Source organism: Daphnia pulex, chromosome 2 (assembly GCF_021134715.1).
Source record: "Daphnia pulex isolate KAP4 chromosome 2, ASM2113471v1".
NCBI classification, from domain to species: Eukaryota; Metazoa; Arthropoda; class Branchiopoda; order Diplostraca; family Daphniidae; genus Daphnia; species Daphnia pulex.
The window spans coordinates 2009689-2266671 of record NC_060018.1 but is presented as its reverse complement, the minus strand read 5'-3'; the positions used below and the strand labels follow the sequence as shown (position 1 = coordinate 2266671).

Genomic DNA, 256983 nt, shown 5'->3' with positions numbered 1-256983 from the left:
CAGGGGTGGGCCACCTGAAGTCTATAATGCAACACGCTTATCGGTTACGTACTCGATGTTGCCGAGGACGATCGAGAAGAGGAATAACTACTCCCCCACTCGAAACTTAGAGGGGTTTAAAAAGAAAAAAAAAATAACAATAGAGAACGCGAGCGCGGACTGATTTGTACGACACCACCCTCCGCCGGTCCAGTATATATCGCGGTTAATCAGAGGGAAATGCCAAGGATTCGACATGCCTCGCGCCTCGGCCACAGGTTATACCATCACAAATCAAATGGTTTGTTCCTTTTTTCTTCGTCGGAGAAAGAAATCTAAAGCAAAAAAGAAAAAAAAGGAGGTGCTGGGTCCATTGGTTTCGTGCCGTCACTTGATTTCTTGACCCCCCATCAGAAAGAAAATAAGAGAGAAACTTTACCCCCCCCAAAAAATGGATGAAGAACACGAGGCCTATGTGTAGATGGATAGTGTTTGTACGTGTGCATCTATCGTCGAAAGAAGTGTTGCGCATCCATCGACACGGTTTGACCTCTGACGGGGCCCCTTTTTGGCCTCTTGTTCTACACTCATTATATGGCCGAGGCTGGAAAAAACAAAATCCCATTCCAAAAAGTGGATTGAAGAAGAAAAAGGTGAACTAAAATCCCCCCCAATCTAAACCTAACCTAACCTTATAGTGTGTTTGGTCGTGTCGATTTTTCTGGCCCGTTTGATTGCTTTGGCCGGCGTTGTATATTTTCTCGTTTCTTAACTATTTACACCGGTCGTAACCCATCAAGGAAAATAAAAACGGAGCCTGCCCCAGTGCGCGTTATGATGTATATGCACACACAAATGCGGAGCAAGGGAGGATCCCCCTCGCCATCAACACGGCACGGTCGAGAACTGAGCCCAAAAGAAAAAGAAAAAATTAGAAGAAAAAAAGGGGGAAGAAGAAAATGAAAAATCATAATAAAAACAGAAAAAAAGGGGGGAATTTTCGGGGCTGCTGTTGTTATGTTAAAAAGAAAAAAGGGCCGAAAACCAAAAAAAAAAAAAAAGAAAATCATATATAACCAAACAGTGCTGTCAGATGCCTCACACCCTAGTTGATTGAATCTCGGCACCTTCTGAAAAAAAAAAACTTAAAACACATTCAAAACATTTTCAGAGAAACGTGTAAAGAATTGGGGAGAAAGGTAACACAAGGCCGACACCTTCCGATCACAATGAATACGTCAGCTTGTATATATATTCACTAGAGTTTATTTTTTTAACCTTTTCAGCTACTTAAAATGCATAGGCCTATATCGATAAATATACGCCACAGATTTTCCCTGAATTGTTTTTTGGGTTTTTTTGTTTTGTTTTGTTCACCTTTTTCCCCTCCTCAAAAGCTGCGAGAAAATGATGCTGGAGGCGACCCCCAATACATTAGAAATTGCCGAATGAACTACCTATAGAGAATTCAAATGCATCAGGGGGGAAATCAGCACCAGTATGTCTCCGGGAAAGAGAACCAGAAAAACGAGAGGTTCAAATATTTGCTGGCCTGCCCTCGCAGATGCTGTACACACAATAGAGATGAAGCAGCGCCCTGTATGTACGCGTCGCACGCCCAAGTGTGAATACCTCTGCGGGGGGTCTTTCATGTCCATATCCTTCAGCTTCATTTTTTCTTTCTTTCTTATTCTCGAAGAGAGATGAGAGAGTCTACCCAAAAAAAGAAACCCAACATCACGCACGACTATATACATGAATTTTATTATTATTTCGAAGAATTATATTTATGTTATTATTTTATCAAATGGGCGGACGCAGTGGGCCATTATCATTTCCTCGAGCATTCCAACAATCCATGCCATCTCTCTCTCTCTGTGTGCAACTCCCATTTGCGCACCTGCCGCGACGACCGTGCAACAGTTCGTTAGCGGCTGAGCGGCGCTCTCGTTCGGGGCAACGCTAGTATACGGCGCAGCACACATCACTTTTGAAAACTGATGTCGGGGGTGTTATTTCTTTGAACAGTTATATGTTTAAGAATGATTATTCATCCTCCTCCTCGGCAGCGAAGATACACGAATCAAGAAGATTCCATTTTCGTGGTTGGTCGGTTGGCTGATGGCGCGTCTTTCTTCGTTTTCTGGGACTTTTTTTGTTGTTTTCCTTTTACAATTACGCCGTACCTATACATCAGTCCTATAAACACGGGATGATGGCCGGTGGGTCCTTCTTTTTTTTTCTGGAATAACATCAAGAATGCCGACCAGTAAAAGTAAAGAGAAATAAAAAATAAATATATAAGAGTCTGGTGCCGGGATGGTGGTGGCAAACTGCACGGCAATTCAAACGCCGCGCGCACCACGATTCGATATAAATACAAGACACAATTCAAACTGTTCACGCGATCGGATTTTTTGGGTTGTTGTTGTTTCCTCTCCTATTCTTGAAGCCTCTCTCTATAATAAATGTATGGAGAGAAAGAAGAAAAAAGGGATAAAGAATAACTGCGGCTCGTTTACGATTCGTTACGCGGTCAGTCGGACGATGCTATGAAAATATTTAAAAATACATTAGAGCTATGACTAAAGGAATATGTTTTCTCCCTTTCGGAATTATTCTGTAGCTATATATCCCTCCGCTTATTCCTCAATCTAATCAACTTTTGGGGGTTGGTTCAATTGAACTCCGTAAATTATTATAGGCACACAGCCCATAGCCCAATAAGTTCTACAAGGAATTTGAAAGAACTACCAAAGAATTGAGAAATAAAGTGAATTACATTTGTACAAAGGCCTTACAGGATATTCCTATTGCCACTGCCATCAAACAAAAAATGTTGGGCACCCATAAAAATAATAGACAAATGTTCCTTTATATCCATTCAACAAGAACTGGGTAGCAGTCCTATACTTGTGCTGATGGAAATGGGGTCTGTCTGCTGGGAGCCCATCTCAGGTTAATGACAGGCAGCACACAAGAGGCAACTAGTAGTTGTGTGAATGTACGAATGTGTCAGACACGTTGTCAGCGGCTGGCCGCAATATCATTCATTCGAGATTGACACCTGCAGAGAGAGAGGGTTGCCACCATGATGGGGCATCACACGGGCGGGAATGTGATATCTGTGTTACGTATAGAGAGAGAGACGTGTCATTACGTGTACACATAGCGGAATAGGCACGAATATGAGAACAACAGCAACAACAACAACGGCGGTGGCATTAGAAGAGCTGTGAATTTCCCAGCCGCTGCGACTCCATTCACCCGTGAATTTCTCTAGCGCCCCTATGAACAACCGCACACGAATCCTCCCCCCGCTGGAAGACGAAAATAAAAATCGCGATTATTGAAAAAAAAAAAAAAAAAAAAACAACCGTGTAGTCTTCTTCTTCTTCCATCTCAGTCGTCACTCTCTAACATTATGTAACGACACAATTCCATTTCCATTGCGGCGGCGGTGGTTGCGGCCGAGCGGCGGTGTTGGTACGTTTAATAGAATAATGAATAGCCGGGATGATACGAGATGATGATGATAAGCTGGGCGGCATATTGTGTAGAGGGAGAAAAGGTAGGATGAGCGAGGGACAACCGAGAGCAACACGATAACATTCGACTGCCGAAGCTGAGAGATTGTGATGATGATGAGGCCTCCCTCAGAACGAGAAAACGCATTCCGAATTGTAAATCAAGAGCTGGCCGCGTCTACGTATATCCTACAGGTGGAAAAAAAAGGAGAGGGTGTGCAGGTTAAGCAACAAGTGAGCGAGAGGTATAGAAAAGAGCTTGAGCGAACGAGAGAGTCGGAGAGATAGAGAAAGGTGAAGAGGTCCAGAAAAGAAAAAAAAAGTTGATTTCTTGCACGCCATATAACCATTTGAGAGCGGAGTCAAAAGAGACCGAAATCCGCCCGCCGCGACCACGTGACCACTCCTCCCATCACATAAGCGCGCCGGCTTCTTATTGTATGCGCACAATACTAACAGCCAAATGTCATAAAAAGAAGAAAAAAAAAGAGAAAATTCTGATTTGGGAATCGACCGAAACAACAACAACAACCCCCCCCCCCCCCAAAAAAAAAAATGATAATAATAAGAGAATGTGTTGGTTTTTGTTTTCTTATATATTCTTCTCGATATACTAGTCGTCCTATGGTCGGCCGATTCGCCGGTTCCATCTTGTTTCTTCGACTCTTATTATATAATACAGCCAACAGTCTCCATCTTTCTCCTTTATTTCTTTTTATTCGGCCAGAAATAACAACTGGAGAAAAAAGAAATAAGAAAGAAAAAAACTACCACCTTGCAATTTGGTTGATTACACGCTTCCTCCGGCCTCCCACCTTTGATGTATGTATATATTCTCGCCTCCTCAAACACAGACGCACACGGAGATACGCACAGACCGACAGACAGACACACACACACACACACAGGCGTGAACACACGGAAAAACGCTGCGGTAGGCAACGTCCACACACACACACAGCACGCTCGCCGCCGCCGACCCTTTTTGTTGCATTCGACCATAAATTAATAATTCGTTTTTCTTGTTGTTGTTGTATGTACACACACACACACTTTCAGATCAAATATATGTATACACGCTGGTTGGTTGGTTGGTCCGCTCTTTTTCTCTCTCGCCCCTCCATCAGCAGTTTCTTATATTTTTCTTTAAATTCTCTCCTTTTAATAAATAATTTCGGTTGTTTTCTTTTTGGTTGTTTCCCTTTTTTTGATCCATCTCGAGAAAGAGAGAGAGAGAGAAGAGCCTTCGGTTGTTGGTTGTTGTTGTTGCTGCACACACACACACACACACCGCTGATGGGGGGAATGTGTACCGCTGGGTCGATCACTTTAGATGATGGATGACCAATCGCGGGACTTTGGCGCCTGTAATTTCAATACATTATATGCTAATGGGTGGGCAACTCGGCGGCGCACCACACATGTAGAAACAACAAGGAGCAGCTCCGGCTCTGCTCTCTCTCTCTCTCTCTCTCTTTGCTGTTGTATAGTATAGCGTCGCTCTGTGTGAGTCCATTGATTAAGCCCCGCCATCGACTTGCCTCTGTATAATTTGAAGCTCATTCGTCGTCGGCGGAGACTTCATTATGCCGCGGCCGAGACAATGAAGGACTGCCTTCAATTAAAATGAGATTCACCTTGTCAGACGCGGGGGGAAATCTTCTTATATATAAAGAAAAAAAAAGCATCCGGGGGAATCAATTCGAATCCCAACATCAGACCAATAGGCTGGGCGAGGCGGTGCTGTAGGTCTTTCGACATTAAGCCTACACCACCGACTGCTGCCAGCGAGAGACTTGAACGCGGGAGAGAAGGTCTGAACATATCTAACGGGCCGCCGTGTTAGCATTATTACCATCGTTTAGACTTTTTGGAGAAAAAGAAAAGGGAAAGAGCATCAGCAGCAGCAGCAGCCGTGTAAAAGTTTCTGTGTGTGTGTGGGTTTCCGATTCGACTATATGGTAATGTAATTGATTCCCCGCACACCTTCCCGCAGCAACTGGCTAATCGATTCAAATGATGGCGCAGGAGAAGTCGAAAAGAATGAAAACTTTACCTTTTCGATATGAGATATCGGCATTTCGAGATAAGAGAAAGAGAAAAAAAAAGAGAGTCTATAGCTAATTTGGATCCGCTGTATTATGGATATTTGGATAGTTATCTTTTTTGAAATTCACCGGGTAACGCCTCTTTTACCGGTTGGCCAGTCCGCCTGCTGATGCCTCTAACGTTATATTGCCGCCGCATTTCTAACTATGTATAAGCCATCAGATATGTATCTGATGATGTATATACATGTTATAGTCGCAGAGCCGAAAACAGATTAAAAACTCTTTTGATAATGAGATTGAAGCCATCTGGTTGATGGGTCGGTTTGATTATTTTTCACGTTCAGGGGAGAAAAGAAAAAAAAAAGAAAAAGAGTCAGATGCCGAATGGACAAACTATATACAGAAGAACGATAAGTTAGTCGGGGATTTTTTTATTTTTTTTCCCTTTGCATTTCTAGAAAGTGGTGTGATCGTTTCTCCAAATGCGGCGCTCCTTTCTCGCCGCTCCTCCGTCTAATCTCATTCTTTTTCTTTTTTCTTTTATTATTATTATTGTTAATAATCACTAAGCTTGGCTTCTTTCCCCCCACCGATTTCCAACCTTCTTTGCACCTCTGCTGCATCCTATATAGACTGCAGCCTAATAACACCGCACCTACTTTTTTTTTCTGTTCTATTCCATTCCATCTTCCACTCTCCGGCGACTGTAAATGTGTCTAAGTGCCAAGCAAAGCAACAACACAACCTCACAAAGCTTTTGAAAACATATTCACCTTAATTGGTTGGGAGCGTGTAATTAGAAACTCTGTGTGTTGAACCCCATGGGGTTGAGCACAGAGAAAAACACGGATGTATAATACGTGTGTGCTGGTGGTGGTGCTGGTGGTGGTGGCCAGCAGCACGTCCAGGTGAGAAAAAAAAAGCTACCGGACAAAAGGATTGGAGGAGAAAGAAGAAAAAAAGGGCAATGATGGCAGCGTTATGGTGGCAGCGCACGCCCTGACGATCTATACGAAAGGCACCCCCGTGATGTGTCTTATATCCATCCGCGTGTTTCTCTTCTCTTTCTCTTTTCATGCGTACGGGCAAATGATAGAGGCTCTTCAATATATAATGAAAGGCAAGAGTAATTACACGCCTGTGCATAGCAGCAGCAGCAGCATAACAAAAGCCAAAGGATCGATCTATACTATACGGTAGAACGCGTGTGGGGGTCCACACAACACCAGAGTCCATCCAGTGCGAAAGCCAGGCAGCAACCCGCGTTTCTGTGTTGGGGTATCAAGAAGATAAACGCGTGGAGGTTAAACACTGAGAATTGACTTGGATCTTTTTTCTTTTCTTTCCCCCCAAACTCACCTGTGGCATCAGGTGGGGTCCGTGTCGAGTGTTGCACGCTATTTTATAGACCCAAAACGGAATAAATAAAGGAGAAGTAGAGCTCACTATCATATCTCTCGACTCCACCCGTGGCTCCGTAATTTCATACGCGCGTTATATTCTCCCTTTTCTTTTTCTTGTCCCTCGTATGTCATGCTGTGTTTTATTATTGTTAGAAGAGGCTTGGCTGGATTTCTACGCACTCGCCCAAATGTTGCTGACTACTATGTCTTCCATCTGACTGCCTCTGCCAAAAAAACAAAAAAAGAAAGAGAAAGACTAACGTTCAAGAAGAATTTGTAGCTGCCGGATTGGTGGAAATTAACTATGCTGTAGGTGGCCTATTGTTGTTGCTCCGCAGTTGGTCCTTGTCTTCAGCTCGTCAAGTTTTTCCCCCCTTTCATTGACGAAAATGAGTGTAGGAGGAAAGCATTAGAAAACTGAATGAATTAAACCCCAAAAAAGGGAAAAACAAAAGGAGGTAAGACTTATTAAGCCTATATAGACTCTGAAAGTGCTGATGCCATTTTTCTGGGAAACATCGGCGCATCACCCGGCGTGAAATGATTATGACGGGCCTGTGCTGGATCCGCAAAACAATCAAAAGTCTCATCCACGCACCGAGAAAGAGGAGGGCACAGACATCCTTTTATCATCGAGTGATGAGATTTTATGTGTTAAGTCAGCCAAAGTGCATTGAAAACCCTACGACCACGGCGACAACATCCAGGGGGGTCTCTCTCTCTATCTCTTAAATACATTATTTCTGCAAGGACTTCTTTTGAATCAATGAAGCTCGTTTTTTTGGGTTTTTTACAGACAAAATACTAGCTCCGGAAGCGCTGGCGCCTCTTTCTCTTTTTTGTTTGTAATTAAGAGAGAATCGGTCTGAGATTTCGTTTTGTTTTCAGTCTCTGAGAAAACATTGAAGGGCGCCGGGAATGAATCGTCAAACGTCAACTCAAGAGCCCGGGCAAGTGAAGCGGAGCATCTCGGGCTCTTTAACAACCGATCGGCCACGACAGGACCTCCAGTGAAAGAGCCGGGAAAAAAAACTAAATTACAAAGAATCTCTGTTTCTATCCTTTAAGTGTGACTATTAAATCGTTTCTTATCCTGGAGAATAAGGGAAACACAAAAGAGAGAGGACGGGCCTATAGACATCAGAGAAGAATAGGTGTGGCTTTGATAGTCTCTTGTGTCTAGTCCTTATCATTTTCTAATGAACCTAAGTCTACTACATAACAATAGTCAACGAAAAATAAAAACGGGCTTTTCATTACATTTCCCGAAGAAAAGAATGAGTCGAGGATATTCGAGGTAGATAATAGGATAGGGTCGAGATATTGTCCTCTTTTCTTTGACAAAATACACATTATAATATCGAGGGACCAACCAAATTAACACGCAGTTTGTAGACCCAGCCAGAAAAAGAGCACCGGGAACGTCTACGTCGTGAATAAAGACGAGATGGAAACAATCCCGCTTTTCCAAACGACTACTTATACAAGGGCACATAAAAAAAAACAAATATTTTTTCTGTTTCTTTTCTTTTCTTTTTCAAGTCTGATGTTTAACTTCATTCTGGCAGCCCTTTTATTCTTAATGCATTTTATAAGTGGATTAAAAAACCTTGTGCATAAAAAAGAGGAGGTGCCGGTATGGCGGCAGGTTCCTTTTGGTAAAAAAAAAAAAAAAATCTCTTTGCACTTTACTTGAAGTGTTAAAAGTATTTTTGAATTTGATTTTTACCCACAGACAGTTGTGAGGAACAAAATAAAACAAGCCTGATCTGCAGAGACACTGAGTCAACAAAAACGGCAGGAGAAAAGTGTTCTAGTCATCGGCATAGCTCGGGAATAATCATAGACTCATAGTCCGTACTTGTCACGATTTATAACCAACGCCACCAAAAATTGTCACCAAGGAAGACTAGAGATAGATTTGTCCTACCTTTATGCCTGGGAATTACAGCCGGGCATCCACAAGTGCTCCATCCCCTGAAAAGTTGAATCCACCAGGCGTAGTTGGAAAAAGGGCCTCAGACTCGTGAATACACCCACACTCACATGGGCGTACACGAGGACAGAGGGGATTTCAAGAAAGGGGAAGAAAATATCCGTAACTCGATCGACATCGGTAGTTTCTCCAATCCGGGTGCTGTTAACCTAAATTTAAAAAAAAAAAAAAGTGGGTTACGAAAAATATTTACAGACAAAAGTAAGGGAAGTTGAAAATAAAAGTGGGCAATACATACACAGCATTGGTGCAAGTCATGCATCAATAAAATATCCAGTAGGGCACAGGAATGAAATTAACGAAAAGCATTACCCAAGTGATGTTGCTGAGATTGTTGCTGATGACAGGTCAATACCAGCACGAGCAAAACTGGTGCATGATGGCTGGCTCTGGTCTCAAATCTGCACAATGGAATAGATTACATGTACGAGCACACAAACTGCCATGCATGCAACAACATTTTAATGATAAATGCTAGCTGGAAACTAACATTGCACAAACTTAGAACAGGTTTCTTAAACTCTCATAAACATTGTATTTGTATTATTTGTTCGATTTACCTGCTAAACAAACAGCATGGAGTGTGCATTAAGCTACACAAGTACGAAGGGCCGAAACCAGAGTTCACACGAGGACCACATTTTTGTCATTTTATTTGTTTTGCTGTTTTTCGTGCAGCCAGCCAGCCACGTTTCCAAAAAAGTTATCGTTCCGTTTTCGTCATAAACTTATTCAGCTTTGTCTCTTTTTCCACAGCGTTTTCGAAACTTGAAGAAAAAGAGAAACTAATGCAGACGACACTAATATTCTAATTAGCCACCAATAAGTTATCGATCATTAAATATCGATCCCCTACCCCTATAAATTCAAACCGCTCCGATAAAAGCGGTTTTGATCGCAAACGCTCGACATATTACCATTATTTTATCATATGCTAGTTTATCTCATCAAGTTTTATTAAGCCCCCCTATGACAGACAAGGGAAAAGTAAAAAAGCGTACGAAACTCGCAAATAATTCCGTTTAGAACAAAACCCCGCCAATATAACACCCCCTTCCTCCAGGACCCTTACGGAAGAGAGAATCATTTTTCTTTTTCTTTTTGTCCTAGACGATTCCGTCCATTTGTGATTTTTTGTTCTTTCTTTCTTTTTTTTCCATCTCAACGTTATTGGCATGAGCAGCCGAGGTGTTTTCTCCGTTACGACATGCCAGCAGAAGTTTCTTCCTTATATAGCTCTCATTTAAGAGGTGCCGGCATCACACGTTTGTGTACAAGTCAGAAATACCTCAGCCGTCATACTATAAATATATATACATGTATATGCATATGGTAATTGCCTTGGCGCTTGTGTCTGTGTGGGCATCCGCGTATCGGTACATTTGATCCTATACTGGGCTGCGCGCTTCAAAGGAGAATTGAATCGATTCGATTTGCGTTGGGTTGTGTGGAGCCTGAAAATGGCGTTCGTTCGTCACCGTCGCCAAAAATAAAAATAATAAAAAAAAATAGCAGCTGCCGAGCTCTTGAATAAAAACCTGAACGAACGGGATCTATACGTAGAAAAATAAAATAAAAAACAAAACACGGATGATAAAAACACAACTCTAAATCTTGTTATTTGAAAGAAAAAGGACAGAAGAGCATTTGGATCCGTGTCATGGCGGCTGTTCTGCTACGACAAATTCTTACGTCAAAACTCAAAAAAATAAAAGGAAAAGAGAAGAAATAAATTTTATTGAGAAGACGCTATAATGCGATGAGGGTGGTATGAATGATGCCCATTTTCCGCCTTCATTCTTTTCTATCTCTTTTGTATATTTTTCGGTTGTTGTTGTTGTTGTTTAGTTGCCCCTCAACTGAAATTTCAAAAAAAAAAAAAGTTCCTCGGCTTGACTTATACAGAGAGGAGGGTTGGACTCCGGCGCGCTCACTTAATTATACATTCATGATCGTTGTAATCAATATTAGCCGCACTTTAACGTCTGTTTCAATCTTCCAGCGTTCACGCGGCCCCGTAGGACTTGAAGGAAAAGAAGAAGAAGAAAACTACAAAAATAACACCTGGTCATTTTGGGTTTCTTTTTCTTTTTTTTTCGTTCAACATATATCCGTTATGTCGTACACACAGCAACTGTTCATAGTTATTTCATATGTTTCTCCCTCCCTGATGATGCCACACGTAGTGAAACAAAAAAGCTGCTGCTGCAGCAGCAGCTGAAGAAGGAAATGAGTTTCGTTCTGATGGCAATCAAAACTCTGAAAAATAAAGTACAGCGTGTACATCTCTGGAATAGGCTACAAGAAGAAGAAGAAATATTCTTTATTAGAAACCTGACACGGCAGATGAGCTATACTATTGAGTTTCCTTTGCCGCCGCCGCAAAAAAAAAATCCATTACACAAACGTTTAATTCGGCTGCGATGCAAACTTGATTCATTTCTTCGAAACCCAAAAAAGAAAAAAACAGGGAAATTAAAGAGTCTAAATCAAAACACGGATAAGAAAAAATAAAAATATGGGCGCAAAGTTATTTGGAAGCCGCAAGGCGCGCGCGCCGGAGCAACCAGATTGAACAACGCCGGGCCAATTTGCACCTGGAATGCAACGGCAAGAGATGCAGCAAGGCTTTCTTTGATATTTATGACTGAAGAGGGGGTCAGATCCCCCCCCAAACAACAACAAAAAAAACCAAGTAGAATCGTCGTTTTATTTTTTTCTCCTATTCTATTTCTGATATAATAACTCGACTTGGGGAGAGACAAGAAGTTTTCCATAATTCATTCGGCTTCCAACCGTCCAATGGGGCGGCTTATCTCTACTCCGTTGTAGATCGTTGGGTGTTTGGGGTTGAGCCGCTTGACAACCCTTTCAAGCCACTGCTTTATGTTGTTGCATCCTTTTTTTCCTTCTTGTTCTCTCTCTCTCTTGTGTTCCCTCATTCATTTTGATGATTGAAAATGGTTGCACGTCTCTGCCTTTGTGTGTGTGCGCTTGCGTGCGCGCCGGCTCCAACGTACACAAACGCAGCGGGAAGCGCTTTTTCAACCTTTTCCAACCACAGCCGACGAATCAAGTTCGCATTAATGAATCTCTCTACATCATTAACAAGTGTATAGTAGCACCAAGCACTACTAGTTATATTTTACGTTGTGCGGGTTTCTCTTCTCCGGGGGCCCAAAACGAAACGGCAAAAGACAATATGAAGCCTGTGGATATCTTCTATAGCGAATCACACTCGATCGCATAGACTAATATTTAAAAACCAACTGCGAACCGCAAAAAGCTGTAAGCAAACCTGAAAAGAGTACAACAAACCAACATTGAATCTGATGCTGCAGTCAAATTACTTTTATATACGTACATTTCTTGTATGTATATCCTTATACACATCAAATCTGGCTCCAGACGCTTATTACGCAACTAAGTTACATTGTCCTAGCTTGCGGTTATGCCGACGTGCTGTTGTTTGTTAGCGAAACAGCTTTTTACGCGTAAAGAAGATGAAAAAAACAAGTTAAGGGGGGAATTACCCAACGCCAGGCGGCGAATCGGTAATTCTCATCTTATTATTAGCAATCATCTGTGTAGAGCTGGCAGTGTGTGTCGCCCCTAGCGCGATGTATTATTATTACGTCATTCGTCTTGGGCTGTGAAATTCTGAAGCCACCCGTGATACTATTTTACAATAATAATAACGATATCACAAGTCAACAAAATGATTATCCAACATTTCTCTCCAAAGAAATAAATGGACCTGGATGATGAATATGCCACCAGCCAACAACAACAACAACAACAAGAAAAATCTCATCAAAATCCCATCACCGACGAGTTGGTTGTTGTTCAAATCGAGAAGAATATTATAAAGACGTGATATAGTGGTGACTGGGCGATAAATTGGTGTCGGTTCGGCAGCGAAAAAGTTTATCTTTTTTCTATTTTTCGGTGCACCGTCGAACAGTTCAACAGAAGAAGAAAAAGATAAATATAAAAGGAGAAAGAAAAGAAATATAGATCTTTATTGTTACATGCAAACTCGTTGGTTCAAACGAGTTAATACCCACACACACACAGTGTTGCCTATCACAGCCAGCATGTAGAGATGCGTTGCATATCGTCTCTACCTGTGGTGGTTTCATTCACGACGCCTCATTGATCATCCGGTGCACGTGTAGGAAGCTGAATATAGGCACTGCAGAGACTTGAATATCACGAGCGTTGTTGTGGCGAGATCTTAAAAAAAGAAAAGAATAAATGTGATTGCATTCTTGGACGAATGGCGGCGGTATAAATCGAGTCGCAACCGGGAGAGATATACTATACAGCTATATAGCGGGTACGTGCGTAATATGCAAATTGAGTAGTTTTCACCTTATTCTTCTTTTATTCCTTTTTATAAATATTTTGTTGTTGTCTTTCTCGATTCCCGGATATAAAGTGCGGCATCACCTGGGCCTCGATCAACCAACTCGTCCAACTGCTGTCCGATATAATAACGAAATCCCCCCCTGCGTTTCACGATTGGTCCTACGAGAAAGTCGATAAATAGTCGTGTAAAAAAAAAAAAACATATGAACCGTGGCTGTTGCTGGATTTAGTGATACAACAGAAAATATAGGAGTTTATTACAAGTTCTAAAATATAGTCTCGTAAGTATATTGAACGAAAAATCCGATTCCCATGAAGCACGCCGTGTATATATGGAAGAGAGTCGCCAACAGTCCGCCTCCAATTAATAATAAGACGGGAATGATGTGTTTTCGTTGGCCCGTTTTATTTGATTTTTTTTTAGTGAGACTAGACACAAAAGTGTAAAGCCCAGCCAAAAAGCACGGAGAGGTGTGTGTATATCAACAATCATCAACTAATTCAATAAGGCTGGGCAAAGTGCTGATACTTTTCTTTTGGTTTACGCCGATCCGTGCTGTTGATTGCGTCTTTTGATGGCCCTCCTCACATCATTGTCGACCAGGAGGGAATAAGGGAAAAGAGGCGGTAATTTGAATGTGGCCGCAGGGAGAGATAATACGCTCGACGACTCCCGGTCTCTCCCGATGCGCCCAGCACACAATTCTCTCGCAGTAGACACGACATATATACAGTCTCAGAGATGTGCGTTTGGTGTCTAAACTTGCCGGCACAATCATCCCGCCAGCAGCAGCGTGCACCACCGCCGCCGACAAACAAATGAAGGCAGAGAGAAGAAAAACAGATAACAGCAGCAAAGGGGGAAAAACAAAAAAATATATATGGTGATTACAGAAACCAATTGGCGGAGCTTTAAACAATAAAGACGAAACCGCAAATGCTCATTCTCGACCGAAAACAGGTGTTTCTTCTTCTAACACAATAATAACAAGGAGGGCATATATCTGTACGTGTATACACGCATTTAGATTCGGCCGCTATAGTCTATATTTCTCTCGTGTCGTCTAACTTATTCTTTTGATTGTTTCTCCTTTTATTATTATTATTATTTTTTTTTTTGGATTCTTCTTTTTCGTCCCACCGGCAGACAACAACAGCAACAGTAATAACAACAACTATCCAGCAATATGACAATATATATACGACAACCGAGGGAAAAATGAAACGTAATCCCCGCGCACTGTGGCGGCTTGGCGCAGCGGCTTATTGTGTCATTATTCTGATATTTATAATGCTGTAGGTGTTTCACCTTTTTCCAAGTGACGGTTTTGTAGTTCTCCCTTTATTGTGTGTGTCCAGGAAGTGGAATGACAAAACAAACGGCCGTCAAGTCTATCTCTATGGTTGTTGTTATTTTAGACGTCGCGCTGTGTGTGTATAATCAGGTTATATTAGACAACCCCCTTGACTGGTGTTAAAGGATAATGTGAAACGACTAATATGTGTTGCACTTGATTATTCCCGAGTTGACACTTTGGCGGCCGAGCAAACTGGACGGAATCATACCAAGTCAATGCTGGTGAGACCGGGGAAGTTGTTTTTTTGTTTCCCCAGGTTTTAGATTTCCTTTATTCACACTGAGTAAGGCAGTCTCAGGTGAATGGGAATTATTCCGAGGAATATAGAGTGTGAATGGTAAATGAGAGAAAGAAAAAAAGAGCTGCGGGGGAAGTCAATTGAGCTTCCGCCCGGCGAAGAAAAGAGAGAACTATACAATAATAATCAAAGAGACAACCGGAGGAAACCTCCCACCAGCTACCTACCCCCGTTTCCTCTTCCCATCGGACGTGATGTCTCTCGTGCAGCAAGAAAACAACTGATGCAACTGGCTGTACTATTTTTTCAATGGCTAAATTTTAAATAAAAAAAGAAAAAATTGTAAAGAGTGACAAGAAGAGGAGGGTTCTGCTCTGGCGGTTTCAGGATCGTGGCTCTTTCACCTGTACAACTTGATTATAAATATATACACAATCGATGCGGATCTATTGTGAATCGCGGGGGAAACACGTTGAAGCTCTTTTCCGGTCGTCTCTTTTATATTCTTTTTTTTTTTGTATTTTTCAGAGGGGAGAGGGTGTTGTTGGGCGCGTCGCTATAATACCTATTGTTTCACATTTGTCATTTCTCCATTATTCACCTTTTTTCTTTTGGCTTTTCTTTCTGATTAGTTCATGATACTGTGAGCTGCAAACTCTGAATATCACACGAAATTTCGAGCCTCTTCCGAGAATTTCTTTTGATGATTGATTATTGTTTCAGGCAACGTTACGACTTGATTGGTATATATAGACATGAAGTTTAAATATTATTCCTTGTTTTTTTTTTTTAATCTACTGTTAAACAAGATCTTGTTATTGGTGTGAAAATAAGAAGATGATTGCCCGGTTGTTGTTGTTGTAGCGCTAGCCGGCGCTGGCAGCTTTGTCAGTTTGCTGCTGCCGCGATCGGATTAGGAGCAATTTTCCGGCTCGTCGGTATTACCACTTTGATTTCCCGTCGTGGCATTCCGCTTTGACAGCAGCCCAATTTGATGTTGTATACCTTTCGTTCGAAAAAATCGGAATTCGGACGTAATATTATAACAAGAAGAAATCGCAAGAGAAATGTAACTGGATATAGTTTGAAGTTCTTTCAACATCGTTGTGACGTGTATAGGAAAACGGTTTTTTAATTTTTTTTTATAAAATTCTTTTTAACATTTCTAACAAGACATTTTCTCTCTCTCTCTGTTATTGGATATACCCACAGGACACAGCGTGACTCCCGCCGAGGTAGTGATGTCTGTAGCGCGCCACCGCGAGTGAATATATATCCGAGTTTGATCACAGCCTTTTCTATTGGCTGTAACGTCTCCACCGAGAATCTACCGGATGCTCAAGCTGATTGAATGGGGGGAAAAAACAAGCGCCACAGGTGAAAAGCCGAAGAAGAAGAAGAAGAAGAATAAAACTACTACTACTACTACTACCACCACTACTAACTATATTCGGAAATATATTTATTCCCTTGTTTTAACCCAACCAAAAAAACAAAAAACAACTGCATATGTAGATTGGGAGGATGATGATGATGCGTGTTTCCATATGCCGCCACCGCCACTCTTTTATTTTCGATATCCAACGCCGTACAACGAGTCTCTCTCATCTCACGAGATGGGAGAGAAAAACAAAAAGAAAATTCTCTGCTCAAACGGCAAATATTATTCATGCGCATCTTTGGCTTGTATATCCTCTTCTTCTCTAGACAAGTCGAGGTGTTGGAAAAGATGGCGGGATGCCTCACACCTACCTCAGACTATAAGCTGGAAGATGATCAATGACTTTGTTTGCATGACGTCGATCCCGCGTTTGAAATGTTTTTCTTCTCCTTCTTCTTCTTCAGGTTCTTTTTGTATTTTTCTGATATGGGTTTTTGTGGTTTTGGGTTGCCCACTGAAGATATGGCCCACATAAGAGGGGGGGCCGCCACCCGCGCCCCTCTCTGTACATTTATGAAAAGCTCCTACGTCACGTGTGTCTTCCCCACTGCTTCCAACGATTTGTTATCAACGCTTAATTAAAATGCTAACAAACACTCGAGATCCATCATGTGTTTGAAGAGGATTTCTCTTCTTCTTCTTCTTGTTTTCCTGCTGGCGGATGGAGATGCGCGCGGCCAGCCAATAACTATATAGCGCGCGCGCTTCTTTCCTTCAAAATTATTCCGGGTGTGAGAATTCACACTTGAGAACGAGGGGCCACCACCACCACAACCACCACCTCCTCCTCCCCCCTATCCGTACTATAGTACACCCCGAAAATGTGCCGCTGCTCACAACAAGAACATGATGACCAATTTTCCTCCCTCCAAGACATTCCACCTTTATTTATTCCTCCCTCCCAAGCGCCAAAACACATTCACCTCCCCACCTAAAAACTCGGAAAGACTTTTTAAAATGTTATAACTATTCTATTCTATATGTTTATGGATCTATGGGAATTTCACGCAGAGTGTTTCAAGACGTACAAAGAATGGAGACCCCCTCCCACATCCACCCCCCACACATTCACCCCTCCTATTCTCAACTGCTGGTCGATCCTATTGGCAAAAGAGAAAACCAACCGTGGACGACGGGAAAGAAAAATCTTCGGCGCTGGAATTATCAGTTAAGGGGGAAAGAAAAAAAGGGGGGAGAAATAGATTTTCAAATTCAAATATTTTTCTTTCCCGCAGTTCTTCATCTTCCCCCCTCCCCCCACCCATTCCCTCCAACCCCCCCTGCATAATCTAAACAGAATTCTTCTCGGAGAGCAAAAAATAAAAAATAAAAAATCTGAAGGGAATTCGATTATTTCATGATAATGAGGAAGAAGAAGAAGCTTTTGTAGTTACAATATTATCATCATCATTCTATTCATCTCTAATATATAATAAGCAGCAAAGTCATTGGCCCATATTGCAGCATGGCCCCCCCGTTCGTCCAATTGCCGTGATCTCCCGTGAAATTGCCATTCTTTATTTCAAAACATTTTGCTAGATACCACACCGTACATGTGTGTGTGTACGTTCGTTTCGCCTATATGTATATCCCAGGGAGACTCTATTGCGCGCAATTCTCTATTTTGGAATTGTTGTTTTTTTAACGCAATTTTCGTGATTCGTCCGCCATATATACTTGAACCATCTGGCGCTGGCCCACCGCAACGTCTTTTTTCTTTCTCAAACACAATTAGGAGAGAGAGGGACACACAAAGAGAAGAGTGATACGATTACGTCTGCCGTCCATCCATCCGTCCGTCCATTGGGACGAGGGGGCGGAAACTCAAAAAAAGTTTTTTTAAGGTGAGAGTTTTTTGTTGTTTTTGTTAAGTTTTCCGCGCCATTTGACATATAGCACAACTAAACCGAACAAAACCAAGGTTTTTCGCTTATGCGTAGGTTATTTTCTTTTCCCGGTTTTCTTGTGTTTTTTAACTTTTCTAGCGAAATAAATTGCTTGTTTTGCTGGAGGTGGTTGTATAGCGGAGTTGTCAGATATTTATTCTTCAAATTTACAGAAGCGGGACAATTGATTCACGAGTATCACGACCTCTGCATCAAACCCTAACAGTCTTCATCCGACAGCTGAATAAATTTAGGGATGGGACAAGTACATATAGTATTTGCAGGAATAATAGCCATATTATCGAATTTTTTTTTGTCAATTTACCCGTCAGGTTCCTGTTTTCCCTTTCCATATAGGCTACGTCACTTACACCTTTACCCACTTACAGTCGCTGCTGTTTTCCACACAATTCCCTCTAAAAAACAAACAGATTGTCTGTTTGGAAACAACTTGGGTGTGTCCATGGCGATTTCATCGCTCTCGTCAAGAGGTTCACAATCAGCAATCGAGGTCGGATTTAAAAAAAAAAAATTTCTTTTTTTTTTAATTCTTAAGAGTTTCTTAACTAGCTGCTTATTAAAGCAATACTTTTCCTTGCCGGACACTCGCAAATCTATTAATTACAGGAAAACCAATTTTTAAAGGAATTGATGGTTGGTTTAGATCAAATAATAGTTATCAACCTAGTTTTTTCAAATCTTTTTCGTCATCATCGATAGCAACGCCATCGACGGCATTTCCCACACGTGTTGGTTTTGGCGGCTGTTTAAAAGGGCCATGAAAAGGCACTCGAAACGAGGATAGGACAGGACATCCTTCACTCCATCTGCTGTCGGCCACCATCGGTACAAGTAGCGATGTGACTTAATGAACTGCGACGAATTGTTCTAGGTGTCGCGTTAATCGAAATACCCTTAAGCATGGATAAGTTTTTAGTTTTCCCCCTGGTTTTTAACCGAAATGTTTGGGTTTTTTTCTTTTTGTCAGCAAATAGAGAAAAATTTGCTTTTTTCCTTGTTTTTTTTCTTTTTTTCCGATTTTTCTTCCCTATCTTATGTTTTGTCATTTCGCGCCAACAAATTTCTTTTGGCGCTTTACCTTTTACTTTTTGGGTAATTTTTTTTAACTTTTTTGAGTTTCCGCCCCCTCGCATTGGGAATAAGGGAGTGAGAGAATAGAAAATGGTTGTTGGCCAATGGGACGAGCGGCGGTCATTACGTCTGATGAGCTTTTCCCAGACCGACAGCACACAACACACGGCGCGAGAAGACCAAAGAGAAAGAAAACAGCCGGTCATTAGATGCCGTTTAGGACTTTTGCTGGGTTCTATCCAACCAAACAGTTCCACACACACACACACAACAGCACACACGTAACATACAGACAATTGGAGGCCGTGACGAATTGGACAAACAGAAAATAGACGTAGGAGAGTCTATATAGGAGCGAGATAATAGTCACGCTGCGGGGCGATCGTTATTTTTTCGTCCGGGCGGCTGTTGTTATTATCACGAAGCTGATTTGAAATTTCACGACCATTACGAGAAATGACAAGCCACCCGCGACGATTCCAGTTCAAATTCAAAAGAATAAGAGAAAGAAAGAAAAAACGAAATATTTGAAGAAAATATTCAGCAGGTATAATATGTGCATAGAACACGCTCATTATAGATCGTCCTATCACAAATATTAATGAAAAGAAAGCCAAATGGTAAAGAACAAAAAATGCAATCGGAATAAGAGAGCGTCACGATTGATCTTTTATAGACGTCTGGGGGAAATAATAAAACTAGGCAACAATATCAGTAGAGAAATCATATTCATTCTGCGCGCTTTCTCGGGTCGGGAATAGCTCACCATCGAGCGCGTTATTATGCGCAGTTGTTATTCGGATTCTTCCACAGGCCATCAACTTAAAAAAAAAACCGCATAACGATGGCCATTTTTTGCTATTGGGCCGTGCGCATTGTTGTTTCTTGGACGATTGATGCGGAAATTCCATCCCAAAAAGAAAAAAAATCGATCTGCGACTGACTGACTATTTATTTGTCTGACTGGGGCTGTGGAAGAAATGAAATTTTTTGGCGATGAGCGATGCGTTTTCATGGCCTTTTGTGCATCCGGACGGATGGCATGTCGACTGATTATTCCCCCAGTCTCTCTTATATTCGGCAGCCGAGAAGAAAAAAAAACAAAACAACTGGCTATACACACAGCACACAGCAGCAGCTCACACACACACATCACGACGAATTTCGTGCGTGTGCAAGTGCGCTCAATAATAAAAAAAAAAACCTCCCGAGACTTTCACGGATTGGCTCGTTTGTCCTGTATTTATAGATCTATCCATCCATGCCTGTAGTGTATGTATGTATATACAGTGGGGGAGGGATGAATATAATAACTATAGACAATCGGAAAGAGGATAGAGAAACCATTTTCCAGCAGCCTGGCATGAGATGTGCGCAGGCTAAAGAAAAGCTAGAGATGAGAATGGGCGCTGGTTATTGGTGAGGATGCGAGAGGACGTCCCGGTGTGTGGCTCGTTGTTGCCTTGACGTTGCCAAACACAAACCTGCCAATCACCATCATCTATTCCCTTCTTCTTTTCTTTTCTTTTTCTTTTCTTTTTTCGGTGATTTCACTCCGTGTGTGTCGTCCCTTTTTGTAGAAAAATTCATATAAGGAGATGTTGCAGCGGTGGCGGCGGCCCGAAAGTGATGGGATTCCGTCTCTCTCTTCTCCCACATATAATGCACAGAGTTGAGACCAACTTTTTCTCTTTCCGAAATGTGTCTCGTTCGTGTGTACGATCACAAGACGGATGATCTTTCGGTCGTGACCTGCCACTTTGGCTATTTCAAGCCACGCCAACACAACAAATACACATACAGCGCCCAGCACGCACCTTCTCTCTCTCTCTCTCGGCTGGGAATGACAGTTGGAAAAATGGTGAAAGATGGATCTCTTCTGTCCCCCGTGTAATGTGTGGAGGAGAGACATATTTTGTCACCCAAGAGTCATTTCCATACTCTACGGTACGTTAGACGCCACAATAGTTGTTGTACAAGAGAGAGAGATTGAGTCTTTACATTTCATTCTGTGGTACGTCGGGTGATGGTTCGACATTTCTGCCGACATTTTGGCTATATAACAAAGTGGGTTCGTCCTCTACAGTGACTCATCGGCGCCAACGTCACCAAAGAGTCACAACTTTGCTCCACCTTTATACACAGCGCTGCTGTGTTTATCCAATTGAATAATCGGAATAATCTCTCTCGTCTGCCGGCGTGTGTGTGTTTATTATCATAACATGTTGCCCAAAAAGACAAGCTGTGCAATTTTAAAAGAAATGATTTACCGCGGCCTCTCCGTGGCTTGGAAACTTATTAAATTGAAACTGATTATCTTACACGCGCATTCAAAGCGTCGAACATTTTTCGCATGTGACTTTTATGAAAAAGGTTTCTTTGATGGCTTTATACTACTATTCTAAATGTATACATGGATAGAGTGCTATCCTTCTTTTTTTTTTGGTGCGTCTGTCAGAAAGATCTCTTGCGCTCAAAAGGAGAACGCGCAACAGAGACGTCACTTGCTGAGACCTGCTGCCGGATGAAATATGGCGCGTCGACGTTAACTCGATTCAAATGTATTCATTCAATCAGGAGACGAGCCGGGCCGAGTCGAAGGCGTGGGAGGCCGACAAGAAATATTTTTTTAAAAAGAAAAGATATGAAAGAATAAAGAGTTTCTTATTATTATATTCTCGACCCGCACGGAAATAACATTTAACGGAAGACCGACCCAGCAAGACAATTATTTACAAGGCTCAGCCAGGGCTCAGCTCTGAGATCCATCGAATAATATTATCTATATAAGAAAAGATTCCGATGAGAAACCTTCTTCTTCTGTGATTGAATGATGGAGGAGCCTCCTCCTCCGCGGCAAATGAATAATATACATAAACATAATGTTATATCCAATCACCGTCCTACACGGCATCCGAAAAAAAAGTAACCCTTTTCCTGTCGAGTTATAATATCTGATTGTTTCTCGTTGGGCCACGGATGACGTCGCCGCTAAAATCAAATCAACGGGTATGTGCACAGTGCAGTATATACATGTCCTTAAATATTATGTAACTGCGCACTTACTTGGATTGATACCGGGCGGGACTATTAACGGCGATGTTGCCGATAGCTTTTCTTTTTATAATTCACGTCATTTTATGCCCAATAACAGAAAACTCTTGGAGATTGTGGAACAAACTTCACGTCCAAGATCTTCCCAGAGAGAAGAGGAGGAACGCATCGATCCATCTCGTAACACTTTCGAGTGAAGGGTTTTTACTGTATAGAAAAAACAAAACCAGCGACTTATTTTCGACGGGATTCCGTTAATGGCGTTATAACGACTCGACCGAGAGGGGGATTGAAGAAAAAGAAAAACAAGAAACGAATTTTTCGGTTGTTTTGTTTTGACTAGTTTGTTAAATATTGTTGCGCCTGCGAGGGATGCGGTTCGGCTGCTCTGCTGATGGGCTTAAAAATCAAAAAAAGAGAAATAATAGAAAATGCAAAGTCTTTCCTATTGTTGTGCGCGTATCTTTTTTTTTTTAATTCCAAGAAATTTTTTTTTTCCTTCAAAAGAATTAACCAGATAAGAAGAAAAAAAAAGAAAAAGGTGTTTGAAAACCTTTCAATAGTTTTCCACCTTTTTTTTTTTTTAAGGGAAAAAAAACGCGCGCGGGAATTGTCTTAAAATAGAAGAGAGATAGAATTTTTTCTCTTCTTCTTTTAGGAGCCATCCGCTCATTTCCATCAGCGGCCAGAAGAAGAAGAAGAGCTAGGTTAAAAAAAAGGGGAGAGAAAAAACAAAAATAAAATAAAAGTTTTGGGGGGGTTGGGAGTGTATTCTCTCAACCAGAGTGAATACACGTATAGACTCTTGTTCTTACTGTGAGAGATAAATCTGCCCAGTAGGCTTATTCATTCTCTCCTTTTTCTCTTTCTCGGTTTCTCGCCCCCACTGTCTTTGAAGAAGTGCCAAAGAACAAGAGGGGGTATGTTATTTTACAGGTTAAGAGAGGCAAGAACGACACCTGATGGCCGTCCCATTGGCCCCCCCATGCCACACATGCATATATCTGTACGTGTATACTATATATGTATGTATATATGTACAGATAGACACACACACACACACGTATGTATGCTGCAGTATATGTAGCTATGTGTATAGAATCATCCCAGAGATTCCCAAAGTTTCACACCTGGGCCAGACCCCCTGCGTCGAGTCACAAGGTCTTATACCCTGGGCCAAGAGTTCAACCCCCCTCGTCCCTCCCCGAAAGAGAGAAAAAAAAAAGGAAAACTTCTAGGATCCTCCCTGTAGGCCACGGGAAAATGTATTAAAAAAAGGAAAGAAAAAGAAAAACTTACAAATAACACACACACACAGAAATAGAAGAAGAAGAAGAAGAATAGAATGAGAAAATCTATACGAGATGACTCGGAGCATATTTGTGAAGTATATAGGCACGAATATTGAATGTTGATCCCCACGTCACGAAGAAATCGATTGTTAGATTCTTCCTCCCTCTACTATAGCTGTGGGTGTCCCTCTCTTATAATTCTTGTAATAGCTGATGAGATGACAATTAGAAAATTGGACCAATTTTATTTTTTTAATAGATAGACTCTCTTCCCCCCTATTAACTTGTAGAACACAGTTAATCCAATTAATGAGAAGTGTTTGAATTGTTTGCGATGTGCTACATCACCGTGATGGCGTCATCTTCTATTAGAAAGTTGTTGGTGTTGGTGTTGCTGTTGTTGTTATTGGCCATTTTCTTCGAATGATCGAACGGATTCGGATTCTCGTCTCTTAAACAGCCGGGGCACAATCTATCGGCATCCGGCTTTATAATAACAATCATAATAACAAGTTTCTGATTCCACGGAACTCGTCAGTCGGCTGGTTAACGAATCCCTGGCGTGTAGGTACAACAACACAACAACAACAGCAGCCGAGGATCTATACAGCTTTGAATGATTGTTAGTTAGATAATACATTGTGAGCCCATCGTCTATACAGTGAAAGGGGTTATATACGTACCTCGTTGACTATCAATTGGCTTGTAGAATTTTCGGGTTGGGCCGTCCGAATAAAAAGAGAGAGAGAAAGGCTACATATCGCCCCACACACACACACCCCCGGCCGTGCGCTCGTTACACGCCGATTTCTATCGACAATGTTCCGTAATTCTATAATCGTAATTACCCGATCATTGACGAACTGGTTGATGATGATGGTGGTCCTGAGATTTTCCCTTTTTCTCTTTGTGGAAAAATTACAAATCTGGCACACAGGCAAACGTGTCAGTTTTATTATACAGCGTCAGTTATGTATAAGGAGAGAGAGAGAAAGAGAACCAACCGTGTGTAGTTCTATACACCCGCAATCAGCGGGGGCGCGGATTTCAAACGATCCGAGCCTCTCAAACTTTTTTTACTTTTTTTTTCTTGTGTTGTATTTCATTTTTTTTCTCTCTCCACCAAATGGAATGACTGAAGGCAGAGGCGATAGAATAAGCACTGCATACATTATGATTATGTAGAGAGAAACACAGTGGAGGGAGTAGTATATATATCTACTACAGGGGGGTTATAATATATTGTGGCGAAGGGGGTAAAAAACGCAAAGGGGGGTTCAATCATATACATACATTTATACAAGCTACAACAAGATCTCCCGCTGACCCTTTTTGGCTAACAAAAAAAATTGAAGAAGAACATAACTATAACACCAATGGTAGCCCATGTTCTTCGGTCATGATGAGAGACACAAGAACTAAAAGGGGGAAAGCGAAAATAGAAGGTGGATTCTCCAGGCTGGATCTGACAGACTGGACGGAGCCGCTGACCTGAGCTGACCCTAGAGCCATATATCTCGACATGTGTATAGACCGCGTCCACCATCTACATCTATACGTATTTAAAAAAGGAAAAAGTTCGAGAAACAATCGATTCTTTTTTTTTTTTTTGGTTTCTTCTTTCGTGGAACCAAAAAATGCAGAGGGGCCATGAAGGGATTTTTTTGTTCCCCCCCAATATCTATTGGGGGAAGCGCGGACCCTTGTTCTATCTCTCTGCGCTGGGTCCGTTTGGCTGGGCCAGCGTATTTTGGGAAGGGGAGCGCGAGCGCGCAACCCCCCGTCGAGTGCGGTTGTTGTGTACCAGGTCATTAGCGGCAAAGGGTCAGAGGGATTCTGCCAGGCCGAGGTGTGAAACGTGATTGGAGACCTGTCAGTCGGGTCGTAAGGAGGGCTGGGCCAAGTTGAAGGTCCCAAAAAATCAAAAAAACCAAAACCCCTCCAAGAAGAAAGATCGACATGTATACATATCCAGTACACGCAGCAGTTGTTATACTGTAGCTACATCCAACTGGAGTAGAGCAACATGAGCACGAAATTCGTATGGACCTGGCCCCCTCTTGTGTTTCTGGATGTATAGCCCACCACCTCTTTGGATGAGGAAAAGGCCTATGTCCACTAGGAATCAATACGGAGAGTATAAAGAACCAACCTGTCTATATATCTAATTGGAACTTTGGAGGGGGGTTCGAAAGAAAGAAAGAACGCCATCAAAGCGAAGAAACAGAGCGAAGAGTATTCTGGAAAAGAATCGATCCTTTTCTTCTTTTTCTTTTCTCTTCGGTGCATTTGGAAAAATGAAAAAAAGGGGGGCGAAAGAACATATAGAATAGAGCCCCAAAAGCCCCAAACGCTTATTCTATTCTTCTTCATTCGGCAACGAGGTAGGTATACTATACATATGCCTGCGTATAATAATATAACGCCGCGGTAAATAAAAAGAAAAATAAAAGAAAAGATCTGGATGTTAAAACAGATCTTTTCGCCCTGATGGATTTCTATTGGGGATTTGATATGTATATATACACAAGAGGCAAGCGTCACCGCACCCATTTCAAAGGACTGAAATAGTACTATATGTTTCTTTTTCATTTCTTTTTGGCCTGATGTGCGGTTCCATATACCCACTATAGATAGTCACTTTCGGGGTTATTCAAATTTGTATTTTAACGATTGCCAATGACAAGGAAAGTCTCTTTGGTTTTTTTACTTTTTTTTCCCGGTTATATAACACTTACGGTGCAAACACTTGTTGTTTTTTTGTTGTTGTTGTTGTTTGATGTTTTTTTTCATGACTTGGGTATGGGAATCGGCTTGATTTTTTCCCGCGTCCGATTCAATGCCCGCCGTCAATTCAAATTGAATATTATGCCGCCCGCCACTTATAGCTGACAGCAGACGCGCGGGTCCGCCGCCGTTGTTGCTGGTCGGCGATTCACGCGCGTCTGAATCGAGGCCGCCGAATCGTTGAACCCGTCGAGCTTCTCTTTTTCTTTCTCTCTCTATCAATATAATATTTGAATAAAAACCAAAAAAAAAAATAGAAATCAAATAAAAGATGAAACGTTTCGCTTGACGTTGCCAGCCCTTGGCGCTCTACACACGCAGATCGACCGAGTTGGCTTTGTCGTTGCCTTTTCTTTTTTTGTTTTCTGTATTTGGCTTTTATGGACAATAATGCGCTGCTTTCAAAGTTTGATCTAGTTTGGAGATTCGCGCTTCTATTTTTGAAAAAAAAAAATGCTATGGCGTGTCTGTTTTGTTTTTGTTTTTCTCGAGCGCGCCGTGTTTTTATTTGGACGTTCCCGATGTGGAGTTGTAGATTCTGCATCCAAATGGGCTGATTACCAAGTTAGACACATTTTACAATCACACACACGCACACACACACACAAAATGGTCAAAAAGAAAAAAGAGAATATCTGATAGGAATATAAGGTGGTCCAGCCCACCTCCTATGCACCCAGCGCCTTTCAGGAGGTGCTGCAAGAGCGGGAGGCTCTTGACGCTCCATTGGCTCCTGGCGGCCGACCAATCGGCTGGAGGAGGACTCGGCTTTCCAAGAGGCGGAGCCTGCCGACTCCACTGGCCCACCGAGTGCAGAGACAACGCGGAGGATTCACACTCACCACCTCCCACCGCGCCCGTCTTTCCCTCCTATTTTTTCGAACCGAAAAACCTGGGCTATATTCCAGCCTGCTGGCCCCTGGAACTAAACATTCTATCAGCGACCGTGCTGCAGGCACAACGTCTCATCCTGCCCTTTCCCCCACCAGCTCAGTTGATTTTCAATTCCGTCAAAGTGCATTTTCTTTCACTTTCGCCTCCCCTGTTGGTTTGATTATTTCTCATCCGCACACTCCACGATCCAGTGACACTTTAGTGAGCGCCAGTGCCGTTTTGTTCGACATTTTCCCCTTCGATGCGCTAATCATTCCGCACCTGACCCAAACAATTTTGTTTCTCCGATCGAGTTCCGTCTTAAAAAAAGTTTCCATCCGGAAGAGATTTGACACGGGAGTCGGAAGAAGAAGAGAATCATTCAAAAAAATGCCGCGCCCATGTCGCGAGAGCTACGGCGACCAGAAGCCGCCGTATTCGTACATCGCCCTGACGGCCATGGCCATTCTGTCGTCGTCGGAGCGGATGCTGCCGCTGGCCGACATTTACCGCTACATCATGGAGCGGTTCCCTTACTACCGGAAGAACACGCAGCGCTGGCAGAATTCACTCCGCCACAACTTGTCGTTCAACGACTGCTTCCTCAAAGTGCCGCGACGGCCCGACCGCCCGGGCAAAGGCGCCTACTGGACCCTCCACCCCAACGCCATCAACATGTTCGAGAACGGGTCGCTCCTGCGTCGCCGCAAGCGCTTCAAGTTGCACAAAGCCGACAAGGATCTCCTGGAAACCGAGTTGGCCGCCTTGTCCAGCATGAACCGCATGATGCAGCAGCAGAACCAGCAGCAAGCGGCCGCTGCGGCTAATAACGGCACACCTGGGCCGGCATCAACACCAACGGCAGCCGGACCGGCACCCAGAGAACCACCTTCTCCTCTGCCAGCCGTTGCCCAGCAGCAGCCGCAACACAATGCGCCCAACAGCCTACCATCAGCGACCAGCACTCAGGTGGCCATGTCCAACATGTCGGCCTGCGGTCCCATGACGGCCTATTCGGCCATTCCTTACGGCATGGGATTCGCCGCTTACAATCAGGCGGCCATGGCGGCGGCTGTTGCAGCCGCCGCAGCGGCCAACCACCCGACGCCGGCCATGATGGCCGCTGTGGCCGCCCAGCAGCGCGTCCACGGCTTCCATCCGCATGGACCCGCCCCGTCGATGGCCTCTCCTTCTTCCTACCCGGCCTATAATCACGGCGGCTTCGGCTCCGTCATCAGTGCCCACCAGCAGCCGTCGCCTTTGGGTAAATTCACCAGTCACTCGACGAGCCTATCGTCTCCCGTCGGCGCCGACAGCCTCTCCGGCGGCAACGCCAAGCCCAAAAGATCCTTCACCATCGCCAGTCTCATCGCCGACGACTCGGACGAGTCCGACGACGACCAGCCGGCCGCCAAACACAAGAAGATGCTGGGCAACAAAAGTGAAATGCTCCTCCTCGACGACCGAGACTCGGCGGCCGATTCGTCGTCCTCTTCATCCGCCTCACCATCCGACGACGAGTCGGAAGTGGACATTGAAGCCGAGGATGCCGACGAGGAAGTGGCCCGACCGGCCACTGTGACCCCTCCGCCTCCATCCGCTTCTTCCGCCTTGGCCAAACCGATTGAAAATAAAAGTTCGACGCCGCAACATCAGCAGCAGCCGGCGGAGCAGCAGCAGCAGCATCCGCACCTTTTGATGCCGATTCCGTCTTACATGGCCTACGCCGGAATGGCGCCGTCGGGCGCCTTCCCTTACGCCAGCATGCAGCAGCATCACCAACAGTTTCACGGGATGTACGCCGCTGCAGCTGCCGCCGCCGCCGCCTCGGCGGCTTTTTTAGGGCTGGCCCGGCACAGTAATCATCGAGGCGACGGGCCAGCTAAAGAGGACTGCCGGCCGTCGTCCCTGTCGCCGGCCGTCTCCCCGCAGAGCCCTCACCAGCACCACCTCCACCGGCCCAATCCCTTTCTGACGGCGGCCGACTGCAGCCGGGACAAATTGCAGCCGAGCCCGCTGTCTCCACCCGCGACGTCCGTCCATCAGCGGCCGCAACCCAATTCGCCGTCCGTCAACAACCAGCACCCAGGAGCGGCGGGTGCGCCGCAGCAGCACCTCCTCCACCACCACTACCATCACGCCGGTGTTTTTTTAAGCCCAAGCCCCGACGCCGACTCGCCAAAGAGTAAGGACGGCGTCTTCCGATTCAGTCCCAATCTCAGATCCATTTGACTCACAACAACGCAGCACAAATAAAAATCCAATCCATCGCGAGATGACTGTACTATGTAGATAGAAAACGCAAACGATAAAAGAGAGAGAGAGAATTTTAAGTATATCTGTAAATTTCAATTGAAGATGGCGGAGAGAAGGGAAAATGAATTCAGTTCAAATTCCAAATTTATTATTATTATTATTATATTTTCCTCGATATACAACACACAAGACATTTCTGCTGCTGCTGAACTGCTGTTTGATTCCTATCATTTTCTTGTGTTTTAAATTTTCATTTCTCTTGTCCGATTATTAGATCTGTTCATTTTGTAATCATCACATTTCAAGGGGTTACCTCAACCAAATCTGCCTGTTGTGTCAATCGTCATTCTCGTGTGCGTGTACATGTTAGGCCTATACTATGTTTTTGTAAAAAAAATATTCACTTGTGTGTGTGTGTGCGAGAGAAGGAGAAATGCAATGCAAACAAAAAATAACAACGACTTTTTGATTCATTTCGAGCGGGCGAATTAGATATTAAAGCAATAAGACCCACTCACCCAAATCAGATATAGGCTTCATGACGTCATTGCTGCCTCGTTGCCAAGCGATTCATTATTCGGCTGCTTAACCAACAACAAAAAGGCCAACAGGAGAAAAGAAGGAGAAGCGATTGGTGTTGTTGACGTTTCAGGGCTCCTTTTGAGCTCCTAACTTGTTTCTTGGCTGAGCGGCCATCGTCTGATGCCTGGGCTGCTGCATGTGCGTCCTCCAACAGCCGAGCGGTTGTTGCCTTTTTGAATGATGTGATTCATTATACAATCCCGTCTGAGTGCTGCTGCTGCTGGACTGGACGATGCCCGGCGCTACAAGAGAGAAAAAGGATCCTCGTCTCGTTTCCGCTCTTGACGTGATGCTGCCGATTCATTTGTTTTGCCTCTATTTGCGTATATGCCACTCGACTCTTGCGTGAGTGCAGCGGCGCAAACACACAGCGGCACGCAATCAATGATAACAGAGTGCCGGCTCCATCTCTCCCGGTGTAGTAACTACATTGCAGTTGCAACTTTTGTTTTCCCCACCCCCGATTTTGGCGCAGGGAGACGTATCTCGTTTTGTTCTTTTCGGTGCCGAGCTTCACGGGCTCTTAAATCCAATTAACTGATGGGCGAATGCGACGAGCAAACAAGAAGCGGGCGATGGATACTGCGGGCCAGCCGCCAATGTATAGTAAATTGGTCGATTCGTTTGGTGCGGTTGTAATGCAAGAGGCAACACGGCGCAGTGACACACAACTAGGTAAAGAAAACGAAGGCAGAAATCGAATCAGGGTTACGCGCGTTGATGGGAACGAAGAAATCGTTGTAGGCCATCCATTTGAATAAATAACCAGCGGCTTTTTGACTTATTTATTTATATTTATTTGGGTATATCATTGGGAGAGTTTCTCTCTTTCTTTCTACCATCCAGGCGGCTTATTTTTTTGATTTTTCTGGTGTCGTGTCATCAGTCTTCATCACGGCGGATGGACACAAACAAATATACCGGCGAGAATAACCCGTTGGCGAGGATTTTTTGGGTTTTGATTCATTTCATTCGGTCGGCACGAGAGAGAGAGAGAGAGAGGAATATATCTAGGAGAAGAAGAAGGTATACACACACAGACACAGGTAGAACGCAGATAGACGGATGACCGGTTACATCAAAGAATGACTTGGGTTTGCATCGCTGATTTGAGAGAAGAAGAAGAAGAAGAGGCTCAAACATACTTAGTCGGTTGTTGGCTTATGCCGGACGGGCGATAGCGCGGCGCTAGCCACCGAAAACGGGCAGCGATTCATCAAAAGGACATCACACAACACTTTTTTTCGATTCCTCCTCGTCGTCGCCTTGTTGTCCTTATACGTATGTACATTTCCAATGTTTATATATATTTCTCCGGCTCGTTTGTTTTTTTCCCTTTGATTTTATTCCGGCAAATATGTCGGTGGCATTTGAACGAACAAAGCAAAGAGAATCAAAAAATGTTGAAGAGGGGAAACCTGTTTGTGAAACAAGTGGCTCATCACCACCTCGTTGTTGCCCATTGAATGCGCAAGAAGGGAGAGAAAATATAATATCTCTAAACCGTCAAAGTTTTTGACAGTTCTTATCGATCATGAAAACGACAGGGCCTTCTGGCCATCCAGCGCGCGAGCCTAATATATAGACGCACTGAGCAGAGAGACTATAGCTTACACCAACCGATTGGATAATGCGTAATAATCATCTCTTTTCTCCCAGATCCATCACCGCCTCGACTATGCCATGCCGATGGTTTCCGAGGCGATTTCGGACGATTTCTCATTTACTAAAAAACCCGCACTGGATGTACGTGTGATCCGGAATTTTTTTAATCCAATCAGATTCCCTTGCATATACGAATAATTAATGAACCCTCTGTCCCATCCAATTTCGTTTCTCTCTTGAATTCAATTTCATTTTTCAGAGCTTTTGACTTTCCAATATGATGTAAGATTTTTTGGTTTTTTGATATTTCTGTTTTCTTCCCCGTTGGATAAAAACGCGCGTGCCCATCGTGCGTTTGTGTCTGCTCTAGAGCTCTCTCTCTCTCTGCTATAGCTCTCTATAGTTGGCCGTCCTTTTTTTAAAAAATTTTATTTCCTTTATTTTTTTTCGACCGTGTTTACGATTTTTACGACTTGTCCGCCGCCTCAACGTCTGCTGTTGCCGGAGAATCTCTTCTTTTTTTTAAATGGGGGGTAGAAGAAGAGAGGAGGAGGGCAAAGAAGAAGATATAGAAAGGGGTGCCGGTGATTCCAATGAAGGGTCGACAAGAAGAAGAAGAAGAATAAAGAGACCCCATACACGTCTACGTATATGTATACACGTGTGAGTGTGGAAAATATATAAGCCGCCGAAGGAGCTTCAAATGAGTGTTGTTCAGCCGCCAGGCTGTCTACCAGCAAAAGTTTCTTTTAATTCTTCTTCTTCTTCTTTCCCTTTTAGAATTTTTTCGGGGGACCTTTTTTCTTTCTCCCCCCATAATAAATAGTTTTGTTTTATCTTTTTGGATTTGTTCCCTTTCGTTTTTCCAATCGCGCCCTGTCGTCGTGTCAACTTTTATGGATCTCTCTAGTTCGACTGTGTGTGTGTGTGTACGGATAACTGTACACAGGGATGCCATTTCCAGCACACACCGCACAACAGTTTGGGTTTTCGTTGTTGTTTCAATATTGGAATTTACACGCAGCGGCCGTCGACGATTTTCTCTGACGCTTGATTATTATTATTTAAGGTTCGCTCTTATAGATCTCCCCCCCTTCTGTGTGTGTTTGTTGTTGGTGTGTTATTTGGGTGTGTGTGTTATCGTTATGCGGTTTTTCCAGCCAACCACCAGAGAGGCCCTCGGAGCGACTTTATGTCCTCGATAATGTTGGGAATTGTTTTTGTTTTTTCTTGGTCGTCGCCTTATTGTGTGCCAAGTCGAGTTTCACGCCGTTTCCAGAGCGACGACCAGCAACGAATCGTTCCAGGCGCAGTACAGAAAATGAGAAGAAAAGCCATTAAATGCTCTGATGGGAATTGCTACTAGATAAATGCGCAGCAGTACTATCGAGAGGGAAAACAGAAATGTAGTATGTACCGATATACGTATAGTATTAGACATGGCCAGACCACGGCAAACAGGAGCTTTATTGTATACACTGTACAGCTCACAGAGCCGAGGCTTCTGGCGCGAGCCAGCAGCCCTATATACGTGTGTCTACATTCACAGCACCTTTTTTTTTAGTCTATACATATAATAGGCTAGCCAGCATGTAATAATGGTCAAGTGGGTCTTATATTCTATTGATACTAGAAGCATAGTTGAACAAACTGGGGCTGTTGGCACGTCGTTCCAGCCCAGATAAAAAGAAACGCTTTTTTTCCCTTTCAATAGGTATACATCAGCCAAGTCGCTATAGATCTGATGGCGACTGGAAATCATTGGCTCAAAAGGATCCAGTTGGACACGGGGTGGTTCATCTTACGCAGCTTTTTTTCCCCCCAGCTATTGTTGAATGGGTATATCTACCTTTTATCTTGGGATATCGATTGGTGACAGAGTCGTGGCGAAAAGAGCCGCAAAAAGGCGCATCAGCCATATTTCTATTCTCAATAGAGAAAAGCGATAAACTAAACAACAGTTGCGGGTCTATGCGCGCGATAGATGTGCGCTTACACAGTAGACGCACTGTACAGTCACAAAAAAGATAGTCCGTGACCAATGCGAGTTTTGGGAAAACAGCGTCCGTCTGTATACAACATCGACACCTACTGTAACATAGTGTCTGGTCTGTCTATAGAGACGGCCTGCCTTTTTGCGGTGCTGTAACAACAACTATTACACATTCCAAATAGAAAATAAGGAGGCTCATCTTTCGACACGAACCATTATCCGTAATCGGGCCAAGTAAATGCGCAGAGAGGACAAACATATATTGTTGAAATAAACCAAGAATTTGCTATAATATAATATCCAATAGATCTCTTTCCTTTTTTAGATTTTGTCTTCAAACGGCTAGAAATAAAAAAAACCGGCAGCGGCTGTTTTGTGAAAAATTTTCGGGGGGGTTTTTCCTAGCTCTTTTGTAAGGCCCGCGCAATTTGACGGTCACGCCTCACACTCTCTTTCAACGCCGCCTATATATAGTAGTATCACAGTGTGTGTGTGTGTGTGTGTATAAAAAGGCCCAATCGATTTTGTATTTTTCGTGGGGGACGTTCGATGGCGGCGTGACGCTCGGTAGAGGTGTCATATAATATAAATAAATGTGTTGTGTATAAGCCTATACACTCTGGCATGCATCCCATATACATAACATTACTGTAAAAAGATATCGCCGCGACGTGTGTGTGTGTTGAGCTTCCATGTAGGTGTGTGCAGGAAAAAGAAAAAAGCTTTATTTTCTTGTGTGTGTGTGTGTGTCGATTTACGATAATGCCCATTGTCATTTCTTCTTTGGTTGTTTCTTGTGGAATGTCTTTCCAGTCTCACCAGCAGCTCGCCCTGGACCCAACCGAAGACGCGCACTCAGGGAGCAGAAAGCGATCAGGGAGTTAAGGGGAAAAATCAAAGAAAAAGAAACAAGAAAATGATGAAGAAGAAGAAGAAACAGGTGTGCATCGGTCGGCTTCTTTTGCACTGGATTTTCCACCTTCCATTTCTTTTAGTTTTTATTTCTTCTTCTTCCTCAAGGGCTCAGATGCTGCTGGCGGCTATCGACCACCACCCCAATTTCTCGGACCACCTTTTTCTTTTTCTTCTTCTTCTTTCTCTTTTGATCCTTTTTCTTTCGAATTATTATTGGCGGAAAATGTGAACGCGCTTTTAACAACACGCGCCCTATTCACCAGCATCGAACCCTATTGCGTCTTTTGAGGGTGACACATTTTTTCTCATTCTCTCCTATACTTATTAACACTATGGCAGAATTTTCTTTGGCTGCCGTTAAGCCGTTTCTACCTGGACTGGTACATAAGATGGTGTGCCGACATTCCCCGAGCGCTCCTCCCCAAAACTCTCTCACCTGGACCTGCCTGGACCATCATTCAGCTTCCCTCCGCCCGTTGCAAATGGTGTGGTTATTAATTCCTCAACACCACCCCGACCAACTAGCGACACTTTGGAAGGGAAAGTTTAAAAACAGAAATGATAACGATCGATTTTCCATCGTCTGGTTTTGTGATGTCGTTTTCTTTTCGTTTTTAGACGCATAAATCCTCCATAGAATCCACATCAACAAAAGGCCGTCGAGCTATAAGAGAGAGATATGTTTATATGGGCCGGTTTTTATTTGCTCGGTTACAGACTTCATTACACACATCAGGGCTCGTTGGCTTCGGCGTGTTAATGTTCCATCTTCCCAAAAAATTTCGGATCGCTTTTTACTTTTTACCGAGTCAAGAAAAAAGACATAAAATAACAAGTTGGGGAAACAGAAAAAATGTTGCGTATGTGTGTGTGTCTATCTTTATATTATATAACGGCGTTTTATGCCTTGTTTCTTTTTGGGGTGCTGCCATTTTTTCTCTGTTTCATCCACCCTCAAGGAGGCCGACACCTTTGACTCCCATCATGTTGAGTTGATGAAATGGCAATAAAAATAATACAAAAAAAAAATAAATAAATACAAAAAATACACCCAAAGTTTATATTATTATTTCTCCCCTGTTATTTTTCACTTCCAGCGTGTATAGCATCTTTTCTTTTTCCGAAGAAATTTTTATTTTTTGATGGCCGTTGTGATATGCGGTGCAAGTCGCGAACTTTGGCCAAAAATGGGGAGGAAAGATGAAGACGCGGGAGACCGTGCCGGCGGGACCAGATGTTTTCATTCTCTCTCCTCGGTTTTTCTTTTTGGCGTTTATATGATGCAATATGCAACGGACTGCGACTGTCTGAGCCACACACAAAAAAAGGAAAATATCAAGACCCGCAAGTCATCCTCAAAAAAAAAACGAAAAAAAAAAAAGAACGACGACGACCAGGTCATAACCAAATATTATGTGACCTTTATTCTTATAATATCCTTTTTTTTAATGCTTCTTCTATGCTGTGTATAGTGTGTTGTTAGCCAAGCGAGTCCTGAGGGGTGTTATCGTGGCGGGTTTCGATCTAAAACTAATTATCTGCGATTTTCGTCCGAATATTTACTTTTGTATGTGGCAGGAGTGTAACTTGATAAGACGAACTAAAAATACTAAAATAATCCCGAGATCCGTTCAGCGGATGTCGAACGCGAGTGAGAAAACCGCTTTTAATCGTGTTTGATCGGTTTTTATTGAGGGGTCGATTTTTAATCTATCGATATCTTAACCAAGATTAATAAAAAGAGAAGATGTGTCGTCTGCTCTAGTGCTCTCGCTTTGTCTAACACGTTTCGGAAAAGTGGCGGGCTGATTAGTCATTAGTCATTAGTGAATAATAGTGATAACTATAGTGGACAAATTTATCAGTTATCACTTTTTTTTAAACGTGGCTGCACGAAAAGAAGCACAAAAAATAGAATGACAAAAATGTGGTCGTTATGTGAACTTTGAGGTAACTCTTCATGGAATCGCTTAACCCACACTCCATGCAATGTTAAGCAGGTAAATAAAACTAAGAATGCAAATATAATGAATATGGGAGCTTAAATAGAACTATTTCCTAATTTGTGAAATTTTAGTTACTGGTTAGCATTCATCATGTCAATTCATGGCATTTATTTTTGCTCTGTGTAACCTTTTTCTTTCTTTGTACAGATTTGAGGCCAGAGCCAGCCATCGTAACCACAAGATATGCAAATTTTGCTGGTGCTGGTATTGACCTGTCACAGCAAAAATGAAAAATCCAAGTATAATCGCTTGGGTATTGATTTTCATTACTTTCATTCCTGTGAAATGATAGATTTTTTAATGATGCATGACTTGCACCAATGCAGTGTATTGTAAACCTTAAATAATCCTGTTTATTATAACAATTAGGGTTGCATTACTTAAATATTTTTCGTAACACATTTTTTTTTGTTTTTTTTTAGATAAACAGCATCCCATCTGATTACCGTGGATCTCTTCTTCTCCTTTCTTGAAATCCCCTCTGTCCTCGTGTACGCCCATGTGAATATGGGGGTATTCACGAGTCTGAGGTTCTTTTTCCTATCCTGCCTGGTGTCTTCCAACTATTCTGCGGATGGAGCACTTGTGGAATGCCTGGCTGTATTTCCCAGGCATAAAGGTAGGACAAATCTATCTCTAGTCTTCCTTGGTGACTATATGGCGGTGTCGATTGTAAATCGTTACATAGCAACGAGTACGATTATTCCTGAGCTATGCCGTTGACTAGAACTCTTTTCTCCTGTCGTTTTTGTTGACTCAGTCAGGTTTTTTGTTTTATTAAAGAAAAACTAATTTGTAGAACGACTGCAGATCAGGCTTGTTTTGTTTTGTACCCCACAACTTTGTCTGTGGGTAAACAACACATTCGAAACACATTTTAACTTTAAACACTTCAAGCGAAGTTCAACCCAACTAGAAAATTTTACGACCAAGAGGGACCTGCCGCCACACCGGGCACCTCCTCGTTGCTTGTTGGCGTTATAGTCTATATAGCTTTAACGGGTTCGTGATCGCGGTATCAAACCCATTCAGATTATAGATGGATGGAGGAGGAGAGGTGATGGGGGAAAAATATCACAGTCTTGATTGCGCTGTTCTTCCTTTCTTCGTTTTTTTATTATTTATTTATTTCTTCTTTTATTCTTTATCTGGAAATCCGCCGAGTCGGCGTGTTCGTCGATATAAATAAAATAAAATTTTTTCTTTTTCTTTTTTTTTTTCAAATGAAATGAGAAAAACGAACAAGAAAACTCTCGAGGAAATTTACACACGCAAAAAGAGCGAGAAGGTGTTGATGATGCGGACACTCACGGCCGATGAATATGCAACTTATCATTACACGAAAGCGCTTGCATGTGTGTGTGCACAGAGATTTTTTTTCCCTCCCGTTTTTAATTTGTGGAGTGTTTTTCTTGGATCGACGGGAGGTCTTTCCTTTCGCCGCCTTTTAGATATCCGCATTCTTTTTTTTTCTCTTTCAAATATTGAAACAAACTTGACCGCCATTTCTTTAATTTTGTTGCTTTTATCTTTCGTGTGTGCGTTGGTCTGGGGTCCCCGTTTATTGCACTCGAATCTTTCCTAATCTAGCGTGCACATAGAGACAGCAGCCGGATGCGTCTCCTTGTAGGCGCTTAAATAGCCAAAGGCGTGAATTTGCCGTTTTGTTTGTTTTATTATTATTTGGCGTGTTGTTTTTTTTGGGGGGGTTTGAAGGTGAAAAACGGACATTTTTCTTGTGTTTTTTCCCCCCTATTGGCCTTTCGGAATTTTTATGGCCCAACTTATCGTCTCCCGCATTTTGTCCGCCAAACATCCGGTGAAAAATGAAGAACGAATTTTCTTTTCTCTTTTTTTTTTTTTTTTTGTAAATTCAAAAATGATAGGGCGATATTATTATGAGGCACAGGTGTGTTAGTTACTACGGGCGCGCGCTCATGTTCGTTTTCGCTACCGGTTCTGTCATAAACCATAAAAAAAGAAAAGTTTCAATGGGAATGCGCGGATAGAAATGAGGAGGATTAAAGTAGGTAATAACCAGCCAGCCAAAATACTTTTTGGGAGGGAGTTTGACCCGTTCCAGTAGCAGCAATCGACCCCGGGAACACACGGCACACACACACACTCCCATGCGAAGAACTCGCATCTCTCATCGAGGGGTGAAATAGCGCTGAAATTGAGGCCCTCTATTTCTCACTTATTATGAAAGAATTCGGTTGGTTTCGGCGGTGTGTGTCAAGAGGCACAGGTGGGCAGCACAGCAATCGACACATCGCAGCGTTAAATTCGTATGGGTCGATGCCCATATATGTGCAATTTGTGACCCCTCCTATCTGCTTTGCTTTTTTTATTTTTCAAAATATAAATTCAAACAATTTGTGTTTGGCGCGCGGTGACCGGTCCCCTGTAATCAACACCTTGAACAGCTGATGGGCTTACAAATTCCTGGCACACCGGGGTCGTCGCTTTTTTAGCCTTTAACCAAAGCGCCCCACTATACTGCTTAGATCTAGCGCTATGCTGTGGGCCTTGCTTGGCTCTTTTGCTGATTTATTGTCTCCGATAGAAGATGTACCTGCGATGTTTGGGTTGATGGGGGGGGGGGATCTCCCCTCTTTCTTTTGGCTGGACATGAGCTAAAGACACATACCTTCGCACTTCTTGTGATGTTTCACCTCTTAGAGATAGCGCGAAGCCAGGCCAGGAGATTGAAGGGAGAAGATTTCTTATTCCTTTTTGATTTCTGGCTGTTCTTCTTTTCACCTTTAACACTCGATCGTATTGGCTTTTTTAAACAGCTCATCCTGCACACAACACGTAGGCCTCTATGCTATCTTATACCTGGACAGGGAGGAATGGGCATACCATGCTGTGTTTGACCAACGATACATAGAAGCCGGCCTCCCAATTCACAGCTCGCTCTTTTAATGAACACTCCGTCTTCTTCTTCTTGTTCCTTTTGTTGGCGCTCTTCTGGTAGATGGTTCTCTCTCTCTCTCGTCGACCGAGGGGGTGTACAGAAGTCCTATTAGATCCTCTCACTCCCGAGAATCGAAAAGAAACAACAAGAGAACAAAAAAATGAAAAATAAAAAAAAGGAAATAATGGAACTTGGAAGTTGCTACAGTACATTTCTCTCCCCCTATAGCTCGCGCATTTTCATTTTTCTTCTGATAACTCCCCGGCCTGTTTGTGTGTGTGTGTGTTTGAGCCAATGCCGCGATTTAATTAGGTGGATACCTTCATGGTGGAATGCCCGAGAGGGAAGAAGTGCACACGCACCTAGCCAAAGAATAAGAAGAATAAACTCTCGAAAAAGATTTTTGGTTTTTTTCTTTTCAAAATAACCCGCGGAATAGTCTGCGTGTGGTTTTTCATTTGACACATTTTGCCAACAATTTCCCCCCTTTTTTTCTGTTTTCATTCGTCCGACACTTTTCGCCAATTGTGTTGCTGCCGGGATTTCATTCAATCACGAAAATACGTGCCATATTTTCTCTCTTCTTTTTGTGAACCATTTTCCACCGTTCATTTTTGGGGTCAGCTGTTTTAGGTTGGAAATGTTCGTCAGAGGTGTTGAGAGAGAGAGAGAGACGACCGTCATTGCGACACGTTTGACACTTTTCACGGTGTCGTGATTTTCCATGCGACTCGAGTGGAATTTAAGAGTTTGATGGGGGGTAGATGAGTCCCCGAACCGTTTTCTCTTTTCTAGCTTATAGCTTCTTTTTCGTCTTAGCTTCTTCTTTGGGTTACTTTTTGATGGTTCACCTGTTTCTTTTGTATAATATGCATGGCATAGACCAATTGATGTTGGTGTTTTTGGAGAGCCCCATTGTTTGAAGGTGTGAATGCACAGCTGCCGGTATAGTTGTGTTTCTAAAAGACGTGTGTTAGTCGAAGAAGAAGGTTGGAACTGGAGGGAGGAGGAGGAAAGAAAGAAAAGAAGAGAAAATATAGCCAGAGAGAGAGAAATAAGAGGGCTCAGGCATTTGTTCTTCATTGAGCAGTTTTTCGGCAGCTCCAGCTCTGTCATTAGCATAGCCCGACACGCCACAGCCAGAGCAGAGCAGAGAAGGAAGGAATAAGGGGGAACAAAAAAAAAAGAGCAAAATGCTATGAACGTATACACATCATTTTCTTTTCTTTTTACCTCGCGGAGGTGCTGAGCTGCTGTCTCTGACTTCACCATCAACCGTCCCATCGTGGTGGGTCTCATCTCATTCTTGATATATCTTTAATTCTAATCTTTTTCTCTCTCTTTCTCTCGTCTCTCTCTCTTTTCTCTAGAGTTTGATGGGTTTACTTTTCTTTTTTTGTGTGTGAGTTGTTGTTGTTCTACTCTTAACATATTTCCAGCCCTACTCCTCTTATTCTTCTTCTCGGACTCGGGTATTTTTATTTAGTTTTTTTGTGTGCGGGGAGGTATTATGTTGCGGTCATTAGGTGCGTCTATGCACGCCATACACTCGAGCAAAGGCAAACATATAAATAAATAAAATGCCCCGTCAAAAAGTTGGTTGTATACAACCATCATATACCTTCATTATGAGTTGTTGTTTTTAACATTATTTAAAGGCCCATTTTCTTTTTGGCAAAAAAAAAAAGATATTACGACGGGAGGAAGGAATTGCTCCGGAGTCGGGATCGATGATTGACGTGTGTTTGTACATCATATCCTGCCTGCAGCGCACAGCTAGCAATAGAATCTATTTCTCTAAATTCAAATGAATTTAAGTGTAGATTCTTATTCTAATGTCGCTGGAAGTCGAATTTAAAACTCAACCGAATTTTTAATGACAAGAAAAGAATAGAAATCCAATTTTTTCCTGCATCGAAAGTTGAAAATGGCCGGAATATAATCAAATCGTGATTTTGATTGGGTGACACTGCACGCAGGTCGTGGGAGAAAGCCACCGAAAACAACAAGTAGCTGTACACGAATATCCCAAATCATCACGTGATTAAAACAAATGAAAAACTGAACCGAAAATGCTCGTTTTTATTACATCATTTTCGTGAAGAACAAGAAAACATAAGACTCCCGCATTTGGGGGATATGCACTTGCCTCATATATCTAGGTAGACCATAGCGCTAGAAGCGTAATTATTATTTTCTCTTGTTTTGAAAATAGTATGGTGTATCTATCTATATGCAGTGACCTACAGGCCTGGCCGAGAACATCTCGAACTGTTCCTGTGCAGCTCCTGCACGTCGTCTAATATTTGTGTGTGTGTTTGAGCTATATAGAGAGATACGACTGAAGAAAACGAAAAAAAGAAAAGCAAATGTGTGTGCAGGTGTTCGTGATTAAAAGAATGGCCCCCGAAGAGAAGGGGCAAGAACTATAGCGCGACCCTCCTCACTTATAAATATAAATATGTTTTTACGACCCACCGGGATAGATAGGTAGCTGCTGTGAACGTTCGCCCGGGCCGGTTAGACTCCTGATGAACAGCGCCAGAGGGAGGCTTCATTCTCTCTTCTTTTTCTTCTTCCGCGTGTGTTTTCTTGATTTTCTTTTTTTTTTCACCTGGTATTCTTCTTCTTTTTCTTCTTGACTTCTTCTATACACCTTGCTCCTTCTGCTGGACAAGTCTTTATTTATCAGGCCATTAAGGGCATGCACACACGGACAGAGAGAGCCAGGACCAGCAGGAGCAAACAGGTGAAGAGGAAAAAGCTGCAGAGGTCAAACTGTGTCTCAACTTGTTAATGTTATTACATAGATAGATATCGCGTCATTCAGGTGCAACAGCAGGGCTCCTGGATGCGAGTCCAGCCAGCCAAAGAGCGTCGATATAAAAGAGATGCGGACGGAATGAAACGTAAATTTCTCTCTGCCTATATGTTATATCGACTGCTGCGCTAACATCAGCGGCTACCGGCTTCTTACACTTATCTCTGGGGAAAAGCATTCCAGCGGAATGTTAATACAGTCAGCGCTTCACAGCGTAATCCAGCGCTGCCGCTGCTGCTGCTGCTGATGCCGGTGTAATAACGCGCGGTGTACGCTTACGCATTGCATTTCTTTATATATTGCGTCCTTGTCTTGATTTTTGTTCTCGACTTTTTATACTCCCTGGCCATACGCTGCGCTGCCCAACAGGTAACCGAATCAGCTCCACTCGACGATTTATCGTCTGGAATTCTTTTGCGCCAGACAATTAATTTCCTCCTCGTGTTATTATAAGGATGGAGCAGTAAAGTTCAAACGCCTCGGTTCGTGTTTAAAACAAAACAGCCTGATAGCTTCCACACACACTCTCTCTCTCTCTCTCTCCACAAGCTTCTTTGAGGTAATGCTTGTAATTATTGCAGCACCTCGAAGCGGAATTCGAAGAGGTAGGTGGGTCTCTCTCTCTCTCTCTCGACTACATAATGCTTAGACTATATACACGTCTATAGGTAATAAGAATAAAAGGTAGAAGGAGGGCCCCTTATTTGGGAGAGTGGATCACCCCCGGATGTGCTGCCCCGGCTACCGTGCTTACGCCGAGTGAACGAAAAGACAATATCAACGAGAATATACATAATAAGGTCTATGCATAATGAAAAAAAAAAACAGCGGAGGAAATGAAGTGAAATCATAATAACGGGGGCGAGAGAGAGATAGAGAAAAAGAGCAAAAGGGAAGAAGGAAGTTAAATACAAGAAGAAGAAGAAACTTCTTTTCAATTGCACTTTGTGCCGAGTTTCACCTGAAGGCGAAACCACCCTAAAGGTGAATTTGTTTTTCTCTTATCATTGTTGTGCTGGATGCGTTATTATTACCCACCTCGGGACATTGTGCGTCTATTTTTCCAAGGTGTGTTCAAACAGTGAACCAATGGAAACAACAGCTCGGCTGTCTATATCCGCCATCTGTTTTTACCTACCACCGTGTAAGAACCGCCGACCAGAGAAAATTCAAATGACTTTTCAATCGGAAATGTCAACGTCACTAAACTTATTCACCTGTTTTTTTTCCCTTCCCACCATCTAATTACCTGCGGATGAAGGTGTCAAAAAGTGGTAATATAGATCTCATTTCGCCATATTCAGCCAATCTTTATCTTGTTTTGTTTTCCACCTGAAAATGAAGTTGGAAAAAGTGTCGACGATACATTCCGAAAAAAATGGGGGCTGAATCATCACCTTGGAGAAGAATTGAAAGTTGAGGAGGTCGTGGTGGGCGTGGTGGAAATGAAGGTAGAGACGTGTCGGACGTCGAGTTCTGTCATTATTCTCGCCGTAATGGGGGTCCCTCTCGAGCCGATTGTTTGGTTGTCCTCGTTGTTTTTCTGCTCTGCTCTGCTTCTTTTGAGACTGTCGGCATTTATTTCGTCTCGCGGAGAAGGCTGGCACAGATACAGGCTGTTAAGGTCCAAAGGTTTCGACTCTTGTGGCCTTTTGATTCGGAGACATCGAAACAGAAATGCCGCGCTCGCTTCATGTGCAATTGTCGGTAACTTTTATTTCACTGTCTCTTCTCTGATTTGCCTTTGGTCGTCGAGGATCCCCTCACACAGCAAAGGGAAAAAATTAAGGTCGACATTTCCTTTTTTTTTTGTTTTTCTCCCCTCTCTCTCGATTGCCCTTCTTCCCCCCTTCAATCTTCCAGCTGAAACCGCCAGAAAATGGAGCTGTTTATTTGTCGAAAAATTGCCGGGGAAAATAAAAAAAATTGATGGGGGGAAAGAAAAAAAGGACATTATATTGAAGAAGCGCAAATTGCTGACCTTATCGACGCAGCCGGGGTATAGTATACGGTTGTGTTTGTACAACAGCGACTACTCCGGGTGATAATAACATGGGCTATTGACATCAACAAGCCAGCCTCTTTTTGGCACAAACGGACCAGAAAAAGATATTTTCTTTTCGACTTTATTTCTTTTTTTGCCAAAGGGCGAAAATTGAAAGGCGAAATGGGCATGTGATGGGCCATTTTTTCTTTAAAAAAAACGAAAGAAAGATGGATATAGAAAAAGCGCACTGTCCAATCAAACGTCGTAAAAACAACCGCCGGCCGTTTCACTAGTGTACATAGCAGTAGACCGACCATATGGTCATTTCGGTCAATGCGGCATCACCCAAAACAGTTTCGAGTTCCACTTTTTTGTTTTTTATTATTATCATTTTCTCTTGTTTGTTTTTTTCTTTCCATGAGCATTACATTTTGAAAGGGGAGAAATGTAGCGGGAACACCGCCATTATCGCTTTGAAATTGAAAAAAAAAATGTATTGAAAATTTACCGTGTGGTGACTGGTGAGTCGCGAAGATTAGCGGATGGATTAGACCGCGATACTTTTGAAAAATGTCACGACCATAGAAAAGAAGAAAAGCGTTTTCCTTCTTATTCTTTTTCCACTTGGCGTGCACAAAATACCCTGCGTGCAGCGTCTACACCCATAGGCGCAAGCCGACTTTTTGGGTCTATACTAATAGCCTTTTGCTAACTTTCTTTCAACTTTACCGCGACCTTTCTCCTCCTCCTCTTCCCCCTGTAATACACCCGCCCACTAATGGTGATGATGATGATGACGATGATGATGATGACGAAAAATCGACACTAGACATATCGGCACGTCGAGCATTGTAATATGGCAGAGCGATTACAGGGGCCGCGCTCAGGGTCCCGACACTCGTCGTCACAACCTTTTCTGCTGGTCCCTTTTTTATTTTTTTTTGTGTAAAATCAACTTGGACTGTTGATTATATGTGCCGGTGACTTGGCAATTTATAAAAGGGCCAAACAGCAGCAATCCAAACAAAAAGTTTGGTAGGCGAAAAAAATAAATAGCCCAAGAAAAAAAAAAGGAAAAAGAAACATTGTCTGCGGTGTGTGTGTTCAAGTAATCACCGAGATGGAGGGGGGCAACAGAATATAATACAATGAGAGATGATCGAGCTGAAAGCTCAGAAGGAAATGCCGAGTGGTCGAAAAATATATATTTTTTTCTTTTTACGTAATAAAAAGTCTATAGTATACCGGCGAGTGTAGCTGACTGAAGGGAAATGAAATTACCAACCCCCGAAAGAGACAAAACATGAAGAAGGAGAATAAGAAAAACGGTTGAAGCCGCGACCGCCTTGTAATAGATATATTGTAGAGAGACCCAGAAGCGGTGTTTTTTGTTTCCTTCTTATTCTCCCTCTTATATACAATTCCGTATGTTGTTGTTGTTGTTGTTGTTGGCGTAAGAAGGAGAGCCGATTGCTTGTCGTTTCTCCCTTTCATTTGAGTCGGCATCATTTCTACTTCTACCCTGGTTGGGCCACCAAAAAAACACCCAACTGCTCCGGGACAAGTAGACGGGGGCCCCCCTTCAATCAAATATTTGAGTTATGACGTGTATCAAGGGAGAGAAACCTTCCTTGTGTTATTGTTATGCACATATCTTCTGGTTCCCTCCTACTCTCTACACCCACTTCACCCTCGCGTCGGTTTTTCAGTTTTCCACTTGTTTCTCTTTTCCTTTTTTCTTTTTGGTTTTGGGTAATAACCCGCCCTCATATAAGTGTAACTGCTGTCTATTCTATACGAATATCTAGTACCTTTTTTCTCGAAATAGTTTCGCTTCGTCTTTGGAGTATTAACAGTCGATGGACTCTGTCGAAGATCATTTTCTGGCTCTATCGAAATGCGGCGGTTGGTTTCATCATTTCGCTTTTCGACAAAACCCTTCAAGAGAAAGTTGGTTTTATTTTTGAGAAAATTGGGCGACAATTTCACAGGTCATTAAATCACTGCCGAGCGCGCTAAATTCGATAATTCCGCTTACCTCATTTTCGGTTATTTAGTCATTTTGAGACAATGTGTGTTGCAGCATGGGGCTTCTGTGCGTTTTGCCGCTTTTTATTTTAAACCGACAGCCGAGGGAGGGAGAGAAGGAACGCAGGTGAGTCAAAGTGACGACGACGACGAATTGCTGTTGCCGGATGTTGTCGGCTCTCTGCACGTAGGCGTAGTAGTATACACGTAATGTTGTACACGTAGCCACCGTTGCGAGCCGCCGTCTAATTTATTTACCGCAACGAATAATACCTGCACCCTCTTATATAATTTCCACCCCCTCCTCGGAGAGTGTCATATAAGAGAGCACAGTAAGACCAGAAACAAAACAAAAGCGGAAATAGATGTACATGTAGGAAACAAGTGTTTAATAACACCTCGACACTAATACGTCGTCGTCACTTCTTTTTATTCAAGACCGAAGAGAATTTCAATTTCCTAGTCAGAGAAACAGCCTCAAGCTAAACGCAATGTGAGTGTAGGCCTTTTCTCTGTCTAATATTCTTTAACGGGGAAATCTCGGGGAGAAGATAAAACACACTTGGTATAATGAAGTAAAATCGAGTGCTCTGTGTGTGTGTGTATCTATCGCAGATTGGATGATTTATTCATCTTTTCCATTTGTTCCGAATTGGGTTCGGCCAGAGTTTTGTATTTTTGATTACTCGAGTTGATGGCGGCTGCTCGCGCCGTCAAATGGACAAAAGGCGAGATGAAGAGAGAGAGAGAGATCTAGCCCGCAGCTGTATTAGTCTCAATTTTAGTAGACTTGTGTGTGTGTATCGCTCGGGACGACCGCCACAAAAATTGAGGAGTGAATCAAATCATTTCAGGGTCCCGGCGAACGCCGTCTGCGTGATATCTCTCTGTGTGTGTGAGTGGGACCGAACGGGAGAGAAAAAAGGAAACGAGCCGACGTGTTTGCTGATATACATACATATTGAAAAGGAGCTCCCGAATTTGTTTTCTCCCAAATAAGACTGTGAAAAACCATTTTCTCACTTGTTGTTTTTTCTATCCCCTTTATCTTCTTGGGGGCTCTTCCTCCCATCTCCTCCCGTCCAATGGAAATATATAGAACGAATGGCGTTGCGTGAGCGCTCGCGGTCTTCGACAGACAACACGAAGAAATCAGATGATAACACGAAACGAACACACGTCCCAGCGCTGCGGCTTATTTTTTTGACTCTTTTCTATCATCCTCTATACAGTTTTATCTGGTTTTCTTTTGTTTGGTTTCTCTCCCAACCGAAAGGGGAGCGATAGACAATTGAGTATTATAACATATGCAGCAACAGTACCGCTATACATACCCCCTTCTGTATATGCTATTGGATATTATTAAGAGAGTGTGTGTGAGCCGCTGGCTGATATATATCCAATTATTGGCGAACAGTAGCTCCTCGAAACTCATCTGCTGGTTGTTGTATTTGCCTTTTTGACTGTAATGACAATGTAACATGCGATCTTGTCTTACCATCTGAAAAGAAAAAAAAAGATTCCGAGCACACTGCTGCTGCTTACGATAAATAAATATGCGAGGCAACAACAATAATCAGAGACGATATAGAAAAAAGAGTCGTCGTGTGTGTGTTGTGTACACAAAGGGTCTGCGTGTTTAGTCGAAATTAAAAAAAAAAGCCTCACAGGGATAATATCATCACCGGAGTAAAACCAAAACAAAATAAAAAAAGGAATCACAGGGAAAAGATATAATTTCTAATAATTCTTTTCGAGGGAAAATAAAACCGAGAACATTCATCGGGAAAAACCAAAAATAAGAAAAAAGGCGTTTTGTTTTGTTTCTCATTTCTCGACTGCTGTTGAGTATATTTATTTTTCTTTGGTTTTCTTTTTTTCAACTCTTATATTATTATATGTGTTTTGGTTGTGTGTTGTGTGTGCATAGTTGAGTGTTGCGCCTTTTTTTTTTTCCCCCGATGGTATATGTGGAAGATGCGGTCAGAGTCCAATTCAAACAGATAAACATAAAAGACAATAGATACTACCCTGGTGCCTGTACACACATAAATTAGATACAAGTCTCTCCTCCAGACTCTCCACACACACACACAGTGAGATGAGGATGGTCTGAGCGCACAATATTGACCCCGGAGACTTTACCGCACCGTCGTCGCCGCCGCCTTTGCCCAGCAACGAAAATAACAAAACGAAAGAAAAGCGCATCACGCACAATACGAGAGTATATCTTCTCTCGGCCGCCTCTCTCTCTCTCTCTCTCTCTACTTTAGTCTATACCCAAATTTGAAAGAGAACCCTGGAAAATGCGGCTATGGCCAATCTCATTAAACCACACGAACATAAAAAGAAAAAAAAAAGAAGGAATACAATCTCGTGGAGAGAGAGGCTGAAACAAAACACACACAGAGTGTTGGACAAAATCTACAGACTTTTGTGGTCGGTGGAAAAAAAAGTAAAAGAACCGCGTACCAAAAATGAATATGGAAAAAACGAAACGAAACGGGTGGGGGGGTTAAAAAATAAAAAATAAATTTGATAACCCTCCAGTGAGTGACCGATGGTCTGCCGACAGACAAAAAAAAAATAAAACGATCGCGCTCGCGCCGATAGAAAGAAGAGAAAAAAAGTGCCAAAAAATAAAAGACATGGGGAATTTTTGAGGGGCTCCGGCCATCATAAAATTGTTGAGACTATACGGAACTATAAGACACCAAGTAAACGCAGCCCTGTGGTAAATACAGCCCCCTCTCTATCGATTGCAGTAATAATCAACGATCGTCTCTCCATAAACTGGACGCCTCTATGTGTGTATACAAGATACTGGCCTATGTATTTGTTCCATTTTTTCTTTCTTCTAATGGCGAGGGTTTTGTTTAGTGGATAGTTTCCCCATTTATTTATTTATTTTATTTTTTTAACGAATAACACCATAACACGTGTAAAGAGAGAGCGAGAGCGGCCTTGTATGTGTATAGCCAAAACATCGTAATAAATCAGCAAATGGCTTTTGGGGCTTTGGGGGAACACTAAAAGTTATGCTGGGCGGCATGACCAAATTCAGAGAAGAAAATTCATTCGACGACAGGCGAAAATTGTGTTTCTCTCTATCTCGTTGCGGCCAATTGAATGTATCTAGGCAACTATATAGCAGCTGCGTATTATATCTTGTTGTAGGTCTATTGAATATTATTCGAAAAGAAAAATCCCACAAGAGAAACGGCTCGCGAGGCCGAAGTGTACACATCCAGCTGATGTCACGGGAAATCCGGGCATCCACCATCCATACGTGGATTTGCATGAGATGTGTGAACACACATGTGTACCTGGGGGATCCGTACATGGCCGGACGCATTTCTCCAGACGTAGTAAATGTACAAGCAAGCAAAAAGGAATGCAGTCGTCGTTATATCTCCCTCCTGTGTTTTTGTGAGAGAGTGAGTGTGTGGTTAGTCACACGCAACGTCCATTCGTCATATCAGAGAAAAATGGAATAGAAGAAGAAAGTAAAAATAAGGAGGTGTCCGGAAAGACACATATAGGCATAGGCATATATTCAGTAGGCCCTGAGACTTTATGTTGTTTTTTTTTCTTTTCCAGTCACTCCCACTCAGCTGTTGCACACTCATAGACATCCGTACGATTGCTGCAGAAGGTGAGAGACAACAGAGACAAGACCGGAAAGCGGTTGTCATTTTATCCGCAGTTGTCGGAAGACGACCCGGCCAACTGAAACTATTTTGTCTGCTGTTGCTTGGGTTGATCATCTCACATGGGGATTTTTTGATAACACACGGGAAAAGGGAGGGTCCATTCTGTAGGAAAATAAAATAAAATACCAATCACCTACCGTACTATGTAACCTCTCGGCTGACAAAGAAGAAATGAATTTGACACCCGAAATGTTTCATCTTTTCTTTTTGAAAAAAAGAAAAAAATTCAAAACAAACCAAACAAGTTGAGAGAGGTTCATTTATTTTAGCCGTATAGTGACAGGCCGTGTGATCAACGGTAATGACTCTTCAAATGCTTTTGTTTGCTGGAGGAATGAGCTCTCGACTTGCTTTATAACGTCCAACAGGTAGCTCCTACAGTGCAATCGCTCCTTTTTGTTCTTTCCTCCAGAGTTGTAAAACAGGGGGGAAAATATATACATACACACACAGCCAGCAGACACTAACCTAACTAAAAAAAAAAAGAGAAAAAAGAAGACAAAAGGGAAACAACAATCATTAGCTCCGACTATACATCCCGCTGTTCTAACACGTCATTAAACAGCCAGTTAAATATCTTTTTTTTTTTCTTCTTTTTTATTTTTTTTTTTGCCTTTTCACGTCCCAGCAACACCTCATCGTCGTTCGGAGAAATTGAACTATTTACCTTGTGCCAACAGCCTCCCTTTTATGTGTATTATATCCACACAGCAGCAGCTTTTAGATCTATACATACAAGGCTGCTGCACGGTCCGTCTCAAGAAGAATAGCAATCATCTAAAGGATGGATAGAAAATCATTAAACAGGTGCCCCGAAGGACTCCATCACACTCACTTATTCGTATTCTCTGATGCTCCGATTCTTGGACCTTTTCTCATTCTCTACTGTGTTCTCCTTGTTATGAGATTCTTCACAGTCATTTGTTTCCACCATCAGCAGTTCTATTGCCGTTATTGAGAGGGGGGATCCTTGATAATAATAACTGATGGCCGCATCATTTCATAAATGGCCATTGCAGTCATGGGTCAACTCACACTGAAACCTGCTGCGCCCTTTTTTTTTGTCTAAATATACCTACAATAGAATACTACAATTCAAGTCAATATAAAGTGTGTAATCGCTGTCCAATCTCTCGCATAGGCACATTTCAAATCGGTGAAAGTTAAAAAATGATCAAACGAGAGAGAAGATACAATAACTGTCCTCCCCCGTTTCTTTTCCTTTTCTTTTCCTTTTTTATTTGGCTGGATGGGATAATATTGACTCCTTCTTCATCCCGGAGTCGGCTCGTCAACCAATAAGTGAATATCACGTGCCGGACGTCAATTCACTTTTTGATGGCGCCGGATAACAGTAGAGAGGCCAGCAGCAATCTGGAAAAGAAAAGGGAACCGCTTCCACTTATATAAACAAGATCCCACAAAAGCATCAAACGCACATTCCTGGATTGTTGATCAATACATTCCATCGATATTCCCCCTCCCCCACTCCCCCGACGAGCATCATCAGAGATTGACACGTGTCTTGACGGACCAGATCTTGTCCTACTCGGTTATTCTCTCTTTTGATTGCGGTATAGAATAAGGCCGCCGCCTGTTAAGTGCTCTCGTCTTATTGGCGATAGTTATCGCAGCGGCGATGGATTATTCCGGATGCGCCCGATAACAAATCAAAATAAGTTCGGAAATATGGGCGGGAGTTTGTCCGTCAGAACCATGCAAACGGCACGATTGCCGGCGGGGATGATGTTATTTGAACGAAATCAAAAATCTCATTCGAGGAATTGTCGAATAATAATAAATAGCAGCTCACGAACGACGGCGTGTAATAGCAGACAATAGGTCAGCTTTTCTCGTCTATTTACACGTCCACACGACGGGATATTTTCATGAAAAGAAATAATGACGGAGGTTTTTTTCTTTCTTTTCTTGTCCACCGATTGAAGGAAAACAAAAGACAACCAACTCGATTGTCCCGGCAATTGTTTGGGCTGGTTATTTTTTTGATGGAAATCCACTCAGCAGCACTTTGGTGTATGTACATATATTGACATCGTTCGTGATGAGAGCCCGATGAGCTAGACAATAGCAAAGTCCTTATTATTATTATTATTATTATTACACTATAGACATTCTCTCCGTTCTGGTACTAGCACTAGCAGCTCAGTAGGGGGGCCAACAGCAGCCGAAAAAGTCCGCATAAGTCGTTTGTTGTTGGCGCGTTGGCATTGTGTTGCCTGGTTGCCCAACGCGGACGGACCCCATAAGATCGAGCCCATCTTTGAAATTCCTTCAAGTGTGATGGCCGCCCCGCGATTTATACAACAATAACAAGTAGCCCGGCACGCTCCCGAGTCCAGCACCTGAAAAAGAAGAAGAAGAATTGCCTCGCGGTCAGCACGAGAACCATTTTTCCCTTTTTTTCTTTTTCAAATCGTTTTGATAAATAATAAGAAATGAAAAAAAAGAAGAAGAAGAAGTTGAAAGGCAAAAAGAAAATCTCTTATATACATTTATTCGGATAAGGTTTTTATTTGGATTCTTATCGGCCGATCAGTTGCATACCACCGCGCATTTCGTTTTGTGCTGTAACCCCCCCGGGATAAACAAAAAGTAGGTTATACAGCAGGGACGAGCCGGGAAGAGAGGAGAATAGAGAGAAAAAAAAATAACGTTTTGTGCAGCAGTTGTGTAATAAAGTGCGTCGGCCCGGGTGTTGATAACATCGCTGTCGGCCACCGCTAAAAAGCGGCCGATGAACGTGCGCGAGCGCAAACGACCCAACGCGCCGGGCGCGTGATGTAAAACGCGCAACTTCAGCAGCAGCAGCAGCAGCAGCCACATCTTTTTGAGGCTTCTGATCGTCGTCGGTCCCTGCTGCTGCTGATGATGGCGGGGGCAACCTGCCAAGATACATATATATATGTGTGTGTGTTATCCGGTTGATTCTTATAGTCTCTCTCTCTCTCTCTCTCTACAATAAGACGGACGGGCAAAAGCGGCCGGCCCCTTATACGCGCCGGCATCCGCACTGCCCGCTGAGACGTGCCGATCCGGCGTGCAGCTGCGACCGTTAATGAGACACGTCCACAGGGTTATAACTTCTCAACTAAAACTTTTTTTCTTTTTCTTTTCTTCTTCTTTGAAATGTTGCGCGTCGTTTTAGATAATAATAATCCATCTTATCAAAATACTCGGACTCGGATGATTTAAGCGGGGACACGACAATACAATGTCGAGTACATATGTACATTTATACTTACTGGCATTTGAAACATTGTCCCGTTTTATCGGAGAAACTCATATATCTGTGATTTATAGTTTAGGTATAGTGTAGGTCATTCCTTTTGAATTTAGTCGGGAAACAAATAATCAAACGAGCCGTGAAGGTTTATTTTGTCACGTCAAAGGCTATCTGTGTATACGTGGCTAGATCGTCAGATTGTAATCTCACTTTTGAAAAAAAAAAAAACAAGTTTTATAGCATTCGAGCCAAATTGCCGAATAACATCTGCACATATGGCGTTATATCTGGACGATCTTTAGCTCTTTCTCTTTTCTCAACTCTTCTCGGTTATTCTCCGGCACGTCTTGTGTTGGTATGCCGAATCGTTAAATCAACTGATGAATCAAAATGGTCCGAGATGATGAAAACGCCGCGACTGTTAAAAAATAAAAAAAAAAATCTTTCAAATCATAGGCGCGAAAAATTCAAATCAAAATTAAATCCATAGAAACACTGAATAAACTATCTCTTGATCCGAGATGCGCCACCTAGAAATGACTCGATGGATATAACCTCAAAAAATCTTTTTTCCTTTATTTTTTCTTCCAAACAAAAAAACAAGATTAGATTTTTCGTTTTGTGCCGTAAACTTTTGTTCGGGACAGTATCAGAGTCCCTCCTTCTATATTACCCCCCGTCCTTTGCGCTGTCGAGTCTTTTTTTCTCGGAGAGAAGAGGAAAAGCTTCTTATATGCCTTATCCTCGCTCTAGAATAAATCAAAGGTGGGCCAGCGATGCCGAAAGGAATCGTGTGGAGTTTGATCATCAGCATAAAAAGAAAGAGATGCGCCCGATGCGCGTAATGAAGTGTGATATGTTTTCGAGAAAAATAGAAGAACCAAGGAAAAGAATATCGGGGATGAAGAGGGAAAAATAAGGAGATGGAGACTATCTCTTATCGTCGCTTTCTATATAGCAGGATATATACGTATACTACATCCAGCAACATCCAAACACGTAGAGCGTCTATGGATATGTATATACGTCCCATACTCAGGGGGTTCTCCACTATATATATACGTGGTTATAATATATGTATGGTCCGTCGGAAATCATCGGCACACTGACGGGAATGGGCCGCCAGAATCGACGGGTGGTGAGCCTTTGCTTCGCACCTGTTAATGAGCTCAGTCAATAGTTGCCGACACGTGTTCTTTCTCCCCCTTTTCTCTCTCTCTCTCTAGCTGCTCTTTTTGCCTTTCATCTCGTTCTTATAAATATCTTCTCACTATCGCTTTTGATATTCTTCACACACCGTGTTACAAGGCCCTCCCCGCCCACCCGTTTTCTAGGAATTTCGATATCATTTTGGGGTTTAGATTTCCAATCGAAGAAAAACTGATTGTCTTTTTTTCTTTTTTTTTCTGCCATCAAATTCCAATCGAATGGACATTTCGATGATTTGATTATTGTGTATGCGGTGTATTGGCTCAGCGGGATGAGTTTGCGACTGCCGCCGAGAGGAAAGAGAAAAGCGCGCGCGTAATTCAATTTTTGAAACGAGTTGCTTGTCACAACGCATATACAGTATACATAGAGGTTTGGCACTTAGGGAAAATGACGGATGCCGCCTCATGGCATCAAGTAGCTCAGCTATTCTCTTCTATATAGATACGATTATACAGCCAATTTGCATACGCACAATTGTGTTGTATTACAGTGGCCTTCGGCCATTTCGGGAATTGTATGTGCGTACGAAATTCTTCCCTTTTATTTTTAACTTTCCCGGCCGGACAGCCAGACTGATGGATAATGTGCTCACCGTGAAATCACACACCGCCAAACGGTGTATACATCTATATAAAGCTGTATGTAACTCATTCATATCTGTACAGCCGCTGTTGACTTTGTCTACGACATCCCGAACGCGCACCGGGACCGAAGCATTTTCATTCAAATTGCTTGTCTGCTGTGGTGGCTGCTGAAGCCGCCGTTCAATTTTTTCGGGTATTTTTCACATCTCTCTTTTCTCCTGTGATGGTCTCGTTCTCTATCTCTCCAACCGTTCCATCTTTTTATTTTTTTTCGTTTGAATCAAATGAAGTAAACCGGTTTGTTTTCTTTTCTTTCATTCCGCTTCCATAAAAGTCTTGACTGCGCGTCTGGTCGAAGGAGGGGGGCAATCATCCATCCGAAAGCCAAAAGGAGATCAAATGGGACGAAGGAGCGAGCGGGCCACTTTTCAACGTCCCGCTAACGGTCTAGACATGATTGGCGTCCGCGCGCTGCTGCCCGCGATCTTCGCTCTTCTTCTTATTACCGCGTGAAAAACGGTCGGCCGGCGGTTTCACGCCGCTTAAAAAAAAAGGTCAAGTCCATGCATGCTAACTCGCTGCAAATGACTACGATGATGGAGTCGGAGTGTCGGACGTATTTGGTCCGGGCTGCTGGCTCCTAACTGGGGTCGGCAAAAAACCAAATCGGCGATTGATGTCTTTTTGAAAAATTTAAATCACCCGCCATATAACTTCGGGGCGCGGTCTTTTTATTTTTCATAAAGAAGCGAGTAATACGGAATAATACAGAAGGAATCAAAGAGAAAGTATCCAGCAGAAAAAGGTGATCAGGTGATGTGGGAGGAAATCACGGCCGGCCACAAGGGAAGACCTGAGCCAAAAAGCCTGGCAGAATTACTAGGGAGAAGGGTGGTTGGTGGTGGTGGTGGTTGTTTGGGGGGGGGGGGGATGTGTGATGGATGATTGTAAAAGCTAAAGGAGGTCATCCAGCCCTGTGTCATCCGCGTATAGGATCGGGCCGCCATGACAGATGTAATCCCCTGCTGTTTGCAGGGCGAAGCCAAAATAATCGAAACCTTTTCTTGTTCGTTTTCTTCCTGATTCTCTTTTTTGGAACGATTTTCTTTTCTCTCTGCTCGTCGACTCCGCCTCCTTATTCCTTCTATTCATCACGTTTGTACATTTGATTTTTCTCTTGGCCTCTCCTTCTTTCTTTTTTTCCTCCTTCTTCTTCTTCTTTTGATACAAACAACCGAGAAGGGATCAAATTGGAAGAAGAAGAAAAAAGCATATTGACACTGCCGCCGCCGCCGCGTATCATCTTGTTATTCAGCCCCTCTTGGTTGTGTGTGTGTGTGTGTACTACTACACTACCTACTATATACACTTTCCCAGGTGGAAGCCGCCCATAGTCCGAAAAGAAAAAAGATACAAGCTCAACCGATATAGCATGTAACAATAGTGGGCAGGGCAGCGCTCTCCTTGGGGGCTTTTTCCTTTCAAAGTGTTGCCGATAATAACAGGACCCGATTCACCTGTGCCGTGTATATCAAGAGATACGTACTGTAACTATGGGTATACGTATATTATAGTATATATATGCTACACACCTTCGTCTTCTATCAAACGGGCCAATATCAAGTGATCCAGTCTATAATGTTAACCCAATGAGTTGGCGATTTCACCCAACGAGTCCGGTTCACGGCCCCTTTATTTTTCTTTCTTTTTTGTGTACACGCTTGTAAATATATACAGGTAACAGGATGAACTACACCTGATTGATTGGGGATCTACTCCTCCCATTATTTGAAATAATTTCCAAGGGAAAATATCAAAAAACGGTGTTTTTTAGTTTTTTTTATTATTATTATTTTCCAACGGGCATTGGATTTATTAATGAACGAAAAAGTATCATGGGCGTCGACCGAAATTCTCTTGTGTGTAAAGAAAAATTCATCATCAGAGCGTCATTGCTCTGAGCATTTGACAATCAAAAACACACACGGAGAAACGTCCGCCGTGCGACTTTTGAATGCAACGAAATCGGATAGGAAAACCACCGCCATCCCCGTTTGCGTGGACAGATCAATCACGTAACAGGTGGACACATATCCAGCGTACTATATATAAGAAATCCATTTTACATATGACAGCAGAGAGACCTAGCGCCCTTCAAAAATGGGAAAAAACGAGGCCTCCCTTCAAACCCTCCAAAAAACAACAACAGAGAAATGAAATGTAGACAGAGACACAAATAAAATTAGATGATATAGGGAAAGCGGAAACAGTTCATCAGCTTCTCGATATGGTCGAGGCCTACTGGACTACTACTACTCGTATAACGATGTGGATCATGGTAAAGTGCGGGTGCTGCTGGGTCCCCACATGCAAAGAAACAATCAGGAAGTGTACACAAGGGGGGCAACCCGAGGCCTATAGGCCCAAAATTTCACTTGATTTTATTATTCTTTTAAAATATTTTTTCCATTGTATTATACATTTTGTGTGCGTATACGTGTGAATTGAATCAAATATTGATCCATCATACTTTCGGAAATCCTCTGCCACAGGACTCGATGCTCTCCGACACATTTAGAACGGCCTAAAATGTTTTCGACTTTTCCCATTTGCACTCAGACTCTTCTCGATCCTGTCGCATAGGCCCATGTAGAAAAAGACATTTACATTTATCATGCAATAAAAATCCGGCAAGCCGTCGGCGGATCATATCCAGCGTAAAGTGATGGTCCTAAAAAAAAGTGTTTGCCGTTGTTGTAAAAATATCCAGGAAATCCCTGAGAGTGATGGCCGAGCACAAACAAACTGGCCGGTGTTTGGTTTGAATCTTGATGATGTGTATCTTCTTAGCTTTACTATCCCATTTTTCCGGAAAACCCTTTTAAACCCGGAGAGAGAGATACAACTCTACACTACAGCTAAATAATAGTTGCTTTTAAATGCATTTAGATTGTATAGAGCGCTACTATATAACCCCAGATGGACGGATTTAACAGTTGATTGTGTTCGCCTTCTCTCTCGATGAATTCTGTCGGCCCTGGAGATGGAAAAGTGTTTAGAAAAGAGCGGCCGCCGTTCCGAAATCACAGGGCAGACACAAACAGTCACATACACACCTCCTTTGACGTTGCTGCTGGCCTATCCCAGCTCAGTCAAAGGTACATATACATACCGATACGACGGCAGTATATACAGAGTGTGCAACAACAAGGCATTGTAATAGAAAGTCCCTGCACTACCTTCCCCGCGTCCATCTCGGTGTGCGCTGTACATATATTTAAACATCACTTCCCTCCACCCCATATCCCCCCTCCTTCTCCGACTGTATATACACTTGGTTCATGTAATAACATGGGAAAGGGGAGGATCAGGAGGAAGATGTAGATGATACACATAACACACACGCGTGTGTGTGTATTAAATAGAGTCTATCAACTACACGGCACAATAGTCTAAATACACGTAGGCCAAGAGCGTTTTGATGGGCAAACAATCTTGTAATACGCCATTCAAAACGGTAGAAATGTCTCGAAAAGGAAACTAAATACGTGTGTATTACTTGATGCAGTTTGACAGTGCTAACGCAACCCCTGTATTATACATTCTTCAGGGTCAAATCGTGAGTGTTGTAGTCTGGCGGGGTTGCGTGAAAATCGGAATGAAATGGATCAAAACGAGGCGCGTGAGGCCGGATCAATCCGCCGCACCGAGTGCCGCTATTTACGGAGTCACTTTTACACTTTGACGGGGTGAACGCGGCAAAAAAGCGGAGACGGAAAAAGGTAAAAAAACAAAAATAGGGGAGAGAAAAAGAAAAGGAAAAGGTGAAGTGTCGGGATCGATTCAAATTACAGGGCGAGAGTCGCGCTGAGTGCACCCCTCACATCATGGCGTAGTAGTAGTACACGCGGACATTTTTCTGTTCAATTTTTCCTTTTTCTCCAGTTGTTGTTTGATTCTTTTGCGACCAAGCCGCAAGACAAGTAACATATCATTCGGCGTGAAGGTGCTGGACGATGATGTCAGACATGGTTATCTTGTCTACACAGAGGAAACTGCGAAGCAGAGTCTATGCACAGTTATATTCCTTATTTTTGTTTTAAATGTACACATTCAGGGAATAGACAGAAAGAAAGAAAGAAAAAAGAAATAAGCCAACAACGTGTTTTGCCCCGCATAAATCAAAGGGCAGACAAGAGAATAACTGTTGACAGCTCGTGAAAGCCCATCCTTGTTATTACGTCGTACGTCGTTATTCCCTCCTCTTTTTTTCTGAGCGTCAAACAACAAACACGACCGGCAAGAATATAGATAAGGTCCCTTTTTCTTCTTCTTCTTGCCTTTTTGGAGACGACTGTCTGAGAGGTCCGTCACGTTATTACACGTTGACTTCGATTACGTGTGCACATCTTATTCTTTGCACGGCCATTTGAGAAGAAGAAAAGACTGAGAGACAAGTTGGTTTTGTATTTTGGTCTGCCTGTCTACACAATCGTGGCCGTCCCGAACTTAAGAAACGAACCGCAACATTCATTTTCTTTGCCTCGGAGTTTATTTTGTGATAAACAGTAGAAACTATCGAATGGACGTTGATAAATGATGCAGCTATTTAAGAGCCATTAGTGTGTACTTTGCTGAGCGGACTCAATCCCACCCACCCTAAGGCGGTGAATAACTGCCAGCATAGAGCCTGGTACAATAAAAGAGCGAGTGCGCTACATCCGTTGTACGCATTCGACTAAGTCGCTTGGATTGCGCGCGGATATAATGGATCCATTGGCAAGCGTATCCAATGAGAGTGAATAGCTCATCAGGATCCTGTCGCCAACTCGTCATTTTTGGCTTTCTCCGGTGTACTATATATGGGAGGCTGGCTATCAATTCAGCGATCCTGTTATCGACGCTTGTCGGTAGATACAATAAAGAGAGTCGGGTTCTCTTTCTCTCTCACGCCCCGGTGTATGTATACGTGCATTACAGAGGTCCTCATCGGTTGACCGAGTCATCGATTCAAAGGGATCGACAAAAGGGACAAAGTGAAGAATAAAAAAAGAGCATAACTAATCAGCATGAAAACAGCAAATGGACTCGTCGGATTTTCGTTTTTTTCTTCTTCCTGATGTTTCCAATATACGTACCGTCCATCAGTGTGATGTGTTTTTCTCCATGCACTCACGGAGAGGGTCTAGCTAGCCATCAGTTCCACACTACTAGTCAAGCAGATCCCCCGCTATCGCTGTTGGCTCCTCTTTCAATCGCTTCGATTGAGAGGGTCACGCGACCTTTTTCTCCGCTCACGTCAATCGAGAAACAATCGAACAACAACAACAGCCTCCCCTTCACTCTCTTACAACAAAAAAAGGCCGCTTTATGTACATCCGAATTTAGTATGCAGCTGTATCTACATACGAACATACAAACATATAAGCTGGCGCTGGCTGGCCCTCCATATGTTTTGAAGATATGATGGTCCGCAATGGCCCGTCATGTCAGCGCTGGCGGATATTATAGCGGCCTCTATAGTTCTCCCCCCGATAGCATTTGAGATCCGTGACTAATTGGTCGCTCGTTCAATATGCACAGCACCTAAAGACACACACGCACTATGTGCAAATGTACACAGTATACTCTGTACTTGTTCACACAAGCCCTCGATATCGGACAAAGCAAACCATTAGGGAACGGAGAACCCAACGGCCTCAAAAGGACGACAACCCGAAAAAAATCTTTTTGAGATGTTCGGCCAATCTACAACAAAAGAGAGTAAGAGGCCTACAATGTTCTTGTATATTTCACTGCGTGTGTTTTGATTATTCGAGACCGTTTTCACAGGAATGATTCACCAGATGTGACGAACAATGGCGGCGACAGGAATAAACAACCGAAGCGTTCCGTTCCCCCCACCAAAAATGAAGATGATGATGATGATTGAAAAATACTTAGTACAATAAATTCGGGCATCACGCGTGCCTGTCGACCGTGTATAGCAACTTGCTGGTCATTCCCTGTTGATCAGCCTCTCGTCCTTTTTTCTTTTGTTGCGGCCACAATAGCACAGCGTCTCTCATCTTCTCCAAACGAAACATTTTTAATGAGAAATAACAAGAACATTTTTAAAATGAAATAACCAAGGATAGTAATGCGGAAGGACAGGAATTTATAGTAGTACTTCATTAAACTGGAAACATTCTTTTTTTTCACTCTTTGCTTCCAAGGGAGTCCTGGAGAGTAATTATCTGCGGGTTTTGTGCAAATTTTTACTTTTATCGCGACTGTAGTGAGGCTTAGAGTAAATTGTTGAGACGAACTGTTAAAATATTCCCCCGATCAGTTCTGTGGGTGTGAGTGTGAACTGAGAAAACCGCATTTTAGTGTTTAGGGGTCGATTTTTAATTGTTTATATCGATTTCTCAACGATGACTTTTAATAGAAAAACAAAGTCAGTAAAAGGTCGTCTGCTTGTTTCGGTTTGTTAACAAGTTTCGAAAACGAGGTGAAGTGATTTCTGATTAGTGATTAGTGAATAATATTGATAACTATGGAGGACAAAACGATAACTTTTTTGGAAACGTGGCTATTCGAAAAATAGCACAAGAATTATTAACATTACAAAAATGTGGTCGTCGTGTGAGCTCTGGTCGGGGCTCTTTATACTGTTGCGGGGAGTAGCTTAATCTTAATACACACTCAATGCTGTTTAGCAGGTAAATAATACTAAGAATACAAATAGAAAGATTATGGGTGCTTAAATAGAAGAGTTAAACCTGTTCCAAATTTGTAAAATGTTAGTTTCTGGTTAGCATTTCATGTAAGCCTCCTGCCGATGCATGGCAATTTGTTTGCACTATGTAACCTTTTTTCTTTTATGCAGATTTGAGACCAGAGCCAGTCATCAAAGCAACAAAATATCCAAAATTTGCTTGTGCTGTTATTGGCTTATTGCAACAATCTGTCATCAGCAACAGTAAGAATCATCGCTTGGGTAATAATTTGTGTTACTTTATAACTTTAATTCCTACGACAGTCTGCTAGATCTTTTAATGATGCATAACTTGCATAAGTGCAGTGTTACATGAAAACCTTCAATTCTCCCATTTTTTAAATTTGGTTTTACCCACTGTCTTATTTTCAACTTCCCCTACTTGTTTCTATAAATATTTTTGTAACCCATTTTTTTTGTTATTTAGATAATGGAGAAACTGCCGATTTCGTCCAAGTTACGTCTTCTTCCCCTCTCTTGAAATCCCCTCTGTCCTCGTGTACGCCCATGTGAATGTGGGGGTATTCACGAGTCTGAGGCTCTTTTTCCTATCCCTTAACTAGTATCTTCCAACTATTCTGCGGATGGAGCACTTTTGGATGTCTGGCTGTAATTCCCAGGCATAAAGGTAGGACAAATGTTTCTTAATTCTTCCTTTTTGACAATTTGGTAGTGTTGGTTATAAATCGTGACATAACACGGAGTACGATTATTCCTGAGCTGACTTTTGCCCGACTTTTGCCGTTTTTCCTTTTGCCGTTTTTGTTTACTCAGTCTCTCTGCAGATCAGGCTTGTTTTATTTTTTACCTATCAACTTTGTCTGTGGGTAAACAATCAAAGTCAACAAATGTTCGATCAACTCGGTACAAGAATTTGTCTGCCCTTCGTTTAATGTTTGAGCGTGACTCGAGAGTGGCGGCACTCGACGACAAGTTAGATCGCTCTCTTCAGGCGATGATTTTGATTGCGTCATAATCTCAATTATGAAGGTGAGGATGAAAAGTAAGCCCCAACAAAGCAATAGCCATACAAACTATGAGGGAAGTGTTGTTATAAGGACCGCCACCGGAGAGCCGGAGAGCGGACCCCCCGCCGGAGACACTTAGCCTCAGTTTACAAGGGCTGCAGGAATGTCGATGGTGGTTTTCAGGTTGTTGAAGAGGAACGAAGAAGAAGAAGGAAAAAAAAAAAAAAATGTAAGACAATAACAGGCTCATGTTAGAGATATATTATGGTCACAATGTAAGCGTTTATTTTTTCAGCAGTAGGGGGGCACCTCTGCCTGTTACCTTACGTGTGCAACAGCTACGCTCTAGCAATACAAATACAGCGCACACTATGGCCGTTAAAGGAAGGAAAAAAAGCAAGTTACTATATCTTTCGGGGTCGTTCGTTTTTAAATATTCGTTCACGTTGACCGGGCTGCGGAAGAGTGCGATTAAACCATCATCACACAACCGATAACCCGCCCGTACGAAAGTTTTAGCTAGTCGGTTTTGCTACTAGCGAATCACAAGCTAAGTTCCAGCAAGAAATATTCAAGTTACATATTCCAGCTAATTTTTACCTAGAGTTAAGCTAAGATATCGTAGTTAAGCTTTGCGGGTTTTTAACTAGCCACTTGCAAGTTATTTTTCAGCAAGAAATATTTATATTAAAAATTCTTGCTCATTCTCAACAATACTTAAGCGGAGATTTTGCAGTTGGTTTTGGGTTACCTAAATGTAGGTGGTAATTAGCTGAGATTATTTTCCTAGTACTAGCTTCTTATCAATAGCTATATTTTTATTGCTTAAAAGTTAAGAAGTAAAGACTTTGTTAATTATCGATAAAAATTCAATATCTCGCTTTAATCGATGGATAAATATATGGCGTTTGACAGCTCGCTGCTCGCGTCAAGTTTATTTATCTCTCGTCTGCTATATTTTTTTATCTGTGTAATTGTAAGAGTTGAAGTTCTCCTTATACATTTGATACTAAATGGCGTCTAACGATGAGGGCCGTCATAAAAAAACACTGAAAAGTAGGGCTGCCACTGCGATTGATGTAGATTTGACACTGAAGAATTTAAGAAAGTTATAGAAAGTGATGACATCAATGCAGTGGAAGTGGAAGAAATAAGTCCAGAACATTTGGGCATCAGTGTTGTACATCCTCATGAGGTATTCAATCAAATCCTACAGCTTCATTTTACATAGTAAACTAATAATTTTATATTTTAGTCGCTTTCAGCCAAGGACTCACTCTGCAACATGAGTTAATGGAAGTTGTAGTCAAGCTACACCTTCGGAAGTTGTTGTACATGCAGACCAGCATGAGTCAACAAATAACACTGAGGTTAGTTAACGATAAGTCATAATCATGCTTAAAAGAATCATTTTCTAAAGTTCTTCTCTTACGTCAAAATCTAGAATCATTTCCAGCTCCCACAGCTAATGAGTGTGAGTGGTGGTGGGATAACGCTGCTGATGCTGATTCAGATGCTGAATCTCTTACATGTTAATGATGGTGTAAGTTTTAATAACATTTATTTACCAACACAGCATTATCTCATTTCTTGTTTGTTTATTATTATATTAGATGCCTCAGTTGCACCATAGTTTATCTCCCATTTCTCAGTACATCATTCTACTTTTAAAGACTGGACTATAAAATTCGAAATAAATTTTTTTGAATAAATCGTATAGATATATTAAATGGCTTATTATTATTGTTATTATTCATTATTATTTTATTTTCAATATCATTGAAACGTTATTTATCCTAATTGGCAACAAAATGCAAAATCGCCGAATTGGCAACGTTTATCTTATTCCCTGATTTTTTCCCGCTCATTCCATGTCAGTCATTCCATGACGCCCTCATCGCCTTTACACAGTCAGTTGCGTTTTGCTGATGAAGTATCATTCTTATAAAGTTAAATGTGTGAAAACGTGAAATGGTAGACAAAACCTCTTACAATGGTAACAATTTGGATTTTATTGTGCAAATTCTCGTAACATAACGATGGTACCTTTGACATTTCGATAGGTTTATCATTCTTTACATCAAAGTTACTACTTGGCACTTGGGCCTAGCCGGCACTTGCTACCAAAATCAGTCAATGAGGGCTTGGTAGCACATTGTCACTAATTGGAAACTCAAATCTTGGATAGATTCAAAGAAAGCCGTAACAGAAATGTAAGTTTTAATTTGTTGAAGCATATAGTTCATAGTTTATTGTTTTCATGTCCTCTGTATCTTCACATACAGGTTGCTGCGATGGAATTTGCAATAATGTTTGGTGGAATTTGTGCGACTATGAAGCACCAGATTGAAATGAGAAGGCCAAGGGTTTGCATCAGTGCTTTACTGAAGTCTGGTATTGTTATTCAGGTACGCTATACTACATTAGCTAATCTCTTTGACATTTTGTTAACATATTCTCTTTATTTTATAGAAAGTATAGATAAGAAGAAAAAAGAGCGAGAAACAAAAGGAGAGGAAAATAAGTTTGGATGCAACAACATATCCACCAAACCAACACCCGAGCAACAAGTGAAACAGAAAAAGCAGCTGATTTTTGGAAAAAAACAGTAGGCTCATGCAATTTTAACATTCTTTTTTCAACTTCATTTGTTCTACATGTAAATTTGGGACGATGCTGTCATTATATTGGAAAATTATTCTGACAGTCATGTAGAAATTATAATCAATTATGTCAGTCTTTAGAACATTACCATTATGTGAACATATTGCTGTTAATGAAACATAACTGTTTTGTATATGTAAAATACAAAGATTGATTGAACCCAGAAATTTACTAGTAATTGTCAGCTTAAAATTTATATTATAGGCTATTAATGGTAACTTTATTTAAGGTGTTTATGATAAGCATGAAAACAGTGAAATCAAAGCTTTTTGCTAACTATAAAACAGCTATGTAATGTAAGCTTTCCATTAGCAATGTAAAACCAATAAGAAAAATTTAGCAAAATTTGAACTGGCTACTAGCTGAATATAAACGCCCTACTTAGGTGGAATTGGTTAGGTTGGAAATGGACAAAAGAACCTACATTTCAGCTAGTTTTGTTTAGCTAGTAGGTCCAACTTAGCTAGCTAGCTTCTAGCTATTGACTACCCACCATTTTCGTACGGGCGGGCCCTATTGGATGGTGGTGGTTTTCTTTTCTTTTTTTTTTTTTCTGTACGTTTGATGTATGTTCACCATATTCATGTTTATTAGGTTTGAAAGTTTTTTTGTTTTTTTGTTCTTATAGTGTCAGGATAGTCTTTTTCATCGGTTGCCGTATCCTGGTGGTATAGGCTTCTGGCAGCTTTTCTACACGCTCCGCCTCCATTTCCTGCCTTTGGCCCGTTCGTATTCCGCCGGGAACGCAAACCGGCAGAAAGTAGAAAAGAAACAGAATAACATTGCGCCTTTCGGCTATAAGTTGATCTTCTTTTTTTGATTTATATCAAAAGAATAAGACGGCCAGTAAGTGGGAGCCAAGTGCCGCAGAGCGTGGGATATAAATACGAGTAGCAAACCGCTTCACGATTGGAGTAAAAAGAACGAACGAATGAACGAACGAAACGGCTGCAGTTTTTTTGTTTTAAGACAACTCAGAGGGAAACGAAAAACGAAAAAAAGGAATTGTCAGTTGAGTAATTGCTGTGATGGTATTTTCTTTTCTTTCATTTCATTTCCCTCTTGTTTGGTATTATACATCATTCCACGTACCGTTTCCTTTTCCAGCCACTTCCAGCGAACAATATATAACGCGCCGGACGATTCACTGTATGAGCACCTTATTGGGCATGGCCTGTACACTCCATCAAGGTCTCTCTCTCTTTCTCGCTTGATTTTCTCCGACTCGTAACAAACAGCCAGCAATCCGTTTGAATAATTCGTCTTGCAGCCGGCCAATAGAACGGGCTCTGTATAGGAACTATAGACGCACTCTCTTTGGTATTCGGGTGATACAGAATGGACTGCTAGATTGGTATTTGATGCATTAATATGTGTTCCATAGCTGGGGGAGTGAAACTGCCTCTCTCGCCTATTGCCATATTTGTCACTGATGATGTCTATAGCCCAGTTTGAGCTATATTTACATGTTTCTTATTTCGGGGGGTTGTGTTACCTTATCTTTTTTTTTCATTTCTTTTGTGTGGAGAGAGTCGAGAGAGCGATGTGGTTTGCTATTTAAACTAAACCCTTCTCGCTCGTTTATTCCAACGATGCAGCTATATAGTGTATATTCATCTGTATATGGTTAAAATGAGGGAAACAAATCTTCCACCTCTGCCGCCTGGCCAAATAGTCCCAACAATTGTATACATCTATTTTTATGATGCACTGTATATATGTATACCGTCGCTTGTATTTGACTTTTTCCCTTCTCTTCTGCTATAGTATATATATATAGCTTCAAAAGAAACAGTTTTTCCAGTACAATTTATTGGAAAATTTTCTTTGAAAAGAAGAAGCGTGTGGCATACACACAAGAGAGAATAAAAGGCAGCACGACCGACGAGAGAGAATAGTTGGGTGATCCCCAACAGAGTCGGAAAATAGAAAGATGAATTCTTCCATACACACTGTATATATTTTTCTTATTTGTGTGTGTATGGAAGTGAGAGAGAGAGATACATTTTTCCCTTTTCCTGACTCTTCTTTTTTTTAAATGAATATTCTATTGATGGTGTCTTTTCTTCTTCTTCCACGGGCATCTTATTTCTATTCTTCGACTTTTAACTTTTTGGGGTCCTCAAAGAAAGAGACACACAATAGGTCCCAGAAAGCAGACGCAGAGTGTGGCCAATATAAGCCAACGGGTTCCTTTTTTCCCGAGTGTCCAGGACGTATAGATCTTCCCGCTGGGAGCGCAGAATCTGTATCTCTCTCTATACGGTGCACCTTCTTCTTTCGGACAATGAAAATGTGTCCCAGTGTGCAATCATAGTGTGCTCGACAAACTACTTGATGGTCAAAAAATGTCAAGGAATCAATGGAAGGAGAGGTGCCCATAGAATTCGAAAAAACCCATTCAACAAATATCTGAATAAAAGCCAACCTGACATGTTTGATCAGATAGTTAAAATATCGTTTATTTTGTGGCTACATATGGAAAGAAGAGGACACAAAATAGGGTTTTTCTTCCTACTGCGCTTGTCATCGATTGAACGCCCTTTTTCTCCAGCTAAATTTTTGTATTACGATTTATTATAAAGAAAAGAAATGAAGATGCGATCGGAGTATTATCATATTCTCTTTCTAGCTATTCCACAGTAACAAAATCGAGTCGGAATGAATAACAAACAGAAGTAACTTGACAAGGAGGTTTTCCCCGTTTCTTTTTATATTTCATTTTTTGTTTTGTTTATGAGAGGATGTGGAAAAAAAAGGTGGAAACCAGGTGGAAACCGGAGAATAAATGTATACACACACACAAACTCACACACCAGCAGCAGCTCAGAGACCGCCCTCTGATAAGAATTTCTCGATTATAAAAAAAAAAAAAAACTTTTCTTCCTTTTCCTTGTCTCGGTTCCCTTTCACGAAAAAAATAAAGAAAAACGAATGTATTTCTATTTCATGCGGTTCCAATTTTTTCTTCTTATTTTTATGATATAGGAAGGCCCCAAAATTACCATCCACCGGCTTTTTCCCCTCTCCCCACACACACACACTCCCAAGTCCTAACACCTATCGTCCCCGAGAGGGGTAATTTCCCCCCGTGAAAGTGCCCCGGAGGAGCCGGGCGATGCCAAGCAGTCTGCCAGCGACAGCCAATTCGTTTTCTGTTGCTATATACTATACCCAGGACCGAGGGACTTCTTTCCTTGTGATTCTTCCGAGTTGAGTTTGTCTTTCCCCGTTTCTCACCCCTCTCCTGTGCAACACACACACAGTCTCCCAACTCGTTATTAGAACCGTTTTTTCTTCTTTTCTCTGTTTTATAGAGAAGGTTTCGCTCCAGAACTTGATATATACTATTATGCTATTAACATACTTTGAACTGGTTCTATTTTCTCTTGTACAGAGTTATAAGGGAAGAATATAAGACAAGAGAGGGGGTAAAAAGGTCACCGCTATGCAATTTGCAGTTGAACCTTTTCTTTCTTTCTTTTTTTTTTCGGTCCAAAAAGGGAAAGATATGGAATAACTATAGCAGGTCAACTTTGTTCTTCTTCTTGTACTTTCGACGTAATTAACAAAGAGAGAGAGAGAGTGTATAAGACCATCTCTTTTCTTTCTTTCTCATTGCCTTTTTTTTTGTGTTTTTTCTTTTTTTTTCGGCTCATTTCGATCTTGTCACAAGACCTGTTATTCCATTCCAACGCAAACTTTATGACCTATACCTATAGCTCCGCCCGTTTACAAAATAAAAAAAAAAGTTCCCAATTTTTTTTATTTTGTCTGATCGTTGGGATGAGAGATTTTAACGCTAAAAAACATGTACTTGTTTGAAAAGGAGAAAAAGAATTATAGTCAGAGACGGATCGAGCTGAAGGCGTGAAAGGGCAGCAGCCGGATTTGAATGCGGATGCGAGCGCGCGGTTGGTCGATTTCCAACCGCGGCGAATGTATGCGCAAACCAAATATTGAATTTTCCCTTATTTGCGCTGGCAGCAATTTTTGGATTTCTTTTTGAAAAGGAGAGAAAAGGCCCATTGTGTGCAGTGCAGTTTTTACGAGTCAATCAATTTCCCTTTTCTTTCTGTCACTGCGGGAGAATATGTGTATAAGAGAAGAATGTGTTTGGACAGACAACCAAACCGCAGTGCGCAGAATGTGCACAATATAGTCAGCTAAATCCATGAAAGAAAAAGAAAAAAGATTCTTTTGAAAACGGCCTCGAACCTGTCCTCTTGTGTCCACATTGTAAGAATATGGAAAATTGACTGGTTGGCATGGTACGGTGCAGGTAACCTGTTTCGAGTGTTCGAGCGGGTGTTGGTTCGCTGGAGGATGAAAACGGAGGATTTTTCTGACAATGGGAAAAACAAGGAACACCCAGCAAAGCCCAAAGAATCGTCCCAACAAAAGAAACAAAACTTTTCTTTTTCTATTCTCTATCTCTTTCCGTGTGTGTGTGTGTGTGTGTGTGTGTGTATACGTCGATTTTCCCAGACGGCGTGGGGCCACTTGGGACAACCTGGAGGGGGTATTTATCCAGCCATCCAGCGTGTTAGAGTGTGGTCGGGTTCTGCTCCAGCAGAACAAGAAGAAGAGAAAAAAGGTTGACTCATAGTTTCTAGTTCTATTTTATCTTCAAAGCGCATCGACCGAAATAGGGAAAAAAAAGTCAAGAGATAGTAGACGGGGGTTCGGAAAAAATGGGATGGGACTATAAAACAAAAACAGGACAGAGCAGAACACATATAGGCCCCGAAGAAAAACACCCTCCTTGGCTCCTTCAATCCAGAGAGGAGCACAGCAGAGATTCTAGGAAGAAGAATAGCATATCTTAGGGGGTCTTTGTTATCCGTTGGTCCATACGCTAACTCCTCCCAGAAACGAAAGAAAAAGAACAAAAAATGGAAGAAAAGAACAAAAAAGGTTTTTTCTTGTATGCGGAGGATCCTGTTCTTCTACTCCCACATCTTCCGAGCGGGGAGCCCTGGCCGATTGAACCCCTCCTTCTTTTCCTCTCTCTCGTTATATATGTACATATCCTTGTTGCCTTTTTTTCTTTTCCACCTAATACGCATCGACCATCCGCATCTTGTGGAGTTCCAGCCTCCTTGTTTTCTCTTATTCCAACTCGGCTCTGCCCAGCAGCGCCCCTGCCATCTTCTCCTCCCCCATCTTGTTCTCGATTTATTTCCCAACACCTTGATTCTCTTTGCCATCGCCGACTTGATCTTTTTTTCTTCTTCTTCTTCTTCTTCGCCTCTCCTTCTGCTCTGCCTCCCATCTCTCCATGTTCTCACCCGAAGTGAGATCCGCGGGTCACTCTCGGCGGGACGCCATCCTCTTCAACGCCTCTGATGCCAACCAAAACCTTTGAAATCGAATCGGCATCCAGCCAGCGCTGCATGAAGAAACAAACGTATACTATATATACTATATTCGACAATGCGCATATAAAAAACAGAACAGAACAGAAAGGCAAAGGTTCTCAGATCCATAAAAGTCTATAAAACCAAAGAAAGAAAAGAAAAATATACTATAGTATATAACCTTTTCTTTTTGTGTGTTGTGGGGATCACCACACAGACCGTTTTTCCATTTCTTATTATTATTAGATTCTCCTTTTCTTCTTTCATTTGATTCGCTCCATCAACCATCAATGGCTATGGTGATAGTACAGTATGTATACAGTCGATACACATTGTATTTGTATACACTACCATGGATTTTTGAGGAGTTTGTTGAGCGCATTTTTTACACCCGGTGAGATATGCAAAACGAAAACAATGAAACAATTTCGTCAAAATAAAGAAAAGAATATTTTTTTTTATTTCATGCCGATGTATAGATTCTTTCTTTCTTTTCTTTAAGAGTACAAACGAAGAATAATAACATTTCGGCAAGTCCCAAATGGCTGTAAGCTATCTAGCGGTCTGTGTGTGTTGCAAGCTAGGAGAAACTTCCAAAGGGAATCATTAAAAGAAGTTTGAAAAGTTGCAAAACCCAATTCCCCTCGCCTCGACGGACAGATTAATGGATTGCTAGGCAGTCAGCAATATCGGCGGAGGAATGATGGTAATACAAGACCGACACATGTTGAACATAAAAGCCTATATAGCTATCGGGTTGTTGAAAGAACTTCACCGCGCGCCAGTGGTCTAAATAGTTTTTCTCTCTTAAATTTCTTTTTTTCTTCTTCTTCTTCTTCTTCTTTTCGGCCAGCATCCATCCTCCCATTCTTGTTTGACTAGTTTGTGAGATGTTTCATACCTGGCTGTTGGTATAAGCCGAAATAACAGCCCAACTCGTTTACATTTCATGTTGACTCTTGTCTATGGAATCATGTTATTACACATTATGGGCTCTCTCCTATTTATTTTTTTTTTCTTTTTCCAAGAGCCAATCTATTTTGGGTTGTACACCTTTCGCCTCTCTCTATACTACCTCCTCCGGGACTATATAGACACTATAAGAACGCATATATCTTTTTACGGCCTATACTTGTTTGTACCATCAAACTGACGGCGGTTCTACACTACAACATCAAGCCACCACCAACGAGATCTCCGTCGAGTCTTTTATTTTCTCTTCCAAATGCGGTCATCTAGAAAGACGATCTGGCCGTCATGGGAAGGTCGTTTCTCTCCCGATAATTGAGCTCTGCACACACAAGAAAAGACGTTTGGAAATCACAATATATTATTGTACATCCTTATCGATCTAGGTGAGAGTGAGACTGTAAAAGGTGGATAGGAACGCACGAAACAAAAGAGATGGGGGAAAGTACTTTAATAGACGTGGCCGCGTTTATACGCCAGAAAGAGAGAGAGAGAGAGCTAATAATAGGATCAACGAGCGAATTAACAGGCCGTATAGCGGCCCATCATCATTGTCAATAAATATACGAGATCATTTGAGTTTCTATCTCACACCCCAAGAGGGGGGAGCACACACACAAACGCATTGGCATATCCTTTAGAAAAGAACCAGCCCTTTATTGTCGAGGTATTTGAACACCTGCACAGGAACTGTAAAGTCCCACAGGACCTTTATTTTATTTTTTTTATTTTTCAAAGGCAAAAGGAATAAGATATGAGTCCAAATGTGGAAAAATTCTTTCGGAATGCAGCATCAGGTATTCGAAAAAGGTATTCCCATATGGATGATGGGTATCTACTTAGTCGATTGCGAAGATTATACTGACAGGGGCTTCCAAAAAAAAAAAAAGTAAAAATTGTTCATCCTCTTTTATGCTTGTAAAATCAATAGTAGCGCGACCACAGCAATGCACACTTGAGCTCCGATGAAAGAAAATCGGCCGCGTCCGATTTTTTCTCTCAAGTCCATCACATGAAGATGTTTCCCAGCATCATGTGCACAGAGAGAACAAACCCCCCCACAGCGTTAGATTAGAGCCCATGTGAATTTCTGTCTTTCATATCGCACGAGAAATGGCGTCGTTTTTTATAGAGATAGGCTATGCAAATCGTACAGCCAGAATGGCATGTCACCCAGTCACAACAGATGGTCCGCACCGTATCGCCCATCCATCCGGAATGTTCCTTCATTGGAATGAGCATTTCCCACAGCAGGAGGCCCGCCTGAACAAATGATACTTTTCGCTGTCGCCCATATTCTCTTGAGCCGTTTGGAAGTTTTCGGGGCCGCACTCAGAGTTCCACGTTGTCGTGTATTATTATCAGACTCGCGTATGGCTCTAGCAGTAAATGTGCAAATCTGCCGTTGCTGCTGGTTCCTGTCGTTTCCCTAACATCTCGCTTCGAGTCTAAAATAAAAACGGATGATTTACACTTTCTCATGCTGCCCCCCCCCCCTCTTTCTCTCTCCATTCGGAATTGTTTGCCGAGTCGATTGTTGAATAAAGGCCAATAAAAAAACCCGACCGTTTTTTTTTCTGACTTTTTGTTGTAATAGTCAAAGACGGAGCCTGGATGGCGCCTCCCGAGATTCTCTTTTGAATGTCGTGCGTTCACGGCTCATGGATCGCTTGAAGGCCGATAATGCACGCCTAATTCCGCGAAATCGAGTCAGAGAAAAGCCCAAAGGGGGTCCTGGAAGAAGAAAAAGAAACGATCAAAATGATCAAACTCTTTTTTATTTTTATTTCTTTGGGTAACATCCGAGAGAGGGTTGGATGATGGGATGTATATATATAATATACGCGTGTTTGTCGAAGCATGACAACGACTGTGGCGGAACAAACAATCGCCGGGCCGCAGTGTTGGACGGGCAGGCAGACAATAGGTTGCGCCGGGACTTGCCGGGAGAAATCCTGGAATTGGTGTTGAACCGTGGGGCCCGGCGATGCTAATGCGCGATCTATTATAGCAGAGAAGATTGAATAACAAAAGGCCCGAAAAAGCCCAAAAGGGGGATGATGGAACAATGATGACTTGACCAAAGCCGTGGATCCTTCATCATCATCATCATCAACAGCAACAACAAGGTAGAAAGGAATCAAACAACAACAAAAACAACCTCCCGATGCCGATTTGTTACGTTTGAGACGAGGACCACCAGCGGTGGTGTCACTTAACTGTATAGAAATAACCATTATGACAGCCCCCGACAGACAATGGCCCACACAGTCGTCCCAGACGTTTTTCGCCGAAATTGAGCGACGCCAACCCCCTCCACTTCATTCATTTCATTATTGCATTTGATGTTTTTTATTGTTGCACGGCAGAAGCAACTGAATTACAAATAGCCGTGAACTCGACTCCTAAGGTACACGGGCGATTGTTTGTGTTCGTGTATTTAAATTTAGCCTTCTGACGAATGATTTCCAAATGGTTTCCCCCCATCGACTCCGTTACAAGTCGAAATAATGAAATAAATCAATAGATACTGTACGTACACGACCGATTTGGGTGGTAGATAGTAGTAGTCGATTCTTTCCATCAGCATAGTAGGGATGTGTGTACATGTTTTCCTTTTTTTTTTGTTCGAGGTGGGCAGCATTTGCACACGTGTGCAAGTATTTGTTATAAGATAGAAGAATCAGATACATGACATGCGGAGCGGGAGGAGTTTGAGCCGACCAATAGGCTAGCTCGAAAGGCGGAGTCTGGCCAACAGTTTTGTGTGGTATTTGTTGTGTTTCTTTCCACCGTGCTGCCCAAACATTTGACTACCGGCAACAATCTACTATGAGAATTGTGAAAAGTACGGTTCTGATATAGCCTAGGTGATTGCTATATGTGACTAGACTTTATATAGACAGCACTTTCACGTAGATACAACTGAACGAATCCTCGTCGCCATGTATGGCGAGAGCGCATCTAAAAACAAAAACAAAAAAAATCCAAATTGATATCGAGTCGTGTAAACACGCCAAACCGCGTTCAGGCCATTTTCGGTTCCATTCACACGGCGATGTTTTTCTGCGGCCGGCGAATCAAACAGCACAGGACACACCGCACATGAGCTTCAAGGCGTACTCTTGACGAATGAAAATGAATATTGAGTGTGTAAACAGAAGACAGTGATGTCTGACAGGCGAAAAGAGCTCTTCTGCACATAGCCGCGATGTAGGAAAACACATCCCGGGCGTTTCATTTCTGTGATCCCGGCCCAAAACCGCCGAGTTGTGGTTAGCGCACGGAAAAAGAACGTTGCTGCTCTTGTTCCCACAATTCGTGAGTAGATATATGCGCTGAAGAAATGTAGAAAAACACAGTCAGCCTGAATGAACCCTGCTGGTGCTGGTGTTTAAAGCGAAACTACCCGTTCATTTTCTGGGTATATAGCCTCCAACTACTAATTACCAGGCCAATAAGCGTGAAGGAACAAGAAAAGAAACAAATCAAACAAGTGTAGTAGTAGTAGACATGAGTGTGTCTATATAGTACGTTTGCTTGCACACATAGTTGAACACCATGTAAGAAATCAACAAACGTCGCGGTTGAATATTTGGTCGGAAGAGCCAGTAGGGCCCGCGGGCCGTGCCTAATGTGGCTTTTTTTGTTTTCGCCCGTCGTCCGTAATGGAGGCCGAAATCTAAGACGCACGATGGTAATCAAAGGCGGGCGATTCACGGATTAGCCCGCAAAGGATATATATATACGTATACATACGTACATGTAAAGAAACACACTCGGAATGATAACGTATAAATCGGTGCGCGCTCTGTGGAGCGCGGTGTGTTGCTGGGCTGGGCATGGAAAAAAGGGTTTAGTTGGCGGCCACAGGTGTTGCAAAGCGGCGGCAGCAATATAATTCATGCAGTCATTTCATGTAGTCTAGTGGGTATAAAAAAATAATAACAAGAGAGAAAGAGAAACACGAAAGAATAATACCTACAATAAAATTTAAAAAAAAAAGGAAAAAAAGAAATGATGCAGTGCTGTGGCTGGACAGAAGAACAATTCGAATGAAAAAAAGCCTCTCTCGATCCGCTGCTGGATGGACTGTTGTTGTTGTACTACATAACGCGTTGATGCTTTCGGAATACTACCAGGTATTTTCATTCAATATAGGCTGTGTATAATACCGCTTGGCGCGGCCAGCACCATCATATAACGCCACTTAGAAGAAAATGATTGCTGTTGGTCGGTTATACCGTGTGTGGCCTCAAGGGCTGCGCTGCCTTCGACATTGTCTTCATTCCGGACCATTTATACAAATGCTCCGACGAGATTTGTTTCTTTTTTTTTCTCATTTCTTTATGAAATTGGAGGTCCGCCGAACGGACCTCGTTGTGTACCGGCCATATATTTTCGGCGTTCGTCTTCTTGGCTCATCATAACTTCACCGCGTTTTTTTTTCTTGTTTCCCCCTTTTTTTCGCTTTGATTTTTCTTTTTTTTTTCTTTTTACACCTTTTCTACCTACATTTTTTTTTTTAGTTTAAACCTTCCTTGAAATCTAATTTAGTGGTTTTTCAAGGGTGTTTATACATGTACCTGCTGGTTCTGTGTAAAGAATATGAATCCATGCGGAGTAACAAACATTTATCCAGCAAAGGGAAAAGTGGTTGATAAAATTCATAACAGCTTTAGCTATTGCGGGCGTATGCTGGCTCACTGAATCAAGTGGGAAAACCTATTTCCAGAGGTCCGTGATTCATCCGCATGATGGGTCTTTGCAGCTCAAAACAAGACCGCATCACTGAACGACGGAAAAATTCCATTAGATCAACTTTTCCATCCACTTAAAGAGTCATTTTCTTGGATTCAAATGTATGTACACATCCATTTTCTCTCGTCGCTCGGGTCTTTGTTTCATTATTTTTTTTTCCATTCCGACTTTATATTTTATCATCAACCCTATTCTCGATGTAATGAACGAAAATAAAGGTGTCTCTGAGTGCGGGAACAACAACACCGCGGTAAGAGAATGGAAAACACGGTCACCGCCCCCTTAACACCTTTAATTGAGCGGGTTGGTAACAATCGCCTGCTCCGCATATCTTAGAAGCTAATACACAGCGGAGCGGCGGCATCTCTTTTTCGGTGGCCGTCAGCCATCCAACAGCAGTTACACTCCAACACGAAGGACTATATATATGTAGAATGCAATGATGATGATCCCTCTTGCTTTCATTTCCTCCCCTTCTTCTATATAGTCCAGGATTGGGGCATTCAGAGAAACTCTTTTGCCTTCTTTATCTCGCTTAATTACATACGAAGATTGATAAAAAGAGAAAAACAACGCAACTACTATGTCTCTCATGTCTGTAAGACATCGTTTTCGTTTAGCCACCGGTCCACACCTGTTATGCTCCCTCGTGTTTTCCGATTGCCCGGCACAGAGTCTATAGAAGCACGAATGAGTATTAGAGAGAAAATGTACTCGTACAAAAGAGTGCCATTCATCGGTTTCAAAAGTGTTGTTTTCCTTAATTTAATTAAGTGTTGGGTTGATGACTGTGAGAGACCTGCTTCAGGCGGGGATTTTTTCAATCGCCGTGTGGGAAATAACGCAGCAAACAATCAAACTATTGGATATTATATTCATGCCATTACATTTCTCGTCAATTTTCCAAAGAAGGGATATACCGTAGAAACTGCATGGAAAAAAAAGTAACTTGGGCGCTGGTATAGATCGGGAGAAGATGGCGGATTATAACACGTCGATTCGATTCGATGACTCCCGAGCCCTCGGGTAATATTCGAATAGATGCGGTTTTCACACGTGGACGCACAAAACATGTATTTTTCTCGTGACTGAAGTGCACGTTTGTGTATGCGGCTGCTTCAACATGACGCCCGTTTCAATTGTTTTTTTTTTCTCTCTTTCTCTTCTTCTTGTTGTTACTATTATTATTTCCCTCCCCTCCATTTCAGGCATCCGCAATGATGTCACTTCCGGAGCTATCCGGCGAGTATATAATCTATATTGTATCGATCATTTCGTGTTGATTAAACAGTGAAATGACATCCTGTGCAGATATAGAGAGAAACACAATAGCCGATGGAATCATTCAAGGCTCTTGAAAACTGCTATTATTGTACCACCAGGATGCGCGCATTCAGCTCGCGTATCCATGGTTCCGTTTATGTAAATACGACTGTTATGTCATTCTTTTATATATCGTACTCATTTTCGATGTGGATGGAATCTTTCTCGCCTGCCTGTGGCCCTAATATTATGCACGGCGCATGCCGAGAAGAAATATGTTTTATTTGTGTCTGAAATCGAATTTCCTACAATGAACGTTTTTGTTGTTCGAACTCTCTTTCTTTTTCTCTAGAAAATTTGTTTATTTCAAATTTATAGTGACGGTTATTGAATATTCCGTCAGCCGAGAGCTGCTAGCTAGTGGCGGAAAACACCTGGGCAGCAGCAGCAGCAAGTCTCTCCGTCCGCCTCTTGAAAAATGGAAGGGAAAAATGTAGCGCACATACCGGGCGGGGCGCGGGTTACCAACTGATTTATAAGTGATAAGCCTCGTCTACCATACTTTTAAACATGTATAGCATCAATACTACTATATCACTTGTGTGCATAGGAATTGGATAGAAAAAAATGTTGGAATTGGGAAAAAGAAAAGAAGAAAAACACTCCGTTCTCTTATTCCGATCAAAATGCCGGTTGTGGTTGTTCCAAAAGAGAAGCAGGCTACATCCCAGCACGTCTCTCGGAGTTGTTCACGTGATGGAGCAGCGGTCCTGATTCCCGCTCGCTTATACAAGCTGTGTAAGTACTGCTGCCAGCACCGACTGCTCGAGAGCATGAGTATGAAGAGCTCAAAAGTTGTGATTGGCACGGACTTAATGGAGACCTCACAGGCAGACAGGGAGCATATAGGGTCGTGTGATTGACAACACCTCTTCACATTCTTCGAGTTCCTCTTTATCTATCCCATTCTCTCTCTTTTGTGGTCGTATCAGCCCATCAGGTGCGGCATCCCCGCGTCTCTCTATCTCTCAGGAACATAACAGAACTAACCTCCGCTGCGGTACACCGACGTATAGCACTTTTCTTTTTCTCGACGACATATCTGCCATGCTCAGTGTGTAGACGGACAGAGAACACACTATGTACTCCATTATAGCTGACTACTACTACGACTACTATTATTATTGTTATGCAAGATTGAATTCCTTCTGTTTGATTCTTACTATTACCAGAAACGAATTTTCCTTCGACTTGTCCGTTACGTAACGTCTGAATTGGGAATTCTCACCTTTCGCGAAACATGATGGTAACATAGTATGGCATTGCCGAGTCGTTGGAGACACTGCTTTTCAAAATTGCGAGTCCTCTGTAGCGCAATCGTTAGCAGTTATTGAACAATGTACGCGTGCATCAGCGTTTTCTTTGTTGTGGATTCCAACTTGGGGAAGGTGTCGTTCACGCTGAGCATATCCTAAACAAATGATCCAGAGTTCTCATACTGTTGTAAAAAATTAACATGCAAAACCTTATTGGCTTCTCACGAAACGTTCAAACGCATTTTTCTTCTTATCTCTCCGTTTTCTTTTTCTTTTCCAGCCCACAAATCACACATCCGAGAAGGGTGTTGACCAAACAGGACGACATTTTCAATTATTTATGTTTGCAGAACATTGCCTTCAATTACACAGGTATGGCCAACTGCCGGAATAAACCAAACAAGGCGGAGTTTTTTCATCGTAACTCGGCCCCGTGTCAAACCTTTATTTGGTTGCCTATTTGGTCTTGGTTTTCGTGAATGCTACGAAAATATGTCCATGAGAATTTTTTTTAAATTTTGTTTTGAAAGAATTATTTTGCTTATTATAAACTATAATCAAGAGCAGGATCTCGACACCTAGTGAGGCTCACTTGAACTCGATTTTTGGGCGGTAGAACAGAAATACATTTTCCGGAAGACCAGCGCTATAGAACACTACATAGACAAAAATTTTGTTGAATACATCAAAGTGTGACGAGAAATCAGGCACCAGCTCCGACAACAAAAAAAACTTAAAAAGTTTCTTAGATTATGTGTACTTAATCTTTAGAAAAATAAGCGACCCACCACCAAGCAATAAATTGGGCGTGAAGAATGATGAAAGTCCTAGGAAAGAAAATGAGACAAACACAGCCTGCGAGAGAGGGATGAAAATAAAAATTTCTTGTGGTGTTAATGCTGACGAAATTTATTCTCGCATGCATTCCCATTTCCAGGAATAATGACCAACTTGTTAGCACAATAGAATCGCTGTCGGACCACCACAGATGCGCTACAGCGATCCTCCCGTCATGCACGGCACAAGAGAGTATTAGAAGACCAACGCCACGCCAATTTGTGGATTTCGTCGAACTCATAAAAAGTTTGTATTCCAATTCGATAGTCACATCTATCTGGAAATATAGATTTTAGTGAAAGGAAAATCATTTGAAATTCGGGATGAGTCGCTTCTTTCCAGACTGTACAAATTCCTTGTTTGTGTACACACACAAATTCGTTTGCCATTGTCTGGTCGATTTTTTCCGCTTTGTAGAAAAGCCTGTTCGGTGCATAAATTACTATACAATGAATTGCGTCCTGATAATTAGGGATACCTTAATGATACGCACGTATCTTTGTAATTTTTGCAATCTCATTCATTCTTGCACTGTGTCTGCGACTCTGCGTGAATTATTTTATTTTATGGTATTTTGACCCACCGAACCGACTTTACCATCTATTGGCTATGATGAGAACCCGTTTCACAGATGTCTGCTGTTTGTGATTTTTGAGCACTAGGTGGCGGAGTCTATTCCCGGCCAATGGCTAATTTTCGCCATTTTCCATTTGTTTCCGAGACAGTTGGGGATAACGCATTAAGAATATACTGCGAGTCTGTGACACTTTCCAGCTTTCCATTTTAAAAGGTAACTCACGTTATGATTTTGTAAAATTTTGTATTTCTGTAAATTCTGTTGATGAATGTAAAATTTGTGCATGTTTATTTACAGATAATCTAGCCTGTATTTTCAACTCTGCGAAATCATCTTAACATGTGGACTGAAACTGAACATTTTTTGCCTCAATGTCGTTGCTTGCTGCAGCTTGCTGCTTGTACCGGTTGATGTCTCAACTCATGCAGAAACACTTCACAGCTAAAGTTAGTATGTAATGTTGACCAATTTCTATTTAGATTTAGTTTATTGAAGACCAGAGTAGATCCAATGTACCAGTGTTCCAGAAGCGACTGTATTACATCTACATGATGGACATGTGGTTTTACGTTTTGATATCTGTGGGGTTGAACTAGACTTACTATTATTATAATGGGAAGTCTTGCCCAGTGTTGATTCTTTCCTTGGGTGGCACTGCTGTTATCCTCGAATGTGTTGGTTGTTCTGCCCAATATTTTCTAGCATCCTGCATACCATGCTGAAACCAGATATATTCATTAAAAAGTAATTATGTTGATCAATTTCTCTTTAAGAAAGCTATAGATCAATTAATTGAACACCAGAGAGTAGATCTTTGCTTCAGTATTGCAATTCTATCTGATCATGAGACCTGAAGCTTATGCTGTACATTTTCCCAAACGTCGTCTCTTGGGGCATGTACAGGTTCATCTGTACGTTTCGTCATATGCTGAAATACTTCAGGACAGTAAAAGTAATTATGGTGATCAACTTTTTAATCTAAGGTTACACATTTAGTTATTTGATGGTTTGTTTCTGATAGTAATAGAATTTTTATTTTTCTATTTCCAGCCTATTGAAGTCTACGCTTCTTCATTGCAGTCAAATGTGCACATGGATTTGTTGCAGCCAGCTGGCGAAAGGTGTTCCTGTTGCAGGCTTGCACCCTGTACCGTGTGTAGCTTTCGTCACATGCAGAAACACTTCCGAACAATTTAAAGTAATTAAGTTCATCAACTTTTTTTACAGTAAGGCTACACATTTAATTAGTTGATGACTAGCTCTTTGATTTACATCTGTTGACTTTTCAGTTAAGACTGTTTTAAAAGCTTGCCAACTGTTGATTCCTTTCTAATGTCTGTAAAAGTAATTCTTAGAGATTGCTTAGTTTAATTATGCTTCTGTTATTTTCTTATGTTACACGTCACTTTGTTTTCTGATAGTAATTGAGTTCCCCCCCCCCCAAGTAGGATTAACAGCCTCTTGAGGTCTAAGCCTCTTTGTTGCAGTCCAATGTGTACATGAATTTTGTGCAGTCAGCTAGTGAACTGTGTGGTGAGCTGTTGCATTCAGACTGTGGTGCTGGTATTGTTCGTTCATTTAATTGTGGACCGTTCAGTCGTTCGTTTTTCATAAGAAATCTGTCGCTTGTCGTAGGTGTGTAAAATTGTGTCCACCAGGTGGCAAAGTAGGTTAGCATTTCGTTCTTGATGTCGAAGAAAAGTGACATCTTAATTTGTGCTTCTAAATAAGTGCTTTTGTGGAAAGTACTTGTAAAGAGTAGTCAACTTTTGTTGATGAAACATAACAGAAATTCTTTATAAAAAGGTGAAATTAAATCTTGATCTTTTTATCATCTTCTTGATTTCTTTTTCTCTAGTTTAGTGTACATTTCAAGTAAATCATTATTGGAATCTTTTTTTACAATTCCAATTTTATTGTTCTTTTGCTTTTTAGATTTCCATGGTCAGTTTTATGTTTGTGACGGTCTGTTAAAATAAGAATTTAAATCTAGAACAACGCCTCCTTTGAGCGGCCCGGACAATCCTGAATCCTTTAGGGTTGCCATTCCATCGAGGCTTAAACGAGGGTACGTAATTACACGTTAGTCAAATTGCTAAAGCTACAAATTCAATTGTTTGTATTATCCAGATGACGCGGAGGTGTTGCCCATTGAGGGGTTTTGGTGACAAGGAGTCACTGAACGAAACGCTAAACCAAATAAAAAAAGTATTAAAAAAGGTAATGCTAGATACGACATGAAGCTTTTGCTTTCGCAGATAATTATGTGTATTTGTGTGCAACCAACGATCCTTTATATATCCGAGCCGAGTCCTTTCCATCTATTCGGTGTGAAGAGAAAAACCCGAATTTCAACACATTTTACTGCTTAGCAACGAAAACAAAGCGAGTGTCAAAACATCGTTTTACTTGCGCATACTTTATTGCGGTAGGAACGCGTTGATCATGTAACAGGGTAAATTTTTTCCCTTTTGTTCATGCAGCACCAAACGACACGCGATAGGTTCCGGCGGTCATCAACTATTCAAGATGGTAGACCTGTCAATGTAAAAGACAGGGGGACAGGGTCAAACAAAACACAGGTGATATGCTTCGTGCTGTTGAGGCTGAATATGATTGGTCCACGGTATAATAACGGATGCAACGTCATCGCAATAGCAAATCTCTGCAGGCGATTTGAAATGCGATTTTTTTTTTGTTTTTTGTTTTTTTTTGCTGGCACAACGTTGACTTCCCCAAAGACTTGAGATTTTCTCTCCGGGTTTTGTTCTACTTTCACTTTCGTGACTAGCTTTAGCCATGAAAGGCATTGTACGCCCTATAAAACACCTGTCTTGTTTACCTTTGTTTTCATTCGCCAGTCGCAGTATCCTTGCATCAATTGTTTTATTAATCTTTGTCTCCCAATCGCCAATACTAAACACGAACCATGGCGCATTTCCTGACTACAACGATCCTGTTGGTCGTCGCGATGCTGACCGTTGACGCCGCTAGACTCACCAAACGTCAAATCGATTTCGTTGGCGGTTTCTCACCTGCCAAGGTGGACAATGTGGAAGTTGTGATGATGGCAGACTTCGCAACTACCGCCGTATCAGCCAATATGAACTCCGGACCGGTAAAACTGCTCAAAATCGTGAAAGCGGAAATACAGGCAGTTTCGGGCACTAAGTACAAACTAAACCTCGAGATAAGATTGCAGTAGAATATTTTCAAAAAAGCCAATTGTTCAAACGGTTCGAAATTGAAGATTTATTCATTCACTGAATAAATGAGTCAAATGGCTCAAATGTCAATTGGTATAAAGTGACTAAAGTTTAAGCCATTATCATTTATAATTTGATATTTATTTGATATTGGATTTTGTAGACCCATCCCCAGCGACGTCAACCTGCAGAAAGAAAAAGGCCGTTTCTATGGCCTTCAGACTCGAAGATCGCGGAGATAATTACGTAAACTGGCATGGGGTGGCGTAGAGGTTGGGTGAGAATGACACGTTTTTCAACATTATCAAGCAGGTAGAATAGCCGAAAGGGTAAGCTATTTGTTTGGTATTCATTTTGATATTGGTTTTTGTAGACCCATCCCCAGCAACGTCTACCTAAAGAAGGAAATAAAGGCCAGTTTGCATTTCAATCGAAGGTCATGGAGATCATTACGAAAAGGTGTCATACAGTGGAGAAGAGGTTGGGTGAGAATGGGACGTTTTGCATCATTATCAAGAAGGTAAAATAGCCGCAAGGCTTGAGAGGAGGGGTGAGAAAAAGTCGTATAAAAGGCGAGAGAAAAGTCGACAGGGATCAGTCGAGTGAGTGTCTCCGACACGGCAACAGCTGCATTCTTCGTCGTAATATCAGTTCGCAATTATGGGTAAATATTCATTTTTAATTTTGATTCGTAAGTCTATTGTATCTTGTTTTGAGTTGTTGATACGACTAGTATCTTCGAAAAATAATATCCAATTGTTTATTTTATTGCATAGTTAGTTATGGAGTTGTGTTGCTGTTGGGTGTTGTATCGTTGATGTCGACCACGAGAGAAAATCTTTTAGAAGGAAAGAAAAAAGGCAACGGAAGTCAATCGAGTGAGCATCTCCGACCATGCAGCAGCTGCATTCTTCGTCGTATTATCACTTTATCAGGTCACAATCACGGGTGAATATTCTGTATTTCTATGTGGAATTTTGTATCAATTTCTATTTTTTCTGTTTGATAATCTGTCCGTTATTGTTGAATATTACATGTAGTCTGGCTGATGCTGTCGTGCTGCTATTGGTTGTTGTATCGTCGATGGCTGGGTGGACGGCTGGTGTTCCGATGTCTCCTGGATAAGGCGGATACCAAACCGCAACGCCACCGCCTTACTACACAACAACATACGCAACGACCAGTTACTACACCGAGGTTGCACAGTTGGGTTTACAGTTAAGCCACCAAGGATCCAGATTATTACACCACAACTTGTGCTGCTCCCCGAGCTACACTACGAAAGCGCTAGAGTACTACACCGAGGCTCCCAAGTACTACACCACCAAGGCACCTGAGATTACGCAACTACTTATGCTGCCCCAACCAACGACACCGAGGCTTCAGCTTATTACACAACCAAAGCTGTCGAATTCTACACTGGAACGCCCAAGTACGACAGAAATCAGTCTAGCTAGCTTCTCCGACACCCAACACGGCAGCCCTGAAGTTTCGAATAAACTTCGCTTCAAACAGTGGAACGGCAAAGAATGAAGGTGAGATCTTTATTATTGGAATTTTGTGGAACATGTATTAATGACTTGTTTTCCTTCCTTGTCTGTTTTTCGAGCAAGACGAATTCTACTGCAATCGCGTCGAATTGAATAGTAAAGACAACACATTCGTACGTGTACACCGCGTCGTTAACTTGACATTGTTGGTCGGAAAGCCGAACTTGACGATGGCCGTACCATCACCTACGACAAGTGCGTTATTGCCACAGGTAAACATTTTATTCTAAACGAAATTCGTCTTTAAAAGTTTCAATGATTACACCTTAATAAAATGTTGAATAAGTTTGATAGTCTTCCTGCTCGATAGTTACTAAGTCTATTTACACTGCTAGCAATTTATTTCTGTGAATTAGTTCTACGAATAGAATTAGTTCTAGAAATTCCTCTAAAAATAGCCTTTATTTTCTTGTTAGGTAGTAAACGAAAATCTTTTCCAATCCCTGAGCGGTGCCCTTAAAGATGTCCACGAGCACGTCACGCTGTCCCGCAACATCGATGGCGCTAACACATGCCGAGTCCTCTAAATGTTTAACCAATGGACAACCGAGAAGGTGAAAGCGGAAAGTGTTAATGTTTTGCCCAAAGCTTATGTTGAGGCTGCAACTTTGGAAGACGACGAGGTCGCATTGACCTTAAACGATGGTTAAAAGGTAAACTGTTATTTCAGTACATGTTTTAGCGATTTCAATTAAAACCTAGAATTCATTTCAGCAGATTCTAACTATGTCGTCGCTGTTGTCGGTTTCAACGCAAACACGGATTTGGCTGTCGCTTCTGGTTTGGAAATAGATTCCAATTTTGGTGGTTATCGAGTCAATACCGAGCTCGAAGCACGATCGGCCGTCTGGCTGGTAAGAATCCTTGAACATTTTATTTCATATTAATTTTATTGCTTAAAACTTATTGTAAATTTAGTGCTTAAAACTTGACCAACAATGACTGCTCTGATGTTGTTGTTAGATAGTAAGTTCTTGTTAAATTAGATTTTAATTACTGGGTTTGCACTTTATTTTTTATTAGGCCGGAGATGCTGCCTTCTTTTGTGATATCAAATTGGGTCGTCGTCGTAGGGAATATCATCACTTTGCTGTTGTATCAGGGTGATTGGCTGGAGAGAACAATACTGGCAAGGAAACATGGATGAACAACTGCAGTGTACTCTTCCCAAGTGCATTCTTCTTCGTATTATCAGTACGCAATCGGGTAAATATTCTGTTTTATGGAGTTTGTGTCAATTATTTGTTTTTTATCTGTTTATGTACCATAATGAATATTAATGTTCAAATTATTTACCGCATAGTTGATGATGATGTCGTGCTGTTGCCGTTTGTCGTATCGTTGAAGGCTGGGTCGATCACTGGTGTACCAATGTCTCCTGGGTATGGTGGATACCAAAGCACCACACCGCTGCCTTACTACACAACGACAACATTCGCACCAACCGGTTACTACACTGAGGCTCACAATTACTACATCACCAAGGCTCCAGAATATTACACCGCAGATAACGCTTCCCCGAGCTACATCATCAAAGATCCTGAGTACTACACCGAGGCTCCCAAGTGCTACACCACCAAGTCACCGGAGTACTACACGTATGTTGCCCCAGCTTACTACACCGAGAGGTTTCCAAGAATTATTTAGTTCCTAGCTACTACACCGAGGCTCCAACTTATTACACCACCAAAGCGGTTGAATACTACACCGAGACACCCAATTACTACACCACCAAGGCTCCAGAGTATTACACCACAACTTGTGCTACCCCGAGCCACTACACCGAAGCCCCGAAGTATTACTCTGCCCCAAGCTACACAACTGCAACTGAGGCGGCCAAGTATTACGCAGCCCCGACTAACTACACAGCGGATGTTCCTTCGTACTACGTTGAACCGGAATACTACACCGAGGCTCCAGTTTACTACACCACAACCTACGCTACACCTACTACACACTACACCGAGGCCCCTATGTACTACACTACCAAGGCACCCGAGTATTATAAAACTACTTACGCTGCTCCGACCAAATACACCGAAGCTCCGAAGTATTACTCTATCCCGAGTTACTACACCACTAAGGCACCTGAATATTACACCACACCCTACGCTTCTCCAACTTACTACAGGGACGTTTCTGAATACTAAAGTCGAATTTTCAATTTTAATAATTATGTTCATATTTGTCGGTCATATCACAATAATTACTAGTCACTGGGAATTGTTGATCTTTAAAGAGAAATAAAATTTTGTTAACCTGGGTAATCATTTTGTACGACTTGTCTTGCAACCTAAAAGCCTTTGACATTGCGACGTTTTCTGATTTTTATTGGATCTTTCCTATTTCGTATGTTGGTGGTGACTATTGCTCTATCCGCTCTGCATTCCGACATGTTCTAGTGTTTGGACGAACTTTGTTTACAGGGCAAGATTCGAAAGAAACGTACTGTGGTGTTAACTAAAAGTTTTCGATGTTAACAGTTCTGTTTTTAACTTAAGTTGGGTTAAAAAAAGGTGTTGTAGATAATGTTTGGTTTGTCACAGCAATTTATTTGAAGAATCTGAAGGTGATCAGTCACAAAAATATACAAGTCTTTTTTATTTACAAGTTACGAGACATGGCAAACAAAAAACTTTAAAAGGAATTGCTTTTTTGTCCCACCTCCACCCACAATTCCACCACATTTTACAATCACATACATAAATACATACTCTTAAGTTAGCCCGTTGGCTGCCACGCCATACAACCCGTAGGTTGTACTCTACTACTCTACGCGCCACGTCTGAAGGATCCGTGACCAAAGTGGGACTTGCCATTGCTGACAAGTCCGGGCTGACACGGTGACAGGAGAATCCATCACCGCATCGACAAGGGGGAACTTGGTGCATTGCCAAACAGGCGCCTTTCGGCGCGGCCCATGCTAAGGAGCGGGGAGAACAAAGGCGTGGCAGACAACGGGTTAACTAACACAAACACAAACATATTACCAACATCAAATGATGATCCGCGCTGACACTTTGGAGATACCGGCGACGTTATGGTGTCCATCTTCTCGAAATTTCCTCTGCATTACCTGAATAAAGAGAAATTCAATTCTTAATTACTGACAGGCAAATAAAAGTTACATAATACAGAAAGAAACAATAATCAGGTTTTTTAGCTCAAAGATTTAAATATGCAATTTTTTAAAGTTTAAATCAAGCTTGCAATGTTGAGAACTGTTAACAGAACAAAGCTCACTTGCTAGTCTTTTAAAAAAAAAATCCGGAAGTATACCGGAAGTAACCACAGCGCCTCAACCATTGAGCTGTCGTCAAAATAAACCACATATTCGTGATCCCCATGAAATTTGGGGTCGATTAGGTGGGATTTAAACGAAATCCAAAATTTGGCCAAAATCGAGAATTTTCCTGAACTATAGTTCAGGAAAATTTTCGAAACCGGAAGTACGAATACGTAAAAAACAAAACATGAACTTTACCACAAATTTTACGAGGATCACGAATATGTGGTTCTTTCGTACGTCAGATGAATATTTACTAAACTACAGACTGAAATGAGTAAACCGGAAGTAGAAATAAAAAATCAAATATCGAAAACCTAACAAGTGAGCTTTGTTGGGGGAATAGTTATCGTTAGTTATCACTAAATTCTTCAACAAAATAACTGCCAATAAATGTTTAAAAAGATGTGCAAAGTAATGAAACTGACTGTTTTGACAGCTGCACATTTTCAAAAAGCCATCTAGCGTTAGAAATAACAAACGTCCAAGTAAAACTTTGTTTGCGCGCAAAAAGGGCCTGATTTTGGAATTATTACACAGACACAGAGTTTAACGCAACTAGACTATTGGTAGATAACCTAAGAAAATAAGTCAATTGTCCGGTACCTGGCCATAATCCCGAGGTAAGTAACTGCAGGTGTGTAACAGCAAAGGGTAGCGACCACGGAAGTTTTCCAACTCGTCGGTGAAGTAAGACAAGTTGTAGCAGCAAAAGCAGTGAAGCTAGATGAGTGTACGTCGGGAAGATGAGGATGGAGCAAAACTTGCTGGAAGTCTCTCTTCCGTCATGGACAAAGGTACGCATTGGCTAGGATCTATTACGTGCTCTGTAAAAAAAAATGTATTGCATTAATGAAAATATAACAGTTAATAAAGCATTTCAATCTTTACCTTAAGTAACAAGCTCACTGAAAGTTTCATGATAAAAAACCGTAAAAATGGAAATCACAGCAACCAACAGCCTTACTCCTCAGGTTTAGATAAATTTCCTGATGCTAAAGAAAGTGTCATTATGAAGTATTGCAGTAGCGTGGTGATAGGTTATATTGATGCTTACCTTTATCATATGGGTGAATGGTGATGAATTTAGTAAGGCATTTGACGTGGTGTGGTTGGTAGCAGTAATGGGGAAATACCTCGTCTCCGCACATTTGTATTCCACGATATTTGAGCTTCACATATGAGTTTTAGGTTTTTGACAACATGATGGGTCTATTGGAGGGAAAGTGACTGAGCGCTAAGTCAACTTTTTGGAATGACTGACAGTATGCATCTAAAATTTGAAGACAAAAGTTGGTACAGTATAAAAATAAGGAAATCAGGTCAAGATAAACCTACACAAGTTACGAAGTTCAATTTGATATAAGAAATCACAGGAATATAATCACAGGAAGTATTAATCAGCTACAATTTGTTTCGCACTTTTCGCCTCGTTTTACGTTGTAAAAACAACAAGGGCAACACTAGCGACATCTGGTAATGAGTTTTGAAATTTGAATCCTAATTTGGTTAATATTATTAAAAATACGTAAATACCCGACAATAGAACCCCACTGACAATAGAACCCCAATATTTTATTTAAAATACTCGACAATAGAACTCCAGTGCTCGACATAGAACTCCACTACGCGACAATAGAACTCCGATAATTTCAGCTGTGACTGCGCAACCAACTTAGGATTCTAAACTCATTACTAGATGTCGCTAGGGTCGCCTTTGTTGTTTTTACAATGTTAAATGTGGCGAAAAGGGCGAAACAAATTGTAGCTGATTAATACTTTCTGTGATTATATTCCTGTGATTTCTTATACCAAATTGAACTTCGTAACTTGTGTAGGTTTATCTTGACATAGTTTCCTTATTTTTATACTGTACCAACTTATTTCTTCAAATTTAGATGCATACTGTCAGTCATTCCAAAAAGTTGACTTAGCGCTCAGTCACTTTCCATCCAATAGACCAATCATGCTGTCAAAAGCCTAAAACTAATGTTTGAAGCTCACACATAGTAGAATACAAATCTGCTGAGTTAAGGTATTTCCCCATTACTACTACCAGACCATTACAATTCAGATTTTTGTGTAACATAGGTATCTTTGCACATGAATCATAGGATCTTTTCTGAATCTTGCAATTTTGGTGGCACACCCTGCAATAGCATGTTTGTTGTTATGGATGTTAAATTTACTTCTGTTTAGAAGGCAACCCAGCTAAGAGATAGGTACAGTTTTATTTCTCTTAGGTAAATTTGTAAATAATGTAGAGAATTTCCTTGTCCCATTCCCACTTACAGTTCAGAGACATGAAGCGTGTGAAGTGAATAACCTGCCATATGTATGTACATGTACCAGATCTGCTTGATGAAAGTCAAATGCTTCATTAAGTTTATCACCCATATGATAAGGTAAGCATCAAAACCACCTATCACGCTACTGCAATACTTCATGACACTTTCTTTAGCATCAGGAAATTTTTCTCAACATGTGGAGTAATGCTGTTGGTTGCTGTGAATTCCATTTTTACGGTTTTTTCATCATGAGCATTTCCGTGTGCTTCTTAGAAAAGGTAAAGATTGATATGCTTTATTCATTGTTATATTTTCATTTATGCAAAACATTTGTTTTTACAGAGCACGCAGTTTCTGTATGGAATCGACGAATCGTGTGGTCCTGGCACGAAGATTCTTGTGCCAATGCTGACCTTTGTCCATGACGGAAGAAGGACTTCCAACAACAATCTTCTCCATCCTCATCTTCCCGACGTACACTCATCTAGCTTCACTGCTTTTGCTGCTACAACTTGTCTTACTTCACCGACGAGTTGGAAAACTTCCGTGGTCGCTACCCTTTGCTGTTACACACCTGCAGTTACTTACCTCGGGATTATGGCCAGGTACCGGACAATTGACTTATTTTCTTAGGTTATCTACCAATAGTCTAGTTGCGTTAAACTCTGTGTCTGTGTAATAATTCCAAAATCAGGCCCTTTTTGCGCGCAAACAAAGTTTTACTTGGACGTTTGTTATTTCTAACGCTAGATGGCTTTTTGAAAATGTGCAGCTGTCAAAACAGTCAGTTTCATTACTTTGCACATCTTTTTAAACATTTATTGGCAGTTATTTTGTTGAAGAATTTAGTGATAACTAACGATAACTATTCCCCCAACAAAGCTCACTTGTTAGGTTTTCGATATTTGATTTTTTATTTCTACTTCCGGTTTACTCATTTCAGTCTGTAGTTTAGTAAATATTCATCTGACGTACGAAAGAACCACATATTCGTGATCCTCGTAAAATTTGTGGTAAAGTTCATGTTTTGTTTTTTACGTATTCGTACTTCCGGTTTCGAAAATTTTCCTGAACTATATATAGTTCAGGAAAATTCTCGATTTTGGCCAAATTTTGGATTTCGTTTAAATCCCACCTAATCGACCCCAAATTTCATGGGGATCACGAATATGTGGTTTATTTTGACGACAGCTCAATGGTTGAGGCGCTGTGGTTACTTCCGGTATACTTCCGGATTTTTTTTTTAAAAGACTAGCAAGTGAGCTTTGTTCTGTTAACAGTTCTCAACATTGCAAGCTTGATTTAAACTTTAAAAAATTGCATATTTAAATCTTTGAGCTAAAAAACCTGATTATTGTTTCTTTCTGTATTATGTAACTTTTATTTGCCTGTCAGTAATTAAGAATTGAATTTCTCTTTATTCAGGTAATGCAGAGGAAATTTCGAGAAGATGGACACCATAACGTCGCCGGTATCTCCAAAGTGTCAGCGCGGATCATCATTTGATGTTGGTAATATGTTTGTGTTTGTGTTAGTTAACCCGTTGTCTGCCACGCCTTTGTTCTCCCCGCTCCTTAGCATGGGCCGCGCCGAAAGGCGCCTGTTTGGCAATGCACCAAGTTCCCCCTTGTCGATGCGGTGATGGATTCTCCTGTCACCGTGTCAGCCCGGACTTGTCAGCAATGGCAAGTCCCACTTTGGTCACGGATCCTTCAGACGTGGCGCGTAGAGTAGTAGAGTACAACCTACGGGTTGTATGGCGTGGCAGCCAACGGGCTAACTTAAGAGTATGTATTTATGTATGTGATTGTAAAATGTGGTGGAATTGTGGGTGGAGGTGGGACAAAAAAGCAATTCCTTTTAAAGTTTTTTGTTTGCCATGTCTCGTAACTTGTAAATAAAAAAGACTTGTATATTTTTGTGACTGATCACCTTCAGATTCTTCAAATAAATTGCTGTGACAAACCAAACATTATCTACAACACCTTTTTTTAACCCAACTTAAGTTAAAAACAGAACTGTTAACATCGAAAACTTTTAGTTAACACCACAGTACGTTTCTTTCGAATCTTGCCCTGTAAACAAAGTTCGTCCAAACACTAGAACATGTCGGAATGCAGAGCGGATAGAGCAATAGTCACCACCAACATACGAAATAGGAAAGATCCAATAAAAATCAGAAAACGTCGCAATGTCAAAGGCTTTTAGGTTGCAAGACAAGTCGTACAAAATGATTACCCAGGTTAACAAAATTTTATTTCTCTTTAAAGATCAACAATTCCCAGTGACTAGTAATTATTGTGATATGACCGACAAATATGAACATAATTATTAAAATTGAAAATTCGACTTTAGTATTCAGAAACGTCCCTGTAGTAAGTTGGAGAAGCGTAGGGTGTGGTGTAATATTCAGGTGCCTTAGTGGTGTAGTAACTCGGGATAGAGTAATACTTCGGAGCTTCGGTGTAGTTGGTCGGAGCAGCGTAAGTAGTTTTATAATACTCGGGTGCCTTGGTAGTGTAGTACATAGGGGCCTCGGTGTAGTGTGTAGTAGGTGTAGCGTAGGTTGTGGTGTAGTAAACTGGAGCCTCGGTGTAGTATTCCGGTTCAACGTAGTACGAAGGAACATCCGCTGTGTAGTTAGTCGGGGCTGCGTAATACTTGGCCGCCTCAGTTGCAGTTGTGTAGCTTGGGGCAGAGTAATACTTCGGGGCTTCGGTGTAGTGGCTCGGGGTAGCACAAGTTGTGGTGTAATACTCTGGAGCCTTGGTGGTGTAGTAATTGGGTGTCTCGGTGTAGTATTCAACCGCTTTGGTGGTGTAATAAGTTGGAGCCTCGGTGTAGTAGCTAGGAACTAAATAATTCTTGGAAACCTCTCGGTGTAGTAAGCTGGGGCAACATACGTGTAGTACTCCGGTGACTTGGTGGTGTAGCACTTGGGAGCCTCGGTGTAGTACTCAGGATCTTTGATGATGTAGCTCGGGGAAGCGTTATCTGCGGTGTAATATTCTGGAGCCTTGGTGATGTAGTAATTGTGAGCCTCAGTGTAGTAACCGGTTGGTGCGAATGTTGTCGTTGTGTAGTAAGGCAGCGGTGTGGTGCTTTGGTATCCACCATACCCAGGAGACATTGGTACACCAGTGATCGACCCAGCCTTCAACGATACGACAAACGGCAACAGCACGACATCATCATCAACTATGCGGTAAATAATTTGAACATTAATATTCATTATGGTACATAAACAGATAAAAAACAAATAATTGACACAAACTCCATAAAACAGAATATTTACCCGATTGCGTACTGATAATACGAAGAAGAATGCACTTGGGAAGAGTACACTGCAGTTGTTCATCCATGTTTCCTTGCCAGTATTGTTCTCTCCAGCCAATCACCCTGATACAACAGCAAAGTGATGATATTCCCTACGACGACGACCCAATTTGATATCACAAAAGAAGGCAGCATCTCCGGCCTAATAAAAAATAAAGTGCAAACCCAGTAATTAAAATCTAATTTAACAAGAACTTACTATCTAACAACAACATCAGAGCAGTCATTGTTGGTCAAGTTTTAAGCACTAAATTTACAATAAGTTTTAAGCAATAAAATTAATATGAAATAAAATGTTCAAGGATTCTTACCAGCCAGACGGCCGATCGTGCTTCGAGCTCGGTATTGACTCGATAACCACCAAAATTGGAATCTATTTCCAAACCAGAAGCGACAGCCAAATCCGTGTTTGCGTTGAAACCGACAACAGCGACGACATAGTTAGAATCTGCTGAAATGAATTCTAGGTTTTAATTGAAATCGCTAAAACATGTACTGAAATAACAGTTTACCTTTTAACCATCGTTTAAGGTCAATGCGACCTCGTCGTCTTCCAAAGTTGCAGCCTCAACATAAGCTTTGGGCAAAACATTAACACTTTCCGCTTTCACCTTCTCGGTTGTCCATTGGTTAAACATTTAGAGGACTCGGCATGTGTTAGCGCCATCGATGTTGCGGGACAGCGTGACGTGCTCGTGGACATCTTTAAGGGCACCGCTCAGGGATTGGAAAAGATTTTCGTTTACTACCTAACAAGAAAATAAAGGCTATTTTTAGAGGAATTTCTAGAACTAATTCTATTCGTAGAACTAATTCACAGAAATAAATTGCTAGCAGTGTAAATAGACTTAGTAACTATCGAGCAGGAAGACTATCAAACTTATTCAACATTTTATTAAGGTGTAATCATTGAAACTTTTAAAGACGAATTTCGTTTAGAATAAAATGTTTACCTGTGGCAATAACGCACTTGTCGTAGGTGATGGTACGGCCATCGTCAAGTTCGGCTTTCCGACCAACAATGTCAAGTTAACGACGCGGTGTACACGTACGAATGTGTTGTCTTTACTATTCAATTCGACGCGATTGCAGTAGAATTCGTCTTGCTCGAAAAACAGACAAGGAAGGAAAACAAGTCATTAATACATGTTCCACAAAATTCCAATAATAAAGATCTCACCTTCATTCTTTGCCGTTCCACTGTTTGAAGCGAAGTTTATTCGAAACTTCAGGGCTGCCGTGTTGGGTGTCGGAGAAGCTAGCTAGACTGATTTCTGTCGTACTTGGGCGTTCCAGTGTAGAATTCGACAGCTTTGGTTGTGTAATAAGCTGAAGCCTCGGTGTCGTTGGTTGGGGCAGCATAAGTAGTTGCGTAATCTCAGGTGCCTTGGTGGTGTAGTACTTGGGAGCCTCGGTGTAGTACTCTAGCGCTTTCGTAGTGTAGCTCGGGGAGCAGCACAAGTTGTGGTGTAATAATCTGGATCCTTGGTGGCTTAACTGTAAACCCAACTGTGCAACCTCGGTGTAGTAACTGGTCGTTGCGTATGTTGTTGTGTAGTAAGGCGGTGGCGTTGCGGTTTGGTATCCGCCTTATCCAGGAGACATCGGAACACCAGCCGTCCACCCAGCCATCGACGATACAACAACCAATAGCAGCACGACAGCATCAGCCAGACTACATGTAATATTCAACAATAACGGACAGATTATCAAACAGAAAAAATAGAAATTGATACAAAATTCCACATAGAAATACAGAATATTCACCCGTGATTGTGACCTGATAAAGTGATAATACGACGAAGAATGCAGCTGCTGCATGGTCGGAGATGCTCACTCGATTGACTTCCGTTGCCTTTTTTCTTTCCTTCTAAAAGATTTTCTCTCGTGGTCGACATCAACGATACAACACCCAACAGCAACACAACTCCATAACTAACTATGCAATAAAATAAACAATTGGATATTATTTTTCGAAGATACTAGTCGTATCAACAACTCAAAACAAGATACAATAGACTTACGAATCAAAATTAAAAATGAATATTTACCCATAATTGCGAACTGATATTACGACGAAGAATGCAGCTGTTGCCGTGTCGGAGACACTCACTCGACTGATCCCTGTCGACTTTTCTCTCGCCTTTTATACGACTTTTTCTCACCCCTCCTCTCAAGCCTTGCGGCTATTTTACCTTCTTGATAATGATGCAAAACGTCCCATTCTCACCCAACCTCTTCTCCACTGTATGACACCTTTTCGTAATGATCTCCATGACCTTCGATTGAAATGCAAACTGGCCTTTATTTCCTTCTTTAGGTAGACGTTGCTGGGGATGGGTCTACAAAAACCAATATCAAAATGAATACCAAACAAATAGCTTACCCTTTCGGCTATTCTACCTGCTTGATAATGTTGAAAAACGTGTCATTCTCACCCAACCTCTACGCCACCCCATGCCAGTTTACGTAATTATCTCCGCGATCTTCGAGTCTGAAGGCCATAGAAACGGCCTTTTTCTTTCTGCAGGTTGACGTCGCTGGGGATGGGTCTACAAAATCCAATATCAAATAAATATCAAATTATAAATGATAATGGCTTAAACTTTAGTCACTTTATACCAATTGACATTTGAGCCATTTGACTCATTTATTCAGTGAATGAATAAATCTTCAATTTCGAACCGTTTGAACAATTGGCTTTTTTGAAAATATTCTACTGCAATCTTATCTCGAGGTTTAGTTTGTACTTAGTGCCCGAAACTGCCTGTATTTCCGCTTTCACGATTTTGAGCAGTTTTACCGGTCCGGAGTTCATATTGGCTGATACGGCGGTAGTTGCGAAGTCTGCCATCATCACAACTTCCACATTGTCCACCTTGGCAGGTGAGAAACCGCCAACGAAATCGATTTGACGTTTGGTGAGTCTAGCGGCGTCAACGGTCAGCATCGCGACGACCAACAGGATCGTTGTAGTCAGGAAATGCGCCATGGTTCGTGTTTAGTATTGGCGATTGGGAGACAAAGATTAATAAAACAATTGATGCAAGGATACTGCGACTGGCGAATGAAAACAAAGGTAAACAAGACAGGTGTTTTATAGGGCGTACAATGCCTTTCATGGCTAAAGCTAGTCACGAAAGTGAAAGTAGAACAAAACCCGGAGAGAAAATCTCAAGTCTTTGGGGAAGTCAACGTTGTGCCAGCAAAAAAAAACAAAAAACAAAAAAAAAATCGCATTTCAAATCGCCTGCAGAGATTTGCTATTGCGATGACGTTGCATCCGTTATTATACCGTGGACCAATCATATTCAGCCTCAACAGCACGAAGCATATCACCTGTGTTTTGTTAGCAAATTTTTCGGGGAAACCCCATTTTTTAGGGTTGAATTAATAAAGAATATTACTCATAAGGGCATATGAATCATCAAATGGGATTGTGAATTGAAGGTCATGGCATCAACTGGCTTAGGGAAATACCCGAAAATACCCGCGGAATATGGTATTCGAAACACGGGCTTTTATTTCATTTACACAAACTCTCCTGCTATTAATAAATGCGCATGACAGATTGCACGGGTCTAGGTTTTTCCACTTTTTAGCAAGAAACGAAGAAAGGTAAATCAGGCTAAGAGTTGGCAACAAGCCAAGGCTATTACATGCGTGACGCAACGCATCATACTAGCTTCCGTTTTAGCTTTAAAGTACCTGTTATTCGTGAATATTGGGTTACGCTGAAGTGTCAAAAAAAGTAATATCCGCTTAGTACCTAATGTGCCGTACACAGGATTTACGTAACACGTATTTTTGTTGTCGGCCTTGCAACGCTAAATCTACGTAGGAGGGGAATTTGAGTTTTATAGTCTAACTGACTTCAATGACAAAATTCAGTTGAAGACAGCAATCCGTGCCGACGTGCTATTCAAGAGGCAATTGTACTGTGAAAGTTCGCGGGTCACGACAGCATCCCTTTTAATTGGATCCCAGACAGAGAGGGCTCATTAAGCGCTACGTCTGTTTCAGGATCACCCCAGTCCTTCTTTAAAAAATGAATCAAATATGTTTGCTTTAAACCTTGACCAATGAATGAACCTGTTAGAAGAATTCTGATGGTACTCTCGTTACTGACAACCAAATTTTCTGAAAACGAAAAAGTCTATGTTGATAACTTTAATGCTGTGTAAAAAAAAGCAATACAAATTAATATCTTTCGTTCTTGAACGATTAATTGAAAATAAACATTTATAATGCATTTTACTAGACCAAAACATGAAACGTTCACCTTCCTACACTTTTAAAAGGGTCCTATATTTTTTCGAACGATTCGAACAAGGGACTCCTGAGCGGCAATCTAGAGCTACAACCACTAAGCTATTACTCCGCCCCATGAAAAAAAAAAAAAAAAACTGAGCCGATTCCTTTTTAGAGGCATGATGCTAACTTTTGGAGAAAGTTCAAACTGGATGTGCAACCATAGCATGATCATTACGGCGCCTAGTATCGATACGAAATTTCCCGGGTTCGATTCCTACTCTCTCTACATGTCTTGCCCCCCCCCCCACAATAACGCACTGTTAATTTATAAAGAAAAACGCTTGAGATAAACAGTTCAAGTTAAGCCACATTGATTATCACCGTAATCATGTCCGCCATTGTACTTGAATTGTTGAACTCGGTTCCATTTTCCTAACTGAACTACCAATGATTGTGCGCACCTTCTCCTACATTGAATACTTTACAACATCCTGACAGACAGACTTAAGATAGAAAAACACAAAGAGAAAATAAAAACTTAGTTAACTGTACCGTTGGTCGTTGATTCAAACCGATTCCCGGAGCCAAATGGAACGGGATTAAAAGTCATTCCACGGCTGGTCTTGATTTCGTCCTGAAGGGGGAAACGATGCGTAATTAACAATTCAAATGTTGTCACTTGACTCATGTGAACTTGAAAGTGAGTTGTTGAACTCGGTTCAGGAGTGTGACACAGTGACACACTGATGGGTGCAGACATTGTGGATAACTGCTGGCCCATCATTGTCTGTTGATCGTCATTCAGTTGTAAATCTGAGATGACATTCAGACCTACCGAAGAGAAAGCTTTATTTCCCCAGTAAGGTTATGATAATAATAAAATGGTTATGATTAGTAAATAGTGTGACCTCTTGAATAAAACTGCTGAAGTCAGCTGAAGTATGTCTCGGCATTCCTTTCAGAATTGGTCATGCGCAGTGTCCTGTTTTGAAATATCTTCATAGTGCATAGATGGTAATGTGAAGCATTCTCTATTTATTGGCCTTTGCTAATCTGTTATTAATTAACGAATGAAAAAGTTAAGAGAAACAAAAAATGGAGCAATAATTTTGATAATCACATTTTCAGGAAGCGTGGGTGTATAGAAATGAACTGATTCTGTCATAGAATTTGGTGAATCGAGGTAATAGTTGATCGTAATCGAGGTAATAGTTGATCGTATTGTAATAGATGAATCGAGGCCTAGTTGCTGTTTCCATGCTGTTACGAGCCATCATTTTCCTCATTAAGTTAACATATCCAACGCATCTCAAAATTTGTTGATGCAACGTACACCAACAGAATTTAATAAAACTAATGACTGCGTTTGCTCTACTTGTCGAAAAAAGAAATATTACATAAAACAGTCACAAGATGAAGAGAATCTCAAGTTTCTGTTAAAAAACTGCCACTCAGAGTAGTAGACGACAAGCAATCAACTTATCAAGTCAAGCATGATTGACATGATTGATTGAGGGCCAATGACTTGAATGCCCTCTATCGAGAATCATGAACTATAAGCCATTCTCGCCATCTGTTGAAAACACCGACACTAACCTTTTCACACCCGCACACCGTAGGAAAAAGAAAAAAAAACCTTTGGATATAAATAAATTTGGATAATAAAAAAAAAGGAAAAGAGGAATCAAACATGCAACACAACACACATACATACATGCAATTGTATAATTTTTCCCGATTTTAATAATGAGGCTAGAGATTTGAAAACAAAAAAACAGTGTCTTAAAGTTATATAGTATATCACCGCCTAAAGAGTTTAAGAACTGAACAAGTAGTTCACACTTGGGTATTGATTATCCGGCTGTGTTATTTTTATGTGTCCACAACTAGTTCGTAGTTCCTCCCCAGCGAACTATAGCAATCATCATCAAAGGGTGTATGGTAACAAGTTCAGTGCTTCTGTTGACATGTCCTGTTGATTGGTTATTGCATTTTGTTTTATGAGCTCGGCTATTGCTGTGTTATTTTTTTGGATATACTATTCGAACCGTAATACCGTACCCCCATCCATCTAGAAATTAACTCAACAAATTATTAAAGCATTTTTTGGGGTTTAGTTATAGATAGAACGCAGTTTCTCAGGGCCCATTATAGGGCATATAATCAAGTTATTGGATTGCAATCATCTTTATTCTTAACTGAGGACCGCAGAAATATTTTTCATTAGGCCTGCGCTTGAGTGTTAAAATTGCGCTGAACATTTAGAGCTGTGCATTTCTCCTTCTAATAAAAAAAAATCTAATTTTGAAACTATGTCGGCTTCCGTCCCGCAGCAACCTCGCAGCATATATTATTTTTTTATCTTGCGCAGTTCGTGACTTGTCATCGGCTACTGAATTAATGTCACCGCAGATTATTGATGAACATTGCATTTATACGTCGCGTCTTTATCGTGATTTTACTGCCTTACAACGTCTAGCCAACTATTTAAAAAACCTTCCGCTGTTATTAAACTGCGTCTAAGCCAGAAGTGACTTTTAATGAAGTTGTGTGTGGTATGCGAAACCACACATGTACTGACAATGCTTCGGTTAAAACTGCGGATGTTGCAAAATCACGTTTGATTGAGATTCAGCTATTCCCGGCGGATATTCTCGTCTTCGCTCCGATAAGACGTCTTACACGACCACTCTATGTTTCTCACCATATATATAACGCTCTGCACTTCCAGCATCTGAGAGGTTGCGTCTATATATAGTCATCCCAAAGGGATTTATACACAATACGTGTCATTGCAGCATGGCGCAGATATCACTTGGTCCTCACGTTCTCTTGCCTCATAAGTCATATAAGAAAAGAAGTTCTCGCAACACATATATGAAGTGTATACGCGTACACAAAAGATCGACATGAAGCGTTGGTGTACAGTTATAGACAGCAACATACTGCCGAGGGTATTACATCCCAGAGTACATAACTGTATGATATTAATTTAATCCAATCTAGTCAGATTCTATGATCTAATTGAACGCAGTTAGTCGCATTGCATGATCGTGAGCGTATAATTTTTATCGCTGTACTCTTAGAGCGGTTTCAACGAAATAAAAAAAGAGTTCATTTAGTAGACTCGTCGTAACGTATTATTGATTGTCTGCTCGGCCGATCTCAGCTGGGAGCCAACAATCGAATGATGGATGAACAATGCAGTCATAATAATAAAACATACGTCGCAATTATATTTTTCTTGGCCACTCGACTTTTGTCCGCACTGCTCTTCGTTTGAACGTTCTCCAGCTCCACGGTTGTCAGGTAATAACTGCGTTGTTTGGAGTGTGAAATGTCATAGAGATTATCACGTTTTGCTTCGTTTGATGAGTGCTAGCTGGGTTCGCTGTAGCTGACCCTTTTCCTATTGATCTGTTTGTACTGCGATGGAAACTTACACGGTCCTGCATTTTCTTCTTATAATGAATTCATAACGAAGAATCCTCGTCTAGACAAAAGCAAAATGTTCCCCTGTGAAATATCCAGATGATGAAGTTAATAAGTTTTTCCTTATTATAGGATGACCTAATGCGACTGGAGTCTCATTGGTACCATATTTGTACCCATTTTACCACAAATTAAAAACATTTATATATAGGCGAAAATGGGACATTTCAATTGGATAAATGTGTTTTCCTTCCGGACTTCCGGCATTGCGAATCAAAGTTGTAAATACGGATGTCTTAATTTCTTTTTTTTCGGCTTCTTCTTTTTTCCCCCACCGCACTCTGTCTGTTGCAACTTGTAATCGTACACGTTTAAGGTTATTTATAGGTGGCCCAAGGTAATTTTAGAATGTCTTGTACTTGTTTACACTGGACGTGAAAGTTCCGTGTTGATGTTTACTGACAATAAGCTGGCAACCTCTGGTCCTCACCCCATCCACAGTGTGTCGCTTATTATTTGTTGTAAAACTAAACAATAATGTATTTAGTGAAATTCACTTGGGCTTGAGTAAAAAGTGACCCAGCAGCAACAGACCCAAAAGCAGTTGTTTCATCTCTCATCTCATCACACTTTATCGGTGTTTTATCAAAACATATCGACTGCATTTTTCATCATAGGCAGCATCACAGCAAGACAAAAACATCAATCCTTCTGGCAGCTGTCGCTCGCTGTTTAAACATGCATGGCTAAAAGGAAATACAGACTATTTTTGTTGTGCGCTCGCTATATACTGCGCCTCTCTGCACTGTACCTATGCGTCATAATACGAGTTCAAATATGCGTGTGACTTGGTGGAAGCTGATTTTTTAAAAGGGTGCTACTTCTAACCTTTCGATTACATTCACGTGTATATTTTTCTCGACATCAAAAGAATTTCTTGAGAAATCAATAGGGCTCCATGTGAAGGCGACAAAGAGAATCAACGGGAAAAAAAAACAAAACAATATATGCGCCACCCCCACCTGTCACCGAGCCCAAAATGGTACGTATACACATGTAAGCCGTGGAGAAATCAGCGAAAATAAAATCAAACAAAATAAACAAAATAAACCGTATAGTAAAAAGTATCCGGATTTTTTTTTTTTAATATTTTACAGATTTATTGGGAAATTCTTCACAGCGCACAAAGAAAATTCCTTTCCGCTGTGGTTTCGTTATATGCTTTCCATAATGAATCTCGTATAGATGAATATACAAGAACGAAGCCATTCGTGCTATTTGCAAAATTAATCATATCTTCGTGCTCCTATACATCAGTAACTCATCTATAGTTCAGAAAGGGCAATGTATACAATCTACCCCCCAAGAGCAAATTAGTTTCTTTGTACAAAATTTTATCTAGGCCCATCTATATATTCCCAGCTTTTTTTTGGGGGGGGGGGGGGAAGTAAAATAGCGTTGTCTCTCTCTACCGGGAACATAAAATGAGAAATTGAACGAGAGACTAAAATATGAGAAGCGAGCGCAGCTTCTTTTTATAACCTTTCTTGGAATATAGGCCTACAGCCCAGCAGACCAAAACGAAATCAAATCAAAAGGAGGAAACGATGAATTCGTTGAATCAACTGAGTGGGCAAAGTTGAATCCGTTCGGTTCAACTTGTAAAGTTAACGAGCAGGTTCCACTCCCTCCTGCACAATTGGACATTCTACCAGAAATTTCTTAATAAATCATAAAAAGGATATATGCATTGTCCTCTTCCGCGGAAATACCAATTGGACGGTGTATCTCCGCATCAGCTACTTACTGGAAGCTGTATTATTATTTTCCGTTAGTTTATAAGTCGGCTGCTGTCTTTCTGGGAGCGTATAACTAACACTCAGATAAATGTGCCTTCACTCGTTAAACAACATCTATTATAAAATGTTTAAGCATACAATAAATGATTTGCGAAGGAAAGCGGAGGACGATGTATGGAGGCTCATCTCTCCTCCGTGTTTGCAGCAGCACGCAAAAAACTCAGCAGTGCGCAAGTTTGGAGCGCATGCAATATGAAGGGCAGCCGGCTCCGTTTCTCAACACTCAGTTGGCTTCTACCAACTTTCCGGTGCGCTTCCGATTCATTAATCGTGAGCGTGTCTCGATCGAAAGATCACCGAGGCTAAACTTCTGCTTTATCATAGTATAAATCACCATTTTCATTTTCATTTGAAAAAACTTGGTTATACTTTAAGAATTTAATCAATCAATTATATATCTCTGTGCTTGTTGGCTTTGAGGGAAAGACATTTGCCGCTTCAATTCCGACCGTTGCGCATTCAAAACGATCTGTGACAAGGAAATCAAAGCGCGATGTCGGCCAGGTGTTTCTTCGGAGTCTTCTTGTTCGTCTTCCTGACGATAGGAATCATTTGGGCCGAATCGGACCCCCTTCCATCCGATTGGGAAGAAGACATCCCCCAGCCGAGATGCGGATTGTGTCGTTGTGAAGAAAGTAATTTCATCCAGTGCAACGAAAAGGACACACTGGAAGACATTTCTCACATTCGAGTTCCAGTTGACTATAACAGAAACAGCTTCCTATTCATGTAAGTAGTAGCTATCGATCGCAAGGATAATTTTGGAAAAAAGTAGCAACGTAAATAAAAACCCAATTATATAGGTAAGACAATTTAATTTGAGTTCTCCAGTTCTCCTCCTTATCAAAACAAATAAGCCGAATAAAAAAAAGGTATTGGGTTTTGAAAGAAAATTGCGCAATTTTGTTCCAAAACAGCGCAATTATGCCTTTCTTCTCCATTTTCTCCAGCACTTATCTTGTGAGCTAAGAAGCCAAAATGTAGTACCGACTTTCCCGCCAAAGGTTCGCAATGGGGCGTTTGTGTACAACGCAGTTTTCATAATAACAAACGCTGTAAAAAAAGCGTTGCTACCTTTGACTGTGGCCAAATGTGAAGCAATCAATTCCTAGCTTTCAATAAAATAGTGTATCCTGGTGACACGACGACGAATCCAAAGAGACAAACGGAAAAATACAATAGGCTTGTTTGACAGTGATTTACACGGAATGTAACCCAAACAAGTAACCGAAGAAAGCGGGCGTTGCCCTGTCAACGCCTGAAAGGAAAGTGCAGTAATAGTTATTGTCTAATATTTTTTGAGCTCGGTCGAAGCGCTCAAGCACGGCTTTATAATACGTGTGACGCAGTTGAAACGGTGTGGTGCGGATATATAAAATCAAAGAGGAACGCACTTCATTCCATCGGTAATTCCACCCGAATCAAAGAGAAAGAATGAAGGTATTCTCTCTCGCACTATAGCTCTCACAAAATATAGCAAAAATAATTAATCACGACGAAACAAGCGTGTTTTTTATAGCAGGGTGTTATACTATCCAAACGGACATTCCACGTCATAATAAACGTTGGAGTCTTCCGTGCGACCGTAGCGCTTTCCACAATATTTACAGAGCAGCTTAATCAGAATACTTATAATTCAAAATGAAAACAGCCATAACTAGAAACGTAAGGTCATAAATCTGAATATGGACACCTGATCGTGCCGGTTATTTCTGATGAATTTCTTGTTCATTAGTTCTCCTTCTCGGAGCGTACCACGTCTATGCTAATTGGTATAGGTCGTGCTCCATCACGAACCAGCGTACTAATTAATGTCCTAATCAACCAATGAATCCTGATCGATGGATCGATGCTGCCCTCTGTCTTACAGCATCAGAGTGATGTATGAACAGCAGAATGATTGTTTTATTGTTTTATTTTTTTCTTTTAAAAGAAAGCATTAGCTACTGCTGTGTGTAACTAACCTTAACTGACCATGGCGCTACTACGGATATCCTATTCCCGTATATACTATGCAATGTCCAATTATTATTTCCAAAAATAAATGTCGGTCTCGTATTGCTTTCCCGTTGAGTAGGCATCTAGATTGAAGACGTCAGTCGTCATCACGTATTGGAACCGGATTTAACTTTGTCTATGTATAAAAGGCCGTAGGGGATGACTTTTTGTGTCATCTTCGTTCATGTACGTGCTTTCTGATTTTATCGATTGATAAACATGGAGGTGTATATAGTTCACGATGACGTCCGTGCAAGCCTTAACTTTTACTTAACAATTGGAGCTGTCAAACAATGGGGTCGATAAAAATCGCGTACGCAAATATCAAGCTCACAAGTCTCGGGTGGCTACGGTTGTTTTGTTTTTTTATTATTCAATTTACGCCACCGTATATTTTAAAAGGACTAATCCTTTGCATTCATCAAACAAATGTTTTGTTGCGCTGGCCTAAGGCACTGAGCTTCTTAGCTCGGATGAAGGTGAAGCTACAGAAATGCCAGCACATGACGTACGTATATGATGTAAAAACGCTTGTTGCTTTGATTTTACGAGAAAAGTCTTGGCATGAAAACAAGCTTCTCTCTATTCGTATAGCAGGGATTTTTCATGCCAAATAACACTTCTTCGATTTGCAATATTGGTATACGTGATGCGGAAATATGCATAATTACCCACAAAAGATTCGGGTGGAAAAAAACTTTTTCCGAAGAATGAACATAGTCACACAAAGAAGTTTTCAGGCTCTTGAGGACTCTTACTGGTAGCATTCATGGGGAACCTTTTGATTAGATTTGAGTTCGTTTTGTACAGCAGGCCTATACTAGACTTCATGGTATCCTATAGTCAACCAGCCATTTATGTTTTTTTTTTCTCTCCAATTGGAGCAGTGACAGTGTCAAAGGACCCATTTGGAAATATTCGTACCCAATCACTTGGATATTTGATTTCGGGGCCCATCGATCGGAGTGCTGTGACGCATTCGGTACAAGTCGACGCCGGGAGGGGGTGACGCGAGCACTAATATAGCCTCAAATTCACTCTTTCGACTGCGTCTTATCGAATGGAAATATAGCGCTTCGATATAGCTCCTCTAATCATATTAACTTCTTGTCCTGACGCATATAGCCCACTCAGATAATTGAAGTATAGGCCGGAGCACGAAATAATGCGACTGCGGCATTTCTACCATGCAGCTTACGTAGCCCCTATACATAATTCAGGATTCGCAACTCACTTTCTTGGAATGGCTAATGTCGAGTCTTTTAAATTGCGATTATTGTTCCAAAACAATTGTCCAGTCTCTATATAATCGGAATAGAGTTCAGCGCGCGGATTAGATTTCAAAATCCTTCCAAGGATCGAATAACCCCTTTAAATTTTTAGCGCTCAAGGGCATTACACTTTTGTTTTTGTTAAGGCGAATAATTCGATATGGGCTACAAATAGTTCTTTCATTCGAGATTAATCTGCGAGTGTTCTAGTATGGCATCTTGCGACTTGACATTTCAAGAATGTTAAATCACATAAGTCACATCGTAGCTGCAAGTCTTGACCATCTATCTCTAATTTAAATTCGGGAATTCACGGGAATTCCGGGAAATGGTTGGCTGTGTATTATTAAAGTGTGTGAACCAAGGAATGCAATTAGCCAATTATTAACATATTCCGATTCAGTCACCGGGAGATGCATGCATGGAGAGTTGGAAAAATTGCTTTGCATGTGCTCTCGTTCATACCTGAACACGTATAATCAAGACTTGCCCATATCGCCAGTCATATATAGTACAACCTGTTAACACAAGATGTCAACCCTGAAATTATCTGAGCGGAATAAGGTAATTTTTGCCTGAATAATTAGTCATTGGGGTCAAATGAATAAAGCTTCTACAAATTGTGTGTCTTGGGAGGAAACTGATTTTCGCAAACAATAATTAGTTTTCCTTAATAGCCAAGTTTGTGCATTGTGTAATGATTTGGAAACTCACATCCTTTACATTAATAGGCTAGTTGCCAGCAGTTGCCCAGTGGCATTAGAAACAGGAGAGCTTACATCAGCACTCTCGTTTTAAGTTGTCATTTAAGTGCGGCACTTATTCTTTTATTACATTTGAGAAAGAAGACTAGGTATAGCGACTGCTGGCGTGTTTGGAGACTATATCGTGTTCCGATCACAGAACAAATGTCAACGCCTTGTCAAGTGCCGTATACTTGCTGTGTTATCCAAAACGGGGACAGTTGTGTCTTTCTTTGCTCAAGTAACTGCTGTAAGTCGAATCATTTGGCACGTATAAAAGTGAATTCGGAATCAACAAGGCACATTTTCCTTTGACAGATGAATCTCAGCTTCCGGTCAAGGGAAAAGTAGAGTGCTGGTCGTTCCCCAAGTAACTCTCGTGCGTGCGCCCTGATGCTCGAAGCGTATGGGAGGTTCAACGTCGCCACCCTATACAAATCGGTGCTGTAGATATGCACTGCTGAAATACATATATATACTGTCGAGGGAAACACATATAAACCCACGACGATCAATCATTCGCTAGCGCTAGGAGAGCGGATGCGGTCGTCGCGGGAACAGTGATCCCAACTTCCCATAAATATAACTATGGAAACGAAATTTTCAAACCTGATTACAGTGTTGACGACGATTTTCGTCGCCGATTTGATTAGGGAAACGTCTAGTTCGATTTGCAAACTGTGTTGGTGCAGTAGCGCGTCGATTACTTGCGAAGAAGCCAATAGTTCGTTGTCACGTTTTTACAGCGAAGAATCGGATGAGATACAACTGTTAAATGTCACTTACATGTAAGTTAATTTAGAGTGAATTTTTTTGTCATGCATCATCCGCATCACTTGGGTTTTATTCTGATTTCGAAAATTACATGATGCATGCCTCACGTGTGTTCATTTCCATGATATTGTTTCACAATATCATTTTCTTGATTTATGTGTGAAGCTTTATTATTATTATCACCACCAAAAGTGCTTTGCTGTAGAACCAATCAATAAGTCTAAGTGGTTCGCGGGCTCTGTTTTCACTCACACATACTACATATTGCGCGTTTTCTTCCTGTATTTCAGATACATTCAAAATCAGACAAATCTGACGTCTCTCGAGAAATCTTCTTTGAAACCCTTCAGTCAACTCATAGAATTGTGAGCCAAAAAAAAATGTTATTATGCTGTACTCGTTATTTTTAACCTTATCATTTTTCTTTATTAAATGAAGAACGATCATCGATTGCGGTCTTCGTTTCATAAGTTCAGATGCTTTTGAAGGCAACCCATTACTGAAGAAATTGTAAGTTATTTTTTTGTTTTAATACTAAGATGTGATAGGGATACTTATTGGGCAGACAAATGAGAATAATCTGATTATCTTTTTATTCAAAAGAAATTTTCAAAACAATCAGCTCACCGTGGTACCGTGGACATTGTTCGTTTCCTTGAACAACCCTGAAATGTAAGTCGCTCTAATTATTTAGAACAAAAGGAGAATTTCTCAAAAGTCAAAGATTTGGTTTTCTATAAATGTTTCCAATAGAAATTTGATCAAAAACCCATTGAGTTGCGTCTGCGAAAATAAGTGGATCTTGGAAACCGCCCGGAATTCCGCGGAATCTAAAACAACCCCGTACGTGGCGGGATGGCCCCGAATCAAATCATTTTCTCTTCAAAGTTTTATTTGTATCGATTCCGGGGGCAGCAGTCATTCACTACTAGAATACACTTTCGACGAATGCGGTAAGTGCTTCTGGTTTTACTTTTGTGCTTATTCATTTTGGCCTAATGCCTCCCAACTCCCATCCACCTGATGTTAGTAGACGTATAACTAATCTTACTATACCTAATTCCCTTCTATACAAAACATTGGCTGTATGTTAGATGTACCGGAAATCTTTATGAACAAAAGCGATATTCAACTCAACGAAAAAGAATCACTCGCCATCGTATGTGCAGCTGCAGGGAAACCTTCTCCCAAGGTACTGCAGGGTTTTTGTGTGTACACGCTATAGATCCTATTTACTATATAAATAGAGTCCGACCTTTATATATACTATACATTAAAAGCGCCACGTGCTTGAGATTTCTTTCTTTTTTATTCTTTTAGTCAAATGCTTATTCATTCTGATTTTATAGGTTGCATGGAACACTAGCCGACTTGTTTCCAAGGTTAATCTCGTCGGCTCTGGATTGCAACAGGCGTTGACTATAGAAAACGTTCGAGGTGACGATATGGGTAGTATTACCTGCTCGGCGGAAAATGCAGTCGGAAAAGTATCGCGTAACTTCTCTCTAACCGTGAATTGTAAGCGGCCGTCAGTTATATATTCACACAGCTCGGCATTCTTTTAAATGTGATTGTTTATCTTTTCAAGCGGCACCCATTATTGTCAAGTTTGAGATCCGCCAAGGTTTCTACTGGTGTATCGATTACGAAATTAAAGGATATCCAACACCCAATCGAACGTGGTTCTTCAATGGAGCGAAGCTCCTTTACTCCAACGATATTACAGACGTGTTTCACATTCCGAGCGAAAGGCTAAAAGGTGACCAGCAAACGGATACATCAAACGATTGTCCTTGTTTGCTCCACGCAATCATTGGCTATATACTAACGTAACTGTATCTCGCTCAGGTTCTCTGGAATTTACAAGCACTAGTCTCAATCGACAAGGGCACTACACTTTATCCGTTTCCAATGTTTACGGAACAGCCAATCAAACTCTGAAAGTCAACTTTCATCAACAGTTTGCCGACTTTCACCCGGGAATTCCCGGATTAGTCCATCCAATGCAGCTACCCCCTAACTTGCCTCTACCATCGTCAATCGATCGTTCACATTCAAACGTCAAGCCTAAAGAACCGCCGCCTTCATCAGCGGGAGAAATTGAAGAAACTCATTTCCTTTCGGTTGACACATTAATTAATCGAATATGTTCATTCACACATGAATCTTAAGTTTTAAAAAATGGATCGTTTTTAGGTTCAGATTGCCATGGCGACCATCGCTTTGGTGGTAGGCCTGACCGTGACTGGATTCCTAATCGTCTGGGCTAAAGTTCGTCCGTGCAAGAAAATGACGTCCGACAATCAAAGCAGTCGCTACAGTAAAATGTTCTGCCTGCTTCACTTTTTCCACGGGTAAATAATAAGATTCCTTCAATTTCATCTTGCAAAAAATCTTTCCCATCATAATTCGGAATAATTGCGTTCAACGGTTTAGGCCTCGTAACGCGACAGAAGAAAACAGTCCAATGTCTGCCACGGTTTTCAGAAGAGACACGATCCCCATTCACGCGACCATGGCCGAAAATCCTCACTACGAAGCCCATCACTTCCCGTCCAATAGCGATTCAAAAGAGGATCGGGACCAAGTCTCCATGCCACTGCTCGTCTTGGACAGGAAACCGGAATACAAAGTCATTTCGTCGTCCTGTTTGCATTCGCTCAAAGACTTGGGAGAAGGTGTTTTCGGCAAAGTTCACTTGTCGACTTACTCCTCGTCGTCGCAAGACCAGGAAGCCGGAAAGTTTCTCGTCGCTGTAAGTTGTTGCTGTTATTATTATTCCATTTTCTTAAGAAAAATGACAAGCCCAACATGAGTAACATTGTAAGATCGAGTAAAAGGTTTGATAAGGGAAATAGGCCGGTCTATTTCTGTCTTAATCGGAAAATCTTGTGCGCATTCAACTTTTTTTTAAACACAAAAGTTTGTCGATGCAACAGGTGAAAATTCTCAAGTTTTGCGGAGAAGAATCGGCCAAAGATTTCGACCGTGAAGCGTCGCTATTGACCCAGCTGACTCACAAAAACATTGTCCAATTTCACGGAGCCTGCGTCGACGAAAAACCCTGGAAAATGGTCTTCGAGTACATGGAAAACGGAGATTTGAACCAGTTTTTGAGGTAATATTCCGGTTCTATATTTTAAACCCACGTACGCCCTGTCCTTCGGCTATCCAAACGCATTTTATAAGATGTTCGATAGTCTAATGTCGTGGATCAATATTTATTCGTATGCTGTACGTCTTTGACTGCAAACAGAGTCCGGGGACCCGACGCCCACCTCTTGGAAGCCCGTCACGACCCAACTTGTATAAATATTTCTGGTCGCCATACCGAAGACGACGGCCCCATGGATCCACCGCAGAAGCTTAGCTTGCTTATTTTGCTCCAAATGGCCAGAGATATTTCACAAGGGATGGAATATCTCGCGTCGATGGTAATAACATTTTAATATATAAACGCATCGTATTGGCAAACGTTTAAATAAGTGATGAGAGGCTCGATCCAATTTGATTCACAGCACTACGTCCACAGAGATTTGGCGACGCGCAATTGCTTAGTGGGTAAGAATTTAGTGGTCAAAATAGGCGACTTTGGTATGTCCAGGGATATTTACAGCTCCGACTACTATCGGGTAAGTGCGGGATCGCACCCTGAAGAAAGAATGAGAAAAATTACAGCTTGTCAAAGTGAAAAATTGATATTTCCAAGGTTGGTGGACACACTTTACTTCCAGTCCGGTGGATGCCTCCAGAGAGTGTTATGTACCGCAAATTCACGTCCGAGTCGGACGTCTGGTCATTTGGAGTGGTGCTCTGGGAAATCTTCTCCTTTGGCAAACAGCCCTGGTACGGCTATTCCAATCAAGAGGTATAATGCGCTCAACCTGTTTGACTCGTGTCGTCATAGTAGCTTAGCCTTTTTTTAACGTGTTAACATCCGTTACATGGCAAGTATTTATTTTTTCAATTTTTCATCAACAGGTCATACAGCTAGTCACAGGAGGCCAAGTACTTCCAGTAAGTGATATTTTTATTTTACATCGTTCAGTTCAGAATGTCATCAATTTTTTGCAGTGTCCTCTTGCCACTCCTCCCGATGCGTATCAATTGATGTTGAATTGCTGGCAAACACAACCCAATCAGCGGAGCACGATGAAAGCGGTCAATGAACGTTTAGTCGAGTTGTGTTCACCTTGTGTCAAAAATTCTACCCTCTATTTGAACGTCATAGAGTAGGAGTCGGACGAGTCCATCAAACATTTTTAATTAATAGCCAAGGACCACAATTTAAAGTTCATACTCCTCTCAAGTCTCAGTCAATCCCCGAATCTAACCCTACTTCATATAAACGGTATTATTTTTAAAAATTGTATTTTATTGTCCTCTATTTATTTGTGAATATGAATACAAGTAAAATGGCATTATTCTCACCTAAAGTTTTCTTTTTCTTCTTACATCCATTGATTTTAGAAGTGTTTTATTTGTGAACGCTAGATGGCAGCTCGAGTAAATTTGTATTGAAAATTTTTGTTTTCGAATTCTGAACCCGCTGAACCATTGGGTATTACGTATAAATATATGCGTCTTAATATGCGCGATAAAAATGTTTTGACTTAGCTTAAGGCTGTGTCGGCAACAACATGTTTTCACGTGTAAAAAACACGTGGACGGTGGACCTCGTTTTATTTAAGTAAATAAATAGAAAACGGTCAGTGCGATGTAAAATGTCTCACGACGGCATTAACGCAGTCGAAAAGCACGCTGTAATCTTAGAAGAGATGTTTTCATTTTGGATAAACCAATGATGGGTTATCAATAATTTGCTCAAGGTAACCTCATTTTTTTGCGTACGTGCTGCGTGTCACAACAGGAACATGTTTCTCTAAATCATATTTGCATATTTGTATACAGTAACCGAGTGATTTTGTCTCCCATGGTCTCCCGCGGTTGTTGTGTAATCGCTTTAGCTTGCACTTTTGCATGCGTCGTGTTTGTAGCTGTGTTAGCTATACAGTTGCTGATGCAAATGTACACGCAATGACGTTCGACCGCCCTTCATGGTTGTATAAAGGCAGCATGGTGGCTGGTTGTTGAAGGGCAAAAGAACAATTTAGGGTATTTGCGATTCTTCGAAGAAAGGTACACAACTTGAACGGATTCTTCTTTGTTCTTTTTAACAAGTTTCTTTTTTTATACCTGACAAGTTGAGCGAATAATAAAGGTTCTAGCAAGTTCTAGCGTTCAATGACTGTATTTGGCAACAAATATGACTGTGGTTCTTGTGGCAAATGTTTTTTAAAAAGAAACTATTCAAGGCAATGCTGACCCTTCCTTGAAGAACAAATGGCATAAGCAATATTATAGTCGATTATAACCAAAGACAAGGGCATTCAAATAAATTATAAGCCTGGAGGTTATTACGTACTGAAAACTTCCGATTCCCGTTTAATAAGTGGAACGACCAAGGATGGGGTCGACAACAAGACGGTACTCTGACGAATTTCACCCAGCAACAGAGTTTGAAACCCCTCAAGTCTCAATACTAAACTCGTTTTAGTGGTCATATGAAGGTTAAAATGTTATCGAAATTTCATCACGGGGATGTATTATATTTTATAAGTGGGTCAACTAAGAGACCGTTACTGCTTTTTCGAAATAATACATATGAAATAACTACAATTACAGCAGGTTTATTAGTGTGCATTAACGCTGATTGTATTCTTCCTCTAATGACTTCATGCTCGAGACAATAACCAAGAGTCACACGACAAGAACAAACGAACATTGTACAACACCGGCGATTAAGAAAATATATGAGAAAAGTACTTGAGCTGAATCACAAATAATGAAATATTTTAACCCTCCACACATAGAGAAAATTAACACCAGAAAAATTCTTTATCATAAACATTAAGCAAAAGAAACTAGGAATTTTTTTTTGTTTTATTGGACAGTCCGTCGTTGGACGAAGACTTCTACATGCGTCTCAGCTGACGTAATAACGGAGAAGCCTGTCAAAACAAAGAAACAACGAAAAATGATTACACAGTGATGATGAAATTGTGATGAAAAATTGACACATACCTGAGTAAATTCACCTGAAGATCATTTGGATTTGGCAGAAACATTTTCAGCTCGCTTATTTTTCTCAGTATTTTGCAACTTGGTTTCTATCTTACGAGTGTGTCCATTAGGATCGAATCGGTTGGTGTGTTGCTCGGCCTCCTGCAACGCAACAGACATATCAAAGCTTAGTATATACAACAATACCGTAACAAAGAATAACAAAGGAAAAAAAGAACACAAAGAACGATTGCTTATACCTTCTTTGTGCGCAGACGGCCGCTGTGATTCGAGTAAAGTTTGTTGTCCTCGGAGAAATTGTAATGCTCGAACTCGTCGAAATGAGTCTCTGACATGATAATTATTACAAAGTCTGAAATAGACTGATATTAAAGATTGGGTAATTGTGACGGCGAACGTAGACTAACAAGCAACGACTCAAGCAGGCTGGCTTTTTATACTACGACACAAGTGCGTAGTTGGGGTCTTCCCTTCCTCCCAGCCTTGCTCCAATATACAAAGAAATCCCGAGAAACAGATTTTTGAGACAAGTGGAATTACCGACGTTTTCACAATTTTATTGTGAGGTATTTTGTTCATATAAATTCGTCTTGTGTTTTTTTATTGATCAGCAGAAAATATCTTAATATTTTCCATATTGTCCATTGTACTTACTGATTAAGTCAATTTATGACTTTTGATTTTTAGATCCAGCTGCAGAAAATAGAGTCGCCATGTTTTTCTATTGTTGACGTTTTCGGATAACGTTTTCGGTTAAATTTTTCGACTAGATAGTCGGCTTCACATATCCGTCTTTATAAAAAAATTTACGATTTTCCTGCTTCAAGATTATTTTTACATCCATCCATAACAGTTATATTTTAACTTCAACTTGATCGGTTTTTGTTGATACTTAATAAGTCCGCCAGGTGGTGCGGCGGACCCTCGTCACCTGTTTCAATTTGAATAATTTGAATCAAATTGTGTGCAACTGTTAAAGAAATAGGAACGTTACTGAGCTGTTCTGTTTTAGTCTGCAAGAATATTTTATTGCACGTGGTTTAAGATCTTCTGAACTTCCTAGGTTTGTAATGGTAGTTTTAATCTTGAATTTAACAATAAATTAAAGTGAAATTAATTTTTAGAAGAGAATCCAAAGAAAAAAAATGGAACACAGCGTAGAGAATTGTCCGATCAAAAAAGAAATGGATAAATTGGAGAAAGATTATAGTGAATTGCAAGCAAATTTGCAGTTGTCGGCTGTATATGGCAAAAGCTTGCTGGAAGAAAATAACACTCTTAAACATCAGATAAAAAGCATACAGTCACTTCAAGAAGTATAATTAAATCAAATTTGGAATATCACAAGTATTTATTTAACTCGTTTATTATTAAAAAGGCATCTGTTCAAGAAAATCATAATCTAAGAATGCAACTTGAAGTGTCCCAAAAGTTGACGAGTTCTCAAAACGCAGACATGGAATCTTTAAAGGAATCACTTCAGATAAGTGAAGAACTTAACAAGCAACTTAAAGCATTGGATGAAGAACAGCACAGAAAGGAGTCAACTCTTGTTTCTCAGGTAAATGATCATACCTATAAACTTAAAATAATGTATTTTAAAGATTTTAAATTGAAATAATAGATGGCTAACATTAAAGATCAAGAAGAGGCTCATAAAGAACAGTATGAACATCGAATCAAAGAACTTCAAGCAGAGAACCAACAACTAAAATCTGCTGAGCGAGTCCCTCTGGTAGTAAGCTGCAATCATGAAGAGGAAATTTCTCAATTGCAAGTATGCATTTATTCAGTTAAACTAGTTGACTTTTATTACGCACTCACATTTCATGACTAAATCCTTTTTTGGAATAGATGGATCTTGAGTTAACTAATCAAAGCAAGAATAAAGTGGAAGAAGAGTTGATTTCTAAACAGAGTGAGATGCAGCAATTCCAATATGTGGAAAGTCAATTGAACAAGAAAGTTTCAGAATTTGAATATGAATTATTAACCAAAGAAAAAGCACTAGCATCATCTGAAAAACTTTTAGAGGTAATTTTACCTCAAATAAGCACTGTGTGAACTACAACTCAATATTTATAATCATTTTGAATTACCTATTCTGCAACTTAGGAGAAACGCATTGAAATTTTAGAACTCCAAGCATTGCTTGAAGCCGAACGAGTATCACAAACCAACCCAGAAAAGCGCGGCAATTCGATTTTTAGCGAAGTGGAGGATCGTCGACAGCAAGTCGAACGTCAATTGGCCAAATTAACAACGCTTTTAGACAAGGAAAGGAGGAAAAATCAGGATTTGCAAGCGGAAATCGTCAAAGTAAAGGTAAAATGGTTACTTTGTTTTGCACTGTTACAGGACTGTTAATGTTGATCAACTGGTCATCCAATTTCAGAACCAAATGGCCTTTCTAGCGTGTGCTGGGAACAATGCTGAGCCTAGTAAAAGCGTTGAACAGCTGGAAAATCTACTGCGATCTACTACTTCCCAAAACAAGGTCTGAATATTTATATGTAATTTTTAAAAATATTAAAACACATTTGCTTCCTTTCCATGAGATAGGATTTGTTGAAGAAAATTGAAGATTTAGAGAGGAAAGTCCAGTCTTCTTGTCAACCTGTTCCTCAATTAGAAGATTCTAAGAAGTGGATGCAAGCCATGCTCTCCCAGAAACAGTAATCACAATTATCCAATATTTGACTTCTGTACAGTATACATTAATAACGTATTGTTCGTGCTGCTTGTTACCGAGATTTCCTCCTTGCCCTCCACCTTGTAGCTAGAACTGGCACTATTACCTAACAATCTTTACTCTTGTTTTTTAGAGAAGAAATTGATAAGCTGCGAGCCGAAATCCGTGATCATATCCGTTCATACTTATGCCAAACTGACCAAATGATGCAACTTACCAAACGATTGACGGAAGCGGAAAAGAATTTGCAGCGAGCACGAGGTGAAGTGTTCAGACTTAAACTGAAAATCGAAGAAATGCAGAGCAACGAAATTGCTCCGAGCACCGCTTCGCCTAGTTACACTGTCCCCCCGATTCTTGTGAAGGAGAATCTTAAATTTCTCATGGAGAAAAAAGAAATTGTCAGCCAACCAGAGAAGCCGCTCAGAGAGCGAGTGGTCCTCGAAAACCAACTTGAGCAGAACACATTGAATTCGTCGTCTGGTGTTGATGAAACGACTGTTGACAAAGAAAAAGATGGCTCTGAAACGGTAAGTTATCGCTGCAAAGAGCAAAGTAGCTTATCGTTTGAGTGAGCTAATTAATTATACGGCCGTCTTATCTAACATTGCATAAGCATAACTTAATTGTGTTGATCATATCTTGCAGTTGGATATTCCCATCAAATTTTCTTATGACGAACCAGCTGAGACACTAAATAATGTGGAGGCACCACAGTGTGCTCTTAAGCGCCAAGTGCGTATGAATAATGAAGTCCACGTCATGTATGAAGATGGCGACACAACTCTGGAAAATCTCGCCGAAGATAAGTTCACCGCTGGCGTCAAGACGTCTGAGAAACCGGTCGGCAAGCCAGTTGAGGTAGTGGACGTATCGACAGCTGCACCAGCCATGGAATGCAATCAGCAATAAATCATCTAGGTATATGCCAATCAATATCTTATTTCCCAGAAGCCGCCATTTGTATTAAAAACCTTTGGGTATTGTAACGAACGATTAAAGCAAAAAAAAAAAAAATACCGTGCCAAACTCTTACGTGATCTCATTTCCTCCGTTGTTGATTCAGAACCAGTTGGGTTGGGGATGTTTCCAGGAGACGGTTGGTTGACTGGGGTTGACAATGAAGGGCCAGAAGATGAGAGTGATTGAGTCGCGAACAAACATCAGCCGGGCGATGTGTCTACATCATCACAGCAGCCGTCGTCATCATCAACAGTCGAAGGGAGGACAATCGTTGCCTTGAAGATGACAGTCGCCATAGAATATTTACTTACGGTAAGAAAAAAGTAGGGATGAAGCTTGGGGGGAATGGTAACAGGTCAAACTGGAGTTGTGTGCGGCTCTGTGAAGTTGAATTGGTTCGAGTTTTGACCGTTTGTAGACGATGGTATGTACACTAAGATTGAAGGTTTCTTGAAGAGCGTAATGCCCGTTCAGTGAACGTGTAATAGAAAATGAAGTTATACGAGAAAAATCAAAACCAACAATCATGTGGCAAATCATTGGAGCAGGCGCGCGCCTAGCAGCTAGCTCGAGAAGATCGCTCGGGAGGTGAGCGTGCGTGTTTGTATGTGCATGGTGGAAGGAGGGTGGTGAAAGAGGGAGGTGGGGAGAGATGAAAGAGGAGGGACCAAGAGCTAGAGTGCCAACCGTCAGTGAAGTTCTCAGTCTCAACATTCCCTTACTAGACAGCGGAGGTCCTCTGTAGACGCTGAACCATCATCATCACACCCAACTTCAGCGGGTCCATCGCACGCTCAGAAGGTCATCCGCCCAATAGTCATCCAGCATCTCGACGTTCAAGGTCGCGCTCCATCCAGATCTTTTTGATAGATAGATAGAAGAAGAAAAAAAATAACGAAAGAAAGAAAAAGAGAGAGTAAAGAGCACCCCTCGTTTTTTTTTTATTGTTATCGTTTAATTCCTACATCTATTTAAAAAAGAAAACAAAATTCTGTACCTCGTCTCTTACCTTCTCTCTCTCTCTACTACTCTCAACTGCAGGTGATCAATCTTGGAAAGAAAAGGGCGGAGGGCCAGCCAGGAATGGGACTCATTTGCATCCGGCTGAAAGGGCTGCTTCGTTCACTAGCAACCTAGCGCTCGCTTGCTTCTTATCCCGCACAGTTGTTGCATCGTGCCGTTGTGTGTGCAGCACCTCTTCAGCAACTCTTCGCTTTTTTGGGGGCCCACTCTCATATATAGATAGCAGTTCCTCCAGTCTGCTACTTCCATTTTTCGTTCTCCTTGCCAAAAGGGGAAAAACAAAAACTATAAAAAAAAGAAACTTGAAAGCAACTGCAACAAAAAGCCTTGACTTTTCGTGGTCTCCACTGAGTTGCGACTGCACCTCAACGCCAATCGAGACGTCATTTGTGCGATCCGCAATCCCAATTTGATTCACGATGGAAGGCTCCGAATCTCCCGCACCTGGACCTGGCGATCGTTTGCTGTAAGTCCAACCTTCTTTTTCGTTTCTTTCTTGTTTTTTTGCGGGGATTTTTTGCAGCGTTCTTTTTGTTGTTGTATGTTGTTCACGATCAGTTTATAGTTTGTTACTAAATCATGCAACGCGCAAAGGGAGAGGATATAGAGAGAGTGATGAACGCATGAGCGACGTTCAATCCTCCTCCGTTTTCCGCGTTCATGACTTTTCCGATTCCGGACGACTCGTTCGGCGAGTCTCGGCCGTGATTGACGTGTTGATGTGGCCGACTAAATGCGTTCCTGGTGTTTTGTTGTGCCAACGGGAAGAAGAATGATGTCCGTCACTTTGCATCACTGTTGGCCATCTCTCTTTTCCCTTCGGCTTGCGGTGCAATATAGCGTTTTGACGGTGTCCGATTTACACAATTGGTGGAGGAACAGTTTGAATCCCCGGAAGAAGGAAAAAATATGTTATGCAGCTGTTTTTATGGGATTTTCTGTATTGCTCGCGCCGTCGTGGCTACACCAATAGAGATAGAGAGGGATCTCTCTTTTCTTTTTGCTTATTCATTTTCTGGAAATATTATAAGCTGCCCCATCATCTCTCCAGGCAGAAGGAGGATTGAGCGAACGGGGGGGATCCTGAACGTTTCTAGATAATTGAGAAAGTTTTGCATCTTTCTTTCTCTCTCTTAAAAAAAAAAGTGGAAATAATATTGTCAACGAAATCCGGCTTCTTCATCTTCTCAAGTCCATACTACTATGCATCAGTATACACTATGGACGGATGAGACGAAGAAGAAGAAGAAGGAAGCGCTCGCCATCATCTTCTTGCAGCCGCGATTGGATCAGCATCCATCATTCGATTTTGTCGTATGCATCCCTGACTCTGTATGGTGTGGTGCTATCGCTCTCTTTCTCTCTGCTATAACCATTTGACACGCTCTGGCGAACATCAAATCTCAATCAGAAGCTTTCTCTCCCAGTCTCTCTCTCGGCTCTTTTCTCTGTAGGTGTTTTCCTATTTCGCCCATCTATTCCAGGGTTTTAGATTTATTATTTTTCTTTTTGTCCTTGATCGGAAATCCCTTGTAATCAAGCCCCGGAACAAGAGAGTAGAGAGAGACGGAAGGAATTCTGCCGAGACAGCAGCTGAACTCAGTGGCCCGATCGCGGTCGGTCGGTCCCGTTGGCACAGTTCGACCTCCATGACCATCGTGTCGTGTCCCCGCCTTTAACAATATGCTGTAGACTGATGGTATCCATGTTACGGGGCATGGCAACGTCTAATACTAAGAAATGGAAAGGAGAGCCTGCGGGAAAGAGTCTATCTCTCTCCCCATCTTTATGATTATGATTATTATTATGATTATCTCCCTTATTTTTTGGGTGTTTCTTGTCGTCGTTGTCATCGCTTCTTTATGTTCCTCTGGTGCTGTAGCATCTTTGGTGCCTGTCACTGTATCACACGGCTTCTTTTTTATTTGGAGCGCGATTTTTGCATCGTTTTGGGCACCATGCCCGTCTCTTTCCAGTCCCGTCCCGAGCAGTTGATCAACAATACGGTTGACGCGATTAGGTTTGCCTGACGGCCTTCTTATTTGCCCGCCCGGCTCTTCGCCGTTGTTTCTGCCGCCGAGGCAAAGTCGAAAGTCAGTCCCCGGGCCCAGATTGTGTGAGATGATGATGAGATGGAACTGGAGGGAAAAAGGAAGGCGACATTAAGAAAGAGATTTGTAATTCATTCCACCTCTCTCTTTCTCTCTCTTTTTCCCTCGTCTTTTTTCGGGGTGATTCAATATTGTCCTGGCTCCTCCTCTTCCCTCCGAAAGAAAAAAGACTTGCATGTGTCTTCATTTGGCAGCAGCAGCAGGACCAATTACACAAATGCGGAACAATTGAAGTGCACTCCTTCCTCAATCTAATTTGAATCAGTGACATTTCGTGTAATCATACACGGATCACCAAAGTCGGACTCTACTGCTTGCTATACAAATAGGGACCAGTATCAAGCGAGGTACAATTTGAGCATGACCAGACTACCACCCCCATCTCTCTTTTTTTGTTCGTTTATTTGTTTTTTGTTCCGGCTGGATATTCCGGCTGCATTCCAGCAGCGATATGGAGGATGCGCTTATCTGTCTTGTGTAGTAATATCGCTTCATTCCGCTGGAACTCGCCCGCCACTGCTTGATATCGAAATCATAGCACGTAGTGGTTTACACTACTACGTCCACTGATTTCTTATGTTTTCCTGATGACCAAAGTCGCCTTGATGCCCTTTATCTTTCGTTTTTTGGGGTTTTTTTTTAGCTCGTCCTTTATTGCTTTTTCCCCTGTGTTACTTGCGTCGTATTTTCCTTGTTGGTTTCCCTGCGCGCCACAGTCCCTGTTCATTTCTCGGTTGAAGCTGTTGATGGTATACGGCGTATAACATCACTTCCTCCAACCACCGCTCAGCCGGGATTGAACGTGTCAAAAGCTATTCACCATCTGCACACATCGTGCAGATGCGCCGCCGAAACTGGATGTATAATATTTATGCCTTTGCCTCTGATGATAGTCTCTCCTGTCGAGCTGTTCCGCAGTACAGTGCGGCGGGACTTTGGTGTCAAAGCAGCCAACATCCGCCCTCCAAAAGTTTAATCGACCATGTGTCCTGATAAAGAGTTGTCTCCGCTTTTTATATCAAAGAAGGAAGCTGCACACTGTACACAAGGAACAAAAAGGCCCATATATTCACTCGGCTCTCTGCTGATGGCGTCGCCCGCAAGTATTTAAGCCTTTACAGTTTCAGAAATGGACTGCGACTCGCCGTAAAACATTAGAACCAGCAGCAGTCGATATTTTATTATTAGCCTTAGAGTTAGAGCGAGGAGATTTTTCGCACGGAAGCTTTTCTCCCCTTTTCGTACAACCCTTTCCAATCTTGATGCCCAGCAGCTCGTGCAAAACTGCTCAGCGCCATCCTTTTTTTTTTTCTTTTCTTTCTTTTTTTCTTATTTTAAAAGAAGGAATAATTTGAACATGAACACAAGGAACCGGAGAGGGTTAGAGGGAGAGACTAAAAGCAGCAGCAGCAGCAGAGAGAGAGAGTGTGTGTGTGTGTGTGTCTGACGTTTTGTGATGTCGTTGTCTATTGTCAACCGTTGCGCGAACGCTTGTGTGAAACAAAAGCCCGAAAAGAGACGAGACATATATTTATAGTCAGAATTCATTGGGCCCTTTCAACGGTTACACTACAACCGCGCCTTGTCTACACCGTCGTTGTCGTCGTCAACACATCGCAGTAGCAGCTGTCTTACGCCGTCAGTTAGTGAAATGAAATGTCTCTGGGCTGGCGGATGCAAATGTCACGCTCGATTTTCACACATTGGGGGTCTGGGGGAGTCTAAACGTTTGGTGGGAGGACATAGTAGTTAGTGACGAGCCAGAATCTCAGCAGCCGCCCTTGTCGCGCGCCGTGATAAATTGCCGCCAAGAGAGAGAGGACAAGTCCGGTTCTGAGCTGTGTTTATGATAGATAGTGCCCAGGATGCAAATAAGACCGGACAGATTTTTGGCCGCTATAGCTGGGTGGCCACGATCATTTATCGAGAAGGGTGGGGGTTTTGGCCTACATGGGAAAATGTTTGGTGATTAATGTCCCCTACCCGTCCAGGGCTATTTTTAAGTCGATTCCAGTATCGTCGTTACTCAACCGAGACAGAGTCCTCAAATTGGAGATTTTTGTGGAAAAATATAACCCCTCCCGTTTGCTTCCTGACTTCCTCCTTCCTGGTTTATGAACCTCTATTGATTTGATGCCTCTGACAATTTAAAATAAAAAAAGAAAGAAGCTCAAGTTTGATTGTCGAAGCTGGGAATCAGATGGAAAAGACAAGAAAATTCAACAGAGCTTTTTTGAAGGAGGATTTTTTTTTCACGACGTTTGCTCACCTATTGAAGTGCTCAGAGATAGTGTATCGCTTTTGTTGACACTGGGGATCGAGAGAAAAGGGAAATCGTGTTTGTTTCGTATCTACTGTATTACTTTCGGCGCTCTCCACCTCCCGACTTCTTCTCTCTCTTTTTTTTTATCCCCCCCCCGTTCCTACTTTCACTTCCTGTAGTCTATCTACATGCCGTTTCAATTGTATCGACCGTCTGAAATCAAAAGTCGACATTGAATCGCTCAAATATTGGAAACCGAAGGGAAATGTATGAAACGGGATATCTTATTGCGATTAAGTTTCTATTGTTCGTAGCCAGAAATAGAAAAGAAGAGAAAGGGAAAGCGATAAAGTTACCAATATTTTGAAAGGCTTGTAAAAAAAAAAATCAATTTTTTAGCTCCGTGAAATGCGATCCCGCACGGCACGGCGATCGCGGTCGACCAGAAAAGAAAGACGGCAGAGAGTGAGCGATTCATTGAATTTTGTCAAGAACCCTTGAACAAACTCATCATCAGCTGCATGGTCGGAAATCCTAGCAACTAGATACTTATTTTTTTCTTCTTTCTCCAGTGCTCTGCACAAAATGAGATGTCCTCGAAAAAGTGAACTTTCATTCCGAGCGCAGTGATGAAACGGCACTTTTGGGCGATAATGGCGAGAGAGATGAATGAGGATATGAATGACTAGGCTTTTCCCCCTCTTTATTATTCGCTCTCCGGCAGCTCCTTTTGTGTTCCATCTCCGCATGTTGGACCGTGCCTTGGGACGGACCTGTTCGACAGGAAAGTTGCCGGAGAACCGCCCTCCCATTTAGTCCATTTTACAGGTGCGGCAGGAAATGAGGAAAAGCAATCACGTCCCGATTGACATGGATAATTCAGACAAACCTTCCTGTTGCTCGGTCGCCAGCGTCTTTCCAACCCCGAAATCTGTGCTGCGCTAATGCAAAATTAACTTTGATCGATCGCCATCGCGGCGCCAGCCAGCCAGCCAGCTAGCGCCAGCCAGCCGCTATTAACTCTCGCCGGTGTCCCACCTTGAGTTCATCTGATCCGACGGTCAAATGAAAATTATCGATCGCCTCTTGGCTGACGGATTTCCCGAGTGATTGCAATTAAATGCGTCCCGTTTGAAGATTTTTTTTCCCCCCCATTCTCTCCCGCGTTTATTTGATGACTTTGGGGGCGAAGTGCCACGGCATTGTGGGTAAAAGCCACTCGAAATACATTGGAGATTCGGTGGTGTCGACTTGAAATCCGATCTAGGACCATCGAGCTTGTGCATGTATGCTAAAATCCGTTGGGACCACCACTCCTGGCGTAGCTCATGTGAAGCTGGAGGATTTGTAGCCCTCCTTAGCCGCCCACGATACTCGTCTTACAACCCCCAAACAGCACTAGAGATTAAGCTAGTAGTAACGCAGCCTCTACTGCTCCTGCCGTACTACTTTGTCCTGGACTTTGATTGGGAATTAATTTTCTTTCTTTTTTTTTGTTGTCGTCGTCGTCTCTCTTTTTCGCCCACTCAACTCGGCTGCCATTACTATCCAATTTCAAACGAAATATCGATCTGTTTATCATCTTCTCTTCTGCTGCTGCTGCTGCTCGGCCTGATGACGAAGACGACGGGAATTAATTCCTAATATCCCACTCCGGTTTCTTTTCACTGAGATTTCTAAAGAGACCATTGGATCTTAGCTCCGGACTATGACGTATATGGCCGTTGTGTAATATCCCACGCTTGACGGAATCGTTTCGATCTTGATTGGCTTTGCTGGCGATGTCCGCCGATGTATTAGTGGCGTATATATATACGGCGGCGACGGCATCATACGCTGGAAATGAAATAGGTGGTGTATATATACACTGTCTTATATGGAGTCTATTGGATTGTCTTTTTTCCCCCCATCTTTCAGAGTGTGTATAGGCTCTTCTTATAGTTTGGCCAGCAACGTGCGGCCTGGTTTATTTTCCTTTTTTTCTTCTCTCCCTTATTTCTTTATTCCCGTGAAATTCTTCTTCCTCTTCTTCAATATACGAGCGGAGCCTGATCCTGCATGGTCTCCATGGATCAAGATCGACAAGAATGGAATCATGGGCCGCAAACACTCGATTAGCTGGGCATGTAGAAGAAGTGAAGAATAGACATATGGGAATATAGCGTCCGGGCCTTCGCGTTTTCTCATATCATATTCTTCTCTCCCCTCTTGTCGATATAACTACGTAAACCCTAGACGGGAGCAATCTTATACAGTTGTTGTGTTTGTATATTCTAATCTTTGGAATTTTTTTTTCTTTTTCTTTTCTTTTTTCGGAAGTGAAATTTACAATGTCCATAAAATATCCCGTGGGTTTTTATTTTATTATTGAATTCGATTTTGGGAAAGAAAAAAAAATTTTTAAGTAGTAGGAATAGTAAGAAAGATTATCCTTAAAGTACACGTATAGTATTTAAACTCTTTGAGTTCTATACTTACACTCTTCTTTTGCTTGGCTGGCTGCTTTAGCCTAAACGTGTGTATTGAGGCTCTCTCTTTGGTCAGATCAGATCGATGTCCATTCAAGCATATCGAGTACTCGCGCTGTATATTATACAAGAGTAGTGCTCGCTATAGCTTCTCCTTCTTTCTTTTAGTTGAGTTTTTTTTTCTTCTCTCGCTGTGGCACGTTTGTTTGCTGCGTGATGCATCTTTTATGCAGACTCTTTCGTCTTCTTCAGCCTGATTTAGCGAGAGAGAGAGAGAGAGAGAGAGAGAACTCGATCGTCTCAGCTCCTTTTTTTTTGAACACATGTGTTACAAGGATATGAACGACGGAATAGACTGCGGACCTTCCGGACCTTGAGGCCAGCGGCATGGCCCGCTCCACTCCATCAGCCCCATGGGTTGACGCACCAGTTCACTCTCTCTACTCAAGTTGGGGGGACTATAGGGCCGAGACATTCGACCGAGGTCCTCAACGTTTGAAAGACATCTCGACAGTTTGAACAAACGAAAAAGAAAAGAAGAAGAAGATGCTGATGGTTGAATCGTTATCCTTCTTGGCAGCCGTTTCTTGCCCATTTCATCCCAAACGTGCACCGTATCGCATATGGTTCTATTAACGATCGAATTTTGTGCCCCGGCTGCTGTCCTTGTAGCTCCGGTTTCAAAGGAAACGGGAGAGAGTGGAAGAAAGCCGTCCACTTTTGCCACGTCAATCTGATATATCCCTATTCATTCGAATATATATATATATATTATAGATATATTATATGGCTACCAGCCCACGCCCTCTTAAACTCGTTGGCAAGTTGTTGGAAGGAAGGAAAGAAAGAAAGAAGAAGATCTCTTCTTTTCATACCACTTCTGCGATCCAACTCATCATCGCCTCGACGATGCTCACCCCATTTCTGTGAGGATCCTTTTTTTCTTTCTTTTTTAGTCATTCTATTTCGATTCCCGTGCGAAATAGACTGGCCAGCCTTTCAAATCATTCGCTATTGGAGATTAGTTCGATATTTACTGGTCCTAAAGAAAAGTCAGTTTTTATAATAGTAGTAATTCAGTAGTAGCTCGTTTTGCGGACTTTCAACAAATATTGAAATGGGTCAGGTCCCAATTTTCCAAAGGGGATCGTTGGGTGCCTTCGAGGATCAATATAACCCTCACAAACGGAAAAGAGAAAGAGAGAGAGAGGAAGATGGAAGAGGTTATTCGAGCGGTTTGGTCAAGCAGCGACGTCACGGAGTTGGGGTTTTTGATTGTTCCCTGTTGAACTGGACAGACGAAGAAGAAGATGGAGAGGGTTGAAGGCAGCGGCCAAGAGGATCTCGAGCAAATAGAGGCATAACAACAGACAGCTTTATGCAGTGCATCGCTGTTATAGTATATATATAGATAGTCTATATTGGGCCCTGGATAATCATGCTTTATTTCGCCGACACTTATTCTCTGACTCTCTCATAATTCCAACTCTTGGAAACTGTTTCCTTTTTTTTTTATTCTCCCTCCAAGCTCCTTGCGATTTTTTTTTCTTGTGGATTTTTGTTATAAAATATATTTTTCTCCGTATTTGGCTCCGATTTGGCTCTATCGCGAGCAGGAGCTGTAAGCGGCCGAGAGCCTCTTACCGCGTCCCTCTGCTGTCGAGTGTTGATAAAGGCATCAGGGTTGAAAGAGCCGAGTCCGAGTCCGAGGAGAGGCCCGTCGAGCGAGCGAGCCGACGAGTTTCCAGCGGAATCCCCTTGAATGCTCCGCTCGGCTCCCGTTTCTGCCTGTCTCCACTGGAAACTTCTTGGCGTAGAAGAGCTTAAGCAATGCGCACCGATAAAAGCTATATCTCCCCATATAGTCGGTCTTTTCACCCAACTGTGGGAAGGCTATAGTGGCGACTATAGAGTTGAGACTGTCTCCTTGGTGATTCTTCTTCTTATTTTTTTTTATTTTTACTTTGCTTCTCTTTCCGTTTTCATTCCTTCCCGGCCCGGTCATCATCAGCCGTCAATAGCGAGGGCTGTGTGTGTGGCCATATGATATTAGAAAGAGAGTTGAGAAGAGCTTGTGTGTACGCGTTAAAGCCTCTCTTTTATGATGAGGATGATCAACTGATCATATTCCCATTTGGCTAAAGCGTGTATCCAACCCACGATGGGCCGGGAGGAAGGATATCCGAGACACAATGAGACGGAAAGAGAGAGCATTTCATCGCAGCGTGGATTGCCATTTCTGCGCGATCTTCTACTCGCGTTTAGAAAGGCTTGATTTCATAGACGAGTTGTTATGGTGCTGAGCTGGGCGAGCGTCTCAGAGTCGCGCTAGTACATCGTACGTACCGCTAGGTGTACACAGTGTATTATTAGTGTTGCAGATTGATTGTCGTCGTCTTCCTCGTCGTCGTCGACGACTTAGTATAGTTCGCTTATTAGCCATCCGCGTTGGCTCTTTGGCTGCTCCTTTGCGTTGGGCGAGAGCTGACTTTCTCGTGTCCCTTGGAGATTGTTAGACCCCCTCCCGCCCGACGTCGAGTGAGCGAGCGAGCGGAGATTACGCGGAAAAAAGACTCGGGAGAAAAACTTTTTCAACAACGGCGAAACATAAGGGCAAGACATGTTTGGCTTTGTCCAAGAGGATGAAGTACACACCCAACAGCCAAGTACTAACAAACAAAACAAAATAAGACACACAAAAAGAAAGAAAAAAAAGTGTGCACACGAGGGTTTACAAATGGGACGCGGGCAGGCCCCAAAAAGATTCTCTGCCGCTCCTTCTCCTATGATTTCGGTATGCGATGCTTATTCAGCCGAGATGTTTCCTTTAGTTATTTTTTTTTTCAAGTATTTTCTCCCGCCTTTCATATTGGCATTTTTTTCTTTCTTCGCGAGTAGCAGCAGCAGCACCGGCCCGTCCATTTGGCCCTTTTGTATAGCGAAAAAAACCCGGCGTCTTCGTTATTATTACTGTGCACACGTGAAGGATTACGATACGCTCCGTTCGCCTTCTATTACGATGGATACTCGTGTATGAAATTGGATGCCCTCGAGTCTTTGGTTCGGTTCGGTTCTCCTACTTTTCCTTCTTCTTCTTCTTCTTCACGTTTCCTTTTCAGATTTTTCGTTCCATACAGCCCCAGCGTTATTTTATATTCGTGTCCCCCCCCCTCTCTATTTTTCCGGCCCAGCACATAACTGTGTTATTATAAGTCCTATAGAATCTATCCGTTTCACCTTGTTGGCTAATATGTTATTTGATCGTGCGACACAAATCGTGTAGATATCAAGAGTCGAGACTGAAATAATAGCATCGCCGTTATTTCTCTACCGGCGTCGTCTTCGAGGCGACGTGAAGAATTTTTTTTTTTCTCTTTTTGTTTTGAATTTCTCTCTGTCTCTCTCTCGTTTGCTTTAGTTCATTTTCACAGCAGTTGAGGTTTATTTAAAAAAAAAAATCCCGTTTGTAAAGCTGCACTCTTTGATATAGTTGTAGCTGGCATCTTTCTTTCCTTGTGTGTATATTTTTTTAAGGAGAAGACAGTCTAGTCCTAGTTGATGTATCAGTAAATATCCAGTAGGACAAAAGAGGAGAAGAAAGGAAATGTCAAAAGGGAGGAAGCAATATCTGTGGTAGCCGAGGAAGAGGAAGTGCGCTCAGTCTTATGTAAATGTCGGAATGGCGGGAAATAAGCCAGTTTTTATTGAACGCTGTGTGAGAGAGAGAGAGTTGCTCTATAGGGATGAAGGATGGAAAGATGAAGAGATAGAATAAATAGTGCCAGAGACATCACAGAGGGGGAAAGAAGGGGAAAAAAAAAAGAAGTAAAAGAGGCGCAACTATTGAAATAAACCACAACAGGATTCCGGTGCGCCCGTGTCTTTTTCTTCATTCCGAGAATGAAACCACCGACATCTACGGCGATCGACACGCAGCCGATTCCGATCAGTGCGTGCTGCTTCAAGAGTAACAAAGAAAGAAAACGCACCGGTGGCTTACATAACATGTCTCGATAGGATCGGGAAAAATCCAGGAAAGGATTCAACTACATTTCCTCCTTGTCTGGATGCACTTTCCGTAGGCCCCTCCCGTGTTCCTCTGTAATCTTCTTCGTCTGAACGCTTTCAACGTTGAAGCTCTACTTTTGTTTCGTTCCAATTTTGTTGAAAGTTTAAAAGTTTGAAAAAATGTTTTGAAAAAACGAGGCGATGACATAACGGATAGCCGTCGATTGCGAATCTCCTACACTGCTGTCCGTCGTTGGATGACGTCTCGATTTCCCCGCGACCCCGATTTCATTGAAAGCGAAGACTTTGAGTTGTTCTTTTGTTTCCCATGTCTATATTTAGTTGCGCTCTTTCTTCTTATTGGCTTTGTTACAAGCTCGGGAGTGTCACCCTTCATTTGTCGACGACGCGCGTCTACAAGAGGCCTAGCCTAATCTTAACGAGCCCTTATATTTGTGTTGCCTCCCTGCTGGTTCCTTGTATATTTTGTTGCTTTCGTCAGACGTCATCGACGACAATGTCGTCGTCGTCGTCGTCACACTTTCACGCGGAGAGGGGTAAAAACAACAACCAAAAACCGAGTTACATGCCGAGTCACCGATGATGTCGTCCGCTCACTCTCTCTCTTTCTTGTCGGGGAGGAAAAATCTGAAGACAATCAGCGCGTGCGTGTGTGTGTGTGTCGTTGAGTCTGGAAAACGTCGATCGCCAATAATCGGAGCAGCAAAAAAAAAGGAAAAAGATGGATCGCCCCCCAAAAGTTTTTCCTCTTTGCTGACCGGGGAATATTGAAGACACACAAGATCGATGGCTCACACACACACACACACACACACACACTAGACAACGTACACCCCGGGAATCAAAGGCAACCGGATCCTCACCGTGAATAAAGGGAATTGCGCATCCATCCGCCTCGCCTCCTCCCTTTTTATTTATTCGCCCCGTACGTACTGCATAGTTTTGCAGGACGGTAAGATGGTGTAATATATTTACGCATCGGCTCGCACCCAGTGCTGTACTCCTGTTGACACGGAGCATATAGAGACAGCGGGAACGGGGAAAGTAGAGGAAAACTGAACGATCCTCTCTTCCTATATTCGTCTTATTGGCCTTCGCCAGATCGTTAGTATCTCGTCACACTGCGTTGGCTTCTTCCTTTTTTCTTTTTTGATGGGCGGGCTGCGGCTTACTATTCTTGAATATTCTCTTGACCCGCCCCGCAATATGCTCGTTGCCCTTGTGTTTGTACGACGGAACAAATCTCTTCAAATTTTTCAGTGGAAAGAGGAACGCACGTAGAGAGGGTGGTCGCCATGGCAACGTCAAAACAGGTAGACGTGCCATTTATCAAAGTAATATGTTTATTATTGCGGTCATGGTAACATCCTAGGAAATGAAAACAAGAAAAAATGAAGAAAAATCTGTAAAAAAATTAAATGCGTTGTTCAGCGCTCAAGTCGACTGTCAGGCGGAGCAATTTGCGTTGATATTAGTCATTCGGGTGAACATCGGTAGAAAATGAGATGTAGATTTTTCTTTTCAAAAAGAATTAATAGGAAAAAAAATGAGCGCCAGGAAGGATGTTCTTGAAATGGCAGGAATAAGAAAAAAAAGGAAAGAAAAAGCCAAAAAGGGGTTTGTGAAACTACACGGAAGTTAATCGGGTGAAAGTAAATATGGAGCGGGCGGGAGTCACCACAAATTGGATGGATAATCAGAGGAGGAACGTTCTTTGGCGGAGGTGCACACACAGGTCTGGTCTCTCTATCTCTCCCCCACGTGCATAATGAAGAGGGTCGCCTTCTTTCTTATTCGCTATTTTTTTTTCTTTCTTGAACTGCGTACGCACATTACACGTCAAGACATTGTGGAGGGAAACAAACAACCGCGGAACGGTTGCATCCGAAATGTTGAGCAGAGAGAGAGAGAGTTGAGAAAGTCAGAAAGCTCGTTATACAAGAACCTGTCAAGGCCACCAGGTTCCTTCCTTTTTCCTTATTTCCTTTTCCTATATCCTAACATCGGTTGCTTCGTTCGCTGCACGCGGACGAAGCGACTTCTTTTGTTCCTTTTCTTCGCCATTGTTCACCAATAACTAGGCGAGTTCTTTTCTTCCCTTTCCAACGTGTATAGATTCCCCTCTTCTCTTTTATATTCTCTGTTCAGGTTCTCTCTCTCTCTGTTTGCCATTCTCCTTTTTCCTGATTCTTCTTTTCTGTCTCTCTCCCAATTTTTATTTTTTATTTTGTCGAGATGGCCATTTTTTTTTTTTTTGTTTGAAGATATAGACGTCGTTGGGATAGCCTCAAACAAGGAGGAGGGGAAGAAAAGACCCCTGTTGGATAGAGAGAGAGATATAGCCAGCGTCGAGAAAAAAGAGAATAAAAGAACCAACTCAGCTGATTGTCACTGAACTGCTGCTCCTGCTTGCTCCTGTTGTACACGTCAGGTCCTTTTTTCTGGCTGTCCTTTTTGTCCCTCCTGTCAGAAAAAAAAAAACGCGATCCTGGCACTTATTATGACTATCGTTGTCGTAGGAACAGTTTGCGCTCCTGTGGACGATTGTGGAAATAAAAAAGGGGAATTCATGATGTCATCAGGTGCCTCAATGACATCAACCGCACCTCAATGGCCTGTTGGAATTGTCTATTGAGTGTGTCGGAATCTTGTTATGATGGAGAGAGAGCCTCTTTGGATTCACTCTCGCCTCTCGAGAGGACAAATGTACAGCCACGCAGGGGAAAATGCAGGGCGGTTATTATGACTCCCTCCTCATCTCTGTCATTCAGTTTTTCTTTATTTTTTCTAATCGCCATGGAGTTGCAGTTTCCCTCTTAGCTACGACCAAAGATCCTCTTCTTATTTTTCTTCCGCTGGATGTATCCCGAGGAGGAGGGGAAGGGTGCTGGGCGACGGAGCGGAACGAAAGGAGGGGGAACGCGCCATTGTGATGCGCTCGGAGAAGGGGCTGCACCGAGGGCCTTGATTGGACTCCGGCGGGCGACGTGTTTCATCCGGATGTAATATCGGTTCGCGAAGCTTGCCAGTCGCCCCGAGAGAAAGATTGAGAGGGACCAGGCGCGTTCACAACACAAACGCACACACACACACGCACGGTGGGGGAGAGGGGACAGGCAGGAAATATCCCTTAATGAGATGATCAATTCCGTTCCGTTAATGTTCTCCGTGATTACTCTCTCTCTCTCTCTCCCTCCCTACTCCTCCCGACTCATGAATAGCGCCGTCGAGTGTTTTGAGTGTATGCAAGACGAGCAACGGTCGTTGTCGTCGAGAGTTTGAACGCCACAAAACACATCAACCATCTCCCGTAAACCAAAAAAGAAATCTGAATAAATATCCATCCGATTTGGGCGCGTCCATCAGCTTTGATGTCATCTGATAGGAGTTGATCGAGCTATGATATATCGCCTCGCTGGGTGTAATAGTCCCGAAAAGCCATCGTCCGTCGGCTGAAAGAAGCTCTAGTGCCCGTTGTGTCATTATGACATTAACGCTATGAAAATTCAAAACAGCCGACTCTGTGCACTCTTGTTTTGAAGAGGAAGTCTTCCATTTTTGTGGATTTTATTTATTTATTCTTTTGGAGTCTGTGAGATTTTGTTGACAAAAGAAGCGAAGTTGACGCCCTTTTGCTTTTTCCTTCTTCCATCCGGGAGTGTGTGGGGCGGGCGGAATTTCTGAAGAGACAGTTTGAGTTGCAAAGAAAAAGCTAGGCGGCGGCGGCATAGGCGAGTTGTTGTTGCGGAAATCAACCAACCAAGGACGGCTCTGACTCTTATTTATTTCTGCCTTTTCTTGAGCGTCTTTATCATCTTCCTCTGTCGTCTGTTTATCTCCAGCTCCAGTCTCTAATATATACCATACACATTATATACATACAGCATATAGATAGCAGAGAGAGAAAGAGAGTAGTATGCATGTTGGATGGATGGATGAATGCGTTTTCAACGGAGATGAACGACGTCGACGACTCTACATATATGAAGTCGACTCGCTTCATGTTTCGTTTGGATCTTCGCCTCCTTTCTGTGTGTGTGTGTGTGTGTGTGTGTGCGCGCCAGAGTCTTTATGCCTTTTCTCTTTTTCTCTCATCTTCCGACGCAGACCGTCAGCGAGGGACGACAGAAAAGAAGATTGACAAGAGCCTAGAGACCGAAATTGAGACTTTGGGGGAAACTGATTGATCTGATGTTGGGTATTAATGCCTCCCCCCCCCCCCTTTGCTGTATATTGCGTCAACACATCAGGTTCCTGGAGAAAGAAAACAAAAATCAAAACAACTTTTATTTTTCTATATCCGGCGGCCTCATTTCGTTTGTCCCCGTGTGTTTGTTTTTGAGAGATTTGATCGTACGATGAGACTCCCGGCGATCCCGGTGTCCAATATGTAAGAGCTAGGGATATATGGTGTTGCTCAGCAGCATGCAATGTTATTAAGGAAATGAATCGTCTAGGTTACAAACTATGTGTGTGGATGTATGTTGTAGGGAGCTCTTGTTTATTTCTCGAAATTGTCTCTGGTCCGTTTCATCTTTCCGCCTTTTGATTTTGTCTGAATGCCCACCAGCACTTGTTTCAGAGTAAATATGGACATCGTACTCGACTGGACCCTCCCTGAAACCAGTCAACTCTCAGCCGTATTTTTCTTGGTTCGTTGTATGCATAATACCACCGCCGCTTTGACAAAATCCTCTTTTCGTTGACAGTGAGCCCAACGGTTCAAAGTTAACAACGTGGACGTTCAAGAGATTCTTGAGAAAAAAAAAAGTTATGGCAAGCCGAGATCGATTTGAAACTTGCTACTTTTACTGAGCGCATTTGACCTTTTCTAGCGTCGTTCCCGCAGGATTAGAGTCACTTTATCAGCGAACCTTCAGTCGCAGAGTAACTGCGTACAGGAAGGGCTGTTGATATATTGCAACTGGCTGAAATCTAAACAAATCTAGCTGTACTGCTGTAGTGAAAGGAATTTCAATTGACCACTCATTTCCTTGCAGCTTTTCTTCACCCTTGTTTCTGCGTAATCACTTCAGATCGCCATCACCTGAGCGATGTCTGAGCTGTGATCTATTTATTTTGTACTATTTTATCCGAAAGAATTGATGTGTTACAGGCAACAGATTTTTAAATGTTTTTAAAAAGATTGTATTAATCTGACTGAGAAAAAAGTTTAGCAAAACTTTACTTGAGCCGTTGAGCGATTTTGTGTGTGAAATTTCAATTAGCGATTTGAGGTTTTGGGTCGTGAATAATCGGAGTCGTTCTCGGGGTAATAAGGTTGATTTTCTCGAAAATGGAGTTGAAATCAAACTGCATAGTTCCGAACCAGTTAGTTCCCACAATCGATTTATAATCGTCCCTTCTAATGAAAAGGGGGAGGATTCCTTCTCGCCCGTTGTACTTGACTGTAACCATGCAAATGCCAATAGACGGAATCACCTTTTGATTTGCATCGAACATCTCTCTCGGAGCAGGACGTAATGGAGGCTTCCCCAGCGTCTTCCACGTCGCTTGGCTGATGACGGACACGGTCGCTCCCGTGTCCAACATCATCTGAATGGTTTTCCCTTCGACATTGAGGTTGACGTGAAAGCTACCGGTGTTGCGACTTTGGATCGTTTTCAAGGCTAGCTGGCGCTGTTCAATCGAGTCTGGTTGGCATTGTGAGACATCGGAAGAATTAAAGATCCGGTTCCAGTCCAAATGTAGAGAGGGAAACCAAACTCTGCCTAGAAGATTGGTCGTGTACGAATGCTCCATCACGTGAAGGGGCAGCTGTAAACTTTTGCCGGCGTAGTTCACATTGGCCATGAACTTGCCCACAAATGGAATATGGGACCCCGTAACACCCCGCCAAGGCTCGGTTATCGGCTCCAATTTCGGCTGGCCCAGCTGCTCCCAAATGAGCTTGCCAATGATCGAAATATGACTGCCGGAATCAATTGTCATGGTTACCGGTTGATCATTGATCTTGATTTCCAGGTTGAATATTCTTTTCGTAGGCCGAGTAATCATTTCCGGTACTTCAATGGCGGCGGACTCGGCGCCCAATTCTGGATTGCAGGGGTTCGTTTGATTACTTTCGATGTCTCTCTTCGTGGTTTCTTTTGGTATCACGTCGTTTTCCACACAAGGCTTTGCCTTAGTTACCACCGATCGAATCGGGGGTTCGCAGATAGCGGCCGGAACAGGTTCAGTCTGGCAAGTTTGGCGTTCGCAGGTCTCAGTTTCTGGAAGTCCACAGACGGTGCTGCTCTTCCTGGGTTTCGGCGCATCCTCAGACTGGTTGAGCTTTTGAATTGGTGGGTTCTGGCGGGAGTTTTGAGTTTGAATGCCAGAATTGAATGACTCGCAATTTGTAGTCATCGGTTGGTTTTGGGGATTGACGGGCAAACGGGTCCCCCCGGAAGAGTTGTCGGGTTGTCGGGAATGACAACTCCCTCCGTTGGGATTTGCCAGTTGACGGAATTCTGGCAAATCTTTTTGGGATTCGGGGATTATTTGCCCCGGGGCCGTAAAGGGTAAATCCATTTGATGAACTAATTCGATGATTATCAAAAAGAGACAATCGGATGAGTGATTGAATTACTCGTGGATAATCAATGCAGAAGCTTATATGACCTAGAGCCGGGAGGAACCCGTTGGCAAGTGTCGTTTAGCATCTGTTTATCGACATAGATGGAAACGCCAAATGGTGACTGGGCGCAAATTGATATTTTCGTCGAGTCAAACATTTTTCGCGTCATGTTCAAATTAATTAGTTGAAATGTTGGAGATCGCTTGAACGGCAAATGAAGGAGATTGGATGGGGGATACGGCGATCAGAGGACGACAAGTAGTTCTTTGACAGGCAAGGCCACCTAGTTGTATAGCGGGCCATTAAGAGTCGCGGGCATTATGCATTAACACAAATGGGGCTCGAGAGACGAGTACGAACATTTCGACATTGACACACACGTCATGATGACGACTTGAAGACTTGTTAATTCACCAACTCGAAGATGGGGTGGTTTTGTTGACATCGTGACAATACGCTGCTGGAGTTGCGAGTTTCTTAATAATCCGTACCGGAACTGCATCCACGCTTCAGGTCCTCCTTCCCTCTGGGTACGGTCGCTCCTTTTTTTTAATTTTGTTGGCCGTCATATACTTATGTATATATCCGCTGGCTTGTAGCGCTGGATTTGCGCATCAAACTAGCAGCACAGCAGCAGCAGTGGCCACTCTTCTCTCTCTCTATATATATATATGTGCTATTTGATTTGAGATTCCTAGACTTACTTTAGGGCTTATAGAGTCCGTGACATCCTGCTTCCCTCTTGTTGGTCTGACCAGAGGATCTCTGTCTATTGCTCTGAGCAGCATCAGGAAACACACAGACGGAATATAAATCCCTGGGTATTGTTTGAGATCCTCTTGTCTCTCACCCCTTGAACTTTTTTGGCAATATGATCAGGCTGGGTCTATAAAAAAAAATACAAAATATAAGGAAGGAAAATCCATCTGGCGATTCGCCATTATTATTGATCGACATGATTCCTTCTTTTCTCCCTTCTTATTGTAAAATAATGAAATCGTCGTCAAGATGAAAGATGTGCTGCGCTGGCTACTTCTTCCTTCTTCAGTCGCTGATCGTTGCCTGGCCTGGAATGGAAAGATGATCGATGTGTCCTTGCCGCACATTTTGTCCCGTGAACAATGTCTTTAACACATAAAACGGGAATCCCAAATGGATTGGAATCGCGCGCACGGGATGGCCCGGATGTGTTAGCGGTTGCCCCGTCGCCGATTGATGTGCCACAGCAAAAGAATTCCAATTCTCCGCACGACGTCAAACTTCGACTCAATACCCCCTCCAAAACGCCCACACCATCCCATTCTGAAGGCCCATTGATTTTTTGTCTCACGCTTGTACTTTTGGTTTTTTTTTTCTCCTCAGCTCTTTTGTTGCTCGTTAAAAAATGTCTTCGTGGAGAAAGAATCGGAATCTAAGAATGAAAACGCCTTCAATAGAAGCACAAGAGGCGATACACATCTGCTGTGTTCTAGTCTAAAGAATGGGAAGGAATCCCGATCCATTCACGGGCCCGTATAGACTTTATATGTGTGTCGCTCTCGCTGTGCTCCATATGTGCATATAACCAGGGAATCCAGGAGATGCTACAGGGATGCCCGGAAGTATCGAAAGCTCATAGCTCCTACTTTTCTTCTTCTTCTTTTCATTACCGTTCTCCTTCCCCCTCTCGTTGGATCTGTGCTGCTCAACGCAGTTCTGCCAAGCACATGAGCAAATAGTATTTAAAGAAAAGTCGAGCAGGATAGGAAGAGACGTTCACTTCATGGTGATCCTGATGGCTCTGTGTATGACGGAGGAGCCGATCTGGTTGCTCTTTTCATGGCCCACTAATCAAAAAAGCTGCTGGGCGTTCAATGGCTCGGGGAAGGAATGAGTGGCCGTCTCGGAAACGGAAAGAGAGATGGAAGGACCGTTGCAGAGGATAAGATATATATGAAGGCCCTCTAGTCAGCTGGATGAAACAGTCAACATTGACAATGCCGTGGGATGAAAAGTCCTTTTTTTCTTCTTCTTCTTTTTTAGATATATTTGCTGGATCTCCTACTCTGCGTGTATCGAGGGTCTCTCCAGTTTTTTCTATTCCCGTCTTTTGAATTCTCTCGAGTCTCTTGTTTCTTATTCGCTCGGAAATTTGCTGTGAATGGAGCGTGCGGTGAAGCCGGCCGCCGCTAGAGTGCACAATCTTCTTTCGATGATTTCAAAAAAGGGCCCCCGCTCAACGAACGAACAAATGCAACGAGGGGCGGTTTAATTCTACTTGACGCAATCTGTCTATCCACATTTCTATGTTAAGTGCGAAAAATATGTGGCAGCTGCAGCAGCAGCTTGTGACGTCACTAACCGCTTTACACCCAAATGCGCTGCGCTCGGCTTACAACCCACTGGCGTCGACTGGAAAAACAAATAACACAGTTTTCGATTTCTCTCTCTCTCTCTTGTATTTATTTGATCGGGGAAATGTGTATGCCACGCATTAATATTAGCGTTGCAGGCAGCGGTGGACGTACGAAGGAGAAAGTATTTTAAAAAAACCGAAGAATCGGTGTAAACGATGTGGTGTGGTCGCGTCGTTTGATGCGATCGTCACGCCCCCCACTCTGACTCTCTTCCACATCTCTCTCGGTCGGTGGCCCTGCTGCTCTGCTCTCTCCTTTGACTTTGGTTGTTGTCAACCTTGGGACCCGCTGACCGCCATCAGTCTCCAATTGGCCGACGGTTAGACCGGTTTTGTCCGAGCCTTTTCTGATTATTCAAAAGCGTCAAGTGCCGTGTTAACTCTGATTTGGTTACGATTGTTGTGCCAGTGCCGCAGCCGGAATCAGCCGCCTCTATCGCTCAGGTGTTTATTATTGAGTCTCACTTTTATATTTTCAAATCAATTTGCCCGTCAATGTTATTGCATCGTTTATTTGTTACCCGTTGGCCGACGTTGTGGTTGCTATACAACAACAACAACGTCCCGTGCCCGGTGTGTGTGTATGTGTCCCGCGATCCAACAGTTGGGTGTCGAGTGACTTTAACAAATCAGGAAAACCACAGGGACGAGACGGAGACTATTGTCTCTGATATCAGATCCTTTAGAACTTTTGTAATTTTTGTATTTTTTTTTCGGGTCCCGATATTGTCCACGTTCGTTCGGCTGGCACTTTTGAGGTTGTCGTTGTTGTGTGTTGGAACGTTTCATGACACTGCAAGCGGGAGCTCTATAGTGTACAGTCAGACAGGAAAGAATCAATAAATTCTATGGCAACGCCAGTCTCTCTCTCTCTCTCTATACATATGGATGTAGAAGCGACGCACTTTTAGTCGAGGAATCGAAAGCGATCGAGCGTTCCGCCCCAGTTAATATCAAAGTGCGTTTTGTTTCCCATTTATCGAATGACGGCCACCCGTGAATGCGCAGAGTCCCAGTTGCGAAATCATATGCAACATGGTCGATAAGAGATGAACCACTCTCTTTAGTATGTGCCAACACTATTAAACTAGTTATAAATCTATGCAAAGGGTATTTCCCTTTGTACGTGTGAAGGGTCGTACAGCTGTTGCGCAGGTTATGTGCAGCGTTGGGCAACGCTGCAGCTGGAATGTTGCCTCAACGACGCGGATACTTGAAGCGGTTGAAAAAAAATAAATAAAATAACAGTGGGAAAAACACATTTAGAGAAAGAGAATGGCGGCAGTGTCCATTTGCATACTTGTTTGGAGTCGAAACCTTTAGCCAGTTCCTTCTCTCTCTCTCATTGCCCATAAGGTTCTCTCTGCGGATAATTTTGTATAGAGGCCTCGTTGATTGATGATTATGTTTCACGCTTTTATTGCTTGTTTTTGTTCAAAGAAAAACAAATTTTTGTTTGGCTTTAGCGGGTCCATCGACCTCTTTCCTCACCCCCAGCGGCGTTTTGGCGACTGGGTCCCAACTAAAAATACCGGGCTCAGCAATCTGCATGGGGAAGATGCAAACGTCATATTCCTCCCAATACAGAAATAGGAAGGGACTTTGCGTGAAATGGAAAGCGTCTCCAGTCAACGCAACCTCTCACTTGATGACTTTGAGAACTCTCCAAATCCTTTTTGCAAACTCATGGCGATCGTTCTACATTCGGGACTGGGAAAAAAAGATGAACAGTTGCATTCACGAAAAAAAGGTGTTTAATGGATGCACGAAAAAATGTGGTCCGTTTGAAGCGCCCGGTTCCATTGAGAAAGGAGATGAGGCGAGAGAGTGAGGAGAGGCAACAGCAGTTCGGGACGGGTTTGATATCTCCCCGACAAACAGTGACGGCGGATGGTTCGAGTGTCTCAATCTCACTGGCTTTGCGCTTATACAAAGTGTCGACCATTGCCTCTGACTCCCGCGTTCGGGGCTCTTTGGCCGTTATCGACCCGATGATGAAACGAGTGCGAAAACGGTTGCCGCTGCTGCACTGATTGTTGATGAACGCGCACGTCATCGATGCCATTTCGATGCGGATCGATGGCCGCAAGAGGAAATTTTGAAGGGGGGGGGGTTGGACCAGATGACGACATTCCTAAATGACTTGCAGCCTGCTGTCCCCCTTCTCTTGTACTATTACGGCTAATGACTATTGTTGGTAATTGATGACTCGGTACTGCGAATCCAGCAGCAGCTGCTGTCACGTCCAAATTTGACCGAGTGCGTTTGTTATTCCTTTTCCCCTTTTGTTTCTCCGTCTGGTCTGTTGTCTGTCGACACTCTGGCGAGTGGTGCGGGTTCACGAGGAATTCAAATAATGCGGAGAACTCATCTGTATATACTCTTGTTTGTTTTTCTCTTATTCTATTTCACTCTCTCTCTCTCTCTCTCTTTCTGCGCCGGTGATTTTGGTGTCCATGGTTACTCCGTCTTTCTCCGGGGTGTCTTTGGCATTGGTTCTCTTCCCGTCTGCTCTCCTCTCTCTCTGACTATTTTCCCCCCATTTCTGTCCGCAACGCGAAACGTGGCCAATCAACGCACAACAGGCAGTCTTCAGAGTCTCACCAACACGGAGAGTCGTCGGGCAAAGGCCGCGCAGCCTGGCACGCCGTCTTCAATCCGGATCGGCCGCAGAATCAAGTACAGCACGTCCGGTAGGTTTTTTTTTCTCTTCTTCTTTTCTTCGCTTGTCTTTTTATTTTCATTTTCTACTTTCCTCTCACTCTTTTTCGTAAAGTGATGTTTCCGTATATATATACATATGTTCCTCATGTTCTGTTGATAGCCGTCGAATTGATGGACGAGTCTCTGCCGTGTTCCGGCCCAATAAGCGACGGAACGCCAAGTGCTAGAAGGTTCATGAGTCGACGAACGTGCCAATGATTCAATCACGATCAACTTTCGGAATTCTTTTTTTCCCCCTTTTTGCGATGTTGTGGATCGATATTGTTTCATTTTTCAAGTTAGAAGAAAGAAAGGCTTAAAAAAAACACGCAACAATAGGTGCCCGTTTGTGATAATCGAAAGAAATGATCGTTATTGTTATTTTTGTGAATTGTGGCGTGGAGGGCGAGCTTGTGCGATTATTTCAAACGAGAGCGTGTGTGATCCATCGGGTAGCTCGTGCTAGAGATGAAATGAATTCTCAAGTATCTAGGAAGGAAGAAAAACAAAAAGATGATTGGTCATTCAGAGGGAGGAAAGAAAAAAAGAAAGAAAACGAGAGCGCATCATCAGTTGTGCAGTTGAGAGTTAATTGACAGTTGAACATGGTCGGATGTCCGTCACGGATCGCACTGATGTTACATGTATCATTTACGGCTAGCCCGAGCGTCTACACTACATTGTAGATATAATACTGAACAGCCCACGGCACAGCGCCTATACCACACACGACGAAATTGAAACTCGACGAAAAAAGAAAAATAGAAAAAAAAAGGCCGGCTCTTTTTTTAATTTTGTCTATTTTTGAAAATATCTTTATGACATCACTGGATGAACCCATGTTCATTTTCATTTGACGAACGGCGAGTGAAAGATATAGAGGAGGAGAGTCTAGATATATAGGCCACATCTATAACGAACTGTTGCTCAATTGGTGTCAATGATGTCGGTGCCCGCAAGAGGGAAGTGGATGCTGGGATGATCATTCCTTTCTCTCTCTCTTCTCTATGCGCTTATTTCTTTATTTCTTTCTTTTTTTTTTCTTCTCTTCTCGTGCGTTGTCCTTGATGATTCGTTTCTCTCCCGGAGTTCTTTCACTCTTCTTTCCATTCTTGTTCGCCTTGTGACGACGGCGGCAGGATATCACATATACATCGCTCTTTCTCTCTCTCTCTCTCTCTCTCTATGTTCGTCGCAAAGGCAGCAGCAGCAGCAGCATCCACAAACTATTTTTATAGCCTTTATAGAGAGACGGGAGCTTTCCGTCGTTCCGCTTACAGTTGACGAATTGTGGGGCCATTAAAAATGCTCGTTGCTGCTGCTTCTCTTGTCCCTTCCCATTTCTTTTCTCTTCCTTTGGCTATCCGGCCTCCTCATTAATGGTAAACGCCAACCAACGGGAGAGAGAAACGACTATTACGTAAATAGATGTTTGGAAGGGGAAAAAAATACCCCCCAAAAAGGGAAAGAAAACTTAGGAAATTATTTTGTCATTTAATTCCTGGCCCGGCAGTGTGAATCCTTGATTGAATCAAATCATCATTCGTTTCATTTTTCTTCGTTTTAACTGCCTGATGATTTCCAAGTCGTTAAAAAAAACCTTTTATTTAATGCGAGTACAATTAGACGCAGTGTATTCGGCAGTTATGAATGATGTGGCCACACGGACGCACCCAGCCACCGTCATTATTAACGTTTCATTATTACATGTATTACGTTGCCCGGTATTTTATTACCATCTCCGCTTTGGCTGATCATATCATGCGAGTGAAATACGTTTCGGAAATGGAATCAAAAGGATGATAAATTGTGTAGCACAAACAGTGTAGGGAGATGCAATACAAGACAACAAAGAGGAAGGAGAGAAGTCTTGTAGGGAAAGAAAAAAAATACTTGTAGGAGTTCAGACAGCCCTAATGAATATCACATGAATCATCAGCCGGCCCGGGGTCTCTATAGTTTTTGTATAGGTCCCTAAATAATCTCGTTACTTCAATGAGCTTTTTCCCCCCTCCATGTCTGTTTGCGCTTGTTGATTTTTGAAACGTAAAAAGACATTAGAAAATTATTTAAAAAATAAATAAAAGGAAAACGAGGCTCGCTGTATTAAGACAACTCGATGGTGGGTAGGAATTGGAGACGGATTCAAACTGAACCAAGAAACAAAAGTCCCAGGATTATTTGAGAGAGCGAGCGAGAAAGCGAACGCTAGAATATATATAACAACAAAGGAGTTGCCGGGATAATCACGCAGAGAGTGGGGGATCAAAGCGGGAAATGAATGTCTGGATAGAGAAGGGAGCAGCAGAACCGGAGAAGAGGGAGAAAACAAAAAAAAGTATAGCGATGGGCGGGCAAACGAACAGGCGACAACGGCGGTTGTTAAGAGGCTTCCTCTCTCTCTCTCTCTCTCTTCTTTTCTTTTACTATGCTATCTTGCGAGTCTTGTTTCGTGTATATAGTGTCTATACAACTGCTCCCGGTCGGCTTTCAATGCTGGCCGCTACTCGTTTTGTTATAAGTCGGCAACAGTCTCAACCAGTGGCGTTCAGTCGCTCGTGCTTCTTTAACAAAGTTCGGTCACAAATCGCGCTCGATCTCGTGTGCTTCACACACACAGCCAATCAGCTTTCTTATCCACCCTCCCTATACACATACACCCCGACTGCATAGTTGTAGAAGCACTGTAGAGACAGGTGAAATCCTCAGCCGTTCACAACTTGTTCGGCTGTCGTCTAGTGCCCAAGTGTTTCCTTCGTCCTCGTTCGACGGTTTGAAATAGTTGAAAGGCGGACAAGAAGTTGAGTCAACCGTCATCCATTTAAGTGACAAGATTTTGAAGAAAACATAATAATAATCATGACGAAAGTCACCAGCGAGAGAAACGAAGCCCGACCGGCTTCTTGGTCGGCCGGGGCGGCGACGGCGGATGAAAACGGAACGGACGGCGGAGCGACGGCTAAAGTGTCGGTGGAAGACGAGTCTCGATCGGGACCGGCCGCCGTGGCCGAACGCTACATGTCGGTTGTCCGCGACTCGTGCGGAGTCGCTCGCCAATGTGCCGCTCGCACTTGGCAGCGATGCAACAGCACCATCGCCCAAGCCGTGGCGTAAGCTTTTTAGTTTACATTTTTGGTTTGGGGTTTTTTTGTTTTTCCCCTGAATTCTTTTCTATTTTTTTGATTCTGTGTGTTGGCTCTCTCGGTTGATTATGATCTTGACCGTCCTCCCCGGCGGGTAAAGAAAGCGGACCACGAGCCTCTGAGCGATGACAATTACACATCCCACTCTCCGACTTTCATTTCTGGCTGCGGAGGTCCATTTCATCTTCTTCTTCTGCGCGTCTGATTTTCTTTTTCAATTTTGAAAATGAAATCCAGCCCCCTTTTTCTTCGCCTCCAAGCAATCTGACTAAGAAATGAGATACCGTTGATGTCTATTTAGTTAAACAGACGCACGCCAGGAACGGATTAAATGTCGTTCTCGCCAATCCGAATCGCAATCGGAATTGATGGGGAGCTGCTCACCGTTCGCTTAAGATTTTCCCCTGACATCTCCATTTCCATACGCAGTGGCGAAATTGATCAGTCGAAGAAAATCGATGATAAAAGAGTATTGATTCAATATAGAAAGGAGAAGAAGGAGAAGACTGCCTGTCTTGGCTCCTTATTATTCCGTCTCGAGACTAATCAGATTTTCGGTTTATCCTCCTTTACCCATCTTTCCCTTAAAGCTAGGCCTCTCTCTCTCCCTATATATTGACATTTTCCAGGCCTTTTTTGTTCTCTTCTCCCTCAACCTAAAATATCAATAATGTAGTGGTCCATCCATCGTGTATACTGTATAAGCACTAGACAGGCATCCGTACGGGTATTGTAGGTCAAGACTCTTCGTTTATTGCGCCATGCCAGCCAGGATCGCCGGAGCGTGGAATGCGCTTTGAATGTCTTATATCATAGCCCACCCCTTTAGATTTACAATATCATCGGCTGCTCTCTCTCTCTCTCTCTCTCCATCCCTTATGGTCCCGAATCGTTGAATAATGGATTTTGACAAGCGAGAGAGAGAGACAGGTTCGTGATGGGTCTTTGTTGGTGGGGGGAATTTTACCTTTTTTTATTATTATTATTTCTTTCTTTATTCAATCTTATCTTTTATATCCTGGCGCGCGTTTTCTTTTTAAAAAAAAATTTGCTTTGAATAGAAAGAACTTTACCTTGCGGGGCGCGCTTCCAACCCATGTCGAAAGTATACACAAACAAGAACCACAACAACTGAATAATGGGGTAGCCAATCACGGGCATTGTCGGAAATACCGTGTAGGTTTTTCTTTTTCATTCGCGTGACAGTGTCTTTGTGGTTACTGAAAGGCAAGGCGTGTTGTCGGAAATAAATATCCGGTTTCCCGGTGAGAAAAGGTCGCCAAAATAGGTCCGATGTGTCTTTTATCGGATGGCGAAAAATCAATGCCCAAATAACAGTGTCTGTCATGTGTGAAAGAATTTCCTACGACGCAACAAAACGGTGAAATTGATTTCTCTTTTTTTTTTACTATTGTTTGGAATTTTTGCAGGTCAGCCTCGTTGAAAGGTCGACGAGGTGAACAACGATCGCGATCCTCATCACCGGAGACGGGCGTCGGCTCCGGCACCAAAGGATCCAGCGCGACCAAAGGTCGTCCATTCGCCAAACCGATTTCGCGAGCACTCAACATGAGCGTGACGCAAAAAGTTGTCGGCTGCCTCAGGAGCAACGTCCTGACAATCCTCAACATCGCCGGCGTCTTCTCAGGCGTCGTCCTCGCCCTGGCACTCAGGTCGTCGCGCGAAGAGAAATGGACACAACGAGAAATTGTTTATGTTGGTTTTGTAGGTGAGTCACGACTTGGAGCCTGTAATCACGGGGTGGAAATTCGTGTAGTATTGAGTGTTTGCCCATTCTCGGACATTTTCCAATCGAGTCTCATGTCTCTAGATGGCGCAAGGGTGAGCAAAATGAGAGCGAATGATCGGCTTACTCAGCCAGCATCAATTGGCTCTGGCACCCCGCTCTCATCAACGCCAAAGAACCTGATGAAACCCAAAGCCTCTTATGTTTGTCTAGTGTCCTACACACACACATAAATTGCTTGTGTAGACAGACTGTGTGTGTGCGAAGCATTTCTTTTTTTTTTGGTCAGGATAGAAAAAAGAGTTACCGGGTCACGCTTGACGTTTAAATAAGAGCCGACCGCGTTCGCTAAAGCTGACAATCTCAGAATTGGCGAAGCCAATTCGAAACTCTTTCAAGCCTCCTCGTTCATAGGATGCATGTGTCGCTTCAGCGGATATTCTCAGACTATTAGATTAAATGGCGACATTTCCATTTCAAAATTTGGTTACGATTTTTAATTGATACAATTTTTGTTTGTTTGATTAGGTGATTTGTTTTTACGAATGCTTAAGTGTCTCATTCTGCCACTGATCGTCTCATCAATGATTTCGGCCGTCGGCTCTCTGGACCTTTCCGTGTCGGGACGGATCGGTACGCGAGCCATCGTCTACTATATGACCACCACCGTCAGCGCTGTCATTCTGGGTATCATCCTCGTCCTGACTATCCATCCGGGCGAAGGATCCGATAAGGGAATCGTTCGCGGCGGTTCCGTCCGTCACGTCACCACGGCCGACATGCTCATGGATCTCATCAGGTAGATAAAACTAGCGTCGTTGGCATCGCTCACGGTATAACAATTCAAACTTGATTTCTTCCACATTTGGAGCGAGTGATGGATTTGCATTCAATAGTATTCCGTCATTCCTATTGTCCCCTTGGAAAATTTTTTGAAATATCCCCAGACACAAACAAGTCTTTAAAAAAAAAATTTTATTTACATTTTCTGAAGGAAACAATTGATTGAATTCGTTGATTTCTCATTGGTGTGTTTCTTTTTTGTTTCTTCTTTCCCTAGAAACCTGTTCCCACCGAATTTGGTCCAGGCTTGCACCGCTCAGGTTAGTAAAAACAAATAATTTTTGATTCAATTTAAATTCGTGACGGACCTGGAGGCTGCCAGCAATGAAATAGTACAAATAACGTTTATTATTATCACGTAAGAACAAAAAAAAAAAGAAAAAGGGAAAAGCCACAAAAATGTGATTTGTTTCTTTGTGGCCGTCAAGAATAAGAGAACGTGCGTAGAATGAGAAAGTTGAGCATGAGAAGTGCAAGCGGGAGTGTAAGCTTCGTCATCGACCAAGGAAGAACATCTGCAGACAGCCGACTGGCGCCGTTGCACAAATCTGTGCCACAAAGGCAGAAAATGGTCCGGTCTGCGCCGTCGTCCCGTCCGCACCCAATCCTGTTGGGAACCTCGTAAGCGTTCTCAGCAGGAGCGCATCCTCGAACTTCGCCTGTCATTCCGAGTGGGTTAGAAGAAAGACAATTAATGGGACCGGCGAGGTGGAACGGAATTTCATGCCCCATCAAATTGACTGGCACACGTACGTCAAAAGATGACGAATAAGGGAAAATGGATTTTTGATTAAGTTACTTGACTCGGTCCCGTCGTCGTAGTGGGTGATCGTTTTGCCGCACAGGTGGGGCGGAGATGCGGGACATTCGACTTCGAATTGGTGCCACATTGGCGCCTTGGCGAATACGTGGCAAGGAAAGGCGTTCTCGGCATCTTCGACTCCGCACTGGTAACAGTGAATTCCCAGACAACTACCTGTTTTTTTTTAATGCAAAATCTTCAGAACAATTTGACGTACACAATTAAACTGAGGTCGTAGTACATGGAAACCAAGCAGACAGCATTAGGAAAGTCGTCCAAAAATTTCGCCGGATTCTCATCCTGTAGAAACGGCACGACGACGACGACGTACTAACTTTAGACGGCAGAAATAGATTTGCTTGGACCTTTTTTGTTTTTCTCCAATTTGTCTTGTTTTCAATTCTTTTTTTGAACTCCGTGAGCTTTAAAAAGTTCTCCCCGATGGGGTGGGTGTGCTGCAATCTCCTAAGACTTAACGGACGAATTTTACATTGCTCAACGTTTCCAAGTCTAACTGAAAAAGGCTAGTGAAAAATTCTGGCGTTGAAACGACGACGACCCGCCACACACGCACAGTTGGGGTCTTCTCTGTTACTCTGAGCGGATGCGTTGCGATAACGAAGTAGAGCAAAGAGGAAGCGGGAAAAAGGAGATTGACGGGGCACGGCTGCTGCTGCTGCTGCAGTTATATACAATCTTGTCAGTGATATATGGCGCACAATAGCAATAATAGACGAAGAAACCAGTTGATAAAAGCGATCCGACCGGCGAGACCGACTTTCTTTTCAATTCAGAGATGACAGCAGCAGCTCAAAAACTCAAACGAATAACAACTGAAGGCTCACTAAATTGTGCCTTATTGTTGATGAGATCTATTCGCAACGGACGGTGGAACGGCCGCGGCCGAAACTCGTCGCGGTTGGCACCAACTGAGTTGTCTAACTATACACGCACACACACACACACGGATACTCTGGGCTTTCCTCCTTGGAACGGTCTGGCGGCATTTTTCTTCAGTGCCAAGTCGCTCGTCGGCCACCAACATTTTTTTTTTTCTTTCTTTCTTCTGGTGTGTGTGGGTTGTTGCTTTTTTCCTTCTTTTTATCTCCCCTAGCTCGTTTTTCCAATACAAAGTGGTCCCAACCAACAACCGCTTGATTCTCCAGTCTAGCCGCAAGGGTTCTCGTTTCACTTTCGACTTGTTCCACAACACACGAAACCCTGTGTGTGGATAGGAAAATCAACCGAGAGATTTCTGCCATGACGGAGATAAAACCGAGAAATGCGCGAGAAATATCAAAAGATTTATTTTTTTTCTTCTTCTTCAAAAATGGGTTGCCTTAACGAACTGCGTTTTGACCTTCGTGGCGCGACGACTCCAGAGTCTGCGTATAGCTCTTGACCTTATAAGGTATCTAAAATACCCCAACAATCGCCGACACAAGAACAGCACATCCCTCCTCCTTCTTTCACGAAGAAATGATGAAAAACAATTTTCTTTCACTTGAGCGAGTCGCAAAGGCGGGGATTAAACACGAAGGGGCCCCCAGAAGGACGAAGCGGCTCCTCGAGTCCTTAGCAATGCCAATCTGTGAACGCACTCTATGGGCGCTTGATTTATGTCAATGTCAAAACAACATTGACGACCGTCTAAATATTTATAGGCAAAAGGGAAAAGAAGAACGATACGACTTTGGTAGGGGATCTAATAGACTTGTAGTGTTTCTAATCTTATTTATTCATGGGCTGTGAAATATCGTTATCGCGTTTGTCGACTTTTCCAGTAATAATATTACACATCCCAGTAGGGTATTATATTAGGGCTATACTTTTATCTGTGTTGTTAATTTTCTTTTTCTTTTATTTCTTTCTCTCGTTGAAACATGTTTGCAGTATAAGACGGTGTTGACACCGCCTGCTGACTATTTGGAGTCTCTAGCCAATATGACCAACTCCAACGGAACCGACGCCGGTAACATGACCGCCGGAAAGCCAAGTATGAAAGAGGAAATGAGAAAAAAAAATATGAATTCGTTGCGTCGTCCAGCCCTGTGATTTATGTTTGCGTTTTGCTTCCCATCTTCCTTTTGCATAAAAATAATAATAAACAGAGAACCTCTACGACTGGAAGATGTCATCCGACTACGAGGACGCCACCAATATCCTCGGACTCGTCGTCTTTTCCACCGTGTTGGGCATCACGCTCGGCCGGATGGGAGCCAAGGGCAAGCCGCTCCTCAACTTCTTCGTCTCCATGAGCGAAGCCGTCATGATGATCACCGGCTGGGTCGTTTGGTAATAGGATCTACCCGCCACTTTTTCTTTTTAACACCGACCAATAAAACATTTGAATTCACTAACGTAACTTACTTTTTTACGATATTAGGTTGTCACCAGTAGGTGTCATGTTTTTGGTGGCCTCCAAGATGTTGGAAATGGAGAGCTGGGAAGTCATGTTGGGACAACTTGGCATGTACTTTTTCACGGTGATGATTGGCCTCTTCATCCACGGTTTCGTCGTTCTCCAGCTAATCTACTTCATTGTGACGCGGAAATTGCCGTTCCGCTACGTCGGAAACCTCTCTGAAGCTCTGGCCACTGCTTTCGCCACTTCATCGAGGTCAGTTAATAATTCTTGGAATAAATCAGTTGAGAGTGAAAGAGAGAGAGGAAGAGAAAAGACTTTCTATTGGAATGGCGAAGATGACGGGGCAATGTGTTTCGTATCTCTTGACAGCTCGGCAACTCTACCCGTGGCGCTGAAATGCTTGGAGGAGAAAAACCAAGTGGATCCACGTGTGACTCGCTTCGTCATGCCAATTGGCGCCACCATTAACATGGACGGAACGGCCTTGTACGAAGCCGTCGCCGCCATCTTCATCTCGCAAGTGCGTGGTATTCATCTGACCATGGGCAACGTCGTGGCTGTCAGCATCACCGCCACAGCTGCTAGCATCGGCGCCGCTGGTATTCCTCAGGCCGGAATCGTCACCATGGTGATGGTTCTCGATACTCTTGGCCTGCCAGCCGAAGACGTCTCCCTCATCATGGCTGTCGATTGGTTTTTGTAAGTCTGACTGGCAGCTTCCGACGAACGAAAAGGGAAGCTGCTTCCCTTGTTCGTATTTGTCTTATCTCTATTTCATCCGCTTTCTTATCGGCTAACCACAACAGGGATCGCTTCCGGACGTTTACCAATGTGCTAGGAGATTCTTTGGGAGCCGGTATTGTGCACCATTTGAGCCGTCATGAGCTGGAAGAGATGCCGATCGAACCTGCCAGTGGTCGAAGAGAGTCTGATATTGAACTGGACGGCCCGCTTGCTGGTGCCGATCTAGAGAAGGGCGAGTCGAGCAACGGTGGCCCAAGTTCCAGGAATCCCAATGTTACCTCCGCCGCCGTGGAAGTCGAATGGCAGTCGACGTCCATGTGAGTCTCGGCCCTGCCCTCGGAGACTTTGATCTAAACACCGCGCGCGCTGGCGACACGGCCGTTCTAGAGATGATGACGAGCTATATCAATCGTCATTGGCGATTTTGTAGCTAAATTTTGTGGCACCCGACGAGAAAAAACGACACTTGTTTTCGCATTTTTCATGTTTGGACATTCACATTTTTTTTTTATTATTATTTCATTTTTAAATTTTATTCTTTTTTTTGTTTGTTTTTTTCAACGACGTTATTCTAGAAATTGATTTATAATGAAACACACTGGTGAATTTCATTCTCTGTATCCTTTTCCTAAATGATGCTTTTGGGTTTGGAACTTTTTGATACGTAGAGTTTAAGATCAACGTTGTACTGGTATCTATTGAAACAAAACTAAACTAAAAAAAAAAAGAAAAAAAGAGACAAAAACATTTTGTGCAACGGTACGCATTTGAAAAAAAAGTCCCTTCTTTTTTAAATGTACATCCAAAACATATAATGACCCTTTTGCCCATGTGTTGCCTGCGTTTCTAAACGACTCTGTGAAGAGCGAAATTCCTTCTTCCTGCATTATTATAACCTTAAATTTTTTCGTTCCGTTATATTTTATTCAATCATTACATTGAATAACACATCGTAGACAGGTGTTTAATATTAATTACAAATTTTAAGAGATTAAAGTAGCTACAATTTTCTAAGAAATGTTGATCAAAGAAGAGAGTAAAACGAAAATATCTCCAACGGCTAAGAGATGAGAAAACTTTTTTTTTTATTTTGAATTATTACAGTTATTATGTATCCGGGAATTTATTCAGACTGTCTATGTCTACTGTTTTTATACATACCGTGTATACACACATCCTAACGCGGGAATAAGTTAGTTTGGTAAGAAACAACACTATTTTGTTTTTTGTTTGTTTTGATTTTTTTTCAGCAATTAACAATCGAAATAATTTCGTAAAAATTCTCTTACCATTGTTTTATGCATGTGCACATAATAACAAAATGAATGTACAAGGATAAAAGCTAAAAAAATCTCGGTGTCCGCTTCGTGTCAAAAAAAAAAAGATGAAAAATCTTTCTTTCCTTAATTTTTGCTGTTTGTTTAAAGAGAAAGAAAACTGGTGGCTTTTTTTGTGTTTTCAATGGATTCCCCAGCTCTTTGATATACATACGCATATATATATACCCGCTACACGAAGTGACTGTACACATGTGTAGAGGGGGGGTCATGAAGAGGAGTTCTCTCCGAATTCTTTTTTATAAATGCCATTTTTATCCGCCGTAGGTAATCCATGACCACAAAACATTTGCTCTTGAGTTTCATTTTTAAAGCCCCGCCACAATATAAAGATCCCGAAACAAATGACATGATTTTATGCACACCGAGAAGAAAGAAACAAGCATATCATCGCTAGATTCCATCAAACCCCACCTTCATCCCTTTCTCCCTTAGACAAAAATTAATAACAACAAAAAACGCTAATAGAATGACAAATTTGTTTTGCTCCTCTCGATTTTATTTTTGTTTTGTTTACTCAAATATCTCAATTCATTGGGTTGCTACTAATGCCGTTTTTTCTATACGTGTTAATTGGATGGAAATTGTTATGCACCCCTTTTCCGACTTTTCAAAAAATACTTCTCCAATGGCGTGTATCGATGTATGTCACATAGGCCAATATCTTTCGACATGAAGACAAAAAAAAAAAGACTTGTACTACTGTTGCTTTAATTTTGATTACGATAACCGTTGCTATATACGAGACGGAAAATTTTCGATTTAATATCTCTATCAAATCTCTCTTAAAATAATACTTTGACGCGGCCCGTTTGAATGTTTTAGACAGAAACTATTTGCCGTACCATAATCATCCGTTCATTCCCTATTCCTCCCACCTTTTGTCTCGTTACCCTTTTTACTGGTAATTTCGAGCTCCACTTCCCCCCTGCTACATAACTCTGACATCTGTAGTTGTTGTTCTATTCAATTTGATAATATAGCCTGTTGTAGTGTGCGATTTCTTGCATACATACACTGTTTCCCGTTCATCGTTTTCAATTTATTACTCCTGATAATTAAGTGACATTGTGAATATATCACATCATCAATCGTGGCTCTTGAATTCAGGTTTCCCATCAGCCAGTGATGGATACTTTTTAATTCTGCAGATTACAGCAGGTTTATAGGGTGACAAATGAATATGATCACTAGGCTACTCAACCAGGCTACGTGCTACTATGATTTGCATTAGTAGATATGGGTAAAATATTAATTGTTTAAAGTAATTAAATAGCTACATTAAAGAATACAGTAGTTTTTATGTAACAATTTCATATTAGTTGACAGATTGTGTTTTAGATATTTTGAATTGGTTCCAAAAGACCAAAATAATGCCGTTGCCAAGTGTTCATATTTCTCCTTGACAATTAAATTTACTTTCTACTTTCTAGTTATAATCATTAGATTACTAAACTTACTAAATATTGATACGAAAAGAATTCTATGAGTACACACTTTTTTTTACAGAAAAATGTAATTGAAAAATGTTTTATTTTTGCGTTGATGATGCTTGATCAACCAGGCAACATCTTTCCAGGCGGACGCGACGCGTTGGCGTTGCAGACGAGTTTACAATTGGAACTGCACGTGAAAGTTTAAGCATTCGAAAATGAACTCTCTGCTAGTTTTGTCAGAATTCATCAGCTCTGTCGAGGTAAGATATTTCTATCATTTATAATTTATTTAAATATTATTTAAATGTTAAGGTGGCCAATTTTTACTTACGGTTTCTTTCATTGATGCTTCTTTTCTCACAGAATGCCGTGCGCAAGTTTCGACGAGTATCTAATCTTCAATGGCCACGTGGTGAAATTTAAAATCAAGGTATAATTTTCGTTTTTCTTTTTTCGAATGTATCCTGTAGTGATGAGTTGCTTATTGGTCCGTGTTTATGACTAAATGATTTTAATCTACAGTAAGCTCTGAAGCAATTTTATCTTGAGACTTGGTACGTTACTGTCATACATTTTCTGATGAAAATTGTTTGTGTGAACTTGTTCAGGTGGTGTGAAATTTATTTCTGAGAAATGAAATGAGGGTAAATCCTACAAACGCCAGATTGACATGCCTGCCTTTGAAGCAAGGGTGCTGTTCTAATAGGTATGTAGTTTTTTTTTCTTATATGCTAGTTAAAATTATGATGAAAAGTTAACTATAGAGCATTGGGTTCTGAATTTCGGTGATTATTGTTACATCTGATCAACTTAGATGTCTTTTTGTAAAACTTTGATTCATTATGTAGCATTAAAAGAATTATTTTTGCCTTTGCAGTGCTTTGATTGCTGAATTTTTTTTTGGATGGTTGAATTCTGCAACATACTAGCGGCTGATCCATGATTGACAGGTGAATATAATTCATTAATTCCATGATGCATTATAAGGTTCTTTATGTTACTTGTTGAGCTCTTAAAATGGCTATGCAGGCGTCAAAGAGAACCGACATTAAATTCCAGTATATTGATTGAATAACATTCAGATTTTGGTGGCTTGAAAGAGTCTGCCTTGCTGAATGTTTTCAAATATTGGTACATTATCATTTGAACTAAGTTATTACTGTTGTACTGAATTTCCTGTCTTATCTTACAACAGCCTTTCTTGATGCTTCCAACCTGAATTCAATGTGATGGTTGCTGGCTGCTCAATGGATTGGACACTGTAAACTGGATCAAGTCATGTTGTCAAATTATTGCATCATTTCAAGTGTATTAAGTTTCTGTGTTGTCTGTTGAATGTAGACCGGTTAAATCTCCGGTGGCGAGCTGGAGGAATACACTGCAGTCTTGAACTAGTCTTGAACTCGTCGTTACTACACAGGATATCAGAATAATCTTCAGTTTAACGATTGAAACAATCGCTGCATTCCCCATCAAGTAAGTTTCTGTTTTATTGCACACCACGCACATGAGGTTTAGAAATAGTCGTGTTATTCCGAGTGTTAGCGAATGTTCAAACTTCAACCTGAAGGTTGGGTTTGAAAGGTTTAGTTTCTCACGATCCTTCTTCACACGCGATGTCTGTACACGGTCAAACATAGCTTGACAGATTCTCCAAAAGAGAAGAAAAATAAGTTTTACAGATGGTTAGCTTAGAACATGCTGGCAAAAGGACTGTCGGCCGAGTCAACTACCCGCAAGTGCGTTGGTCGTTAAAAGGCAATTTTATGGCGATTAAGCTAACTAGCTCAATTGATTACGATTCTCTGTAACAAAATTGGATCTCGTGGCACGGGCAAGACGACAAAAAAGAAAACTTATGTCCAATGTGAATATTATTCAGTTAAATTTTAAAGGTTGGGATTCTCAAATGTAACTTTTTGTTTCTGTTTTGTAAATCTTAACAGTCTTGTTTCGAGATCTATTTTCAACTTGGTAAAATCTATATTTGTTTAGTTTTCTTACTTGCGTATCCCAATGTCTCTAGGGTTACTGTTGTTGACTCGGGGACTTCGGTAATGATAGAGGGAATAGACTGGTACCAGAATTTTGATCCATTAGAACGCAGTCGGGTTTACGTGTATTATTAATACGGCAACTTATTAGAGTACAGCACAGACGAATAACTCTTTTACTGAAGATAGAATATCAATCATGCAAATGACAAATACGTTTACGGCAGTTATGACTGCATTTCATGCATTTAAATCAGTCATTATATTTGTTCTTGAATATTTTGTTTGTGTTTCATCGATGGTTTGAGTACTTTGAGTAGCGAATCGTTTCACTGTCATAGGAAAACGGCCGTTTGAACAACACCAAGAGTGACGACGTCGCCCAATCGCAGAAACTTTTTCTTCTCCTAAATTTCAAGTAAATTTGAAAGAAATTGCTAGATAATTTATAATTATGTAAATTACCGCCATCATTAGAAAAAATCCTTGCTTTCGACATGTTATTCGCGTTGGTCATGGTGTCAGTTAAATCTGCAGCTGGAGGCTGACGCTCTTCTTGTCTACTTGAACGCGGTGTGGAACGAGTTCTTCGACGTTGAATTGAGTATTGGGAAGATGTAAAAATCGGAATAGGAATCTCGTGACTTGCGGAGCTTTCTGTGCCTCCCTCTGAGCCACTTATTAGAATTGCGGTAGGAGCGGGGCTAGCGTTGTTGGGCAATGAAGTACTTTTACTGGTCGAGTCGTAGCCAATTACAGCGTTGCTCAAACTTGAGGAGAAATGGTTAACTTCACCCAGATTAACAGTTTCACCAGCTTCCACCTCTACTTCTACTCGTTTTTGTCGACATCGGGAACACGAGCGACTTGCCGACCTTGTCGGTGGTTGCTGTAGAGTATAAGAAACGTAAATTTTCTGTTGAATGGAGCGAATGTAATTGTAAAGTTACTTGTGCTCGAAAGTGTACCAAGGCCGAACGGAGCGATGAGGTGCCAATAAACTCTTTCTGACTCAGACTGCGTTTGATGGAACCCCAATTTGTCTTCCAGCAAGTGCACCCTCTACGAAAACATAACTGTAGCGACAAATGGCGCGTGACGAATAGGAAGACATTGTGTGATAAATCACCAAACATTGTAAGGCTATCACCTTTTTGCAGAGAATGTAGACCCAAGGGTCTATTATCTGGTTAATGGAAGCCAGTCGGATAGCCAGCAAGTCTCCAGCATGGTCAGATGCCGTTTTGTGCTCGTAGAATTGGTTTTTTAATATCTGAAACTAGATCGAAACAATTGATTGCTAGGATACTCGTGATATACTAGGTTTGCGGGCTTAGTTTCATTACTTGTAGGGGTGTCCAGCACAAAGTAAAGACAATAGTGATGGCAAGGAGGACGAACATCATTTGCACTTCTAGTTCCTCCTGCTGTGGACTGCGGTGGGTCCGACGGAAACGATCCGCCCGATCCGCCGAGCTTCGTTGACAGCGTAGTGCCACCAAAGTGCCTGAACGAAAATGGAAAGAACCACAATTGATTCGTATCTTTTCGTCGTGTCATATATTTTTTTTTAACTTATTCTTGTTGAGATTGAAAAGACGTGCGTTTATCGAATGTTTGCTTTCATAGACCGGGCATATTTTTATTGGTACAGTGGACTGAGGGATTAGAAAATCGATAGCGCTGAAGGCGTCGCTTTGAAATATTTAATGTTTCAATCGATACCAAAGGGTTTTCATTCCATTTAAGTAGAGTAACCCCAAACAGGCACTTTTTAGAAAATCAATGGCGTAGAAACACATCCAAGTGACGTACGATATTGAAATAACTATAAAAGAATGTCCTTTATAACATAACCGATGGGATGTTGGTGAAGAAAGCCTTTTTGTGTGAGAATAGTGACGTGTGAGTGATGAGAATACCCTCATAAATTATTTACTTACATTGCACTCCAATGTTGCATATGATCATAACACCAATAAGAAGTAAGTTGAGGACAGCGAATGTAATCGAATAAGCTGCATCGATTGCGTTTTCCGGATGAAGGTTGAGGAAGCACCAAGTTCCCGGATATTGAATAGCGTACTGGCCAAACCCAAAGATAGGAAGGGCCGAGAAAATGATAGCCACAAGCCACAGGCTCAGTAATGCCATTCTGGACAGAATACAGAAAATTGCAGAACTTTTTTTAACTTTAAAAAAATAAGGGCTCTGATTACAAACCTAGCTCTTTGAGGGCTGAAATGAAGCATGTAGAAGTATCCGTGTCGTATTCCAAAATACCGTTCTAGCGACATAGCACAAGCAATCTTTTCACAAAGAATAGGATATGAATTGGTATACTTGCGACTTATTATAGTAAAATTTTACCATGGGAGTTAAGATTCCGAAAGTCACCATGGTGAATGCGTGGTAGTTGCACATCATCGGCTGAGGAAATCGCCATTTGACAGCGCATGTTTTGAAGTAAAAGTTTTCATCAATCAATGATTGATGAATTTAATGGCGTCATCCCTCATAACTTTACGACTCATCGTCAAACGCGGTGGCGTTCTATTTCTAAAAAAACAGCGCATCTGTTTCCTTTCTTTTGCTCAACTTTTAGTACGGCCCTATGGCTTTTACGAACGTCAATACCCGCGTCTGTATTTTTCATCACAAATATCGAAAAACGGAACGTGATGCTACTATACGCCCACAAAAGTGTATAGTGTGGGTGTTACCCAAAAGCCTAGTTTAAATTCTTTTTGATCGCGGTGGCTTACAGAAGGCCGGCCATGCCGACCCGTATTTCGCTATAAATTCAACATTTTTATAAATCTTGAGGCCAACCGGCTAACCCTCCTTTATTTTGCAGGCGAGTCTCGAAGGCAGCGAGATAGATTTCCATCGGAATGATTCCGTTGGAATATAAATTGACCCAATGTTTAGATTTAGCCTATAAGAGGCTTTGGCCATCAAGATTGCATACCATAGTGCCTCAGTTGGTACCTCTGTACCAGAATGACGCAATGTGAGATTTGTTCCTAATATAACAATAATAATATTTTAAAAAAAGAAAGATTAGTTGAATCTCTTACTCCGCCAAAGTAGTAACCGTGACTATAAACAAGCAGAACGGGAAAGGTCGTAAGGAATATCCCAACAAGATCAGCGAAAGCCAATCCAGCGATAAAGACGAAGAACACTGTCCTATGTCTTTCCAGCTTCATTTGGTGTACAGTAACCAGCGCTATTGCATTACCTATACATAAAAAAAAGTCCAATTACTTTTTAGATTAATTATCTTATGACACCATGAAAATGAGAAGCTCGTGTTATGGTCTCTCGAGATTTTTCTCATTTCCTTTGTCCTAACCATTCGTTAGTTAACTGCTATTTGCGGAAGGTGAATAAATACAAGCCAACTAGGACTTCGTCATGACTAGAGAAAAATATTTTTCTCCGTAAAAATAGTGGATTGACTTTCTTAAGGCAATACGATCGTTAGCTTTGAGTCAAGAAACTCTTCAAACAAGGGCTAGAGTTACAGATCGATAGAGTAGAGAAAAGTACATTCATGAGGCAGGATTGGTACCAATCTAGATTAAAGTGCTCTATAGCGATCAATCACAGACTCACCTAGAATACCAAATAGAGACGACGTTATAGGAGATGCGATGTTGGCTCCTGGAGAAGTAACCGATGTGCAATTGTTGAACTCACATCCCACCTCTAATTTGGTATGCATCTAATAGAACAGAAATGATTACCGTACGATTATTTTTTAATTGTCTTGTTGGTATTTATTTTAATTTTTTAAAAGGGAAAAACAGTTTTTAGTAAGGTAGCACATACGGATTCAATGTTTTGGTCTTTTTTTTTCTTTTGCAGAAATAGAACATGAAATAGCACTCGCGGGGGTGTAAAGGCAACCAGTCGGAACTACGCTATTCACTTGAGGATTGAGAATCGAACACATCTTATACGTTCAATTGGGGAAAATAAATAGATCCGGTTTTGATCAGAAACTTTTACACGATCCCGGGGGACGCGCAGATGTGTATCGATTGACATTTTTCCCACCGATTGGATTGCACTTTATTAATTGACGTAAAGCATCCAAGTAGCCAATTTTTCGTCTTTACCCTTGACAGGTTGCGCAATGACAGTTACTCTATTATCAGCAATATCTAAGATACCGTACCGCCATTCGCTAATTAGTAGTAACAAATTCTTTAAAAAAATGAAATAAAAGACATTTTCACGCAGGGGATGTGTAATGTTTTAGAGAACTGAAACACTTTTATGCTACAGTGCGTAACATGATGACGCACTTGATCTACTGCATTAATATGCAAAAGAGTTCAAAACACAACAAAAATCGTATTATCAAATGGAAATCTAGAAGTTCATGCACTCTACGATACACGGAACGGTAAAAATGTAGCTTAATTTACGTTCCTTACTATGAGAATGCTATGTTTTACCTTTTAAAATTCAATGTGGGAAAAGATCTAAAATACTAGGGTTCACCTGTTGCCAATTGAGTGTATTGCTGAACACTGAGTCGACAGCGCGCAAAAGTGGTGGTTTTTATCCACTCGGAAGCAAAGGCATAAAATGTGGCAGATGCGCAGACAGGCTCTCCACTATTTGTCCTATCGAGACGCTAGAAACTACTACCATCCTAGGAACATCAGTTTCAAAACAAATAAGCACAAGACGTAAACAAGAAGAAATAAAGTAAACGTAAGAATCCGAATGGTCAGAGCTCGACCATATAACTCCGACTTTTTCACGTTTCTCTAATCTGTTCATAGAAACTAAATAATACGCCGTGTTGTTATTAAAGTTTTTGGTAGACAATCAATGACCAAACAATAACACTGTTAATGAAAAAAAAAACGGAATTCTGTATTAAACGCACTTCAAAATTTGAAGTATTTTACACAGAAAACTATACATGTTAGGAAAATATCGTTGAAAGTATCCAGGTTCTTACAGAATTCAGTCAAGGACATGGGAAAGAGACAAGGAAGAATTCAAAAAGCTTTAAACAATGCTTCTAAATTATTTACAGAAAGCATTCTTGAGGCTTCTACAAATAGTCCAATTCTTCCGGAATTCCAAATGCTTTGTTTAATTGGTTATCTTCCATAAAAAACTTTGATTTGCACCAGGATTTGACGGCGAAAATATTATCTGTCCAACGGTTCGCAGCCTCCAAAGAAACCTGTGAGAGCAATTGCTATAATATACTATGAAAGAAACTGCCAACACAAGAAAGACTCACCTGAGATTCTGCTTTTAGTTTTTCAAGTTCATCAGGATCAAGTTCTTGGTATTCAATCAGACTTCTTTTCAATTCAGCGTTTTGTACTTGTGCTTCCTTTAACTTTTGTAATAATTCGTCTTTTGTATCATCATCCTGTTGTCCAACCTAAATTACGACAGTCAGTTAAGTCTAAGTGCACAAAAACAAAAAAGATAGAAAATTATCTAATGACGCCTCAACTTACTCTTTTTTCTGCCAACTTTGCTTCAACATCAACTCTCAACTTCTTCAGTTGTTGACTAGAATTTTCCAGTTGCACTAGTTTCTGTTTTTTTGCATTGATTGCCTTACTAGGAAAGGCCCAGAAATAAATTGATGTGCCAATTTTGTCTGTATCAACCATTCCATCATCCACCAAACTTTGAATCACATCTTTTACTGTTCCTTGTACAATTCCTTTTTCTTTTGGGGCAATTTTTTCTAATTCTTTAAGCTGGAAGAAGTCTTTCTTTTCATAAAAAATTTCCATCATGCCTTTACGTTTCTCCTCCAGGCTAAGTCCACGTTTTTTGGATGTCATTTTAATGTCAATATTTTAACTGTTTGACTTAATAGCTTCTTTTCCTCAAATTTATATTGTAATAAGACGAGACGACACGTTTTCTTGACGTTTAACTACTACTCTTTAACCAAGTGAATTTTAACTGAGAAATTCAAAAAATCTTGTGACGTTGCCAGTTGAGCCACCTTGAGAGGCATTCACAGATAATGCAATTTTTTTAAGTTTGATTCGTACGGACTTCGTATGGATTTTTTTTTATTTTTTCGATTCATTTTATTAGCAACGTGGAATTTTATTATTGAAACTGTGAATGATTGCAAATATTGTTTATGAAAATTTTGATCTGTCGATGTCGTCGCCGCACCATGGGTTTTTTCGGTTTCGAGTTCTGTCTGCTGTAAATTTCCGAAATCACATCGATCAAAACGTGAGCCCCCTTGAAATTTGACTGGAACAAAAATGACCAGGTAAATAAACTGAATGTTTTTGGGGAAGTAATTGGTAAAGCATTCCACACAGTGTTTTTAAAAACAAACTCTATTATAGCTTACCTTAAAGTCTTAACAAGCTGTATGTGTGACTGCCACTGAATATCCCGTTTTGCATGCCGATGACAATTACAAAGGATTATTTTATTTCAGGGCAACAATAGAACTGGGGGATGTCACACCTCACAACCTACAACAACTGAAACGATTGAATCAAGTGGTATTTCCAGTTTCCTACAACGACAAGTTCTATAAAGATATTCTAGAAGCAGGAGAATTGGCTAAGCTAGGTACCACATACTTGATTTTCCTTTTATTTCTCCTTACATTTATCACATTTTATTGTGCAGCATACTATAATGACATTGTGGTGGGAGCTGTATGCTGTAGGATCGATATTTTAGATGGATCAAGAAGATTGTACATCATGACCCTGGGATGCCTAGCTCCATACAGGAAAAGGGGTATTGGTGCCAAAATGTTGGAACATGTCCTAAACTACGTGGAAAAGGATGGGGATTTTCATAGCATTTTTCTGTAATTATATTTTATTATTGAGAAAAAAAAATATGTTTTTAAGACTTAACTTTTCAAAACAGCCATGTTCAAGTTAACAACCAAAGTGCAATTGACTTCTACAAGAAATTTGGCTTTGAAATTGTTGAAACAAAAGAACAATACTACAAGAGAATTGAGCCAGCTGATGCACATGTGCTGATGAAACTTTTAAGGCCACAAAGAAGTCTTAGTGAACCAGAAAAATGAATTATGATAGGTTAAGCTAAGGTAACTGATAATACAGAAATGATCATGTCACTTTACTAATAATTGTATTGAACTGAAATTACTACCATTCAATCTTACACATTTTACAGCTTAGCTCCCATAATTTGTTAATGATTGTGGAATTTGAGCTAGCTTTAAGTTGACTTTGATAAACCTTGCAGTCACGATAAAAAAGTCCCGTTTCATTTTCCGTTTCCTCTGATACTGCACAGTGGATCAGAGTTTGAACGCCCTAGTAACAATTCAATTTTAGGTATGTTTAACAATATTCTGTCGGCATGAAGTACTTACAATTCGAGCAGGCTTCATAAACCAAAATGCAATCGGTATAATGGCTATCCATGAATAAAATGGTACTGATGAATAGCGGAAAAGCTGTTTGGATTGCAAATTTTCATTATTAGACGTTTAGACGGTGTACGCAAATTTAAGCAATTATTTTGCATGTAACAAATAATAAAATCAGAACTTGCCTTAGTATAATTCCACCCTGGGCAAACCGTATAAACATTTACTCCGTGATTCTGTAATATGCAACAAAGTTAAATTTTGTTTAATTCTTATTAGTGTATGAACCAGAAAGAATTACTGACTTGGAGTTTTTCGGCTAGCTTTGTTCCAAATAATACATTTGCCAATTTTGAACTGCAATAGGCAGCATTAGGACCTCTCTTTCCTTCTTCAAAGTCCTTTGTACCTTCAAATGCTTCCCAATCCATTGATCCTTGCTCATGTAATTTTGATGAAACAATCACAATTCTGGGTAATTTTTATAAACATTTAGTATAATGTAATGCCTTCACTTTTATTTTAAGTAAGAATACCTGCTTGGGGCTGAAGCTATTAACCTGTCTACCAACAGATTTGTTAGTAAGAAATGGCCAAGATGATTTACTCCAAAATTAATTTCAAAGCCTTCAGTTGTTTTTATCCCCATTTTAGTTGGGATAGACACTCCAGCATTATTGATGAGTATATTTATATGATCATATCGTTCAAGTAGAATAGCTGCACACTTCTTTACAGATTCCAGTGAACTGAGATCCAACTCAACAACATCCTGAATATTTCAAAACTAAACAGTTAGAAAATGAACATATCCTGTTCACATCACAACTCAACCAATTGAGCTCCAAGGTATTGTTGTTTGATTTCAGCAACCACTTCCCTGGCTTCAATAAGATTACGGCAGGCTAAAACAACAGTTGCTCCTCTGTTTACCAAATCTTCAGCTAGAACTTTCCCTAATCCAGATGTGGCTCCTGTTATAATGGCCACTTGCCCATCAAGCCTTTTGTTTGTTTTACATGATTCCCACTGATTTTCCCTCCACCTAAAATGAATACTTTTAAAAGAGAAGTGAATTTTAAATAAAATCTTTACCGTCGTAGTGCAAATAAACCTCCGAGAGTTGCTCCGAATCCTAGACTGGTAGTTATGATTCCCATTATAAATATAGGTCACACGAAATGCGTTTGTTTCGTAATTGGTGCAAATGTTACAATTAGTCAAAATTTCTAAAGCTAAATATCACAGAAATGAATTCGAAAACAGGTTTGAAAAGCGATGTGAAGCTTTCTCCGTCGGGAAATTCCTTAAAAGCATCTCCAGGAGTACAATTCTTGAAGAGGTACTTATTTTAGAACATTCTGTCAAATGTCAATTCACGTTGTCTGCTTATGTGCTTAAACCCTCAGGGTCTATTGAAGTTGGACGTCACGTTGGACGCCAGTCTATAACTTATATTGAATAAATTAACTAACTTTTTCAACGTACATAGGTATCACAGTTTTAAAAGACATAATTAATTGTTTTTTTTTCAATAAAATTAAAATCGTTCGTTTTCAGCAGTTTATGAAAATGCAAACGAGGAGGCAGCACCGAACAGCTGGTCTCTTCTCTTGACACAAACTCATAACAAACCTGTCTGCTAACCGTAGCAGCTTCATAGTAGAGAACCTCCCCTTTTTTTTATTAGTCCTATTAAAGCTAGCGTGATTGCTAGTCAGTTATCGAATCGCCGAATTGTTCGAACGCGTTCAAATGTTATCAAGTGTTTATTTTTTCTTGGGAACTTATGGCCTCAGGAACAATATTTCCTCGTCCTTATCTAGTCTACAGCTTCGTTAACATTTATCATTGATTTTCCTGTAAAATAGTATGACTTAAATAACAAAGCTGGTTTTGAGGGGATGCAGACTAGAGATAACCTGTTGACTTTTTTGAATTTTATTTTTTCATTTCATTAAATATGTTAGACTGTGCAGTCAAGAAAGCTTTCTTTAAGTTGGATTTACTCTTTAAATGAAAATGTCCAGTTGTCTCAGTTTAGAAATGCTGGAAGTTAAAATTTTAAGTATTTGGAGTGGGTTAATTATGGTAGCTTCAATTGTAGTTTGGTTCTTTACAAACAGCTTTGTTATGTTCGGGTTCTTTGCAGCTTCATTAGCTACTTCAGTCATTGGTATGATCTCTGTATTTTCAATTGTGATTATGATGTCTCCCAACCACTCTTCTAGCTCAACTGATAGTCCAAAAGAAATAAGGAAATTCCAAGAAAATATAAGAGTAAGTACCAATTTATATCTACAAAAGTTTTACAAAAACATATAATATACAAATTCACTGTTTTTATTTTGTAGGAGATGGCATTGACATTGCAAACTGTCAAAAATAGTCTTTCCGATAATCCACTAATAATTATGAACAGAAGTGTCAGTACAACATTGCAGAATTTAATGGATTTGATTTTCAGGGATTTGTTAGATTCTATTCTCAAAGACATTACTCTTCCAACTTCATCCATGAAGTATGATTTCCCTTACAATCACATCATTCATCAAGTTTTTAGAAATATCTTCTTAATTTAATGTTCAAAAGGAATGATGCTTGGGAAGCCTTGCATAAATTTTACTGCAAAATTAGCAACATTGATCCAGTACAATTAATTACACAAGATGTTGTTGTTCGAGTTACGCGTCATTTGGAAAAAATTCGCCTCGCCCAATCGAATCCGTAAGTTAAAAGTTGTGTTTAATGGTTAAATTTCACGGTGTTCATTAATTCCCCCATCGGCACTTTCAAGGGAGAATATGCGAGATAAAATGATATCATATAATCTCTCATCTTTTCTACGGAGCCCTCAATCGGAATTGGAGTTGGTTCGAAAATTGGCGGACGTTATGATAGTGAATCTATTCCCACGATCCTACGTTGACTGTTTCCTTCTACGCCACGCTCTTGGAGAATTACTTGCTTGCCAAGGTTAGTAACGATAATGGTTCACGTCTAAATAAATATTCATTCACATTGATTATTTTTCTTCAGTTTTGCAACCAGGCATCGACAGCTTGTGTGATCCTGATACAATCAACCAGCAGTTAGTCTTGCACCTTCACCGAAAGCAAATGATGAAGAAAGATTACGCTTACGCAGCTAGTTACGAAGATTTTGTTTCTCTTATTGAAGATTGCGATGATCTGGAAGAACTACGTCAAATAAGGTGACTATCGGTCACAAAAAAAAAATAATAATCAATAAAATCAGACATACTCGTCCAATTTTCACTAATGTCGTTTGATTTTGCAGATACAACATTGCAACGGAAATCGCTCAAGCTACCACCATTGGCTCTATGCGACGTTCTAAAGGAACAGAGCCTGATCAGGAATTCTTGCTCTTGGGTTCCAACAAAATTGATCTTTTACAAGTAAAAATAGAAATGATATTCCATATCTTTCTACATGTCTCATTAATTTTTTTCGTCTTTTCCAGGCACGTAATTTAAAACGATACATTAAACAATTAACCTACGCAAAACTCCAGTGCGAAAGAAGACTTCGCGTTTTGGGGGCACCGATGAGTGACTTTTCTCGTACTTCCACATCCAATTCTAATTTCAACGATGAAATGGTTCCTTCTTTCAAGACCGTTATGAGGAACAACAACCTACGTCGACAACTTGAACTTTATCTTATTCAGCAAGGAGAAACTCAAGTATGCACATTTTTTTTTTTTTTTAATTCGTGAAGTAATTGATCAAATATTTGTTTCAACATGAAAAATGACAGATTGGTCTTCTGAAATTTTGGTTGGGCACTCAGGAATTACGGAGGCTTGATCGCAAAGCAGCTCTTGCATCCGCAGCTCACATGTTTTATACGTATATTAATGGTAGCAGTCAAATAATCAAACTAGAGAAAGTATATAATTTCGTATTTTTTTATCGATTGAATTTTACTACATTCCAAACTTTATTTCTTCATAGAATTTGGTGAAAGGTATGGAAGGGTTTATTACTGGAGACAAAGGACCCGAGGCATTTTTTCAAGCACAAGATCAAGTATGGAAGGTGCTTGAGGATCGTCATTACCCGTCGTTCCTAGTTGTTCTCACTTGTCAGATGACGGGTCGTCAGGGTTGCGAGACGGATTCTGCAACAGATCCGCTTAGAGAGCGCCATTTTTCTTGGAAAGAACCATGGATCGCTGATGATGAGTCAGAGGACACAGCTGGCGTTATGGAATGGAGCGAACAGACTCAATTTGCTAAAAGTCGAATGGAGCAAGTTGATGCACGTCTCGTAATTAAACTTCAGGTATCTAAGTTTCCCTCAGTTTCTAACATTGCTTAAATTAAAAACAAGTTTGTTACGGAGAACAGGCAATGACTAGTTTACGCAGTATCGCTCCGGATAGCTCGTTGGTAGTTGCTTTAGAAAAAGAAGTTGAGTCTTTACAGACGGAACGCCGTGAAGTCGAGAGTTGGCTCAACCAGGCCGAATCCTGGGCTGCTCACATGGGGCAATGGAAAGCGACAGTAGGGATGCCCCCACAGGTGCTTGTGTCATTTATGTTAACTTGAAAATAAAACTTGGGGCCATAAAGTTTGTCTTTGTTTTAGAATCCCGAAGAAAAGGAGAATGTGCGATTTCCAATCGAATTGCACTTGGAGGATGAAGCAGCTATGATCGCCGTTGCTTCAAATAACGGATCGACGTCAAGTATAAAAATGATTTGTTGCGACATCTTGTAGTGTTTATCTATAGACAGCCGGCTTGTTTTTTTGTTTTGTTTTTTATTGCTCTTGGCACAGGAAAAAGAGTGGCTATGTCGTGGACCGTTTGGCGCCAGGTGGCGGAATTCTACGCGCTGATAAGCAAACTGAGTCTTACGTGTCCCTGGTTGAAAACGTCTCAACTGCCTGCTGTCTCGGGCAAGTCACTTTTTGGCAAGCTCAACGATCGAGCTTATTTGGAGCGAGCTCAAGATAAACTCCAGGGCTTCCTCGACGTAAGTCCATTAACTGTATTAAAAATCCCCTTTTCTTCCTTCTTTTGTTAAACTTTGGGATGGAATGAGAATATGAGCTTTAACAATGCGAATTCCTTATAGACGGTAATGGCTGACGACCGTCTCAACAAAAGCGAAGCTCTCTTTACTTTCCTGCACAATACTCCTGTTTGCCTCCGCCAGGCGCTCGTCGTGGACGCACCCAAAAAATCGAACCGGTTCTCTCTCGCCACGCTATTTAAAGGGTACACACAGAAGAAGGAGAAAAAATAAAGATGTGCTAGACTGTAAAGACATATATACTGTTCGCCCACAGGGACACGCCCCGAGAAAGTGATGATGACGCAGAGCAACAACAACAACAACACGATAACAACATGGCGACAGGCGCGGATGAAACTGACTCGCTCTTCCAGTCAGCCTTCTCTGACGATACTCGTGATGGTATTGCCGAGCCAATTTATCATCTGATTAGCGAAGTCTTTGAACTTCGTGGAGTGTTTGGGTGGCTCCGCCGTACCCTAGTCACGTTTGTTCAAATCACTTATGGCCGCACCATTAATCGGTACTAAGTCTGCAGATGTAATCTCTATTGCCCATTTATTTTACTGGAAACATTTTTGGACTCATAGGCAACTACGGGATGTGATTTCTAGTCTTTTTACCGATCAAGCGGTGCTTGGTTATGTTCAGCTGCTAGTCAAGACATGGTGGCCAGATGGATCCTTACTCCCTGCCGCACTCCTACGAAGTATCGACGAAAAGCGAAGAACCAAGTAAGTTATAACGCGACAATCGATCTATAGCAGACGTGCTCTCCATCGCCAAGTTTTACCCTGTTAGCCTAACGTGATAACACTTTGACAGACTGGAAGTTCGAGACTTGCTTGTAGCAAACATTCCGGACGTCTTCAACCAATTGCTAGGCCACAAGAATGCCAGACGGGGAACCCTGAAGGTCTTGGACGCTCTTCAAGACGAGCGTCTGAACAAACAACTCTTTTACGATATCTTGGAAGTGATATTGAAAGATGGATTTCCCGAACTATCTTCCCTCTAAAAAGAAATGAATCGTCGTCCAAAAATAAGGTAATCTCCTGTCGCGGATGATTTATTAGCACACACACAAATCTACAGCACGTTACACGAATTATTCAAAGAAAGAGACCAAGTCTGTAGAAACGCAACAAAGTATAAGCATTCCGAAAATAAGCAGAATTTCCAACATAGATATTCCATTGAGTCCCTAGCTCCAAATGTCCTCTCTCATCTCTCATATATATCATATAAATTTATACGCGTCGGTAAAAGAATTGCAAAAATCTGTATACAAAAATATTATAGTATTAGACAAAATAGGCCTAATCGTTTAGAATTATTAAAAGAGAGAGAGAGAAAAAAAAAACACTAGCTGTTACCGTGTATTGTGGGTGTGTCTGTGTCTGTGATGGATGTATACATTGTGTCTACATGTCTGTGCAATACAGGAAACAATTGGAACAGAAATCTTACAGATGTAAACACAAGAAAAGCTAACCGTAAACGATGATTCAATCAATTGTTCACAGCAGGGCAGTTGTTCTGAACAGGCAGTCGAAAAGGACGAAGGAAGAGGATTGGCGTCATACTGGAACGGTAAAACTTTGTGACGTGTAACAAGTAAACGGAGGGAGACAAGATCAACGCCAACTGAAAAACGGTCGATGACAAAACGATTAGATGAACACAATCATCGATACAGCTGTCGAGAAACAATTGGAACCTTGGGAGTATCTTCCCTTCATCCAACTTCCATCCATCCAACAGGACCTCCTCGACTAGGTAGAGTAGCAAAAAAAAGCGGAAAAGATGCTAGAAGGAAAAAAAAAGGGGTAACAGGGAATGTGTCAATGTTAGCTCCTGGGATCTGCAGTTCTACTGATCTTATTCCAGCTGGCCTTGTCTTGGTGACGTGCTGCAGATCCTTGCAATCCGATCGAAACTCAATCTTCTCGCGACGTTGGGCAAAAGAGATTGGAAGTGTCATGCTTCTGCAATCTCGTAGCAATCCATTTCATTCCAAGCTCGATTTCCCCGTCTTTCCTCTCTTATTTATTATTTCCAGGCATTTCTCGTCCTTAAGGATTGTGTAAACACATCTCCGATAGCGTTATTCAATCGGTGTTAGAGGAGCTCTTCGTTCAACCTAATTTTGTTTTTGTTTTCTTTTTACTCCTGTCGGAAAAAGCTGATTTATTTTCCTCGATTTGAGATCTGGGAGCTTTCAACCATATCTGGCTTTGATCTTTATTTATTTATTTAGAGCTAAATGAATGTTTTTCGCCTTTAAAATGACGTGTTACATGGAGGCAAATTGGGTCTACTCGAAGGTGACAGCCTTCGATCGGTAGCACCATTAGCGGTCGCTGGGCGTGACGCGACAGGGCTCAAAGCGTAGCCGCTGTGACTGTCAGAATTGCTTCCGTTTCCACCGCCAAAGACCGGCGACGCTGGTTCCAAAACGGGAAACAATCGCGACGGCTGTGATTGACTTGAACTACTTGTCGTCCGTGATGTGTGGCTGCTAGTTGAACTGGGATCCTGCTCGGCTGACGGCGTTTGCTCAATCTTATCCACATCGGCAGCGGCTCTCTGGTAGAGTCGCATAATTTCTCGCTTCAACTGCGCCCTTGTGGCCCGCGTCTGTCCACTGGTCGTTTTGGCGCTGCTCAACGGAGATGCACAATAGACGCTGCTTGACTCGGTCATTTCGTACACACTTGAACTACTTCCACTGTACTGTTTTGGTAAATCCTTTCTCTTGGTAACAGATGCAGCTCTATCTCTCCTCAGGAATTTGTGCGCCCTCTTGGCAAGACTGGAGACGGACCCGTTGGCGGATTCTCCGGAGAGTGTCTCGGGAGTGGCGATTGGCGCCACTAATCGATTACTGTACTCTGAAACCAGGTCCTCGCCATCGACTGGATAGTGTTGAAGAGGATTAAAGTTCCAGCCGGCTGCTGACATGGCCGGTAAGTTACTAGTTGTGGCTCGCCGGACTTGCGGATTCATCCACGAAGGCGGTTGCAACATGTAGCAAGAATTGGCAGGAACGCTACTGGAGTAAGGCGTTTCTTTGGCGTCGGGCGATCGCTGGCCAATGGTGGGACTCCGGTCGATCGACGTCAAGCTATTGTTTTCCAAAAAGGAATGCTGCGGCATCATCACTGGCGACGGAGTAAAGCTGGCTGCCGTCAGAAGAGAACCGTCGACGATCAGGCCCGGTTGGTAATCGGCTTGGTCATCCTTCAATAGAGGTTCCGACGTGACTCGTTGAGGTTTGGACGGCCCATGACACGAGAGAACCTGGGATGGGATGGGCAGGATGAACTCTTCACTTGTCGAAGCATTAAGGACGGAAGAGTGAAGCTCGGACATCATAACAAGTGGCCATCCGCCGAAATGAAAACAATCCCAAATAAAAGAGGTAGGAATCGAGAAACTGAAAGACGGCATTGTCCTCTACTGAAAAATCAAGCAATCAAGAAGAAGAAAGAAAAAACAAACGAAATCAAAAAACAAAAATAATGAGAACAAATTTTCTAGTTGGCAGGAAAAATGAAAAATAGATTGGAAACCGTGAAAGACGGACGGGCGGTGCATGGTTGTTGGAAGGTGGGAGTGGGACCTACTACGGATTCTGGCCGCCATCTCGCTCTACACGTTGGTGGTTGAACAAGGCACGCGGGAGGAGACGATTTGCCTCTGATACTCGGCCAGCTGCTTCTCGTGCCTCAGCACCTAATAATCGGAACCACCAACAACAGAGGATTTTGTGTTGTAGGCCACGGCACAGCACGTCAAACAAAAAGAAAAATGCATGCTCTATCACGAAAGAAATCACAAATTCCCAAACCAAAATGAAATGGACATTTCCAGTCAGAAAAAAAAAGTAAAAATAAATCAATTCTATTCACTCAACTAAAAAAAGCCAAATAATAATAATAAGAAAAAATTCTAAAAAAATAAATTCCAGGTCTGCAGAAATGCCTTTCTCCCCTTTTTTTGGCGATCGCAATTTCCATTAACGTACGTTTACGGTATACAATACCTTGTTGATGGCGCTGAGGACGGTGTCGGGCATGTGATCGTGGACCATGACGGGAGAGATGAGTACCTCGTTGAAATCGATAGTGTCGGCCCACAAAGCCTGGTAAATAGGATCCGGCTGGTCATCTTTGGTCGTCGCTGGACAACCGGAGCTTCGTTCCGATCTATCAGTGCGTGTTTTTGTCCCGGTAACGCCCAACAGCCCGCCCACGAAAAGAGAAGAAAAAAAAAGAAGAGAGAAAATAAATTAGTCGACGAGAACCGCAACTTGGCCGTAAATCGATAGAGAAAGGGGGGGAAAAAGTGCTCTATAGAATTGATCTAGAGAGTTAGTCTAGGGCGTAAAGTCTCCTCCCCGTTGCTGCTTTCTGTTTTCCCTCGTGCGGATACAGCCGGTATAATCAAATAAACTCTCAGTCTGTAGATAGAGAAACCCAGTAAACTTGGCGTGACAAACAACAACTTTTTTTCCTTCTTCTAGTGCCGCCGCCCTCTCTTTACTCTTTCAACTAGTAGAGGATGAAAGTCACCGGAATGAGCCAGACGACGCCAGCAGACACCTAAAGAAGCTTTTTCGGTCATCTGAAAGGAGTTCGTTCGAGCATTACTGATCCCCTTTCGGGAATATCCTATACACTATTCACCTCAAGTTGGGCTTCGTCGTGTTCCATGACTCCTGCTAGTTAAGAGAGAAAACGTAGTACTATACTCGTGCCAAATCGAACGGAAATAACAACTCCCAACTCTTTGAATATTTACTCAGCCACCTACAAACGGAATCTGCTGCTGTCTCCCAAGAGTAAACTAGAGTACGCTCAACAATTAAAGCGGAAAGCCAGAGTTCTTCAACTTGCCTGTCGGATGCTTTTGGATGTTGCCTAACGATGTGAATGATGCGGCCGGGCGGATACAGTGGCTGATGAGTCGACAGGGAGATATTAGTATCGGATGGATGTTTCGTTAGGACGGCTGTTGTGGAAGGCACGTCTTTTGAACCGCCGCCGCCTCCTTCTTCGATCGAAACGACTGGACTGTTGGAAATTTTGACAGAGGCATCTTTATTCCGCCGTCCGCAGCACAGCATGCTGGAACCCAGAATTTTCCATTTCGGATTCGTGCTCTTGTTGATTGCCGTCATCAGACTGGACCTCAAAGTTTCCAGCTGATGGAGACCCAGCCGAGGGACGACATCTTTGCCAACGACGATGGATGTCACAAACTCTTTTGTGAATTCAGCTGCCGGTAAACTAAAATGTACACCAAATTTTATTGATTGATTTTGTTTTCTTCTTCTTCAAAGGCTTTGACCCAATTTCCACCTTAATAGTCCGCCGGGTGGTGAATAGGCGTAGCAGTGAACATGGGGATACTCGTGGCGGAGTAGCAAAGCCAAAATAGCTGCCGTTCCAGCGCCTAAAGAGTGACCGACTAGAACCAGACGAAAATCCGGCGTGCCTCTTTCCGGATTGTGAGCAAACGCTTTTCCTAGCAAATTCTCCTTCTCCAACTTGTTGCGAATGTATGTGGCGGTTTGCACCATACCCTTTTTTTGACAAAAACAAGAAGGTAAACAACCAAACCATTTATTAATTCTCCTAATAGAACTAAATGAACCGCGGACGTCCAGTTTATGTCGGGTTCGATAGCTATAGTTGTAAATAGTTAATTCGATACCTTGTGTCCAAACCAGTCTTCTCGTGTTAACTGGAGAGGAATGGGTTCCGCTTCGGCGTGAAGATCCGTTATCACGTCCTGTCACGGGACCCAGAAAACAGAGAGATTCAAGATTTGATTTATATCTTTCAACGATCGGTCACCCAATACCTTCATGCTGATGGTGCCTCGAATGCTGACCACGACGCTCTGGTGGTCGTAGTCAATGGCGACGAAAAAAGGCGTTTCCGCTACGTCGACGTGGAAGGAAGCGAAAATGACTTCGTGATCAACGCGGCCGATGGATTGTTTCAGCGCTGCCAGGTGACAACCACTGCACGTGTCTCCCACAATGACGGGTAGAGTTTCGCCACTCTCCGACGAGCCTGTCGAACCACTTCCACAACAGCAGCAACACCTTGCATGGCGATACAAACCGGGTAAAGATAATGTCATAAATCCTTGTTCATCTCAATTGAATTTTCCCGGGATAAACTCATTTGTTTCTCTTTGAAAAATTAGGAGTTGAAAAACAAAACAAAAAACTGTTGGAACGCGATCGTGTTATTGGATTTCGCATGTCAATCCCATTAGTGTAGCAGCTGTACTAGTTGGATTTGCAGCAGTAGTATCTCTCTACCTTGTCTGGACTGCCATGTATGGTTTCTATCGAACTGCAGGACCTTCCGGAATTTATGGACGTTCGTTCTTACCTAATGTTAGATACCAGGCGGCACAATCCCGTCTTGGAATGGCCTAGCAGGTACATGGGCCAGCCATAAGCAGCCAGGGCGAATTTCATATAATGTTCCGTCAATTGGAAAGCTTCCAGTTGGTCGGGTTCGTGCAAGGAAAGGAAGCGTGTCCGTGAAGTGACGGCCACTCCCGACAAGAACTCGTAAATGTCGTTCTGGTCCTATATTCAAAATGAAGACAAGCCAACAAAAACAAATAAAAACTACTAAAACCTTTCCGACAGATGAAATACAGCAACGACAAAAATAGTTGAAAATGGAGTATAGACTTAAAATTGAATAGGAATAAAACAAAAATGTCAGCAGGTTTGTAATCCGACTCCACACATTAAATTCCCATTTTCCTTTTTCTTTTATGGATTTGTCGCATCTTACGTTGTTGTTTATTAGTGACTTTATTGCCTGTAATGGTGTTTAAGCGTTCTGTGGGTCATAAATTATGTGTTTAGGGATCCTTTTTTTTCCAAAAGTCAAACCTTGAGGTTATTGTCGACCTTGCTCAAAGTCTTTTGAGTAATTGGAGAAACAGTTTCGTAAATACGTCATGTCGATCTCTCTCGAATCGATTTACGTCCGTATTGTGTGACATGTCAATCAAGTGTCTGTTGTTTTTTATTACCTGGGTAACGAGTGTCTCTTGTAACTTCTTCTGTTGTTTCCTGAGTAAAACCAGACCGGCTACAATGTCAGTCGGCACGAGATCCAGGTCCCGGAAGAAATCCGTCAGCAGTCGGGCGATTTCCGAAAAGGAGTCCTTATTGATTCGTGTACAAAAGAGTGTGAACAAAAGAGAGAAATACAAGAAGTTTGTGAGACTTGATTGAAAGACGGCCATGTGTCCAATGGTGACCGACAACTCTAATATTGAACGACAGGTATAGACTGTGTTGTGCAAACAGACCTGGTATTGATCAGAACGACCCATGCAGCAGAAGAGGATCTTGCATCGATGATTCCACGTGTCCTGGTAAGTCCTCATCACTTTCCTTTATAGACATATAAAAGTTTGGGGGTAAGAACTCGAAACAAAAGTCGTAAACATATGACAAAAAGTTGACGGGTGATTCACGAGCGTCAGCTGACTCGGATCATTTCGTGAAATAAGAAACAGTGCAATTTGTCAAGATGAAAGAGACGTCTATTAGGTAGTACCTCTGTCTCCAGTTGGGTCTGTGATTTCCCGATCGTTTGTAGTGGTATTTCGTCTCGCCTTCTTTCATGCTCCGCTGGAAGCGCGTCATCTTGACCCAAGAGCGTCCGGCCCGGTCAAACGTGCACCAAATGGTGATGAGCACGCTCAACGCCACGCACAAATCGCAAATAACCGAACCTTTATAGTAAGAGAAGAGGGCGGGGCCAACAGATCAAAATTATAGAGTCCCACGCTCACGCAATTTTGTTCCGGTTGCGTGATTAAAAAATGTTTTGCTGTTATATATACCTAAGAGAACTTCTTTTTCCATTCCTGCCGGACACGTGATGTAAGAGCCGTGGAGCCACACGATGCTAAACGACGACCAAACCATTTCGGCCACTAAAACCACTGTGTTTTGTTTTGTTTTTTTGTTTCCCCCCACATTCGTGTTGCAAATTTGACGAGTGAAAAAGAATAGAAATCAGAAATAGATGAGTCCATTTATATGAGAGCGTGTCACGACACAAGTCGTTCGAGACTGGTTCGTTTAACATTTAATTGAAAAACTGAAAGAGAGCGTCTAAAAAAAACGAAAAAAAAAAGTGGTTCGTACGTAATCGACTGTAGAGCACGTACTCCATAAAGCGGCGTGGATGGACGTCCCACATGGTTCCGCGTAACGCTAGTCGGGCCATGAAAATTTCCAGCAGGAGCGAAACGCCCAAAAGGGCCGTTTTGATGATGAGCAAGAGTCGTAGAACACTTTCGCAGGCGTGATCTTCTTGCAGTGCGTGCAGCTCAGCGACAACGACCACTTCCTCATCGTCACCACCATGGCCGCCGTCACCGCTGGCGGAAGAGGACCAAGCGTCGTCCTCAGCATTGCTCTGGTTGGCCAGCGACAGTAGAAACGACTCGTTGCTGAACCGGACGCCGATAGTGTCGCTTGTTTCGCTGCTGCTGCTGCTAATGTTCCCAGTGTTGCGAACATGACCGACGGATCCGTTGTCAAGTCCCAGCGTGACCGCAACCACAATCAACCTGCCGGGATTGAGAAACGGAGTGGAAAAAAGAAAACGTAGAAATGATTAATGAGTTTTTTTCCTGTTTTTTTCTCTCGCTCCCGGGAATGATTTCCCATTAAAGATTTTCGGGTCGGAAGCACCTTCATCTCTCATTCCCGCAGATATTGAAAATAGAATAAAAAAAGTCGTTGGGTATTTATCTTTTTAGGCGAATGAAAACATTTCACTTAATGGGGGGCTCCTTCCGACCTATTTTACGATGGCTGCTGGTTGGGAAAAAGAACGACTCGTATGTATTTACTGGGGGCACGAGATCGTTTACACTACACACGCTACTACTGGTGGGGTGCGCTCACGCCAACTTCTTTCACCGCATTCGTGACATTAGCCATTCTGTTTCTTGTTATATCTTTTTTTCTTTGGCTTTTCCTGCCGTCGCCCTATTCTTTTGAAATTCTTCGGTCCTGGGACATTTGCCTTCCAAGGCGCCGTTTATGCGCGTTTATGCCTTCTGGACTGTTGAAACGGCTCCAAAATGTACCCTAGCTATACGTCCTTGCTCGCTGTGCGGCAATTGATAAACCAAATCAAAAATGGATGCCGATCACTATAGTAGGATGCTGTTAAAATGTCGACCAGGAAGGGATCCTCTCAACATTTTGTGTTTGGAAGGAGGAAAAAAAAAGTTTCGTTTGATATCTTCTAAACCTTTGACTATTCCACGCTCTTATAAGATGTAAGAAAGTAACTTTTCCCTGGTGTCCCCCCGCCGCCACCATGTCCCCCGTTGATAAACCTCTTCAACGATGATGAATGTTATCTTACGTGAGTTCCACTCACGAGATTGACATCATCGCAAATGATCAAAAAAGCAAGCAAAGGCCATCCGGTGGATGGCGAGATAGATGGGGGATAGGCGAAATGGACGACGTCTTGTGTGTTAGAGGAATGACTTTCGCATCGTCCATTGGAAAAATAATGGAGCATCCATTGACCGGGCGGTTGACATATCAGTTCAGTCTGCTCATCGCTAGAGTTGTCTTCCACCTTAGCTATATAGCGCTGCTGCTGCTGCTGCTGGTTTCCCCCCTCCACGTTATTTTCTCTTCTGTTTTGTATAAACACATCGGGGACCCAAGGCGTCCTACTGACTGTATGATGAGGCAACGCCCGTCCCGCCTCTACTAAACCTCCCCCCTCTCTCTCTCTCTCTAGCTGTATCTTCACTCGGCGCGTTTTATTGATCGCGGCAGCAGAGCGCCGCAAGTCCAGGCTCTTCTCTTCCACTCGGCACTCCACAGAAAGAAAAAAAAATGGGGGAAAAAAGAAAGAGATGGAAGAGGGATGATAGCGAGCGGGGGGATTCTGGCCAACAGCAGAAACAACATCCGTGATACCCGAAAAATGGAGCGCATTATCCAATCATCCGAAAGTCGAAAAAATTCCGCATTTCTCTTATACAGCCATGTCTGTGTGTCGACAATTGAGTATAGATTGTCCGAAGAAAAAGAAAAAGCTATACGCGACACTTGCGGATTATATTGGAAGCGCTATTGGATTTTGCTTCTCTCAGCACGTAATCAATTTGCCCTTCCCGCCACCGACGATCCCTACCCCCCGATATATATAATAGGATCGTTTGCGCTGCTCAAAGGAGGAAACAAGAGAATTCGGTATTTGTTGTTCTTTGGATGCATATTGACTCTGGAATGCGGTAATCACCTCGCAACTGACGCCTTCTATTCTCAGATCTCTTCTTCTTTTCCACCCCACCGTACTTGCTCGGCTTTTTCTGGTGGTGCTGCTGTGGCCTCTCAATTTTTTCTTCCTTTCTTTCTCGGTTTTTGCTTATTTTGTGTACGCCATCAGTTCTTTTGCTCTCGACGTCTTTCTGGGTCGGGACCAACAAATATTATAAATAAAGCCAACATAAAAACATCGCGAGTGGGAAAGAGCCAATGGTGTTGTATACTCAAACGCGGATGTGTGTGTTTATCTATTATACATACTATGTGTGTGCAGCCAGTTTGTGTTAGCTTTAGACACGTTTTTCAAAGGTAAAAAGTAAAAAAAAACATATGGGTTTTTTCTTCTACATTTTCTTCGCTCTCGCTGAAAGTTAAGCGAAATCGACATGTGTAAAGCCGTCCGAGCCAACTGGTGCAAACATGGGGGGTTCAAACACTCGTACAGCTAGAGAATCAGCACTCGGATGATATGGCAAGAGTTTCTGCACGACACCGAGTCGAACTGGCTCACGCCAAGAGTGACAAACAAGTGCACAGCTGCTTATTTGTTATTTATTATTACTCTTGATTAGTGCACGGGAATGTTTTGGCGACAAATTCCCCGAAAGCAGCGTGAAGTATTCAATAATTTTCTTTTCTTTTTCCGCGAAATGAATCGACCCCGTCAAAGCCAAATCCCAATTAACACTTTTCAAAAGAAAGCAGGGGAAAAAATAAACTTACCAAATGGCGTGGAGTAAAGTCAATGAGATTCCGGGAACAACCAGATCGTCGCTGCCGACGCCCCATCTCCGCTGGAAGACGATAATTCCCGGCATGAATGAATGATTGAATTTGCCAACGTTTTTAGAGGATTCAAAAGCACTGGGTTGCCGAAACTTTTTTGGCGACGCCGGTCGCCAGGGACCGCTTAAGTATTAATATTATTGTTATTTTTGTCTTGTCCTCTGCCGAGTGATGAATGTTCCAGATGATGATGAATGGCCACTCGGCGTCACGTTGGATCTCATCCGGCGACGACGAGAGACGATGGGCGCACAAAAACTGACGGGCACACAAACACGAGACACACAACTGGGGAAAAAAATTCTCAAAATGTTGGCGGCGACGGGCGGCAGAGGCAGCGACGCTTGTGTGTGTCACGCCAGTTTTGCCTCTTGTTGTTTATTGGACGCGGCGGTCGTAATCCCGCGTTCATCCGCTAGCGCGGATCGGCACAGTTCTAGCGGCAGACGTCGGCGTCGCCGGAATATAACGTCGTTCGTTCACTTTTGGCCTTTATCCCCTCCCCTCTAGCTATACACTATACATGACTATACCACCGCCACCCCGTCGTGTACACCGCCTCCTCCCTCTCCTTACTCAACACGAACGAATCCCTACGCCATCTCCCTCCCTCTGAAAATCTCTCCTTCAGACGGGAGTCTGGAGGGGAAAATAAGCTACCGACATGTTACGCATGTGCACTGTGGCGTATTTCTCGGTGGCTCGGGATTGCGGTACAGACCCGTCAGAGCGCGCCAGTGTTCGGGGCCGGCTACTACTACACCCCTCTCCACCCGATATAGATCATCATCTATACCATCGCGGGCGCGTCTTGATGAAGAGAGATTGCGCGCGCGCAAGGATGAGAGCGTCCGTCCGTCCGTCCGTGTATACTATATATCGCTATTACTGCTGGGACGCACACTACTAAGCTACCCTCTATCTTTCTTCACTCACCAAAAGTTCCTTATTGACTGATTCCGCTTTGTTCGTTTTTCTCCTCCTTTTTTTTCAAAGCCAATTGCAGACTGATTAGATCATCGCTGCTGCTGCGATACGCATCACATCGGCTCGGTCTATTATAGCAACGGCCAACGAATGACTCAAAACATGAAAATTTTTTTTTTTTTTCTTTTTTTCACATATTATCTCTTATCCGCGCGCTCCTCGCGGATAATGTTGAGATTTCGTTCGCTTGTGAAATGTAGCGGGATGGAAATTCACGCGGCTTTGAGATCTTTTGGTATTTGGCGAAGTCTTATTGAATTTGCATACTGCCTTGAGAATTGGCTTAAACCTGATTCGGTCGGGGAATCTCCCAGCAAGTTCTAATCAGGTTTCAAAAATGCTTCCTGCTGCACAACCAAAGAGATGAAGGGCGCATGTTTAATCAATGACGATATGCTAATTCAAGGCTGCGCTCTCAATGTTCGCCTACTTTCTTTCGAGTTAAGTTGTAATCAATAAAACTGCTGGTTCACTTGATATGGTACACGTATACGTTGTTAATAAAGAAACGATTTGCACCTCACTGCTATTCGAATAGAATCTGGGGCGACGATATTCACTTAACTGATCCCGACGAGTTATTTGGCTCAGGATTACAAATTGGTCTGACTGCTCCTGGACGAAGAAAGATCACTGTGTGATTCTGCAATTCGGTGAGAGGGGAGTAGCTATGCGGAAAGTGCGATGGCCAATTGAAACGTGCGCTGATTCGTTGATCAACCCTGGACAACCCGATGGAAAGTGCTGATCTCCAGGATCCGTTCGCGTACCTACTTGACTCTCGTCGCCTCGTGTATCAAACAAGTTTTCTTGAGCTTCTAATAACGCGCCCGGGTGTGTTCCCCATTTTCTGGTCGGGCGAAAATTGAAAGTCTTTGTCCGTTTTCCCATTTTATATCGGAATGAGTACTATATATAGAAGTATAGTTGTGGTATTGATTTTGTTGGTAGGAAGTAGACACCGATGAATAGAGGGGTGGACGGGGGGTAGAATTTACTTACCTCGTTCTATTATTAAAATGAGCTTCGTGCGTTTGTGCTTAGCTTGTCCCTTTCGTCTTTATATTGGGTTCTGTTTGAAACTACAATTCTACAAACTATTGTGCGTGTATTTACGGCCGCGGCACAGCATGTTGGAGCTTCCCCGCCAAAGGAAACAAAAAGCCGACGGCTGACTCGAGTTTCAAGGATGACGAGAGAATCCTCCGCCAATCGATACGACATAGTAACGTGCGCTAATGGTTTGCGATGGTCGAACTAACTTTGGCTTGTTGTTTTGATTCTTTTCTTTTTTTTTCCTTTTAGCCTTTTCCTGTTTGGGCGTGTCTCTTTAAAAGAAAAAGAAAAAAACAAACCATAATTGACAGATGGCGTCACGCACATGAAAGAAACATGCCAACCTTCACGCCACCACTCGTTAAAGAAGGGGAAATAAACAAGAATGATTGTATTCCGATAAGAAATAGGGGATCATTCGGTAAAGAGAATGGAAAATAATTCAAACCGTTAGACTAAGACTTTCTTCTCCGTTTTCAAAAGAGTAAAATGGGGATCAACTCTTCGCTCAATGGCGCAACACAAATTAGATGAGCTTTTCGTATATTTGCTGCTGGATTCAATGCGGGATGAACGAAGGAAAAGAAAAGTAAAAATGGGGGGACGGAAGGTAAAGACGAGCCGACTGCGCATTGTTGTCTTGCTGCCGCTATCTTCTCTGCAATGCCGATGACAAAAGGTGATCGATCGTCTACGGTATTATGTTTGATATCATATCATCTGCCATTGAGGAGGGATTTCGCTTTCTGTAACCACTGCATGAGCTTGGCTGAATCGCCGTTTGAGGCTCAATAGCTTTCCATTTACGAACTTCCTTTTTTTTGGGTGTGTGTGTGTTGCACCGGTAAACGAAATAAGTCCCACCGCTCATCTCGTTACAGTGTATAGTTATAGTTATAATAGTAAGTAGCCTATTCATTTCCAAGTCCCCAACTTGCGAAAACTTATGGAGGAGCTCTGGTAATTGGTTAGTTATTCATCGGCGGGATATATACGGCCACCGATTATGGTGATAAGTAACTCACTGCATCCATCACGATTATCAACGCGCCTGGTTGTCGACGTAGCGATAATCATTTCATCACGTCTGACCGTTAAGACTGCCGACTTGCGGGCCATGATTGAGAGGCCCCATGCGACGAACTGATGCCTATATCTTCCAGCAGTTTATGCCCGGCTGTACAAAAATGTCGATCACGCTCGCGACCGAATCAGACTTGTTTTCACAAGCGAGTCCACTGGCTATCAACTTTTGTTTTGAAAAGATTTAAAACAAAAATAAGAGTTCAAGATATTTAAGGGAAAGTGAATTATTTTCCATTCCATTGAGTTGATGGCGTCGTCCGAATGTACACTGTTGATTGCCAGACCTTTCAGCCAAGGAGCCATGGCAACAGCCCAAATCTTGGTGCCGTATCCGCAGGATAACGTCGTTTTTTCTTCGCACTATTACGCGCTGTGAAGATATAGAAGATAGGGGGCCGGGAATCGTCGGCAGATGATGGCACAATCGAGTCCAATGCCTTCGTACACATACAACCCGCTTGATTTTTGTCGACTTGTGATGAAATCATTCCTCTCCCATGGTGAAAAGGCGAAGTTCGTCGTGATACATGCAGTATAGTATGTACACAGTAGCTACAGTGGGATTTCATCTCTCAGTAGTTGCTGGCAACCGGGAAACGAATTGGAAACGAGAACACACAGTTTATGTCGTCACGACAACAACTCCCCTCACGAGCCAGACTATGCATGCCCTTTATGAACTAGCTCTTTCCGCTCTTATTCCAAAGTAGTGTTCTTGGTACCGACGATTATTGTTCCTAGATTCTTTTGTCAAGGCAATTTTCAATTACTAAGTTGGGTTCCTTGTGTAAATGTGAGGCAACTTTAACGTTATGTGGGTTATCTCGAAAATGAAAACCGGACCATTTGTTTGTTCACATCTCCAACGATAAGAAAACAAAAATATACTCCCTGACTTTTCCTCAGCACATGTTGCATCAACATGTCAATCAATGTTGAAATTGTTCTAAATAAAATAGTTTATCTCAAATGGATTTCGACATTATCTATTTGATGCTCAGCAATACAATTTGTTACATCGGTAGATAGCCCCTCATTTGACAAGTTGAACCGCAGTTAAGATTATGTAACGTTTTCAGGTCGATTGAGAAGCGCAGACATTTCTATTTTTCGAATCGGCATATATTTTTATTGGACAAAATTACTATAGATGCCACATTCTCTCGCTTAAGTCGGTCATGCACGCCCAAACTCACAGCAAACGAGCGCGTTTTCCAACTCGCGGTTTTCCAAACCAATTTGACTAGCTATGCCATGAGAATTTATAGATGTCAAAATAATAAAAAAAACTTACTTTTTTTAGGACAAAGCTCTTTTTTTAAAGCTACAAACGGGATTATACATACTCGAGCGGTTACGCGAAATTATTGAACACATCCGGTCGTTTTAATTATGGGCTGACCCGACCCTTTTGAGAACTGAAACAACCGTGCGTCTTTTCCCTTTCGTATTTCTTGTTGTTGAAACCACATTAAAACAAAAGCATGATGAAACAAACTCATCCCCTTCCTTATTTTCAATTTAATTGAGCCACAGTTTAAGTGTGCCGTTTCCTAGAACAAGTTGTAGGCTAACTATGTGATAGCGAGCGCTCACACTTTCACACTAACGTGCGCGGTTTCACGATCTTTCAGAGCCAAACCACGAACTAAATTGTGTACTGTACAATTGTTTCTTTGTGTATTCATACAGCATGACTGCAAAACAAACGGCTTGCAGCGGAATTTTTCACATCAACGGAAGAAGAATTGTCAAAATTTTGGTACTCTTATTGAAGATGGCTTTACTTTTCTGAGCATCAACAGAGTGAGGGAGATTGACATTAACTATGTTTTGTCCTTCACCTCCTTTGACGCAAAGACAGTCGTCTGAAATGACAGACAAAGAAATGTTTCCGATTTCGCTCTGCCAAATTGGAATCCTGGCCAATAGTATCTTTGTTCCATCCCGTGTGGCGACTAAAGAGTAGCGCGGAATCGCATTTTTTAGTTGTTCCGTAGTACTAGTCCTGACGGCGACGTGATCAACCTCTTCAATCAATTTGGGACTTTTATTCCCCTTCAACTGGGACGTTTTAGGTACTTCCTGCACGTATGGCTTTTCGCTCCGTTGCTCAATGCGATGCGATTGTATGGATCCAAAACAACGGCGATTTTTCAAAATATTCCACCCTGTAGAATGCAAAGTTTTTTTGATTCCATAATTGAAAATTTGTTTTTCCTTGGGTACCGTTTTTATCCAGTTCCATTTTGTACTTATCCTCTAGACCTTCCATAGCAATAGTTACGAGGAATGTTTGAAAAAGCAAACTACTCTCCACTTTTGCGAAGAAAGAGGAATTGATGGCTATGTCATAGGCTACACATGGTTGGCCAGCTGTATATAAGAAACAAAGTTCATTGATTAGAATAGAAGAATTTAGAGAGAAAAAAATATATATTAGATTACATTTATCAACTTCTTCATGGCCTTCCCCCAAGCTCATAGGGATTCGAAAGGTAGAAGGCTCGTCTGAATCCAAGATGCGAGTAAGTTCTGATTCTGTTACATCAACTGGAGAAGGGATGACAGTAGTGTGGCAAATATTCACAAAAATCTTCTGAGATGTTATCACATTCTTGGTTTTTACACAAAAGCCTAAATGAAGGTGATGGCATTTTAATTATATAACATAAAACCATATTGAGTTTCTTTTTGCTATGTACCTGGCTTCGGTTTGACAGTTTTATAAGGAAGATCATCAACTGGTTTATTATCCCTTTCTGAAATCGCTGCAGTAAGCAACTGCTGAAACTCTTCATCCTCATTCTGTAAACATAAAACATAGTTAGTGAAAAAGACATGTTAATTTATTGGTTATTTTATACATTAAATTTCAACTGGGAATGGATGATGGATTCATCTATTTCTAGCCGCATGGAAGTCGTTGAATTTAGATTCATTTCAATAATCCAAGAGCTTTCTAAAAAAATCTTCGATCAATGAAAAAGAAATGAATTGTTATTGAATTCGGAATCCGCGTTACCATAACAACCTGTCGATAAAGTTGAGAACTATTCACCTAGGACATCTGTTGATGAAAATTGATAGGTCTCTTAATGCACCTTATATAACATATGTTATGTAATAGATTACGAAATAACGTGAGACTGCACCTATTTGCATAAAGAATACAATTTCAAATTATTTAGTATTTATCATTGTGAAATCAATTGTTTGAACCTGATTTAAACGAATTTGTGTTTAATTTATAACTGATAGATGGCAGTGAATGCTATCAAAATACTAAAACAACCAGTAGGATTTTTCTTGCAAGCAGACGGTTTGTTGGCTCAATTGTCGGACTGCTTTGTAGGCATGAGTCGACATTTCCATCCAAGAGAAACTATATATTCGTGGGTTTGTCTCGTTGGTCTGTTGATTCGCGTTCCACCAGTTCTCCTACTCGCCGGTCGATCCGTTGTTGGTCGAAGCGAGGAAACGTGCTTACTGTTTTGCTCTCGCATTGCAAAATCACTACATTGTTGAGAAGTGAAGAGTAGAGCACAAGCTCGCCCGCCAAAACATGGGCGATAACCAAACTGACCAAACATCGCCGCTGGATTCTTTCTGCGGATCCACATTCTGGGTAAGTTTCCACCTCTAATTTATCTTTAAAGGGGTTTTGTACTGATGCTTCTGGAACACGACCTATTTTTCCACCCCTCACATATTCACGCTCTTTTATGGCTGTTCAAATATCTAGCAAGTATGTATTCGAACATAGAGGGTTTTATACGTGTCGGATGGCAGTCGTAAACAACAGAAAAGAGACCTTACGTTCAGCCTTACATTACCGGCGTGTTAGTTAAAGGCAGCCAATTTTTTTGAAGATAATTATGTATAGCAATTTTATTTCTAATGAAAGAAGTTGGTGCATTTTTTGACATCGGCACGTAAGGTGTAATTTGACACACCGAGTTTGGTGTTATGGCCTTCGATAATTTATATTAAAGTATTTTCTTTGGATGTGAAAGTTGAAGGCAACAGATTGTCCCCAGCGTTTACGAAACAGTTCGTTGTTGAAATGTTGTCTCCTAGGTCTAAAAACTGCTGAATCATGAATGCATAGACCAAATGATAATAAAACACGACAGGCACCATCCGTTATCTTTTGAATACAAGAGAGGCATGCTCATTACTACGAGAGGGATTTTTAAAAAGAGATTTTTAATAGAAGCGTTTCATGATAGAAGCGATTTTTTTGATAGAAGCGATTTTTGAGGGCGTTTCAGTTTAGTAATGACGCGCTAAATTTGATAACTTTTTCCGTCGATGCATATTTTTACTAATTAGATTTAGTTAGTGCATTCGTCATACTGATAATGTGTGGAGAAAAACCGTAAATTTCAATCTTATCATTCAGGATCTGGATCAAACCTGGAATACAAACAACCCAAGTTTCACAGAATGTTTTCATCAAACAGTGCTTTATTGGATTCCTTGTGGCTTCATTTGGCTCTTAGCACCATACGAAACATACCAAATACTGTATAGCAATGCCCGCTATATACCATGGTCTATCTTCAATATCAGCAAAATGGTTATATTGCATAGCATTGATTTAAATGATAAGAACACAATAATTAACCATTCATTTCTAAACAGATCATCAACTTGCTTCTGATCATACTTTCAATTATCAGCATTATATACGCGGTGATCCAGAGTAACAACGATGTACAGATTTATACAAATGATGTGTATTATGTAACTCCTGCAATATTGGCAGCCACATTTGTAAGTATCCTCGAGTGTCGTGAATGGATTGTATATAACTGAGAAATCTTCTTTTTCCTAAAGGTGTTGACCCTAGGGCTAATGCTGGCAGAGAAGAGGAGAGGCATTAGATCATCTGGACCTTTGTTTATGTTTTGGTTTCTTCTCACTCTTTGTGGTGGGTTTACTTACGCTGATCGCATTAAATCCATCGTTGACAGGGTATGTATGGCTTCATTTTGTAGTTTATTGCGGATGATAAATTTAGTCATGTTTTATACAGATGGATGGTTTGGAGACATATCCGTTTGTCTGGGAAATGGTATATTATCCGTTTGTTGTTGCAATGTTGTTTATCAATTGCTTCGCTGATAAGGAACCTATGTACATGGAAGGAGAGGGAAAATCTGAGGTAATTTGCTTGGTTTTTTGTCCTTTTCATCCAACATTTGATTTAATGTTATCTTTTCCTCCTATAGAACCCTTGTCCCGAAGAAGGCTCTTCATTTCTGAATGTTATTACATACTCCTGGTTGGATACATTGGTCTGGAAAGGGTATAGGAAACCTCTAGAGACGGGTGACCTGTGGGACTTAAACAGCCGAGATAAATCCAAATCAGTTGTCCCTCGGTTTGAAAAACATTGGTTAAAGTCCCTCAGTAAACAAGCAAAGTAAGACATGAGATATTCTTTATCTATTTGAATTATTAATTCGAGCACTGTAATCTATTCTATGCTGCAAAGATATTTTTGGGACAATTTTGGGTAAAACCTTCTTCTTCCGAAATCCTCTCCTACGTCACAAATGTTTTGTTTGCAAAAAGATGTATTATTAATATCGGTACTTGTTCGATTCTTAAAACTTTAGAAAGCCAAGTGAACCCAAAGCAACTTATGGAGCGGAGAACGGTGGTGTTACTTTCAAACCATCTACATCGTCTAAAAAGATTATTTCGATTTTACCTGCCCTATGCAAAACTTTTGCACCAGAGTTTCTTTTAGGAGCTTTACTGAAACTTGTTCAAGATCTCTTGGCATTTGTCAGCCCACAAATCCTCAGGTTTTTTTGCTTTCATTCTTTTATTTATTTGTTTATTTTTTGCTTTTTTTTCAAATCTAAAACCGTAATCTTTAAATTTGCGTATTTTTTTTTTTTAGTTTGCTTATCGGATTTGTAGAGGACACAACACAGGAAAGCTGGAAAGGTTATTTGTATGCCGCAATTCTGACCATCACTGCCATGACTCAAACTTTGATCTTGGGTCAATATTTCCAACGGATGTTTATAATTGGTATGCAAATCAGGACTTCTATCGTATCATCCATTTATCGAAAGGTACTTGTATTATGTTTACGGATGCATGCATAATTTTCTTTTATTTGAATTACTTTTTTACAATTATTATTCTTTCACCTATGTAGGCGATCAAAATTTCGAATAGCGCTCGCAAAGAATCAACTGTCGGGGAAATTGTCAACTTGATGTCGGTTGACGCACAGAGGCTCATGGATCTAACCACCTACCTCAATATGCTCTGGTCGGCTCCGCTGCAGATTGCATTAGCAATTTATTTCCTTTACCAAATCCTTGGTAACGAATATACTTTCTTGCTTTACGAAATTATTTTAAAGCAAATTGTATGTTTTTTTAGGTCCTTCGGTTTTTGCAGGTTTGGGGGTTATGATTCTTTTGATTCCTATCAACGGAGTGTTGGCTAATGCTACAAAGAAACTGCAAATTCAACAGATGAAGTACAAGGACAAACGCGTCAAGATGATGAGTGAAATTTTAAGTGGAATCAAGGTAAAATATTGTGAAAAGGAAAATGTTAAGTAGGAGGAATGGTACATTTTTTTATAGAAGCAGTTTTTATACTGAGATGTTCTTTGTTCAAGGTAAGTTAGTGAATGTTTTTTGTTGGGAAACATAGGCAAAATATAGAAAAATGTGGCAGCTTTGTGAAAGTTTGATTTTGTGTAGAGAAGAATGTAACAAATCAGCCGACTGCGTAGCATAGGTAGTCGCCGCCACGCTGAGAATAACAACAATGATATATATTTATCCCTACCTTGGTCTTTGTGAGCGAGTTACACAATCATGGGGAAGAATATTTTAGACCTGATTGTGTTCTCTTTTTATAAGTCCCCAAGCAAAGTACAACGTGCACCTTTATCCGAAGCAATATTTGTGAATATCCGTATTTTTTTTCTCACAACGTTTTTTTTTCTATGGTCAAAAATGATTTGAAAAATGTGACGTGAAATTTATAATTGCCATAATTTTCTTTTCAGGTCTTGAAGCTTTACGCCTGGGAACCTTCATTTCAAGGTTTTTCAACGGTTTCTTAAAATTAATTTAATTAAATAAACTTTAATTTTTAATTCTTTCATTAATTTTAATTCTTCATTTCAAGCACAAGTCGAAGACATTCGAAACAAGGAGATCAAGGTTTTGAAGCAGGCGGCCTACCTTAGCGCTGGAACATCATTTCTTTGGACTTGCGCACCTTTCTTGGTTCGTACTTTTTTTATACACAATTTTTTTTCCATACAACTTTTTTCTACCCATTCTTTAGTAGTTAAACGACATTTTGAAACGGAAAAACGATTTACAGGCCTAATAAACTACAAATGTTTTATTGCCAGACAATAACTGTTTGATTTCCTCTTCAACAGGTTTCTTTAATGTCTTTTATGACATTTGTACTTTCATCGCCAGACAACATATTGACTCCTGAAATAGCCTTTGTTTCTCTCTCGCTGTTTAACCTCATTCGCATGCCACTAACTAGTATTACCACTATTTTCACTATTTTTTTAAAAATAACATTCTACACTATATTTATTACTCTTACTTAACTGTCCTTTCCCCTGCTTGGTTTATTTAGTTCTTCCTATATTGATAATTCAGTTCATACAGGTTAGATTGATATTATCGTTGAGACTGTTTCGCTTCCGCCGTCGTCTGATCGTTGACCATTTGTTTTCTTGTTATTTTTGGGTGTCCGTTGTGTTACCAGCTCGTTGGGTTAATGTATTCGTTATCCTTTTCAACATTTTCTAGGTTACATTGGCCACATTTGCAGTTTACGTGACGACAGATCCCAGTCACATTCTCGATGCCAAGAAAGCTTTCGTCTCTTTGACTCTGTTCAATTTGCTCCGTTTTCCCATGTCAATGTTTCCAATGCTTGTCGTGTCGTTCGTCCAGGTAAAATATCGTTTAATTTTTCTAAATTGATTTTCTTACATTGTCCAGTAAATTGTAAAATTTTGAGTTTTGTGCTCTGACGCATTATCCGATAGCTAATATCCGGGAATGCGCTTTAACCGTTGTTACAAAAAAGGATACATGAAACTTGGGCGTTTATCCTTGTTTTAGGATAAACGTCTTGATTTCTTTATTTTCTCCCTATTTTAATTTGTGTCGCTTGCTTTTGTGAGTTTTTCGGGCTGCTGATTTTAACTGAATATGTTTTTTTTGTCCAAGTTGCTAATATCTTTTAATTGGATTTAGGCAAGCGTTTCTATTAAACGTCTGAACAAATTCATGAACGCTGATGAGCTGGATCCCGAATCAGTTTCCCATGAAACTACAGGTAATGTTTCCCATTATTGTTTCAAATGGACCGCTAATGAATTTTGTCGATAAATTATTTGCAGCAAGTGCAATCAACATTGAAAAAGGTTCCTTTGCATGGTCCCAAGGCGAACAACCCATTCTTAAAGACATCAACATTGAAATTAAACCTGGAAAGCTTGTCGCAGTCGTTGGACAAGTGGGTGCAGGCAAATCTTCGCTGATTTCTGCAATCTTGGGAGAAATGGAAAAACTTGGTGGGAAGGCTAATACAAACGGAAAGATCGCTTACATCCCACAACAAGCCTGGATCCAAAACTGCAGTCTACGCAATAATATCATGTTTGGCAAAACCTACAATGAATCAGTTTACAACAAAGTGATAAACGCCTGTGCTCTGAAACCTGATCTTGCCATGCTTCCTGGTGGCGACAGCACAGAAATTGGAGAGAAGGTAATACAATCGCTTCGGTTATATTATTTTTGCAAGAAGTAACCTAAAAATAAATTTTATCCACAGGGTATCAACTTAAGTGGTGGACAGAAGCAGCGTGTCAGCTTGGCTCGTTCCGTTTACTCTGATATGGATGTATACCTTTTGGATGATCCTTTAAGCGCCGTTGATAGCCACGTAGGAAAACATATTTTTGACGAAGTCATTGGCCCCAAGGGACTTCTGAAAGCTAAGGTATCCCTTCAACTACCTGAGCACCCTTTACATTCAGTTTTTAATATTATGTTACTTTTATAATAGACACGATTGCTCGTGACTCATGGCATCACTTTCTTGCCTCAAGTAGACCAAATTATTGTCTTGAAAAACGGAGAAGTGTCTGAAGTGGGTTCGTATAAAGAATTGCTGGCCCAAAAAGGAGCTTTTGCAGAATTTCTCTTGCAGCACTTGGAAGAAGAAGGCGCTGATGAAGATGATATTCCCGACGGTCTGTTGCTTTTTCTAAATCGTTCAAATCAATTCCAAATTTCAAACGTCAACTTTTCCGTTTTGTTTATCGTAGAACTCGCTGAAATTAAACAAGAACTAGAAAACACAATGGGCAAGGAAGAATTCGCCCGTCAAATTTCTCGTCAGCGCGCAACATCTGAAACTCAGAGCCAGAATAGCGAAAATGCCGAAAGTAAACCCATGATTGCCTCTCCGGATCGTAGCTTATCCAGGCAAGGAAAAAATTCTCTTGTTTATTTCATATTTTTACATAAATTATTTTTTTAAATAATTTTTGTTTCTGCAGAAGTAACTCGACCACAAGTATGGAAAAGAGTGGAGGAAGTTTGCGACGACGTAGCTCAGCCAAAGATCGAAAATCTGTCGATGGTGGGGCTCCTGCCGCGAAACCAAACAACACCAAACTGATTGAAGCCGAAAAAACTGAAACGGGCAAAGTAATTATTTATTCGGCTTTTATCTTTTCTTTTTGTTACTAAATTATAAAATTAAATCTACCTTAGGTTAACAGCCAAGTGTACGTCCACTATTTGCAATCCATTGGCGGATGGTTGTCGTTCATTACTTTGATTCTGTATATCATTTATCAGGTACTTCGATACATCGTACATTTTTCTTCGCTGCCATTCGTTAATAACCGTACTGTTTATGCAACAGGGTTTTGCCGTATATTCCAATATTTGGTTAGCTAAGTGGTCAGAAGCTGGAAATACGACTGTTGGAAACCATACCGTTGAACAACAAAGAGATATCTACTTGGGTGTCTACGGCGCGCTTGGTTTGGGTCAATGTAAGAATCATTCCTTATTTTTATTTTTTTACTCCTCCCCTATTAAAATCACAAATTTCCTGAATCCACGACCAAGGGGTAGTAGTCAATACCAGGTAAGCTGATAGATCGTTTAATGTGTTTTGCCTTTGCTTATTAGTTGTCCTTTAGATCCCATTCAACTAACATCATTTTGTAATTGCTATGGGTACTCGGACAATTACTTTTGAACTACTAATCTAGTGTTTCCCTTTTAATGCATGACTAGCCTACTAACACTAACGATTTGATACTTATTTCATTGACATCTTGTAGCTATCTTTTTGCTGATTGGAACTATCACGATATCCCTTGGTTGCCTTCAGGCTTCCGCTATTTTGCATGAGGGTATGATTGCCCGCACTTTCCGCCTTCCTATGTCGCATTTTGACACGACTCCGATTGGTCGTATCGTCAACCGATTTGCCAAAGACGTGGATGTTGTAGACAATCTCATTCCATCGAGCATCCGAACTGCACTTTTATGCTTTCTTTCGGTATGTTAGAGAATGATTTGTACTTTGCATGTGGCTCCTGCATCCTGCATACTTGCTGGATGTTTGCATGTTCGTTGAATTGGTCAAGGTAAGTGCATTTAGTTCTAGGCACTCTGACTTCTCCAGGTTTATCGAGGTAAATAGCTTTTTATGTTTAATTACCGTTGCTTTTTGTGTACATGAACTTCCCAATGCCAAGTGTGTTTGTTTGAATCCTTCGAGTTGTGGTGACAAACCTGTTTGTCTCAACTTGTAGCGTTCAATATGTTGTTGGGGTAATTTTGTGTTACTTGTTGCGTTCAAGTTCTCATGTACGTTTTGGCCCTGTTGTATAGCTTTGGTGATGATGGTAGCTTCTGTTCTACTGGGCCTGGCAACGTTACGTGCCGCGAGAACCTTGCATATCCGCCTGATTGGCGACGTCCTCCGTCTGCCTATGGTATTTTTCGATACAACTCCTACCGGTCGACTGCTCAATCGTTTCAGCAAAGATGTCGATGTTTTGGACAACACATTGCCATTCATCTTGCGTGGCTGGATCACTACAGCGTTACAAGTACTATTTTTTTTTTTGAAAATTTTCCGCGCCTAGTAGACTCTTCTTTTGCCATTTCATCACAACGGGTCTTAAAGAAAAGGTTTGCTTTAAAAAAGGTCTATGTCCCTCCACTCGAAGGATTCACTCATATTCTATACTTGTAGAAATGGGAATTTCAAGAAAATTCAAAATGAATATTTCTACGTTTTCTAATGCGATGGAAAAGTTGAAGTGTGAAGTTAAGCGAATCTGTTTTGCTGAATTTCAATTGATTTTTGTTCCGCAGCCTTGTTTTCTTTCAGCGAGGTACTACTTTATTACGCGTTGGCGCGTGCATCTCGCGTCTTGCACGAGGCTTGTCTAAAAGGTGTTCTTCATGCACCAATGACCTTCTTCGAGACGGTGCCTATTGGAAGAATTATGTCACGTTTCTCGCAAGATATGAACGCTATTGACAGTCGCATTCCCGCTGTCTTGGTTGACTGGTTGTACTGTTTATTGGAAGTAATTTGATTGAATCCTTCGAGTGAACACCCTTTATCCTCCCTTTAAATTATTTCTCAGCCATGCGCATCAATAATTCTTAAAAGCATTTTTAAAATAATAAACTTATTGCATTTCTTAGGTCATCAGTACTATACTAGTTATTGGTCTCGGAACCCCTATCTTCTTTGCTGTTGCCGTACCGATTGGAGTTCTCTATTACTGGATTCAGGTAATTCTAAATAAATTTTACTTATTATTGGCAGTGTCTTTTAATCTTGTTTAAATTTTTTTTCCCCTCAGAATGTTTATGTGGCTACATCGAGGCAACTTAAGCGTCTAGAATCTGTTTCAAGATCTCCCATTTATTCACACTTTGGCGAAACACTTACTGGTATAGACCTTACTCACGTTGAAAATGTGTGATATATATTTCTAATAATGCGCATCTGCTTGATTTAGGTGCTACCGTTATTCGAGCATATGGCCAAGAACATCGATTTATCAAAGAATCCGAGTCTCGCGTGGATCTTAATCAGATTTGTTATTACCCGAGTATTGTTGCTAATCGATGGCTGTCGATCCGTTTGGAAACTATTGGTAACTTAGTGGTTCTCTTCGCTTCTTTATTCGCCGTTATCGAAAGAGAAAAAGGAACTATGGACCCCGGTTATGTTGGACTGTCCATCACTTACGCCCTTAGTGTAAGTATACGAAGCAGAGAAAACAAATACGCAACCAAAAGTACATTTGAAGATAACATTTCTAGATTACACAAACACTCAACTGGTTTATGCGGATGACGTCCGAGGTCGAAACGAACATCGTGGCCGTAGAGAGAATCAAGGAGTACAGTGAAGCTGTACAAGTATGAGGAATTCACTTAAAACTCTTTATAAAAACATCTATAAAAAAGCGAAAATTTTTTAAATTAGGAAGCTTCATGGGACCACGGGAAACGTGAACCACCTAATTCATGGCCCGACAAGGGCAAGGTTTCGTTTGAGAAATATGAAGTTCGCTACCGTGAAGGACTTGACTTAGTTATCAAGGGAATTACTTGCGACATTCAAGGTGGTGAAAAGGTAATTTAACTCGTTCTCTTTTGCAAAAAAAAAAAAATGATTATCATTACGATTTGTTATAGGTTGGCATCGTTGGACGTACTGGAGCAGGAAAATCCTCGTTGACATTGGCTCTGTTCCGTATCATCGAAGCCGCTTCTGGGAAAATAACAATTGATGGATTGGATATTGCCGACCTGGGGCTTCACGCTCTGCGATCTCGGTTGACTATTATTCCTCAGGTACCATGAAGCACAGGTTATTTAGGCGAATAAATGTTCTAATGATTAACAATCACATATAGGACCCTGTTTTGTTCTCGGGAACGTTGCGCATGAACTTAGATCCGTTCAATTCTTATTCTGATGATGATATTTGGACTGCGTTAGAGCACGCTCACTTGAAGACATTCGTCAAGTCGTTACCAGCAGGTCTAGAACATGAAGCTTCAGAGGGTGGCGAGAATTTAAGTGTAGGTCAACGTCAGTTGATTTGTCTCGCTCGCGCTCTTCTCCGCAAAACGAAAGTCCTTATTCTGGATGAAGCAACGGCTGCCGTCGATTTGGAAACTGACGATCTAATTCAAGTACAGTAAACTTATGAAAACTTTTGCAACTGCTTATTTTATCCGCTGTTTTTCTAGGCCACGATTCGTAAGGAATTCAAAGAGGGTACAGTTATCACCATCGCCCACAGATTAAACACGATCCTGGACAGTAATAGGTAACATAATAACAGTAGTTATAGACTACAATACCTTCAACAACAGCTAACTCAACGTTTTACGCAGAGTAATGGTGTTGGACAAAGGAGAAATCAAAGAATACGCGCCACCAAATGAGCTACTGGAAAATAAGGAGTCGATCTTTTATGGCATGGCACGAGATGCCGGTCTGGTATAAAAGTTTACATTCACCGTATTATTATAGGCAAAGATTGAACTTGTGTTGACAAAAATGTTATTTTTGATGAAAAATCTTGGGTGTGTGCATGAGATTCCCGTGTGAACCCTTGAATTCAATCAGTTATGTTCATGACAAGCCCCACATTATGGGTCTTTTTTAATTAGCTGCTATGTGGTCCAATTTGTTTGTTATGCCTTCAGAATGCAGCAGGCCAGTAGCATGTTAGTATTCTTTTGTGTGCATCCTACCCCTGTGACTAGAGTATGATCAATGCATTCCTACCATTTGTTCACAAATACAGATTTTGTTTTGGCATTTGAATAGCAAAAGTTTATTTCATTGGCTTAAGAATCCACAAACCATCATTTAAATAATGATAATTTTCCACTCCAACTCCTTTGTTAACTGATAATCTGTGGAAGAACAAAGTGCTATTATTTTGACAAGTCCCAGATATTAAGTGACTTACATATCCTCAGTAGACATTGATGTGATGCCCACAGCTAAAGCATGTTGTTTTCCTTCAGCCATGATTGCCTATAAGAAATAGTCATCAAAGCTTAACAATGGCAAAAGCAATAAGTGAATGCATGCTAGATTTATGTTGGCATCTAAAATGTAACATGACCTAATAAAATATGCACATATTGGCAGTTATCAAAGATTACCACAATGGATCCCTTTGGACAAGGAGTCATTCTAGCTCCAGGTGAAGTTAAGCCAGGGCACATGATATTTGCCCCACTAAGGACAAATCTGATGGCTCCCTTATCTACTTGCTGCCAGGGTAAGATATAGGGATCTAAAATAGGAAATTATTAAAAAAAAATTATATATTATAATATTAACATTTAATTATTTTACATTTGTGCAGAAGACGAAGAGTAGGGACCCAAAACCCTTCCCTGTGTCTAAAGAACAAAAAGTCTCCATTGGCCCCTACTAAGACTTCAATGTGTTCATGGCTGAAATACAAATGCACAAAGTAATTCAGCTTGTTATTGAAACAAATCAAAAAATGCCTACAAACCATTTCATCAATCGGAATGGCTCTTTCTTGGGTAGCACATCATTGATACAATTCTCAATGTATGGGTACTGTTCCAATATTTTAGACCTAATTCCTTTCTGAACTGACGTTTTAAGCTGCTGAAACCCAGATATGTTTTCTTTCTCGTCGAATCTGTAAAAAAACGTAAGAATTAAATATTATAACAATTTGCAACTAAAAAAATATGAATTACTTCTTGAACATTTTTTTGAAATCTACTAATATATATACGAATTTTGAGTAAATAATCTTTGAACAGATTTAAGCTAGGCTAAACGAGGCAACACACAGACCAACCAGCAAAATCTGCGAGAAAAAGCAGACGATTTTTGGGAGCCGGTGACGTGCCATCGTTGACTCGTCTGAATTCCACTAGATGTCGCCAAGACAAGTTTTTTTTAAAAATCTTCTGAAACGTCAAAAACACGGTCTATTTCTTTATGTCTCTTACATTTATATTCATTTGTTGAATGATATAATATGGATTACAACATCCATATTTTTTTTGGATTCAATAAAAGTATGTGTCACTAGTCGCAATTATGACTAACTTACATGAATGACCTTGGGGTAACTAGCAGCCGTCAATCCGTCATATAGTGCCCCTAGCGGCCTGACGGTGGAATAGCTAAAAACCTCATTTTGAGCACCGTGGCACCGGCCAGCCTGACGATGCAGAACAGAGAACACCTAAAACCGCAGAAGACGTCAGAATTTTCTTTAGTCGTAACGACGTAACCTAGAAAAGTCGGTTAGGATTTCATTTAAGAATGTGATAAAAAGTTTAAGCAGTTTGTTTGTTTGATCGCCAAAATGTTCGTTGCGGTGTGTTCTTCGGTGTTCATATGGCGTTTCAAAGAATTGTGAGTTTGTGACTAGATGCCGCGCGTGCTATCAGACTCAGTTCTTTTCATCTGTGTTCCTTGATGTTGTGACATGAATTTGTTCTTTTAAATAAGTAGAAACATGCAAAGAATGCAGCTCTCTGTGAGTGTTTGTGATTCTGGCTTACTTGCAACTCAATTTACTCATCCCCTTTGCTTCATGTTGGTTGGGGTAATCAAGTTGATATAGATAGCTGTAATTTTAGTGAGAATGTGGATCATAATGAATTGCTAATCAATTAGTGTACTTCGTGAAGACGAGATATAAATTTGGAGGTGAGATTATTAAGTGAGTATCAAGGTTATTTGCCTTTGTTTTTCAGTTCTTTCAATGGATTGTCAACGAGCTAGAGAGGACATTTTTTCCTGTTAGTGTTAAACATTTCTTTTTTCTGACGCTAGACACATAGCCTTTGATCATTTTCCGCTCAGTTTAGTAACGTTTACTTTGCACATCTCTGAAGAAATTTCTCGCTGCAAGGAAATTTTGTGTGATAGCTGTTTATGTTTATGAGTTTATGTTTCAGCAACAAAGCTCACTTGTTAGTTTTTAATAATAATGTGCTTTTTTTGCTACTTCCGGTTTCTAAATGAGTCCGTAGTTCAGTAAATATTCATTTGACGCACAACATATTCGTGATTCTCGTCAAATTTGGGGTCGATTTCGTGGTTTTTTGCGTACTTCCGGTATACCCCAAAATCGAGAATTTTCCTGAACAGTAAAAATTCCAAAGACATAAGAACTCCTTTTTTTAAATATTATTAAAAATACCCGACAATAGAACTCCAGTGCCCGACAGTAGAACTCCACTACGCTAAATAATTAAAGAATTTTTTGGAGTTCTATTGTCGGGTATTTTTAATAATCCTTTGGTGTCCATGCATATTATGCAGTGTTGAAAAGTTGAGTTAAAAAGTCAATGTTGTCTGATGGCTGTCGATCTTGTTTTATCGGTTGCAGTTTGTCGATATGTCGTCTCTTGCTACCTGTACCGGCGTTGAGGTAATGCTTGATGTTTCGTTCAGTTATGGACTTTTAATTAAAATCACTGTTCTTTTTTCAATTTAATAGTTTGCTGCCGTTCCATAGACTTGATCCATTGGTAAAACTGGGGAGAGGTGGCTGAAATTCAAGACTCGTCAATAAATTATGTAGATAGAAATAAATTACAAGTGCATATCTGGACTCCCTTCTTCAGTGGCCCCGTTTCCCTAAATAACCACTAACCAACGCCCGCCGGTGGTCACTCACTCGCTGCGACAACCAGGAGGAAGGGAGATGTTTGGTCGAACGGGGACTTGCAAGGTGCATGATTCGATGAAATCTGTTGAAGGGTCATGAGTCTAAGCCGGAAGCCTACTAAATATGATGCATTGCTCTCATAATAACTGCTCTTCAGCTCTCTTCGCTCTTTTTCCGGGTTCTCTAAACCACGGCCGGGTAATCTCCCTTGGTAGAGTCAGTCGGGCAGTGTCTCCCCCTGCTTGACTGGCTGCAGTTTTTACCGGACGGTTTGTTTTTAATAAATAAAACAAGTATAAAAACCATATAATGTTTTCATTTTATAAATTGTTATTCATTAATTAAATATATATAGATAACAACTTGATTAACAAGCATATTTATACAACATTGTTTATTAAACAGACCGTCCGGTACAAACTCTTAGTTAGTACTATTGCTCAAAAACTGATACTCTTGAATCAGCAGACTCGAGAGTTTATAGCGCCGTCAAGGTAGATATTTCTGAATGGTACCCGTCTTGTCACCTGCTAATGATTCATGTTCTTGGTTTGACAGAAGCTGTGTTGTGTTTGTTGATCGTCTCCACCATGCACGCGATAATCAAGACCAGCAACGTCTTGATCAAGAAGAAGAAAAGAACGGAGAAGCAAAGAACGACGATGTAAATAGCGGGGTGGGTACCGCTAAATTCATTCTTAGTTGAATGCCGAATCGCTAATACCATTGTTGGTTATGGTAGAACAGTTTTCCATACTGGTACGCTGTATGACGTCGAGCATTGCCAAAATGGAAGTGCTCTTTGAAGAACTGAGCGTCTAAATCTTCTTCAGTCAGATGAAGGTAACAGATTCGGAAATCGTCGAAGAAGCAGAGGACATCACAGCTGAAAAAAAAAAACGTGAGTACCCGTACTATGGCTCGTCCCGGTTTGTATTGCTTTGTATAATCTTTAGTTGAACGCTAAATATTTTAGAGGCTAGCTAAGAGAATTTGGCTAGATCTTTACAGGATTAGTGAATGAGATTTTTAAAAGAAATTGTGCCTGTTGCACATCGATATTATTAGTCTTGATTCTTAAAGGTGGCTTGGCTAAACTTTCGACGGTTAAACTCTATTTAATAAAAAGATAACATAACGTTTAGCTAATGATCTTGCATTCTTGACTAAATATTTTCAGGCAACTTTTGAAATTTTTGTGGGCACTGATTTGCAGAGTGCTCGTGACCAACAGATAAAATGGCCCAATCCATATTGCAAATTTGCAAGCTGTCTTCCAAAACCATCCAAAACCAAGGAATTTCTATTTGCAAGGTAATTATTTCAACCAATGTTTCTTTTTATTACTGTGGTAATAATTCAAGATGATGAAGTCTAATTAGGTAGAAAACCTTTCTGAAAAGTTTAGGAGCCATTGTTAATTTCAATTGGTATAAAGTGAGTTTTAAGCCACAATCATTTGGTTTTAATTTTTATATTGGTTGTTGTAGACCCATATCCAATCCCCAGCAACGTAAACCTGCAGAAGGAAAGGAACGTAAAACTTGTCATGCAGTGGTGTAGAGGTTGGGTGAGAACGGGATGTAACCATTTGATATTCATTTTGATATTGGTTGTTGTAGACCCATCCCCAGAAACTTCAACCTGTAAAAGGAAAGGGCAGTCCGCCTGTCCTTCACATTCGAAGGTCACGGAGATCATTACATAAAACGTGTCATGCAGTGGTGTAGAGGTTGGGTGAGAACGGGACGTGTTTCATCATTTTCAAGCAGCTACAATAGCCGCAAGGCTTAAGAGGTGAGGGTGATCAAAAAATCGTATAAAAGGAGAGAGAAAAGGCGAAGGTAAATCAGTCGAGGGAGCATCTCAGACACGGCAACAACTGCAGCGCTCTGTCTGTCAGTTCGCATCCATGGGTAAATATTCTGTCTTTAACATAGAGTTTGGTATCAATTCTTCTTTTGATTATGTATGCCTGTTATTATGTAATATTCATGTTAAAATTCATAATTGTCTAGCAAACTATGGCGTAGTGCTGCTGTTGTGTGTTGAATCATTGATGGCTGGGTCGACCACTGGTGTACCGATGTCTTCTTGGTATGGCGGATACCAAACCACAACGCCGCCGCCTTACTACCCAAAAGCAACTTACGCAACGACCAGTTACTGCACCGAAGTCTTCAAGTACTACACCACTAAAGCACCGGAAGCACAACTTACGATTCCCCGATCCACTACACTGACGCCCTGAAGTATTACTCTGCCCCGAGTTACTACACCACCAAGGCGACGGAGGATGACTACGCCTGCTGCCCCATCCTCCGAGGCTCATACATCCAGGCTCCTAAGTATTACTCTGTTCTCATCTACTTATTGCACCGATTTTCCTAAATACTACTCTCTTCCCAGTTGGTACACCGAGGCTCCCGCTGATTGCTACACCGAAGCGGCAAAGTACTACTCCGCCCCGATCTACACAACCATAACTGAGGCGGCCAAGTATTGCGCTGTCCCGACTTACTGCACAGAAGCTGCTCTTTCGTACTACGTTGAACAGAAATACTACACTGATGCTCCAGTTCACTACACCACGACCTACGCTACACCGCAGCCCCCAAGTACTACACCGAAGAAGCCGCCTACAACAACGCATGCTGCCTAGTTTACTACACCGAGGCTCCCAAGTACTACATCACTAAGGCACCGGAATTCTACACGTCTATGTATGCTACCCCTGCCTACTACACCGAGGCCCCGCGTTACTACAACAGTGAAGCGCTCAAGTACTACACTACAACCTGCGCTTCCCCGAGCTACTACACCTACGTCCCGAAGTATTACTGTGCGTAAAAGGAGTCTTCAAAAAAAAGAAGTGCCCGAACTGCAGTGCCCTATCTGTCACCAACTGCTTTCCTCATCGTGTAACCGATTCGCAATAATGGGTAAATATTCTTATTTTTACATTGAGTTTTGTATCAATTAGATTTTTTTTCTATTTGTTAATATGCCTGTTAATATTTAATATTAATGTTTCAATTTATTTACTGTTTATAAACTATAGTGTCGTGCTCCTGTTGGGTGTTGTATCGTTGATGGCTGGGTCGACTGTTGGTGTAGCGATGTCTCCTTAGTATAGCGGAAACCAAACCGCAACGCCGCCGCCTTCCTACTCAACTTACGCAACGACCAGTTCCTGCACCGATGTCTTCAAGTACTACACCACCAAAGCACCGGAGTTTTATACCACAACTTACGCTGCCCCGAGCCACTACACTGATGCCCTGAAGTATTACTCTGCCCTGAGTTACTACACCATCTAGGCGACGGATGACACCACATGACTACGTATACTGCCTATCCTACTACACCGAGGCTTCTAAGTATTACTCTGTTCTCAGCTACTTATTGCACCGATTTTCCTAAATACTACTCTGTTCCCAGCTGCCTACACCAGGCTCCCGCTGATTTCTCCACCAAGACGGTCGAATACTACACCGAAGCGGCGAAGTACTAATCTGCCCCAATCTACACAACCACAACTGAGACGGAGAAGTATTGCGCAGTCCCGACTTGCTACACACAAAGCTGCTGTTACGTGCTACGTTGAACAGAATTACTACACCGATGCTCCAGTCTACTACACCACGACTTACGCTACACCTAGCTACAACACCGCAGCCCTAAAGTACTACACCGAAGAAGCCGCCTATTACATAACTACGTACGCTGCCTAGTTTACTACGTCAACGAAATTAAGTATTGCCCTGCTCGAAACTACTACAAACTTCATATTTATTGCAATTTCCACGACTATCCCACCACTGCTCCGACCTATACACCGAAGTTCTGAAGTATTTCTCTGTATGTGTTGAAAGATTGCTGAAATACAAGATTGATTGATAAATCACAAGTTTCTATTTTCTCCTTAAGTACCTTTCCTCTTGCTGATAATTGCATGATGTGAGAAAATATTTCTGAGTGCTATGTAAACTAACAAACAATTGATCTTGCCAAATACACCAATAACAAATCAAACTCTTAAAACATTTCAATCTCTTTCCTTTTTATATAAATTATCATTAAAATTCAAAGTCCAACTATTAATTGAAAATTCAAAGTCCACCACCTATTATTTCTGCTAAGTCCAGACTTTTGTTTTTGAAAAAAAATTTAAAAAAATTCCCCTTACAAAATTTTTAAAAAATTTCCGCAAAAAAATTTACTAGAATATTTTATTGCATGCAAAATTTATTTTTATAATATTCATATACATCATATACATTTTTCCTGTGGCCCCCAGGGGGGGGGGGCCTGTCGCTTTCTCTACCGCGATAATAACATGATGCAAGTTATATGCAAGTTATTATTTGTTTGGTGCAGAAAGCTTGTTTTATCTAGCAGTTCTCAACTGTTTCAAACCTGACATTGATCAGGTTGCCTCAGTCGTATACTGCATGATTGAATGAAACTCAAAAGACAACAGATCACACTTTTAACGCAGCAACACAAAATATCAATGGCAGAGCAATTTCATATGGCATGGATGAAAACACAAACACAAAAATGTTTAAGTCAGGAACCCAGATGCCACAGCTCAGCTACAACAGCACAACAACTTCTGGATTACACTGCAACCGCATGCTGCATACAACGGTTCAATCTGTCTTTGTCGCACCTTTCACCATTTGGCTGCAACCAGGTAACCACCAGCGTTTGTTTTACCTGTTTAAGAAAAGAAAATTATTTTCGAGAAACACAACTGTGTACACATGCATACTCATTATAACAAAAGAATATAAAGAGTAACAGAAAACTACACAGTCCAACAGAATAACTGATATCTGATTCAAAATTTCGATAGTAGTGGAGCAAATTGGTCTTAGTCATGTTAACTAAATCTGTAGTACTTTTGCAAGACATTTTATCTAAATAATTACTTTTTCCTGTTGAATGGGGTGAGACGTAAGCCAAAGAACAGGCAGCGAGACACACGAGGCACGCCATTTCGGAAATGTACAGGCACTTCCCAAGTCTGAGTTGAATGATTTGGCAAATTGGTTTCTATGTGCTAAATCACCTGAAAATTTTCACATCAACATTTTACATTCAATAACAATAGGAAATTCACAATAAATACCTTTTAATTTTCATCGTGAGAAACGTCACAACCAACTTCTGCTGCGTCTTGGATATAAGAGATATTAACTTAATCAATAATCAAATGAGGCTGTACATCAAGCATTACCTCAACGACAGTACAGGAAGCAATACAGTTACACCAGCACCACAGTCTGCATGCAACAGCTCACCACACCGTTCACTAGCTGACTGCACGAAATTCATGTACACATTGGACCATAACAAAGAGGCTCACACCTCAAGAGACTGTTAATCCTACTTGGGGAAAAAACTCAATTACTATCAGAAAACAAAGTGACATGTAACATAAGAAAATAACAGAAACATAGTTAAACTAAGCAATCTCTGAGAACTACTTTTACAAACATTAAAAAGGAATCAACAGTTGGCAAGCTTTTAAAACAGTCTTAACTGAAAAATCAACAGATGTAGAGCAAAGAGCTAGTCATCAGCAAATTAAATGGGTAGCCTTACTGTAAAAAAAAGTTGATCAACTTAATTATTTTAAATTGTTCGGAAATGTTTCTGCATGTGAAGAAAGCTACAAACGGTACAGTTAGCAAACCTGCAAGAGGAACACCTTTCGCCAGCTGGCTGCAACAAATTGCACTGCACAGCGCATTGGACTGCAATGAAGAAGCTCAGACTTCACCATGCTGTTAATAGAAAAATAAAAACTCAATTACTATCAGAAACAAGGTCAACAAATAACTAAATGTTTAACTTAAGGTTTACACCAAAATGATCACTTTTACTGTTGTGAATATATTTCTACATGTGACGAAACGCACAACCGATACGTGCAACAAGGGACGACATTTTGGGAAACTGCAGTTACAGCCTTACAGGCCACATGATCAGGTGGAATTGCCAAGTATAACTTGTAGACTAAGTTATCTGTAAATGCACCACACACAAAAATTACATTTAATAGCCTTAAGTGAATAAAAGCAGAAGTTACCATTTTTATGACGAATAATGCTAGGAAAATAAGTTGAGTAAGTTGAGTTGACTTAGGTCGAGGCTGTCAGATGTATGGGGTCGAGGCTAGGTCGTGGCTGTCAGACTGTCAGCAGCCATCTTGAAAATAACGAGCAAGGCCAACATTGCCATTTTCAGTTTTTGCAATTAAAAACGTCCGCATCTGGCATCTCTGCAATTGCAAAGAGCCAGCCAATCAGCCAAGCCGGCAAAAGTCCGAATGTGAACTGTGAATTCAAAATTAATCAGCTTAACGACTAATTTTTAAAGGATTAAAATTAAAAAAAAAAATTGCGTTAGAATCTTGAATAAAGAAAAAGTTTTATCAGATCCGAGATCGACCTGACAAGTCTATAGAATGTCTATGATTTAACAAATCACGCCACTTAAGCACACCTTCTTACCTTTATTCATGCTCCGGTTTTGGTAGTCACTTTTTATGTAGCCTTTTTATGCAGAAAGAAGAATCACAAACCAAGAGAAACATTCATTTATACATGAACTATAAACAGATTCTACAAACCGGAACATTTAGATAGAGACCACTGCTGTTATTTATTAATTTATGTTTTAGGTTTATGACTATCTGAATGGCTAATACTGATCGTTCTTTTGAATTACGTTTAGCAAACTGAAAAGGATGTAGATGGACTTATTCTATGATTTTTATCCCGTCCCGAATGGTGTTAGCCATTAGGTGTTACTAGTTTGAGCGGTAAGCACCTGCGCGCGCGCAATAATATGCGCGGAATTTTTCTTTGCACGCGAAATCTAAAATGCGGGTCGAAAATTTATGCTCGCGAACGAACATAAAATGCGCGCAAGGCAAAGGGAAAATGCGCCCTTGGTTACCGCATTGTAAACTATCCTAACCTTACCTAACCAGCTAACCTAACTTAACCAAACCTAACATTTTCACCTTCCCCGCGTTTTAGTGCGTTTACGCGAAAAATCAAGAAATTTTCGACATTCATTTTAGTTTTTCGCACACCAAAAATAACTACGCGCATATTAGTGTCCGCGCGCGCGAAAACTAGTAATACCCCTCAAGACGGGTACACAGTCCATCTGCGTCCTTTTCATAATGCTAAACATTGTTCAAAAGAAGGATCATCAGTGTAACACCCACTGATTCATTTGATACCCCACCTTTCATTTCCTTTCCAGTCTGTCGACGGGGTTCCGTGACCAATGAAATCAAACAAGTAATCAATTACGAAATTGGGGAAACATGGCGAAAGTAATCATGAATTGGAGTTGTTTGCCAGACGTCAATGGGGTATCGAGCCGATCCTCTCTTGAACTTGGAGAACCCACCAGGAAAAGAGGTAAAATTAAACTAAGGTTTGCGCTTCAGATCAAGAATTGACAAACGTGCCAACCATCATCAGTTCGAATCCATCGTTATCTAAAAAAGAAGCCTATCTATAATTTACAAAATTCAACATCGAAATCACTATCCAAAGAAAATTAAGCCACAGTGCAAATCAAGCCAAGACGTTGCGACGTCATCGGAGCTTCCTTTTGCCCCATCATCCTTGATCATTCTTTAGGCTTCGTTTTAACACATTTTTTTCCAATCGTCCTGAATATCCGATCAATCTGCCCTATTAATTTTTTGTTTACGATAATGTTACGATTATTGCCTGCCTTGACCGTGTTAACTGTACATAATCTGGTTGTGCTTACCTCTGCTGTTTGATTCTTTTTGAAAATTAAATTAATACGTGTAATACATTTATATACACCTTTACCCTATTTTCCTTCAAATGTTTTTTAAAGTTTTTATTAGACAAATTAGACAATTCCAGATTTCTTAACGACTCATCCAGTCGTTTAGTACAAGTAAGCTTTTTAAAAAAATAACCCTTTCATTATTTCAATGAAAACCAAAAAATTAAAATGAGACTGATGGACAAAGAAAAGTTGCTTAGTCTGAAGCGAAAATCATAATGAAACAAAAATGAAGTGATTGCGTTAAAAATAATCGCTGCGAGTTTCTCGTTTTAAAATTTACTTAAAGGACAAGCCTTCCGAAGCTAAAATTTCAGCAACCTCGGGAATACGAACGATGTACGTAACCTCGACGCGACTAACTACACTCACAGTTACCTTGCTGTTTTTTGGCAGGATGTCACTAAAACGAGTAACCAGGTCCTGCTTTACTTCTTCCATTGCATCTGTTCCTTCAAGGATGGCATGTTGTGCAAGATAAGGCAAAAAGTCGATAAATCTCCTCGGAATACGTCGAATGTCGTCAATGTCGATGATGTGGGTCTCTCCATAGTCAACTTGCATGCACATGTATCGACTACCAGCTGGATCAGCAATCACGTCTAAACATACTGATCGGGACCATTTGCCATCAGGGTAAAGTGCAAGGCAAATTTCGTTCAACTTAGGTCCATGTCCACGAGCGATAGCTTTTGCATAATCTTCCATTTCCTCCTGAACGCGGGAAGAAAATGAAAAAATTCTTATTTTTATGATCTGCAAATAATGGATGCACATACTATACCTCTAATTTTGCAAGTTTCTTCGATATCTGTTCATCTGCAGCATGCATCATAATCAGCTGAGGGCCGTCTACACACGTGACTATAGCTTCAAAAGATCCTTCTTCTGGCAGATCCATAAAAATACCATCGTCGTAGCTCAGATCACTCAAGGTATTGTCAACAGGGGCAACTTCTCCAGGTATATAAACATCACCAGGAGAGGCGATTTCAAGTTCAGGCATCTGGTTTGATGGGTGGCTCGTGGCATTGGTCAGTTGTTCCAGACAGTCAGCTATCTGTTCATTAAGAACTTCTCCATCTTGCATTAAGGTGCATTCTGTCCATTCAGACGTCGACGGCATTACAAACATCTTATAAAGTTTGTTGATGCAGTTTGTCAGCAACTCTTGAACGGTCGTGGGAAGAGAACCAGCAGGCCGTTCCACGCGGGCAAGAGAAACTCTTTTGGAGCAGGCAGGATAATCATAAAAGCAATCAGGAAGCACTCGGATTCCACTAAGGGATACTGTAGATGATTTTCCAACGTCGACAAAAATTATACTAATGGCTTCTCCATTAATATCGGTAATTCGAGCTCTGTATAAATCGCCGTCATCTGAGAAGATAGCAGCCACACAGCTTCCTATAGCTGGAACAGTTGGTAACTTCACACTGTAGGGAAAATATCCTTTGAGTTCTTTTTGAATCTTGGTAGTCAATGCTTTTGTTTCTTCTGTGTCCGCCCGAACGTAAATACAATCAAGGTCTTCAGCAGCAAGCGGAATCACGTTGCACGAGAATCCAACTTCCCAATTCGGCGAAGAGATGTAAGGTATAGGTAGAAGAGACAATTTTGGAGCAAGAGACACTTTTGGAGCAGGAGACGCTTCTGGCGCAGGGGACACTTCTGGTTCAGCCAAGAGTGAGGTCCACGGTTCTATCTTGACGATACAAGTTGGAACATTTTCTCCATCGAATTTGGCCAGAGCTGAGCCATCGGCCATTTTGCTAGTAATCTCTAGTGAATGGCTGCTATCTGGAAACAAACTTTCTTCCGCATATTGCTTCGTTGGCGAAGCAAGATTTCCAACAAGACTCAATCTGATAGCCAACATTTCATGTTGAAAACTCGCCGGAATAGGCTTCACTGAGACAACATTTTCGTCTTCATTTCCGAAGTCGACAAAGAGAACATTGTAGGAAGACTTCAGAACTTTGGTTACGCAGCCACGGTACCACTGGCTATCAGCAGAATAGACAGCGGCCACAAATGACCCAACGGTTGGCCTGAAATCGGGAATAGTTTCAATGGTGTCTGCAAACGAACTAAAATCAAAGATGGGCAAATCTTCCTCGCCGCGAACAAGCATTCCACTGAAATGGTCGCCTCCGTTTAGTGGCTTGGTGACTTGGAACATAACTTTTGAGCCAGCTTCAATAACTTCGATGACAGAATGGGCCTTTGGTGTCAATGGAGTGGAAGAAACTGATGGCACAGTTTGGTGGATAGGTAAGCTATTCGGACGAACGGGAACTGAAGGCATTGTTGGAGCACATGGTTGTATAACACAGGCATCATGTCGCAAAGCAGCTCGTGTTGGGGAATGTCCCGGAAATGATGTCTGCGAAGGTACCGTTAAAGTAGTTGAAGCCAATTCTTTTGGAGCAGCAGCTTGAACTGAGGCTTGTTGACTTCTTACTAAAGAAGATGTTGTGGTGGAAGTATTTGAATTGGAAGTACCACGGAACTGTGAGTGAAGGATTTGCGGCTTTTGTACCAACTGCTGGAGAATTGGAAGTGAAGGAATTCCATCAGCAGACGGAATACGATCCAACTCATCTGAAGCCTTTAAAATTGCTCTTTTCACGAGATTTTCATGTAATAGGAGAGAAACTAAATCAGATCCATCTCGGTTCTTCAGCCTAACACTCATAGCATCTGCATCCAACTGGACACACTCCATCAAGAAGGCTTGGTTTAATACGATGTCCTTGAATTTTCTATTGGTGTCCGTGTCCCAGCTGCTCCCGTTTACAGGAACAACGTCAGCCAATTTGACTTTGATGGCATAAAATGGATACTCACTGAGAGAGTGTTCCATCATTCGACAAAATTCAGAACTGTTGGGCATTTGAACCGTATTACCAAAATCGACGTAGCGGATTCCAATGCCATCCGATAAGACTTTCAGAATCTGGGCCCGGTTCCAAGAACCATCATCAGGGTAAAGTGCGACGCAAGGCATTCCTTCCACAGGGTTAATCAAGGGATTAGAAATAGCAGCTGATTTGTTGATGCTTTCCATCAATTTGGTGAGTATCTCTCGGAATGCATCATACTGAATGAAGAATTCGGATGGTGATTTGACAAAGCAGACCGAAACTTGCTGGGGCTTGTCAGATGGCAGTGTCAGTTTTCTAGAAGAAAACTCTGCTGCATAGATTTTCGCCGTCCTGGAAGTCTGAGGTTGTGACGCTCTGTTAGGAGACGATTCATTGGGAGTTCTTGGAATATTAGTTGCCATAGGAATATTGCGACGTTTGGGTATTGCTCCCAATAATGAATTATCATACTGACGCTCGCGTGACACTGGCTCACTGCCCACGGGTGATGCGCCGCTTCTCATATTGCTGTGTGGATGGGCAAGTCTGCTGTTTCTGCTGAGATTATTCAAACAACCTTTTGATGGTTGATCTTCGGGTGTTGTATGCGGGATGGCATGTGGACTACGTTCGGAATGAACAGGCACATCACTGATGTCCTGCACAATTCTCATGTCAGGAGAAATTGTTTTTGATCCAACATTGATATTACGATGTATCGTCACTGACAGATCTCCAGGTCGATGAATTGAAACCCCAGATGAAGCCCCAGATGGGTCTATTGGATGTATACCCTTAACTGTGCACGACTGAGGTCTGGTCAATTCAGATGCAACGGTGTGCTGCTGTCGTCTATTTCCTTCCAAGGGAACGCTACGGTCTTGCTGAATAATAGCTGAAGCTCCAGCGCTTACCCGAGGAAAAGAATTGTTGGGGTATTCTCGAGCACTAGCTCCCACTCCATTCCCAGAAGATGGATGCAGTTGGGTCGCTCTATTACCTTTGTCCGAATTCAGATTTGCCGGCTCCAGCGCCCTAATTTCGCCATAAACATAATACACCCTATTAGTACGTGCAACAACAGCTATCTAACGCATGAAATTTCACTAGAACTTACGGTGGAGGTCGACAAATAGACTGATGAGTAGGCCAATCACTCCCTTGGCATGCTCGAGAGCAGTACCGAGTCTTACAAATAGTGCAAACAAGGGGCGCTTCTGTTCCACAAACAAAACAAGGCAGAAATTCTTCAGTCGGGATTGTTGTAGAGTTATTGGTCATTCGAACAAGTTCTATTTATGAAGATTTCAAAGATTAGCATATTCTTCAATAAAAATTTTTTTATCACATACCCATTGAAGATTCTATGTTTCTATGAACAGGAGATTGCTTGGAATGAAAAGTTTGTATCCCTACACCAGAGGTTTGAAACATTGGTGTCTGTCTTTCGAAATCCGAATCCAGCATGAGACTAGCAAATTGCTGATACGGCATTTCTTCACTTTTACGCGACATGGCATAGGCCACCTCCCAGTTGAGAGGTGGTTTTCCGTCTAGCTCAACGATCGCGTTATCTGCTTCACTACAATTAGAGAAATAAAGATATTTAAACAGAAGATTTACATTTTATGCACAATTTAAGATTTACCATTGAGTTTCAAACTCCACAAATGCAATAGGTTGTTGACATTTGTTCCTGGTCCTGAATACAGAAAGTGGCTGACCGTAATTACTAAACGTGTGTCTGATTATTTCCTATGAATAAAGAAAATGTTATAAATAGGACATTTTTTTTTCTTAAATAGTTACCTCTGTAGTATGAGGATGGATTCCGCTAACAAAGAGCTTGTAGGATACTGCAGTTTTCCTAATTAACAATACATACATTATCTTAAACTAGTTTTTGCGTAGACAGTCTCTTTCATTAATCATGATTGTGTGAACTCTATCATCAATTAATTATTTAAAAAGAATTACTTAAATATAACACATACCTCATAGCATAAGGCACATTGGGAGGTAAATGTAATCTTGGTCCTGAAGTATAAAAGTTATCAACATAATCATTAAATCTTGGGTCAAATTCATCCCATTCTCCATTGCTTCGATCCACAATCCTTATTGGAGCTCGCTGAGTTCTTCGACTCATTTTGAAAAATGATTTTGTCTGCAATCTCCTTGCTTTCTGGTTAATTTTGTCCTACAAAGAATTAAAATATCAGATTAATGCTTATCGTGAACTTAACATATAAAATTTTGAGAAATAAAATAGGTAGAAATTTAGACACATGCAACAGGTTTCTGAAGTCTACAACAATGAAATCTAAATACTATATCCCCATTACGTCGTCATCTATTAATAAATTACGTAGAGTCACTGGGTCCACAGATAAAGACCACCTTTAACTGGTCGTATCTTATCGTGGTCTTTATCTGCTGTCATTACTTCGGGGAAATGTCATGTTGAAAGTAACGCTTGAGCGTTACTTTTGCAATTTAAAACGTTACTCTTTTGCAATTAAAAACGTCCGCATCTGGCAAAGAGCGTATCAGCCAAAGCGGCAAAAGTCCGACTGTGAACTGTGAATACAAAATGTTCAGCTTAACGACTAATTTTTTAAACGATTAAAACAAAATTGCGTTAGAATCTTGAATTAAGAAAAAGTCTTACCAGGTCCGAGATCGACCTGACAAGTCTATAGAATGTCTATGATTAACAAATCATGCCACTTCAGCACGTCTTCATACCTTTATTGATGTTCAGGTTCCGTTAGACTATCTGTTTGTGTAGACTTTTTATGCAGAAAGAAGAATCACAAACCAAGAGATGTTATAAAAAATAAGTTGTTTGAAGTTTGGGTTTCAGACTTTCTTTATCGTCATGCAGCTAAAATTCAACCCAGCTGGTGAAAAACACATTTCCTGTAGCAATAACCAAAAAGTAAACTTAAAAAATCAAAATCTTCAGTCTCCCATCAATACACTCATTTTACCCACGTCAAACCAAACTTATAAATTGGTCAATTTGCTGTTTTTCTTTTTCAGAAAATTAAAATATCTTTTCTTTAGTTCAAAAGCAGACGAGATAATCTTTCTCTCATTTCAGTTCGGTCCATGCGTGGTGATTTACGAATTTGGACAAGTCAACAAGTCCTAGAGATAAAATATTAAATACTTTCAGGTTTACATTGTTTAACATTCACCTTAACTAGATTTTCTTGTAATTTTTAAAGTTTGAACCCCAGTTACCACAAATTTTCCTCGAATTATTCACTATGACAATCCCTGGTCACTGTGTAACTGTTTTCTTCATCACAAGTTCGCAGCGTCTCACAAATCACACTCAGCCACTCACAAGTCACAACAAGTCAACAACCCCTACCGTTCCATCTATAACAAAAAAATATGTCTGCTACTCAGGCCACTAGTGCCACCTGCTGGTGGACGCATGGAACTCATCGTGAAGTATTGGCTCGAATTTCAACTGCGACAAGTTCGTGTTGCGAATAAGAGTCATGCTCGACGATTTGGATCAGAGTATTTCATTCAATTATCAACTAATAAAAACCTTAAAGTTGTTTTACACGTTTTCTTGCGCTGTGCTATGCGGTGCTATGCTGAGTATCAGCGTCACGACTCACCACGATTCACTGTCTTTTGCTGTAGCCTAATTGATGCTTTGAGCCAACGAGAGCCAAACCAACGGAGAACGCCGACGCCGAACGGCCCAAGTGAGCTTGACTTTTTACTTTTGCACTGCAAACGAACTTCCGTCATCCGTGAGAACTGGGAAAATGGTGCCGCCAAATTTAAAAGATTCAAAATAATTTCATTATACACGATAGATGTCGTATCGATAGGCAGTAGTATCATGCCCCGACATCTTTCGTGGCAATAGATTATTACAATCACTAGGTGGCGTAAAGTGAGTAAAATGTCGAAAATAAAAAATGATGAAGAAGATTGCAATTCCTTAATAGCTTATCAGTGGTGAAAGGAAACGCTTACAAAAACATTGAAGTGCAAGCGAAGATGGAGCACATCACTGCACACAAGTTACGGTGTACTTGATAGCCCTTGAAACTTAAAATTTTGTTGAACTTGTTGATGGAACGCGTGGAATGTTGTTGGTTCAATCGATCGATTTTTTATTTTCAAGTTTAATGGACACGAAGGACCCTAGAAAAAGGAAAAGCGTAAAGCCGGACAATAGAAACCGAATGAATGGGATAACTTTTTTTTTTTAAGAAGGCTTCTTGTAAAGATGTTCTTTCTTTTTTTTTATTATTTATCTATGTCTTATTATTATTACTATGTCGAGCACGACTGCGTAAACAAACATGCGCTGGCATTCCGCATTTCCTGACCCACCCACCCACACACACCGGATTCATCAAGACTTATTCCCGTCTTCCGATTCATTCAAATATATTTCCGTTCAATGACCGGGGTTTCCCTTTTAAAAAGTCAAATTCTAAAATCTAATTGCCATTAAATTTAGAGTAGAACAAGATCACAGACAAATAAGTAGGCGATGGTTGGCTTCACTGCTGGCTGCTTTTATTCTGTAAAAGATTGTCACTCGGAAGCCTCGTTTAAGCCAACCATGTCCTTGTGACCAAAAAAAATAAATTACAACCGAAAGAAAAAGAAAAATGTGGTTTCTGCTAAGCAAATGACAGATCTCTCCGCCGTGTTGTTCTCATTTCGGCGCTATTATTGCTGTTAACTCGGCGCGGGGTCGGTGTTCCTTTTTGTCGCCGTTAGACGGCTTCCGAATCCTTAGACGAACCAGCAGTGGCTTTCTAGCTGCGCGTCCCTCCGCCTTTTGACGGCCCCACTTAAGAGTTATAGGCGCTGGGCAAAGCAGAAGAAGCATAGTAGTCCAGCTTGATTTCTCCTGTCTAGCGGTTTGACGAGAGCCCTACATTATTCCCATTTTGTCTAGGTTTTTTGAATATTTTTTTTGTGTGTTACTGTGTGTTTTGGGGCGACACACAAGTAGAAAAGAGCGGCACGAGCCGCTTTGGTCGTTTCTTGGGATATTTGATTTTCAGTGGCTTCCACGAGACACTCAAACGGACGGAAAATTCTATTTTTTGAACCGAATATCATAGGACTCTTTCTCTATTTGATTTTCGGCTCTTCTTCTTTTATTCAAATACAAAGTCGATGAGATTTTTTGAAGGTAAAAGTGAAGGGGGCTGTTATGATGGCCATTATTCTAGATTTATTTGTCGGAAAAAAAAAAACGTTCCATGAAACTAATCGCGTGGGCGGATATTGTTGCCATTACCGAAAAGGTGAGATGAAGATGACTCGCCGCCCTGTCAAAACGATATGCGCACGTCAAAGATCATTTGTTACACTTGGTTTAGTTAGTTCATCAACAGCAAACGAGTTCGTTGGTTTAAGCCGCGAATGTTCAATTCCATGTGAGACTGGCCACATCGGAAGGAGTAAATAACTTGGCTGTCAGGAAATCCCAGTTATTATTCAACTTCAAATTTTTTCCATCCATATTCGGTGGTGGGGGGTATACTGGGCGGGGGTTAACCCCCCTCGCCATGTTATTCTATCTGGACTAAGAAAACTGGGAGAGAGTGAAAAAGGTGTGCGGGTTATTATTGGTTTCTACCCTCCACTCGAAAAAAAGAGAAATCTGTTGACTAAGAAAACAAGGTAACTGCCATCCGATTGGGATGATGGTTCGAAAAAATAAATAAAATGAAAAATTCTGTTGTTTCCATCTTCAAGTGTTCGGTCAATATAAATAAAAGAAAATTTTCTTTTTCTGAAGTGGTGAGCCCCAGGATTCGGTTTTGTTGTGGTAGGCAAGCAATCCAAATTTTCACCTTTATTTTTCATTCTTGGTTTGAATTTAAAAAAAGAAAAGAAACTAAACTGGTGGGGTAAAACAGACAAAATCTGGTGTTACCGAATTGATTAGCATCAGCCGGCCTGTTTCTCTCGACTCACATACATACACTGTATATTTAAGTAGGAGAAAGAAAAGATATGCACTATGCAGCCTCTGCGGGTTAGTGCCGATGCGGGCCGAGTGAACATGCGCAGGATGCGCTGCTCATCTTTCTCTCCATTTCACCCCGATCGATTTGGCTCGAAACATTTTTTTCCCCCCGTTTGCTCAACCAAAAAGAGTATATACATCTAAGCTACCATCATAAATTATAAAATCGGATGCGCCACAGCGTACTGCTGCACTAAGTTGATTAGAATCGAAGTGCTGCCGAGGGGACCGTTTAAGTTTGTCTCGTAGATGATAACTCGATCGCCCTTAGGTTTTCCGTAGTACCGCTATAACATTTTGAAAAAGGCGCTTTCGAGCTCCAGTTGTAGTAGGCGGAGGGAACCTATACCGTGTATACCTTATTTAGCGGAATTCGGTCTTACATACATACAGGAGGGTTGAGATGATGAAATGGGGAATTGTTTGGACGTGGAGTGGAAGGAAGTGGACGTCTCACGTCAAAAGAGAGCCAAGGATATAATAGCATTAAGCAAAGTTTGAAGTTGACTGAGGGATAGACTTTATGCAGGGGAAAAAAGGTAGATCATTTCGTCCGGCTAAATCCCCCCGCTGGTCATGACGGACGTCGGCCAGGAGCGCGTTCCTCCGGAAATGCGTGTTACGTTGGCATGGCAGCTCTTTATTTTTCAAGTTCTCCATCCGGATGATGAATTCCGGGCATCTCCCCATAGATACATATATATAGTACCTCTTTCCGGAATCCAATTTTCGGCTCCCTTTTTTCATTTCATTGTTGTGATTGCAATCATTTTCTTTTGAGCTTCCGTATATCAAAAGTGAGGTCTCAAATATGTGTAGCTATAATAAAGATCTTAGTCAACGAAAGTTGATTCCGTTGACTGAGCGGCGGTTATTGCAGCAGCGCGAAACGACTTTTTCCGCTTCCACGTTCTCTTATTCAATGTTGTTTTTTTTTCTTCAAAGGAATTATGAAATCGTAAAAAAAAAGTGCATTGCGCATTTTTTTTTTAGGAGATGGGGGTGACCATATTTCAAACGTTAAATCCACAAAATATGGCAACAAGACAAAATTAATGCGGCGATAAAAAGCGACAAATAAAATGTTGGAACCGGTCGTTTTCCTTTTTTTAAGAGTTTATTTATTTCCCTGGACCTTGCAAGCCACTGCCGACTGTGTCTCTATTTCCTGGATGAAAAATAAGAGAAGGAGAAAGAAGTAAACGGTTCACGGGTGGTATACTGGTAGCGCTGCCGCGTTTACCGAAGAATAACCGCCGAATATGGCTCGCGGATATTGATGGCATTCGTAAAAAAAAATTAAAAGGGGGGGGGGGGGGAAACAAGAAAGAAAAAGAAAAAAAAAACTTGTTTTTTAATATTTTCCCCCCTTCTTTTTAAATGGAAAAGAGAAGAACAAGTCTTGTACGTCGGATATGGGAGCTATAGGCATCATCCAAGCTGGCGTCCCTATAATATGCGCGCTAAAGGTAAAAACTAAGAGTCTAGTCGGAGAGTTCCGAAATACCGGAAACATCAGATGGCAAATGTGGGATGTGTGTAGTGTGTCTGTGTACCTACCAGAAGGTAAAGGGCAAGAGGGGGGTTTTAAAGGTACACCAGGGGGGTGAAGAAGAGAAGAGAAAAATACAACAACATAAAAAAATTTCCCCCCTCTCCATTTTGTCGTCTGCTGTGTTGTATTTACCTCTGGAGGAAAAAGAAATTTAAAAAAAAAAGATGTGTCATAGGGTTTTAGGTGTGTGTGTGTGTAGGGGCATCAGATAAGGTCCTTGGTCTTATATAGGACGCGCTTAACGTCAGAATAAAGTCAGATTATGTGCGGAGAGGAGTTCTTTCTTTTGCTGTCCTTTGGAAACACAGGGAATAGTTTTTTTTTTATTCCTTCGTATATATACAAAACATCAGGAGAGGGTCAACTAAACAAAAAAAAAAGTAGGGGGCGCAATCAAGGTGACGCTGTGTTACCAGTCTGCTTGCCCCGTATGGCATAGCGCAGGTAAAATAGCCCGTTATACAAGTCAGTCCCCCCCCCCTCTCTTATGTGGCTAGAAGAAGAAGAAGGAATACCGAGAATAAGAGTTCAAAGCTCACAGGTATACAGAAGAGAGACGAGTAGCATATGCTTGCCATTGCCGCCCTACTGCTGCTGTTGCCACACCACTCAATAATGTTTTTTAAAAATTTCTTTCATATTTTTCGGTATTTTTTTTTTTTATCTTCTCATTTCTCCTGAAGCGGCTCTTTTCTTATTGTTGGTGGTGTAGGAAACCATTTAAAGGTCCTCGACCACCAGGTCCTCTGAGGTCCGAGTTCGCGCTTTACATATGTGATGCGTGTTGGCCGCCGCCTCCCTCTCATCACCTGTAGCTAACCATAGATAGTCTTACATGTCTGCGTTGTGTATAGTACCGCACCGCAACAATTTGTCTTATTTCTTTTTTTCTTTTTTTGAAAAAAGAAAAGAAAAAATTTACTTTTCTTGGAGGAATAAACATCCGTGCCGCGCTTATATGTTGTTTACGCGCGTGTGTCTGGCGTTCGGTGCTGACCGCAATCGATGATAATTTGTTCTACCCCCCTCCCTTCCACCTTTTTTCCACCTTCTTCACCTTTTAAAAAATGACCGGCCAAAAGGTCCTCTACCTTCATTAAAAAAAAGAAGAGTAAGAAAAAAAAAAGAAATTATCGGATGAACCCATTTTTTTTGTTTTAAAAAAGGGGAATTGTTGTTGTTTTCGTCTTGTTGGGTGGTTAGGAGGGGCGAATTATTAATTGACGTAAATGAGGCGGCCTGAGCAACGGATAAGAAAATTGCATCAAAGGGGGTATTTAACACTTGGCAATCAAACATTTTACGAGTGGATTTTGTAAGTTTTGGATTTTTAAAAAAGAAAAGTAGTTTAACTCCCCCCTTTGCGTGTAATAAAACAGTATTTTTCCAAAGAAAACGAATTTTTTTCTTTTCTAAACAAGAAAGTTTTTTAAAATTTAAAAATTTTTGAATTCGTTGTTTTGACTTTGCCGGCGAAATGACTCCAATCCATCATCGACAAAAGTTGCCAGAAATACAAAAAAAAATGCAAAAGATATTTGAAATAAGAGAAGGTATCTAGAAAAACGCTGAAATTAGTAACGCCTACATGGGTTTACGATCAGCTTTTTTCTTTCTCTCTCTCTCTCTCTCAAACTTCAAAAGAAATTCATAAAATAGTTGAACGTTCCATCTTGTTTACGACGATCCCGACAGGTTTAACATATACACACACCGAAAAAAGTCAGCGCGCGCAAGTCAATGGAGACATCTGCACACACGCGCGTGAGGGTTTCCCCCGCGCTCAAACCGGCTCAAACATCAATTTCTACCTTTTTTTTTGGAAGAGAGACTGTTTTCTTGCCTATTGACGGTGATGAAAGAGCTCATTAACACACACATACTATATATAGGTACACTCACAAGAGTCTGATTTTTTTTTTAACCAGCCCATGTATAAGAGAGAAGGGGCAAGAATTATCGACAAGTTGATGGGGGATCCTTACACAAAACTGGTTTTGTCGGTCAAAGAAAACCTTTTTCCAACGGTCGCGTTCAACATGGGTCTTTGAAAAAAAGAAGGGGGGTTGAAATACTTTTGCTCGTGTTGGTTTGGCTGTGTGGCCGAGTCTACATCTTCCCCGGTGTAGGAAAAAGTTCCCCTTTTGTGCCGAGTCAAAAGGAGCCAAGGAGGGGTCCATTGGCTTGTACACTACATCGACATCAGAGAGAGTGAGAGAGAGAGAGGGTTGAATGGGTGACATCACATATAAGAAGAAGTCAGCACCTTCACGCCCTCCTGCCCCTTTTCATTGTGCGTACAAAAGGGAGAAATACGCCGAGCATCACGCCAAGAAAGAAGAGAAGAAATTCCCTTACTAGAGTTCAATGCTCAACTTGATTAGGTCCTCTCTTTTTCCACGACGACCCGGAAATTTTTTCGATTCCCCAAAAAAAAAATGTTTCCCCCTTTATTATTAGCTCTCGTTTTTAACATTTGATTTCCCCCCCTTATGTGACGCAACCAAAGAAGAATAAGTAATACACATTTTTTCGAGAGAGAAAAAGGGAGGACACAGAGCCGGAGAAATGTGTGATTCTTTTATGTAATCAAACCTCTCGCCAGCAGTTTTCTATTATATCATTGCCCGCCAAGTCCCTTGTGTGAATGTATGAACCCCCTTACAGCTGAGGATTCAACCCGCCCCGAAATTTCCATAGGTCAATAGAGACAGGAACTTGTTTGGTTCCTTGAATCTCTTTTAAAAAAAGAAACCATTGGGGGGTATATTATATGGATGCGGATGAACCAGTTCGGAATCGTTCGTTATACGGGGACGTGAACCATCCCTTTTTTTTCTTCTTCTCCTCGTTAGGATTGTATCAGTCCACGATGATTTTTGTTGTTGTCGATGAATGAAATTTGAATTTCAGATACACACTCATGGTGTTATAAGCTTTCCAGGCGCCTGTTTTGGGAGTTTCTCATCATTAATTTCACGTAGTCTTGACACCTAATTCTACGACTATACCACCGGTTGAGTCACATCGCCTCTGACTTCACACTAGTCCGAGTGATTGTGGGGACTTGGGGGCCTTTTGGGTTTTTAATTTATTGATAGAAAACTGTTAGAAAACACCAAAAGAAACAAAATTGTCAGATCATCGAGTCGATCGCGTGCCATCGCCGGTCTTCTTACCTGTGATATTCGTTAGTTTACGTATAGCCTGCGTCATGAGAGATCCAGTGATTGGGATACGTTGTTAACAATCTCGGTTTCTCTAGTTGGACAGTTTGTTTTCTCATTTGGTCGAGAAATGAGTGTGTTAAAAAAAAGAAAAAGAAAACAAGTTTGGCGTTATTCCATCTCTAGACTATGAAATAGATTTGAATGAATTCTTAATATATATTCCCATTCTGTTTTCTGGATTCAATTCATTGGATCTTATTAGCCCCATGCATTATTAATAGCCATGTTCAAACGTGTGACGTGATGTACTTTCAGTCTCCCATCACGGAAATTGATTGACAACTGCACAAATGAATGTGTCGTCCCAGGCCACGGGAGGAGGATATTACCACATGAATCGAACCTACTATACATAACGGGTCGACATATAACTTTTTTTTTTCTCCCCCCTATTGCTAACTGTAGGCTATCGGGGTCGATGTAGTTTTTATACGCCGATGAATCGCGTATGGTAATTTTTATCTTTTCTTCCTTCAAAAGGGGGGAGGAGAGGTACAGAGGCGAAAGGTAAAATATAAGAAGAGGGGGGCCCTGGCCATTATCGGTAGCAGGTCGACTGTACAATTGAGGTGTGGGCACTGAGCCGCGAGACGTACTGCAAGGAGAAGACACAGCACCCATCGAGCCTTGAGGAATAAAAATAGAAGAGGGTACACACACGTACAGTAGTATAGTTCCTTTTTATTCTATACATCTGTATGGTAGGGCTATATGTAGATGGACACCATTTTGATTCTGAGGAAAAAGAAATTGTTGAGCCAGGCCAAGATAGATTGGCAGGTCTACCCCCCTTGGATATCTACCATTTCTTTTTTCTCTTATGGTTTGTGTGTGCTGGGTGCGCCTATTTGAATGGCACTGGTGAAGCGTGTCTGGAGGAACGATTGTGCCCTATAAGGAGGTGCTACAACGAGCAGTAGCAGAGAGACACCAACAGACAAGAAGGAAAAAAAAAAGTCCAGGGTTGAGAGACAACTAGAAGAAGACGGGAGTATATGTAGAGGAGACCCCTGTTGATTTGAAAATCTACAGGAGCCCCCCCTTAGTTCCCTCCATCTATAATTCATTGGAAGGAAAAAGAAAGAAAAAAAAGTTGGGTCCCCCGGATCCAGTAGCCGCTTTTTTTCACTTGTGTGTACAGTATGGATTTCTCCGTCCATTCTATTCCACGTATACATGTATTTATAGGCCTATAGATCGAAAACGTCTTGGACAGAAATAGCCGAACCGGCACGGGCCGCCGTATCCATCTTCAGAAGGGAAAGCACCTTAGCTATATCAAAAACATTCTTAACTTTTTCCATTGCACGGATGGATGGCTGGATGGATGGGGGAGTTGAAAGGGCGACACATTCTCTCCCTCATTGTTTGCGTGTCGTTTCGCTTATAATATTTTTTCCTGCGTATTTATTTTCGGACTTGCGAGTTTGTTTTTTTTCTACCTTCGTCGCGGTCGGTTACGCGCGGATTACAAGGGCGAAGAGGGCGCGAGCCATTGGGAGACGTGTCGGGGGGGGGGGGGGGGGGGGGGGGGGTCGCCCATTCGTCATCTGTTCAGCGAAGGTTCAGCGCTTCTTTTTTTTAAAGTGGGGGGGGGATTTATTTATCACGCATCTCGTCACCGGGATCATCCGACTGTGTTTTTTCTTCTTTCCTACTCTCTTAAAAAATAGAAAACGATGATCTTCTACCCCTGGTGGCTCCTGAAAATGTACAAGGACCGAATTCAATGGATTTGGGTTTTACTGTCAGTCCCGCAGAGTGTCATTCGACATGCTGCATTCATCCTCTATTTTTCTTTTTTGGTCATTTTTGGGATTTGAGAGGTACGAAAAAAAGGCGGGTGATTTAAACGAGCCGATGCGCTACCTACCGTGCGCATTATTACAGTGTGCCATATGGGACTAGACATGGCGGCTTTTCTCTCCATTTATTATTATCAGCTATTTTCGCTATTATTGGATCGTTACAATGCGACGTAGAGGTGTGAGCCTCCGGCGGGGTGAAATGGGAAATGATACGGCAAGTCGCTGCCGTTTTCCCATTTTCTATTCTCGAAATTTTGAGGTTAAAAATAGAAGAATGGAAGGACATAAAAAAACATGGCGAATCGAATTTTCCTCGGCATTGGGAAACCATCATTATAGTACCGGGCTGTGATGGTGTGTCCCTTACCTTTCACCGATAATGAATTTTTGGTGGCATTCTCACCGACAGAAATTCACACCCCGACGAGTTGTGATAATTTCTGTGACGCCATTTTCCAATTGTAGCCCCCCATCGAATTTGAGTTGAACATTTCTACGTTTCCGTTCCCAATGGGAATCGTAGAAAAAAAAAATAGTTTTTTCTCAATAATTTAATGGGTCCCTCTCAAAAAGTTTGCGACTGCTGTTTAGACCTCGCCAATGCTTGTTTTCGTCCATCAAAGAGGGAAACAACTGTTCAAGGCCGCACGTCCGTCAGATGAAGCGTGAATAAACACAACAGCTTCGTCTGGTGAAGTTTGAAAGCGAATAAAAATAAGGGGGAAAATATAGAAAGGGTCAAAAACCGCAAATCGCCGCGACACAAGATGATACGCCGCGCATATTCATACAGTTCTTCTTCTTCTTCCACTGGAAAAGAAAAAAAGGTATAAAGCTCACACACTATAAACACCGTTGTAGACACAAACCCCGGGCCACTTTCAAGGAAGGCGAAAAAAAGGGTTGGAGGTCCGCCTTTCCATTCTTGAACGCTCAATTGTCGATCATCAAAAAAACGAATTTGAATAGGCACACCTTTTTTTTTTGCATCCCCTTGTGATACGTGTTTTTCTTTGGCAAATGCGCAAAAATACTGAGGTACGATGAATGGAGAGTTTCAGCTGCTGCTTACCGAGCCGCGCTGTTATTCCGTTTTTTTTTTCTCATTCATTCTTATTCATTGTAATCTGCTGCAGCTCTTCTACTCAGGTGACCTGCCCACACACGTACCCGACGACATTACGGCCATGTGCGTTTTGAATACGAAAATATCTGAGGCGGGTTATAGTAAAAAAAAACCTGTCAAATGGGAAAAAGATACAGACCCCGGCCGACTGGTTTATCTAACGAGGTGGCGGTAGGTCCATCTTGGTAAAATTTAAAAAAAATATCTTGTTGCGTGTCTAAAGTTAAAATAATTTTGAATTTGATTGTCTACTCACAGACAAAGTTGTGAGGTAAAAAAAAACAAGCCTGATCTGCATTGTTCTATAAATGAGTGACTGAATGAACCCTAACTGAGTCAACAAAATCGGCAGGAGAAAATAGTTGAGTCGGATATCACGATTCATAATCAGCACCACCATATAGACACCAAGGAAGGCTAGAGATAGATTTTTCCTACCTTTATGCCTGGGAATTACAGTCAGGCATCCACAAGTGAAATGCCTCCATCCGCAGAAAAGTTGAATCCACCAGGCGGGATAGGAAAAAGGGGGTCCTCGTGAATACACCCACACTCACATGGGCGTACACGAGGACATTTTAAAGAAAGGGGAAGAAGAGGTTCGTAACTCGGCTGGCATTGGTAGTTTCTCCAATGGGATGCTGTTTATCTGAATAATTAAAAAAACTTGGTCACGAAAAATATTTACAGAAACAACAAGGAAGGAAAAGTTGAAAATAAGACAGTGGGTAAACCCAAATTTTTAATTTATGGCAGAATTTAAGGTTTCCATGTAACACACTGCATTGATGCAAGGCATGCATCATTTAAATATCTAGCAGGTCACAGGTTAGTAAAATTTAAAAAAATTATTACCCAAGTGATGATACCGAGATTGTTGCTGATGCCAGGTCAATAACAGCACCAGCAAAATTTGCATAACTTGGTGTTATGATGGCTGGCTCTGGTCTCAAATCAAAAGGAACAGGTTACTGAGTGCAAATAACACATTTCCGTGCTTCGACAGGGGGCTTACATGATAAATGCTAACCAGGAACATGAACAACATTTCACAAGTTTGGATAAGGTTTAGCTCTTCTATTTAAGCTCCCTTAATCATTCTATTTGAACTCTTAGTTTTATTTACCTGCTATAAACAGCAGTGTCCTCTGTAAAAAGCCACGACCAGAGTTCACACTACGATCACATTTTTGAAATGTTATTAATTCTTGTGCTATTTTTCGTGTAGCCACGTTTTCCCTTTCCCACGAATGATTGTTTGGTCCACCATAGTCATGCCATAGATATAATTAGCTATCAATATCCTTCACTAATCACTAATCAGAAAACACCTCACGTCTATCTATTTCGAAACTTACAAAAAGCAGACGACTTATTTCTAATTTGTAATTTCAATCTAGACATTTTAATCGATATAAACAATTAAAAAAAATCGATCAACGATCATCGATCAAGGCGGTTTTCTCAACCGCATTCGAATCACTATATGGATCGTGATTATTTTAGCAGTTCGTTTCAAGAAATTAATTTAAGCCCTACATGAATGGCACATCTCGTTTCTCTGAAGAGTTTTGATGTAATTTTATTTTAATTCTCCGTCCAGCGCAATGTAGGAATTATTATCTGTAACATTTTGGATTTTGGGGACGTTTCGATGAAGTTTTGATATACGTGTAGAGAAAAAGAGCCTCATTTCGTCTCGTTTCACTCATTTATTTACTAGACGAGGGGAGTAACAGCTTCACGGTTGATGTGATGATGAGAGGCTTGGCGGTGTCCTCTGTAAATGTCGGATGTTTTGTTATTATTTGCCAGTCCACAACCGGAAGAACTGGCCTGGGGGGCTCTTCAAAATTATGTTACCTTCATTTTCCATCCTTTTCTTTTATATTTATACCTTATTGTGCTCTAGGACACGGTGGTACGAAAATGGCCAATTGAATGGCGTCTGTGTTTCTTCCTTCCTCAACTTCCCCCCCTCTCACCTCTCAACTTCTTCACGACCCTCTGACCCTCGTCGGTGTCCACCACAACATCAACCCGATGGACAGCAACGCGGACACTTCTTCTCTCTCTCATCTTCTTGGATTTCATGAGGCGATGGATTTTTCATTCATTCTTATTCGCTTATTATTCACTATTATATTCAGGGTAGATTTTATTCTTCCTCCCCCTTTTTTATTTCATATGTGCGAAATAATCGGCCGATAACCTCCAACCCTTTTTTTTCCCCTTTTTACTTCCTATAACAGAGAAACGCGACTCCTGTGAGGTTCCGCTGTGTTGGTTTGAGGAATATCTTCCGAAGGTCAAGCGCCCTTGTTGTGAGAGTTCCTCTCTCCTGACCACATCTCTTTTTTTTATTTTATTTTTCGCTTGGCAAAGTGTTAAAAAAAGAAGTTGGAAAGGGTTATATAGATTATCTCTCTGTGTGCATTTTTCTATTCTTTTCCTTGTGTTATATTCCGGTCGCCCAATAATAGGCGACAATGAACCGGCGCAGATTGGGGAAGAGCTTGTTGCTCTCGTGCGTTGTCTACCGGGCGGGGCGGGGGTGGTCGCCGCTGGTGGAACAAACACCAAAGTGAAGTGAACCCCATCCAGTCTCAGGAAACCCGTCAGAGGGTCAGAAAAAATATGAAAATAAAATAAAAAATAAAAAAAACCAGTGGTGTGTGGCAGATGCTCCATCGGCAGTTGTGTGTGTGTCCCCGTTGTCCAGCCGTCCAGCACCGATCGTCCGTTCAAACACTTGAAGAAGAAGAGCTGTGCACAAGTCGAGGAGGGGCAGTGGTGTTTATAGTCCCCTTGGGCAAGCTGTTGTTGTTGTTGTTACCATATTTATAACCATAACCCAGCGTCATGATTCGACGGTCTCTATATATCTATCTGCTGGGCAGCGCTCACAAAGTCTGGAGAAATTACAACACGCGTTAGTCTTTAATTAGACGAGAGATATGATTGCCAGCTTCGAACGATAAAATTATAGATTACATCATCCCCGCAATGGGAGTCTAATTTCAATTCATTTGGTAGCACCAATTTGTACATAAAAAGATAGGCTAAATAATAATTTCAATAACAATAAAATGTAGATTCTATTTCCCTCGACCTACTCCAAGTCCATCTGCATATACAACGTCCAAACTCGTTTTGAATGGATGGACGACAGATAAGTCTCTATAGTGCATATTGATGAAGACCTCTGCTATAGTTTTGAGGGGGATGAACCTCATCTGCTACTACCCCAATCTCTTCTAGATTATTCAATTCCCTTCAAACTTAATGTAGACGGAGCCGAATATAATAGCCACCATGGTAAAATCATCATAATAAGAGAGGGGTCGAATATATATTTCATCATCATTCAACATTAAGAGTTTTTTTCTGCCCGGCGAGGTACAAGGGGGAGTCCAAATAAGTGAACATATGCTGCCATATATATCGGCCGGGGTATAGGGCCGTGTGTGTAAAAAGGAATTAGCGGTTGAATAAGTGATGTGTGCTGGAATTGTATAGACTATACAGGAATTAAAATATATCCACATCAGGCCGGCTCCAACATATACTATATATTCTAGGGGGGTGAAAAGATAAGAGAGAGAGAGAGAGTAAAACCGGCCCCTCATCGGTTTCTCTCTTATATACACATACAAAGAACGCGTTTGGATATGTGGAGAAATGCAAGTCGTCGTCTGACCGCCGCCATCTGTCGCGTGGCGGCTGTTAGTCTCTCCTGTTATATTCTCCCCCGCTCATAAGGTAGTAGTCGTTTTTTTTTTCTTACTTGTGCATTTATCTACTGTATACTATAGCGTATTTTTTTCTCTCTCTCTCTCTCTGAATCCCTATAGAGAGAAAACAGTAGGTGGCTCGTGTGTAAGTAGAGAAAAGACGGGACTGCCGGCTGAGGGTGCATTCGACACACAAACATACACATGCAGGTGAGGGGGTGGAGGAATTAAAAGAGCAGAAGGTAGTTTTCCAGCCAGCAAAAAGTATTACTAGTGCTGTACAAAGTGAGAAGGGGAAAAGTCAGTTTTTTTTTTCTTCTTCTTCCTTCCCCACCAACTTTTTTATTTTAAAGGTGAAAATACTGGGTACATATACTAGCTACTACCCCGGCGGAGTCGACAAATGCTGTGGCCACGCGCCGTAAAGTCGCATCACGATGCCATACACATACACATACGGACAGTAGATGCGCGAGGGGCTTAAATATATAGGAAACATCAAAAGGTTTCTCTTTTTTTCTCCCTAGTTGTTTTTTGGTTTGTAATATTCTTAATGATGGCGTCAGCTGTTTCATTTTTGTATAGTAACGAATTGTCGATTTCTATTTCACAACTTGTGCGATTCTCTAATGTATACTATACAGGGCATTGCTGCGGTACAGTTGTACAGAGTTGGTCGATTGAGAGATCCCAGTTGACAGCTGCTCTGCCTCCCACAGTGTTTCTTTCACAGTTCCGGTGGTTTCCACGACAACACAAAAACAACATTGAAGCGTGTTCTCCTCTATCCCAGTTCGAATTTGAATCGGCTTTTCATCAAAGAGTTTTGAAAAAAAAATTCGATTTGAATGTCCAAATCAAATTTGGAAGCTACTTCTTCTCGGACGGAAAAGAAGAAGAAAGAATCAAGAACTCGACGGTTGGGGATTTGATCGATCACGAAGAAGAAACACAATCCTGTCGTCGCCGTGTGTGCTGTGATGGATCTGTGTGCGTTATACAGGGGACACCCAAACACAGGGGGGGATTTGACCGAAACAATACGGGTTTGATTAGCGCCATCCGATGACAAAAAAAGGCGTGACCTTTTCCGATCGTCGACCACAAAGAAAAATAAGAGAGCATCCTCCTGTGGTGTGCTCCTGCTCGCTGCTGTGCCATCCATATCTATATCCATAGTTTGGGGGGTATATTTATAGCGCGTGTGACTTTGATGGATCATCAGGCGCTGCTCTATCCGCTCTCCTCCTCCGCTATAACAAAACATCAGAACCAAAGTTCCGGTCTCCTATTATTCTCCCTGTCGGCCTTGTGTCGTTATTTTGGTTCTGTACAAACCGTTTGGGGGCTTCTGGGTCAGAGGTTAAAAGGTTTCATCATCATGAAGACTGAGAGCGATACACAAACTGGGTAGGCGTGTGCAGCACACAGTGGGTTTTTCATATTTATTCGGGGGTTGGATCAAATTACAAATGGGCCAGAGAGATGAGGTCATGGTTGATCAGCATAAAAACCAACTGTACACATATTTTTTTTCCCTTTTTGATACAGTCTAGCGTTTGAATTAACTTTGGGTCGGGCGCAATTAATTCTAACGGGATTTTCTACCCCGTAATGGAGATGGCCCCGCGCGCACAGATGGTCAAAATCTAATTGTATGATAGAATACAGAAGGTTGGATTGGAGAGTCGGTTGGAAAAGTCAACTTTCGCCATGGTTGATTTGACTGGGCAGTGTGGAAGTCGGCGTGGGGTCGAAACCGAATAAACGTCGGCGGCGCTGGGCCTGGTTATTAAATTACAACCCAAAACAAACTCTTCTCTTTCTCCTTATCTTTTATTTTGTCTGCTGGCAGTTCTATTCACTTGTGTAATTGGATGAATTGGCTTTAATTAGGGGTGCAGCGCACAATCTTTGTTTGTTGTTGTGTGTGCATTTCTTTTGCTCTGGTATTATTACGTTTTTGGGCTGATGGAAATATTTTCTGTTGCGCACAGCGGGAGCGTCGAAGATTCAAAAGGATTTGTCTCTATTATTTGTGTTTGTGTCGGAAGGATCAGCGCGTTTTTTCTTTTCTTTTTTGATTCCGGCGGCTCGCGATGAATGCATTTGACTCCATGAACAACATCCACATTTCATTCGTGTATTATAGAGAGTCAGTCTGCTTAGTCATTTATTTGTCTCCCCCCATCCCCCTTTTCTGTATGTATTAACTCCCCCACTTTTCTCTCTCTTCTCTTTTTTCCCGACAAATATAATCAAACAGAAAATAACCCTCACCTGGTGTGCTGGTAGAGTCGTGGAGTCATTTGTTACGAGGCGAAAGGTGTTCGAGCGCGGGCCGGGCGCTCCTTATTCCCGTAGATATGAATATGATGAGGGCGCAGCGCGAGCGCTTAAATCGCCCGCCGAAGCGTGCCGGCCCTGTCTGATGCTGACCGTCTCCCAGTTTCCCCCCTCAGAAAAAAAAGTCGATAGATTTCCATCTCTCTTTCTTTCTTATATTTTATCGTCCATCTCTTTCTGGGAATCGATTTGATATCAATAAAATTTGATCGTTTGTGTATCACTCGGAGAAATTTCTTTCTAAATTTTTGGTGGTTGTTGGTGAGGTAATAGCAGGGGACTCCCTCTCGCTCTGATGTCGAAATCGGTTTCAATGTTAAAACCGCAAGAAGAACTAGACACGCGTCGGTGGTCAGTGGAAAGGAAAAAGAAGAAATTTTTTATTTTTCCAAGATGCCCGGGAGAGCGCAGCTATGGCGGCGGGAGCGTGCGCCCAACCAACGCACCCTTGGCCCAGGGTTAATTGACCGCACAAGCTATATTTGCTCATATTCTTCTTTTTTAAAAGAAAATGAAAAAAATACAAGATGTGTGCCCGACGTCTGTACTCAGTAAATGACTTGGCTTGTGGCCCGCCTGAAGCGTCGCTCTCGGCTTGATTGGCCGAAAAATCATTTCCCCCCTTATTTCGTTGGGTTATTTTAAAAAAGAAAATGAACTCGACCACCGCGCCCCAGACATGACCAAAAAACAGGAGCTAGTGAATTTTTACGATTTGATTTCCAACGACGAAGAAAAACAAAAAATAGCGGCGGCGATGCGGGCCGATACACATCTCGACGCCTTCCTTGTCTTCGTCAAAAGGAAAAAGAATAGCCCCCGAATGTTACATGTTATAATATCTATTTTGTACGTGACCGTGCGGCGTTTTATTAGAATTCAATCGATTCCTTGTAATCAGATAAGAGGCAAAGTGAGTCGACGGACAATAAAACGAACGGATGATATTCTTTTGCGTCTTATTACTATTTTATTTGTTTGTTAGTTTTGTTTTGTTGTTTTTCAGTGAGGAGGTTGACGCGTTTGTGCGGATGCATGTTGGAGGTCGTTCGGGATATTCCAGAATTTCCCACGCCCGCCATCCCTTTCCTTCTTGTGGTCGAGTTGAAGTCTGGGCAGCACATATAATAAAGGTAACAAGAGAGAAAGAGCGGCTGCCGTTGATTTGGTAACGCGGATTTATGCTCCACCAGTTTTTTTTTCTTTTTCTCTCCAGCCCGAGAAAAATGTGAAATGGCATCATCTTTCTTTTCTCTCTCGTCCGTCTCTCTGCTGCACACCCAGATGCGCTTCCGCGCGGCCCAACGAGTTTTACCGAGAACTACCAGTCGAGTCCAGCCCAACCGCCGTGTGGACTTCTTCTAGGAATATAATTCCACCAATTTTTTGTCAGACATTGGAAACAAATTGCGGGCGAATGATGATGCCAATGATTGCGACGCGCGAAGAGGAGTCTTATTTTGAGCACAGGTATTAGCAGACTATAGATTTTCTCGAAGGTGAGTTTGCCGCGACGTGCGCTAGTCGAGCTGAACGGGCGTTGGCAAGGACAAACGGCACGCGCCAACAAACTCTCGGCCGCAAAAGTGAGACCGCGCACCGTCTTACTTCTTCTTTGATCCACGTCGTTGCTAAGGAAGAGATTTTGAAAAATAGAAAAAATGAAAATTTGAAAATTATGGAGGATTATCTCGGCGGGTGAACCGTAGAAAATTCCTGTCGCCTGTATATAAAGGATGTGTAATGGTAAAAGGAGATTCGGATCAGGTTGAATTAAATTTTTCATTGGCAGAATATCTCTCTTTTTTATGATTCTTTGTTAATGCTTTTATTTCTCTACGTTCGTTTGTCTTCCGTTGGAGCATCCAGTTGACATCCAGTTTTGGGTGGAACTTTGGCGTTAAAAATTGAAGGGAAAGAATCGAGCGGGAAAATTTTTTTCAAAAAAATAAAGAGGAGGGTAACGTCAGCCGGACAGGTATGACGAGCATTACATCAGCACACATCATATACGACCAACCCCACACATGGAAGTTACCCAATTCAACCTTATTATAACCCAACCCCCCCCCCCCCCAAACAAATTGTATGAACCCTCGGTATTTCTTGTCCTTCTTCTTATAATAGCGCTCGTAGAACACTATTTAATTAAACCTAACGAAAGTTAAAAAGAAATGATTGAATCTACTATTTTATTTTGGAAACAGAATTCCTGTTTCAATTTGCTCAATCGTAACTACCATATCCGAACTATGACGAGTTGATTGCATTAAACAAGAACTTTGATCCGGTCACGTAATATCTAAAACAAGAAATCAGATTTGATTGATATCTCTTTGGACTTTGGGAAGTTGATGGATAACTAAAAAAAAAATAGGTTCACGTTATTACGTTATAACATAATTTCCTCGTATATTTCCGTGGGTGATACGCTCAGTGTACCGGGGACAACAGCACGGGGATAAGGAAGAAAGAAATCAAATTAAAATAAAAAATAAAAATAAAAATACAAAATTGTAACGCGACATCGGCGGGCGCTCGTGCCGGGACTCGTGCGCCGTATAGCAACTCTGGCGGGCGTTGAGCGTCGTGTCGTTTAACCGAGTCGCTCACCTGTAACTTTTAGTTTTTTTTTCTTAACTTTTGGAGACGGGAAAATAGGAGGTAGAAAATTAGTAAAAATAGAGATGCTCAACGAAGATATATACGGCAGTGAAACGATATATAGAGAGGGAAAGAATATTAACTTCCCCCCCTTCGTCGTCAAGTGGCTGCCACATCCTGCTGGACTGGACTCTCTCTCTTCTTATATTTTATTTTATTTTTTTAAAAAAGCAACTTGGGGTCCATTTCTTCCTTCTTCTTTTCTTGGCTGTTGTTTTTGTCGACTTCTTGGACGGACGGACGGACGGACGGTCGGACATGGGAGGGGAACAAGTGTTTTGTTCCGCTAGCCCATCCGACGTGTTCTCCTTATTTTCTATCTCTGGATATTATTAGAGAGGCTTCTCATTTTTATTCCAGTTGTATTTTTTGTTTTTCTGGTCCGGTCCGCAGCTTGGCGAGACGACCTCTCACCTTTATTCTTTTATTTGTTCTTCCTTTGTGCGTCTCCAACTGACTTTTGCGTCATAATGGCCGACCGGAGAGCGAAGAAAAAACATTTGGAAAAAGTGAGGGGAATGAACGACCAGAGTTATTAGCGTCTACGTGCGTGTCAATAAAAAATGGGGAAAACGGTGACGGCGGCGGGCGCATCCTTGAGCGAAATACACAAACAGGAACGACCTCGGTCGATTGCCGCATCGCTAATTTCCCTACGAACCGTCGTCCCGACTGCTGTTTCAATTGTTCACGTATACCTTTTATCGCACGAAAATAGCAGCTGGTCGAGATAGTAGCCTACCAGTCGACACTCCTACGCTCTCGCCCTGGAGGTGTTGTGCACCTCACGACGACTGGGGGGTCGTCTGCCGACTTGTTGCGACATATACATATACGTGTACAATCACCGGCATTCGACTATGACAACTGTTGCGCGCGTACATGACCGAAAAGTCAAACCAAAGAAAAATGAAGGAAATGAAGGAAAGAAAAAGGAAAAGGAAAGAAAGAAAAAGAAGAACATGGTGAAATGACCGTTTCTAAGGACGCCGGTGCAGGCAGCCATGCATGATGGCCGCGTCGGTTGGCGCCGTCTCAACATATAGCTATATCCCCCTCTCCATTTTATTTATCAACATTATATTTTTTTTTTAATTCTTAAATTATTAGTTTTATTTTTCCAGAGTCAGGAAGTAGAAGAAAAATTCTTTCGGCACGTTTTAAAAGTCATCTGTTTCTGTCCCGATACAAATAGTTATTTTATAGATTGATAAATCGAGTTTTGTGTTACATATAGGCCTACTGCTTCTATAAATATGTAGTCTATTTATGGAAATAACCCTTTTTATGACGGTGACTATTATTACAATCATTCTGCTGTCGGTTGCTGATAGCATATAATATTCAGTCATATCGGTGCTGTTACAGTTTATTTCAAAGAGGAGGGCTGTATCGATTTAAGTATGCGGGGAGACTTGGAGGCACGCTCTAGCCGCTAGCACATCGACCCCCGAACGGACCCGAAACCAAGCATTATGAAATATGGCAGGAGATTAAGCCGATTTGTTTTTGGGCTCTGCTGCTCTGCTCTGCTCTGCTCCCCTGTGAAAGACGATTACCGTTTTTGTGATTTGCATCTTCGTGTCGGATGTGTGGATCAGTTTCAGGGGGTTCTGCCCTGCGCTTGCTGCTGGACAAATAAATGCGCAGCCCATATCTTTTTTCTTTTTTGGTAGGGGATGATTGAATGCTGCGCTCGGCCCACAACTTATTGATGAGGGATCGACGAGAGCCAATCGTCTGTTGGCTCGTGCTTGTCCCAAAACACAAGCGGTTGCTATAGGCGACTCTTGTGTGTGTTTTGGCGCGCGCGTCTGCAGCGTCGCTGGCGTCCAACTTGAACCCCCCTTCCCCAAAAAGAAAAGAATAATAACGAAAGGTGGGTGGATGGGGGAGAGAATAAGAGAGCTGGAACATAATAACCGAAATTCGTGGAGGGGTTTTTTTTTTAGAAAATAAAAAGAGGGGGTGTTTGGAGAATGGAAAAACCGACGGACCATCTGCCGCTATTTTCAAACAGTCACATGCGGAGAGAGACACAGGAGGAAAAGCCGATGGAACATTTGAACTGAACACACTCCTTTTTTTTCCTCTTCTATAGAACGCGCGCGCCATCACAGAATAACACTGTAGCAACTTAACCCCCCTAGCTCTCTATCTATAGACTCGTTCAAATTCTCCTTTTGTATAGAGTTAACTTATACGTAGATAAAGTATATAGTTAAGTTTTCGTTCGTTGAAAGCCTTTTTCGAATTCGATCGGAATTAAATGTTGTATTAATAACGATGCACCTAGAAGAGCTTTCATATTTCTTTTGATGGGGAGCAATGGGGAGCTGTTGGAATTCGGCAACTTGTTGATTTGATTCACCGAATAAGGCGAGAAATAACATTCCGCGACGAGACACATTTTTTTGGCGTGTCAGGGGGTCGTACGGAGCGTGACGCAATGTCGAAATAGTGAAAGGCTGGATTTTTCCTCCAATTGTATGAATTTATCATTCCATCAATCGCTCGGTGTGTGTGTACAGTTATGCGTGGGGGGGTCTTTCCCTTTTTCTCTGGCTCAGCTGTACGGTACCACCGGCACACGCTTCTGCCACGCGCGGATCTATCCTCCATTGAAACCTTTTTTTCCTCTCCCCCCCCACCCCACCCCCATCACCTCCTCCCACTTCTTGTCCCCGGACGACAGCGCCGATGGTAATAGATTGAAAGAAAAGAAGAGATATAAATAAAAGTACGATTTCCTTTTTTGAAAAGATTATATAATCCACGTACGGCGGAGTTGAGAAAAACTTTTCGTCGATGGAGAGAGAGAGAGACTGGGAGGGGTAGCAAGGGGGAGGAGGAGGAACCGTATCGTTTGTAGAGAGAGAGAGAGAGAGGGGGGACGACATGGATGGATGCAATTCAGCGCCGCAATTCAAAACTTTTTTTCAATAGGAAATGGAACTGAATACGACCCGGAGGACGAAAAGTTCTACTACGCGATGGATGGCGGAATGTTTCACGCTTATATCTACGCAGTCTCAGCAAAGACATGTTAAAATTAAAAAAAGTGGAGGATGGGGGGCCCCGATATATAACGACGCCTATAGACGCCTGGATCCCCCCCTCTCTCTGCTCTCTTTGTCATGTAGGGATAGAGGGGGGGGGGTTGAGAAGCGAAAAAGAGGGAGGGGTTGCCCAACGGTTTCCATCCGCCACCCGACGACCGTTTTTGTTGTTGCGGCAATGGCACAGAACGTTATTCGATCGCAGCGGAATCAGTCGCGTGCGCGCGCTTTGCTGGCCATCTCCGATTTCCGTTTTTACCTTCAACTTTCGCTCTCGTCCAACCCGTCCGACGTCGGTGCAGTTTCAAATCAAAACCACTCCGCCACCGCCGCCGCCATGAGTCAATCAACGAAATTCAACGTCCTCCAACCTTCGTTCGGCAACAACAACAACAACCGACTAGTTCCGCACCCGAATCAACATTCCGTCGAGGCTACGAAAGCGGAAGCGTCGCCACTTCAACGATCCACCAGCGTCCGCAAGAGTTTCAAGCGTCGGCTGCCTCAACAGAATCTGCCCGTCCGCGACACTTCCCTGCCGCCCGTTTCCATCAGCCATCAGCCGTCGTCTCCGTACGTCAATAATAGCGTCCCGCCGTCCGTTTCGTCATCGGCCGGACGGGTCGGGACTAAAAACAGTTTGGGACCCGACCCGCCAGCTTCGGTGGCCCGTCGCAACGCCCGCGAACGCAATCGGGTCAAGCAGGTCAACACGGGATTCGCCGTTTTGCGCCAACACATTCCGGTTCTGTGCGGATCGGTGATTGTTTACGGCGGATCGCCTCACTGCTCCGAGCCGCTGTCTTCATCCTCTTCTTCATCCTCCTCCTCCTCATCGCCTCCGGCCAGCAGCAGCAGCAGCAAGAAGAACAAGATGAGCAAAGTGGAGACCCTGCGGTGCGCTGTCGAGTACATCCGCAATTTGGAGAAGCTCCTGGCGACGGGCGGTGGCTCGGAGTTGGAACAGGATCAACTGTCCATCAAAGAGGAGCCGCTGGATTGCCTTCCGTACGAGCTGGATGTCGCTGTCGGATCGCCGTCGATCCAGGAGTCGCGCGAAAACATTTCACCTTTGGAGATTGCCGGTCTCTCGACTTCGGCCAACGACCTGTCGGGTTTCTACGACTCGAGTTCGTCGCCGGAATTGCAGAGTCCCGACGTCCAGCATCAGCAGAACCAGCGTTTCCTATTCCCGTTCCTGCTGGAAGCTTCGCCGACCGGTGCTGATGTGCCGACTGGCGAGCAGAAACGAATCAAAACTGAGCAGGATCCGGCTGCTGAATCGGCAGCCCTGTTCAAGCAGGAACTCCTGCGCTCCCTGTCGTGCTGGAACAGATCGGATGTGGAGCAACCACTGCCGGAGCTTCTGCTGGATCACCCGGGGCAGACGGAACAACAACAGAACTCGGCCATCCAAAACATATCGGATCACAGTCTTCTGGAATCCCTCAACAGCTGGTGGGGTTCTAGCCTGTAGACAAAGCCGCTCTAAATCCTCTCACCCCCGCTTCCATTTTACCTTCATCCATCCATCCATCGTTTAAGAAAACAGCCCCCCTTATCTCGCCTTGTATTCCTGTACATAACAATCGCTCCATATTATTTGCAATCTGGTCCCGCACATCAAAATCAGATGTTTCATCCGAGCAATGAAATGTCTATAATAACCCACCGTCTCATTCCTTGTATCATACCCACACAATTGAATTATCCATTGGCACATCTTTTATACGTATTTTCGATTTTTAATAAATAAATACAATTACTATTCATGACTTTATGCTTTTTGAAATTTTATATTGAGAGATAGTGCCCACTGGCAACGAATTTCATATCAGAACACAGAAAAGAATGCTGAATGAAAAGAGGATAATGAATTTTGCTGAAATATCCATGCGGTTATTTATGGAGCTTGTCGTTGGATTGAGTCGTTATGAGGCTCCGGTTTAGCTGTTGGCAGAGTTAGTTCCTTTACTTAGATGTCGTCTGTTCATCGCGCGCGCGCGTTTGATTTCGCGTCTGGCTTGTTTTCTGGCAGCAACTAGAGACTTGTAGAGGCGACTGATCATTCGCGCGGACTTCGGTGCGCCAATTCCTAGCGACACGTAGATCAAACTCTTAAAGTAATTTTCCCAGTCTCGCAATGTGTTCACATGCTGTTCATGGATTGCGGAGTGTCTGCTTTTCATCACGACTTTAAGATGACTCATGTCGAATGGTATTCCATCTGCTGGCGCTATGAAATGCGCCGGAGAGCATTTGACATTGGCGACTTTTAATTGGACGTAACTGTCCACGATAGAGTTGTAAGCCAGCAGTTTGTGTTTTTTCATGAAGTCGCGCATAGGGATGGCAAAGTGTTCTGCGATTGCGTCGAATAAAACGTCTTCAATGGCATTTGCCGCCATATCTTTAGTCTTAGACCAGTTACTCTTCTTATCCAACTCGAGTTTGTGGAAAACGCTGACCATCGACCTCTGTCGTTCTTCTGGGTTCGTTCTTGGGAACTTTCTGGTATTATGAGAAAAGAACTTACGCGTTCGCTTAAGTTTCAGAGCGGTCTTTTTAGCTCCGATAAAGCCGGCAACCTGGATCCATGCCGTTAGAAATAACTTGGAATTAGCCTTTATTTCAGGTAAGTTGGAATGGCATACGCTGTTTCGTCCTTTGATGGCATTTTTGATGATCTTACGGACAGCCGTGACACTTTTCCCATCCCGGAGAAGTTGACTATTTGAGCCGTGTCGATGATTATAGTCACGGAGTTTATTTAGTAGCTTCTGGCTGTCACATGCGCCCATCTTTCTGCCTAACTTACGACAAAAAAACAGCCTCAGTGCAGGACAAAGTAGTTTAGTCATTGGTCGAAATAAAAGTTTCATTTTGCGAATGGCCTGACGTTCATCCTTCTGCGTCATCTTCCTCGTTCCCGTCAATTGTATCTTCCCATTTACTTGCTGTGTTTGAGACATATTGGAGATAAATTGCTTTTTGTGTTGTATTAAATTGCCAATTTTAATACAAATTAAGGTGTGATGTTTATTCAGATGAGTGACGGGGCTTATATTTGGTTTACGGCATGCGGAAAGATTTGTCAAGGGTCAATCGTGACTTGTTTTGTGTATTTTGAATATTATCTTATTTAAGTGACTTAAAATAATCATCGTTTCCGTAATTGTACTTAATTTTCCCACATTATTCAAATAATTTTTTGCCAAATAAATGTTTCATTCATTAATAAATTTCTATTTTCATGATGGTTTGGTGGCTTTTTGTTTCAGCCGCTGCTGCTTTTTTACCCCAAGCGGGTGAGTGTGTTACTAATTATTGAAATGTAGGGAAATAGGTATATAAAATAACTTGTATAACTTATAAACTAGAAATTCATCCTGATAAATAGATAATGTAACATGTATCGGACATAGTGAGAATTAAAATGAGACCAAGATGGTGTTATCGGGTGGTCTACTTTAGGCAAAGGGAGCGATTTACATAATTTTGATTTCGAGCGTTGTGTTAAAACCGCTAATCGATTCTTCCCGCAAATTTTTTAATATATCTATTTTTAAAATACTAAATTGATTGGGAACTTTACAACAATTGGAACACTAACTAATGGCAACAATATATATTTATTTTCTATTTTCAGTAATAAAAACACACTATTTCGCAGTAACGAAAACTTTGATCACATTCAGAACACATTTATTTATACGATACATTCATTTTTTATGAAAAAAATTATACATAGAATGAGAAATATTGATATAAATAAAGTTCATCTAAAAAAGTTCGATAAAAAATTCAAATACGGTGAAATTTCCAATTTGACCGTAATAAAATCACGCGGTTGCCACTTGAATTGACTTTCCGCAGACACCAATTAAGTTAGATGACAGGTGGGTGAATCGAATAAGGCGTCGCTTAGTGAGGGGGGAGGCACTTTGGTCTCCGAGTTCGATTCTCCTGGTGAGGACAGTTGCTCCCACACCTGGTTTAAATTACAATTGATTGTGGAATAGACTAAAATCATAGGTATCAGCAGGGCCATATTTCGTCCTCACCTCGGGTGTCTTTATGTACTTGTTCGAAAGGACAAGTACAAGAAAGATATTGCATAACTTGGCTGTTCGGTAAAGGTCCTCGAACGAGCCAAGCGCTGCTATAATATAGTACCGAAAAGAGGTATAGCGTTTATTGTGACTCAGATGAATTTAGTCTTATAACCCCACTTTCTTATTTTTATAAATGCCTTCCGATGAAAGATTACAGAACGTCAGTTTTTTTTAACATCTCCCGAATTTTTCTTTATTTGTTATTTCTACCTAATACGGATTCGTTTATTACATCATTTTTCTCATACCCTCACATAGTCCTCTGCTGAAATTCAATTGATGACAGCGCTCGCGCTAAGTTAATCATTTGGTTAGGATTGGATGACATCATACACAGAAGTCTTTTCATATGAAATGTTACTATATATATAATACCTTTTCTCATTTCGTAAAATATTGACGCCCGGCGACGTTTTCTGGCGCTTTGTTGAAGAATAAGAAGCTAGACATTCTTCTTTCGAGCTGCGCCACACACTTTCTGGAATCCTTTTTTTTTTCTGTGTGTATATTATTTCATTCCATCTTTTCATTCTTTCCTTCATGTTGCCGTCGTCATTGATAGATTCCACCTTTCTATTTATACGACAAAAATTTTATTTTATAAATACATCTTTTCTGATTTTTGATCCATGACCAGAATAGAAAAAAATAAAAAGTGGACTCTAAAGGGCGGCACGAGAGAGAGAGAGAGACTTCTATAAGCCCTTGGCTCATAAACTTTGGACCAGCAGTAGCCGGAGAGATGTAAAAGACACATAGTGTCTGTATTGTACATATAAGGTATACTCCCCCCGCAGAAAAATGGTGAAGCCGACACGATCTATAGGATTTTCTCTCTTCTTTCACATCAAGAGAGAGAAAAAGATGGGGGGTTTTTCAGAATATACTTTTCATCACAATGGATTTTTGGCTCGCATCCCCACAGAAGAGGGGGTCTCTTCTTTGTGTGGGCGCAGACTGGGGCCCTCTATAACAATCTGAAGAGGAGAGGGGGACGAGCTTCTCTTGTGCGTGTCCACCACCTTCTGATAACATTTATATAAATGCACATTTTATTGCGCAACTCTACAGAATTTCGAATTGCTTTTTCCCGCACACAAAATTGGAAATTTCATCTTATTCACTCAGTCGAGATGATTATTACACATGTGATTCGACCCTGCTGGAGCTATTCTAATTGATTAGATACTCATATAGCCTTGTGCATCGTCCCGCGGTTCCATTGGGGTTCGTGCATTCAAAACTCTTGAGGTCAAAAAGTTTTCGCTCTCCTTTTCATTCATTGACCCGATTCATTTTGATTCGCTCTCTTTATTCTACACAGCCTAATAAATTGTAATTCAATTTTCGGTTCAGTGAACTGGGAACTCCGCCGTCGGATCGCTTGATCTCATCCCCCCCCCCCCCTCCCGTTTAAATTGAAATGCCTTTATATCTACTTTATATTATGTTTGGATGAGCCTGAGATCACGTTAGCCCAATCGTACGTAATAATACACAAAACATATCCGCTCATCAATATTCAACTTTGTTTGCCCGTTCGATCTTATAAAAAAGAAACTGATGGGGAGGGGGGACAACAGCGGCGGATATCGTCGCCTTTTTTTCCGTTCCATTTCTTTAGACGAACGGCCCATACGTTTCTTACATGATCTCAAAGGAAAGCAGAAAAAAATAATCAATAAATACAAAGTACAAAAAAATAAAAAAAAAGGCCGAATCATTGTGAGAATGACAATCCTTGAGAACTGCTCGAAATTTTTTATTTATTCCTTCTTACTTTTTTCTTCATCATCCTGTTGCCGGTTATAACATCCATTGAAAATCTGATGTGTGCTGTGCTGCTACTCCGACGAAAGAAGGGGGGATAAAACCGGAGCAACATTTGAAAAGGAATCCTGATCTGGATCTACTTTTTTTTCCAGACTGAAGGGGGAAGAGAATTTACTTTGTACACATAACCCGGATATAGTGCACACACACACACACTCACCTATGAAAAAAAAAATCATCGTTTTCGTTAGGTGAACGATAAGGGGGGAGAATCTGCCCTTTGAATAGGGAGAAAAAATGGGGAAAGAGCCTCGACAAAGAAGAAGAAAATGAAATTTCCAAGGGGTCCGCAACTCAAATTTACTTTTTATTTTTTTTACTTTTTCCTTTCTTTATTTTTCCTTTTTTACTTTAGAGATAGGCTTTTCTTCAAGCGAAAATAAAAGGGTAGGGAGGGGATGGGGAGGAGGGGGGGTTTGTTCGCGCGCGCCCTTCTTTTAGCACGTAAAGTAAATTTCAATTTTTTTTTCCTTTTTTCACTTTTTTTTCCTTTTTTACCTTTTTTATTGTAGTAAATTTGAGTTGCGGACCCCTTGGAAATTTCCGAAAAAAAATAAAAGTTGGGTGAAGTGGTGCAATGTCGACGATATTACATAAGAGGAAGAAAAAAGATTAGGCTATTACAGAGGGGTATTTTTTGGGGTGACCCGCACACCGTAACCAGTTTGCCATGTTTCTCACCCATCAACACAACTCGATGGTATATAGTATACAAGATAGTATACTTTCGTAGTCTATTTAAATGACATTATTACAGTATAAATTATTTTTTTTTAAACTCGAAAGAAACTGTTGAATGTAGTCTGGTTTACTATTGATGTGCTGTAACATATTGAATCTATGGAAATCTTCTTTCACAAAACCGTTGAATTATTGAAATTTGTTGCCTCCCCTGTTGAAGTGAATTTTCTATCGATAAATATTTAACGGTCTAGGAACTTTTGCTGAGAAGTAATTGTCATGGACGTATCAATGTGTTCAGGTTTTTTTTTCATTTCAATTTAATCTAGAAGGATAGTTTACACAGAAATTATGAATCCCTCCTACTGTCAATCCAGACAAAGAACTGTTCGTGAGACAGATTTATTCGCGCTGTCAGTTCTAAAGAATTGAATTTATTTTTATTCCCTTTTTTTGGGTTTAATAAAGACATTAAAACAGCCAAATACTTAAAACTTAAATTTAAGTAAATAAATTTGTAAATTTTTCTTCCATTTACGAAACTAGAGGAAAAGTGTTCAAAATTCGAAACGCCCTCCACATTTTCCAGTATCCTCCCCAGCCTCTTTTGGCGAATCTGACGAAAACTGACAACGTCCAAAAGTTTAGTCATTCCGATTTCACGCGGTTTGATTCAGAGGCTCACCAATTTAGTTGATTTTTTTATCATGTGCTACGAACAATTGACTTGCTTTTCACGTCTGAGGTATGTTTGTGTTGTAGGTGTGTTTCTTTTAATTGTGATTACGGCCCACCAGACTTTAATTTGGCTCATTACGTACATGACAAAACTGAAAGTTGAAAGTGTGAATCTTCTATGAACTAGACTTTTGCCCTGTTGGTAAACGACCACCCACACACACTCTGTGTAAGTAGTTACAGTGAAACGTAATCAGTTCCTAATCATCACCAAAATACGTTCGCCATTGTCACCTTAAACAAAAGGAGACGACATTTTGTGTGATACTTTTTGTCAAACGTATCAGGTGCCAGACTGTCGGGCGTCCATGACTTTTTTCCTTACACACGTGGCCGTGAAACTTTTTGATGTGTTTGCGCGGGCATTTTCAGGTAGAAAAGCATGTGGAAGAAGTCATTCCGTACTACGTATACACAAACAATCGATGGCTGCAACTTGTCTCCAATGGCTGGGGTGTGTACTGACTGGTAAAGTGGTAATGTAGCCGCCTAATAAGCTGTGCATCGTCGTCAAAGTGGAGTAGGGTGTCGGTCAATATCAATTTGAATGTCTACACAAGGTGTCTGCTTACTCTGCCGTACCACCTATGCCAAAATCTCCTATACAACCCTCAGAAAACAGGAGGGTTGACTCTTAGATAACGGGGGAAGGTTTGACGCAGCTGTATTTTTCTGTTGGATTTTCGTAGGTTTGTTTTAATTCCAGATTAAAGAACTGAACGTCTTATTCAACTGAGAAATGGTCAAAACGAATTGTTGGTGAGATGCAGATTGAATCAATAAAATGGGGTAAAGGAGCCGATGCTTGGTGTAGTGAATAATGGTGAACATGGTAAAATTCAGAGCCTCGTCATCCATAACTTAACTTTACAAACGTCTTAATATAACGGTAGAACCTGTAGTTTTTCTTGGATCTCCTGCTGTTTGGTTCAATCAATTCTTCCTATTATCGACGATTAACATCTCATGCCCCACAGCAACAATCCTTAGATTTATTTGTTTCATTTATTTATTTCAAATTTTGATATCCTGTTTTTTTCTATATAGATTCGGGTGGCATGGAGAGATTTCGTCGGCATCAGCATCACCTCCCTGGAAATGATCCAACGGAATACAAATGAAGAAGAAGAAGCTGAAGCTCCTATTCTCCTTTCATCTATACTGCCTGCCTCAACGTGCCCACTTTGGTCTGGTTGGCGCTCCGCCGTGACCCGAACCCCACGTAAAAGGTCTCACTCGTTCGGTAAGTCTATATTTATGCTTATCTTTTACTCTATCCATATTTGAATGCGTATCGAATGTGATTCACCCTTACGTGTCTCTTGGAGATGGTCGAAAAGTTCGTTGGGGTCTGACTGGGAGAGTAGAACGGGCTAGGCGGACAAAATGGGGGCATACTTTGGTATTCCACACCAAAGTGTGTATCTTAGGTGGTATTGAATTAATTTCAAGAAACCTGTCGAACGACTCTGTCCGTAATCTCGAGTCATTAAGCGATTTTTTTCTTTACAATAATTTTAACGAAACTGTAAATTTTATTTTTCTACACCTGGCTAGTATTTTTCAAAAGGTTGTGATGGCTATTCCGATGTATTTCGAAGAACTCTACAATTCCTAAATTGTAATGCACCGTTGAGTGTTTCGCATATCCTATTTCGTTTTTTCATTTTTCAACTAAACAATTTGGCCGGTGTTCAATTGAGAAAGAGTAGGGTCCGTTTCCGCCGACTCGGCTTCAAATATAGACACTCTCGACGCGTGTCAACAAAACTCAGGTATACCACGTCCGAGTACTGCACACAAACACAACCAGCAAAAGTTCCATACTACTCGGTTTCCTTTACTTCCTTCCTTTTTTATTTTTTACTTCCTTTCCTTCCATCATATTTTTTGTTGTGTGTGTGTCTGTGATGCCGGCCGGCGTAGCTCTTGATGCTGTTCTTTCGGCTTAACCTTTTCCTTCCGGCTTCCTGATGGACAGCGGAAGCGACGATTAAAAAACCATGTCCATCATCTGCTGCGGCTCTAGAGTTTTTTTTGCTTACTCTGCAGTAAAGATACAGGCGTGTTATCTAGCGTAATATCGTGACAGAGATAAAGAGAAATGGAACCCCCCTTTTACCGTTTTTCATTTATTATATTTGCTCCCTTCGTGCGGTGCCGCCGCCGCCGCCGCTTGCTCCATATTGCGCGGATGTGGCGTTTCGTGTCCGAGATAATATTGAATGGCTGTACGTCATACTAGCACAATTCGATCCAGTAACCAACCTAGTGGGACATATATAAACTGACAAGCGATTCATCGCCTGGTTTCCTCTCACCTGCCCCCCTTTTTTCTCTGTTTTTGTTTTGTTGCCCCCTCATTTCTTTTCATTTTTTATTTTGTTTTGTTTCGTCGGGGAACAAATAAAAAAATAAAAATGGGAAATATGAAAGAATAATGAATTAAGGGCCCACGGGTTCCATGCCATGTCATGCCACCACTTCTCATAATTATTAACAACATACATTTTTGAATTTCGAAAAATTATAGAAGATTCAATCATCTTTTTGCTCCGTTATATGAATTTCTCAATATCTTTTGTGCAAACAAAAATCTGTCTGGGGGTTTTTGTTTTCAATTGTTGATTCACTAGAAAGAAGTGTGTGGGCGCAAACCCGGAGTTTGTTGTCACCATCGTTATCTGTCACAATCACTGCGCGATTGACTGACGTGCGGCGGCCGTTGAAGCGCGTGCGGGAGAAACGCTGCTGTGTCAATATTTTGCCATTGTATGGCACTTTGCTGGTGTTTCGGTTAGGTTTGGGCGACTGGTCGCCGCCCGTTTCGTCAGCTGTTGGCGGTTCGGTTGGCCAGTCTGGCAGACAAACGGACCACACGGACGCCACCCCTTCATATTTGATATCGCCTATATTTAAGAAACGAACTGAATCGAGATAATCACCGGTATCTGGGGAAACAAATTACATGCAGCTGCTTCGCCCACTTTTACCTATATATTTTGGGGTTGAGCCCACCCGTGATTTTTTTAGATCAATGGCGATCGAAAATTTCATTAAATTCCCCAAATTCGCCTGAGCAGAAATGTGTAGTGTACACCCTTTTTTTCAATTTTTTTTTCTTCGTTCGAAAGGGCTGAGTGAAGCACGCGTGCCGTTATAGTATTATCTGATTTGTATGTGCATCCCCTTTTCTATTTTCGGAGACTTCCGGAGACTTGATTACATAATAGAAAAGCGCTCGCATTCTCCATTTTTTTTTTACGTAAGATGTTCTCCTGTTGAATAGGATAGAGGGAACATTCAATCGACCAGTAGCAACTCCCTTCTTTCTTTCATTGTCAATTTTCTCTTTTGAGGGGTTCCGTTTATTTGCCGTCGTCGTCTTGTCGGGCGGCCCAGCAGCGTCTTGGGGTGATTACACGTATGATGCGAAACGTCACGCTCGATTGGCTCGATCCAATCCATTGTTCATTATTTACTTCAGACCGTAGTAGTAATAGGCTACTTTTTTGCTTCTTATTAATTGAGTTCTTTTTGTGAAAAATAGAGAAGCTCTCTGTTAGCTTCGTGTACCCAATAAGATTGGTCGGTATGTTGTATTGTAACTACGTCATACGTCATCAGCACCGAGTGTAACAAAAACAAGGAAGCAGTTGGGGGCCTCTTGAGGCTCCCCGTCGGTAGCTATTGTCTCCGTTCGCTTCTCGCTTCCACCTTTCTTTTTTTGTTCTTCTTTTAACAAATAAAAATGGAGAACGGAAAGAAAGGAGAATATTTTCAATAGACAGCCATCTACTCAATACTCAGATAAAGGAGATGATGATAGTCTTTTATTTTTGGGGAAACATTTCTTTGTTTTCTTGTTTTACTTTTTGCTTTCTTTTTGTGTTTGTTTCCGACTCTTGAATTCTTTTCGATTCTGATCGAAATCCTCAGGGGGATCACATTCGAAAGAGGCTGACAGGATGTCAAAATATTGACGAGCAAGGAAACTGTTGAGACAAGTGATGTTGTTGGATAAAATTTACAAATGTCGTTTCCAATTACACGGGTTTACACATTTGTCAATTGTGGTCGCATGGGAATGCATAGTCCATCAATTGAGGTGCCTGTTATAAATTCCGTTATTCAGATAGGCATGGAAACAGCCAGAATCGTGACTTCGGCTTTGTTTTATTACGACTCACTTCGTTAGTCGAGTTATGAAATATTTTGATAGTTGATTGACTTTGAACCGGTTGCTTTTCGTGAGTCCAAAGTGCCTTCGGAAATGGAGTGACAAATGTGTTTGTTCTGATAATCTTCCTTATTGATTGATTTTGATTGCATCATGTCCAAAGGTTCGTCTCTAGTAAGCCGGGCGTGCGCAAGCCAGGTGTCAATGAAGGTACCTGGTCGTCGTGTCGCCAAACTTTTTTCACAGATTTTGAGCTTTGAGTTTTCCACAACTATTCTTTCGATCCAAAGTTTATTGTAGTCCATTTTATCTTATCTTTTTACTTCGTTATTTCGAAACCCGAAAATCAAGTGGTAGATTTAACTGATTTTTAACGAGATTTCTGGGTTACAGTGGTTTATTCTTCAATGGCAGGATTGAGACTTACGGACAGAGTTGGGGGGTTGAAGGGTCTAGAGATGGAGAGCAGAGATGAGGTGGAGGGCTGATGCCATAGGAAGAAGAGCAGCTGATCGCCGTTATCCTATCGCTGCCATCTTGATCTAAGAGTACATTTAGGCTGAAAAGCTGAGATGGATTCCGGAATTCAATGACCTGAATCTTTACTGCTTTTTTTTAAGATGAAGGCTTGACTGTGTAGTCTGTATACTGTTCATCCCTTTCTGAAGCTTTCGTTTTACTTTGCATCTCAATTGAATGAAATGCTGCTGTGTATAGGCGCGCGCCCACCTTGGAAGATTTTGTCTTCGTCTTTTTAAGTTTTGGCTTGGTGGACCCCACTGTGTCTTTTTGGTTCGGCACCTCATTACAAGAAGGGGGTTTTTACACTCTCTGAGAAATAGAAAGAGGAAGAAAAAGGGGGCCAATACCAAACCGTCGATTACCGCTGGTCAAACAGACTAACCTGAGAGATGCGAAGCGACTGATTTGCACCCCAAAGAGATTTATTGATTTTTTCGTTTTCCCTTCATTTATTGCCCTTTTTTTCCTTTTTCTTTTGTCGTTGTGTATTTTGCGGACGACTGGAAGAAGAAAAGAGTTTGTCCTTTTCTTAAACCAGCAACAGCAGTCATACGTGCTGGCAGATCTTTATCATTTCATGCTCTTTTACATATATGACGGGGTGAGGGGGGAGGAAGTTTCGAATGGAACGCGCGTGTTTGATGTGTTTTTTTTTGTTAAGGGAAAAAAAGAGGAGGCCACAGGTTTGTGTGTTTTGGTGGTGGGCTCGATATTATTAATCTGTCGGCCGACTCCTGCGCCTGTGATGATCATTACTCAAAGTTCGCCTCTTTTTTTTCTCTCTCTCTCTACCCAAAAATTCGTTTGTTGTTGCTGTCAAATGTAAATGGTTTACAGGCTAAATACATAGCGGAAGAAGGGTCTCCGTGTGTGTGTGGGGCTATAAAGTCGATTCAAGGGAAAAGAACGGTACCGTCTAGCTTGACATTGTGTGTGGGTAGATCCGGATGTGTGTTTTTGTCTGTTTGCGGATAGATGACTTCTTTTTCCTCTTTATTCTTCCGTATATGGCTGTAAGGGTGAGGAACTGCGAAAAAATCTTTGTCGTCGACTCTATTCTTCGGTCGACGATTTTCAATGTTATATCGTCGCCATCACGGACCATACATCACAATCTCGACAATAATAAAAAAAAGAAGCCTCAATTTGAAAAGAAGGTATTCTTCGCTTTTGACGTTTGTTTGCTGACTTAGTCAAGATTCTTTTGTGGCGGAAATCAATGGGCAGGCGCGTGTTTTATTTTCCTTCCGCCGTCATCCGAGACTGATGCTGCGTGTCTACGGCCGACCGTCGTGTGGATTCGTGCAGAAAGCGGACACGTTTATCGCATCAGGTATACCAGACTGGCACTACCCATCGTTGTAGATATTTGTTTATTTTTTCGTGGGGCTCTCCGTTTTCGACCCTTTGTTTAGGGTGGGACAGGGCGAAAGAAAAATGAAAAACCCATTAAGACCGACAGACAAGATAGAATAGATAGACGTGTAGATTTCTCTGAGCTCCCTTCATTTGTTTCTTTCATAATTTGTTTCTTTTTTGCCTATTTTTCTAACAAAAATATTGACACCTTAATTGGCTTTGCTTGTACGCGAACAAGTGAGGGTCGTCTTTGGGTTTTAAACGTTTTCGCAGACAGAAAGGGGGGTGGGGAGGAGATTGCCGCAACGGCGAGAAAAGTAAAGTCACGGGGGCGTTATGCTTACGCGTGTATTGCCTTTCCAACCCGCATCTATGCGCACTTTGCTATCTTATCGCCGATATTTGACTAGCCATTAAAGAACACGGGCCATTCTCTTTCGTGTTCCTTTTTACCATCAAACACCGCTCACTTTAGTCAGGAAGGCTATTGTGGCCCCATTGGAGTCCACTTTTCCAACCGTCGATTTTTAATATAATTTTCACTCTGACGTCATATTTTTTTCTGTTTCTTTTTGAAGTTCTCAGCAGCTGATTGAGTTGTAACACACGCGAGTTTCTATTTTTTAATTCAAATTCAAATTTTTGTTTGGGGGGTTTTCTTTCTACGGAAATTCGTCGCGCAACGTCACCTGCCCTCTTGTTTTATGTATTCATGTCAAATGGGAGAAATTTTTTAGAAAAATAAGGAGACCAATTCTTGAATATGAAAATGAAATTCATTTCTAAGGTGTATCAGAAAAGGTAGAGACGTCTGGCAGCAGACTAGCTTATAGCCTAATAGTATTCCCCAGGACGGGAGCAGGAGCGTACGCCAGCCGGTTTATGTACACACTAGGAGCAATGCGAGAGGGGAAGCGAGAGGAAGCAAACGTCTGATGATATTGTACTTTATTATCTTTTATTTCTATCTGGGTATAAGGGCAGGTGGTAGTGGTGGTGGGTTGCGTAGGGATATGGATAGACGTAGCAGCAGCAGCAGCAGCCGCCGTAGTAAACTAGTGCTGCTGGTGCTGGTATCGGTTGGTGGCGACCTGACCCTGCTGCCCGCGTGCTGGCCCGTGGGCCATCAGCTGCTGACCGGACCTTCGACTACCTAATATCGTCGCCACCGCCACCAGCGACTCGTCGTCTCTTATGGCAACCCTCCATAATCCAAACACACGCCACAGACACACAACAGAAGAAAAAGAGAAAAGTTGAAAGAAACGAAAAAATTTAAAAAGAAAGGAGAAAGAAAGAAAGAAAGAAAGCTTTTGTCATCGTTTCATTATCACGATTGCGTGCATACAGAGCCTGCTGTTTCGTCATTGTCGCCGGACAAAACTGAAACACGGGCCGGGTTTTTTGTTGTCCCTCTAGCTGTCACTCGATTGACGGAATTTTGACGTCCAGATGATATCGACTTTTGCCTTGTGTGTAGGCCACCTTTTCTAGATATGTTTTTCTTTTGTTTTGTGGTTTTGAGGTTTTCCAGTTTGTTTTGGATGTTGGGCCAATTCATCCAAACGGAGCCAAGGGTTAGGTTGTTTGTCCGTCAGTTCGATTTTTTGTTACCCGGCTATCTTGGGCAATCGGGGAACGGAGAAAAAAACTTCAAAAAACCCGCAGCAGTTGATTTCAGCAGCCGTCGATGTTGTTGTGCAACGAGCGTCTGCGTATACAGCAGCAGCACCACATATACAGTCGGTAAATTTGACAGGTGCCGTTTATGCAAAAGTGTATGGCGCGCTGACCATTATGGATCGATCGACTCGTTGATTGATGATGGGTGCTGATCATCGTTGGCGTGCGCCACGTAACCTTCATCTTCCCTCATGTTTTGTTGCTGGCTTTTCCATCTAATGCAGAAATCGATAGCTCTCTCTCTCTTATCTCGAATCCTGGAATTGAGAGAAGCAGCAGAGGCTGCGCTCGTTATCGCGCCATTTTTCTCGAGCTCGTTACGTCTGTCAATTTCCTGTATGAAACGGCGCGCCGTGTTTGTTTGCCCAGCAATCATGCGGGACGGTAATATCCTGCGTAATAGCGCGCCCAATAACTGGCGGGCGAGATGATCGCTACTATATTTTTTACCCATCAACAATCAATCTAAAGACTGCCTTGGCCCCACGCTTTGCATCTGACAAATCAAGGCCACGGGCACTTTTGAATCATCGAGAAATGGTGTGGCAAAACCCCCAGTACCCCGGCAGCGCGTGATTCACGATGAAAAACTCTGAAATTTGAATGTAATCGCCGAGATATCCGTAATTGTCGAACACACACCAAGTACCGAACATTTTTCTCGTTTCCGATCTCTTGTTTGTGCAGTAGTTATTTCAAGGTGAAATTCTCCGGCACCCAGCATCATCATCATCACCACATATTCACTGGACACGGATCAAATGGAGGGGTTGTTTGTTTAGGCGCTATTAAATAGTATCGATCCATGCAGGTGAGAGAAAGGGTCAGGGTGGCAGGTGAGGGTGGCATGAGAGAGGATGAGTCGTACAAAAAAAAATGTGTACAATAATGTAAAAGAGTTGAGACCGTGTTGATACTACCCACGGAGTAGTTATTATGGAGTCGCATGGGGATGTGTCGCCGCCGCTGCTGCTGCCGCGCAACAACCCTAAAAAGTGTTTCCCTTTTATTTCTCTCTTTAATATACGGGTACCCTCATCGTAATAGGTGTGTATAAACTCGGATCTTGTATATACACCGCCAAGAAGATTGTGTGGGTTTTTCTCCTCCGTCTCTTTCTGGTTGGGTCGATTCCATTTTGTATCGGTTTGTGTGTCGGGTGCAATATTAACCACTACCCCCACAGCCCCTTTTTGTTTTCTCTCATCTTCTTGGAAATGGTTTCGATACCTGTTGATACCTGCCCTCATATCGAAAGCAACCGCTAACGCTAAAGGAAAAATCGTCTTGTTCTTATTTTTCAATTATTTCACGGATTGTCGTAAATGTTATTGTAGTAGAATCTATATGTGTCGGCAGACGGTTGACATCGGATACTACCCCAGTAGCGAAAAAAGGGGATTTGTGGGGATAGGCGATGGGTTATTCAAACGTGATGTAGTTAAGTAAACATTCATTGAGATTCACTGGAGCGTCGTGAGCGAAATAATGTTTTCCCCTTTTGATCGTGTTGTTTTCATGAGAAAAGGGAAAATATCAGTTAAAGATTAAGAATAACAAAAAGAGGGAATTAAATAAATAGAAAAGGACGCGACGAAAGAGATGTGTGTTTATACAGTACCTTCCAAACCAAAATGTCCATCCCTCAAAACAAATTTAGAAAATAAACAAACAAGTCGTAAGACGGGAGGAGACAGATCAGTCCGCCTCGCTCAACCTATTCATCAAAATGCACACATCTATTTTCTTCTCAGTCCGTCAAACAGAAGCCGCTGCCGGTGCGGCGGTCGCTCGCGCCGCTCAAATGGACAATCAATGGTGGCCGCCCCCTTTTCTTCTTTTTCCTCCGAGACCAGCATCGGCTCTTAATCAGTTGATTATAATAACTAAAAATTGAGGAGAGACCGCTCTATCTCTTTTCTTCCCCGCATTCAATCGAAAGAAGAACCGCTACACCTTCCCCATATAATCGTATTCATATTTTTAAAAAGAGATATATGAAAAGGCGGCACTCAAAACTCTGGCGTGTGCTTTGAATATAAATAAAAGTAATAATGATAATGGTTAAGTTCATAGGCCTATGGATGCTCCAGTTCGGTACGGCTCAATGGAGTGGACAACATGTCGCGCGGGGTCTTTGCGGCCAGCCCCGAATTGACCTAACCCTTTTTTTCTTCGTTTGGCCTTTTTCCGCTATCTCAAGCGTATATCTATCCGCAGTGTATATACTATAATGTCCGTCGGCTGTGGGAGCAACAGAGGGATTTTTATTTGCTGTATAGATTCGCGGTTTTCTAAGTCTTCTTTTTCCTTCTTTTTATAGAAACAATTTTTGTGTTGGTTATTTTTTTGAAAATTTGTCACGTGTCCATCGCTTTTAATAGACCAGCGCTCGTCTCTCTATTGTAAGAATCGAGTGAATCAAACCACAGGCTCCATTCCAGTTTTCTCTTTATTCCGTTTTTCCCTTTTTTTTATCTTCTTTTTACCTTGGGATTTATTCAAACGGAAAAACCACAGCTGGAGTGCCGCGCAGTCTTCGAGGGCCCTGTGTGTCTGTTAGGTCAAAATAGGTCGAAAGTTGCTGTGTGGTATGAATGAAAGAATGAATGAAATGAACCGTAGAGGAGAATGGAACGTGTATGGGCTAATTACGATTGGGAAAGAGACAGCAGACAAGCATGAGGTCAAGGGTATGTGTGTCCAGTCGGTTTTGGCGCAGGGTCTCAATGGGTGAAAGTATTGGAACAAGAGAAGAAAGCGAAAAGAAGGCGTGTGTCGGACCTTGGAAAATTTGCAACAATAACTGCAGTATCCACCATGTACACATATTATAACCAAATAGTTTTCATATGGCGTTTGGGGCGGAAGAAGAATAAGAACACAAGAGTCAGGTCATATTGGGTCGGTTGGAAGGGGAGAGAGAGAGAGACATCCAGAGGTGTAGCGACGACCCGCATATAGCCATCCGCCCACCAGGTGTGTGTTCCGGTGCAGCAACAGACCAACACCACACTGTCTCTTCTTCATGTGTGATGTGTGTGAATGAAAAAAAAAGTAGGGTATCTAGGTCACATCCTCTCACTCTTTTTTATTTTATTTTATTATTATATTTAAATCGTTGGGGCACTGCTGCTGCTGCTCTTGATGCAGGTTTCTGGTGCGTACCACTTGATGCTCAGCAGCTGTCTTTGCTTTTCACACCTTTTTTTGTATGGGCTCATCGCAGCAGCAGTAGCAGCAAATGTCATCAGCTAGGGGTCGGGATTGGTCTCTATGACGCGCTACTTTCATCCTGTAAACACCAAGTCACCACCAATATGTCATCCAGGAAATTTTTTTTTTTTAGATTTTCATATTGAATCCAACGTGTTGGCACTGGGTGGGGTTGGTATGGATCATGTAACGAATCTTGAAAATAGATATTTTTGTAATCATGTTAACTTGCTTCTTTTGGAAGAGGGGGAGGACCGTTATTAATAGTGATTTGAGATTGTCCTAGTCTCAACAAACGCGTTACGAATGTTAAAAAATGAATTCTTAAAAAAATCTTGAATGGCGTTCTGAAAAGAAGAGGAATACAAGTTGCATGGTAGCGGCTGAGCCTGTTGATGTATTTGATGCTTGTCAGCCGGAATTGTGTATAGGGGACTGTATCAATGGGATACTGCCGCCAGTATCAAAATCTCGTTTCACGCTATCTTACGTTCTTAGAGAAGGATGAAGCGAACAAATATGAATGTATACACAACTTGAGCGTTGTCTTTTTTCTTCTTGTAACAAGGAACTTTGGAGCATGCTACGACCCGACACGAGTCTTTTTTTTCTCTCTCGGATGAATGTCTATCCTATACACAGAGATACTGCGTTCCAATCGTCCGACTCCCCCTACAAAAAAAGACCGCTCGCTTCCAATCATTAATCATACTTTCAACGTGGACTGGGGTTGCGTTGTGTATAGGGCTCTCTACATAAGGTCAGAAATCGAATGAAAAATTTTCAGGGAAGGATAGAAAAAAAAACACGACGGTATAGTCATTTTTGTTGCTTTTCATTCATGATCGGCTTCTCCTTTTTTTTTGTTATTCCTGGACAAAAATATTTATGACATGTTCCATGCGCGGCTTGGCCGTGTGGACATTGGTGGTGACGCGCGGTACATCTGTTGTCGAATTTATTTTCTGACGGAAAATAAACCCCGACTCACTTGCTGTCTGCGCGGCGAGTGTCGTTTCCAAACAAAGATGAACTTGAAATACTTAAGATATAGTAGGAATAAAGTTCTATTATGATCATTTTTATTGGAGTTTGATTGCTGCCCTGCTGGTGTCCTTTGAGCGCAATACAGATAGAACGATGTGTTGTTAAATTTTGGTTCCTTTGCGCCGAGGGACGTTGTTTCCATACATCAACTTGACACTTGTTTCTTCTTTTACGCTTACGTAACGAAGAAAGAAGTGAGTTTCCTTTTTATTCTTTACTTTTGTTTCCTCTCTTTCTGGAAGAATAAAGTGCTCAAAAAAGTGTCGTGTTGTGCGGCTATGCCGACCGTGGCAACAGGTCGGCACAATTCCACTTAGTGGAACCTGTTTTTTACCTTGGCTGTTCGTTTTTCTTTTTTTCTTTCCCTTTCTTTTAACTTGGTAGAGAGACAAGTGGGAGCCCCAATAACGGTTCCGTTGCCAACCTCTTGGGGGTCATCTTCTTCTGGGTCCCTTTTTCTTGACGTCAGGTGAAGACAATCGGCGAGCAGGTTGCGTGTTGTCTTATTGCAAAACAGGTTTTTGCCGGCCAATAACAAGAAACTTTGTCGAAAGAGACGGGATCCTAGTGCCCAGAGAACAACACGGTCGACTGCTGAGTTTTTCAGGTGTCGAGCGATAAATTACGGACAAAGGTATTTCGTCATTTGTCTAGTGCTGGCACTTGGCGAAACGCCGACCCATCGTTGATTGCTCCGCTTTCCAAGACATTGCTGACATTTTTATTCAAACTATAGGATGATAATACTCTCGTACCTGTTGATTTCGCCCCTCCTCGACCGTGGGTCTTTACGTACTCGTGCCGGCTGTTGAAATTTTCAGATAAACCCAATTTCATCTATCACCTGCCTCATTTTATTAAAGGAAATGTATCTTTGATTATTTTGAGAATGTTAGTGGCATTCATCACTTAAGCCAAGATGCATTTCATTATTTTTTTAATAGTTAGGGTTAAGGCCAGTTAGGGGGGGTTCTTTTCCGATTGCCTTCTCAGTTTCCTCTCATCGAGCCGGTTGATTATCTCTCTACTTATTGTCATTAATATCAATGGCATCAGCATCATTGAGGGCAGTCTGGAATCCTTTAGTCAACTTAATTTATAGTGTCAGGGAATGGGAGGTGCATCAAACTTGGCGCCGTTCCATGAACTCGGACTTTGTGGTTGGGCACATGGAATCCCTTATTTGGGATGCCACCCAATCCAATTTGGGCATCAAACATCGGGTCCTAATATAAGGTTGGCATTACGCCGTAGCTTGACTTGCGCGTGACTTTTTTTCTTTCTTCTACAACCCCATCCTCCCTGTAAAACAGATGTTATGGTATGTCCATCTGAGAGGAAACGTAAGTTCTTTGATTGACTTTCCTGGTCGATGTCTATATTTTTGACTTGGATCTGGAAAATAGACCGTAAAGCATTCCCCCTCAAAGGCTTTCCTAAGTAA

At 41.6% G+C, this 256983-nt stretch overlaps 16 protein-coding genes and 8 long non-coding RNA genes across 85 annotated transcripts; 11 read left to right on the top strand and 13 right to left on the bottom strand.

Moving 5' to 3' along the window:
• Positions 1-27313: 27313 nt before the first annotated feature.
• LOC124208099 (RNA polymerase II degradation factor 1-like) lies at positions 27314-30053 on the top strand. The gene has a single exon (XM_046605817.1). The coding sequence runs from the start codon at positions 27739-27741 to the stop codon at positions 29578-29580; it is 1842 nt and encodes a 613-aa protein (XP_046461773.1). The 5' UTR covers positions 27314-27738; the 3' UTR covers positions 29581-30053.
• Positions 30054-36577: 6524 nt separating this feature from the next.
• LOC124189045 lies at positions 36578-87712 on the top strand. Of its 16 annotated transcripts, XR_006872595.1 has the most exons (22): positions 36578-36699; positions 36853-36958; positions 37128-37324; positions 62086-62196; positions 62402-62602; positions 80213-80358; positions 80775-80902; positions 80987-81135; positions 81463-81672; positions 81740-81887; positions 82135-82495; positions 82625-82757; positions 82820-82909; positions 83173-83988; positions 84059-84207; positions 84269-84843; positions 84936-85430; positions 85509-85657; positions 85862-86098; positions 86163-86299; positions 86469-86651; positions 86749-87712. It is a non-coding gene; the product is annotated as an uncharacterized LOC124189045 (long non-coding RNA). The 16 variants fall into 16 exon arrangements; XR_006872604.1 differs by lacking the exon at positions 82135-82495 and having other exon boundaries at positions 36581-36699; positions 86160-86299; positions 86793-87398; XR_006872605.1 differs by lacking the exon at positions 82135-82495 and having other exon boundaries at positions 36581-36699; positions 85505-85657; positions 86793-87398.
• A 566-nt stretch (positions 87713-88278) lies between these two features.
• On the bottom strand, positions 88279-90308 carry LOC124189047. The gene is made up of 6 exons (XR_006872606.1): positions 90268-90308; positions 90070-90204; positions 89789-90004; positions 89623-89726; positions 89338-89558; positions 88279-88521 (listed from the first exon to the last, which is right to left on the bottom strand). It is a non-coding gene; the product is annotated as an uncharacterized LOC124189047 (long non-coding RNA).
• A 2945-nt stretch (positions 90309-93253) lies between these two features.
• Positions 93254-99804, bottom strand: LOC124189044. Of its 6 annotated transcripts, none has more exons than XR_006872585.1 (12): positions 99730-99804; positions 99518-99662; positions 99162-99440; positions 96978-97282; positions 96759-96907; positions 96123-96697; positions 95536-96030; positions 95309-95457; positions 94868-95104; positions 94667-94806; positions 94315-94497; positions 93254-94217 (listed from the first exon to the last, which is right to left on the bottom strand). It is a non-coding gene; the product is annotated as an uncharacterized LOC124189044 (long non-coding RNA). The 6 variants fall into 6 exon arrangements; XR_006872584.1 differs by having other exon boundaries at positions 94667-94803; XR_006872586.1 differs by having other exon boundaries at positions 94667-94803; positions 97106-97282.
• A 4317-nt stretch (positions 99805-104121) lies between these two features.
• LOC124202107 (BDNF/NT-3 growth factors receptor-like) lies at positions 104122-113116 on the top strand. 2 transcript variants are annotated; one of them, XM_046598381.1, is made up of 17 exons: positions 104122-104629; positions 108977-109051; positions 109125-109196; positions 109290-109358; positions 109440-109639; positions 109781-109878; positions 110036-110204; positions 110275-110445; positions 110535-110809; positions 110883-111040; positions 111123-111441; positions 111626-111804; positions 111943-112120; positions 112205-112318; positions 112396-112554; positions 112668-112703; positions 112761-113116. In XM_046598381.1, exons 1-17 carry the CDS (start codon positions 104394-104396, stop codon positions 112920-112922), a joined length of 2670 nt encoding a protein of 889 aa, XP_046454337.1. In that variant the 5' UTR covers positions 104122-104393; the 3' UTR covers positions 112923-113116. The 2 variants fall into 2 exon arrangements, with proteins under 2 accessions (XP_046454337.1, XP_046454346.1); XM_046598390.1 differs by lacking the exon at positions 104122-104629 and adding an exon at positions 108442-108700.
• A 1718-nt stretch (positions 113117-114834) lies between these two features.
• LOC124202218 lies at positions 114835-117123 on the bottom strand. Its single transcript, XR_006878010.1, has 3 exons — positions 117109-117123; positions 115010-115854; positions 114835-114911 (listed from the first exon to the last, which is right to left on the bottom strand). It is a non-coding gene; the product is annotated as an uncharacterized LOC124202218 (long non-coding RNA).
• LOC124202169 (protein Spindly-B-like) lies at positions 115693-118491 on the top strand. The gene is made up of 10 exons (XM_046598474.1): positions 115693-115833; positions 115895-116086; positions 116149-116331; positions 116395-116547; positions 116625-116804; positions 116886-117095; positions 117166-117267; positions 117333-117445; positions 117596-117992; positions 118111-118491. The coding sequence occupies exons 2-10, from the start codon at positions 115916-115918 to the stop codon at positions 118372-118374; spliced, it is 1773 nt and encodes a 590-aa protein (XP_046454430.1). The 5' UTR covers positions 115693-115833; positions 115895-115915; the 3' UTR covers positions 118375-118491.
• A 46-nt stretch (positions 118492-118537) lies between these two features.
• On the top strand, positions 118538-155811 carry LOC124202120 (excitatory amino acid transporter 1-like). 15 transcript variants are annotated; one of them, XR_006877934.1, is made up of 16 exons: positions 119118-119266; positions 119467-119914; positions 141880-141987; positions 146571-146869; positions 147416-147686; positions 147948-147990; positions 150426-150528; positions 150644-150827; positions 150919-151599; positions 151707-152845; positions 154546-154677; positions 154781-154847; positions 155026-155123; positions 155295-155367; positions 155447-155548; positions 155613-155811. XR_006877934.1 is itself a non-coding variant. In XM_046598439.1 (11 exons), the coding sequence occupies exons 2-11, from the start codon at positions 119868-119870 to the stop codon at positions 151963-151965; spliced, it is 1878 nt and encodes a 625-aa protein (XP_046454395.1). In that variant the 5' UTR covers positions 119120-119266; positions 119467-119867; the 3' UTR covers positions 151966-154010. The 15 variants fall into 15 exon arrangements, 5 of the variants coding, with proteins under 5 accessions (XP_046454361.1, XP_046454395.1, XP_046454399.1 ...); XR_006877938.1 differs by lacking the exon at positions 155447-155548 and having other exon boundaries at positions 119120-119266; positions 150919-151152; positions 151270-151599; XR_006877933.1 differs by lacking the exons at positions 119118-119266; positions 155447-155548 and adding an exon at positions 118538-118737.
• LOC124202210 lies at positions 148140-149752 on the bottom strand. The gene is made up of 3 exons (XM_046598514.1): positions 148774-149752; positions 148530-148706; positions 148140-148389 (listed from the first exon to the last, which is right to left on the bottom strand). The coding sequence occupies exons 1-3, from the start codon at positions 148829-148831 to the stop codon at positions 148154-148156; spliced, it is 471 nt and encodes a 156-aa protein (XP_046454470.1). The 5' UTR covers positions 148832-149752; the 3' UTR covers positions 148140-148153.
• Positions 155812-156503: 692 nt separating the features above from the next.
• LOC124202177 (prostaglandin E2 receptor EP3 subtype-like) lies at positions 156504-160957 on the bottom strand. The gene is made up of 11 exons (XM_046598484.1): positions 160881-160957; positions 160033-160141; positions 159492-159655; positions 158782-158841; positions 158635-158720; positions 158355-158566; positions 157758-157918; positions 157562-157690; positions 157362-157487; positions 156877-157300; positions 156504-156818 (listed from the first exon to the last, which is right to left on the bottom strand). The coding sequence occupies exons 2-11, from the start codon at positions 160139-160141 to the stop codon at positions 156652-156654; spliced, it is 1638 nt and encodes a 545-aa protein (XP_046454440.1). The 5' UTR covers positions 160881-160957; the 3' UTR covers positions 156504-156651.
• Positions 160958-161282: 325 nt separating this feature from the next.
• LOC124202195 (meiotic nuclear division protein 1 homolog) lies at positions 161283-162378 on the bottom strand. The gene is made up of 3 exons (XM_046598502.1): positions 161913-162378; positions 161687-161833; positions 161283-161626 (listed from the first exon to the last, which is right to left on the bottom strand). The coding sequence occupies exons 1-3, from the start codon at positions 162246-162248 to the stop codon at positions 161492-161494; spliced, it is 618 nt and encodes a 205-aa protein (XP_046454458.1). The 5' UTR covers positions 162249-162378; the 3' UTR covers positions 161283-161491.
• Positions 162379-162549: 171 nt separating this feature from the next.
• On the top strand, positions 162550-163539 carry LOC124202202 (probable N-acetyltransferase san). Its single transcript, XM_046598503.1, has 4 exons — positions 162550-162697; positions 162872-163008; positions 163069-163255; positions 163318-163539. Exons 1-4 carry the CDS (start codon positions 162690-162692, stop codon positions 163481-163483), a joined length of 498 nt encoding a protein of 165 aa, XP_046454459.1. The 5' UTR covers positions 162550-162689; the 3' UTR covers positions 163484-163539.
• On the bottom strand, positions 163532-165418 carry LOC124202187 (retinol dehydrogenase 12-like). Its single transcript, XM_046598496.1, has 7 exons — positions 164888-165418; positions 164627-164837; positions 164329-164564; positions 164098-164263; positions 163978-164028; positions 163796-163879; positions 163532-163736 (listed from the first exon to the last, which is right to left on the bottom strand). The coding sequence occupies exons 1-7, from the start codon at positions 164950-164952 to the stop codon at positions 163566-163568; spliced, it is 984 nt and encodes a 327-aa protein (XP_046454452.1). The 5' UTR covers positions 164953-165418; the 3' UTR covers positions 163532-163565.
• On the top strand, positions 165358-175744 carry LOC124202081 (sorting nexin-25-like). 7 transcript variants are annotated; one of them, XR_006877912.1, is made up of 24 exons: positions 165422-166072; positions 166147-166313; positions 166385-166519; positions 166590-166768; positions 166832-167006; positions 167093-167213; positions 167279-167500; positions 167575-167706; positions 167772-168101; positions 168167-168340; positions 168407-168506; positions 168599-168795; positions 168898-169040; positions 169112-169360; positions 169428-169571; positions 169663-169884; positions 170364-171538; positions 171606-172261; positions 172381-172726; positions 172811-173279; positions 173366-174126; positions 174185-174450; positions 174575-174977; positions 175060-175744. XR_006877912.1 is itself a non-coding variant. In XM_046598370.1 (16 exons), the coding sequence occupies exons 1-16, from the start codon at positions 165809-165811 to the stop codon at positions 169853-169855; spliced, it is 2925 nt and encodes a 974-aa protein (XP_046454326.1). In that variant the 5' UTR covers positions 165358-165808; the 3' UTR covers positions 169856-170301. The 7 variants fall into 7 exon arrangements, 1 of the variants encoding a protein (XP_046454326.1); XR_006877918.1 differs by having other exon boundaries at positions 170364-170616; positions 171628-172261; positions 172811-174126; XR_006877914.1 differs by having other exon boundaries at positions 172811-174126; positions 174212-174450.
• Positions 169881-181071, bottom strand: LOC124202046 (diacylglycerol lipase-alpha-like). Of its 6 annotated transcripts, none has more exons than XR_006877888.1 (14): positions 179924-181071; positions 177041-177468; positions 176734-176835; positions 176445-176622; positions 176194-176278; positions 175912-176046; positions 175251-175453; positions 174709-174955; positions 174559-174636; positions 174204-174427; positions 173739-174131; positions 172886-173048; positions 172413-172575; positions 169881-172299 (listed from the first exon to the last, which is right to left on the bottom strand). XR_006877888.1 is itself a non-coding variant. In XM_046598337.1 (14 exons), exons 1-13 carry the CDS (start codon positions 180016-180018, stop codon positions 172492-172494), a joined length of 2415 nt encoding a protein of 804 aa, XP_046454293.1. In that variant the 5' UTR covers positions 180019-181071; the 3' UTR covers positions 169881-172299; positions 172467-172491. The 6 variants fall into 6 exon arrangements, 4 of the variants coding, with proteins under 4 accessions (XP_046454293.1, XP_046454285.1, XP_046454273.1 ...); XM_046598337.1 differs by having other exon boundaries at positions 172467-172575; XR_006877889.1 differs by having other exon boundaries at positions 172013-172296.
• Positions 181072-184773: 3702 nt separating this feature from the next.
• Positions 184774-186159, bottom strand: LOC124201964 (PIH1 domain-containing protein 1-like). Its single transcript, XM_046598223.1, has 5 exons — positions 185983-186159; positions 185821-185923; positions 185564-185752; positions 185345-185491; positions 184774-185286 (listed from the first exon to the last, which is right to left on the bottom strand). Exons 1-5 carry the CDS (start codon positions 186055-186057, stop codon positions 184844-184846), a joined length of 957 nt encoding a protein of 318 aa, XP_046454179.1. The 5' UTR covers positions 186058-186159; the 3' UTR covers positions 184774-184843.
• Positions 186160-186248: 89 nt separating this feature from the next.
• Positions 186249-197034, top strand: LOC124201907 (multidrug resistance-associated protein 1-like). 9 transcript variants are annotated; one of them, XM_046598173.1, is made up of 33 exons: positions 186452-186743; positions 187521-187697; positions 187763-187894; positions 187958-188095; positions 188157-188285; positions 188353-188546; positions 188619-188639; positions 188743-188934; positions 189033-189210; positions 189297-189465; positions 189527-189678; positions 190167-190203; positions 190289-190389; positions 190551-190665; positions 190763-190794; positions 191392-191473; positions 191538-191908; positions 191975-192142; positions 192209-192395; positions 192471-192630; positions 192705-192855; positions 192922-193008; positions 193076-193208; positions 194548-194765; positions 194887-194976; positions 195048-195138; positions 195207-195448; positions 195514-195612; positions 195680-195829; positions 195892-196050; positions 196113-196394; positions 196452-196531; positions 196599-197034. In XM_046598173.1, the coding sequence occupies exons 1-33, from the start codon at positions 186681-186683 to the stop codon at positions 196708-196710; spliced, it is 4692 nt and encodes a 1563-aa protein (XP_046454129.1). In that variant the 5' UTR covers positions 186452-186680; the 3' UTR covers positions 196711-197034. The 9 variants fall into 9 exon arrangements, with proteins under 9 accessions (XP_046454148.1, XP_046454166.1, XP_046454129.1 ...); XM_046598159.1 differs by lacking the exon at positions 194548-194765 and adding an exon at positions 193503-193723 and having other exon boundaries at positions 186453-186743; XM_046598180.1 differs by lacking the exons at positions 190551-190665; positions 190763-190794 and adding an exon at positions 190939-191085.
• Positions 197016-198115, bottom strand: LOC124201968 (malignant T-cell-amplified sequence 1 homolog). The gene is made up of 6 exons (XM_046598238.1): positions 197958-198115; positions 197744-197896; positions 197578-197678; positions 197382-197515; positions 197183-197250; positions 197016-197126 (listed from the first exon to the last, which is right to left on the bottom strand). Exons 1-6 carry the CDS (start codon positions 197966-197968, stop codon positions 197045-197047), a joined length of 549 nt encoding a protein of 182 aa, XP_046454194.1. The 5' UTR covers positions 197969-198115; the 3' UTR covers positions 197016-197044.
• Positions 198116-198318: 203 nt separating this feature from the next.
• LOC124202002 lies at positions 198319-207764 on the top strand. Of its 3 annotated transcripts, XR_006877853.1 has the most exons (3): positions 198381-198820; positions 198892-198937; positions 207179-207764. It is a non-coding gene; the product is annotated as an uncharacterized LOC124202002 (long non-coding RNA). The 3 variants fall into 3 exon arrangements; XR_006877843.1 differs by having other exon boundaries at positions 198319-198924; XR_006877849.1 differs by having other exon boundaries at positions 198319-198937.
• LOC124202018 lies at positions 202969-203795 on the top strand. Its single transcript, XR_006877871.1, has 2 exons — positions 202969-203271; positions 203333-203795. It is a non-coding gene; the product is annotated as an uncharacterized LOC124202018 (long non-coding RNA).
• On the bottom strand, positions 204552-206242 carry LOC124202025. 6 transcript variants are annotated; one of them, XR_006877879.1, is made up of 7 exons: positions 205992-206242; positions 205755-205927; positions 205596-205686; positions 205137-205285; positions 205029-205075; positions 204829-204968; positions 204552-204613 (listed from the first exon to the last, which is right to left on the bottom strand). It is a non-coding gene; the product is annotated as an uncharacterized LOC124202025 (long non-coding RNA). The 6 variants fall into 6 exon arrangements; XR_006877885.1 differs by having other exon boundaries at positions 205766-205927; XR_006877876.1 differs by having other exon boundaries at positions 205780-205927.
• Positions 207765-207781: 17 nt separating the features above from the next.
• LOC124201952 lies at positions 207782-212978 on the bottom strand. Its single transcript, XM_046598216.1, has 8 exons — positions 212958-212978; positions 212607-212812; positions 212422-212479; positions 212261-212367; positions 211965-212194; positions 211730-211904; positions 208530-211647; positions 207782-208459 (listed from the first exon to the last, which is right to left on the bottom strand). The coding sequence occupies exons 2-8, from the start codon at positions 212759-212761 to the stop codon at positions 208025-208027; spliced, it is 4278 nt and encodes a 1425-aa protein (XP_046454172.1). The 5' UTR covers positions 212762-212812; positions 212958-212978; the 3' UTR covers positions 207782-208024.
• A 381-nt stretch (positions 212979-213359) lies between these two features.
• LOC124202013 lies at positions 213360-214118 on the bottom strand. Its single transcript, XR_006877858.1, has 3 exons — positions 213862-214118; positions 213606-213765; positions 213360-213534 (listed from the first exon to the last, which is right to left on the bottom strand). It is a non-coding gene; the product is annotated as an uncharacterized LOC124202013 (long non-coding RNA).
• A 22234-nt stretch (positions 214119-236352) lies between these two features.
• On the top strand, positions 236353-237914 carry LOC124201898 (achaete-scute complex protein T8-like). The gene has a single exon (XM_046598153.1). The coding sequence runs from the start codon at positions 236503-236505 to the stop codon at positions 237640-237642; it is 1140 nt and encodes a 379-aa protein (XP_046454109.1). The 5' UTR covers positions 236353-236502; the 3' UTR covers positions 237643-237914.
• Positions 237915-256983: the final 19069 nt, after the last annotated feature.

Excerpts from the sequence above, each read along its gene's own strand:
- LOC124202046 (XM_046598317.1), bottom strand. The coding sequence starts at position 180,018 with ATGCCGGGAATTATCGTCTTCCAGCGGAGATGGGGCGTCGGCAGCGAC. Across the intron at positions 176,836-177,040 it reads CGTGCTCTACAGTCGATTAC|TGGTTTTAGTGGCCGAAATG; the intron begins GTACGAACCACT and ends AACAAAACACAG. Across the intron at positions 174,637-174,708 it reads GAGGCACCATCAGCATGAAG|GACGTGATAACGGATCTTCA; the intron begins GTATTGGGTGAC and ends GTCCCGTGACAG.
- LOC124202120 (XM_046598405.1), top strand. The coding sequence starts at position 119,868 with ATGGAAGGCTCCGAATCTCCCGCACCTGGACCTGGCGATCGTTTGCT. Across the intron at positions 119,915-141,879 it reads GGACCTGGCGATCGTTTGCT|GCAGTCTTCAGAGTCTCACC; the intron begins GTAAGTCCAACC and ends AACGCACAACAG. Across the intron at positions 150,828-150,918 it reads ATCACCGGCTGGGTCGTTTG|GTTGTCACCAGTAGGTGTCA; the intron begins GTAATAGGATCT and ends TTACGATATTAG.
- LOC124202195 (XM_046598502.1), bottom strand. The coding sequence starts at position 162,248 with ATGACATCCAAAAAACGTGGACTTAGCCTGGAGGAGAAACGTAAAGGC. Across the intron at positions 161,834-161,912 it reads CAAAGTTGGCAGAAAAAAGA|GTTGGACAACAGGATGATGA; the intron begins GTAAGTTGAGGC and ends GTCGTAATTTAG. Across the intron at positions 161,627-161,686 it reads AACTAAAAGCAGAATCTCAG|GTTTCTTTGGAGGCTGCGAA; the intron begins GTGAGTCTTTCT and ends TTGCTCTCACAG.
- LOC124201952 (XM_046598216.1), bottom strand. The coding sequence starts at position 212,761 with ATGAGTCGAAGAACTCAGCGAGCTCCAATAAGGATTGTGGATCGAAGC. Across the intron at positions 211,648-211,729 it reads TCTATTTGTCGACCTCCACC|GGCGCTGGAGCCGGCAAATC; the intron begins GTAAGTTCTAGT and ends TGGCGAAATTAG. Across the intron at positions 208,460-208,529 it reads AGAAACTTGCAAAATTAGAG|GAGGAAATGGAAGATTATGC; the intron begins GTATAGTATGTG and ends TCCCGCGTTCAG.
- LOC124201964 (XM_046598223.1), bottom strand. The coding sequence starts at position 186,057 with ATGAATCTAAATTCAACGACTTCCATGCGGCTAGAAATAGATGAATCC. Across the intron at positions 185,492-185,563 it reads CCATGAAGAAGTTGATAAAT|CTGGCCAACCATGTGTAGCC; the intron begins GTAATCTAATAT and ends TCTTATATACAG. Across the intron at positions 185,287-185,344 it reads AATGGAACTGGATAAAAACG|GGTGGAATATTTTGAAAAAT; the intron begins GTACCCAAGGAA and ends TGCATTCTACAG.
- LOC124208099 (XM_046605817.1), top strand. The coding sequence starts at position 27,739 with ATGCCGCGCCCATGTCGCGAGAGCTACGGCGACCAGAAGCCGCCGTAT.
- LOC124202187 (XM_046598496.1), bottom strand. The coding sequence starts at position 164,952 with ATGGGAATCATAACTACCAGTCTAGGATTCGGAGCAACTCTCGGAGGT. Across the intron at positions 164,264-164,328 it reads ATAGCTTCAGCCCCAAGCAG|AATTGTGATTGTTTCATCAA; the intron begins GTATTCTTACTT and ends AAAATTACCCAG. Across the intron at positions 164,029-164,097 it reads AGCTAGCCGAAAAACTCCAA|AATCACGGAGTAAATGTTTA; the intron begins GTCAGTAATTCT and ends TGCATATTACAG.
- LOC124202210 (XM_046598514.1), bottom strand. The coding sequence starts at position 148,831 with ATGAGAATCCGGCGAAATTTTTGGACGACTTTCCTAATGCTGTCTGCT. Across the intron at positions 148,707-148,773 it reads GCTGTCTGCTTGGTTTCCAT|GTAGTTGTCTGGGAATTCAC; the intron begins GTACTACGACCT and ends AAAAAAAAACAG. Across the intron at positions 148,390-148,529 it reads CGACGACGGGACCGAGTCAA|GCGAAGTTCGAGGATGCGCT; the intron begins GTAACTTAATCA and ends TCGGAATGACAG.
- LOC124201907 (XM_046598167.1), top strand. The coding sequence starts at position 186,681 with ATGGGCGATAACCAAACTGACCAAACATCGCCGCTGGATTCTTTCTGC. Across the intron at positions 187,895-187,957 it reads CAATATTGGCAGCCACATTT|GTGTTGACCCTAGGGCTAAT; the intron begins GTAAGTATCCTC and ends TTTTTCCTAAAG. Across the intron at positions 188,096-188,156 it reads TTAAATCCATCGTTGACAGG|ATGGATGGTTTGGAGACATA; the intron begins GTATGTATGGCT and ends TGTTTTATACAG.
- LOC124202107 (XM_046598381.1), top strand. The coding sequence starts at position 104,394 with ATGTCGGCCAGGTGTTTCTTCGGAGTCTTCTTGTTCGTCTTCCTGACG. Across the intron at positions 112,555-112,667 it reads ACGGCTATTCCAATCAAGAG|GTCATACAGCTAGTCACAGG; the intron begins GTATAATGCGCT and ends TTTCATCAACAG. Across the intron at positions 112,704-112,760 it reads CAGGAGGCCAAGTACTTCCA|TGTCCTCTTGCCACTCCTCC; the intron begins GTAAGTGATATT and ends AATTTTTTGCAG.
- LOC124201898 (XM_046598153.1), top strand. The coding sequence starts at position 236,503 with ATGAGTCAATCAACGAAATTCAACGTCCTCCAACCTTCGTTCGGCAAC.
- LOC124202202 (XM_046598503.1), top strand. Across the intron at positions 163,009-163,068 it reads AGGAGAATTGGCTAAGCTAG|CATACTATAATGACATTGTG; the intron begins GTACCACATACT and ends TTTATTGTGCAG. Across the intron at positions 163,256-163,317 it reads GATTTTCATAGCATTTTTCT|CCATGTTCAAGTTAACAACC; the intron begins GTAATTATATTT and ends TTTTCAAAACAG.
- LOC124201968 (XM_046598238.1), bottom strand. Across the intron at positions 197,251-197,381 it reads GTCCAAAGGGATCCATTGTG|GCAATCATGGCTGAAGGAAA; the intron begins GTAATCTTTGAT and ends TATTTCTTATAG. Across the intron at positions 197,127-197,182 it reads TCAATGTCTACTGAGGATAT|ATTATCAGTTAACAAAGGAG; the intron begins GTAAGTCACTTA and ends GTTCTTCCACAG.
- LOC124202081 (XM_046598370.1), top strand. The coding sequence starts at position 165,809 with ATGAAAATGTCCAGTTGTCTCAGTTTAGAAATGCTGGAAGTTAAAATT. Across the intron at positions 167,007-167,092 it reads GAAGAACTACGTCAAATAAG|ATACAACATTGCAACGGAAA; the intron begins GTGACTATCGGT and ends TTGATTTTGCAG. Across the intron at positions 169,041-169,111 it reads CTCGCCACGCTATTTAAAGG|GGACACGCCCCGAGAAAGTG; the intron begins GTACACACAGAA and ends GTTCGCCCACAG.
- LOC124202177 (XM_046598484.1), bottom strand. The coding sequence starts at position 160,141 with ATGCATACCAAATTAGAGGTGGGATGTGAGTTCAACAATTGCACATCG. Across the intron at positions 159,656-160,032 it reads GTCTCTATTTGGTATTCTAG|GTAATGCAATAGCGCTGGTT; the intron begins GTGAGTCTGTGA and ends TTTTATGTATAG. Across the intron at positions 157,301-157,361 it reads TGGTACACTTTCGAGCACAA|CAACCACCGACAAGGTCGGC; the intron begins GTAACTTTACAA and ends TATACTCTACAG.
- LOC124202169 (XM_046598474.1), top strand. The coding sequence starts at position 115,916 with ATGGAACACAGCGTAGAGAATTGTCCGATCAAAAAAGAAATGGATAAA. Across the intron at positions 116,087-116,148 it reads GCATACAGTCACTTCAAGAA|GCATCTGTTCAAGAAAATCA; the intron begins GTATAATTAAAT and ends ATTATTAAAAAG. Across the intron at positions 117,446-117,595 it reads GCCATGCTCTCCCAGAAACA|AGAAGAAATTGATAAGCTGC; the intron begins GTAATCACAATT and ends CTTGTTTTTTAG.